At 42.0% G+C, this 251,978-nt stretch overlaps 1 protein-coding gene across 1 annotated transcript; it reads left to right on the top strand.

Moving 5' to 3' along the window:
• Positions 1–85,861: 85,861 nt before the first annotated feature.
• LYST (lysosomal trafficking regulator) lies at positions 85,862–241,666 on the top strand. Its single transcript, XM_060243203.1, has 53 exons — positions 85,862–85,916; positions 111,743–111,809; positions 112,471–112,669; positions 116,265–116,355; positions 118,769–120,854; positions 126,520–127,528; positions 128,971–129,132; positions 130,848–131,004; positions 132,895–133,115; positions 134,191–134,257; positions 137,609–137,718; positions 142,941–143,364; positions 146,241–146,382; positions 146,967–147,140; positions 148,686–148,846; positions 158,888–159,078; positions 170,951–171,196; positions 171,690–171,863; positions 173,226–173,375; positions 177,442–177,579; positions 178,191–178,389; positions 181,140–181,271; positions 184,891–185,521; positions 188,025–188,202; positions 188,922–189,091; positions 192,427–192,657; positions 194,043–194,209; positions 194,600–194,752; positions 197,868–198,056; positions 198,753–198,916; positions 199,463–199,669; positions 200,755–200,931; positions 201,718–201,794; positions 203,495–203,683; positions 205,226–205,371; positions 205,455–205,551; positions 206,590–206,651; positions 207,489–207,544; positions 208,861–209,013; positions 214,917–215,161; positions 215,291–215,357; positions 216,465–216,621; positions 217,180–217,320; positions 221,221–221,438; positions 222,234–222,464; positions 223,540–223,729; positions 224,419–224,555; positions 231,774–231,872; positions 235,573–235,712; positions 236,021–236,118; positions 238,148–238,304; positions 239,489–239,560; positions 241,113–241,666. Exons 3-53 carry the CDS (start codon positions 112,478–112,480, stop codon positions 241,249–241,251), a joined length of 11,364 nt encoding a protein of 3,787 aa, XP_060099186.1. The 5' UTR covers positions 85,862–85,916; positions 111,743–111,809; positions 112,471–112,477; the 3' UTR covers positions 241,252–241,666.
• Positions 241,667–251,978: the final 10,312 nt, after the last annotated feature.

The raw sequence follows: 251,978 nt of genomic DNA, 5'->3' as shown, positions 1-251,978 counted from the left end.
GAGGTGGGGGGGATGGCAGCTTTGGAGGGTGAAGTCTATGGAATTGTACCCCACTGAAGTTCCTTCCTTCCCTCCCCAAACCGTGTCTCTACTTGACAAATAACGTTTTTTGGAACAAACTAGAAACAATCCTCTCTGAGGAAATAATCTGCTTAATTTCACTGCTAGAGTTGGATGCAGTCAACACCAGTCTACAAAAAAAAAACTCAGCAGGAACTCATTTGCATATTAGACCGCATCCTCTGGTGTCACCATTGTTTCACACAGAGATTGTTGTAGAAAAGGCCCAGCAGGAACTCATTTGCATATTAGGCCACACCCCTTGACACCAAGCCAGTTGGAACTGTGTTCCTGTGCGTTCCTGCTTAAAAACAAAAAAACAAAAAAAAAACACCAAAACCCTGGTCAACACTATTATTACTTATTCAAGGACAATCAGTAAAAACAACACAATGAAGTATACTATCCCAATGTCTATTTTCAGTCCAGATTCTGCCCTGTGAGCTTGCACTCACTCCTTCCTTATATTGGCAATTTGGTTTCCTAAAAGTGAACAAAGAGAGCCACCATAAGGCTTGTTTGATTACTATCAATATGTCCCTATCCCCTGTTATAACAAACATTAAGCTAGATCCAGGTGGGTAGCTGTGTTGGTCTGAAACAACAGAATAAAGTTAGGATCCAGTAGTACCTTTAAGATCAACAAAGTTTTATTCGAGGTATCTTTGTATACCAACAGTCAACACGGGCTTTTTTTGTAGAAGAAGCCCAGCAGGAACTCATTTGCATATTAGGAACATATTCAGGAACATATCCTGTCAGACACATCAAAGGAACCTCGACGAGGTACTTTTTATCTTCTACCCAAAATACGCAAACCAAACAACCTAGGACGTCCCATTGTGTCGGGGATAGACACCATCACTGAGGGGGTATCTATGAGACCCTATGCCATCAGTGCTCCCAGTAATATCATCTCTGATAAAAACACAGCAGACTTTGCCACCAAACTGTGCCATTTTGCTCTCACCCATAGCTGCTTCAGATTCAGCAATGAACTTTTTATACAGATCAATGGTACAGCCATGAGTACCTGCATGGCCCCACAATATGTTAACATCTTTATGGTTGACTTGGAATGCTTCCTTGGAATGCTCCCACCCACCCACTCCTACCTACCTTATACCTGTGTTACATTGATTACATTGTTATGGTCTGGACACATGGTAAAGAAGCCCTGGATGCGTACCACTAAGCATTCAATGATGCTCACCCTTCCGTCAACCTGACAATGAACCAGTCTATGCAAGAAATATATTTTCTGGACCCCACTGTAAAAATACACAATGGACACATAGACACTACCTTATACCAGAAACCTACTGATCGACAAACATACCTGCATGCCTCCTGCAGCCATCCCATACATCCCAAACAATCCATTGTATACAGCCAGGCTCTATGCTACAGCGGCATTTGCTCCAATCCTGCTGACAGACATTCTCACCTGAGGGATCTACAACAAACCTTTTTGGAACTAAAATACCCACCTGATGAAGTCAGGAAACAGATTAACAAAGCCAGAATGATACCCAGAGAAAACCTGTTACAAGACAAACCCAAAAAAGACAATAAAAGAACACCACTAGTGGTCACACACAACTCTCAACTAAAACAGTTCAACGTATCATCAACAACTCACAACCTCTATTGGATAGTGACAGCTCTCTTTCAAAAGTACTGGGGGGTAAACCTTTTCTTGCACATAGACAGCCCCCTAATCTCAAACAACTCCTCACCCACAACAATACAACATCTCATCTGAGTATGGACACCAGTACCAGAGCTTGCAATAAACCCAAGTGCTAATTTTGCTGCCGCAGAGCTTTTTCATATGCTGCAGAGCTGATACCGAGTGGGAGACGAGTGCAGCATCATCAGCAAACAGTAGCTCTCGGATGAGTTTTTCCATTGTCTTGGAGTGAGCCTTTAGTCGCCTCAGGTTGAACAGGCTGCCATCAGTGCGATAGCGGATGTAGACACCATCGTCATCATCTAGATCTACTGCGGCTCTTTGAAGCATCATGCTAAAGAAGATCGTAAAGAGAGTTGGCGCGAGAACGCAGCCTTGCTTTACACCTGTGCCTATTGGGAAGGTCTCCGAGAGGTCATTGCAGTGTCTGACTTGGCCTCGCTGGTCTTCGTGTAGCTGGATGATCATGCTGAGGAACCTTGGGGGACATCCTAAACGTTCCAAGATTTGCCACAGGCCTTTCCTGCTAACGGTATCGAAAGCTTTGGTAAAGCTCACAGCTCTGCAGCATATGACGTCCTGCTTTGCAGAGGCTGCCAAGCTATTCGGCCTAGAAGTTAGTCTGAAGAAGACAGAAGTTCTCCACCAGCCTGCACCCCAGGAAGATTATCACCCTCCCTGCATCACTGTGGGTGAATCAGTTCTGAAGACAGTCCAGCAGTTCAGCTACCTGGGGTGCATCATCTCCTCAGATGCTAAGATCGACAAGGAGATCGACAACAGGCTGGCAAAGGCAAACCGTGCCTTTGGCCGACTGCACAAAAGAGTGTGGAGCAACAAGCATCTGAAAAAAGGCACAAAGATCAATGTTTACAAAGCGGTTGTGATGACAACCCTCATCTACGGCTCCGAATCGTGGGTTTTATACCGTCATCACCTGCGACTCCTTGAGTGCTTTCATCAGCGCTGCCTTCGCACCATCCTCAACATCCACTGGAGTGACTTTGTGACCAATACTGAAGTTCTCAAGTGGGTGGAGGTTACCAGCATCGAGGCACTGCTGTTGAAGACGCAGCTGCGCTGGGCAGGGCATATTTCTAGGATGGAAAACCACCGCCTTCCCAAGATTGCTCTGTATGGCGAACTCTCCACCGGCCATCGAAATAGAGGGGCACCAAAGAAGAGGTACAAGAACTCCTTGAAGAAATCCCTTGGCACCTGTCGCATCAACCATCACCAGTGGTCTGACCTAGCCTCAGATCGCAAAGCATGGAGGCACACCATCCACCAGGCTGTCTCTTCTTTTGAGAACGCACGCATAGCTGGTCTTGAGGACAAAAGGAGATTGAGGAAGAATTGCACTGCTACAGCACCAACCCTAAATCAGACTTTTCCCTGCAGCCACTGTGGCCGGACCTGCCTGTCCCGCATTGGTCTTGTCAGCCACCAGCGAGCCTGCAGCAGACGTGGACTATTGCACCCTTCTTAAATCTTCGTTCGCGAAGCCAAGCCGAGAGAGAGAATTTTGCTGCCACATACACCCAGACAACGCAATCACTGGACCTAACAGCATTAACTGCACCATCTCAGGCTCATTCACTTGTTCATCTTCCAACATTATATATGCAATTAAATGCCAACAATGCCCTTCAGTTCTCTACACAGGGCAAACAGGACAAACCCTTCGACAGAGGATAAATGGACACAAATCTGACATCGGAAATTACAGAACCGAGAAACCTGTGGAAGAACACTTTAACCTTTCAGAGTATTAAATGGGGGACCTCAAAGTAACTGTTTTACTGCAAAGGAACTTCAAGAACCGAATGCAGAGAGAAATTGCTGAATTACAAATTATTATGAAACTTGGAACAAAGACCTCCCCAGGACTGAACAGGGATATTGGTTTTTGTTTAACTCATTACAGATGCTAAACCCACTCTCACTGAGTATTTATTTATTTATTTATTTATTTTTCGTACTTATATCCCGCCCTCAGGTTCAGGGCAGTTATAATTATATATCCACGGTATTCCAATGTATTTCTCTTTTAGAATACTGTATCAGAATAATTTTTGGAATTGACATACTCAAAATAAGGATATTGGTTACATGTACGTAACCCATTTTCACTATATTTTACTGTATTCTTTTTTTCTAATGGCAAACTAGAATGATGTTTACATGTTAAATAGTAAATTAGGTGGACAAGAACATCACCATCCAATGCATTTCTCTTTTAGCTGTATTGACATACTCAAATAGGGATATTGGCTATTTATCTCATTATGTATACTAAACCCATCTTCCACTATATTTTAATGTATTTTTCTTCTAATGGCAAACTATATGTATGCTACATTTTAAAAGGTAAATTAGTTGGATGGGAAAAACTTCTGGGAAAGAAATGTCTTCTTTTTGGCCCAGGCTTATAACAATTAGAGTGATTAACAGACATTCTCACATTTTGACATATTACTGTTTTATTGCTTTCTCATGCTACCCAGATCAAAGGTTTGCTCAATTTGTTAATTATACTGTTTTGTCACTGGAACTTAAATTTGTACCATTTTGCATTCTAAACCACTGCCTACCAGCCATATGTAGCCCTGCTCACTGTACCTGATTCCTCATCTGATGAAGTGTGCTTGGAGCACACAAAAGCTTACGTTCTGAATAAAACTTTGTTGGTCTTAAAGATGCACTTGACTCCTACTTTGTTCAACATATTGGTATAGCATTTAGAACAACATATAGCAATTATTATCTTCACACTTGAGGGAAGGCAGGTGGGCATCATTTAAAGTTAACTTTCCCACAATTAGAAAATATTATCTTACACACTTATATCCTATTTTGACATATTTATTGCTTCATCTTTGTTTCTCTTTAATTGGATCCATACAGCTGTTGACCCTGTGCACTCTGCTTGGTGTCTCTGCTTTGTCTCAAAATGTCTACATTATGTTAGATGCTAATTTGTTTTTTTCTCAGCCCTATCTATAGGTTTGAATGCTTTTTCCTCATTTCATTGTATCTGAAGAAGTGTGTGTGTACACACAAAAGCTTATACCTTGAAAATAATTTTGTTGGTCTTAAAGGTACTACTGTACTCAAACCTTAAACTGAGAAGCTTTATAGACTATATACCTGATCTTCCAAAATCTAGATTTCAGCATACATCTCTTGCTGGGCACACACAAAGAATCCTTCACAAGTGAGTTTTAGCAAAGTTGGAGCAATTCTGTGCATAATTTGGATAGCATGCAAAGAGCTGTTGTCTCTCTTTACATAAACAAGGAAGCCCTGGAAGGTGGCCTGAATGGGAATCCATTGCCTTATAGTTCTTGATTTCCAGGGCTTGGGGGGGGGGAAGCCCAGCAGGAACTCATTTCAATATTAGGCCACACCCCCTGACATCACCATTGTTTCGTGTGGGCCCTTTTCTGGAATAAAAAGCCCAGCAGGAACTCATTTGCACATTAGGCCTCACCCCCAGATGCCAAGCCATCCGGAACTGCATTCCTGTGCATTCCTGCTCAAAAAAAGCCCTGTTGATTTCTACACAAACACAAGCATTACAAACAATTCAGTGAAATCCTTATCTTCAAACCCCTTCCAACCCTCCCAGCAATTAACACAGAACAATGGTCACATTCAACAGCCAGTTTCCTTATCACTATCCTTCCAGGAAGCCCCACCAAACAATGGGCACATCCACAAACCAATTGCCCTTTCATCACACCCCCTCCAGCCTAGAAATAGCAGCTCTCCAGCAGCCCTGGCCCCACTCAATGCACAGTAGCCAAGAAGGTCAGAGAGCCTGCTCCGGCTGCAACGCCACTGAGGATGTTCTCTGCAGCTGAGAACGAAACGTCTGGAAGGAAAACTTTTTCCAGTAAACACGGCACTTGATCCCAAAGATTCTACAAACCCTAATGATGCTACCAGCCATGGAAACCTGAAATCTTTGATAATCCAGTGAAAATTACAAACAACCTTGTCCAGCCAGTGAAGTCATCCTTTGACTCCCCAGTTACCTCACCAATCTCATTTTTTTTACATCCCACCCTTCTCCAAGGACTAGTCTAAAGGTGGCTTACCTACACTGCAGGCAGGAGAAGGAAGAGGGGACAATCTGTGTGTTCCTTCCCTATCTCAGCATTTCAAATGCTATTTTGGTGGTATCCAAGGGGCCAGGAATTCTGGGATTACAAATCTGAAAACAGTTATAGGATCAAAGAATAGTGGTGGTGGTTGTTTTAAATTGCAGCATGAAAAAGTGTTTCCTGTGAATGTCAACTTCCACCAAGCCACAGGGTAGCCATTTGGGGATTGAGGGGTAATAAATGAACTCCAGCTCTCTGTGCTGATGGCATTTGTGGCCATGAAATGGGAGTTGAGTTTGCAATATTTATGCCAAGAGATGTTTAGGTAGAGCTGTTATATATACATACACATAGGACTTTTTTTGAGCAAGAACACACAGGAATGCAGTTCTGGCTGGCTTGCTGTCAGGGGATGTGGCCTAATATGCAAATGAGTCTCTGCTGGACTTTTCCTACAAAAATTCCTTTATGAAACAATGGTGATATTAGGGGATGTGGTCTAATATGCAAATGAGTTCCTGCTAGGCTTTTTCTACCAAAAAAAGCCCTGAATCCATACATATCTTTAGCAGTTCCTTGGTACTAAGCACACCTTTTTTTCATAAGAACATAACAAAAGTCATTTTGGATCAGGCCAATGGCCCATCCAGTTCAACACTCTGTGTCACACAGTGGCCAATATATATATATACACACACACACACACACACACACACTGTGGCTAATAGCCACTGATGGACCTCTGCTCCATATTTTTATCTAAACCCCTCTTGAAGGTGGCTATGCTTGTGGCCGCCACCACCTCCTGTGGCAGTGAATTCCACATGTTAATCACCCTTTGGGTGAAGAAGTACCTCCTTTTATCCGTTCTAACCCGACTGCTCAGCAATTTCATCAAATGCCCACGAGTTCTTGTATTGTGAGAAAGGGAGAAAAGTACTTCTTTCTCTACTTTCTCCATCCCATGCATTATCTTGTAAACCTCTATCAAGTCACCCCGCAGTTGACGTTTCTCCAAGCTAAAGAGCCCCAAGCGTTTTAACCTTTCTTCATAGGGTAAGTGTTCCAAACCTTTAATCATTCTAGTTGTCCTTTTCTGGACTTTTTCCAATGCTATAATATCCTTTTTGAGGTGCGGTGACCGGAATTGCACACAGTATTTCAAATGAGATTACACCATCGATTTATTCAGGGGCATTATGATACTGGCTGATTTGTTTTCAATTCCCTTCCTAATAATTCCCAGCGTGGCGTTGGCCTTTTTTATTGCAATCGCACATTGTCTTGACATTTTCAGTGAGTTATCTACCACGACCCCAAGATCTCTCTCTTGGTCAGTCTCTGACAGTTCACACCCCATCAGTTTATATTTGTAGCTGGGATTCTTGGCCCCAATGTGCATTACTTTGTACTTGGCCACATTGAATCTCATCTGCCACATTGACACCCACTCACCCAGCCTCAACAGATCCCTTTGGAGTGCTTCACAATCCTCTCTGGTTCTCACCACCCTGAGCAATTTAGTGTCATCTGCAAACCTGACCACTTCACTGCTCACTCCCAACTCCAAATCATTTATGAACAAGTTAAAGAGCATGGGACCCAGTACTGAGCCCTGCGGCACCCCACTGCTTACCGTCCTCCACTGAGAAGACTGCCCATTTATACTCACTCTCTGCTTCCTATTAATTAGCCAGTTTTTGATCCACAAGAGGACCTGTCCTTTTACTCCATGACTCTCGAGCTTTCTAAGGAGCCTTTGATGAGGAACTTTATCAAAAACTTTCTGGAAGTCAAGGTAAACAACATCTATCGGGTCTCCTTTGTCCACATGTTTGTTCACCCCCTCAAAGAACTGTAACAGGTTAGAGAGGCAAGATCTTCCCTTACAGAACCCATGCTGAGTCTTCCTCAATAACCTGTGTTCATCAATGTGCCTACTCATTTTGTCCTTGATAATGGTTTCTACCAACTTTCCCGGTATTGAAGTCGGACTGACTGGCCTGTAATTTCCTGGATCTCCTCTGGAACCCTTTTTAAAGATGGGGGTGACATTTGCTACCTTCCAGTCCTCAGGAACGGAGGCAGATTTCAATGAAAGATTACATATTTTTGTCAGAAGATCCACAAGTTCAACTTTGAGTTCTTTCCGAACTCTTGGATGTATGCCATCCGGACCTGGTGACTTATTAGTTTTTAATTCATCTATCAGTTGTAGGACATCCTCTCTTGTCACCTCAATCTGACTCAGGTCTTTCAACACCCCTTCCAAAATTAGTGGTTCTGGAGTGGGCAAACACTTCTTGTCTTCCACAGTGAAGATGGAGGCAGAAAATGCATTCTCAGCCATTTCCCTATCCTCCTTCAGTAATCCTTTTATCCCTTGGTCATCCAAGGGCCCCACTGCCTCCCTGGTTGGTTTCCTGCTTCTAATATATTTGAAGAAATTTTAAACATCACAGCTTGTTTTAAACATCACAGCTGAAGCCAGGCACACAGGCAAGGAGGAAGCACCCGCCCCCTCTGCAAACCCAGCGCTTCGCAAGCGCTGTGGAGAGGGCAGCGTGCTTCCTCCTTGCCTGTGTGCCTGGCTTCAGCTGTGATGTTTAAAGCAAGCGCTGGGATCGGAGGGCGGAGGGAGCGATCCCAGCGCTTGCTTTAAACAATCACAGCTGAAGCTAGGCACACAGGCGAGGAGGAAGCACGCTGCCCCCTCCGCAGCCGGCGCTTGCGAAGCGCTGGGTTTGCGGTGGGGCCACGTGGAGCGATCCCAGCGCTTGCTGAAGAAGATGGAGCCAGGCAGGCAGGCGCAGGGGAAGCGCCGGATCGGAGGCAGAGGCAGCGGATCGCCCCCCAGGAGGAATGTGCGTCCTATCCTCCGGAGCCCCTTATGGTGCAAAATATACGGTACTTCTTTCTCTACCATCTCTGTCCCATGCATATTTTTGTGAACCTCTATCATGTCACCTATCAATCATTGTTTCTCCAAGTTAAAGAGCCCTAAGTATTTTAACCTTCTTTCCTAGGGAAGGTGTTCCATCCCTTTAATAATTAGTTGCCCTTTTTTGAAATATTTTCCAGTGCTAAAATGATCTTTTTTGAGGTGTGGTGACACAATGTTCTGTACACAATATTCCAAATGAGGCCACACCATCGTTTTATACGGGGTGGGGGGCATTATGATACTGCTGTTTGTTTTCAGTCCCCTTCCTAAGAATCCCCAGCATAGCATTTGCCTTTTTTATTGCAGTCACACACTGAGTCAGACATTTTCAGTGAGTTATCTACCACAACTCCAAGATCTCTCTTTTGGTCAGTGACGACTAATTTTGAACCCTTTAGCATATATTTATAGTTAGGATTTTTTGCTACAGTGTGCATTACTTTGCACTTGCCCATGTTGAGCCTTATTTGCCACATTGACACCCACTTGTGCAACCTTGACCAATCTCTCCGGCGTGCCTCACAGTCCTCCCTAGTTCTCATCACCCTGAACAATTTTGTATCATCCACAAACTTAGCCACTTCACTGCTTACTCCAACTCCAAATAATTAACAAGCAAGTAGCACTGACCTAGAGCCAAGCCCTGCAGTACCACACTACTTACCACTCTCCACTGTGAAAACTGTCAATTTATACTCATTCTCTGTTTCCTGTTAATTAACTAGTTTTTAATCCACAAGAGGACTTATCCCCTTATCCCATGACTGCTGAGTTTACTTAGGAGCCTTTGATAAAGAACTTTATCAAAAGCTTTCTGGAAGTCTAGGTAAACACCATCTATTGGGTCATCCTTGCCCACATGTTTGTTCACTCCCTCAAAGAACTCTAACAGGTGGTGAGAAAGATTTTTTTTTACACAATCCATGCTGGTCCTTCCTCAGTAGCTTTTGTTCATCAATGTGCCTTCTAATTCTATCTTAATAGCAGATTTCACCAATTTACCTGGTATCAATGCTAGACCGACCAGCCTGTAATTTCCCAGATCTCCTCTAGAACCTTCTAAAAAGAAGCGGGTTACATTAGCTACCTTCCAGTCCTTAGGAATAGAGGCAGATTTTAGTGATATTTGTGTCAGGAGATTCACAAGTTCACATTTGATGTATGGATGTATGCCATCTGCCCTCCAATTTGTCAGATATTTTAACAACTTTCACTCCTTCTACCATTAGAGGGCTCTGTGGTACTACACATTCTGTTTCATCCTACAATTCACACTAGCAAGAATAATATTTTCCACTTCTTGTCACCTCCTTCCTCCCTCTAGCCTCACAATAATCTCATAAGAGTCTTTCTTTCCACAGTCCTCCTTCAATGGCCCTTTCCCTTATTGTAGTTCAATGCTCTTTTTGGTTTTTAGTTAGAGATTTAGTCTGGAGGCTGTTCAATAAATGTGCATCAACTCATTGTGACTGGGCTCTAGTGACTGACACTTATTAAATGAGAGTCTCTAGATGTGGGACACCAATTCTTCTCCTAATAAAAGGTGTTGTTAATGTGCTATGTGCATATTTGACTCTATGAGGGGGCCACAAGATTTTAAATCTGCCTATCATATGGGTGGCTCGATCATGCAGAAAACTTCAACGTCAGTGGCAGTGTTTGCTAGGATTATAGTAGCAATTATATGTGGGAGAAAAATACAGAATCAGTTCCTCAGTACAAAATATATCTTATAGCCCATCATCTTGCAGGATGGTTTCACAGTTATGTCACTTGAAATGTTGCATGTGTATTTGTTCATCTTTAAAGCCTTCAGCCATTTATGAAAAAATGGTATCACCAATAAACGGTATCACCGATATCACCAACCCTTGATGGACACTTATTTCTATCATGACAACTGTTTGTTTTTACCTTTTTCTTTTTACCAGTTATAATTCTAAGTGGAAATGAATCTCTTGCATTCATTGTTTAGTTCCTAATGGCAGTCTTGGTATTTAGCAAAGCCCCCCTCCAACCAGTGATTGTGCTCATGGCCCACACATGAAAGGAAATTTGATATACTTTATTTGCGGGGGTGGGGGAGATCTAGGTGCAAGCAACCCCAGCCTGCAGACCCATCATGGGTCTGTTTATTTTATTTCTAGGGTTGTCAGTTCTGGGTTGGAAAGATCTAGAGATTTTGGGAGTGAGTCTGAGTACAGGGTATGGGAGGGGAGACACCTCAGTGGACCACCTTCCAAAGCAGCATTTCTTCTGATGAACTGATCTCTGTCACCTGAAGATCAGTTGTAATACCAGGAGATCTCCAGCCACCACCTATTCATTACGTTTTTCTTTTATGACTAGAGAGATTATTTATGCAATGGGATTTGGGGGGGGGGGGACAGCAGAAGACTCTTCTGCTTGCATAGGGGAGGGCTGTAATTTCCCCCACATAATACCTTTTTGGGGGGGGGCAAGGAAATGCAGCAAGAAGCGGAAGTCATGGAAGCTTGCAGTTCGTTGCACCCTGCTTAAATTGTCCTGCATGGCCAGCACATGGGAGTAGGCCAAAGAGGCAGCTGTCTTGGGTGCGACCTGCTTAAGGGGCACCATGAGTTTCTCAACACCCAGGAAGACTGAGCAGTATCAGGGCAGCAGCAACTGCGTTCAGAACCTGGCTCCAAATGTGCCTGTGCTGCCCTGACCCTGTGCAGGCTTCCTGGGTCTCAGGAAGCCTGGGCGGGGATGGGAGTGGCATTGGGCATGCTCAGAGCCAGACTCTGATCACATCTGCTGCAGCCATGACTGCACTCAGCCCTCCTGGAACCTAGGAAGACTGAGTGAGGTGGGGGGCAGCAGTAGCAATAAACCACTTGGAGCCAAGCTCCGAGCAGCCAGCTGCTGTGCCTCCCTCCCACTGGAAGTCGGGGGGGGGCAGGGCTCTGCCTGGGGCAGCAGAACCCTCAGGGCTGGCACTGATCTGTTTTATTTTAATTCTAAAATTAGTTGTACCTGTGAAAATATTTTGTAGAGTGGAGCAGGGCAGCTAGGAGGATTCCCCCTGCATATGCTCTTTCTCTCCACCATTACATCTAAGAACATAAGAGAAGCCATGTTAGATCAGGCCAATGGCCCATCCAGTCAACACTCTGTGTCACACAGTGGCAAAAATTTATATATATATATATATATATATATATATATATATATATATATATATATATATATATATATATATATATACACACACACACCACACACACACACACTGTGGCTATAGCCACTGATGGACCTCTGCTCCATATTTTTATCTAAACCCCTCTTGAAGGTGGCTATGCTTGTGGCCGCCACCACCTCCTGTGGCAGTGAATTCCACTGTTAATCACCCTTTGGTGAAGAAGTACTTCCTTTTATCCGTTTGAACCTGTCTGCTCAGCAATTTCATCGAATGCCCACGAGTTCTTGTATTGTGAGAAAGGGAGAAAAGTACTTCTTTCTCTACTTTCTCCATCCCATGCATTATCTTGTAAACCTCTACCATGTCACCCCTCAGTCGACGTTTCTACAAGCTAAAGAGCCCTAAGCGTTTCAGCCTTCTTCATAGGGAAGGTGTTCCAGCCCTTTAATCATTCTAGTGCCCTTTTCTGAACTTTCTCCAATGCTATAATATCCTTTTTGATGTGCGGCGACCAGAACTGCACACAGTACTCCAAATGAGACCGCACCATCGATTTATACAGGGGCATTATGATACTGGCTGGTTATATCATCTTACTGGTTATATCATCTTGTGGTTCTTTGGGCCTAGTAGATAAGCTCATAACTCTATGCTTATGATTTCAGTAGGCTTTGGCACCAGTTCTGAAATTAAAATACCTTTATTACCTGCACAATAAACATCACATCAACCCCTTTTTAAGACTGAGGGCCCCAAAAGCTGTTTGAGGTTTTCCTCTCTTCCTTCTCCCCTACACCCTGATCATTGTCAGGTTTCTCTTAGCTGGGGAAAGGCATATAGACTTTGATCCTATGAAGAAGTTTCATGTGCGCTGGATAATTGCTACTGTGTAGGGTTGCCAGTCCAATTCAAGAAATCTCTGGAACTTTGGGGGTGGAGCCAGGAGACTTTGGGGGTGGAGCAGGAGACACTGGGGTGGAGCTAGGAGCAAGGGTGTGACAAGCATCACTGAACCCCAACGAGAGTTTTGGCCATCGCATTTCAAGGGACGGCACACCTTTTTAAATGTCTTCCTTCCCTCCACCCTCCCCTTCTCTGATTTCACCTCAGAGGCGGAGCGGGCAACGCCACTGCGCTGCGCTGCCACCTCTTCTCCGCTTCACCGTAACTGAATAAGCAAGCTATGGGGCGACCCTCCTTATGGATTTTAGGGAGGGCGTAAAAAATGGCGATCCTCGGATAGGGGTTATCTAAAAATTCATACTCTTTCTGAGATATATAGGCCATTTCTCTTGCCTCCACCAGTACAATTTTCACCAACTTCCCTACATCTTCTGTGGGGTTTGAACCCAATGGTGTATAATATGCCGTATTAGCTAGCTGGGTTTCCACCATTTAATGATAATCTTGTATATTCAAAAGGACCAACTCTCCCCCTTTATCTACAGGTTTTATAACCAAATCCGGATTTTCTGACAAGTTTTTTAGTATTTTTCTATCCTGTTTACTCAAATTATTTCTATATGGTCTCTGGTGTCTTTCCATTTCAACCAAATCTTGCAGCACCAAACTCTCAAACACAGAAATTCGTGGGTCTTCCACAATAGGTATAAACATAGACTTCCCTCTAAACCCCACATGTTGGCCATCATCCCCTCCTTCACCAAATATACATCTTAATTTCAGCTGGCGAATCAGTTTATATATGTCAATCCTTGTAGACAACAAATCATAATAGGGGATGGGTACAAAACTAAGACCTAAATTTAGAACCCTACGTTCCCTGTGTGAAAGTACATAAGTGGATAGATTTACAACTAAGTCCGGAACCTCCCGCGTCTTCCTCGGGGTCCATGAAAAAAATTCTGTCTATCTCTAGACCTGCTTTTTGTGTTCCTATATGGTCTATATCTTTCTACATCCTCATCCTCCTCTTCTGAGGTGAATGTAGACTCTTCACCTTCAGATTCCAAATCAGAGAATCATCTCACCTGATCTGCCCACTTGACTCTTTTCTTAGATCCATTATTAGGCAACCACCAATTGTACACCTTTGATTCACTATAGTCTTTCTGATACCTCGCGAACTTTTCTACTTTTATTTCTCTCAGTTTTTTCTCAAAGGACTTAACCTTTCCTTCCAATTCCTTCATACAAAGCTCCCATGTATTATCCGACATTTTGCTCTTTAGTGTTTCTTTGAACACCCGTATATCATCTTTGACCTTTTTCCCTTCCTCTAATGATTTTTCTATAATTAAAACCATCAGGTCAAGGGAGCATTTGTTCAATATCGCTATCCAGCGTTTTTTGAAGGCTTCGTCCTCACTAAAATAATAGTGGAGAGCCCCTGTTTATCCACTCCTCAGTTCCAACCAAAACATATGCAGTCAAAAGCAATGAGATAAAGCAGTGTTGGCTATACATCTCCTGAGTACTGGAAGGATATGAGAGAGCACCTCTCTCCCAGTCCTGAATATATGACAGAACTTACCTTGAGCTCAGAGGACAACAGTGGCAAACAGGGCCAGTGCTGGGGCTTTTGCCGCCCCCAGCAAGGCTCTGCCCCTCCAGTGGAGGAGGGCCCCCAGTGCCTGTCTAAATGCAGGCCTGTGCAAACCCCCCTTTTGACCTTCCTGTGATGCGGGGAAGCCGAGCAGGTGAAGGGCTCCTCTTGAGGAGCCCGCCATGCAAACACCCCCCCCCCCCGCTCAACCTCCCCATGGTGCAGGGAAGTGGAGTGGGGCCTGAGGGCCCCATTTGCATGGAGGGCTGCTCTTGAGGACCCCGTCATGCAAATGCCCACACCCCGACTTGAGCTCCCCCTGGCGCAGGAAAGCCGAGAGGGGCCAGATGGCTTTATTTCCGCAGTGGGCTCCTCTTGAGGACCCCATCATGCAAATGCCCACACCTCGACTTGAGTTCCCCCTGGCGCAGGAAAGCCGAGAGGGGCCAGATGGCTTCATTTGTGCAGTGGGCTCCTCTCGAGGAGCCTGCCATGCAAAGCCCACCTTTGACTTTCCCGCAGCACAAGAAAGTCTCGGGGGGCGGGGGAATAGGTGGTGTGGGGCCTCTGCAAGGGAAGGCAGCCTGGAAGCAAGGCCAAGCTGCCTTTTTCCTCTGCTGGAGTCTTGAGCGGGGGAAAGAAAGCGTGTGGGGAGTGGGCGCCCTGTAGGCCATGTGGCACCTTAGCTGCCTACATGGCCTACTCTCATGCGCCAGCCTTGGTAGCAAAGTGAGTTCAAGGTGCTCAAATTTCCATGATGAAATCAAGGCCAAGAGAACTTGCTCCCTCTTCTTGTTAGCTCCTGAAGCTATTTCAGGGATGAGGGAGGAACTGAACTCAAAGATTACAAACAATGAATTCCACACCTTTGAGTTATTTAAACTCCAGAAGCAGAATTTCCTCACAGTTTAAACATCTTTTGTAGAGAGTTCAGTCTGAGGGGGAAGGCTTTATGTATTCTTTGTGCACACACCACCCAGTTGCCTTCCCAACCATACTACCCCACAGCTGTTTTTCATTTAAAAATTCTATTAGATGCATCTTCTGTGTAATCTAGTTTGGTCCTTACAATCCTGCCCCCCCCCAATAATTTTCTTCTAATAATTAACAACACATTTAATCATCTGTGCCAAAACCACAAAGTTGTAGTAATAAATACATAAATAAATCTAATAAATAAATAATAGATTAATTGTGCCTGGATAAAACAAAGGCCAGCTACACTGTTGTTCTGTTTCTCCCTTTTCTCTACTGTCAGTCATTCTGTTTATACTCCTGGAATAGTCTTAGTGTTCTTCTTGTGTTATTATTTTGTTTGCCATGTAAGAATCAATTAAGTATTTAAAAAGATAAAATTATCCAGATGATGAAACTCAGCTAAACAGAGCATCATTTTTTAAAAGGATATTGTGCCAGCCCATCTGTTATTCTGTCTCACTCTGCAGAGAGAACCAGGTTTCTGCGTGCGTCATTCAGAGGCTGTGTTGCCAGAGGAAAGCTAGGAAGATGGTTTGCAATGTACATTATCTTGTGCATTCTCTTTTACTGCCCCGGTACATTCACAAACATATTGATGTGATGTATGCGTACATGTTCCCATACATAATAGACAGTAAGTATATCTGGAGTTGGGTGGAAGATTACCAAGAAATACTTCCCTTTTAAATTGGTCAGCTATTGTCTATGATTATTCCATGCTTCATGTGTATATGACTGCAAGTAAATCTCTGACCATTCATCAAGATACAACCCATTCTGTTTGGATTAGTGCCACATCATAAGGACAGAATTTCAGGGCAAATAATTCTGTCTCATAGAATTCACCACAGGAAATGTGAGTCAATTAGGGCAATCCCTTTATTGTTAGCCACCTTGCCTGTACAGATTAAAGAGCTGGGCATTGATGGAAAGAGACTAATAAGTGTGATTCTACATACCACTCCTTTTATTCCTTTGTCTCATGTTTTCTTCAGTAATACAAGCCTTCCCTGTGATAAGGAAAGAAGTGCTGTCTTGAATTACATTAATTAGCCTCAGCAATGCTTCAAGTGTTAATTTTTAGAATATAAATGGTTAACCACAGGGGTAGAATTCTAGCAGGAACTCCTTTGCATATTAGACCATACTAGGGATCCCAAGTCCAATTTAAGAAATATCTGGGGACTTTGGGGGTGGAGTCAGGAGACTTTGGGGGTGGAGCCAGGAGACATTAGGGGTGGAACCAAGATCAAGGCTGTGACAAGCATAATTGAACTCCAAAGGGAGTTCTGGCCATTACATTTAAAGGGACCGCACACCTTTTCAATGTCTTCCTTCCATAGGAAATAATGAAGGATAGGGGCAGCTTCTTTTGGGGCTCATAGAATTGGACCCCCTGGTCCAATGCTTTTGAAACTTGGGGGATATTTTGGGGAGAGGCACTAGATGCTGCGCTGAAAATTTGGTGCCTCTACCTTAAAAAACAGCCCCCCCAGAGCCCCAGATACCAGCAGATCAATTCTCCATTATTTTCTATGGCAATAAGTCTCCATAGGGAATAATAGAGTTCCCAGCAGACATTTCCCTCCCCTCCCCCCGCTTTCTGATGACCCTGAAGCGGGGGGAGGGCCTCCAAACCAGGGGATCCCTTGCCCCCACCTGGGGATTGACAACCCTAGACCATACACACCTGATGTAGCCAATCCTCCAAGAGCTTACAAGGCTCTTTTTTGCAAGCTCTTGAAGGATTGGCTACATCAGGGGTGTCATGATGCTGGGCCTAGTGAGGCCTGCAGGCCCCAGAGATAGGGTTGCCAAGTCCAATTAAAGAAAAATCTGGGTACTTTGGGGGCGGAGCCAGGAGACTTTGGGGGTGGGGCCAGGAGACATTGGGGGTGGAGCCAGGAACAAGGATGTGACAAGCATAATTGAACTCCAAGGGAGTTCTGGCCATCACATTTAAAGGGACAGCTCACCTTTTTAAATGCCTTTCTTCCATAGGAAATAATTAAGGATAGGGGCACTGTCTTTTGGGGCTCATATAATTGGACCCTCTGGTCCAATCGTTTTGAAACTTGGGGGATATTTTGGGGAGAGGCACTAGATGCTATACTAAAAATCTGGTGCCTCTACCTCAAAAAATTGCCCCCCAGAGCCCCCAATACCCACGGATCAATTCCCTATTATTCCCTATGGGAATTGTTCTCCATAGGGAATAATAGAGTGCCTAGTAGACATTTCCCTCCCCCCCACGCTTTCTAAAGGGGGGGAAGGGCCTCCATACCAGGGAATCCCCCCTCCCTCTCTCACACACACAAATACTTACCGGGTCTTCTTCCCTCTGCCTGCTGTGAAAACTAAAGCAAAGAAAGGGAGGGGCCGTTCTCCGAAGCGAAGCCCTTCCTGTTTCCTCCTTCCTGCCCAGCGTTAAAGGAGCAGGCATTTTACAAACTGCTCAGGAGCTAACAGCATGAAGCCTACAGGTATGTTCTCCCCCCCTCCCCCCCCCACCCCCCGCTTCCCAATTTTTGGAGAGCGGAAGATGAAGCTGGGAACCCAGAGCGGGAGGTTTGGGAAGCCTATCCAGAGAAGACTGCTTAGGAGTTACTGTGAAGAGCCTACATTTCCTAGGATCCCTCCTGTCCCTCTGATTGGGTGGCCAGGTTTTGGAGGGAAACTGGCCCATTGAGGGGTGGGTCCTGGGAGGAGAAGATAAAAGGGCCAAGACTAGGAAGGGGGTGTTCTTTCCATGGAAGGCATAGCATGTAAACAAGAATGTCTGTCTTTCCCATTACCCAAGTCTTTTCACAGTGCTGTCAAAGCAAATTCTTCAATCATAAGGGTCGGGAGAAAACGTCCAGAGTAAGTGTTTTCATAAGAGTCCAGTGCTCCAATTTAAGAATTCCTTGGTCCAATGCAGCTTGGCAATGTTATCAAGCGACGAAGTCGTACTTATATTCTCGTTTCATGTAGGCTTCGACGAGCTGCATGTTAAAATACTTATAATAAAATCACATTTATCACAACAACAATAATTCTGATAGACATGTTTAAAACATACCTTCATACAATCATATTCCAAACAAATTCATATCAAGGCAGCATACACACCTGCTCTCTTTCATTTTCCTGTAACGTCTCCAATATCCTCAGATCACATATGTATATACCCCCAGGTGTAATACATTACAGAGTTCCTTAAAGTGAAATGCATCAGATCTACAGAGTTTCCAGAGTTTTTTGTAACCATATTAGGCAGTGTATAGTATTTAAAGGTTTGTACTCTGTGGTTTTTTGTATTGTATTTTGCTGGAAACTCTGTAATGTATTACACCTGGGGGTATATAGATATGTGATCTGAGGATATGGCAAACTCAAGCAACCAGATTGGTTGGGACTGGGTGGGACTGTGGTGAATCAACCTTTGGCCTGTCAAACTATCAGTCAAGAGTACTTGCATATCATTGGTTGAGTCTGCTCCTCTCTCCCACCTGAGTGGCTGTGGCTAGCTAGCAAAGCTGTTTCTGTCAGTAAAAAGCAACCAACCTTAGTTGTGGTAGTTACTGGTTCTCTCTACTCTCCCATTGCCTGAGCTGCCTGTTGCACTGATTCACAGAGAAGAGAAGGAAACCCTTCCCTCAATTGGATGAGGGAGGAGGAGGGAAACAGCCAGAGAAAGGCTTCCCTTGACTGGCTGAGGACTCCTTCCTATCCTGCTTTGGAAAGGGCAAAAAATGGCATCCTACGGCAACAGACCAGATACAGAGAGAGATATGCGGGGGAAAGCAAGACACAGGGAGAGATTCAAGTCCTGCACTTATGACCAAACACTATTAGAGACAGACTATTGGTCTGAAAGGTATCACTAAAGGCCTCTGAAGCAGAATGCACTGGGGTCAGTCCTGAGTATGGGTGCCAGTTCCAGGTTGGTAGGGAATTCCTGAAGATTCTGTGGTGGAATTTGAGGAGGGCATAGGAATTAGGGCTTCAAAGTGGGGTCTGCCAGACCCAGGTTCTTACTGTGGAAGCTGACTGGTGATTTCAGACCAATCACAGACTTTCAGTCTAACTTGCCTCACAGGGTTGTTGTTCAGACCAAAGGGGTGAGATGTAAGATGCTTTGGCCCCCCCACTGTGGTGAGAGACTGTCCTTTTCCTAGGTGGAGGCTGCAGGGAGGAACGTGATGAAAAGCTGGAGTCACAGGGTCAGATAAAGGGAAGGATATAGGATTGTCAACGTCAGGTTAGGAAATTCCTGAAGATTTAAAGGGTGGAGCGTAGAGACTGTGGGGTTTGAGGGGATGGGACCTCAGAGAAGACATAGAGGCCAAGGCCAGGGCTTTTTTTTTTAACAGGAACACACAGGAATGCAGTTCCAGTTGGCTTGACATCAGGGGTGTGGCCTAATATGCAAATGAGTTCCTGCTGGGCTTTTTCTACCAAAAAAAGCCCTAGCCAAGGCCTTCACCTCATGTTGCCTTCTGGCACCGGGATTCAGAGTTTGCTTTTAGTTACCAAACCTCTTCGACAACTTTTGCCTGAGCAGAGCTGTTGCACCCTGTTGACTATTGATGAAAGGAGAACTGGACCATTAGTTCATAGCTTGCTATAATCCACAATAAAATCATAGGCTTTATTATTCCCAGAAGTCTGATGCATTACATAGTTCATCCTGCTCAGTTTGACTCCACAAGTGAGTTCTTGGCAGCAATTGTTTCTGTGAATGCAAGCCTTTTAACTATTGATGAGCAATCCCTTGGAGAAGCTAATTGGGGTAGGTAATAGGAGCTCAGTAGATTTGTGGAAGAACTTTACATATGCTTGTATGTACAAGCACCATAAAGAATATGATAAAACCATGTCACAAAATTCTGCATTAATCCTGACAAGAATGTCAAGTTTTTGAGAAACAATCTAAAAATAAATTCTGTTAACACTGGGCATAAGGTTACTGAACTCTCTTGTTTTTATTACAGACAGTATTTGAAATGTCCATTTCCAATGTAGCAAATGAAGCTAGAGTAACTCTATTGACTTCAGTGGGCTTTGGATAAGGCCATTAGAGAATGTACCCTGGGAGTAAAACAGATGGTTGGCAAGCAAACAGATGGCATGACTAAGCTCCCTGTTACTGACTTAACTGCACTGAAGGTGATTCAAACTCTGCAAATGTGTGCATGCAAAACTGCAGGGATGTGTAGAGCAGAAGATTACTGGATTTCCCCAGAATTTGTCACTCCAGGCATTTTTTACCTTGGATGACCTCTGATACCAAGTGTACTCAGATTGGAGAAAAGGACTTAGAGGGAGGGTACAGGGAAGGCAGCACTTTGCTTCTTTCAGCTGTGCACCCACTTTTGGAGATAAAGACCACCAGGGCTTTTTTTCTGCTGGAGCCCACAGGAGCAGAGTTCTGCCTGGGTTGGCCAGGGCTTCAACTGGCCCAAGCCACCATGTGGCAGCCACACAATCCCAGGCCAGGTGGTGTAATCTAATATGCAAATGAGCTCCTGCTGGGCTTTTTATTTTTAAAAAAATCACCGAACGCCCTATTTTATGCATCTAGTTTAGTTTCTTTTGGTTCTTAGTTTTGTTAGAAGTTGCCTGGAGATCCACCTTTAAAGATAAAGAAACTCTAATGCAAAATCATGATGTTTCCAGACATTTCAGTGACTATACACAAAAACACATTCATGAGATGCAAAAGGATAAGGCAGTATGAGCTTCAGATGATCACCACAACATGTGATTCCCACGCACCCCCGTCCAGGTCATGGGAATCAGCTTGGATATCAATGGCCAGCTCAAAAGCGATATTATTATGATCTCCAACTTTTCTAAATGGTAAGACGTTCTGTCAGTGTTGAGTTCCTTTAAGAACTAAACTGCTGAGTCAAGGTTATGCAACTAAAACTATACAGCTGTGATAGAAGTCACGAGAAGCACAGGTGTAGCTCATGTTACCAATCAGGTTTAGGATTGGGTGGCTGCACTATATCTGTGGTAGCATTACCCACAGCACTTTGCCTTGGCTTACATGCCGTGCCTTGGCCTTGGGCGATGCTGGATGAATAACATATGTGAAGGAGAAACTCTGTTGAACTGTTACTTTGGAGGACTGACTGACTGACTACTTTGCTGATTCATGTAATGTATTGGACTGACCTTGACTTCTCTATTGGACTGTGATTTGGTGCTGCATATTGGAGGACTGCTATTCTGTGTATGACCATTTGCCTGCCTTGACTGCCTCTTACGTTTAACCCAAAATATATCTGTTAACTGGCTGTTGTGGAGTCTTTGTTTTACCACAGTGTTCTGGAGTGCACTCAACTATCTACTCACTCAGGGGACCACACCTTCCTACTACGCATTCAAACTCTGTCACGTTCCAACAGAAGCACTAGCAACTTAGAGCATCTTGAGAATATTTGCTTAATTTACAAATATAAAAACAAAGTATTATGAAGACTCAGAGGCAGCAGATTCTCTACTCCACCGCAGCTTCCCAGAAAAAAAAACACTGCCCTGAGGGTGTTTCACTTTCAGTCACACAGCCCAGTCTCTTTCTATCAGTGGCCATTCCAATGATAACTGTTGTTTCTCTCACACAGTCTACCAGTCGTAAAGATGCATCCATGTCAAACCCCTGACTCCTTTCCAGAGTCACTTTAGGCAAAACCATGTTGATGGACCCATTCACATTTATCACTGTGTAAACTCATAACATCAAACATCCCCACCTTTTGTAGAGAAGACATCAGAACACAGTATTCCAAATGCAGGCACAAACAACAATCCCCTCTCCCATATAAAAGAATTCCATGTTTGCAGCAATTCCTGCTGCTTGCCAAACAACCTCTATCCAGATTTCCAAGAAGATCAAAGAAAATTACCATGGGTGCAGTCACACGTACCATTAAAAGCGGGTGTGTAGCGCTCAAAACTGAACCGCTGAATATTGATTTGATGCAGGGCAGTTCAGACGAGCATCCAAGAATGCGATTCATTCTGTTGTTGCGCGATCAGACATCCAATACTATCACACTCTTTTCTTGGAGCATGCATAATCAGATGGTGATTTCTGGGAGGGGGGGGGGTCCATTGAACATGTGCCCAACTGTTTGGAGCTGGGAAATCAAACATTGCTTCAGAGGAAGGGGGAAAGTTTCTGGAATTAACGTTGCCGATCCAAACCAAGAAATTGTCAGGAATTACTTTCCTAGAAATTGGCAGTGACAATGATATCTTGAAAGCCTCCACATTGAAAAAAAAGATTTTTTTCTGTTCTGAATAGTGGGATAACGTTTCCCCCCTCTCCGATCCTATGTTGATTGGAGAAGCAGAAGTGTCACCTCAGATTCCTGGATGATCTGGCAATGCGCATGTCTGCTGGGGCTTTTTTTTTTTTTTAAAAAAGGTGGGAGGCAGTATTGCGCATGAGCTGTCCAAACAACAAAAAGCCGATCTTGTGCCACTGTTTTGAAAAAGGGCCGGACTTTCTGTGCTGTCAAATTAATGCGCCATTCAGGCATAGCAAGCCTGGATGACCCCGGATGACGCTCGATTGCCAGATGTGGATGTCTGAACGAACACATTTAATCCGTCAGCCAGACGGAGCTGTATCGTCACTAATGATACATGTGACCGCACCCCATCAAAGCCAAATTGTGGAAAGGCTCTTCCTTTTTTCTCCTTTTTGCTACTGCTGCACTGGTTTCTGGACCACCACACAGACTTCTGTCTGTGTCCAAACTGCTGATCAAACTCTTGTTCAACTTCTTGTTGTAGGAGATGTTCTGCAATGTCAGCAGAGCTGATCCATTCAGACTGACTGTCAGCAGGACCTCTTTCTGTACATCATTCTAATTGTTTAAACTAGACATGAAGCCAACGCTGGTAGACTCCCCTGTCTGATTTATCACCAAACTTTCAGACTTCTGGATTACTCCACTTGGGCCCTGCAATATGAAATGTTAAGTATGTGATAGGCAGGGCTTTTTTTGAGCAGGAACACACAGGAACACAGTTCTGGCTGGTTTGGTGTCAGGGGGTGGGGCCTAATATGCAAATGAATTCCTGCTGGTTTTTTCCTATAAAAAGCCCTATGTGGGACAATGTGGCATCAGGGGTGTGGCCTAATATACAAATGAGTTCCTGCTGGGCTTTTTCTACTAAAAAAAGCCCTGGTGACAGGGAAGGCCAGTTTCATTTGCATCTCACTTCCATTTTAAGTCAGCGACTCTATTTTACTTGCTGCTCTACTGTGGCCAATATGCTGATAGTCAGGGCCAGACCAACCATTAGGTGAATTAGGTGATTGCCTATAGTGCCAAGAGTTCAGGGGCACAGAATTGGATGGCTTTGAAAGATGCAGGCTGTGGGGCTTTCCTCCTGCTTTTGAACCCTAGTGCAAAAGCAGGAAAGAGATATCCTCCATGCCTCTCGGAATCTCCTAGAGGCATGGGCCAGTGGGGCTTTCTTCCTACTTTTGAGTTCTACTGTGTAAAAGCAGGAAAAGGATCTCCCCTCCCCCCATGTCTCTCAGAGTCTCCAAGAGGTGCTGACTGGTGAGGCAACCCCTTCCCTGGGGTTGGACCGCAGTGGCAACCCGGTCTCTCTGTTCTTTCCTATGAGCCTCTAGGATAGACTGCATTCCATTCTATCTTATGGGCCCATAGGATAGAATGGAGAGATTGGGCTGCTGCTGCAATGCAACCCCAGAGAAGGGGTTTAAAGTTTAAAACCTGTTCTCTAGCGTCACACCACAGCCACAGCCACCACACCACAGCCACCTGTTCTCTAGCGTCACACCACAGCCACAGCTCTCCTATTCTATCATTCTATCCTATAGAATGGAGAGATTGGGCTGCTGCTGTGGTGTGATGCTAGAGAAGGAGTTTTAAACTTTAAACCCCTTTGTGGTCATGTTGCAGCAGCAACCTGATCTCTCTGTTCTATCCTATGGACTCATAGGAAAGAATAGTGTCCATTTTATCTTGAGGGCCTCTGTGTGTGTGTGCTTGTGCACCTGAAAGTCATGTCAACCTCTGGTTACTGACCTCTACTGGGAGCCTGGAGTATATTCAGAGAGGTGGTATATTCAGAGAGGTGGCTGAATAGAGTTTGCCCTCCCAACTTTGTTATTTCAAGGAGGTTTCCCATCCAAATACTCTCCAGAGTTGGCCCTGCTCAGCTTCTGAGATCTGACAAGATCAGGCTTGCCTGGGCTGTCCAAGTCAGGAAGCAATTTCAAGTTTTGTGCTTTCATTTTCCCCACAGTTCATCCGTTTTTGTAAATTGGTTATCAGTGCACGGGCAGGGGGCACAAGCAGTTAGGCTTGCCTAGGGTGCCTAACAGTCTAAGTCCAGCCCTGCTGATAGCTGAGTTGTATTAATCTTCTTTCACCAGAAATAGTACTGTTTGTTCTTCCTTTGATTAAAGTACTATAACATATTTAGTGATTATTATTACTATTTCCTCTACATTTACACAGTTCTGAAATTCTTCAAAGAAAAGCACAGCATTTTCTCCTATGCATATGTATGTCAAAGTACTGTATAAAACAAACAGTACTTGAGATGAACTGCCCAGCTTAAACAAAGCTGACAGAATCTGGTTACATATTCCCCAACTGTACTGCTGGCTGAAGAGTCTCAGCATTACACATTTCTTCTCTGTGGCACATGTGAATTATTCAAGGCATAGGATGATGTGAAAATATCTTATGCAGTGCAAGTAATGTTACGCTGATGCATAACAAGCAGTCCTCTTTTACAAATGCCTTCTATTAAGGCACTCTCCTGCTGCTGGTGTACAGACAGAATCCAGTTTATAATGCATGCATCAGTTTTTAACTAGATTATTTTTGGCTTGCCAATCATATTTCAATCTTCCTGAGATTTTTATTCTTTGGGGAGCAGAACCATTGTACTTCAACCGCCTATTTTGTTCTCACCTCACCACTGTTTTCTGTACAAAGCTGATTGAGAAGGAAAAGTGCTTAATCGAGGTCAATCTACCACCCTAAAATGGAGTTACGTTTTCTATTGTAGATAAAGTCAAGAGCCTTGTCCTTGCATAAGTAGGACACTTATGATATTTAGGTCCTGCAGTTTTTGCTGTTTTGTTATCTGCCTTAAGTTTGTAGAAATACATGAAACATAAGCAGGGTGGATTTGATTTAAATCATAGTTTTCTACATAAAGACTCATTTTTGCTGGTATAACCTTAATATTCACAATTAGATGAAGATTTCAATTTTAGAATAACAACTGTTCATATTAGTTTTACAGTTATATAAAAATATTTATTCTTAATACTGTTAGAAACACATTATAAATAGGTAATTATGAAATTATTGTGTGGTGAATTATCTGCTGCCATTATAGGTTTTCTCCTCCAGGGAAAGAATGATGTGATAAACCTCAGGTTATACACACAAAAGATCCAAAGTCTTGTGGAGTATTCTGCTCAAAAAGTTTCACTTTCATTTTTACTGCTTGCCCGTCCCTCCTTACACTTAAGTTTCTTCTTGTGCAGATCTGTTCCACTCCGAGCAATCTTTTTCTATTCATTTAACTTTTTGAAACTTAGCACTTAAGGGGTTGATTCTGTGTACATAGGTTTGTAGAACAATGAGATTAAGGTCTTTTTCTCAGCTCTGTTCATTTCATAACATTTTTGCTGTGTAGAAAAGACATGTGATCTCTGCAGACACAAATTACGGTTTTGAGAACTGCAAAACCAAGCGTCTGTGTTCTGTGATAATATCTTGTAGACAGAAAAACTGCCCAGTAATCTTACAGAAACCTCTGGAAGAGAATGACATTGTGAATGGATTAATAGAATTTATTACCAAAAAATTTAAACATGAATATATAGCCTTATGCTTCAGAATTAAAAACTAATCCTTATTTCATGATGGAATAACCTTTGGATGATAATAGATTTTCCCTCCTTTTTTCTTTCCCTATCTGACTGATTGGCTATCTGTTTTCTTCTTCCCTGAAGAAATTGTGGCTTTCCCACCCTGTCACAGTCTGATATTTTGAAGAAGAAGAAGAAGAAGAAGAAGAAGAAGAAGAAGAAGAAGAAGAAGAAGAAGAAGAAGATGGTGATGATGATGATGATGATGATGATGATGATGATGATGATGATGATGATGATGATGATGATGATGATGATATTGGATTTATATCCCACCCTCCACTCCGAAGAGTCCCAGAGCGGCTCACAACCTCCTTTACCTTCCTCCCCCACAACAGACACCCTGTGAGGTGGGTGGGGCTGGAGAAGGCTCTCACAGCAGCTGCCCTTTCAAGGACAACTCCAGCCAGAGCTATGGCTGACCCAAGGCCATGCTAGCAGGTGCAAGTGGAGGAGTGGGGAATCAAACCTGGTTCTCCCAGATAAGAGTCCGCACACTTAACCACTACACCAAACTGGCTTTGCTGGTGGCTAAGCCCAGAAACCTGAGGGAAAGGTCAAGATCGCCCTTCAACTTAAACCACTGAAATGGCACTCAAGGCTTTTTGAAATTCAAAAATAGCAAATATTTTATTCAATATAGAGGAGGGGAAAGGGTAAAATTTCTGAGGTAACTCAATTAAGAACTCTGAGGTAAATTAGTACATGCACAGACTTCAGTTCATGTGTTTTAAGCAACTGAGAGTTTCTTAAGCTTTTCACAGTGACTTAGAGAATCTTTAAGATGAGAGGCTTTTATTTCAGAGTTTCCTCAACACACCAGTACACTTTTTTTCAGTATTCACTGATGCTTTTGGTTTGGAGAAGGCTGGGGTTTCTCTACTATGTACCCAAACTCCTTCACTAAGCACACCAGTACTCTTCATGAGCTTTACTAACCTTTCTGGTTTCAAAAGGCAATCTCTAACCACACCAGACCAGAGATCTCTTCATTCTTCAGAGCTATTTCTGTTTTAACTAAGTAGGGAAATTCTTCTCTCTCTAGAAGATCTATCCCTATCTTGGCCTGAATGGGAGTCCTCGCCTAACTACCCACTCTTCATTGCCAACCTCTCCAATATTCCGTGTTAAACTGTGTCCCAAATATCTGTTCCATCAGGCATACAAGTAATCAGGGCTTTTTTCTGGGGGAACACAGTGGAACGGAGTTTTGGAACCTCTTCATGGAAACCAAATTCTCAAAGAAATGTTTAAAAGTTCATGAGGTGCCAGAGCCGGATCTAGGGGGGTGGGGTGCAGAGGGGGTAAGTTGCCCCAGGCGCTGTGAGGGGGTGGCAGCGCCGCAGCAAGTCATGTGATGTATCCGGTGCCCCCCCACACTCTGCTGTGCTGCCCGTCTTCCAGCTAGCCTAGCCACCTGCCCCACCTGAACCCCGCCTTGCTGCCCAGGCAGCACCTATAGAGCTGTGGCCCAGCACAAAACCTCTTCGCCTGCCTGCTGCTGGCTGCTTCCTGAATGCCTCCAACTGCACTGCCAGGACAGGAGTGGGGCCTGCCTTGCTGCCCAGGCAGCAGTCACCCAGCCCACCTCACCCAAACCTCCTCTGCAAAGTGCCGCCCCCCCTCCCCACATTCACAGCTGCCCAGCCAACACAGAGCCCTTCGTCCTGCCTGCCGGCTGCTCCTGGTGCGCCTCCAAGTACTGACTGCACAGAGTAGGAAGAGTCATTACCCCCCCTCCTTTCATGGTGTTTGGTTCTTCTGACTTTTGCAATGGGTTAGCGACATACATGGCATCACATTGCCTTCCTCCCCACTTGCTAAGAGCAACACCTCAGGGGCAGGGGGCGTTTGCTGAAAGGGGGGGGGGGAGAGCTGAAGAACAAAACAAGCAAGTTAGCACAAATAGGAATGGTGCAGCTGGTGTCTTTCACTGTATTTCAGCAGTGAAAGTCTTGTGGTTCTATAAGGGCTGAATTATCTTTTAAACAAATCAGAAGGCTGCAGGGACAAGTAACATCAACTTTCATGTGAATTCTCATGTTTGCATGAGATCCTTTGGGGGATTATTTTAGAGGAAAGATTATCAGTCATGCCCTCCCCCCCACCTAACAGTTTTCCCTTTGAGAATTCTCCAAATAAACTGCAGAACTGCTGTTCATGTATTATATCTTTCTTTTTTCTTTGTTTCTTTTGGCAGCCCATAGGGATTTCAAGACAAGAGATGTGCAGAGGTGGTTTGCCATTGCCTGCCCCTGTGCAGTAACTTTGCTGCTCAGTGGTCCTCCTATCCAAACAGAGTAGGGCTGACCCCTCATAGCTTTCATGATTTGGCAATTCCCCCCCCCCCCCCGCATTTAAAAAGACTTCATAGCAAGGATCTGCCCTATTATGGAAGCTGGGAAAGAGCTTTCGTCGTCACAGCTTGATGTGCACGCAAGGAGAGGTGCTGGCCCCACCCCCTAAGGTCCTCGCATGCAGGGCACACAGCAGCAGTGAGAGAGCAGAGAAGCAGCTCAGCACATGCTGCTGGTGTACTGCCAACAACTCTGCCTGTCTGCGTCCCCATTCCTGAGGCTGGTTGCAGTGCAGATCGCTGAGACTCCATTCTGAGCTCCTCCAGAGACTGTCTCCAATGACACACCACTAGGGCACTCAGGCTGCCGCCCCTGGCCCTTATTTATAACACACCACCAGTAAGCAGCACAGCCATGCATGAATCCACACAAGCTGGCTGTGGTGGAGGGGGGGGGAGTGGCTGCTTGGCAGACTGGGCCTGTTACTCTGGAGTCGAAGGTGGGGCTCTTAGCCCTCTTGTGATGCTTTCCAGGTGTTCCATGGAGGGAGGTGGCAGATGGGGGCTGGGGCAAGGTGAGAGAGAGTGGGTCATAGAGGAGGCAAGGCAGTAGGCGCCGGGTGGGCTCGTCATGGCAAGAGCTCCTCCTAGGCACCTAAAATGGTGGGCAATGGCAAGAGGTCCTCCTACCTAAGGCACCTAAAGTGGTGGTGCTGCAAAACAGACCCTCTGGGGATGTGGAGAGATCCTCCTGGCACCAAGCTAGTTATTCTCTGTAAAACTGACCGTGAGGTATAAAAGCCAATATCAAAAGTGGCACAAAAGCTGAAAGAGGCAGACAAGCTGGTGATCTCCAGGCACCACCTGGAGACTGACAACCCATTCTCGCTGTGAGAATTGGGGGAGGGTTTCACATGCATGTCCCTGTTTTCATCTGTGAAAGTTTTGCTTTCAAGCTGACATTTCTATCAGTTAAATTAATTTGTGCTGGGATGCTCAAACTCCAACAACGGAAGCCATCCCAAGGTTTCCCATCCCCCAACTCAAAAGCAACCAAACACTTATTTAGCCTCTCTGACAATAATTAAGACAAAGCAAAACTGGTATCTTGGCTGGCAAAGTAATACTCAAACTTGTCCTAAAGGAAAGCAGAGTAGATGAAAATGAGGGTTTGTGCAATGCTTCGAGGCAGGGTAGTGGCTACATATATCTGTGTATAGGGCAGGAGTGGCCAAACTGTGGCTCAGGAGCCACATGTGGCTTTTTCACACCTATTGTGTGGCTCTTGAAGCCCCCACCACCCCATCTTGGAAAAGGCATTTCTCTCTTTAAATCACTTCACCAAGCCAGCTGGCAGCTTGGAGAATGCATTCAAAGTTGTTTTATTTCAACCTCTCCCTCCCCATCTATTTTCCTTCCTGCCTGCTGTCAAACATCTGATGTTCATGTTTTGCGGCTCTCAAATATCTGATGTCTATTCTGTGTGGCTCTTACATTAAGCAAGTTTGGCCACCCTTGGTATAGGGTATATTTGGTTTCTCTAGGGTTCCCAGCCACCAGCAGGGGATGGGGTAGGGTTGCCAGATCCAGGTTGGGACGCTCCAGGAGATCTGGGGATGGCGCTAGCCAGGTCAGGGACTTCAACAGGGTGCAATGCCACAGAGTCCACACTCCAAAGCATCCATTTTCTCCAGGGGAGCTGATCTCTGTAGTCTGGAGAGGAGCTGTAATTCTGGGGGATCCCCAGTTCCCACCTGGAGACTGGCATCCCTTTGTGCATTGAGTAATTCAGCACACACTACTGTAGAATATATGTTTTAAACCCCACATTTATCCAAGTACTGGTCCCTGGTTTCATTTGTAAAATGAATGCATGTTGACTGTTCCTTACAAACAGATATGCAGACGTACATGCACAACATACATGCATTCACTGTAATCTATGAATGTGGCCTCACAAATTACAACAAACCACCACCAGTTGTCATTCCGTCTTCTCCCTTGCCCTGCATCATACAAAGTATAGGCAGTAACTTGTGTCAGCTCTGGGAAACATTGATCATATATGTATATATAAAGGGAAAATATTAGGGGGCGCCATTTTTTACTTTTGCCCCCCCTCAAAAAATATGTAGATCCGGCCCTGTGAGGTGCATCCATGTGTTCCTCTTTTGTTTCCCTCTTGAGAGTGTTGGCACCTTTTTTCCAGGAAAAAAAAGCCTTGCATGCAATAACTCCTGGAAATTTTGTGAGTTTGTCAGCCTTCCTGAGCCTCATGTGAAATGAGGGAAGCAATACCTGGCCAACTGGTTAGACAGGTTGCAACTTTGATTTGTCCCCACTTTGGGAGGTGGGGTAGGGTCAGCCAGGCTGCCTCTTCTTCTCTCCCTCCCTCCTTTGGTAGAGCCAGGGCAGGTTGGGGGAGGGGCCCTTTCCCAAGGTTTTTCTGTCTTGGTTCACCCACATTCACAGGGCTGTTGTGAGGATAAAATTGAGGAGAGGAAAATTATGTAAGGTGCTTTGGGTTGCTATAAGGAGAAACATGTGGTATAAGGGAAGTCAATGAATGATAAATATATAGCTGAAGGTTGGAGCAGATAAAAGATAGGTTGGTGGGTGAGTGGGAAGGAGAGAAGGAATCAGGGAAGGGTAAGGATATGGGGGTTGCCAGGAGGTGAGAAAGAGGAAATAGTATAGGATAGGTGATACAAGAGAAAATTAGATTCCTCTCGCAAGTCCTTGCAAGTTCCCCACTGTGTAACTGGACCTGGTATGGTGATTGACACCATGCAACTGGACCATATTTTTCCTCAGCAGAGGCTGCTGGTGGGAGTAGGCTTCCCAAATCCCCCACCTGGGTGGGGGACCCCATATTTGGAGCCTCCTCCCCCCGCTCGCAAAAAATCTGGAAAGCGGGGAGGGAATGGCGGCCCTTCCCACCCAGCCCCGATCCCAGCAGCTTCTTCTCTCCCCTTCCTGTTTCTTCTTCTCGCCCTCCCCGCAGATGCCTCTTTTTAAAACCCCATGCCCCATCCCGGGTTGTGAGGAAAGTGGGGGGGGGCTGTGAAGAAGAAAGGAAGGGGGGAGCGAAAGAGGGAGGGCCGGTGATGTGGAGCGCATGAAGCGCCTGGTGCGGCCGGAGAACGTGATCGGCAGAGACACGGCCAGCAGGAAATCCAGCCCCCTCCATTTTGCCGCAGGTACGACCAGTCCTGGCCCTTCCCTTCTCCCTCTCCTCTGCCGCCTCCTCTCCGCGTCTCTTGTGGGGACTCTTCCCTTCCCTCCTCAAAGGTGCTGTTTGTTTATCTTAAGGCTGGAGTGGAAGGAAGGGATCATTTTCCCAGCAGCCTCTTCGGGCTCGTCCAGGCTTTGTGTGTGGAGACGAAAGGTGGAGACTGGCATCAGTACCAGTGTGCCCTCAAAGCTGCGGTAGTGTGAGCTAGCCCACAGACTTTTAGCCTCCAGCTTACACATTTTTTGTCTTAGCTCAGGAAGGATGACCCTAGAGCACAATAATGTATGCAGTAGCTCACAACTTTAATACCCGTAGCTCACAATTTTAATGCCAGTAGCTCACAAAGTAGTTTTTTTGCTCACAAGACTCTGCAGCTTAGAGGGAACATTGATCAGTACCCAAACTGGATGGAAATATGGGGCCAGGGTTATGGCTCAATAATTAGACCTCTCTTCCCCCCTCTCCCTGGGGCAGCTGTTTTTTGAGGTAGAGGCACCAAATTTTCAGTATAGTGTCTACTGCCTCTCCCCAAAGTACCCCCTAAGTTTCAAAACGATTAGACCAGAGGGTCCAATTCTATGAGCCCCAAAAGAAGGTACCCCTATCCTTCATTATTTCCTATGGAAGGAAGACATTTAAAAAGGTGTGCTGTTCCTTTAAATGTGATGGCCAGAACTCCCTTGGAGTTCAATTATGCTTGTCACACCGTTGTTCCTGGCTCCGCCCCCAATGTCTCCTGGCTCCTCCCCCAAAGTCCCCAGATATTTCTTGAATTGGACTTGGCAACCCTAGGTGGGAGAGAAGGAGGAAATGCTGAACACAGGGGGACAGGTAAAGGTAGGCTGGCTGGCTGGTGGGTGTAAAATAGAAGAGGAAGGAAAAGGTGAGAGGCTACACAGGCTTTTAACAAAGGAAAAGAGGAAATATTTGGAGGGGGGATAAGATGCCCCTGACAAGTTATTGAGGGTCCCCAATTATAAACTTCCAACATGCAGGGCTTTTTTTGTAGAAAAATCCCAGCTGGAGCTCATTTGCATATTAGGCCATACCCCCCTAACATCATCATTGTTTCTCACAGGGCTTTTCTGTAGAAAAAGCCCAGCAAGAACTCATCTACATATTGGGCCACACCCCCTGACACCAAGCCAGCCGGAACTATGTTCCTGTGCTTTCCTGCTCAAAAAAAGCCCTGCCAACATGTACCCTTTAAAACAAACTGAAAACCCCCAAATTCCTTTAAATGGAAAGTGCCCTAGTGTCTCGGTCATTCTGCCATCCTTTTCTGTACTTTTCCCCAACTCTGTGATAGCTACTAGAACTCTACACTGTAGTCCAAATATGGTAACACCATAGATATGCTGTTTTTATGTTGCAGGATTATTTTGCATGAGTATTTAATATCTAAAAGCATTTAGCAAGAAATGACAGCTTATCAATAAATAAAAAATAGTCTTATTATTAAAAAGGTAAAGGTAGTCCCCTGTGCAAGCACCAGTTGTTTTCAATTTTGGGGTGACATTGCTTTCACAATGTTTTCACGGCAGACTTTTTACGGGGTGGTTTGCCATTGCCTTCCCATGTCATCTACACTTCCCTCCCAGCAAGCTGGGTACTCATTTTACCGACCTCGGAAGGATGGAAGGCTCAGTCAACCTGGAGCTGGCTATCTGAACCAGCTTCCGAAGGATTGAACTCAGGTCGTGAACTGAGGGCTCCGACTGCAGTATTGCAGCTTTACCACTCTGCACCACAGGGCTCTTCTTGTTATTGTTACATGACTCTGAATATGATTTCTTTAAGAAAACTAGTGAATAACTATAGTACAAATTACAATTAAGGCTTTTTAAAAAACTGCTTTCTGAATCATTTAGTTATATAATGTGGAGGTCATAGGATATGTTTAACCCCCTCCCCTGCTGCCCAAATTACAGTGAAATTAATGTGGGTGACATTTTAGAAACGTTTTTGCTGTGAACCTGTGTCTGGATTGTGGAGAGACAGAAATGGTTGCTAGGAGGTAGACTGATAGTAGGCACAGAGCAGGAATTAGCAGTGAAGCTTGGAGGACTGGTAGAAAAAACTCATTTGTCTGTCTCCAATGCTTTAATCAAGCAATGATGAGACAGTGCAGTGCAGTAGTTGGATCAGGGTTGTGGGAGGCCCAGATCCAAATCCCTGCTCTGCAATGGAAGCTTGCTGGGTGACCTTGAGCAAATCACATATATTCACCATAACCTACCTCACAGAGTTGTTGTAAAGATAAAATGGATAGACAATGTATGCTGCTTTGGGTCCCAACTGGGGAGAAAAGTGGGATATAAATAATGTAAATAAATAAGTAATGAAAGTTGCCAGGACCTTCTCTTGAGGTTAGCTTTCTCCATAGGAGAAGCAGTAATTGTGTGCTGTTGAAGGCTTTCTATCCTTCAGCCATGCTGAATGTTCTACCAGATTTTCAATGTGGTCAAAGGACAGAAGTTCTAAACTACAATTTGCCTGTACTGAGATGACTGGGACTGGAAAGAGGGCCTGTAGAAAAAGATACCTCCGGAGAACTCACTCTGTCTTAAGCAATGCGCTCCCTATATTAAGTCTGGTGAGATGGGTGTGGAAAAATGGATGGATATGTTACAGTTAAAAACGAAACCCAAAAAGTCAAAACGGGGTTTTGCAGACTGGGTAGCACCCATTGGAGCAGGTATGGCAGTCCTAGATGCAGCCAATCTGAAAGTATTGTCTAATAAATTGTAATGATCTGCCACAGACACATCCAAGTTAGGAGGGTCTATCACACAATCCATGCGTTCTTTGGTTGGTGTACAACATGCTATCAGTTCAATGTTAATTACTTGGGAGCAAGTAATGGAAGGAGACTTTCACCTCTTAACAGACAGCCTTCTTTTCCTCCAGGAAAATGTCTCGTTAGCAATTGCTTGTACCCAAGCACAAGCCTTTGACTCAGCGACTACCATGGGTGTAATTAGGCAAACCATGGATGGTCATATCCCCCGAGAAATTCGGCACCTCCTCAAAGTGCACATGACCAAGAGAGAAATGCAATTAGAAAGCTAGTGGTCTTTAGAGAAAACTGTTTTTGACAGGACTTTGCAGCAGCTGACTCTTAATTACCACTGTGGATGCCAGCAACATTTTAATCACATATCCGTTCCTCTTGGTCTTCAGATGAACTCAGATACAGTACTCTATGCCCGGGATAGTAACAGATGGGCTAGAGATACCTCCTCTGGTTGGAAGACTGTTAATATCCAAGGTTGCAGACATAAGAAAAAGTTAGGATTTATATGTGAAGATGATGTATTCGAGGAGCACCACCCCTGCCTGAACCCAGGAATAAAAGTTTCAGGACAGTGCCAATATGACTCCATGAATGAGTCCCAGTCAGCTTTGGTATTTGTGTGATAAGCGTGCGTGTACCTCAGGACAAGTTACAATTACGCTATTATAAACTCTTTGCAACCCATGCTCCCCAAGATCAATCGATGTTTTTGCAATATTTCCACCATACATGGCTGCAACTTTAATTTTTCCACCCCAATATGGACGAAGCAGGAAATGTCTCTGTCCCCTGCATTGTATCAGTCTATTTCTCCTGTCTCCCTTGGTCTTGGTCTAGAACTCATTCACAGCCTGCTCACTCACCCCCTCTTGAGTCAAGCATTGCAAAAGGTAAAAGAAGTGGGGGAAGAGGCTGGCTCACTGTTTTGCATAATGGAGCCCGAATTGCGAAAATCTCCGCCAACATCATTTCTGATGCAAAACATTCTTGGTGGGAGGTATTTCTTGTATGAAGCCCTACGACTGGGGGCATTCTTAATGTTATGCTGCACCCCATTTTTGTAATCTTAATTTTTCAGATCGTGGTAGCATTCATAGCCGTAGTCTGCTGGGCTCGTAAGCAAATCAAACACATCGAAAGCTTCTCATACTCCCCTCCCCTGGAACTGCTGCAAACGAGGATATGATACTGTGGGGAAATATAACTTACCAGTTTCATCCCCCCCCCCCACTCCTTTTATGTTCATGTTCAAAATCTTTTCTTTACTATATTGGGTGGTTGGGATCCCAACCTGAAGACTGAGTCTTCGACAAAAATTAGGGTCATTGAGATCAATCCAGTGCAGTTTCCGTATTGTAGTGTCTCCACATTATAGAGACTGTAATCTTCAAGTGGTCTATGCGGAAAACTTAGACTGCTCGTATGCATGGCCACATACAGCAAAGGTCACTGGTTCGACAGGCACTCCCGCTTTCCTGTCGGGCAAGCCTGGATCAGGATAGACTCACTGGAGGCCATGGCCCCAGATACTGAAATATCGCTGACACTCAGAGCCTACCTAGCAGAGACTACTTTCATAATGACATGTTAATGTGAGTCTGCCTAATGCTGCCAATTAATAATGAAACAGCACACCTTCGTATATTCTATATATATGTATTTTAACAGTACTTGGTAATAAGGATCACAGCTAGACTAAGCCTGGAACGTATTCCCCATAATGCCTTTAGACAATTGTTTTATGCTGGTCGTTCGCGTTCCTCTCCGTGTATTTCCCTTTGAACGGACATCTCCTCTTCTGGATCAGATGAATATTACCTGCTTCAATGACCCTTGAACTCCTCTATTGATAAACTCTATTTTCTTAGGCTCTTGTTTGCTTATACAAAGATATGTGTGTGTATAAATCCTCTTACTATATATTCTAAGAAAACTCTATAAAAAATACAATTGCTTGGACTATTCTTGGCTGAAAACCCGAACTCCATATAATTGAAAGAAAAGATCTTCGCTCCTAATTCGCTCTACCAAGTCTCTTAGCTAATTTCCCCATTAAAATAAGAGACTTAAAAGGACTGCCTGTAACAATAATACCAAATGTTGGTTAACACATACAAACTAGTCACTTTTTTCTATAACGATCTTTTTGTACAGCACTCTGCCTATAAATCTCAATGTGAGTTTAGCTGCCCATGGAGACAGCCCATGACCATTTCCATAAATGAAGAAGATAAAGAAGAAGATATTGGATTTATATCCCACCCTCCACTCCAAAGAGTCTCATAGCGGCTCACAATCTCCTTTACCTTCCTCCCCCACAACAGACACCCTGTGAGGTGGGTGGGGCTGGAGAGGGCTCTCATAGCAGCTGCCCTTTCAAGGACAACCTCTGCCAGAGCTATGGTTGACCCAAGGCCATTCCAGCAGGTGCAAGAGGAGGAGTGGGGAATCAAACCCGGTTCTCCCAGATAAGAGTCCACACACTTAACCACTACACCAAACTGGCTCTCCATGAAACCTCCCCCTACATTGCCAGTGTGATGACATCACCCGGAAGCAATGTCATCACTCCAGCAACATCGTGCAGCAGCCACTCTAGGTGTTTCCAGGAAAACTCTATTGTACAAAAGGTACCACAGAGTTTTCCCTCCCAAATGGCTAGAGAATCTGGGAAAACATAGAGTTTACCCAGAAACGCCTAGAGTGGTCGCACAACATCGCCGGAGAGCAATGACATTGTTTCTGGGTGATGTCATCATGCCGGCGATTTAGGGGGAGGTTCCCCCTGCTGGCTCCAGAATGCAGGGGACTTGGCAACCCTGTTTCAAGGACAGCTTTGTGAGAACTATGGCTGCCCCAAAGGCCATTCCAGCAGCTGCAATTGGAGGAGTGGGGAATCAAACTTGGTTCTCCCAGATTAGAGTCCATGCTCTTAACCACTACGCCAAACTGGATTATGTCATGTTACTTATTATTTTTATCCCTATCAGTCTTAACTGGTTTTAGCACATAAAAAGCCTTGGTTATCTTGGTGGATAGCCTTCACTGGGAACTTATCACAGACAGTGCATGTCTCTTGGCTTGGACTTCTTAATCACTTTTCACCATACCTTCTGTATCACCAAACTAAGACAGGAGTGAGGGGTACTGTTCTGAAATGGTTCCTCTCAGCCCTTGTTGGAGGTCAGAGTCCAGAGGGAGGTCCAGGAGATTGACCCTACCCATATGGCTTTTAGCTTGCAGGTTTCTACAAGGGTCCATTTTGTCTCCTATGTTTTTAGACTTCTACATGAAACTGCTGGGCAATATCATCCAGAAGTTTGGGATGAGGTATCATCCATATGAAAGACACCTAGGGTGGGAACACACTGGGAATTGGGCACGGCAGTATTCCAGCTTTGAAAAAACTGGTGCTCCCTGATGTGTACCACTGCAATCACACAACCCCTGCCCTGCTGCTGGGAGAGGCATGGGCTGCACACGCACAAGATGAACTTTCAGACTGCTCCTGTGCCAGGTGCATCACTTGTCCCAGCTGTTCAGACAGCCAGAGAACACGGCCTGCATGCATTTTAGAGATTTAATCAAGGTAAGTTCAGGCGGGACTTGGGGGCAGATATGTGCATGTGAACAATCACATTAAATCCAGAGGGGAGGCATGGCTTAGTTAGATGAGATATGGTGTGATCTCCCCGCCCCCCCGCCCCCATAATCTCATTTCATCAGCAAATCAAAAGGAAGGTGTAGATTTGTTGAGACAGTGCCTGGATTCACTTTGAAAATCATAAATGTTATGTGAAAGAGATACTTGAACACTATTTTGGGGATTTTTCAATGTAAGCTCTTTCTATGCAAGAACACAAGTGTAGCCATGCTACATCTATCAAGATGGGCAGGTGCACTGAAGAAGTGAGCAGTGACTTATGAAAGTTCATACCCTGCCACAAATTTTGTTAGTCTTTAAAGTGCTACTGAACTCTTGCTCTTTTCTACATACTAGATCAAGTTCAGCATTGTGTTTCCAACAGTCGTTGATTAGATGCCACAAGGAAGCTCACATTAGAAAACAAAGGAATTAACTCCCCAACAGAAGTGTCCATGTACCAGTGTCCATGCTCAAATTAGAAGTTGCATTATTGTGGGTAAGGAGTTGTTTGAGATTGGGGGGGTGTCTATGCACAAGAAAAGATTTCCCCCCAGTACTCATGAAAGAGACTTGTCATTATCCAGTAGAGGTAATAAGTTGCTGATGATGCATTGAACTGTTTTGTATTGAGAGCCACTGGTGTTCTATGGTACCAGAGCTTGCAAAAAACCCAGAAGCCAACTTTGCTGTCACATACAGCCAGACAACACAATCACTGGACCTAACATCAACTACACCAGCTCAGGCTTTTTCACAAGCTCATCTTCTAACACTGTATATGCCATTAAATGTCAACAATGCCCTTTGGTTCTCTATATAGGGCAAACAAGTCAAACCCTATGCTAAAGGAGATATGGATGCAAATCCGACATCAAGAATCACAAGACTGAGAAACCTGTAGGAGAACACTTCAGCCTTCCAAGACATTCTATGGGTGACCTCAAAGTAGCTGCTTTATTGCAATGGAACTTCAGGAAGAGACTGCAAAGGGAAATGGCTGAATTACAAGTTGTTATGACACTCGGAAACACCCCCCCCCCCAACTTAAGAGGGATATTGGCTTCTTCTGTCACTATATATGCTAAACTAACTCATTCCTTACGTCTGTATTCTCTCCAAGAAGAACTATACATCCTTTTTATGTTACTGTATTTCTTATTTGAAATAGCATATTAGAATTCTGATTGTAATGTAACACAATTAATATTAGAATGTAATGTAATTTACACTGGTATATTGGAATGCATTTCTCTGGTTTGGTAACAGAGGCAGGGGAGACCCTAGGGTGTCTGGCGCCCCAGGTACCCCACCACCCATGCCAGCAAAGCTGGAGGACAGGAAGGACACTTGCGGCAAAGTGCAGAGAGGCTGCACACCCCCACTCACCGTCCCTCCACTTCTGGAAGTGGAAGCAAAGCAATGGCAGCCAGGTGGCATACAGCCTCCCTGTGCTTTGCCACGCCGGCACTCATGCACTCCCTGTCCCTTGGCTTTGCCCGTGGGAGTGGCAGCAGTGGCAGCAGTGTGGGGTGGGCACTGCAGAGAAGGCTAGGCAGTGTGCGGCCTCTTCCAGGCTCCCAGAGGCCTCTCCTCCCAGGCATTATCAATTGCCCTGGAGGCGGAGCAGATAGGATAGCAGATAGGAAAGCCCAGTCCAGTGCATTCCACCAGCCCATGCCCTAGACAGCCACCTAGGGCAGCCTAGTGGACAGGTCACCTCCAAACAGAGGAAACATAACACTGCACTACAAATCACTCTACCTCAAAGAAAAGGATGCTGTTAATTATCTCCATGTTTAACAGAAGACAGATGGAATGTAACAACAGAGTCTCAGTTAATTACTCTTAGCACTCCATAATTAAGAGGGAACATTTACATGTCTGTCTCAAATTTTGACATATTTATTTGTTTTACTGTCCCCCCCCCTCAGAATTAAATCTAAACAAATGGTGACCATATAAACTTAGCTTGTTTTTTCTGTTTGCATCTGTTAAGACATCTCCATTATGTTGCATGAAAGCTCATACCATGAATAAAAATTTGTTGGTCATAAAGGTGCCACTGGACTCAAACTGTTTATGTATAAAAGTAATGTCTTGGATCCAGCCAAACATTTCTGTAGGTGGAAAGATTTCCTCTCATGGAGCAGTTTTCTCATTCCACCCTTCCTGTTGCTGCCCAAAATGGTCCCTGAATCCTGGAGCTGGAGCAGCATTTGGGGGTGTAGTGGGAGATCAAAGGCAAGAGAGTCATGCTGCACAGACAGAAATCCTGCAGAAATTTTCAGCTGAATCCAAACCAGTATTTAGTAAACACAACTCTGTGTGTGTGTGAGTGAGAGAGTGAGAGAGAGAGAGAGAGAGAGAGAGAGAGAGAGAGAGAGAGAGAGAGAGAGAGAGGAGAAGAAGAAGAAGACTGCAGATTTATACCCTGCCCTTCTCTCTGAATCAGAGACTCAGGGCGGCTTACAATCTCCTGTATCTTCTCCCCCCACAACAGACACTCTGTCTGTGTGTGTGTGTGTGTGTGTGTGTGTGTGAGAGAGAGAGAGAGAGAGAGAGGAGAAGAAGACTGCAGATTTATACCCTGCCCTTCTCTCTGAATCAGAGACTCAGGGCGGCTTACAATCTCCTATATCTTCTCCCCCCACAACAGACACTGTGTGTGTGTGAGAGAGAGACAGACAGACAGACAGACAGAGAGAGACTAGGTTGTTATGAACTGGATCTTATACAGCACAAGGAAAGTTAAACTGCATAAATGGCAACTTTCCTGCTTCCCTCTGCAGTCTTCTGTGATCCCTGAAATTGTGCCCCCATGATTCAGTGTTCCCACAAGAACATTATGGAAGCTGAAGTGGAGTGAACGGAAGGAATGGGCAGAATTACACTCCCAATCTTCCATAAGAGGAAATGCTTAATGTGAATGGAAATGGAGGTTTGGATGCAAATCTCTATGTTTGCAAAATATGACTTTGCAGAACAGATGGTTTTAAAAAGTGAGCAATCAAATAGAATGCTTTAAAAGAATAGTTAACTGTTAAGCTTCTATTTGAAGCGAGATTTACACAATTCTTTTTCTCAAAAAGGGAAGGAAATCAAATTAATTACTCATGTGATCATCTATCAACAGTCAGCAACTGCTCCATACATGAGATCATCTGTTCAATGGAGCTGAGGGATTCAGATGATATATGAACTGTGTTATGAACAGTGCATTAGCACACAGTGCACTAAGTGGTTGGAGTCTACTGTTTGATCTATCCATCATTTGTTTGCCATTTTCTGATATGCATGAGCCTCTTAAAGCATTTTTCAGCCCTGCTTCCACTGGTGTTCACAAGTGAAAAACACAAAAACAGGTTTAAATGTTAGTGTTCTTGGCTTTTGACATGTGAAGAACAGAAAGGCAGTTTTATGAGCTTGTTCTGGTTTTCTGAATGAATGGGTAAATATTTCGGTCTTCTTGAGCTTGACAATGCATGTATGATTTTAAATCATGTGCAAAGTATGCAGACTATCATACCCACCACTGAATACAATACAGATACTACACATACTTTTATTGCGGACTGTAGCCACAGTGGGGCGTCTCAGGGCCACGTTCCTTAATTAACAGCCACACTCACAAGTTTTTATTCTAGAAAACTTTTAAAAATATTTACCCTGGTGCTTCCCCAGCAGCCCCACGGACTGACTTGCCTGGGCATCAATGCCCTCACTGAGCCTGTACCAGCCTAGACATGTAAGAACATAAGAAGATAAGAGAAGCCATGTTGGATCAGGCCAATGGCTCATCCAGTCCAACACTTTGTGTCACACAGTGGCCCCTCTTGAAGCTGGCTGTGCTTGTAGCCACCAGCACCTCCTGTGGCAGTGAATTCCACATGTTAATCACCCTTTGGGTGAAGAAGTGATCTGGCTGGCTGGCTGGGCTGGCACAGGAGCAGTGAGGCCATCATTGCCCATGCCCAGCCAAATCAGTCCACAGGGCACTGGGTGGCTGGACTAGCTGGGGCAGCGGCGGGGTAATTATTTTTAAAATATGCTTTCTAGGCCAGCCAAGTCATTCAACAGCCTGGGGGGCAACAGCAGGTGGGTCATTATTCAGGTGCAGTTGGCTCAGCCTGATATTGCTGTCCTGGTAGTAGTGAGTGAACCCCAAGGACTGCTTTGCACAAGATTTTCTCACAGAAGATTTTCCTACAGTCCAGCAGCAGCCATCCAACTACAGGCTACAGGTGAAGTGTATTTATTGTATTTTTTTAGTTTTAAAATTTTGTGTCTTCAGAATTGATTGATTGATTGATTCAATTGTAAGCTCCACAGGTTCCCCTGGTGCCCCCCCCCCCAGAAGATTTTCTGCCTATGGGCCTGCATGATGAGGTCAGTTTGCTCTTTCAACAGAACTTGATGTGCAGTAAATGTTCTTATTCCTCTATGGTATTATTTATTTATAATATCTATGGATGGTTTCTTTTTCCAAGGAACAAATAGGAAAACCTCTTCTCATAACAAGGATACAACTTTGTGAAACTCTTTGGATGGGGATTTTGTATTGTGTAGTAATAAAAAGGATATTAATGACCACTGGTCAAAAAGAGTAGAAAATTGGAAGAGGCAGATAAAACTGTCATTACTTCAGTCATTACTTCAAGGTCAGCAAGCCCTCTTGACATCTTGTCACTTGCCACAAGTGTGAACTTTATTTCAGAAGTGGATCAGGGCATATCCACTTCAAACAGATCACATATGCACTTGCATTTTTAGTTGCAAGAACACAGTGAACTCTGTTTAGATGCAACACTGCCTCTTTCATGCCTCATTTACATTTTAGCCTTGCAGTACAAAACTATTTCTCCACTGTATATAAATGTTTCTAGGCCAGTTTGTGCATCTGATAGTCCACAATTCATATTGTATTTTTGATTATTTTAAGACTGTATTAATTGTATAAAGTGTATGAAGACTTTGTCACTGTTTTGTTTCAAATTTAATAAATAATCACTATGGCCACAGGCCTGTAATAGTTAAAATGTAAGTAAGCCATTTTAGTTCAATGCAACTTACTTTATATATAAGATTTGTTTAAGAATTTTCACATGCTGCAATGGTCTCTGGGAACTGCTTTCATATTCTTTTTCTCTTGCTGCAGTAACATGAAATTGGAAGTAAGCAGGGCTTTTTTTGAGCAGGAACAGACAGGAACACAGTTCCAGCTGTCAGGGGGTATAGCCTAATATGCAGATGAGTTCCTGCTGGGCTTTTTCTACAAAAAATCACCCCTTGGAAGTAAGCTTTAACAGTCATGGGATAAGAGGACAAGTTCTCTTATGGATTAAAAATTGTTTAAAAGACAGGAATTAGGTCTGGTGCTATTTAATTTGTTCATATACAATACGGAACCGGGGTGAGCAGAGTAGTGGCCAAGTTTGCAGATGCCACAAAATTATTCAGGATGGTAAAAACTACGGTGGACTATGAAGAGCTTCAGTAGGATCACTACAAATTGGGTGAGTGAGCATCAGTGTGGCAAATTAAGTTTGAAGCCTCCATCACTGGTGTTATGCAATGTCCGGTCCATAAATAATAAGACCTCAATCCTTTGGGACTTCTTGTGTGAACAGGATATGGACCTGGCATGCGTGACTGAGACCTGGGTACGCAAAGGGGAGACGGTAGCCCTCTCCCAAGTTGCCCCCCCCCAGGATACTCAGTCTTTCACCAGTCACGGACCAGTGGGCGGGGGGGGGGGGGGAGGAATGGCACTATTCATACAGGAGGCTTACTCCTTCCAGGCTCTGCCGATGCCAGAGATCGACCGATTGAATGTGCGGGTCTGAAGTGAGATGTAGGAGAGGGTTTGGCGATCTGGCTGGTGTACCGATCGCCTAACGCACCAGCCAGCACCTTATCATCCCTGATGGAGGCCACAACAGGCTGGGAGTTGGAACACCCAAGGCTTTTAATCCTGGGTGATTTCAACGTCCATGCCGATGACGCGAACTCCAATCGGGCGACAGACCTAGTGTCATCCATGGCTACGCTAGGACTCTCTCAATTTGTAGCTACACCCACACATCAGGCCGGGCACATTCTGGATTTGATCTTTGCATCGGGGGTTACAGTGACCCGAATTACTGCTGATGCAGATCACTATGGTCAGACCACTATGTCCTGAAAGCCCGTTTGGATGTACTACCCCAAACCTGTTTAGGTGATGAGCGTATTTTAGCTCGCCCAAGGAACCTAATGGACCCAATACGGTTCCAGAGGGAACTGCGGGATCCCTGCCCCCCTGGCAATTCGCACAATGACATGGTTGAGCTATGGCAAAATCGGCTCACCATGGCCATTGATGAGATCGACCCCCCGCTCAAAGATGGCACCGTGGTACAACACGGATTTGCGATTGATGAAACAGAGGCTCAGACGACTGAAGAGGCAATGGCAGCGGACTCACGATGAAGCAACCAGAACAACTTATAGAAAGTACATGAGATCCTATGAGATGGCAGTCAAAGCCACAAAGAAAGTTTACTTTGTGGCCAAGATTGCATCTGCGAATTCACGCCCAGCACAATTATTTAGTATTATTCGGACTCTTACAACTCTGCCACAAAGCAGACCAAATCATAGGGAATTGGAGATAGGCTGTGAGGCCTTTGCAACATTTTTCGCAGATAAAGTCTCATTGCTCCGCCACGACCTCCCTGCCACAATTGAAACAGTAAGTGAACTCAAGGCTCCATGCCTGTCTTCGGGATCAGCTTGAAGGAAGTGGACAGAATCCTCGCAACTGTACGCCCAACAACATGTGATTTGGACCCTTACCCATCCTGGCTGGTTAAAGCATGCCGGATGGAGCTCCAATATCCTGTACGGGATATTGTAAATAGGTCCCTCTCGGATGGGCTTTTTCCAGAGCCTATCAAAGAGGCGATAGTCCATCCCCTCTTAAAAAAACCAACACTAGATCCAGCCGAATTGGCACACTATCAGCCGGTCTTGAATTTACCCTTTTTGGGTAAAATTATCGAGAGGGCAGTAGCATTACAGTTGCAGAGTTTTCTGGAGGACGCTTCCGTTCTAGACCCACACCAGTCCAGCTTTCACCCAGGCCATGGGACAGATACAGTGCTGGTTGCCTTAGTGGATGATCTCCAGCAACAACTAGATTGAGGCGGGTCAGCAGTACTGTTGTTGTTGGACCTGTTGGCAGCATTCGACATGGTCGACCACCGGTTGCTGGTTCACTGTCTCGCCGACACGGGGATTCAGGGGTTGGCCTTGCAATGGTTTTCTTCTTTTCTCTGTGGTCAGGGACAAAGGGTGGCAATCAGGGGACAATCGTCCCAGAGGCATCCGCTTAATTGTGGGGTGCCTCAGGGGGTGGTGCTCTCCCTGATGCTGTTTAATATCTATATGCGCCCCCTTGCCCAGATTGTCCAGAGATTTGGACTGGGTTGCCATCAGTATACTGATGACCCCCAGCTCTATCTGCTGATGGATGGCCGGCCTGCCTCCGCCCCAGAAAATCTGGCCCTGGAGCTACAAGCCATGTTGGGGTGGCTCAGGTTGAGTCATCTGAAGCTGAATCCAATGAAGACAGAAGTCCTTTGTCTGAGCCGCGGTGGCCTGGGAAGGGAAATCCCTCTACCAGCCTTTGATGGGGCGCCACTGATATCGGCACCCAAAGTCAAGAGCTTGGGGGTGCTACTGGAGCCTACATTGGCTATGGAGGCCCAGATAGCAGCCACTGCAAGATCCGCCTTTTCCCACCTTAGGCGGGCACGACAGTTGGCTCCCTTCCTAGAGCACAATGACTTAGCAGCAGTGATTCATGCAATGGTCACCTCGAGACTAGACTACTGTAATGCCCTCTACATGGGGCTGCCCATGTCCCGAATCCGGAAGCTGCAGCCGGTGCAGAATAAACTCTATCTATTAAAGAATCCTTCTCCAAAGATTAAATAGTAATACAGGGACATTTGTTAAGAGGGCAGGCACTGCTGGGGGTCACAAAAGGGGGGTGGTGGAGAAAATGTTATATATGTGTGTACCAACATTTAATGACAAATGATGAAACATTACAATATATTACATTACAATAAATTGTTTTAAACCCAGAATGCAGCAGCCAGACTGCTATTGGGTCTCCCTATTCGGGACCATATACAGCCGGGGCTGCAGAGACTGCACTGGCTGCCAATAGTATTCCGGATTCGCTACAAGATGCTGGTTATTACCTTTAAAGCCCTATATGGCCGAGGACCTGCCTACCTTAGGGACCATCTCTCCCCATATTTTCCCCAGAGGGTACTCAGATCTGGATCACAAAACCTATTAGTAATCCCCGGGCCAAGGGAGGCGAGATTGAAGGCTACTAGAGAAAGAGCCTTCTCTATTGTGGCCCCCCACTGGTGGAACCAACTCCCAGACGATGTTAGAACCTTGCGGGACCTTGCCCAGTTCTGCAAGGCCTGCAAAACAACATTATTTCGAATGGCCTTCAACCAAAGTACATAGATGCCCAACACCACCAAATGTATGGCATGGAATTTAGCACCAAAACTGTTGTTTTAAAATTGTATTAATAATTTTAAATTGTAAACTGTTTTAATTTTTAACTGATTATTATTGTGATTGTTCTTACTGTTTTGTTGTTGATATTACATGTTGTTAGCCGCCATGAGCCTGCTTTGGCGGGGAGGGTGGGCTATAACTACGAAAAATAAATACATAAATAAGGGTAAGGTGATGCAGACTGGAACAAAATCCCAACTTCAAGTATATGCTAAAGATGTCTGAGTATATGCTAAACTTTAGGTTGCTGAGACAGAAGGAAAGAGACCTTGGGGTCACACTACCAGTGTTCCCTCTAAGCTGAGTTAGCATGAGCTAGCTCACAGATTTTTAGCCTCCAGCTCACACCTTTTTGTCTCAGCTCAAGAAAAATGGCCCCAGAGCACAATAATTTATGCAGTAGTTCACAACTTTAATGCCAGTAGCTCACAAAGCAGAATTTTTGCTCACAAGACTCTGTAGCTTAGAGGGAACATTGCACAATACATAGCTCAATGTAATGGCATACCAAGGGCATGGGGGGTGCAGTCCTCCCCAGCCCAGGCACAGCTTAAGGAAGGCCTCTGAAGGGGGCCTTTGAAACCAATGTCCTCTGGTTGCTTCCAAATTGTCTTCCAATTTTTAATATGCAATTCTGGCTGCAGCCACTAGGGGCACAGGGCAGTCTGAGCATAACAAAAAGCTCTAGCAAGGATCAACTAAGCTTCTCTGGTTTTCTGCAAGCCTCAAGCAGGCTTCCTTATTAGATCACGCTGATAGTTGCTACAGTAATTGGCAGAGAGAGAACAAAGAACAAAGCACCTTTAAGACCAGCAAAGTTTTATTCAAGGCTGCATGCACACTACTTCAGAGAAACAGGAAAGGGAGGGGGGATTCTCCTGGCAAGCACAATTTACATAGAGGCCCACCTGCTCTGCTGTATAGTTTGAGACCTGATACACACAGGATAAAAGAAAGGAACAGGGTGCAGGAAAGAGATGCACTGGGATAAGGGGAAAGGAGAATTAAAATGGGATAATTTTATTTTATCTGAAAAGGGTTTTTTAGATTAGATTTCTCTGTGTCTAGCTGGGATTTTAGACCCTGAATAGAATGGCAACACTTGGACTGTATTCTATTGTTTAATGACTGGAAGTATATGGCTAGGTATTTTAAAATAAATTTAGGTTTCCATATGTTCCAGTTCAACACTTCTCCCTCTCTCCCATCTTAGCTCACTGGCTGCATTTCTTCACCTTAAACCCCAGCTCCTTTGCTTTTTAAACTGTTTTGTGATGATAATTAGCGGATTTTACCCAATCTGAAATCAACACATTATTTGACTTTGAGAGATCCTCCTCTCCATTACTAACAGATGAAAGGGGGGGGGGGACTTTTAACAATACAGCTTGCAATCTTTACTAGTGGAAAAGAACAAGAGTCCTACAGCACCATAACAACTAACAAAATTTGTGGCAGGGCATGAGCTTTTATGAGTCATTGCTCACTTTGAAAAAGGCAAATGTCCGGGATTATTAGAAAAGGGACTGAAAAATCAAACAGCCAATATTATAATACCCCTGTATAGATCTATGGTGTGACCTCATTTGGAATACTGTGTGCAGTTCTGGTCACCATATCTTAAAATGGACATCACTGAGCTGGAAACAGTACAGAGGGCAACCAAGATTATTAGGAATTAGAAACCTTCCCTATGAGGAAAGGCTGAAGAGTCTGGGACTTTTCAGTTTAGAAGAGATAACTAAGGGAGGACACAATAGTTTATAAAATTATGCATGGGATAGAGAGGCCCCTTTTACATTACTGCTTTAAACCAGATATTATCCATTGTTGACCTGATTCTGAGTAAAGTGATACAGGGATGGAGGTTTCATACTGCAAATTTCATTCCATTAATGACCCTTCTCTGAAGCGATCTGGCCATTTCAAACAGTACCATGATGCTCACCCCCTCCACATGATATTCCTCAAACTTCTTTTAAAATTAAATTTACTCAAAAATTAAAACAGTGGTATGACAACACCAATAAAGCAGAAAAGGAGCTTAAATTAAATATAACAAGTATTACAAAATTTAAAAAAAAATTAAGTTGAGCACTACAGTGCTAGATCAGTATAGCACCTCTCAAGAACGTTTAAGGAAGATCATGCAGCAAAAAAGGGTGGGGGAAAAGCATGGTGCTATTGGAAGCGCTGCAGAGATTTTAAATAGCACACTGTAGTGATTCAGAAGCACAAGGAAGTGGTGAAAACAGAAGAAAGGTGTCACTTGCTGTGCATGGTCAGGAAGCAAAGTCCAGGTCCAGTGTCAAGCCAGGAGAATCTGAACAACAGTTGAGTCAGGAAGTCAAGTCAAGGGTCTGAGAATGTGGTCGTCCAAAGCAGGGAGTCAGGAAACCAAGAAATCCAATCAGGAGTGAGAGCCAAGGTTCGAGGGTGTCACAGATGCAACTTGTTGCTTCCATGGAGAGCCCAGCCCCAAGAAGGGGGCTAAATAGGCAATGTTCCAATTAGCGAGCAGGGAAGGTCCTGTTAGAACACAGGGCTCAGCAACTGTCTTCCCCGCAGGTGTGAATTTCTTCAATGGGTTGCTAAGTCAGAGTCGCTCTCTTAGCTGAGCTACCCACAGAGGTAAGTCAGGTGGGCTTTCAGCATGCAGCTGCTGGCCAGGTGTGGGGGATGCTGACTCAGGCGGCAGCGGCAGCAAACTGTCCACTCCCAGAACATCAGAGAGGCCAGCTGCAGGCTCTGTTGGTGATGTCAGCTCCGACGAGGGCTCAGCACAATCATCGTTGTCACCCATGACAAAAGGAGTTTATCTCAAGAACAGCTCAAATGTACTTTGCAAACTGGATGTATGCAGCTTTGTATGAAAAGGTAGATAAAATCCATTATCAACCAGTTGCTAAAATGATTGTGTCTGAAATGACATTAAAAAATCCATTAGCATCTGGCTAACAAAATGGATTACAAAGGCTGTCTGAAAGAGGCCAGAGAGTTGACAAAGGTCTTTTATGTACTGGTGTTTTGCCTTGCTTTCACCGTGCATGTCAGTCAGGTTTTCATTGTTCTGCATTCCCATAACTTCCACTGTGCATCTCACTCAGGGCCGGCCCTAGGGTGCATGGCGCCCCAGGCAGACGCTGCCCACTATGTCCCCCGCTAATCAGCTGATTGGCGGTAAAACGCTCCTGCCACGGCCGCCACCCCTTTCCCTTCTGCGCAGTGCCACGCTTCTCCCCCCCATGCTGAGTGTAGTTAGAATTCGCCCTACCCTAATCAGCTGATTGGCGGTAAAACGCTGCTGCCACGACCGCCACCCCCTTCCATTTTGCGCCAGTGCCACGCTTCTCCTCCCAATGCTGAGTGTGGCTAGAATTGTCCCTACCCTCATGCTGTGAGGTGCAGGTTGATTCTAAGGGTAGGGCTAATTCTAGCTGCGCTCAGCGTGCGGGGGCAGTGGCAGAGCATGGCACCGCCACAGAAGGGAAGAGGGGGCAGACATGGCAACAGTGTTTACCGTCGATCAGCTGATGAGAGGGGCTTTAAAGAGGCTGGGAGGTGGCATTTCACTGCTCCTTCCCAGCGGCGCAGAAGGAAAGGGAGGGAGGAAGAGGCAGCAGCGTAGCGAGGCGATGGCAGGGGGTAAACTAGGCATTTGCCTTGGGTACAGGGAGGGGGGAGGGCCCAATTTGACACCTCATCCCTCCTGGTACCCTAGGCAATTGCCTAGTTTGCCTAGTGGGTGAACCGGCCCTGATCTCAGTTGGGGTTTCCCCCCATTCTGTGTTGTTTTTCCTCCCTTCAGTGCTCAGTTCATTTCCCATTCACTCTTGGCCTAGGGTTTCTGAGTGTGGTTTTGCTGCAGCTTTTCCCTTGCCTTGCTTCCAAGCCAAAAGCAATTAAAGAGTGGACATATTTCCTCAGATTTTTCTCCTCTGCCCATTTCTGGCCCCTTCGAGGCCACTTCTCCACCCACATTGAGGTTGTTCCTCCTACTTCTTTTTGGTCACTTTTGTGCTGGGTGTATTTTTTGAAATAAGAGTGTCTTCAAGCTGATTTACTCTCGGGTAGCCATCTCAGGAGAAGTTACTGATTCTCCCCCCTTCATGGGTGTACAAGCTCCTCTATTGCTAACCCATTTAAAGTTTTTTTTTTAATACAAGCAGGATGAGTCTAGTGAAATGAGAGGTTTTTTGTTAGTCTTGGATTGCTGGAGGGAATTACTGACAAGAACCATTTCACAAACTCTGAAAGTGGGGACGGAGGGATTAGGTCAAGACTGGCATCGTGACTTGAGAGCTGTTTCTCTTATTCTCCATGGATAGCCTGCCTTTTCCTTGGGGATTTGAGATGTATACATCCATTTTCTGTTAGCTCATTGCCAGAGGGTTGGACTGTCCTTTATCTGCAAGCAGAACCAGATGGCTCTGGAAGACAGGCACATGCAAGTGAGCACATTTGCCAGCAGTTCTATTCAAGCATCAGGCTGAGAGACCTATTTTGGAGAACAGCTGATTATCTCAGGTGGTTAGAGCACAGTGCTAATCATGCAGAGGTCATGGGTTTGATCGCTGTAAAAGCCAGCTGCTTTTTGCAAAAAGAAATCACTATTGAATGTTGATTTAGAACCCAGTGAGCCAGTTGCTTTTTGCAAAAAAGAGAAAAGAAAAGAAAAAAGAAGTCTTCAACTGGTCTTTTCACTTTCCCACTGACAAAATCTGATTTTGGGATTCAAGTTGGGTTCTAAAACAAAGTCCATGTATGCACAAAATCCCTGAACTTCCCGTAGTATTGAACCTCGAATGTACTAAATGTACATTCAATAGTAACCTTAGACTTTTTTTTTTTTTTTGCAAAAAGCAACTGGCTTGTACAGGGATCAAACCCATGACCTCTGCATGATTAGTACTGTGTTCTTACCACCTTAAGTGAGCAGCCATTCTCAGGAATAGGTCTCTTAGCCTGATGGCCAAATCAGTGCTAGCTTTATCTATGCCATTTACTTCACCCTTTTCTGATAATATTTTCTGGCAATTCCCTCAGTCTCCCATATCCATTCAGTATAAATATATGTCAATATACCAGCTTCACAAGACTATACTATAGTTTATTTAAACTGAACTGAACCTAATTTAGCTGCAGGTGTTCTTTACAAGCATAAAAGAAAAAGGTCTTTTTGTTTTAATTAATAGTAGTAACATTTCTCTGATGTAATCTCATTAAAATAAATGACATAATATCATGCAAAAATTGTACTACAGTGGATATCAGGTGAGGTTTCCCTCCTTTTATTAACCTTCCTAATGACAAGTAATACTACAAAAAAAGCTATGTTTGATCACTAACATGCTGTTGTTCACTTCTTTGTTGCCTACATTTTCCCCTTTCTCCATCTAAATTTTTTTGGGAAGTAGATTTAAGGCTGGTGACATCTGATGCCACCTCTGTACTGGAAAGTTCAGAAACTGAATCCAGATGAATACACAGAAGTCTGACTAATGAGTACCTGTGTTACTCCTTTACAGTTCGTATTACAACTGGAAGGTATCAGTGAACTGACAGCAACACAGCATAAAGGCTGGATGTCTATGTGTACACCAGGTACAAGGGTTAGAAATGCTTTTGCTGGTATTCATGTCTCCACTACTCAGGGGGTGACTCCATGTTATGTGTGAATGCATAGAACAGACTCACTATTTGAGAGAAAAATGGCTTTAGGAAGAGACAATGCTGAATGAGAGAACAAGCAAGGGGAAATGAGATATTCAACCCGTTTGTTGCTCATATGTTCTCTGCTTCAAATTCATCCTTCCAGTTGCTTTCCCCCCAAAATTCATGCTCTCTTGTGCTTTGAATTGTGTGTGTGTGTGTGTAGTCTAGAACAGAGAAACATCAAGAATGGAATGGGTTGGCCATCTTTTACTGCCCACCTCTGCTAATAATGTCCTCCCAAATATATGAAACAGTCCTGTGCTTTGTTACTAAAGCTGCTCATCGTGATATGTGCCCAAAGAAGTTCCACAACAGGCTTTAAAAGGGAAATGAAGACTGTAACTAGAATAATCAGAGATAATTTATTGATGAGAATAAGAATTACGGGCAGGGCTTTTTTTGAGCAAGAACACACAGGAACACAGTTCTGGCTGGATTTATATTAAGGGATGTGGCCTAATATGCAAATGAGTTCCTGCTGGGTTTTTTCTACAAAAAAGGCTGTGGTTATGGGCAAGCAATTTGAGCAATACTTCAGTACATTTCCACACAAAATACCTCATCACCTGTCAATACCAATATGCAAGCAAGTGATTTAGCAGCAAGCCCAGGCAATAGATGCAAAGAGTGAGGCTAAGTCTGATTAGCATGTCAGAACCCAGGCACACAGACGGGAGGCAGTCAAGAGTACAGGGACATGTGCATGTGCAGAGAGTCATGTGAGCTGGCAGCATGCAAGATGAAGTGCCCTTAGGAAGGGAGCTCAGTGACAGGGACTGAACACAACAGCAAAACAGAAGTGGAGTTGAGCAGGCTTGCTGAGAGCAGGAGGGAAATCCAGGAAAGTTAACATGCACACATTGGAATGGTGGTGTAGGGAAGGCAAGGCTTCTCAAATTACAGAAAAGGGAGAGGGACTGGAGACATGAAAGAGGCTTCATATTGGTCTGTTTGAACAAGAACTGACAGTGAAGGAATCATTCATTATGAAAAGAATGAAGGTGGGCTTTTCCTGGACTGTAGCTCCATTTACTTAATTGAGTGCAAATATTTCAGAATATGCAACATAATAACCATGGTGTCTTGGTCATGTTAAGTTGCATCTGCTTCCCAGAACCCTTTTAAAGGTCCTACACACTTCTGTGCCATCCTTGACAAAGCCAGTCATTGTCAAGGGACATGCAGGTTTGGGGTTACCCCAACCTCACATCCCTTTCACCAGCCCACTTCCATTCTTGCCTAACCATTTCTGAGACATCTGGCAGGCCATTGTGGATCTGGCAAAGGCAGTCAGACCAAATGCTAGCTAAATGATATAGAGCAATGCCAATAAAATGGCAACACTCTGGTCTTTGCAGCAACTTGGTCAGACTGTAGGCCCATATAGTCCAATTCTTGCTATTTGAGAGTAATATCTGGCATTTACAGCTGAAAAGATCTCACTGCCAGTACAAATGCTGGGCTACATAAATTGGTATGCTCAGTGGAAGACATCTTCATATGCTCTCCAAGGCTTTGGAATGTGGAGAAGAATAGGAACACAAGAAGGAGACACCTGGATTTATTATAAAACTGAGTTCTTTAGTGTTCTATTTATGCGTTATATGTACGGTATATACCACCCAGTTCTTGAAGCACAGGATGGTTCAAAACAGCAGTAATCTCCACATCAATAAAAATGATTTATAACAACGCACATTTATATAAAGCCAGGAAACTATTTGAAACCAATCACAGTTATTCAGACCAGTTCAGCTTAGTATGAAAACAGGCATTTCCTGACACTTTCTGATGGCCAGTGAGAGCCTGATGGTCTTTTCTTGATAAGAAGTTCTATAGCACTTGTTGCCTAGATACCTATTATCATATTTAGTTTTTTTACAAATTTAATTTTTAATATGGACACAATTCATATGTATTTCTAGATATCCCAAACTCCATTTGACATTGACTCTGACCTGGTTTTACTGGTAGTATAGCAAAAGTAATCCTGCTCATGACTGCCATCTGTCCATTCAGATTTCTCATGTACCAAATAATGTCTGGGAGGCAGGAGCTTAGAGCTTTAGCAGCCACATGATGCAGAGTCCCATGCCTCTTAATCAGAGCATCAAGTGAGTCATTCAATATGCTTATTTCCTGCCACAGCCCATGCCCGACAACTTGAGGAAAGGAGCCTGAGTTCCCTTTGCAACATGTTCAGCATTTTGAATTCTCCCCCCCCCCCCCTTTTACAAGACAAACCACAAACATTTCTAGTGAAGGGTTTCAAAGAATGCTGCATGCTTGCTGGAAAATATAATTAGACCTGGGGGGTGGCGGGGGGGGGGGGGAGAAGCCAGAGATGTTTCCCCCTGAAACAAGAATAGGCAGAAAAATGATGTTACAAGCTAAGAATGGCATAATCACAAGATTCTAATATCTGATGTTTGGGGAGTGCTTTAATGATTCTTGCTTGAACCCTTAAGTTACATTGCATCCACTTGAAAAGTTACTTTAATGCTTATGTGCAACTCTTCAAGTACAGTGAACTGCTTTGTTGCATGATTAGTAAAAATAAATCACAAGTTTTGAGAAGAAAACATGACAATTGGCAAACCCTGCTCTATCTTTTCAGCAGTGGATTTACTGTTGCTTGCTCTAAAACTGGAGGTTAGTTTGAAGCAGCCATGAGAGCTGGTGCAGTGTAGTGTAGTGGGTAGTGGTTATTGTGGGTATTGGACTGAGGAGACCCAGATTCAGGTGGGTAGCCATGTTGGTTTGAAGCAACAGAACAGAGTTTGAGTCCAGTGGAAACCTTTAAGACCAACAAAGTTGAATTCTGGATATAAGCTTTCATGTGCATGCACAATTAATCAGATACACCTATATATCTGAATGAACTGTGCATGAACACAAAAGCTTATACCCAGAATTCAACTTGGTCTTAAAGGTGCCACTAGACTCAAACTCTGTACTAGAGACACCCAGATTCAATTCACTGGGTAACCTTGGGACAGTCATTCTCAGCTGAATCTATACCACAGGATAAAATGGAGGAGATCTATGGACACTGACCTGAATCTATACCACAGGATAAAATGGAGGAGATCTATGGACACTGACCTGAGTTCTTTAGAGAAAGGGTAGGATAAAAATGGAAACAATAATATGCCAATAGGACCCCCTGTTTCTTCTCTAAAACCATTCTCCATCTGTTTCCTGTGCTACTGTTAGCCTTGCTTTCCATGAGCATCTTTTCAATTAACTTATTGCTCTGTACTATTCCTTGCCCTGTCTTCCCTTACTGAGTTGTGTTTAGATCAAGCTTCCCTTCTTACTTATTTGTTTATCTCATTCTTTACTGTCTTTTATTTTGTCATTGCATTCATGTCCTCTCGGTTTATTGGCCTCCAGAAGCTGCCCCCCTCCCTGCTGTTTGGTTACATAACAAGCCTTGTTTTCAGACAGCAAGTTTTTGCTTGATGGCTGTTGTCAGGGCTTTTTTTTGAGCAGGAACGCACAGGAACACAGTTCCGACTGGCTTGGCATCAGAGGGTGTGGCCTAGGCTTCCCAATCTCCAGGTCCCAGCAGGGGATTCCCCGGTTTTACAGGCTTTCCCCTGCCCCCAGCCAGCTGGCCGGCAGGGGAAGCTCCTCCCCCCACAGCTGCCATGTACCTTTAGATCTTGGGCAGGACCTGCAAATAGGTCCGGTTTTAAAATGTGTGTGTGCCTTTAAATTGAAGCAGGAAGTACTTCATGGGGAAGGGTTAGAAACAGCAGACCTCGTCAGAGTGCAGCTCCTGCATTTTGTTTTGCTTTCATTTCGGACAATGAGTGTGTGTGTAAAAGAGCAGCGTAGCCCCTGTACTTTCCAGACCTCGTTGTGGAGGCACCAGAGACTTCTGCTTTGTTCTGCTTCAGACCAACATGGCTGCCCACTTGCGCCAGAAACAGTTAAACGTGTGTGTGAGTGAGAAAGAGAAGGGGGAGGGGAGGGAACTCTATTATTCCCTATGGAGACTTAGTCTCATAGGAAATAATGGAGAATTGATCCACGGGTATCTGGGGCTCTGGGGGGGCTGTTATTTGAGGTAGCAGCATAGCATCCAGTACCTCTCCCCCAGAATACCCCCCCAAGTTTCAAAAAGATTGAACCAAGGGGTCCAATTCTATGAGCCCCAAAAGAAGGTGCCCCTGTCCATTATTTCCTATGGAGGGAAGGGATTTAAAAGATGTGTGGTTCCTTTAATTGTGATGGCCAGAACTCCCTTATGCTTGTTACACCCTTGCTCCTGGCTCCACCCCCAAAGTCCCCAGATATTTCTTGAATTGGACTTGGCACCCTAATGTGGCCTAATTTGCAAATGAGCTTCTGCTGGGCTTTTTCTACAAAAAACCCCCCTGTGCTAAACAATGGTGATGTCAGGGGAATGGACATATGGCCTTATACTGAATCAGACCCTTGGTCCATCAAAGTCAGTATTGTCTATTCAGACTGGCAGCGGCTCTCCAGGGTCTCAAGCTGAGGTTTTTCACACCTATTTGCCTGGACCCTTTTTTGGAGATGCCAGGGATTGAAGCTGGGACCTGCTTCCCAAGCAGATGCTCTACCACTGAGCCACCGTCCCTCCCCGATGTCTGTGGGGGTGTGACCTAATATGAAAATTTGTTCCTGCTGGGCTTTTTCTACAAAAAAGGCCCTGGCTATTGTATTTTGGATAACATTTAATGACTTTTCATTTATGCTGTTTGTGTTGTTTTTTTGGTACTTCTTGACTGTAGAAAGTTGATTGATCTGCAAATAATTAAACAAATGAATACGGCATTACATTGACTGCCACTGAGTAAAATAGTTTTGTCTTACACCTTTCAGCTCTGCCTCCTTTCCACATAACTTAGAATCTGGCAATATTTGTGTAAACTGCTGCCAAGACTTGTCTTGCAAACAACATCACATGAATAATATTTTCAGAGATTATGGATTCTTGAACATCAGGCTCTTGAATAAACAGACATCCTGGTAGTCTCTTTCCTTAGTGTGTGAGCATGCAGCACTCCTTTGTAGTTTGCCTTCTTGCACTGTGTGCTTAAATGGAAAGATTTAATTGTGAAATCCTTACTGAGAATCAAGAGCAGCTTTAGGATTTATGGGGCCCCATGCAAGTAAAAGAATAATTGCTTCTGCCCTCTTGTCAGCAGTCAAATTGCAGAACAGACAGAAACTTTTATGGAAAGCTGGTCAAAGGAAAGGGATATGGAAATTGCAGAGCTGAAGCTGCAGGGCAAAATGGGCAGGGTTCAGGCTTTTCCAGCTAGGTGGGATGCTTGCACAACATGGCCACAGAATGTGCAATCAACTGCCTAACATATAGAGGAGGAGCCTGATGTTGCTTTTTGCTGAGCTGCCTCTCAGGACTGCAATGGGAACTTTTGCAGGAATAGCCAAGGACAGGGATTGGGGTACAGTTACAGGGCTCTACAGGCATGCATCTTTTGTTTGTCTATTCTCTGGTTTTTCTTCAGATTGCATAAATCTTTCACCTTTTTTTGTTTGCTTGTCCCTATGACCATGTGTATTGAAAATTTAGGGAGTAGCAGCATGCCCAGTTTCAACTGGGCATTGTCATAAGGAAGAATTTAAGGAACATTAATGCATCGTATAGACAGAAAAAAGTGCTGTGGCATTTGAGGGACAAATTAACTTGGGAGCAGTGTTCCCTCTAAGCTCAGTTAGTGTGAGTTAGCTCACAGTTTTTAAGCCTCTGGCTCACACATTTTTGTCTTAGCTCAGGAAAAATGGCCCCAAGCAAAGTAATTTATGCAGTAGCTCACAATTTTATTATCAGTAGCTCACAAAGTAGAATTTTTGCTCACAAGTCTCCACAGCTTAGAGGGAACACTGTTTGGGAGGGGTATTTTTTTAGTGACTTGCTGCAATGTAGAGTGATTGATGTACTGCTGTTGCACTGATGCTGCAACTGGATTGTCTTGTCCATCCAGGAAAATTCTCAATTACTGTTGCACAGCAATAGTTTATTCTTTTTACAGATTTATATAAATATATAATAAATTGACAAATTATTGTAGCTGTTCCATTGAGGTTGCAGTTCTTTCATATTGTATTTATCCCAAGTGTGTCTTCAGTGTTGACAACTTTGTATGGGTAAAATGCCTTCTAGTCACAGTTGATTTATGGCAACGCCAGCAAGGCAAGTGAGAAGCAGAAGTAGTTCACCATTGTCTTCTCCTGCAGTCTTCCTTGGTGGTCTCCCTTACAAGTTATTGACTCCACTTAGCTTCCAAGATCTGGTGTGATCAGGCTATGCCAGGGGTCAAACATGCGGCCCAGAGGCTGAATCAGGCCCCTGGAGTGCTCCAATCAGGTCCCCAAGCAACTGGCTGTCATCTGCTTCCTTCTCCCTCTCTCTTGCTTCCTTCTGAATCACAGCTTGCTTTGCCAGGCTTGCTCAATCGCACAGGAACTACAGAGCAAAGCCTCTATTTTCTCCATTGGCTGAGGCTCCTCCCTTGGGGAGGAAGGGGGGAGGCAGAGCTTGCTTTGCCATGCTCTCTCAATCACACAGCAGAGCTACTGAATCAAGCCTCTCTTCTTTCTATTGGCTGAGGCGCTCCCCCTCCTGGCTCCCTGGGGAGGGAGGGAAAGAGCCAGGGCTTCCTTTGCCCAGTTCCCTGGATCCCACAGGAGAAATACAAAGAAAGCACCTTTAAGACCAACGAGTGCTAATGTTTTAAGCATTATTTATTTAAAGTTGTTTTTAAACCTCTTAATTGTGTTGTCTGTGTCCTTTATAAAGTTTATATATTTGCTACCTAATCTTAAATAGGTACACATATGGCCCAGCCCAACATAGCCCAGCCTGACAAGGTCTCATTTATGTCAGATCCAGACCACATAACAAATGAGTTTGACACCCCTGGTCTAAAGTGGACTATGTCCACATGTGATGGAGTTGCCCAGGGGCTCAAAGTTATTGGCAAGTGTCAGTAATCATGTCATCAGGGGGTCTTCTCAGGATCATGTCTTCTGAGGAACTTCTTATATTAAACTATGTTAAATCTTGACCTAAGAAATTTTGAAATCTGACACTTTATATTATGGCTGTGAGACTTGAGTTGGCTAGCATCTGGAAGAAAAAGAAGACTGCAACTCAAAAAACATTTGTAGATAAAGTTAAATCTTATTTGCATGCAAAGCTGACAATGAAGGGAAGGAAATATGGCATAGCCCAGGGGTGTCAAACTCATTTGTTATAACGGCTGGATCTTACATATATGAGACTTTGTGGGGCCAGGCCATGTTTGTCATAAAATGTAATGCCAGGTATCAAAGATAAAAGGACACAGGCAAACACAATTAAAGATGCAGTGCAGCACGAGGCTGATGCTCCACTACTATCTGAAGCAGTGTTCCCTCTAAGCTGAATTAGTGTGAGCTAGCTCAGTTTTTTAGCCTTTGGCTCACACATTTTAACTCAGGAAAAATGGCCCCAAAGCAAACTAATTTATGCAGTAGCTCACAACTTTAGTGACAGACAATGCTCCTTCTAAGTTGTGGAGTCTTGTGAGCAAAAATTTTACTTTGTGAGCTACTGGCATTAAAGTTGGGAGCAAGTGATTTGGCTACCGCATACATTAGCTTGCTCTGGGGCCATCTTTCTGAGCTAAGACAAAAATGTGTTAGATGGAGGTTAAAAAACTGTGAACTAGTTGACACTAACTCGGCTTAGAGGGAGCACTGGTGCCAGTAGCTCATTAAGTAGAATTTTTGCTCACAAGACTCCACAGCTTAGAGGGAACATTGGTCTGGAGTGGAAAGGAAACCCTTTCCCCAGCCTGCTGTCATGGTCAGTTCTCTGAGCTAGCCTAGGACCCAAAGGTAAACATGAAATGGCTTGGCATTGCAAACTCCCCCCCCTCCCACTCCCAAGGTCTACTCAGAGTGGTTGAGGCTCTCCAGGAACTCAAGTTGAAGTCAAGTTGGGACTCTCTGCATGCCAAGCAGAGGCTCTTCAACTGAGCCATGACCCTTGATATCCCAGGCAAAAAAATAATGCTAATTGGACAAACACTACCTCAAGAAGAATGGAGAAACAGGGATTATTGATAACTCAGAACTCCAGCACACCAACCTGGCTTCAGTTTAGCTCAATCAATGCAAGAAAAAAGCCTCCATGGAGAAGCACATTATTTGCAAGCAAGCCCCTTCCTCCTCAGTCAGCAAGCTTCAGCAAATAACTCTAGAAGACTCATGTGGGCACAGGAGAAGCCAGCGAAGACATGGGAAGTTTGGTAACCCTGCCCTCTGCTCTCTGCACTCCCAGGCAGCTTGGAAGAGTGAGGACAGGCAGAGGCAGAGGTGGGGATGGGGGAGAGAAGAGAGCCATGGGATGGATTAAAACCTTGGGTGGGCCATTTTTGTCTTGCAGGCTGTATGTTTGGCAGCCCTGTCCTAAGGCCTTCTACCATTTAAAAAAATATGTTTCACCTGAACCCCAGACAGTCTAACATAGCATTTTGTAAAAGTTAAAAAGTGAATATTTGTTCCCAGCAGTGCTTTTTTTGTAGAAAAAATTCAGCAGGAGCTCATTTGCATATTAGGCTACCCCCCCCCTTGATATTACCGAAAGTGTCATCATTGAACTGGATGGACCATCATTCAACTCTGGAGATTCTTATCCAATCACAGAGCAGTTTATCTGAGCCCAGGGACCATCATTCCACTGTGGGGGCTACCATTCCAGTCCCAGATACACTTAAACTATTGACAGGGACTGTAATTCCAGACCCAGGGCAGGTTTCTCCAAATGCATTCCACATTTTTGTTGTAACTTCTGTGTGCTGTGATATATCTCAAGGGAGCCCATGCAAGCCAATTGGTATGCCTGCCTCCCATTATATCCAATGGGCCTTCAAGCATCTCCCATTGTTCCCAATGGGCATTCTTTTATTATTATTATTATTATTATTATTATTATTATTATTATTATTATTATTATTATTATTATTAAACTCCTTTATTGCATAGACAACTAAATAAATTACAGTCTGTCATATCATTTTCATTTTCAAACCAACATACAAGATATATTATTATCATGGATTTTTATTACAACAATTACAACAAATTGCAGCAAGCTAACTAGTCATTTGATTGTGTGGTTCACAATAAATTGTGGCAAGTCCTTAAAGAGATGGGGGTACTAGACCACCTCACATGTCTCCTGAGAAACCTGTATAAGGGTCAAGAAGCAACTGTCAGAACTGGATATGGAAGAACTGATTGGTTTAGAATAGGAAAGGAGTTCAACAAGGATGCATATTGTCACACTACTTATTTAATTTATATGCAGAGTACATCATGCAGAATGCTGGCCTGGATGAAGCACAAACCGGAATTAAGATTGCAGGGAAAAACATCAACAGATATGCTGATGACACCGCTCTAATGGCAGAATGTGAAGAGAACCTAAAGAACCTCTTGTTGAGGGTGAAAGAGGAGAGAACAAAAGTAGGCTTGAAACTCAACATCAAAAAAACTAAGATCACAGCATCCAGCCCCATCACACCTTGGCAAATAGAAAGGGAAGACATGGAAGTCATTCCTGGGATTCAAGATCACAGCAGATGGTGACTGTAGCCATGAAATTAAAAGATGTTGGCTCCTTGGGAGGACACCTATGGTGAACCTAGGCAGTATAATAAAAAACAGAGACATCACCCTGCCAACAAAAGTCCATATAATCAAAGTGATGGTATTCCCAGTAGTAATGTATGACTGTGAGAGTTGGACCATAAGGAAGGCTGAGCGCAGAAGAATAGATGCTGTGGTGCTGGAGAAGAATCTTGAGAGTCCCTTGGACTGCAAGAAGATCAAATCAGTAAGTCCTAAGGGAAATCAACCCAGACTGTTCCCTGGAAGGTCAGATGCTGAAGCTCAAATACTTTGGCCACCAAATGAGAAGGGAGCACTCACTGGAGAAGATCCTGTTGCTGGGAAAGAGAGAAGGCAAAAGAAGAAGGGGACAGCAAAAGATGAGATGGCTGGACAGCGTTACTGATGTAACTAACAGGAATTTGAGCAGGCTTTGGAGGATGGTGGAAGACAGGAGGGCCTGGCGTGACTTGGTCCATGGGATCGCAAAGAGTCAATGAAACAAAACCAAATCTTCAGTCCTAGATGTTTGAGATGTTCATTTTAGTACATCATGCCAGTTATTCACTCATATTCTGGACCTGCACTTCTGAACAGCTTCCCTGAAATGAGCTTTCTGTTTTTGCTCCTGAGATGCACTGCAGACAGGCACTTGGCTAGTCCAGGTGGAGCTCCACTCCGGTGGACTCTGGCAGGGAAAAAAAACCCTGGTTCTCGGAATTAAAAAGAAGCTAAAAGGAGTTAATTCCTTTCCTAGCTCTCGTTTATGAAGCCTTGCAGTTATTAAGCTGTTTATCTGAAAATACTGACATATTGGAATGTCTTCATTACTACATTCAGATATGGCACTATATTGCAATATTTCTCTGTTTTTAACCAATTCAAAGTACCTATCAAGGCCGGCGCGTGGGAGTAGGCCAACTAGGTGGCTGCCTGGGACGCCAGAGGGTGCCCTCTCCCACCATGTTTGGCGCCGCTAAATTCCTGACTTTGCGGAGGCTTCAAAGCCTCCGCAAGGTCGGAAAGAAAGCAGGTGTGCTCAGAGCTGCCGGCTCTGAGTGCGCTCGCTCCTTGCCCCCCACCCTGCAGAAACTCCCTGCCCCCTGACCTCATCGCTGCCACGCACCCCCCCCCCCAGCATCAGTAAAGTCAGGGGAGGCGGCATGGCAGCGATTGCAAGGTCAGGGGGGCAGGGAGCTTGCCTGCTGTCTCCCTGCCCTTGCCGAGGCTTTGCAAGCCTTGTGAGGTGAGGGGGTTCCCAGCCCTCTCTCGCTTTAAAGTGGGAGAGAGCTGAGAATAGGGGGGGCATGTGCACTGCATGCACGAAAAAAGTAAAAAAGAAAAAAGGGGGGCAGAGGCCTGTTTTCAGCCTGGGGCGCTGGAAAGGCCAGCACTGGGCCTGTACCTATCTAGTCAGACCTTTTTTCCAAAGTTTGCAATCCAGTTCTCTTCACCCAGGCCTGGGAGCTAGTTCTCTTATTTCTTTAGCAAGAGGTAAAAATCTTGGAGACAGCTTATTACTGAACTTATTCAAGACATAATATTGTTATTCTGGTAACAGATTGCCCATTCTTCTTAACAAAAACCAGTCTCTGAGGGGACTTGTCACATAGGATTGCTCTAGCATTGTCACATCCAATTCCTTTTTTTTTTTTTGTAATTAACATTTTTATTAAATTTTGAAAAGAAGGAAAAAAGAATACAAAAAAACTATCTATATATGTATACAAAAATAGCAAATATATACACACAGTAAAATAAGACATATAATGCTATATAACTGGACAAGTATACACTATGAATAGATCTTAGCATTGTATGGGAAGCAGATTCAACAAACGTACTAACCAAGTGTACAAAGTAAATCTTTACATGAAGAAGGTAAGGTTTATATGGAAAATAGAGTTATCAACTTCAGACTCCAGCATTACACAGAATTTTGTCTCTTGCTAGGTTCAATGCCCTCCCTTCAGTGATTTTAACTGGGAGATTTAACAGTTCACCTTTTGCTAACAGACTATGCCCTTGTGCAAGTGGGTTTATTGAAACTGTGTCTCATGTATTATTAGAATGCTGTTATTATGTTAATCTTCAGTGCAGCATTTTATTGTTAATTCTTAATAGTATCTTAAAGCTTCCTAATTCATATAAACTGCTGTATCTACTAAACAACAAATATGGGAACACAACTGATGCTGTGGCAAAGTTTTTGTAGACTGCTCTTCTTATACGCAATAATGTATTGTAATTTAAATTTGTATTAGACAGATTGACTTTTGACTTCTTTTTGTATGAATTTTAGACCCTTTTAGAATGTTCTTTGTCTTGATTCATGCTGGCATGTGTTATCTATTTGTATGCATATGTATGTACATCTTTTTTTCCTCTTTTATCTCTCCTTTAATGCTAATAAAGGTAACTGAACTTGTAATTAGAAGGATTTCTGTATTGTAAAGGCAACTAGTCAAGGAAGGTAAGTTTGTACATTAATAAAACAGAAAAAATATAATATGACACAAAGATGAAATCACATTTGATTAAAAGGTATGAGTAGTAAATATCTCCATTTATCATCGAATCATGAGGTTAACTAATTCTCCCTTGTTGCTTTGCAATACAGTGCAATATTTGCAACTGCCGAAGCACCTTTGTTCCACTTCTTCAGGGCTTCTTTCTAAGCCAGTTTAAGTCTAAATTCTGGTTCATTTATTTTCTCACTGAAACTCAGACAGATTCATGGTGTAAAACAATGCAATCAAATAGCATATCAAATAAGCAGTGCAATAATGCAACACCCAATGTGTTGGAGCTGCCACCTCACCCTAAGCGGTTGTGTACTGCAATTAATATACAGGAAGATTCAACAGAAAAATCATTGAGGAGTGAAACATAACTACAAACTATCTCCACGTAGTAAAGTAGGCTTCCTTTCCTCAGGTTCCTCAGCAGCAAATTCCTGGACAAATCTATCAATGAGATGTAATTACTTCTAAACTCTCTCAAGCCTACAGTGCTACAGTAATATCCAAAGTACGGCAAATTAGAAGGGGGCGTAGGAATGGATGCACTGCTGACATTTATGTACTCAGTAACATCAAGGGTGCCATTCTACGCTTATCTCTTTGGGTGATTAAAATTGAAAAGGCTGAACAGAATTGCTGGGTGAGTAGTTTATTATTGTACCATATGATTAAGGTCCCGCACAGATCATCATGATGTATGGCTAAAAGACTGAAACCACTTTAAGACAAAGTACTTTGCTATATTGCTTGGGTAGTGTTTCAGAAAGCTGCCACATCCCTCTTTTGACATTAAAAAACACGTTTGTTCAGCTGAGCATATAAAGAACCAGCCAGAATCACCAGGAGAACTAAAGAGGCTGTGAAGCTGGCAGTTTTTATGACACCAGCCACTATCTGGGAGAATTGGTGCTGAAAGCAGTCAGCCAGTCTGAAGACAGCCGTTATTAGAAGTACTGCAAAACAAAGCTCTCCGCTGTAGACATTTCATAAAGATAAATAACTGGATTTAAAAAAAAAAAGATGGATTTTTTTTTTTGCCAGCCTTCCCATTGGCTGAGATGCTGGAGTGCCCCAAGTATGTTTATGAATAGGAAGAGGTTAGCCACTGAATTCTGGGAAGTTCTGCGGTGATTCTGAACATGCTGCAAAGTCAGTTTGACTGAGAAGGGGGGAAATTTCATACGGAGTCTAACGCTGCAGTCACACAAGCAGTTCACGCCATTAATTGTTGCAGTACTTTTGTGGATGTAAAGAGTATAGACAACAACATCTGCCTTCCATACCCCAGTCATTGGCACCTGGGTCTGGCTTGTCTTGGAAGTGGAGTTTGCCAAAACCAGGGAAAGCCTAGAATTAATGTATGCCAGTGCTTCCCTGCCATTTTTTCTGATGTCTGAACCCCCCTGTTGTGAACAGATGCTTGATGGGAAGTGTGAACTCTCACTTCTGTCTCTGTCATGAATGTTTTTTGCCCAATAAAGATGTGTACATGTGTGGCCATTTCCCCATCCCACCCCCAACTAGACACTGTATTATGTGGTTGAAGTGCTGGTAATGTGGATGCTTCAGTGCAGGACAGTGCAGAGGAGCTGCTTCAGGGTGTGCTGTCTGGACAACCCCTTCCCATGACTATTTAAACCGCTGCACAAAGAGATGCAGCTGGATTGCGCAAAGCCTCTAGTGTGGTCACAGCCTAGAGAAGAAAAGCCAGTAACAGAGAAGCCAAAGAAAATAGGGAGCCTGTGGAAGCTGAAATAGGATAGGAACAGAAAGGGTTTTATGCTGTAAGGGGGTTTGGCAGCTAAGGGATAGGAGGTCAAGGTAAAAGGCAATAGAAAAACCCTTAGGCTGGGTGTGTGCTGTTCATAATAAGTTTAGAGAGGGGGAGGCAAATAGGAAAATGGAATTCAACATATTAATTCAAGTAATGAAGCAATTATCTCTGGTCTCATATATAAACCTACTCTAACATTAATACCTCATTGTTAACAGACACACACTAAAAAGCTCTTTATTATTCCCAGGCACAAACTGCTTGCCAAGTTAAAAAAAATCACTTTTGGTGATTCCCAGACTTAAACCTTGCAAATATTCATGAGGAAAATGTTCCAAATGTTCCAAACATGAAAAGCAGCACTCAAAATGCTTATGTACTCTCATTATTATACTTAGTGTTGATAAGAGGGGTCACTCTTGGCTGACTATGGAGGTACCAGTGAAACCGTGTGTAAGGCTTTTTTTAAAAACTGAAAGGTCAGGTGCTTACCCATCAAACACCACACCAGGGCAGCTTCCTTTCATTTCTGCTGAACTGCTCACAGACTCTCAAAACCAGCAACATCTAATTTTAGGCACTGTATATTTATATCAAGGCAAGAGGATAATCATGGGGGTCAGTACTGGAATTTGTAGATTACTGGTTACTGTTGCACTAAAATTACACTGTGACCCACTCTTAGTTTCCACCTGCTGGTAATTCAATGGAAATGTTCTGTTTCTGGTTATCTGTTAGCCAGTGTTGCTTGGTTCACAAGCACTGTAGGAAAAAAATGGAAAGTTTAGTGCCTCCTATCTTTGTGTGCTAATTAATTATGCCTGTGGATAAACTGACATATTTTGCCTTTAGAACTAGGGTTGCCAAGTCCAATCCCAGAAATATCTGGGGACTCTGGGGGTGGAGCCAGGAGACACTGGGGTGGAGCTAGGGGGAGGGGGGAAACGGCGCCGGGGAGCGTGGCGAGTGGGCAACGCCGCTGCGCAGCTGCCACCTCTTCTCCGCTCGCCATGGCTGCTCCTCTGAGATGGACTCAGGCTGAGCCCATCTTGGAGGAGCAGCTGCGGTGGGGCGGGTGTCAAGTCGGCTGAATTCAATAACAAGTCTCTTGATGAAATAGAGTAACAAGTTTATTGTAAACAGAACTAGAGACCATGGCAGAGATTGAAGGACTGAAATACATAGGCACTAAACCAGCGTTTAAGGTATGGATTAAAGGAATTCCTACAGTGGGGGTAATCTATGCAACACATTTTCGCACTAGGATGCTACTCCCTTCATTCCCAGGCCGAAGCCTTGACGCCCCATCCTCCCCCGGAGAACAAAGCTGGGAAGGCGCCACTATCTTATTCACATGTTAGCATTTCAAAGCAGACTACACAACAAAGGCCTCTCTAGTGAGGGGGCAGGAAAGTGAGCTAGCAGCAATCGGTGTACACTGTAAAGTACCCAGACTCCTTCACTTCAGAACCAAACTTAATACAGGTATTGAGTAACTCATAGCAGACTTGACATACTGCCCCCCCTAGGCCCCCCCTCTGCCGGGCGGCCTTGCGAGGAGGGCGGTTCACATTTATGGCTCAGCAACTCGGGCCCCGAGAGGCTCCGGCACTCCCCCTTCGAGGGGAGGGTTGGTGAATCTTGTGAGTGCCACTTGGACGGCTCCGGAGATCGCCGCAGTAGGCTGCAATGAAAAACAGGGTGGACTTTACCAAGAGCAGGGGGGAGGTCTAGCTCTACTGTCACCGGGTTGATCACCCGCTTGATCTTAAATGGCCCTAGGAACTTAAAAGCCAACTTCCTAGACGGTTGTGCCAGAGGCAGGTTTTTTGTTGACAGAAATACAGAATCCCCCACCTTCAGGTCCCAGACTGGCACATGGCTTTTATCATACTGTCTTTTATACGCCTCTTTGGCCAGCTTCAGGTTTTCTTGTATGGCTGGCCAACATTGGCTGGGACCTTGCCACCATTGCTCGAAACTTGAGCCCGTCAATCCCTCCCCCCCTGGCAACATGGGGATCGGCTTCCCCTCATACCCAAACACTGTTGCAAAGGGAGATGCTTTGGTGGAACTGTGAGCGCTGTTGTTGTAAGCGTATTCTGCGAAGGGGAGGAGGTCTACCCAGTCTGACTGGCGTAGGCTTACAAAGCACCGTAGGTACTGCTCTAGCACCCCGTTCACTCTCTCAGTCTGTCCGTCCGTCTGGGGGTGATAGGCAGAGCTTAGCCCCTGTTCCATCCCTAATAATTTACAAAACTCCCGCCAGAATGTGGCAACGAACTGAGGTCCCCTGTCACTTATGATCTTGTCAGGGATGGAGTGATGTTTGGCCACGTGGTCGAAAAATAAAGCTGCTAGTTTCTTGGCTGTGGGTAACTGGCTGCAGGGGATGAAGTGGGCTTGTTTTGAAAACGTGTCCACTACCACCAGTATGACTGTTTTTCCCCGGGAGGATGGCAGCTCGACTATGAAGTCCATGGACACCACGGCCCATGGTCGTTTCGCTGTTTCTAACGGCTGTAGGAGCCCCGGGGGTTTCCCCCCCTCTTTTTTGCCATCACACACACCGGGCAACCAGCCACAAAGTCCGACACATCCTTCTTTAGAGACGGCCACCAGAACTGCCGGTGCACTAAGTGCAAGGTTTTGACATAGCCGAAGTGCCCAGCCAGCTTGGAGCAGTGACACAGTTGGAGAATTTCTTTCCTTAAGGTTTCCGGGATGTACAGTTTCTCTCCCTTGTACCAAAGACCGTCTTTTCTTTTCTGCAACCCCTCTGGCCGCCCACCTCCCTCCCGTTCGGCCTCTAGGGCGATTCGTTCTTTGCTTAGCCCACTCAATTCCTTTTTCCTCTGCGAGCGGGTAGTGACCATAGCCGCCACTTGCGTGGGGGGGATCAGGGAGTCTACCACCTCCTCCCTCTGGCTCTCATGTTGTGGGAGCCTGGACAGGGCGTCCGCTAGAAAATTGCGGGTCCCCGGGATGTGCTTCAGGGTGAAGTCGAATTTGGAGAAGAAGCCCGCCCACCTGATTTGTTTTTCACTCAATTTTCTTTTCCCTGTTAGGGCCTCTAAATTTTTGTGGTCCGTCCATATCTCAAAGGGCACCCTGGCTCCCTCCAACCAGGAACTCCAAGTTTTCAGTGCAAACATGACAGCGAAAGCCTCTTTGTCCCACACCGACCAGTTCCTCTGCTCCTCTGAGAACTTTCGCGAAATGTAAGCGCAGGGTCTCAGCTTCCCCTCCTCATCCCTCTGCATGAGAATGGCTCCTACGGCGACATCGGAGGCGTCGCATTGGACCACGAAGCCCTTCCGCTCATCTGGGTGGCTTAAGACCGGCTCGCTTGTGAACAGTTGTTTAAGCCGGTCGAAAGCCGCCTGACAAGTCGGTGTCCAATTCAGCCTGGCCCCTGGCCTCTTTGCCTCTTCCCCCCTCCCCTTCGTCTTCAGGAGGTCTGTTAGGGGCAGAGCGATTTGGGCGAAGCCCTCAATGAATCCCCTATAGAAATTGGAGAATCCGAGGAAACTTTGGAGCTGTCTATGTGTCCTCGGGGGGGCCCACTCTAAAACTGCCTGAACTTTGGCTGGATCCATGGCCAGCCCGTCCCCATACACCCGGAAGCCCAAATAGTCTAGTTCCGTGCGGTGGAACTCGCATTTGGACAACTTGGCGTAGAGCTGGTGCTTCAACAGGGTGGCCAACACTTCCCTCACTAGTTTCACATGGGACTGTTCATCTTGAGAATAAATAATGATGTCATCAAGGTACACCACCACCCCCTTGTACAGAAATTTCCGCAATACATCATTTATGAAATTCATGAACACCTCAGGTGCCCCTTGCAATCCAAACGGCATGACCAAGTATTCAAATTGTCCCATCGGTGTGTTGAACGCCGTCTTCCACTCATCCCCCTCTTTGATGCGCACTCGGAAGTACGCGTCCCGCAGGTCAAGCTTTGTGAAAATTCCCCCCCCCCCCCGCCACCGTGCTTAGCAAGTCTTTGATGAGGGGGATGGGGTAGGCGTTTGACATGGAAATCGCGTTAATCCCACGAAAGTCAGTGCAAAGCCTAAGACTGTTGTCCTTTTTCTTCCTAAACAACACGGGGGCCGCATGGGGGGCCGTCGCGGGTCTGATGAATCCCCTTTTCAAGTTCAAGTCTAGAAATTTACGCAACTCCTTCTTCTCAGCCCACCCCATTTGGTAGAGTTTGGCCCTGGGAAGGCTTTCCCCGGGGATCAGTTCTATCGCACAGTCTGTGCTCCTGTGGGGGGGTAGCTGGTTGGCCTCCCGCTCACTAAAAACTTCCATTAGGTCGCGGTAGGCGTCCGGGACATGGTGCACCTCTTCCACCAGGACGCACGCCCTCTCCCGAGCGGCTGGCGCTCGTGGCCCCCATGCCGCTTGCCAAAGGTGCTGGCTGCAACTTGGGTCGGGAAATCTGATGGTCTGGGCTCTCCAGCGGATGAGGGGCTCGTGCTTCTCCAACCACCCCACTCCCAGGACCACGGGGTAGCCGCAGGCGGGCGCGATCACAAACGTCTCTGAGTCCCAGTGGTCCTCAATCCCCAGGGGGCACGGCTCAGTCTCTTGCGTGCAGGGTTCCCCCCCATTACTGACTCATCCATCTGTTCAAAGTGCATGGGGTGGGGCAGTTGTAAGCGTTCCAACCCCAGAGCCTCCACCACCTTGGGGGAAATCAGCTCTCTATTACAGCCCGAATCTATGAGGGCCCGGATCTGTAGGAACCTTTTTAGCTTTGGGTTCAACAATTTGACCACTATGAAGTACAACCTTCCCGTGGGTCTCACCGTTAGCGGTGCCTCCTCCCGGTCGACCTGCTGGTTGGCACCGTTCAAAGCAGGTCGGCGTCGTTTCCCGCCGGCTCCTCTTCCCACGCCAGCTCGGCCAGCTCCTCGGACAGACGCACCTCCTCCTCTTGCAGGTCCTCTTGCACCAGGAGCGCGCTGCCCTTCGCCGCATCCTTAGGGCGGCCGGTGGTCTTCTTGGGGCCGGGGGTGCCCGGGCGGGTGGCTCCCTGCGGTGGGGCAGCCCCGGTGGCTGGTTGGGGGCAGCCGGAGGCCAGATGGTTGGGGTCCCCACACCGGAAACAACGTCGGGGCCCCCCCGGAGCAGCCGCCGCCGGCTTCTTGACTTTAGGTGGCTCAGCCTTCCCGGGGGCTGCTTTCGGCGTTCCCCTGCCGGCGGCTAGTGCTTGGCGCAGCATTGCCACTCGTTTCAGGTTGGTCTCCACCTCCCCCGCCAGCTGAATCCACCCCACCAGGGTATCGGGGCTGGCTTGCGTGAGCGCCCTATCCAGGATGCTCGGGTTCAGCCCATTGGTGAAGTGCTCGATCTTCATCACCTCGTTCCAATTCCGAGCCCGGGCGGCGTTGGCCTGGAAGTCGGCCGCGTACTCTCGGATGGATTGGGCCCCTTGCTTCATGTTCCGCAGCGCCGCCAGCGCTCGGGTTTCTTGCAGGGGGTCCTCGTACTGGGTCAGTAGAGCTTGCACGAAGGTGTTTACGAAGTGGAGGACCGGGCTGTTAGTTTCGCATAGGCTCACATACCACTTCTTTGCTGCGCCCCGCAGCTTCGACCCGAGGTAGTCCACGCGGCTCACCTCATCGGGGAATAGGTCCCCCCAGTAGTACATGTAGCTGTTCGCCTGGATCGCGAAGTAGTTCACTTCCTCCGGGTCTCCGTCAAACGTGGCGTCCAGCTCCCGGCCTCCCCCCAGGTCTCTTTGTCTGACCGGGGCAGGAGGGGGCGCCGCTGGGGCTTGCGGGGCCGCTCCGGGTGGAGGGGCGGCAGGGCCCGGGTGAGCCGGGGGTCCCCGCGGACCCGCCGGGGCTGGCTGCTGCTGGCGAGCCCCGGTCACCCCCAGCGCTCTGCCCAGCTGCGCGGTCAGGGTCTGCATCTGGTCCTTGAGGTCTCTCACCGCCCCGTCGATCTCCCGGCGGACCATCGCCCGAAACGTTTCGTAATCCTCATCGGCCTGGTCCTTGGGTCTCGCCCCTCCGTCATCCGCTCCGCACTCGGCCCCTTCGCCTCCACTCCCGGGGTCTTGAGTCCCCACAGCTCCAGCGCCTCCACCAGCGCCTTCGCTCGTCTCGCCCGGGTTGGCGGCGGCGGCCTCGGCCAGTTGGACCCGCTTGGTGTGGCGGGTCATGATCGCCTCCCGTCGGACCGGGGCTTGATCCATCAGCGTGGTGGAGGTCCTTGGCTGGTATTGCCGTGGGGTCACCACCAGCTGAAACTGGGGAGGGGAGGCCGCGGTCCTTCTGGCAGTATGGATGTGCCAGGGTGTCTCGGCCCCCTCCACTCTGGTTGGGAGTTCTCCGTTCTCCGGAGACTGTTCGGACATCGCCTTTTCAGTTGCCGGAAAGGTTGAACTCCAAGATAGGGGAGTCCTTCAAAATGTCAAGTCGGCTGAATTCAATAACGAGTCTCTTGATGAAATAGAGTAACAAGTTTATTGTAAACAGAACTAGAGACCATGGCAGAGATTGAAGGACTGAAATACATAGGCACTAAACCAGCATTTAAGGTATGGATTAAAGGAATTCCTACGGTGGGGGTAATCTATGCAACACATTTTCGCACTAGGATGCTACTCCCTTCATTCCCAGGCCGAAGCCTTGACGCCCCATCCTCCCCCGGAGAACAAAGCTGGGAAGGCGCCACTATTTTATTCACATGTTAGCATTTCAAAGCAGACTACACAACAAAGGCCTCTCTAGTGAGGGGGCAGGAAAGTGAGCTAGCAGCAATCGGTGTACACTGTAAAGTACCCAGACTCCTTCACTTCAGAACCAAACTTAATACAGGTATTGAGTAACTCATAGCAGACTTGACAGCGGGGGGGGGCGGCAGTGACGCGGCAGCCTTGCCGGCTCCGCTCTGCCTCTGGGGTGGAATCGGAGGGAGGATGGAGGCGGGCTGGGGGCATGGCGAGCCGCGAGTCTGGGTCCTAGAAGGGCCCGGATTCGACGCTCGCCATGCTCTTGGCCTGCTTCCGCCCTTCCCTCCTCTGGTTTTGCCTGCGCTGCTGCCGCCTCTTGGCTGCTCCTCCGAGATGGGCTCAGCCTGGGCCCATCTCGAAGGAGCAGCTGCGGTGGGCGGGGAGGGGGCGGGGAGGGGGCGGCAGCGGCGTGGCGCAGCGGCCTTGCCCGCTCCGGGATGGGGTGGCTCGCCATGCTCCCCGGCGCTGTTTCCCCCCTCCCCCCACTTCCATTTTTTTGGGAAACGGGGGAAGAGGGTGGAAATCCTGGGGTCTCCCGCCAGGGCGGGAGGGTTGGGAAGCCTACTTAGAACTTCCCTTGCAATATCACTCAAAGAAATGATAGATATATTTCAGTATTTTAAAAGTATATCAAAATGGCAAGTGGTATTTAAGGCAAAGCATGCTCTCTGCCCAAACCATTGGTCCAATATAATGTATAGTTTGGAATGTTTTGGAACTAAATTGTTTTTCTTTGGGCCCAAAACAGGAGCAGGAAGGGGAAGCAGGAAAGTTCTGTTGTGAGCAAAGTGCAATTCACAGTAGTTTGAATTCAGTCCCTTCCATTGCACAAGTCATAAAATAGATCCCTGTTGGAACAGCTTGCAAGACAAGGCCCTAGCTAGAACTAGAAAGGTATGTGTGCAATGTGGTGGACTTGTACTCAACCCCTCTCTGCTCTCTACAATGAGCAGTCAATTAACTGGTGAAAGGTGATGAAATACCAACTCAGATGAAGTCTTATCATGCATTTGTTTTATTAGCTGTTATCAGGGAGACAAGTATGAAATAAGGTTGCCAAACAGAGGCAGAAAGTGAGTTGGGGACAGGGACAGGGACGTGTGCACCAATGTGTGCACCAATGTGTAGTGTTGCATCTGGCTCAGCCAGTATCATAATGCCCCTGTATAAATCGATGGTGCGGTCTCATTTGGAGTACTGTGTGCAGTTCTGGTCGCCGCACCTCAAAAAGGATATTATAGCTTTAGAGAAGGTGCAGAGAAGGGCAACTAGAATGATTAAAGGGCTGGAGCACTTTCCCTATGAAGAAAGGTTGAAACGCTTGGGACTCTTTAGCTTGGAGAAACGTCGACTGCGGGGTGACATGATAGAGGTCGACTGCGGGGTGACATGATAGAGGTCGATAGAGGTCGATAGAGGTCGACTGCGGGGTGACATGATAGAGGTTTACAAGATAATGCATGGAATGGAGAAAGTAGAGAAAGAAGTACTTTTCTCCCTTTCTCACAATACAAGAACTCGTGGGCATTCGATGAAATTGCTGAGCAGACAGGTTAAGACGGATAAAAGGAAGTACTTCTTCACCCAAAGGGTGATTAACATGTGGAATTCACTGCCACAGGAGGTGGTGGCGGCCACAAGTATAGCCACCTTCAAGAGGGGTTTAGATAAAAATATGGAGCACAGGTCCATCAGTGGCTATTAGCCACAGTGTATGTGTGTATATAACATTTTTTGCCACTGTGTGACACAGAGTGTTGGACTTGATGGGCCATTGGCCTGATCCAACATGGCTTCTCTTATGTTCTTATGTTCTTACTTCTGGTTTTGCACTGGAAGTGATGTTGTATATTGGTGAGATGCTGGTGTGCTAGAGTTGCCAAGTCTTATCTTGGCTCCGGCAGGGGATCAATCTCATGAGCGCAGCATAATGACATCACCTGGAAGTGACGTCATTGCACTGGGCACATTGCACCGGGGATGCTCTAGCATTCAGGGCAAAAACCTGAATGCTTGAGCATCCCTGGCACAATATGTCCAGCATGAACACGTCACTTCCGGGTGATGTCATTGCGCTGGGCACGTCACGTGACAGTGGAGCTCTTTGGAGATGGGGATCCCCCTGGTGGCCCACTCAGTGCCAGCAGGTTTGGGACTTCCAAACCGAGGGAAACCTCACCCCAGCAGGAGCTTGGCAGCCTTATGGTGTGCCACCCATTCCCCATCACCAGTCTGCAAAGCAGTGGCAGAGAATGGGGGCAATTGCCAGGAGGCCCCCCTATTGTGGAAGCCATACCAATGGCAGTTCCATGTTCCCTGTAGTTTCATGGAAATACACAGACTTCAGGCACAGAAGGGAAACACAGTAAGCATTAAGAAAAACATATGCTTTTAAAACTGTTTTTGTCATCTGCAGCAATTTAAGAGGCTATTTAAGGGAACAGCCAATGCAGAGCTAATACTGACACTGTTCTGACTGAAGTAATTCTGAAAAGGTCAAAAAGTTAATTTTGTACAAGCCTGAACTTTTAATTGACTTTTCATCACTCAGCAGAATCAGAAATTGAAACACATGAAGCATGACTGCCTGCTCCTTCTTAAATTTTTCAACTGGCTGGCATCTCTGCAACAGCGATACTGAGCTCTCACTCAATTTTTGGCTGCCTGGAGTTGTTCAAGGCCCTTGTTTCCTTGAAAGGAAACAAAATATTTTTCAACCACCAAATTTAACCTGGGCCTTCACGCTCCTTTCTGCTACCCTCATTTTTCCAATAGACACACACACATGGGGGAGTACAGAGAAAAATTCAATTTGTAAGTCTGAAGGTCTTAGGCTTTGAAGATCTCTAAAGTTTATAACCAGGATTTTGCATTGAGCCTGGTAGTAAATAGGTAAATAGTGTAGTTGACGCAGCACAGGAGACATATGTTCTGAGTAGCTGACTTCAGACAAGGGTCTTACTGTCACATTTTACTATCACCAATAGAAAAAAAAGGTGCTCCTACCAACACCAGCAGCCTATTTACTAATTGACAAAACTGGTTAAATGGACAACCTATAAACTAAAGGCTTGGTTCAGGTAAAAACAAAAAAGATCATTTAAACTGTTTATACAACTGATTTCCAGCTGGCAGAGATCAGCTCCCCTGGAGAACCTCATAGTACCAGCACATTTGTACCTGCTTGTGTGAGAGGTTGAGAAGACTGTTGCACCTTAAGAGATTGTTGTATTTAGAAGGAATTAAATGTTCCAAGCATTGCATTTTAAAAGAAACTCTTTGTGAACTAAAATTATCCAAGCACTGTAATTTAAAAGAGACTGTTTGTGTAATTGTAGTACGAATACAATTGTAGTACGAATTGTAGTACGAATTTCTTGATATATTAATTTCTGTATATCTGTATTTTGAGTTGTTTAGCACATTATTCATAAACTGAGTTTGGAATTGTGTTTGTTACATATGTTCATGGTATTTTGTTCCTTTGGTTCTGACATAATTATTACCATGGATCTCTCTTGCTTGTAACCTCTGAAGAAAATGGCTGCTTTGAAGGGTGGACTCTATGCCATTGTGCCATGCTGAGGTCCCTCCCCTCCCCAAACTGCACCCTCTCCCAGCTCCACTCCAGTTCTATCAGGTGTTAGACAAAAAGTGTAATGTTCTGTTGGCTCAGAGAATGGAGCCAGGGGATGGGCTTTCCAGGATGAGATGAATAGATGCTCTGTTTGACACTACAGGTGGGAATGGGTTCCTGATGGTTGTCAGGAAGAACCACATAGTTTAATGTCTGAGATTAATTTTATTTTGGTACTATGGGGAAAGAGGCAGGAAGAGAAGAGGGGGTTGTGCAATAGGTTATGCACATTAACATAGGACAGGGATGGCCAATGGCAGCTCTCCAAATGTTTTTTGCTTACAACTCCCATCAGCCCCAGCCAGCATGTCAGGCCACCCCTGGCATAGGATAACACAAAAGGTGACAAGAAGGGGTATTGGAGACAAGAGAGGATTAGACAGATGTTGCCAGACACCTTTAGAAATGGAGATACTTACCTGGGAGAACCCATTGTTTCAGACATTCTATTGCTGGGTGGAGCGAGAGGGAGGCAGGAGACTGGAATGAACTTTGAGGATGCTGTTTTGCAACCTTATGCAGAGACCCTTTAGACAAGCCTGGGCAAGTTTCCAGGCCTAAGCAGTGTCCTCACTTGGCCTGTTTTGTAGGCTCTCTGGTTCAGGTACAAATATTGAAGTTGGGGTGCTTCCATAAGTTTGGCAGTGCCTCTTGGTTACACCACCCCCAAAGTCACCAGATATTTTCCAGTACTAATCTGGCAACCCTAATTGTAGCAGATTTGGGAAACATAAAATAATGTGTTTCATTATATAACACTAACCTGAGGAATTCACTGCCGCAGGATGTGAGTGTAGCTTCTATCTTAGATTGCTATTAAAAAGAATTAGACAGATTCATAGAGAATGATGGATCTATCACTGCCTATTAACTCCAATAACTAAATGGAATCTCAGTGTAAAAGTGGTACTAACCCCAAATAACAGGGAATGACCAGTGCTTCTTACCTTACTGAGCTTCCAGAAGCAGAAGATGGCAGGGGATCAACCATCTCCCATGCTGCAATAAATAAGATAATGTGGGTAAAATTGCTTGAGTGGTACGCAGTAAAGTTTAGGTGAGCACCATGAGGCATCAGCTGGGAGGGTTAAGGGACAATTCTCAGACTAGAAACCTGGGGTATTCTTAGTACCTTCACCAATGTGGGACAGGAACTCCTTGTGGGATTTATTTTATTTAAAACCTTTGCCACCTTTCTTCCTTGTGGAACTGAAGGAGACTTACAATATAATGATTAGAAAAACACATTAAAACAATATATACAAAACAACAATTAAAAAACATAAAATAACAATTTAGGTTTAAAAACTCCAGTTAGGACTGCCAATAAATAAAAACTAAATAAGTCAAATTAAGTTCTAAACAAAACTGTCTTCAATTGCCCCCGAAGATCAAGTTTCAAAGTTTTATTAAAATTATAATAAATGGAGGGAGGAGAAAATACGGAAGGAATAGAAATAAAAATGCAAATAAAGAAGTTACATTCTTCATATCATAATACCAAAAGGGGAATAATAGTACCTGAAGATCAACAGTGAGGGGCCAGATGCATCTCACTGGGGAGGTTGTTCCATAATTGTGGCACTACCACTGAAAAATCCCTCTCTCATGTGCCCGCAAGACAAGCTTCTTTGATTGGTGGGACAGCCAGGAGCACTTCTCCCTGCAACCTTAATTCTTGGGCAGGAATATATGAGAGAAGACAGTCTTTTGGATACCTCATTCTCAGACCATGTAGGGCTTTAAAAGACAAAACCTTTGAACTGGGCTCAGGAGTGGATCGGTAGCCAATGGAATTGTAGTATTGGGGTCATATGCTCCTGTTAGCTGTCTCTGTCTAGCAGTCTAGCCACAGGATTCTGCACTAACTGAAGTTTCTGAACATTCTTCAAGGTTAACCCTAAACAGAGCACATTGCAACAGTTCAGTCTAGCTGCAGCTAAGGTACTGATCACTGTGGCTAGATCTGATTGAACCAGGAATGGATGCAGCTGATTCAGCAGTTGAAACTGAGCAAAAGCACTCTGGGCCACCCTGCCACTAGGCAAACTAGGTGATTGCCTAGGGCACTGGCCTTCTGGGGACACCGAATTGAGTGCCCCTCCATGTGACTTGGCAACGTTATCAGTGTGGGAAGGGGTCAAGGGGATCAGAAGTTAGCCTTGCCTAAGGTGCCAAACAATCTAGGGCCAGCCCTGAAAGCACTTCAAGTCACCGCAGCCACCTGGTTTTCTAAGGGGACTACTGCATCAAGCAATATGCCCAAGCAGCAAACCTGGCTTTTCAAGTAGGGTATAACCCCATCCAAGACAGGAGAGATCTCGAGCCCCTGGTCTGCCTTTCTACTAACCCAGAGAACCTCTTTCTTGTCAGGATTGTTTCAGCTTGTTCACCCTTATCCAGCCTGGAGGCACTGCAGATCCTTTGATAGATGTAAAATTAAAGTTGGCCCTTTAATTATCCCACCAAATTTTATTAGCCCATCCAACCTCCAGGTGGGACCTGGAGATCTCCCAGAATTGCAACTGATCTCCTGACAACAGAGATCAGTTTCCCTGGAGTAAATAGCTGCTTTAAAAGATGTCTATGGCATTACACCCCTCGGAGGTCCCTCCCCTCCCCAAACTCCACCTTCCCAAAGCTCTACCCCCAAATCCCTAGGAATTTCCCAACCTGGAGTTTGTACCTCTACATCCAATGGAGTTGGCTCTCCTTATTCTGTGTCCACTATCAAACAACAAAGGATAACCAGTATTTCTTGGTCTACTTTTAAGTTTTCAGAAGCATCTGGCTGGCTTCTGTTGAAAACAGAATGCTGGACAGCATGGAATGTTAAAAAAAATGTTTTTTTTAAATTATAGTATGATTTAGCAAGACAGCACTTATGTTTTTATGCTGTCAGAAGAGCCTTTGGATTCAAAAACTTCCTTACCAGACAGTATGCAGTGAATAATTTAAACTGGACTCATATGTAATTCTGTTGCTACAGATTAAATTCTGGTAAATTAAATTATAGTAATCTATAATGACTGACAGCATGGTTTGAATGTGATTAAACAATTATAGATTATGCATGGCTTTCCAACTTTTAATCATGGTATACTAGGTACACATGTGATATTATACAGAAGTACTTTATTATACATTAGTAGAAAACTTGTTCCAAAATTGTGAACTCCTTGGCACTGAGGGAAAAAATGAACTGATATAATCAAATGCAGTCCTAACCTTTTGGGAGTTGAAATTGCTTAGTCATATATGCCTAAATTTCCAGAGGAGATATTTGTGTAAAAGTCAGGGGGCTAGTCCTCCAAAAAAAGCAAACAAGATTGCTTATCATGGCAATGATGCACAGTCACAGATTATTTAACGATTTAAGTAAACTTGCAGAGTCATATAAGATAGGCTAGGTAAATGGTCTGCTTTTGCAAAGGAGAAAAATGAATGTTCTTGGGGAAGCACACAAAATTAAACTAGAAATAACAATTGGATTGACTGAGATTATTCATTTTATGTAAAGAAAATGATATATAAAATTATATAAATTAAGCTTCTACACATTTAGCTAAAACGATTGTGGTTGATCTTGTTTTGTCTCCAGTTGTCTGTCTCTCATATAGTAATGATTAGAGTGTCAGCCTAGGATCTAGGAGCCCAGCTTCAGATCCCTACACTGCCATGGAAGCCTGTTGGGTGACCTTGGGCCAGTCACTCACTTTCAGACTAACCCTGTCTCTCACAGTTGTTATAGGGATGAAATATAGGATGTCCCCTCTGGGAACAAAGGCAGGGTATAAATGAAATAAAATAAAAAAAAATATTGCATTGATGCCGTTTTACTTCATTTGTACCCTCCCTTCCTCACTAAGACTCAAGGTGGATTACCAAACAGGGGGGAAAAAAAAATTAAAGAAGACAGAATAAAACATCCAATAAACAATGAGGTAGGATTACACAGTTGGGAACAAAAAAGCAAAATTAAAAAAAAAACCTGCCTAAGGCATGACACATGGTACTTGAATATTCTTGGCAATGCATAGCTGGAGATCCTGGTCTGACCCATAGTGGTACTTCTCATGTCACTATGTACAGTGAGATTTAATCTGATTTACAAACTGAGTAGTCATGACAAAAGGTTGTTGAAAACAATTTAATTTGTATGTTAATCTATACATGAATTACTTGCTATTCTGGCTTTACTACATTCTACTTAGCTTTTTGCATGGGAGCTAATATCTTTCTCTCTGCTTGAGAAAAATCATAGAAGTTTAAGGTAGAAATGAATTTTAACAAAAAAAATGTAAATCTGACAAATACATGGATTCAAATATACGTCTTGCTTAACCTCAATACAAGTCACAAACGTTTCTGACAATCTATGTGCATGCACATATTTGCATGTACAGATAGTTGTTTATTTGTGTGCATGATATATACTATTTTGTATTTGGCAATATTATATTAAAACACTTAAAATAGCAGTATTTTAAAGAATAAATATTATGAACTCAGCATATTTGCCAAATGACTTTGATAGATGAGTACAGAGATCCTGTGCATACTGATTCAAATAAGTCTCACTGCATTCAGATGTGCTTACACCGTAGTGTGTGTGTGTTTGCAGCCCTAGACTCCAAATAAAAAGTTCATGCTTATTACTCAACTATTTAGACAGGACTCCTTGTGGGTTATGTCAATTTAGGGCTATAAAGAAACTGACGTCCTGGTTTCTGAGTTTATCTGAACCAAACTTTAATCCAACTACACTAATTATAAGAACACAAAATGATGCTCATGTACTCTGTGATTTCTTAACTTATCTGTAGAGATTCTGTATGTAGCAATTTTGTTTACCATTCACTTCTGATGGAAGCAAAACTCTCATAGATGATCATGTGACTGGTTTGCTACATTTGTCCTTCATAACACCGTCTTTATCAGTTTAAAGAGCACTTTATCTAAATTCTATGAAGTAACCCACATAGTTCTGCACATGATGAAGGACAAATGAAGAAGTGTACAGCTGTTACCATTTAAAAGGCTTACATTGAATTTCAAGGCAGATAACCATTACTATCTGACTAACAGTAATATTATAGTTATTTTATAAACATTCTGTTTGTGATATATTTTGTGAGTTATACTTTATATAGTTGATATCATTTTCTCTCTTCTTGCTGGATACATTTCGTTAACAGGCAGACTATAAAAAGGCAAATGTTGAGATCGCTAAAATTTCTGGAAGGCAAAAGGCAGGATATACATGTAAAACAAGTGCAAGAAACAAACCAACAACTGATCTGGTTTGTTTATTATTGTTCCAAAGTTTAGCAGCGATTGCTAAATTCTCAGTCATTTTGCAATTTCGCAAATATGTACAAAGCACATCATTTTTTAACTCCCATTCCCTTATGATTATGAATTAGTGGTGGTGGTGAATTGGAATGATAGCTACTTTGAATTCCAGCGGGGTATAAAACCCAACTCTTTTTCTTTCATTGGGAGAAAGGCAAGTTGCTCATTCTAAAGAAACATCTTAAGTATATAGTAAGCATATGCTCCTATTCATGGACAATCAATTTAAGAGAAAAATCTTCTTTATCTATATTCTTATTTCCAAAGTATATACCATGTTCAAGCCTGTATTGAGTGGCTGCTGTATTGCACAAAGCATCCCACACATTTGGGAAAAGTTTTTTTTTGTTTAGGTTACAAGGATAAAACTTTTAAGAAATTAACAAGATTAAGTGGTTGGGGAAACAAAGTTTCAAATTTGTTTCTACCGCCAGAAATTCTGCTGCTAGAAAACCCCCCACAACCTTACATCAGAACATCCAGATGATGTGTTTCAGCTACCCAAAATGAGTTTAATGGCAACCATGCTGATTTAAGTGGACTGCATTGTACGTCTTTTTCTCACATTGTCACACCACTAAACATCTTCGTACATTTGCTTTTTTGACTCCTTTATCTCTTCAGGTCTTTAACTGATTCAGGGAGCAATTCTGAAGCCAGACTGTGAGCTGCTTGGGATGACAACTAAGCCCTACACTGGTTTAACATTGAATTAGCATTGTTTTGTTAGTGCTCTGGTGCTAAACTTCACTGCTGTACTGCTTACAGCAGGGGTGTCAAACATGTGGCCCAGGAGGCTCCTATCAGTTCCCCGAGCAACTGGCTGTCATCTGCTTCCTTCTCCCTCTTGCTTTCTTCTGCATCACAGCTTGCTTTGCCAGCTTGCTTTGCTCAATTAATACCATCTTTACCACCCCACCTAATTGTGAGTAGTGGCTTAATTGTTTTAATTTTAAACTGTTTTAACTGTTTTAATTGTTTAAATTGATATGATTGTTTAACATGTTGGAAGCCGCTCTGAGCCCACTGTGGGAAAGGGTGGCCTATAAATTTACGAAATAAATAAAATAAATAAATTGTATGGAAGCTACAGAGCAAAACCTCTATTTTCTCCATTGGCTGAGGCTCCTCCCTTGTGGAGGAAGGAGGGGAGGTAGAGCTTGCTTTGCCAGGCTCTCTCAATCACACTGCAGAGCTACTGAGCCAAACTTCTCTTCCTTCTATTGACTGAGGCTCCTGGTCCTCTGGGGAGGGAAAGAACCAGAGCCTCTTTTGTCTAGTTCCCTGGATCTCATGGGAGAAATACAAAGAAAGCACCTTTAAGACCAATGAGTGCTATTGTTTTAAGCATGTTTTAATTTTTTAAAAAATCTTTGTGTTTGTCTGTGTCCTTTATAAAGTTTGGATCTCTACTACCTAATCTCAAATAGGTACACAAATGGCCCGGCCTGACAAGGTCTCATTTGTGTCAGATCCAGCCCTCATAACAAATGAGTTCAATACCCCTGGTTCACACCATAGAGACATAAAGGCATTTTGACTGCTGGCATAATGATTAAAAACAAGTTCCTTTGAATGAAAAGGAAATTAGATTACTTTCAAGGAACTTATTTGCATATTAGACTACACTCCTGACATCACCATTGTTTGTAGAAAAAGCTCAGCAGGAACTCATTTGCATTTGATGCCAAGCCAGTGTGGACTGTGTTCCTGCTTAAAAAAAGCCACTTTCAAGTTTTGTGATTTTTACACAGTTCTCCAGAGTGTACAATTGGAAGACCAGGAAAAGCTGAATCTAGTGTTTGGATGATGAAATTATTCCATTCCGGTCACAACCTGCTTGCTGATATATTCAGTATCCCAATGGCATTTGGTAGCAGGGGTGGTAAAACTTAGTATACGATAGGCCCCAACTTTGGGGATAAGTTGTACTAAATTGATTCTGTCTTTAGTCTTTTCAGACCCAGTGCAAGCATGTGGCAGGAAGAACCAGAATTATGTCAAGGCCGTAGCCTACGAGCAGCAGATCAAGAGAGCCAGGCACAGGAAACATAAGGTAAGTAAGGAAATATAAGGGGATGTACCATAGTGAGGGGAGAAGCCAAGGGTCAAAGCTATGGAGAAAGCCAGGAGTCACTGTCCTGCTGTTTCTCTGAGCATGTGTAAAGAGTGGCAGAAGGGATGTGGCAGCCACAAACACTAGCAGCAGATCCTTCCAAAAGATGCTCAGAAAGATAGCCTGAGAGTTCCAACAGTAATGATAAGGTGGGAAACCACCCATGGGGATGCTTTTTTCCCAAATGTAACAGAAGTTCTTTGTTTGACCACTTACATGTACATCTTGGCTATCAAATCTCCCTGGTCCTGCGGGTGATAAATTACTACGTGCTATGACATGAATTCGTAACTAGATAGAGAGCACTGCTGATTTATGGCCAGGTCCAGCAGACAATTCATTATAGCAATGATCCCAATTCTTTTTGGCTGGCTTTCACATTTCACATGGGTGCAATTTACAGCTGGTTGCTGGAATACCCAAACACATTCTCCACATTAGGAAATGAGTCAGATGGAACATGAAAATGGGCAGAATATCTATAATATTAGTTTATTTGAAACTGCCTGCAATGGCAAAAAAAGGAACTGAGACTTCATAACAAAGCAGGAATCAAGGTGCACCCTTAAGACCAATCAAGTTTTATTCAGAACGTAAGCTTCCGTGTGCTAAGCACACTTTATCAGACTTTATAAGCAAGACAGGAAACGAAGAGTGGAAACGCAAATACGCTAAGACATAAAATGAAAGGCTCAGAAGCAGCAGAAGGAATGAATGCGTTGGATATACAGCTATTATCGTTTATTTATTTATAGCAGGCTGAATTGATTCTACCACTAATGACAGACATTTGCAAACTGCATATCCGCTACAACATACTCCATTAAGTACATCTTTTCCAAATCCATAAGCGGAGGGGGGGGGGGAGGCAAAAAAGCCTGCCTTGCTCAAGGAAATCCATTTACGACCACGAAAAACTATTTGCTCTGAAGGAAGAATAACGGACGAGAAAAAGGGGCAGTAAACAAGAAAGGTGTCACTATATAATAAAACACGGCACAACCCAGGGTGTGGCGGCTGGATGACAGGAGAAAAAGAAATTCGGAGCGCAAGACTAAACCGCGCGCAAAGAAAGGGGTAACGCCTAGCGCCGACGCCGCCGGAAAAAAAAAAAAACCAGCCCTACATCAGAAAAGGGTCAAGGTTCGAATCCGCCATTCCCATTGGTCCCCGAGGCCCACGTGGGCAAGAAGGGTGTGCGAGGAGGGAGCCCGCGCGGCCTAGTTGGTGGCTTGGCTCGGTGTTGCTAGTGCGGCAGCTGCTGGAGGGGGCGGGCTTCGGCGTTTCCTTGGCGACTGGAAGTGGAGAAGGGAGGGCTTGAGGCGGCAGGATTCCTCTCTGCCACGGACAGCATTTGGACGCCGCGGCCGCTGCTGTCAAAGAGAGAAGAGCGGCGCTGGTGGAAGGCCGGGCGGGGCGGCTTTGCGCGGGAGGCAGGAGCAGGTAAGGGACGGGAAGGAAGCAGAGGAATCGCAGCAGCTGTGGCTGTGCGCGGCCTAAGGAGAGGGAGAGGGAGGGGGTGGCTTCTCTGACATGCTTCACTCCTCCCCCCCCCCCATTTTGTTTGGTTTGTCTTTTGACAGGGCAGGCGCAGCCTTCAAACTCTTTCCTCCGGGTTCTGTCGAGTCTTGTAGGAGGAAGCGGATCCCTTGCCTTGGTTGCGGCGGTGGTGCCAGTCGCCTTTGCCCCTGCTCCCACTCCATTGTTGTACTGATGTGCCTGAGTAGTTTGCCCTATTTTGCTCAGTGTTGCCTTCTGCTGTGTGACTGTGCTGTAAGGGAGCAGCGGGTGCTTTTCTTAGCGAGGTCTTTACTCTTAAACAACTTGGGTCATAAATATTCTTATCCTCCCTTCTTTTTTAAAAAAAGCGGGAATTTTACACAACAGCTCTTACTGCTCTGCAGCGTTCACGTGAGGGGTATGCTCTGTCAGACAACCTTAGGAGGTGAGATGGTAACTTTTATTAGCTCAGTGGTAGAAGACGAAGAGCCAAATGGCTCGCGGGTGTCATAGATGGTAGTGGTGGTTCTCTTCTTCCCCCCCTGGTCTTGTGTTTGTTGGTGGTTCTGCATTACAGTCCTTGCTATATTACTCGCTCTGGTGAATACAGTATTTGCCAGGAGGCTGTGTCTGTCTCAGCCAGCATCAGACAGGCTGCAGGAGAGTGGAGGGAAAGGTAATGATAGTAGGCATAGCAGCACTCCAGTTGTATGCAGAGGAGAAACGATGCATTATAATAGTGGGCATGATTCTCATTAATACAGCAGTAGATTGCAGTTGCCAAGTGTAGGAGAGGACTTCTCTAAAAGCTTTACATCTGAAGCACATCTCTCCCCCTTTCTTTCCTGAGCCTTCTTGGACAACTTCCTCACACTGTTATTTGTGTCTGTTCTGTTATCCTGCACCTTGCATTGGCACTGTAGCAAGGCTTTTTAAAGCCCTTAATTGAAACTATGTATTTAAAGAAACACAAAGATAGTTTGAATGGGAAAGTGTAGCTCTGACAGTCAGGAGCCAGCAAGGCAACAATAATGGGATGGATGACCTTCCCAACACAGACATCAACTTGAGGTCTTGGAAGGAAGCACATAATCTGTGATAGTATAGGTATGGCCCATTGTGCATTAGCACTATTCGTTTAGCATGGTGGGTTGGTTGGTTTAGGGATGGTGGCTCAGTGGTAGAGCATCTGCTTGGGAAGCAGAAGGTCCCAGGTTCAATCCCCGGCATCTCCAAAAAAGGGTCCAGGCAAATAGGTGTGAAAAACCTCAGCTTGAGACCCTGGAGAGCCGCTGCCAGTCTGAGAAGACAATACTGACTTTGATGGACCAAGGGTCTGATTCAGTATAAGGCAGCTTCATATGTTCATGAAAGAATGCAGCTTCTTGCAATTAATATCGCTCATTTCTCAAGAATAATCAAGTTGGGTTAGGGCAAGGAGGAGCTATCAGCTTCATGTCTCTGGAGGAAGTCCTGCTGTTTACATGAGGAGCACTGCCTGAGTAATTAATGGTTATATTTTAGGCCTAATCCATTACACATGTTTCATTTATAATGCAGGTGGGTCTATGATATCTGTAACATTTTAGTCTTACAAAGGCTAAGCTGACAGTGATTTGTTCAGAGGTATCCAGCTGGGCTGAACCTGATCTTGTACTTTCAATCCCAAGCTTATAAACCCTGTTTAACACTGCCCCCCCCCCAAAAAACCCCCAAACAGATCTGAATGTGCGTTTAACAGGAGGAATATTGTTCCCTTCATATCCATAGCTATATGAAAAGTATATCTAGTAACTTGAGATCATTTTGAACTGAGAATGTGTCACTTAGCTCAACTCTAGTGTTAAATTTTTCTCCATGTAATACATTACTTGGACAACCATATTAAATTACTGTTTATTCTTTCCTACAAACATATTTTATAAGAAAAGTAAGGTGTGTGAAAATACCTTACTAGATGGTATATATAATATAAAAGTACACAGGTCCCTGCCTGTAGAGTCACAATCTAAATAGTGTTCATATTGCAGCAGCACTTGCACAGTGCATTTTTTCATTGATCCCTCTAAATTAATCATGTTATTTACTTTAAACTATAAGTCTTAAAAGCTGCTGACTTAGTTACGCTCGATTGTCCTGTATTCATCTTTACTTTTCTGAGTACTGATATGCACATGTAGTTTTCCATTTACCTTGGAATATGAAAGAGACAATTTTGCAGACTTCACTTTACACCACTAAAGCTGAAAAGGGAGACTAGCCGCCCTGAGCCTGCTTCGGCGAGGAGGGCGGGATACAAATAAAAGTTTATTATTATTATTATTATTATTATTATTATTTATCCTCTTTGTTATCAAAACTTAATTTTTCCCCTTCTACTATTATATATTTGTGCAGAATCTCATCACAACCAGCTCCAAAACTACTTTTTGTTAACTTCAGGTATTTCCATTACATCCTGATCTGTATAAATCTTTGAAAGAGAGTTGAATCTAGATTCTAATTCAGAGTCTGAATTAAGTTAATGTTTAGATTCTGCCTGACCACAGGTAAATGGTAAAGATCAATTAAAATCTGCTTTAAATAATAAAAAAGTTTGCTTTTTGTCTTTGCTCCAGAAGAATAGCCATTTTAGTCTATTATGGCAAAGATAAAAAGGAACCTTGTGGTAGTTCAAAAGCTGACAAAATTTTATTCTAGCAGTAGTCTTCTTTGTCACAAGACACCTGTTTGTTTTTATTATTTTGGGGTTTCCCATGACTAGTGGAAAGTATTAGAACAACTTTTGAGTCGAGTGGCGCCTTTAAGACCAGCAAAATTTTATTCGAGGTGTGAGCTTTCATTTACGCACAAAAAGGGAAAAAAAAATGCTGAAGTAGTGTCAACATTCAGCAAATGCTAGAAATCAGGTATTTTAAAAAGAACCAGCCTGGTATAGTAGTTACACAGTCAAACTAGGATCTAGAAACTCAGGTTAAAATCCCCACTCTGCCTTCTAAGATTGTTGGGTGACTTTAGGCCACTTACATGTTCTCAGCCTAACCTATCCCATAGCGTTGTTGTGAGGATTAAAAAGAGAAGAGAATGATGTAAGCTGTTTTAGTTCTCCATTGGACAGAAATGTGGAATACAAATAAAGTAAATAAAGAAAATAGAATTTTGTGGATGCTAGCATTTAAGTGAGTTGAATCCATTCTTATATTAGCAAATCAAGTTCAAGGAAGTAGTTATTTGCTTTTTCCCCCTCCAAATGCCATTGCTGAACTTTGGGATCAGGGAACACCTCTAGAATAGAATGCGATATAGCACTAAGAAGAACTTAGCTGGAATCTCCTTCAATGGAACAGGCTCCAGGTATGTTGGCATAAGGATGGATTCCTGCTGAGTCCTTGTTGCAGCCTCATCCCCATGTGTAAGTTGTATGGCATATGTTATGGAGAATTCCCAGGCCTCCAGTTGCAGCATTTTGGGAGGCACCATAAGCTGTTGGGAAGGGAAAGCTGATGAAAATTGCTTCCATGAATGTGTTCCGTTAGTGCAAGTGCAGGATCAAACCTTTTATTTCTAGCCTGAGCAACTTTCGTAACAATGTTTTTATTATTATTATATTGGTAATGGGATACCAGAAAAAGGGCAGTATTGAAATCAGAAAAATATAATCATCAGCAGTTACTGCATTTTGTCTTTTTTGAGGACACAATTCTGATATTTGATACAAATCACAAAAGTATCATATTTTTTCCACAATTTCTCAACAATGGTTTCTGAGTGTCAGTATTCTTTTTTAAAAAGAACAAAATAAGCATGACAAATTATAAACAGATTAAAATAAGAATTTCAAAGTAATATATATGATTCCTTTTTCTTAAAACGTACTCTGCACATTGCTTACTTGGTATTAGATTCAGGTGGGCAGTCGTGTTACTTGGTATTATTAGATAGATGTATAGATTATAACATATATACATAACTGTTAAAATTTTACATTAATGATTATAGTTTCTCCCTCTTTCTGTAATTATTCCAGGAGGTGCTTTTTTTTTGTATCAGATAATACAGGCTAGTAATCGCTTATTAACCTTGACCATAATAAGCTTTCCATTTCTGCTGAAATTCTTCAATTGGTCTTTTACTTACTAGGTTCGTTAACTTTGCCATTACAACATATTTGGCTAATTTATCACACCAGTCTCTTTCATTGGACAACCTTCTATTTTCCAAATAGATGCAAACTGTGTTCTTGCTGCTGTTAACATGTATCTAAATAATTCTTGTGACAACCTGAGTAAGTTTAAAATGTGCTCCCAATTTTTCTTTACTTCCCTATTCTCCTCTGTTTATTCTCTGATACTATTATAGCAATGCTGTCACAACATTCATACTAGTGAAGTATGTATGTAGATTCAGGTAAGTAGCTGTGTTGTTCTGAAGCAGCAGAACAACGTTTGAGCCCAGTGGCACCTTTAAGCCCAACAGTACTTTGGCTTTTTGTGTAATAATGTAAACTTTTTTTGAGTAATAATATAGGAAACTGCTTATGATGGTGACAGTTTGTTTCATTGGACTGTTCAGTAAATAATAGAATAACTTTAGTCCAGGGGTGTCAAATATGCAGCCTGGGGGCTGAATCAGGCTCCCGGAGGGCTAACAGACCCCCAGGCAACTGGCTGTCTTCTGCTTTCTTCTCTCTCTTGCTTCCTTCTGCATCACAGCTTGCTTTTCAAGGCTCGCTCAATCACACAGGAGCTACAGAGCAAAGCCTCTATTTTCTCCATTGGCTGAGGCTCCTCCCTTGGGGGGGGCAGAGCTTGCTTTGCCAGACTCTCAATTGCACAGCAGAGTTACTGAGCCAAGCCTCTCTTTCTTCTGTTGGTTGTGGTTCCTCCCCCTCCTGGTTCCCTGGGAAGGAAGGAAAGAGCCAGAGCTTCCCTTGCCCAGTTCTCTGGATCTCATGGGTGAAATACAGAGAAAGCACCTTTAAGACCAAGTGCTGTTTTAAGCATTTTTTTTTAAAAAAATCTTAAATTGTGTTTGTCTGTGTCCTTTATAAAGTTTATATCTCTACTACCTAATCTTAAATAGGTACACACATGGCCCAGCCCGAGATGCCTGACCCAACAGGGTCTCATTTATGTCAGATTTGGCCCTCATAACAAATGAGTTCGACACCCCTGCATTCAGCTTGGGCTAAAATGGTCAGACATCTAGATGCTTAAGAAGCTGGCTATCCATATGTGGCCTAATGCCACAAATTAGCTCAGTGGTTGGCTGAAAGGTAATTTAAGGAATGCTGCTGCCAGGATGTTCCATGCAAGCTTTATCATTCTCTTAGAGCCAAAATTCAATTTTTTGCCCTTTTTATCTTGAAGGACATCATAGCATTAATGGATTTCTTTTTAAAATATTTAAGGGGCTGTAGAAACATTATGGCTTTTTCACTGTTTAAATGATTGTGGAATGGCCAGAACTTGGGTGCTTTATTTCTGTGTAAATTAAAGTCAATGTTTTTCTTTCATTAACTTAACACATTGCATATCTAAGCTTTATAATGGCCATTGGAAATTCATATATCTGCATGCTGGGACACTCCAAATAGCTGTTCAGTTGTTTAACATAATTTCAATTTGATTTAGTGTTGAAGTAACACAGAACTCTTTAGAGTCTGCACGTAAATGCCTGTGTTAAATGCCTTCTGCTACCTGATCTTTTTAAATAATGGAGATGCTGGGGACTGAACCTGGGACCTTCAGCATGCAATGCGGGTACTCTATCCCAGGCCCATGATCCCACCTCTGCTAATGAGGGCTAATAAGCTGAAACTTAATTCTTCCAAAATGGAGGTGCTACTGGTGAATGGAAGGATTTACCCAGTAACTGATGGATCTCCTGTTCTGGATGGGTTTGTACTCCCCCTTAAAGGCACAAGCTTGTAGCATGGGTGTGCTGCAGCATCCAGGCTTCCTGTTGGGTAAGGAGGAAGCAGCAGTGGGCAGAAGTGTTTTGACTGGTGAGCCAGCTGTGGCCTTCACTGGATAGGAAAGAACTTTTCACTGTAATACCTTAGTAATATTTTGATTGCTTTTGTAATATCTGGATTTGACTACTACAGTGTGCTGTTTGTGGGGCTGCCCTTGAAGAATGTTTGGGAGAGTTTTTGATACAGAATGCTGCAGCGATGTTGACTAGAGTGAATCAAAAGGGCATATAATTCCAGTCTTGTTTTGCCTGCACTGGGTCCCAGCTAGCTTTTGGGCTCAAGGTGTTGGTGTTGACCTTAAAAGCTCTATATAGTTTGGGACCAACATACCCCCATCCGAATGTACCCAATCAGTGAAGTCATCTTCAGTGACCCTTCTTTGGGTGCCCCCACTGTCTAAGGCTACACATGTAGTAACCCCAAGAAAGGCTTTCTTGGTCATGGCACCAGGTGAATAATTATCTGGTTTTTTCTGTCATTCCCCCACAGACCCTCTTTCCTGTGTACAGGTTTTACTGTGCAGGTAGTTGTTTTAACAGTGTCTGTTTAACTATTGTTTTTAATTTTTTATTCTGTGTATTTTGACAGCTTGTTTTAATGTTTTTTTCATTTCTTGCTGGCTTGGAGACCCTGAGCTGGTTAAAAAGGGAGCATAACAATGTGCTCTCACCAGTAATATAAAAATTCTGACTGATGGAACAAAATACGTTAAGGCTGGTGAATAATGGCCCATAAAGATTTTGAAATGTTCTTTTTTTATGGAACCTACACATTGGCCATGAAATATCTTTAGATTGCACTCTGGGATATGACCTGTTCTTATTTCATATTGACTGATAGCCAGTTGTCACCGTTGCCTGTGTGAATAGAGTGTGTACTTTGAGATCTGTGTCCACACATTTATTTCATTTTGCTTACATCTCACCCTTCCTGCAAGCAGGCTCAGTTCCTCTGTAGCTATTTGTTACTGTAACAGTCGGCTAGTTTGCTGTTACTGATTCTGTCAGTAAGTTCAGTTCAAGGTGTTGCTTATCATCACCTAAAAACTCATTAATGGTGTTGGACACATGTCTGTAGGACTACCTTTTCCACTGTGTTCTGTCACAGCAGCTTCCCTCATTTGAACAAAGTCTTCTGTGGGTGCCATCTCATTTTGACAGATGAGCAGCGGCCCTGCCCCATTGTGTCAGTCACATTCCACCCCCCTCCCCATGCCTGTTTGGTGTATGTGCAGAGCAGGTAACAGCCAATCAGGGCTCACGGAAGGCAGAACAGGCCAAATGAGAGGGGGGCTGAGAGTAAAAGCCATTGCACTGAGATATCAGATTGAATAGGATTTGCATCTCCAGGTTGTTGGTTGACAGAAAACCTGTCTCAGGAGTCTACATAGGTCTCAGAGTCTGTTTTGAGTGTGAGTGGGCTGCATGAGTGAATGTTTGGGAGAATAGGGGTTGTGCTTACGGAGAATGGACAAATGATCCTTTTCTCAGGTGACTTTGGAAGTTTGAGCCTGTCTTTTAGGATAAAGCAGGCTGACAGAATGAATGTGTTAGGAAGAGAATGAAGTCATTTCAGGGCCCGAGGGAAACTGTCTAATTTATAGAGCTCATATTTACATTATGAGATTTGTAAGAAAGAGGGAAAGCCAATTTTCACCTCAGAAACAAAAGCTTGGCTGTACAACCAAGAGTTAACATCTGAAATGTTACATCCATCCTAATATACCCAGTAAAAAAAGCTATGTGTTACTTGTAAATAGTTTTAAGCCTCATTACTGAACCTACTTATTTAATGGATAAAAATTATTTTTTATCCTGTTTCTCTCATGTAATATATGTAAGAGCTGCATTTAGATAGGCATTTGGGTTCATCCTACCATTAGGAGGCTGGGGTAGAAATCACTTGGTAGAACTATGCAGCATGTTACCCCTTTTAAACAGCATTTAAAGCTCTGACCTTCACACCCATACACATGCATTTTCTGTTGTGGCTCCCACCTTGTGGAAAGGCCTGCCTGAGGTCAGGAAGGCTACCCACTTCTGTTATTCTGTAGACTGTGTCAAACAGAATTGTTTAGGATGGCATTTTTATTAAGAGAATAGGGTTACAGTGTAGTAGAATGGTTCTGAAAGGTGCTTTTATAAAAGGTACAGTCTGTGCCATCATTTGTTGTATGTATTATCTTGCTCCAGCTGCATTGTTTTCTACTTTTGTGATTCCTTTTTTGCTTTGTTTATGACATATGTCTGGTACTGTTTTTTTGTATTGTTTCTAATTTTTGTAATCCTAGTCTTCGTTTGTTTACTATTTGATTGCATTGTTTTACACTAACTTGTTGAATGGGTCATGCTATTTGATTGCATTGTTTTACACTAGTGATACTCAGTGGCTCAGGAGCCACAGGTGGCTCTTTGACATGCAAACTATAGCTCTTCTGAGTACTGTTCCCAAATGTAGCACTTGCCCATGTTTCAAGAAAGTAGGCAAGGCTCTTGCTTGGTGGGGTTTGTAGTTGGCAAATGATTCCCACCTTGAAACAGTTGCCACCAGAGGAACAAATAAAAAGCAAGCCTCCTTGTGGTGTGGTGTTCTTGCCAGAAGTGGAAGTGAATGTGGCTCTTTTGGTTGTTAATGTTGTTCTTTATGAGCCACAGACTGAGTACCAGTTTTACACTAATCTACCTTGAGTCTCAGCAGGAAAGGTGGGTTATAAATATAATTAATAAACTTTTGAGGTGCCTTGGGTCTCCTCAGAACACAAATTGAAAATGAGTTACTGTACAGCATTATCTGTTCCTCATCTTTTTGCTAGAGCACTGTTATGAATTTGAAGTCTGTCTTCTATGAGTGGATTTATATTCTGTGAATGTGGCCTATAGTCACATGCCCTGAGAAATGTGAAACCTATGATAGAAAGCATGGTGATATCTCCTAATGACTGTGATATTTCCTTAATGGATAGGTAATGGCTCTGTTCAAGCAGCCCTCAAGACATGGAGGAGGAGATGATTCCCCCTCACATGTAAAAGGAAGAAGAAGGCAAGTGTGCCTTTGTGTGTAAAGAAACAGAAGAGAAGTAGTGAAGTATGTGAAGTTTGCAGGTTCTCTTTCTTGCTCTCTTTCTCTGGATTTGATTTGGGTCAGCAGTTTTGTTGCCACATAGGGGTAGTTGTTTCTTTCCTCCTGTGCACTGCCTGTATGCTTGTGAACATAACAAATGCTACAAACTACCATAAATCCCCAGTGTGTTATTCTCTAAAGGGAACCAGCCTTGGTAAATGTTATCTCTGGAATGTCTCATGATTCAAAGGAGCATGTAACATACAGTATGCTAGTAGTCCACAATTAGAGAGCACAACCTTATAGACTTGCCACATCATAACTTATTTCACTGGAACTTTTTTGCCATGGTGTTGAACAGTGCTTGATCTCTTTTTAAGATGGGTAGAAGTCTATTGCCATGATATCTCAAAACAGAATGTCTTCACTCTGCTCTTTGGACTTAGGGGTCTTTTGTGAGAGAGATGTTTGACGAGATCATACCTGCCCTAGAGTGGTCATAGCTGTCCTGTATTGGTATCGACTGTTCCAGTTTAATTACTTTCTTCTTTGTGGACCTCATCCTATTTCCTTGATTCATACTTACCATTCTATGGCAAGAGTGCAGTGTGCTGAAGCATCCAGTCCTTCAGTTGAGCTATGTAGAATGATAGACTTGAGGTTGGAGATTTCATGGTGAATCTTGCATAAATCGATTGTGTGGTCATTGTTTACATCAAGCTGTGAGTTTGTGCAGATGAATGTTTCATATGTGGCATTTTCCTCCAAGCAGTGCTGAAATAAATGGTTCTTTGCATTGAAAGGCAGAAGTAAAAGAAACACCAAGGAATTGTCTATGTTGCACAGTGAGATGGATGTATAACCCCTCCCTTTCTTAAAGTTTCTGATTTGGCTTTGTTTGGGGAGTATCCAAGAGGTGAAGGAAGAGGTCACGTCAGAAATACTAGCACCATGTATTATTTATTTATTATTTATTATACTCAATTTGTAGCCTGCCCTTTGCCGAATGGGCTCTGAGTGGGTAACAACCATTGATGATACAAGGTTAAAATAAGATTTTATTTATCAATGAGAGGCAATGAAAGTCATTGAATAGCAGCCTAGTGGACCTGCCAGTGCTGATGGGCTATGGAACACTCTTCCCCTCTTCCTCAAACCCATCATACTGTAACAGGACAGTAAGGCAAGCAGAGCCGTGACTATCAAATTAGACTTTCAACTAACTTATGACTAACAAATTAGACTTTTCAGCTTGCTTTAAGAAAACATTTACAGTGTATAAGGCAGTAAAGTTGATGTTTCTTTGTCTCACGAATGGTCTTCTGTTTTAAAAAATCAGTATGAATGACATTTTACTAGGTAACAGGCTGGGGTTTTGCTGTGTCTCTGTCCCTTTATTTCTGTCTCTCAACCCTTGCATGTTAGTAATTATTTATTCATTTAGATTTTTCAATTTCCGTCCTTCAGCAAGCCAGGAGAGACATAAATAGGCATAAAATATCAATTCAAAAACGAATTAAAAGCCTGTAGCAAACAAGTATAGCAGAAGATGGTGCAAAAGCCAGTAGTCCTGCTCTGTTACAGGAGGTGGGGAGGGGCTGGGAGTGCCAGGATGGAGCCATCACTGTCCTCAACCAAACACCTGGTGGAACATCTCTGCCTTGCAAGCCCTGCAGAACTGTAACAAGTCCCACAGGTCATGGATGTTATATGACAGAGAGTTCCACTAGGTTTATTTGTTTATTTATTTCTATTTATATCCCGCCCTCCCCACCAAAAGCAGGCTCAGGGCTGCTTACATATTCATGTATAGCAAAGGTGGGGAATGTCCGGCCCCAGGGCCATTTATGGCCCTTGGAATCAGCTGGTCTGATCCTCGGGGATTGCTAGGCCGAGCCTAGCCATATGGTGGCCTCCCTGGGACCTGGCTGGCTGGCGAGGATTGTGGGGCTCAGCCATACTGTGCAGCAGTTTTCCCGGGACCCAACTGGCCAGCAGGGATCGCAGCAGCCTCCCTGGGGCCTGGCTGCCTGGCCAGGATCGCTGCAGGGCCTGGAAAAGTTACTGTTGCAGTTCAGGTAAGTTGCTCCCTCATTTCTTTTTCCTTTCTATTTCTTCCCCTCATTTTTTTGTTTCCCTTAATTGCCCTTTCTTCCCCCTTTATTTCCTTTTCTTCTCCCATTTCTTTATTTTCCTTTCTTTCCATTTCTTTCTCTTTCTTCTTCCCTTTATTTTCCTTTCTTCTCCCCATTTCTTTATTTCCCTTTCTTTCCATTTCTAATATTAGGGGATGTGGTCTAATATGCTAATGAGTTCCTGCTGGGCTTTTTCTACAAAAAACCCCTGGACCTAGCATTTGCCTAGGACGGTGGGTTGGGGTTTTTTGTGTGTTCCAAATTTGGCTCTCCCAACATGACTTCAATAGAAAAAAAATTATTTACATTAATTTTGCTGTCCTGAATCATTCTCCCTCGGCGGAGCACTTTTTTTTAAGTTGAAAATTTTGTATAGGCTGTGAATGATATTATAAATATCCAAATGGCCCTTGGCAGAAAAAAGGTTTATATTACATTTAACTATTCTGCTGTTCCAGCTGGATGTTCAATTAAAACGGATCTTAGGTTCATGCTAGAGGTGATCCAGATGTTTTGAAGTCTGCTGTAGCCTGTGATCTAATGAACAAATGCCTGGTAGAAGAGCACCATCTTGCAGGCCCTGAGAAACTGTGTGAGCTCTTGCAAGGGCCCTAACCTCAGGGAGCTCATTCCACCAGCTCGAAACTACAACAGAAACGGTCCTGGCTCTGGTTGTCATGAGCCTGGCCTCTTTCTCTTTGAGGCCGGGGATTGAGAGCAGGTTTTGTGACCCTGACCGAAGTGCTCTCTGGGGAACGTGGGGAAAGGCGGTCCTGAAGGTCCCTGGCCATATAGGGCTTTAAAGGTAAGAACCAGCACCTTGAAATGAACCCAGTATGCAATGGGCAACCAGTGCAGCGCTTTCAGCACAGGTTGAATGTGCTCCTGTAGGGGGAAGCCCTTTAACAGCCTGGCTGCAGCATTCTGCACTAGTTGAAGCTTCCGAGTTTGAGACAAGGGCAGCCCCATGTAGAGGGCATTACAGTAATTCAGTCTCAAGGTGACTGTGGCATGGATCACTGTAGCCAAGCCATTGTGTTGGAGGTAAGGCACCAACTGCCTTATCTGCCAAAGGTGGTAAAAGGCTGAGTTGGCAGTGGCTGTCACCTGGGCCACCATTGTTAAGGAGGAATCCAGGAATACCCCTAAGCTTTTAACCTTTGGCGCCAAAGTAAATGGTGCACCATCTAAGATCCGTAATGAGATCTCTGCTCCTAGACCACCACGACTTAGATACAGGACCTCTGTCTTCGTCAGATGCAATTTCAGTCGACTCAGCCTGAGCCACCCTGCTACAGCTTGTAATGCCATGGTCAGATCTTCCAGGTAGGAGTCGAACCAGCCACCCATCCAACAGATAGAGCTGAATGTCATATGCCTACTGATGGCATCCCAGCCCACACCTCTGGGCAAGGGGGCATATGAAGATGTTGAACAACGTTGGGGAGAGAACCGCCTGTTGTGGCATACCACATACAAGTGGGTGCCATTGAGATAGCTCCTCTCCTATCGCCACCCTTTGTCCCCGACCCTGTAGAAAGGAGGAGAGCCACTGTAAGGGCAACCCCTGTATCCCAGCGTCAGCAAGGTGGTGGGTTAGTAACTGATGATCAACCGTGTTGAACGCAGTTGACAGGTCTAAAAGCATCAGTACCGCCGAACCACCTCTATCCAGATGTCTCTGGAGGTCATCTGTGAGGGTGACCAGAACTGTCTCCGTCCTGTGACCTGGATGAAAACCGGATTGAAAAGGGTTGAGAATGGAATCGTCATCCAGAAAGCTCTGTTACTTCACTGCTACCGCCCTCTAAATAATCTTGCCAAAAAAAAGGCAAGTTTGACACTGGCCGATAGTTTGCCAATACGGCCAGGACCAATGATGGTTTCTTTAGAAGAGGGTGGACCACTGCCTCCTTAAGGGGCTGAGGGAAGGTCCCTTCAGATAGGGATCTGTTAACAATTTCCCTCAAGGGAACCTGTAATTCTCCCTGGCCTGCTTTTATTAGCCAGGATGGGCACGGGTCCAGACTACAAGTGGTTGAGCATACAGTGGAGAGTGTTCTGTCAACTTCCTCCAGGCTGAGTGGAGTGAAATAATCCAAAATCTGACTAGAAGACGTATATGGAGCCTCGAGTTTGCTTACTGTTTTAACTGTGGCAGGGAGGTCACAGCAGAGCGACAAGACCTTATCTGTGAAAAAACTCACAAAAGCCTTACAGCCTATATCCAGTTTCCTAGTGTTTGATTTACCCTGTGGTAGGGTAGTTAAAGACCAAATTGTTCTAAACAATTGTGCTGGGTGTGAGTTCGCAGATGCAATCGTGGCCGTAAGATAGACTTTCTTAGCCATCTTGACTGCCTTCTCATAAACGACCTATTAGATGTTCTTGTCACTTTGCCATGGGCACGCCGCCACTGCCTCTCTAGCCGTCTAGGCCTCCGTTTCATCAGCCATAGCTCCAGGGTATACCACGGCACCAGCTTTGAATGGAGGCGGAGAGGGCACCTGGGAGCGATCTTGTTGATGGCTGTGGAGAGCCTTGTGTGCCAGGTCTCCACCAGCTCATCTAGTGAGTCGCCAGGGGGCCAAGGGCCCTGAAGAGCCAGCTGAAGCCACATAGGGTTCATTTGGCTCTGCAGGTGAGCTAAGATGAGCTTGTTGTCCAAACAGGTCAGAGTGGAACATTCATGCGGGCCTTCAGGGCACAGTGGTCTGACCATGGCACTGCATTAGCAGTGATATGGTCCAGTGTCACTCGCGCTGCAAAGATCAAATTCAGCATGTGTCCAGCCTGATGAGTGGAAGTTGTTACACATTGAGAGAGTCGCAGTGCCCCCATGGATGATACCAGCTCCATCACCTGTGTGGAGCTTGCATCATCGGCATGGACGTTGAAATCACTCAAGACCAAAAGCCTTGGGTGTTCCAGCCTCTAGCTGAGGTCTCCACAAGGGATGGTAAGGCACTGACTGGTGTGTTGGGCGGCCAGTACACCAGCCAGATAGCCAAACTCTCCAACATCACACACCATACTGGCACATTCAATGCCAGTGATCTTTGGGGACAAAACCTCCTGAATGAATACAGCCACCCCTCCTCCCCCGCCCACAATTCTGTGATTGGTGAAGGACCAAGAACCCAGGTGGAGCTAACTGGGAGAGGGCAACCATCTCTCTGTCTCGCACCCAGGTCTTGGTCACGCAGGCCAGGTCTACATTCTGCTCTAACAGAAAGTCCCGAAGGATTGAGATCTTACTAATAGACCTGGCATTACTCAACACCAATGTTGGAGGCAGGTAGCTCAGCTTGGCCCTGCTGTCTGCCACCGCTGGGATGGGATGCAGGCTGGAAGGAGGCCGAGCATTCTGGCATCTCATTCTACTTCCCTTACATAAATGGCTGTTCCCACCGCTATACTTTCCTCTCCCCAGATTGCTGGGTTCAGTACAGTTGGAGTTTCCAGGTCAACTTCAAGGGTAGGCCCACATAGAGTGAGTTACAGTAATCCACACTAGAGGTGACTGTTGCATGGATTACAGGGGCTAGGGCAGGATGGGATAGGTATGGGGCTAGTAGCCCATCCTTGTGCAATTGAAAAAAATGACAGTTTGGCAACATTTGTGACCTGGGCCTCATCAAGAGTTGGGAGCTGGCACCCTCACCAGAGTCCCCCTGTCTCAGTCACAGAACCTCCACCTTGGAAGGATTCAGTCTCAGCCGCTCTGCTTTAATGCTAGGAATAGTTATAATCATCCCTTCATGTTTGTCAAGTCAAGTCAAATCAAGTCAAATTTATTTTTATATCCCGCCCTCCCCCGCCAAAGGCAGGCTCAGGGCGGCTCACAGACATGGAAACCATGATTTAAATAAAATACAATACAATGTAAACACGAATTTTAAAATACAGTTCAAATACACAAATTAGTTACAATAAATAAAAACAGATGTTATAAGGTGCTATAAAATTACAATCAAACATAAGATGGCTAGATGGTTACAGGTCAATTCTAATTTCGATTTAGCCAGGTTCTATCTCAAAAGCCAGCTGTCTGCCTTTAACCAGTAAGTGCTATCTACTTTGCCCACTGATCCAAGTGGGCAAAGAACTGCTGTATATGTGGGGTTCATTCCTGTCAATGGCAAGAACTGCTGTATATGTGGGGTTCATTCCTGTCAATGGCAAGAGCTTAAACATGTATATAAAAGGAAAACACATTGGGCTCCTGCTGCTGAAATGAACAGAGCCACTTGCAGGCAGGTGTGTGTGCATCCATCAAGGAGCTCAGACCAGAAATAAAGTATTGGGGGAAAGGAGCTCAGACCACATGCTGTCATGCAGCTCTGAAAACAGACTCCTCTGCAAAGCAGTGCTTTCTGTGGCAGTTTCCCTCCTTCCTCCCTCCTTCCCTCAGCCAATTGAGGGTAGGTTTCTTTCTCTTCTCTGTAAAGCAATGCCTAAGTCCTCAGCCAATGGAATGCAACTGACCTTGAGTGGTAGTTGACAGACCAATGGTTTATGGAGTGCACTCCACAGCCAATGGGAGAGCCAGATTTGGCCACTTCCACAGGGCTTTTATTATATAAAGTATTAGGAGCAAGCCATTCCTGAACCTGTTTTCTAACTAGATGCAAAAGCCTTCTGAATTTTGATTGCAAAATGCTTCCAGTGCCACTTAAATGTTTAATTTAGGAGCAAACCAGTCCTGCAGAAGCCTTCTGAATTGTGCTGGCAAAATGCTCCTAATATAAATATAAACACTTAAGTGGTATTGAGAGGATGAGAAATTTTGATGAAAATAAAGAGGTTGCAGAGAGCATTTTGCTGGCCAAATTCAGAAGGCTTTTCATGTTTAGAGGAGAGGTTAAGGCTTGGCTTGCTCCCAGTATCAACACTGAATTGTAACGCTGATCACTTTGAAGGAAATAGGAATACTCCTGAGGAAGACTTTTGTCAAAATGAGCCTATATCCATTGGATGGACCTTTCTTTGTAAGAGGCATTTTGGTGAAGTAGTTAAGTGCGCGGACTCTTTTCTGGGAGAACCAGGTTTGATTCCCCACTCCCCACATACACCTGCTGATGTGATCTTGGGTCAGCCACAAGTTTTCTCAAGGCTGTTGTGGGGCAGGGAAGGGAAAGGAGATTTGTAAGCCACTCTGAGACTCCTTTGGTTAGTGAAGGGTGAGGTACAAATCCAATCTCTTCTTCTTTTAATATTGTAAAGTTGGACTTCTTTATAATGTGTACAAATATTTATATGAATCTTTAAAAGTTTTACTGAATGCTGTTAGCTGGTATATCACAGTGGGGGTTTTTTGTATTTCCTGAGCAGTAGAGTCTGTATACAAGGGAAGCTGGAACAGAATGTGTGGAAACTGGGACTGAGAAAGAAGTTTATTGCATGTGGCCAAAGGCTGTCACAATCAAAAGAAAAAATATGCATCAGAGGAACATAACATACAGGAATTAACAAATTACAGTTAACTAGGACTCTAAGGCAGCATAGGGGATCAGCTGCAGGGCAGACCAGATACTCTTGCTGTCTTACAGCTGATCACTCCTTACAAACTGCCTGAATCTTAGAGGGGCCTCTGATCAGCTGGTCCCCTGTATTGCCTAAGATTGCAGCTCTTCATGCTGCTATAGGGTGATTGGAGTGATTCTCCCATTGCACCACTGAGTGATTCTGAGGTCCTATTGAGTTTTATCTAAGGTCCCAGAATTACTAAGATCACCCCTGAGCCTGACCTAGAAGAGACCGATGTAAGTTTCTTTGGGTCCACATTGGGGAAAAGTGGGTGTAAATATTTAAATAAAAAGAGAAAAAAGGGGTCTTGCAGGCCAGAATCAATCCCTCCCCCTTTGTTTAGTAGAAACTGGAAGAGAAAAGAAATCCAGTCACAGAGCTCCAGTCTCTGTTGGTACCTAAGAGCAAAGAACCTGTGAAAGAGATGTACCAACAGCAGATTGGCCTGATGCAGGGCTAATTGAGTAGGTTCCATGTGGTAAGGTGATTTTTGCTTTATCACAAGACCAGTTGTTTCCTCAATGTAACTTTACTATCAAAGCCAGGTTGGAATCTGTCTGAGTGATGGTGTAGGTGAAAGTTAGCTGAGTTGTGAGTCCGATGCATGGCTAAACTGTGGGACAAGTACTTTCCCAGAAGTTTTGGATGAGAGTACCCCTACTTTTTAGGAAAAAAAGATAAGGTAGGCTAGAATTAAATGTCTCTGAAATTTGCTTAAACTCTTATATGTATCTAGTTGGAAATCTCTTGATAAACAGCAATGTATCATTTGGGGCGTAGTCCCCTAACATCTACAGACATTCAAAATTTCCTTCCAGGTTCATAATTACTCAGAGTTGAAATCCCCACACAGGATATTTCATTAAAATCTGTTTAAGCTTAAAATCTATTAAAATTTCAGGTGGATAGCTATGTTAGTCTGCAATAGTGGAACAGATTTTGAGTCAATTGGCACTTTACAGGCTATAAACTTCCTTGAATCAAAACTTACTTCATCAGCTAAAGTAAGAATGCAGGTTCACCAGTTGTTATATCCAGGTCAGAAAGTGAGGGGGAGGGTCCAACATTGAATAAACAGTCCACTCCTGATGCAAAAGAATTAGTTGATCTAAATCTGACATTAAAAATCCAGTGTGAGAACATTTGAATATCCCAGGGCATTCTGTTGCTAATCAAAGGGTGGTGGTTCTCCTACAGAGAAGCTTCAGAGAGACATTTCAAAGTGAGATTGTAGGTAGGTAGGTAATTTTATTTATATCCCGCCCTCCCCGCCGAAGCAGGCTCAGGGCGGCTGACAACATCATTCAATTATACAAAAACAACAAAACAACAAAGTTACATTTAACGTTAAAATTCTAATAAGTTTAAAATTGATTAATTAATTAGTAATAAAAGTGCTAGTGCTGTTTGTTCTTTATATGATGGCGGTAATCCTTAGCAGTCACTTCCTTCATCAGCAATCACTTCCTTCATCAGCGAAAGCCAGTCGAAAGAGGAAAGTTTTGCAGGCCCTGCGGAATTGTTCAAGGTTCCGCAGGGCCCGCATTTCCTCTGGAAGTTGGTTCCATAGGTTCGGGGCTACAGAGGAGAAGGCCCGATTACGGGTGCATTGCAGCTTCACCTCTCTTGGTCCGGGGGTGGTCAGCAAGTTTTTTCCAGCTGACCTCAGTGCTCTCTGGGGTTCGTATGGGGAAAGACGGTCCCTAAGGTAGACAGGTCCTCGACCATATAGGGCTTTAAAGGTGATGACCAGCACTTTGTAACGAACCCGGTATGTAACTGGCAGCCAGTGCAGCTCGTGCAGCCCAGGCTGTATATGCTCCCATTTAGGGAGCCCCAGTAACAGTCTGGCCGCTGCGTTCTGCACCAGCTGCAGCTTCCGGGTTCGGTACAGAGGCAGCCCCATGTAGAGGGCATTACAGTAATCCAGTCTCGAGGTGACCGTTGCGTGAAGTACCGTTGCCAGATCTTGGCGCTCTAGGAAGGGAGCCAACTGCCTTGCCCGCCTCAAGTGGAAAAAGGCTGACTTGGCAGTGGCTACAATCTGGGCCTCCATTGATAATGAAGGCTCCAGTAAGACTCCCAGACTCCTAACCCGGTGCGCCGCTTTCAGCGGCGCCCCGTCGAAGACCGGAAGAGGTATTTCCCCTTCCCGGGCGCCCCGACCCAGACAAAGGACTTCTGTCTTCGCTGGATTCAGTTTCAGCCCACTCTCCCTCAACCATGTTGCCATATCCTGCAGGGCCCGGTCTGAATTCTCAGGGACGCAGTCAGGCCGTCCGTCCATCAGCAGATAGAGTTGGGTGTCATCTGCATATTGATGGCACCCAAGTCCATATCTCCTGGCAATCTGGGCAAGAGGGCGCATATAGATATTGAATAACATTGGTGAGAGAACTGCCCCCTGAGGCACTCCACAATCCAGTGTGCGCCTCCGGGACCGCTCACCACCAATTGCCACCCTTTGTCCCCGATCCTCGAGGAAGGAGGAGAGCCATTGTAAGGCAGACCCCCTCACCCCTATATCGGCGAGGCGGCGGGTCAGTAGCCGATGGTCGACCGTGTCGAACGCGGCCGACAGATCTAACAACATCAGCACCGCCACACCGCCCCGATCCAGATGCCGTTGGAGATCATCTACCAGGGCGACCAGTACTGTCTCCGTCCCATAACCCGGGCGAAAGCCGGACTGGCAAGGGTCTAGGATGGAAGCTTCATCCAGAAAGCTCTGCAACTGCGACGCCACTGCCCTCTCTATTATTTTACCTAAAAACGGTAAATTAGAGACCGGTCGGTAGTTTGCCAATTCGGCCGGGTCTGCTGTACTTTTTTTCAAGAGGGGTCGGACCAAAGCCTCTTTCAGGGATGATGGAAAGCGCCCCTCCGAGAGGGATCTATTTATGATGTCCCGTAAAGGACATTCAAGCTCCCTCTGGCAGGATTTAATTAGCCAGGAGGGGCATGGGTCCAGATCGCAAGTTGTAGGGCGCGCAGAGGAGAGAATTCCGTCGACTTCCTCCAGGTTGAGCGGGTCGAAATGATCCAGAGTTAAATCAGAAGACAGGCATGGGGCCTCGGGCTCATGTACTGTATCTAAGGTGATGGGCAGGTCCCGGCGGAGCGACGTGATTTTGTCTGCAAAAAATTTCGCAAAAGCCTCACAGCCTATTTCTAATTCTCTGACGTTTGGTCTGCCCTGGGGCAGTGTAGTTAAGTGTCCAATTATTTTAAACAATTGTGCCGGGCGCGAATTTGCAGACGCAATCTTGGCCGCGAAGTACTTCTTCTTCGCGGCCTTGACTGCCATCTCATACGACCTCATAAACGTTCTGTAGGATGTTCTCGCCGCTTCGCCACGAGTGCGCCGCCACTGCCTCTCTAGTCGTCGGAGTCCTTGTTTCAGCCGGCGTAGCTCCGGGGTATACCAGGGAGCCAGCCTTGAACGAGGGCACAGAGGACGTCGGGGTGCGATCTTGTTGATTGCCCCAGATAGCCGGTCTTGCCAGGTATCAACCAGGGCATCAAGGGAATCGCAAGGGGGCCAAGGATCCCGAAGAGCCGTTTGGAACCGTTCCGGGTCCATCAGGCTCCGCGGGCGAGCCAAAATAGGCTCTCCGCCCTTACAGGGTTGTGGTAGCGTCTCCATACGAGCCTTGAGGGCTAAGTGATCCAACCATGGTATCGCCTCCGTTGCGATTTCGTTCACTTTAATCCCGGCCGCAAAGATCAGATCTAATGTGTGCCCAGCCTGATGCGTGGGAGTCGTAACAAATTGGGAGAGTCCCAGTGTCGCCATGGAAGACACTAGGTCCATCGCCTGCATGGAAGCCGCGTCATCGGCATGGACATTGAAGTCACCCAGGACCAGAAGCCCTGGGTACTCCAACGCCCAGCCGGACACCGCCTCCATCAGGGATGGTAAGGCGCTGGCCGGTGCGTTAGGCGGATGGTACACCAGCCAGATCGCCAACCTCTCCCCGACATCCAACACAAGGCAGACACATTCAACACCGTCGATCTTTGGGGCCGGGAGGGCCCGGAAGGAGTAAGCCTCCCGTATGAATACCGCCACCCCGCCCCCCTCCGCCCGCTAATCCGCGACTGGTGGAAGACCGAGTAGCCTGGGGGAGTCATCTGGGAGAGTGCCGTTGTCTCTCCCTCTTGAACCCAGGTCTCGGTCACGCAAGCCAGGTCTGCATCCTGCCGAAGCAGGAAGTCCCTAATGGTCTCGATCTTATTATTTATAGACCTGGCGTTGCATAACACCAGTGTCGGACGCGGGCAATTTCTCTTGGTCCCCCTACTTGTCACCGTTGGGATGGGAAGTAGACTAGAAGGGGGCCGAGCACTGTTTTGTCTCTGTCTCCTTCTCTCATATCTCCGTCCATTCCCACCGTCATATCTTCCCCTCCCCAGGAGCACTGGAATCCCCTGACCAATCATCCCAAGCCTATTCCTTGATGGTTATATTAGTTCAACTGACTAGTTTACATGCACAGATTGTGGAACTAGACTTCAGCAACAAATTCAGGACAATGATCTCCTGCCCCAAGGGGTTGTTCAGTAACACAGAAATAAGTGGTAATTTAAGTACCTTTTCTGAAAAGTGCGCACAAAAGTTTTTCTGAAAAAGATATTCAGAGTAGCTTACAAGAAGTCAATAGATCCAAATACATTAAGCGAGTGATTTTTCTGTTGAAAGAGAAGAAAGTGGTGTGGTTTCTAGCTAAGGAGATCAGGTGTTCCACTTTAGTATTTCTGGGTTTCTCATTGCCCTCTGAGGGCAAGTGGAAGGAAAAAGTCTTTTAAAATGGTGCTGTGTCATCAGTGTGGCCTCACTCCTGCAGAATACCCAAAAGTGAAATCACATTGCCAGTGTGGTGACAAAGCAATACTGTCATATTACCATAGAGTTTTGCCCAAAACTTCCGAGTGCCACCAGAAGTGATGTTATGGTGCTGTTTTCTCCTGTCCCTCACCCCACTAGCTTCCGGTCTAACATGTACTTCCAACTAAAGATCAAGCACTTTTCTGCAAGTGGATTTGATTTAAATCAAATTGATTTAAGTCACTAGTCAGTAAGACATGATTTAAATCATAGTTTTCTACATAAAGACTCATTTTTGCTGGTAGAACGTTAATATTCACAATTCGATGAAGATTTCATTTTTAGAATAACAACTGTTCATATTAGTTTTACAGTTATATAAAAATATTGATTTTAACGCTATTAGAAACATTATAGATAGGTAATTATGAAATTATTGTGAGGTGGATTATCTCCAGTTTAATAGATTAATCATTCATATTTGGACAACTTTTCTGCTGTACCATATTGAAAGGAGAAAAATAATCATTACTTTAATAATAATTTAAATCATTTTATTTAACTAAAACAATAACATTATAGGATATGTTTGCTTAAACATCCATGTTTGTTAACTGATGTGGTTAAACAAAATATATATAATTTAAAAAACATAAACTGTTAGCCTAGCCTACACATGAAAAACTTAAATACTGTCCTCTTTAGCTCACTCTTCATCTTCTTCTTTGTTCATAATCTGGAATAGAAAAACAAGCTTTCCTGCTTTGTCGGGTCCCAAACGATTTCTCAATTTAGAATGAATGAGTCCAAAGGAAAAGAATATTCTTTCTATGTCTGCAGAAGAAGCTACTGCTGTTAAAAGTGAAATCATTATTTGAATAGTCTCTAAATTGAAGTGCTTAAGTGACTTCCACCAATTCACTGGTGTGACTTTCTTTAAAACATCTTCAGCAAACATATATTTCCTGAATGATTCCCCCTTAGCTCTGAAGTTTATTAAAGTTGGCATTACTGATGGATGATTGCTGGATACCCATGTCATAGCTAACTCCTCTTCCTCAGTTTTGACCCTGGCACCAGATATTGACAATATTTGCCAGAAAATGAGCTGGAGACAGTGCTTGTCCCATTTGGGTTTTTTTATGCTTGTAATTTAATTCTGTCAATGTGTTAAACTTAGGTTAACAATGTTACCCTCTAGAGCTGTTGCACATTGCTCCATTTCTCTATCATACACTTTATCCAGCAGTTTTCCTGCAGCATCTGCTCTGCTGGGTGGACTGTATCCTGGTCTCAGTGATTGAACCATATTAATGAAATGTGGGTTCTCAGATGGAAAGAAAAGTTTGTTGCATAAACAAACTGGGCATTTTTTTCATCAACTCTTTTTCTAATCTGCTGGTTTTTATCAAAAACGTATCTATGGTGGATCCAGGAGGGAAGGGTTTTTTCTTTCTTTTAGGTGATATACTGCGGGTGTCTGATGATGATGTATGTGGTGCAATTGAAACACTATCCTGGATAGATAACTCTGAAACTGTAGAACAGGAGGATGCTGATCTTGAAAGGTGGATAGTTTTCAGAATAATTAGTGTTGACGATGAATTCCCCTAAACAAAAAAAAAAAATCAATGCTGTTATGTTATTATTTATACAATTTCTGCTTATTGTATTCATTGCCATGCAGCACTGCCCCAAAAGGAATATTTGCTTTTCTTCATAACTGTATCAAAATGACAGTAACATGCAGTAATAATAAGAAATATAATTTTGCTCAAACATGACAATTCAAGGCACTCTTTAAGAAATATGATTAAATAAAAATGTTTACCAACCTGAAGATCCTGCCTGTTCAAACATGTTTCTGTTGTCACCATCATAGCACTTCTCATAATGTTGCCTCATTTGGGCCACCAGGCCTTGCATTTCTTTGTTGCAGTGTTTGCATTTTGCATGCATGCCTGCCTTACCAATAGGTAGAGGAACTTCATTTAAATATTCCCAAACTGGGTCTCTTTTATGGCCTGCTGCCATTATAGGTTTTCTCCTCCAGGGAAAGTAGGGTTGCCAAGTCCAATTAAAGAAAAATCTGGGGACTTTGGGGGCGGAGCCAGGAGACATTGGGGGTGGAGCCAAGAACAAGGATGTGACAAGCATAATTGAACTCCAAGGGAGTTCTGGCCATCACATTTAAAGGGACAGCACACCTTTTAAAATGCCTTTCTTCCATAGGAAATAATGAAGGATAGGGGCACCATCTTTTGGGGCTCATAGAATTGGACCCTCTGGTCCAATCGTTTTGAAACTTGGAGGATATTTTGGGGAGAGGCACTAGATGCTATACTAAAAATTTGGTGCCTCTACCTCAAAAAATAGACCCCCCAGAGCCCCCAATACCCATGGATGAATTCCCTATTATTCCCTATGGGAATCGTTCTCCATAGGGAATAATAGAGTGCCCAGTAGACATTTCCCTCCCCCCCACGCTTTCTAAAGGGGGGAGGGCCTCCAAACCAGGGAATCCCCTGCCCCCTCCCTCTCTCTCACACACAAATACTTACCAGATCTTCTTCTGGAGAACTCTTGCTGTGAAAACGAAAGCAAAAGAAAGGGAGGGGCCATTCTCCCAAGCCCTTCCTGCTTCCTGCCCAGCCTTAAAGGGGCATACATTTTACAAACAGCTCAGGAGCTCTATAATAACATGAAGCCTACAGGTATGTTCTCCCCCCTCACCCCCCGCTTCCCAATTTTTGAAGAGCGGGAGATGAGGCTGCGAACCCAGGGGTCTCCCGCCAGAGTGGGAGGTTTGGGAAGCCTAAGGGAAAGAATAATGTGATAATCCTCAGGTTATACACACAAAAGATCTGAAGTCTTGTGGAGTTTTCTGCTCAAAAAGTTTCACTTTCATTTTTACTGCTTGCCCCTCCCTCCTCACACTTAAGTTTCTTCTTGTGCAGATCTATTCCACCCCAAGCAATCTTTTTCTATTCATTTAACTTTTTGAAACTTAGCACTTAAGGGGTTGATTCTGTGTACATAGGTTTGTAGAACAATGAGATTAAGGTCTTTTTCTCAACTCTGTTCATTTTATAACACTTTTGCTGTGTAGAAGAGGCATGTGATCTCTGCAGACACAAATTACAGTTTTGAGAACTGCAAAACCAAGCGTCTGTGTTCTGTGATAATACCTTGTAGACAGAGAAACTGCCCAGTAATCTTACAGAAACCTCTGGAAGAGCATAACATGGATTAATAGAATTACCAAAAAATTTAAACATTGCATGAATATACAGCCTTATACTTCAGAATTAAAAACTAATCCTTATTTCATGATGGAATAACCTCTGGACGATAATATATTTTCCTCAAAAAGCATTTTATTTAAAAAATACGATTAAAATTTTTAAAAAATGTTTTTTTTGTTTTATTTTTTAAAAATCATTGACTTTTATCCACCCTGCTTTTCTGAATTATGTCTTCATGCAAACTAGGCAAAATACCTTCTAGTTCTAGCAAAGTACCTATCAAGTCCTGAGCCCTTTGGGGAATGGCAGTCTATAAATTTAATAAATAATAATAAAAATATTGACTGTCTGCAGCAGGGAAGAGTTAAACAAATGTTTAACTTTTTGATGTTCTCAGATTATTTTAGAAGTGCTACAAATTAACTGGATCATATTCTAATTTTAAAGCACAAGCTTGCGGGATAGGGCGGGATATAATAGAAAAATTAAATTTTAAATTAAATAGAAATTATCTAGGCTTTTGACACTTCGGGGTGTGGTGTACATTGTACCTTTCCATGCATTTCAGGTATGGTGTGCATTGTCTGCTCATTCTATAATCATAGTCCAATTGCTCTGTTTTCTCCTTACATTGCATAATTACATTTCTAAATTCTTTAGTCTCAGCAAGAAACGTGGGACATGAAGTAAACAAAGATAAACCATGAAGTTGCTGTTGCATAAACGGACTTGGGCAGTCCTTAAATTCATGTGTGCACTCCTCCTTGCATGTGGTAGGATTGTAGATTTGCTGTTAAACTGAATTGGCAAGTGGTGGTTTATGTATATCATACAAAATGCAATTTCAGAGTGGGACCAAACTGTTGGAAATCTTGCTTCATAGGACAAGCGTAAACCACAGGTCATCCTGAAAATAGATTTAATCACATACATTTATTAGGTATACTCATTTCATTTCATTTTTTATTTCTCAATTTCTTTATTTTGTTTTATAGGGCAGTCACTGGTGGGAAGGTCTAACACGCAATATAGTACTGTCAATGAAAGGAAGTGTAATTTCTGGTGAGTATTAAATGTTGTGTGTGTTGGAAATAAAGATATAAACCTGACACATGCAAGATTATATTGACTCCTCTGAAAAATTCAGTTTACAGCCTACTGTATTCATTAGTATATATCTGCAGTAAATTATTGAATGCAGTTTAAAAAAAATTGAATGTGGAACTGGAGGAATTAAGGGTCATAAAATGGCTGACAACTATTTTATAACTGAAAGAAGCATGGAGTTTATTTATTGTGTGTGTAAGTGCAGTTAAATTGCAGCTGAATGATTGCAACCCCATAGGTTTTTAAGGGAAGTAGCTAAGCAGAGGTATTTTAGCTGTTTTCTTCCTCTGCAAAGCCTTCCTGGGTGGTCTCCCACCACCCTGTTTAGCTTCCAAGATTTGATGAGATCAGGCTATCCTATCTCATTCCACGTGGGGCTTGTTACAGGTTAAAATTTATTAATGCTTCCTTTGTTGTTTATCACTGGTAAGTATATACTTCAGCTTTTGTTTCTTTGTAACTCTTCTGCTGTCTGAACACAGATCCAATGTTTCTTATTGGTAGCCTATAGAAACTTTTCATGTAGTTCTTATTTCTCCAGAACTTCATGAAAGTTGGTGCCTGGAAAACAGGTTAATTCTGAGATTAACTTTTTTATTTCTTAATTTCTTAGTAGCTCAGACATGAGCAGTGCTAGTAACTCACTGGCACGTGAATTTTTGTCAGATGTCAGCCACCTTTGCAATGCAGTGGACCAAAGGGCAGAGGCCAAGGAGGAGGAAGAGGAGAAAACACATATAGAAGCTCTTGGACAATACCTTGTCCAAGGTCGTGGATTTATTTTACTTACTAAACTCAATTCCATCATTGATCAGGTAATATAATGTGTTCTTTTGTAAATGTCAAAGTATAGGTCTTGTTTGAATTACAGTGTCTTTGGTAGATTAATAAGCTTGTGACAAAAGGACTTTCAGATACCAGCCCTGATCCAGAGAGCTATGAGTGCCTTCGAAGGCTCTATGCCTTAGAGTTTAAAGAATATGAGAGAACACAACACTCTTTGTCTACTTTGGTTCTGAAATGGGCCAAGAAGAGTACTTGATTACATGCTGGGTGCCCCTTTTCTCCTTCCTATTCTTTTATTGATCAGCTTTGTACTGGGAGGAGTTTTTGCTTATGCCAGTCAAGGGAGAAGGACCTGCCTACCAGCTAATCAGGTCTGCCTTTCTGTTTTATCCTGTCCTTGCTGTAAGCAGTGGAAGTGGTTCTCCCAGCCTTCTTCTTCACTACAACAGTGTGAAGTGTTTTCTCCTCAAGGAAACCCAAAGCCATATAAGCAGACAAAATAATATGTCTTAGGTCTACTGAGATTCAACAGATGGTTAATTGAAGGTACTGCTACAAGCCATAGGCTTTTGCCCTTTGACTGATGCCTGTGGACATGTCCAAGCTTTTATAGTTGCTTGCAGGTAAAATAAGACAAACTTAGCCCAGACGGAACTTAGCTGCTGCTAGCCTGCTGTCAGTGATGTCTTTCTGACTGCTCCCTACTCCCCAAGAGTAAGTTAGGTTAGATTGAAATGGAGTGCCTGGCCCAAGGTAACCCATAGCGTAATCCTAGACAGAGTTTCACCCTTCTAAATCAGTGGGTTTCAGATTGAATGGGAATTGATTTCCATGGCAGAGTGAACCAAGATCTTCCCATTCCTGATTTGATATTTTAACCTCTGCTACACTCCCTGGCTCTATGAGCCAGACTGCTCTCCCCATTGTCTGAAACCATAGCAGTTAGAGATTCATAAGCAGCTACAAAGTATACTTGCCATGGAAAATATTGCAGTAGCAACTTGAGGTGTGTTCAGCTAAATCCAAGCAAAAAAAAAATCTGAAAAATACCATATTGGGTATTTTCTCAATGCAGCTGGATTTTTGGAGGGCATTTTTTGACTGTCTGAAATGGCTGGGACTGATCAAGTTAAAGGGCATTTAAAAGGATTGCAGTCCCTTTAAACACCTTCTGGGTGTCTTGATCCAATGGAGAAGGTGTTTAAAGGGATTGCAGTCCCTTTAAATCCCTTCTGAGTGAACTCACCTGATGGAGAATGTGTTTAAAGGGATTGTGGTCCCTTTAAAGCTATAGGAGTTCACTTGTGTGGTGGAGTCACAGGTTGGAGAAGGCATTTAAAAGTACCGTGATCCCTTTAAACACTTTTTCCCCACTCCAGTGCTTTCAGTGGAAAATGGTGGCACGTACTTTGGGGACCCATAGAATTGGACCCCTGGTCTAATCTTTTTTAAACCAGTGGTCCCCTTAGGGTACAATGGAACCAACAAATTTCAGGATTTCTGAAAAATTCCCAAATCCAAACACCATATTGGGATTTGGGAATATGGTATTTTTTGGGTTCAATATACCCAAGCCCAAAAAATACTGGGTGGTTGTTTTTTTGTTTTTGTTTTTGCAGGCAACTAATAGCGACAGCTGGAAAGAATTCAAAAAGATTGTGGGTTGGCTTATGTCTGCCTGTTAAATGATCAAACTGCCTAAAATGCATCTGCCATTACTTTGGCTGTGGATACTGGATGAAATCTACTTTTCCAGTTCTGTGCCTCTAGAAACATATTATAGATTTCTTATAACTATAATAACTCCTTAATCATAGCAGAGCTTGTGGTGAGTGATTGATAGATCAGTGGCTCTTAATGTTTAATCCACTACTGCCCCCCTCAAGTACATAGTGTTTACATTGAATATCCCTTATTTATTTAAAAAAATATTTATCTGCCATGTTTCCCACTGACCAACAACACATACAAAACAAGGTGACCTACAGGTAACATAAGACAAATACAGCTGTAAAACTTTGCCTTAAAATAATACCCTCCTTATGAAATTAACTAGAACCCCGTGTCGCAGAGTGGTAAAGCTGCAGTACTGCAGTCCGAGCTCTCTGCTCATGACCTGAGTTCGATCTCGGCGGAAGCTGAGTTCAGGTAGCTGGCTCAAGGTTGACTCAGCCTTCCACTCTTCTGAGGTCGGTAAATTGAGTACCCAGTTTGCTGGGGCGGAAAGTGTAGATGACTGGGGAAGGCAATGGGAAGCCACCCCATAAAAAGTCTGCCGTGAAAACGTCGTGATGCACTTTTTAATGAAATTAACTGGAAAAACACCTAAAAAGAACGACTTTACATTTCTTATGAAAGACAAGTGGCATAGGGGCCCTCAGTACTTCCTTGGTGAGGGTAATGCTGCATAATTCAGGAGTTTCCCCTGAAGAAATGGTGTGCATGCTCTGGCCAAAAGTTTAGCTCAAAGATCTTTCTAGGGGGAAGCCCTGAGAATATCTGAGATGACAGGTAAGTTCATAACAAGTGAACAAAAACTTACGACAAAAAACCACTCTAGGCAAGGCAACTTTATATAGATCTATTTATTATACAGGCATACAGTGCACAGACCTCAGGCATATATTCACTGAGAACCTTGTCGTTAATGGCCCTTAATGTTAGGCTTGATTCCTATTTTTTGTATGCCACTCTTTAAAAGGCTTGGTGGAGAAATTTGGGATTTTATTGTTGATGCAGGATGAACAGTATAAAGTCACAGTGCTTTGCTTGCTGTCTGAAACTTGTGCAGTTATGAGAATGGGCTGCTTAAAATCCCAAATTGTCTCCAAAAACTGTGAATGCTCCCCAAGATTTGTTGATCAGCTCCTGAGCAGTGATCCCTCTAAGCTGAGTTTGGGTGAGCTAGCTCACAGGTTTTCAGCCTCCGACTCGCACATTTTTGTCTTAGCTCAGGAAAAATGGCCCCAGAGCAAACTAATTCATACAGTAGCTCACAGCTTTAATGCCAATAGCTCATGAAGTAGAATTTTTGCTCACAAGACTCCACAGCTTAGAGGGAGTATTGCTCCTGAGAGGGGCCACTCCGCCCCCATTAAGAATAGCTGTGGAAAACTGCTCTGTGTCCTGCACATATATATAGAATAACATCAGCCTAGTGTTTCAGAGCAGCAGCAGTACTCTTTAAAGTTGGTCTTCGCTTGTATGTGAAATATAGCTTAAGTTGTTTAAATGAATTTTTATAGAGGCAATATATACAGTAACTTAAACATTTAAATTACTTCTTGCTTCATCTCTGCCTCTTCAAGCTATCAGGGATGGTTTATTTATTCTTTGTGATAGTATACTCCTACAAGTGATAAATTCTTTCAGCATAAAAAAGCTTCATATCAGCAAGAATGTGTTAAATTGTTGCCTTTAAATTAGATTGGTTGATTGTCTGACAGTCATTGGGGAATGTGTTTAGCAGCTGAATTTAGTACTAGACTTGATCATTCTAGAGCAGTGGGTACAGGAAGAAAAGAAACTTTAACTTTTGCATCTGTAGTAGATGACAATATATTAACTATTTTTAAAGAAACCTATAAAAAGATGGAATATAAACAGCCTCTCTCACCTACATAGGAGCTGACTTGTCGAGAAGACCTTCTTACTCTCCTCCTCTCTCTTCTGCCGCTGGTGTGGAAAATACCTGTACAAGAAGAAAAGGCAATAGGTGAATTATTCTTTACTGGTGATATGCATATGCTCAGGAGTTCAAGTTCAAGTTTTATTTATTTGTGTTAAGCCATAGGCTATTACAAACAAAAATATCAGAGAGGTTCATAGGGATAAAATATACAGGTAAAATACAATATAAGTAAAATATCATATAACCGTAAAACAAATTATAAAATTTCATCAAAAATAAATAAACTAATACTAAAACCCAAAAACGAACAAACCAGGCAAAATACGCCACAAAGTCAGTAATTAATTGACACCTGTACTAACAGCTTTGGCCTGTAATTTCTTCGCTGCAAGGGCAAACAATGCCATTCTGTGAGATATATTAGCATCGACATCAGCTAACAGAAATACAATCTTCTCAGGATCTGAATAGGCGTGTAGATTAGTTAATATCCCGGAGGGAATTTTTACCCTGGGTTGAGCGTAAAATGGACAGGTAAGAATGTAATGAGGTAAATCCTTACGGGAATGCCACAGATACAAAGACGCTGTTCCTTAGGGATTTTACTATAACGGCCAGCGAGCACTGCCGTCAGCATTGTTTCAAAGCGCAAGGATGTGAAGGCAACTCTGAGGTTGTGGTTAGCTATACTAAGCAAGTAGGGAGACCTAAAATGATCATTCTTAAATAGTTTAAACCAAAGTGCTGACTGACATTTTAAAAGTGAATGTCTGTCTAACATGGCATCGCACTTAAATATCCAGTCTCTGAGATGTCGATTGTCTACTGAGATAGCAAGAAGGTCATCAGGAATGGAATATTTTACAAGTAAATTGTTAAAGAAGCTAAGGCGCTCTGGAACTTTTGATAACAATAAATTAAAAGCCAATTGACTGAATGAGTCAGATGTGGTCGATCTGTTATTTTTCCAGGCTTTTAAAACAGCAAGATGTACCCGTGCCCTTACGGAAGGAAGGCGATATGCATATGCAAAATTGAGACATTATTTTAAAATATAGTTTGGCTGCTAAGGGCTGTGAGTGGAGCTCTGTTCACAGAATGGGTTTTTGCCACTTCTGCTTTTCTGCTTCAATCTCCCCTCCCCCATTTGGTTTCTGGGGATTGGAGAAGTCCTGTGGATACAGTGGGATGTGGCATGTGAGGCTGTGGCCAAAAGGGGGAATCCACAGTTACTAGGTAGTTTGTGTCTCTTATGCCAGCACAGCTGTTTTCCACTACATTCTTATTTTATGAAATGCTCAAAGCAACACTAAGTTAGTTGCTACTGTTCCTAATTTTCAGATGGAGAAATGAGCAAGAGAGTTTATGGCTTGAATAAAAGAGCCAGTGTGGTGTAGGAATTAAGAGTTTTAGACTGGGATAGGAGACCCAGGTTTGAAACCGCATTCTGCTGTGAAAGTTTGCTGGGTGACCTCGGGCCATTCGCATGCCCTCAGCCTAACCCTGGGTTGTTGTAAGGAGAAAATGATGGCAAGGAGAACAATTTAAGCTGCTCTGGGTCCTTGTTGGGGAGAAAGGTTGTGTATACATGAAGTAAGTAAGTGAACTGAATAGAGCTGTTCACTAGGCCTCTGAATGAGCTAGGATTTTGCCCCAATCTTTCAGTGTTTATACATGCAGAGATTTGTTGTCCAATTCTGGTTTTCAGAAGTTTGTCTGATAGGTCAGTGGTGTACAGTGTTGCAACTAGTATTATCTGCCATTAATGGTCAGGGGTGTTGAACTCATTTGTTATGAGGGTTGGATCTAACATAAATGAAACTTTGTCAGGCCAGGCCAAGTGTATCATAAAACGAAATGCTAGGTAGCAGAGATATAAACTTTATAAAGGACACAAAGATTTTTTAAAAAAAAACTTAAAACATGCTTAAATCCTTAGCACTCATTGGTCTTAAAGGTGCTTTCTTTGTGTCTCTCCTGTACGATACAGGGAACTGGGCAAAGGAAGCTCTGGCTCTTTCCTTCCTTCCCCAGAGGGCCAGGAGGAACCTCAGCCAGTAGAAGGAAGAGAGGCTTGGCTCAGTAGTTCTGCTGTGTGATTGAGAGAGCCTGGCAAAGCAAGCTCTCCCTCTTCCTTCCTCCCCACGGGAGGAGCCTCAGCCAATGGAGAAAACAGAGACTTTGCTCTGTAGCTCCTGAATGATTGAGCAAGCCTGGCAAAGTAACCTGTGATGCAGAAGGAAGCAAGAGAGAGGGAGAAGGACGCAGACCACAGCCAGCTGCTTGGGGGCCTGATAGGAGCCCTCCGGGGCCTGTTTTGGCTCCCAGGCTGCATGTTTGACACTCCTGGTCTACATTATACACTCGTAAGCTAGGAAAGACGTTTTAACATTCAGAAATTTCAAAATGTTTGAATATGAATATGATATATAAACTGTTGTGTTACTCATGTTGATCTGATTGTGAAACACCTACAACTTCTTTCTTCTTCCAACAGATTTTGATCTTCCCTTTTCTGTTGATATATGCTTGACCAAAGAGGCAAATCCAAGTTCTCTGAAATCTGCTCAGGAAAAACAAAATGTAGAAGAAAGCTATCCTCTATCCACTCAGGCTTCTGTGAAATTAAATTCTTCCCGAAAATGGAGACGTCAGCGGAAAACCACCCACCGCTATTCTGTGAGGGATGCGAGGAAATCTCAGCTATCCACTTCCGATTCAGAGGGCAATTCAGATGAGAAGACTTCTATGATGGCGAAGCACAGACGTTCCCAGTACCTGCAGCCTTTTCTAACAAACCCACCTAAGGAACAATACATTTCAGGCAAGGGTAGCTTTCCAGAAGCTGAGGAGGTCCAGAATTCTAGTAGGAAGAATATAGAAGATTCCAAACAGATCATTCCAGTGCAAGAAACTAGTTCTGAAACTTTGAGTGTGCCAGTTGCATCATCTGCTTGCAGCTGTGAGAACTCTCCCTTTAACTTGTGTCACATTTTGTTGTCATTGCTGGAAAAAATATGTAAGTTTGATACTGCCTTGAACCACAAGCCTGTGCTTGCAGCAAATGTCATATCCACGTTAACGGAACTCTTGTCCAAACTTGCAGACTGTTACAATACAAGCTGTGCTTCAGAAAATGAAGTTGTTTCCTTGAGCTGGACTGAGGAACCAGTTGCTCTGGTTCAGAGGATGCTTTTTAGGACTGTATTGCATCTTATGACTGTAGATGTTAACAACACTGAGACTATGCCTGACAATTTGAGAAAAAATCTTATTGATTTACTTAAAGCAGCTTTAAAAACTAAATGTTTGCTGGAAAAACAGTGTGATTCTTTTGCTTCAAAACAAAGGAGACAGTCACAAAAGGTGGTTCAGGATGACTGTGTTTTTTCAAGATATTGTCACAGAGTGCTCCTTTTGCCAGAGTGTATAGAAGGAGTTCTGCAAATTTTGATCTGCTGCCTTCAGAGTGCAGCTTCCAATCCACTTTATTTTAGTCAAGCAATGGATCTGGTTCATGAGTTTATACAACACCAAGGGTTCAAACTATGTGAGAGTGCAGTGCTGCAGATGGAAAGTCTGGTTGCTGAGAATGCCGAAGTAAACACAGAGGTGTCTGAGTATCTCAGAGCCCTAATCAACAGCATCATGAAAATAATTAGCACTATCAAAAAGGTGAAGTCAGAACAACTTCATCAGTCATTGTGTACAAGAAAACGACACAGGCGATGTGAGTATTCTCACTTCATGCATCACCACAGAGACCTCTCGGGGCTGCCAGTTTCTGCTTTTAAAAACCAAATCTCTAAGAACCCATTTGAGGAAATGGCAGATGGGGAAGTTCATTACCCTGACAGGTGCTGCTGCATTGCTGTTTGTGCTCATCAGTGTCTGCGTTTGCTGCAACAAGCTTCTCTTGGCAGCACATGTTTTCAGCTCTTATCTGGTATCCATAATGTTGGGATATGTTGTTGCATGGACCCCAAGTCTGTAATTATCCCCTTGCTTCACTCTTTCAAGTTACAGGTCTTAAAAAACTTTCAGCCGCACATATTGAGCATCCTTAACAAGTTTATATTGGACCAACTGGGTGGAGTGGATGTTCCGCAGAAACTGATGCAGGCCTCCTGCAATATTTGTACCATTGACTGTGAACAGATTGCTGAACTAGATGATGTCCTGCAGGGGAATGCTACTGATGTTGTATCCTCATCAAGTTCTTCAGCTCCATATAGGTTTCAAGGAATTTTGCCTAGCAGGGGATCTGAGGACATGTTGCTGAAATGGGATGCCTTGGAGGCTTACCAAAGTCTTGTCTTTGAGGAAGAGGACAAACTGCGTTGCATGCAGATAGCTAGCCATGTTTGCAATTTGATTCAAAAAGGCAACCAAGTTGTTCAGTGGAAACTATACAATTATATATTCAACCCAGTGCTTCAGAGAGGTGTTGAATTAGCTCATTACTCCCAACAGCTAGGTGGTGCTGCAGCCCTCAGTCAGATAGGCAGCTGCCACAGAAGGTGTTTGCCACAGGAAGTGCTTCAGATCTATTTACAGACTCTACCTGCACTGTTTAAATCCAGGTTTGTTGATTTGCAACATTGTTGTGCCATAAAGAAATGTTTGTACATTTTCTACCTCTACCTCTCATGCAAGTTGGAAGGTTGGCCTGAAATTGATGGATGTAGTTAAAGAACAAATATCCATCTTTCGGTAATGGGCACTAATTAACAAGTGCTGCGATTGAATAGCTTCCTTTAAAAAAGGGTGTGTGTGTGTGTGGAACTGCTATATGAGCCCTGCTGAATTAAATGGAAATTGAGTGGAGGTGCCCTTGCAGGATTTTGACATTGATTTAAAGTATGCATCTTGACAAACATACACATTGGGCTGAAATCAGGCTCATGCTAAGCTGTTTCTGCTTGTGTAAGAACTTTTAAAATATCCTCTCTCTTTCTGGCTGTAGTCAAAAGCATCACACTGGAAGGTCTGAGAGCTTTCTGGAGGTGCTGAATGATTAAATAGCCTCTCCAGCACCAACCTGTGTGTAGGTGTTTTCTTTACCGAGTGATGAGGGAGGTGCTAGAGCCTGTCCCACAAAAGCAAAACAATAATTCTGTAGCATACTGATTAAAAACTGAACATATGTTACAGATTTTGCATCTCACATAAAATCTTAGCTCACAGTTCCATTTCCCCCCTGACTACTTTTAATCGAAAGATTTTGTCCCTTTTTTCCTTTGTTATACAGGAAAAAAACTCAAGACCATTAGATTCAACCCTGTGAACTGTTAGCAGCATACAAATATTTGCTAGTATGATTGTACAAGAGCTTATACAGTACTATAATAAACTGACCTGAGTTTGATCCCAGCAAAAGCTGGTTCAGGTAGCTGGCTCCAGGTTGACTCAGCCTTCCATCCTTCCGAGGTCGGTAAAATGAGTACCCAGCTTGCTGGGGGGAAAGAGTAGATGACTGGGGAAGGCAATGGCAAACCACCCCGTAAAAAGTCTGCCTTGAAAACGTGAAAGCGACATCACCCCAGAGTCAGAAATGACTGGTGCTTGCTCAGGGGACTACTTTTACCTTTTTATAGCAGATCTTATGTTTAAACTTTGTCAAGAGGTTGATCAAGCTCTTGTGCAAGTGGAAGAACATCTTTGAATTTGCCTTAACTTTCTGTGTCCTAGCGTGATATGTAAAGCAGCTTGTTTACATATCATGCTATGTAGTATGTAATGGAAGAGGCCTTCCACATGCGAACAGGCACCTTTGGATTTAACATATTAATAATTTGAAAAACACACCTTGTAATATTTATGATCAATACAAACATTTTGAAAATCAAGAATATTATGAACATTAGAAGATTCCAGCCAGAACAAACCAAAAATCCATCTACTCCAGCATCCTCTTTCATATAACAACTAGCAGGAGGCCTTAGGAAACCTCTAAGATGACAACTTTACTGCATTCCCCTACTGTTATGCCTTCCCCATCAACTGATAGTTTATAATGGAGGTTTTGTCTTCAAATACAAGAGAAATAAAAAAAAAATATTATCTTGGCTTCTTGCTGCTTTAGCATAGCAGGTTAGTTCTGCACACCACAATTAATCCATCCACAGTATTACAGAGTGTAGGGAGAGTGTATGACGTCTCTTTATTAGCTGGAGCAATTTTGGTCATTAGGTTCCCTTTATACCTATACGAAGGGCTGTCTGAAGCAACTAAGTTTAGGAGAACCAGTTTAGAGTCCTTTTTCACTGGGGAATGCATATTCAGCTATACAGTTATTTTCAGGACCTGATAACAGGTTTTTATTAATTTCAGGAAAATTATACCATGGGTGTTTGGATTAAGCCACCTTCCAACTGCATTCTTCCAACACTGGGCTATTTTATTTGTGAATTAAGACTGCAATCCTATGCACACTTAGTATGTTGTCGAAGGCTTTCATGGCCAGAGTTCATTAGTTGTAGATTTTCCGGGCTGTATAGCTGTGGTCTTGGCATAGTAGTACCTGATGTTTCACCAGCAGCTGTGACCGGCATCCTCAGAGATATAACACAGAAAGGTAGAATTCTCTCTGTGTCAAAGTGAGAGGAAAGAAAAAGAAATGATAGGAATTTCTATCTACTCAGAAAGGTCAAGTAGGGGTGAGTAGGAATTTCCCAGGCTGTGACATGTTAATAGAGGGGCTTGCCTGAGGAGGTTCTTTTGTATATGGAGCTTTCCTGAGGAGGTTCTTTGCATATGGAATGGCTGCTGGAATTCTAATCTTATCAGCAGTGTTGTAAGCTATAGAGCATTTTGTGTTTTTCAGAACTGGAAACCATGCCCTATTCATTTTTAAACTCTCTTCTTTCCTGTTGAAATTGTATTTCTGTTTGTGGATTTCAATGGCTTCCCTGGGTAATCTGACATGGTAATTGGATGTGTTGTCCAGTATTACAGTGTCTTGGAATAAGATACAGTGTCCTGTTTGAATTAGGCTGTGTTCAGCCACTGCTGATTTTTCAAGTTGGCCTAGTCTGTAGTGTCTTTCATGTTTGTTTATTCTTGTCTAGATGATACGTTGTGTGATCTCGATATAAACCTGTCCACAACTGCAGAGTATGTGGTATACTCCTGCAGTAGTGAGGGAGTCTCTTCTGTCTATTGTTTGTAGGTTGTATTTTTTCATAAGTTTTCCCATTTGATCATTGATTCCTTTGATATATGGCAAAAACACTTTTCCTGTGGGGGACTGTTTTTCCTGTTATTTGTTTTACCTCTAGTTTAATTGCTCTTCTGATTTCATTCTTGGAGTAGCCATTTGCTTGAAGTGTGTGGTTCAGATCACTTAGTTCATTGTTGAGAAAGTGCAGTTCACATATCCATCTTGCACGGTCTACTAATGTTTTGATTATACCTCTTTTTTGCTGAGAGTGGTGATTGGAGTTTTTGTATAAATAATGATCCATATGAGTTGGTTTTCTATAGACTCTGTGACCTAATTGGTTAGCTTTGTGGATGACCATGATATCTAAAAATGGGCATTTACCCTTGATTTCTTTTTCCATGGTGAATTGTATGTTCGGATGGATATTTTTGAGGTGGTCTTAAGACGCCATCAATTTGACTTCACCATGGCTTCAAATGATAAAGGTATCATGGGGAGGGACGGTGGCTCAGTGGTAGAGCATCTGCTTGGTAAGCAGAAGGTCCCAGGTTCAATCCCCAGCATCTCCTACTAAAAAGGGTCCAGGCAAGTAGGGGTGAAAAACCTCAGCTTGAGACCCTGGAGAGCCGCTGCCAGTCTGAGTAGACGAGACTGACTTTGATGGACCAGGGGTCTGATTCAGTAGAATGCAGCTTCATATGTTCATATATATGTTCATCTGCTTACCTGAACCTGACTGTAGGTTTGTGGGATGCAGATTCTAAAGCTGTGTTTTCAAAATGTTCCATGTAGACGTTTGTTATAACTGGGCTGAGAGGGCTTCCTATCATTTCTTTTTCTTTCCTCTCACTTGACACAGAGAGAACTCTATCTTTCTGTGTTATACCTCTGAGGATGCCAGTCACAGCTGCTGGTGAAACGTCAGGTACTACTATGCCAAGACCACAGCCATACAGCCCAGAAAATCTACAACAACTTATATACACTTACTTGGGAAAAGGCACTTCTGAGTAGACATGCAGATGATTATACTGCATGTATGCTCTGATGTTCTAGGCCTATGGCTAATCAAATTATACTTTGCTTCCTATACAGCCATATGTATGTATAAGCACCTCAGATGTAGTTTGTCAAATTGTTAACAAACTATCTTCCTCTGCTGGTTTGTACTTCCATTATAAGAACCTCTTCTGTTTCTTAATCCACCTTCTTTTCCTCTTGTATTTCCCTTTTTAGTTAAAAACAATAGTTATAAACCAGGTAAAGCTAATTATTTTTATTCATTTTAAGACTTATTCATTTAGAGGCGAGCTATGGCTCAGTGGCAGAGCATTTGTTTTGCATATAGATGGTCACTGATCAAACTCTAGCATTTCCAATTAAAACAATTTGGTATTAGGCTGTGTGGAATACCTCTATCAGATCTACTGCCAGACAAAGTATGCAATACTGACATGATAGACCAATGGCATATAAATGTGTTGAGAGTAGTTTTATAAAAATGTAAAAAGAATTGTTAGCAACTGGGTTGGATCCTGCCATCCAAGCTGATAGTTGTGGATCCCCCCTTCCCCTCTGCAGCAATTTTGTTCCTTTCCTACTTCTTCCTCCCAGTCTATGCAGCTGTTAGATACACTGGTTCTGAAATCTTTCCTAAGTAAACTTTCTTAGGAATGAAAAGGACTGCTTTGGAAAGGGGAACATAAGAAAATTAAATGGCCACAGACTGCAAATATCAGGTGAAACTAAAACTAATGCTCTACAAGACTGCAATTTATCCCAGTTAATGGTATTCTGATATCTCCTCAAATTAACAATAATTTTATTTATTTACATTATTTATAATCTGCCTTTCTCCCTGGGACTCAAGATGTATTATACAGAGTGAATAAATACAATCAACAAAATGGGACACTCATTAAACATTGAAATAGAATTTCGTTTGTAGATTCAACCAGAAGTAAAAAAAAAAAAAGAACTAAGCAAAACATAAGTGTTACCATGACATAAATAAACGGTGCAAAATTACACAATTGGAGCCAACCCACAGCAAACTACGCACAGTAGTACAGGCAATTGTCCCCAATAATTTATCCAAGTAACTTTGTGAAGCATTTTGTAACAGTGCTACCTGTTGCCTGTGTAGAAAAATCTTGAATAATTCAGTTTTTTGCATAGTTTGCAGAAAGCCAGGCAAGTGGAAACCTTCCTGACCTCCTCAGGCAAGCCATTCCACACAGTGCCATGGTGGAACATAGGGGGAGAGACAGTCTTGCAGATAGGAAGCTTCAGATGTGTTAGTCAATACTTTAGATTGAGCCTAGTAACTTAAGTGAAGCTATTGGAGTGACTGTAGAATGGTAGCACTATGCACGCTCCATCTAGCTCCTGATAACAGCTGAGACCAATGTACAGTGCATTACAGTAGTCTAGTTAAAGATGTCACTGTGGCATGGATCCAGGTGGTCAGATCAACCATATCAAAGTAAGGGGCCACTTTTTGCTTTAGCCTGAGTTGGAAGAAAGCCCTTTTTTGGCAACTATGTTAACTTGCCTCTCCAGCAATAATGCTTGGTCCAGTAAGTGTCAGTTTCCTGAAGTGACATGGAAAGGAAGGTTTATTTCAGTATGCCCATCCATTCTTAGCATTAGGAGTCAGTTGTGAATTCAGAATGGTGTGACATTATCTAGGGGCAAAAAAGTGCAAGCAAAAACTTCTGGTCACCAAAAACAAAAAGATCTTACATTGCTTCTGAATAATATTGAGCTTTGGTTTATTTCATTTTAAAAACACACAAGGACACATTGTTCAGTTAATAGCTAATTCCATAAATATCAGACCTAAACACGATTTGTCTATTGTGAAAAGCCAAGTTCATCCCAACTTTAGAAGTGCTTACTTTTTTTTAAATTCATTTAAAATATTAGTTTAATTGGTTTAAATCCCCTCTAACTCTGTTGAATTGTAGCTGGAACTTTGACTATTGAAGTGAAGGCACCAAAAGAGAATGGCAAATTGCATATTTTTCATTTTGCCTTGTTTTACCAATTGATAACTTATTGTCATTTTTTTTTCTGTGTAGAATTATACGAGAGTTGTTCTTAAACTGCAATGGAGTGAATCAAATGACTGAAATAAATTACTTGGACTGTTTACGAAGTTATTCCTTGAAAACGTTTGAAACGTTAATATTTTGTCTTGGAGACCAGCATACAGACCAATTGATACCTGACCTAGATGGCTTAGACAGCGAACAAAAAGCTGCATTAAATCTTGGTGTTTTGGTTCATAAGCAGCAAGCTATTTCAGATGTGCCTCAAAGCTTAAGCAAATTTTATTCTTGCCTCAAAGAAGATTATCCAAAGAAGAAGAAATCAGTCAGTCCTGATGTACACATCAACATAATTAACATATTTCTTTGTGTTGCTTTTTTGTCTGTTAGTAAGGAAGCAGATGCTGATCGAGATTCAGCTAATGACTCTGAAGATACTTCAGGTTATGATAGTAATGCTAGTGAACCTTTGAGCCACAGACTGCCATGCTTGTCTCCAGAGAGTCTTACTTTGCCTTCCTTGGAACATATCCACAGAGCAGCAGATATTTGGTCAATGTGTTGCTGGATATATTTGTGCAGCTCTGTTTTCCAAAGACAATTCCATAGACTTGGTGGCTTTGATGTATGTCATAGATTAATAGCCATGATTATTCAGAAACTTTCCAAAAAAGGAGCAAAGAAACAAAGTGAATGGGAGAAATCTTCTAGTGGAAATGGTTTAACTGAGGGTTCTAATGCTGAGCCTTCTGTCAGAAATGTCCCATCGCAAATGATTCCAAGCAGTGAGATGAACCAATTAGATCATGACAGTCTTGATGAGAATCCTGAGAATGGAAGACAGTCTCAGTGGGTTTCCTGTGACCAGTCAAGTGCTGAACAAATGTCAATTGATGACACTGCAGAATCAAAAAAGGCTTTAATGCAGGAAAGTGAATGGTCACTCCATGGTATAAGACTTTTGGAAGCTCTACTAACAATTTGCTTACACAGTGCAAATAATTTTCAGCAGAAGACAGAAATGGAGTTTCTTCTCCAGGTAACATACCATTGATACATAAAACTATTACATCAGAAGTGTCAGTTAAAAGATATTTTAAAAATTGGAACAAAGACAACTACTGTTGGGGATTTTAGAACTCTGTGTTCATTGCTATATGGAATTAGATAAACGGAACTTCAGAGAAAATTAATCTTAGAGAATAAAAGCAGAATATGAGCATTTAAAAGGATTTGTGGTAGACGCTTTCTCGGAATGAGAATGTTGCTGTTCCAGTACAGAAGAAAATCTTAGAAAGTTGTGTGAAATTCATCTCTGTAGGAGATTAAGAATGCGTCTACACATTGTTGCTTTACAGAATTATTTTTTTTTTTCCAAATGTAACTACTGGGCTGTTTTTCAAGGGCAAGAATGAAGTTGAGGGTGGGGAGGAGAAGGAGCTCTTTATCCCTCTTTTCCTTGAGCTGCTCTTATTCCTGCTGGGAGTAAAAACTACCTGTAAGTTTGATCACTAGAAATAAAAATGGCTTGGGGTGGTAGTTTTCCATGTGAAAAAGGCCAGAGAGAAAAGGATTTAAGAGCTGTTTCCTCCCCTCACTGTTCTGCCCCTTGGAAATGCAGTTCTTGGAAAAAGAAAAAACAACCTGGAGATAAATCTAATGTAGAGTTCTGGCTTGAGGCCCCAGCACCAAGGAGATGGGTGAAGAGGGTGTTGAAGATGAGGGGTTTCCTTATAATCTTACCTATAACCTCACTAACAACCCAGGTTTGAAATAACACACACAAACAGTTTTTTGTCTAAAATTGCAATAATATTGGCAAAAACATTATTGGTTACAGCTCTATTGAGCCCTGGCACAGCATGGGGTACTGGATCCTGTCCATCATCTGACCCGCCTATCAGTCAGTGATCCCCTGCCTGCCCCAGCCTTGGGATGACTGGTTGCTGGATCCCACCCTAGGGCGGTCTCCCTTGCCACCTAAGCATGAGGGTAGTCCCTGACAATGCCCTTGGGCTTGGGTGTTCCTGACTCTTATGCCAAGATCTCTTAAAGGGATCCCCAAACTCAGGAAAATGGGCACACAGGCTGGCTCCCTGAGAATGGATCTGGTCTCATGCTGATACTGCATAAGAGCCAGCTCCCACCAATGCTCCTACAGCTGTAGGCAAGCTCATTAGTCACCCCTGATGTCATGCAGCCAGATACCCATCCCCCAGTGAGACAAGGCTGGAACAGAATGTGTAGTCATAGCAATGTTCAGAAAGCTAATCCAGTCCCCTTCCCCAATGCCTCTATGGTCCTGCCCAGCCTCTTGGTTACCTTTCTCCTTGCCACTTTGATTTGCTCTGTCTTTGGTTTCACCAGCTGCAGAAAGAGCCAGGAATGCAAAAGGAGAGACAAGTGTAATTGATTTTTAGTACCAGTTTCATTAGCCCGAACAGACTTGTAAGCATAATTGTTTATATTTTCTTAACATAGAATGTTTGTGTGGAAGACATATTACTTGAAATGAGAGACCAGCTTGTAAAATCTAGAATAATGGATACTGAATTGGTGAAACCCTTGTTTGATTCATTACTTCGAGTTGCACTAGGAACTTGTTTTGCTGATCTGGATCATTCTGAAGAGAAAAAGGAAAAGGTAAAAATAGCAAGTCATTGCATGTTTATAGACTTTCTGTAGTTATGGAAGCAGGTGAAATTGTAAATGAGATGTCTGCAGATTATTTAGTTTTAGTTAGGACATTATGGGTGAAGCCAAGGCAGGACAGTGTGAAGAAGCTACTTTATGCTGAGTCAGGTTACTGGCCTCTCTAGTCCAGTGCAGTGACTAGCAATGATTTTGGTCAGAATCTTAGCCCTGTGGCATTTAATTGAAGTCTTTTTACTGAAGTGCCAAGGATGGAGCATTGTGCACACAGAAAAGATTCTCCTGTTGGTTAAATGTATGTGGTCTTGGGTTGGTATGGAAGCTTGAAGGCTGGCATGTGTAATAGGAATTCAGCAGAAGCTAGGATGGAAACAGAAAAGCAGTGGGTTAAAAAGCAAGTACTAGTAGGTTGCCAGTGACAGTGGCCCTTTTCACACTTACCAGTGGAAACCGGAAGGGAGTCGGTATTGTGCCGCTTGCAGTAATCCGAGACAGGGATGGGAGTTTTCAGACACATGGTTTTTTTCCCGGTAGGGTTCCGTGATTGAAGCGAGCCATTTCACACTGTTCCGCTCTTATCTCGCTTCCACCAGCGCCAGCCGTTTTTGCCTGCCGGCTCGCGATCTCCAGCTTTTTTTTTTTTTTTTGAACGTCGGGCTAAGATCGCTATAGCGCTATAGCGACATATCACAACAGCAACACCATAGAGATGGCTAGGCTCTATTGAGATAAGTTACCAGGTTTCAGTGGTGGCGATATCTGGCATCTTAATGGAGCCCAGGCATCCCTATGGTGATGCTGTTGTGATACGTCGCTATAGCAATCTTAGCCCGACGTTCCAAAAAAAAAAAGCCAGAGATCGCGCGTGCCGGCGGGCGAAAAAGGGCGCAAAAACTGCTCCCAGGTTAGATACTGGACATTTCACACAGCACCCCATAGCGATTTCAACCCGGAAGGAGGGGTTGAAAAGTGGAAGAAGCTGCTCTTTGTTTGTAACGACTCAGGCACGCCTCACTACTGGGACAGCCGCGGGAGTGTGTGAAAAGGTGAGAGTATTCCGGTAGCAGCCAGTTACTGAATCGGGTCTGTCTGAAATGCCAGCAGAAACCCGTTACTGTTCAGTAACTGACCAGCTTCCATATCGGAATACATAGACTGTGTGAAAAAGCCCAGTGTCAGTGACAGCACTTTCCATCACCACCAGCAGGTGCTTGCAGTGAGGAGGCAGACAGTAGAAGATATAGGGTCAACATAAACATAGAAGTTGCAGAATGTCTCATTGCTGCCCTTGCAGACTGGAGGGCCTATTGGGTGTTGAAAGAGTCATGCAAAAGAATTTTAGGGTTGGATGACTAAGCAACAGAAGTCAAAGAAACAACCATGAATAGATAGACAAACCAGGCATCTTTGGTGGCAGATATCTAATACATTAAATTTAGTTTTGTTAATTACTTGCAGCAGCATCATAAGTTTGAGAGTGTTATATCCATGTGCTTCCTGGTCTAATCAGCTTTTGTTTGTTACTTCTATGTACTGTTCACAATGAAATAGTATACACAGTTAGTAGTAACTGGAATTTGCAAAGATTAAAACTAACATGTCAGGAAGATATTGCCTATTAGCTCCATTTGACAATATTTTACTGCAACCAAAAATCCTGTGAAGACCAAAATAATATTCTGTGGAATGGGATGTGTGTACCACAGATTCATCAGTCTGAAAAGGAGCCTGTGCCTCAGCCAGGTGACTTATCTGAAGAAGCTGAAGAATCACAGTGCTGTAGTTTTAATGTTTTTGCTGAGGAGGAAGGTTATGATGCAGACAGTGAAAGCAATCCTGATGACAGTGAAAGTAAGGATGAAGGTAAGCCTGAATTTTGATTTTATAAAATGCACCATGTATTCTAGCAACATTCATGCCTACATAGTGCTTCCAAGGCAAAATAGTTTTCCCAGTTCTTTCTTACGAACAGAGCAACATTCCTCCTTCGCAGCATGGAGTGTAATCCCCAGACAACAGAAAGGTCATTTATCATAGGGCTTTAGATAACACTTTTTTTTGGTATGTGCAGCATCTGCTACTGGAATGTTAATGGAAAATGCATTGTAGAGTATGTCAGCAGGTCTGAATTTTTATGGTCTTTTAGTTAGGGCTTCAGAATCTTTATACTTAAGCACAATATACTGAACTGGTACTCTGATTTGTTTTGACAACTTGTAAAAATGAGCCTGTGTATTAATTTTTTTCCTCAGCTGTTGTCTTGAAATCCCAGTAAGTCAGGATTCTGCAGGTTTCCAAGTAATTATTTCCCCTCTAGAACCTGATGAATCTCCTGGTTACAAACACATTAAAATCTCCTGTTCAAATACTCTCTAATAAACTGTTTTTAATTGTTGATGCCCAAGTTAACCTTTTGTGGCTTATTTTTACCCTCTTTTGGTTAATAATGTGAGAGCCAGGAACTGAGGATATATGGTGGCAGGACCACCTACATTCTTGCAAACTCATTATTATTAGATTGCAGAAGCTTCTTGCTGCTGTATTCCCTCAGTTTGATTATCATGAAAAAGGGTGGATTGCAAAATACATCTCTGTTTGTTGTTATTATAATCAAATTATTTCTAGCATTAGCATTGTGTTGTTTGAATAATAAAAAGTACTACACAACTTTTTATAACAGGTACCTTATAGATCCAAGTGGATAGCTATGCTGGTCTGTAGCAATAGAACAAAGTTGAGGTCCAGTAGCACCTTTAAGACTAACAGAGTTTTATTGAGAATGCAAGCTTTCATGTGCTAAAAGCACGCTTCATCAGACAATAGTATGGGATGGAATTAGTATTCATATATAGAGAGAGAGTGGGCAATGAATTCGTATGCAAAGGCAATAAACGTCAGAATTGAAGTTCGATGTCATTGTCATTAGGTCCCTTAATTGTGAACAGTAATAAATTCTGTTGTAACATTTATTCTAAAGCATGAATACCAACATTTCCCTGTAGAATGAAGCTGAAGTCTACTCTGTTAAAATACTAATACAAAAATATGTTATAATTCAGTGGATGTATTCTTCTCAAGTATGGGTTAAACTAGCAACATCCTTTTCTAAGAGTAGTTTTGTCAGAGAGATTTCTACTCTATCACAGACATTATTCTGATACACTATTCTAAATGAGAAATATATTGGAATACGGTGGATGTATAGCTCTACATAGTGAGAATAGGTTTCCATGGTTTACAGCCACCTCAGTGATAGGCCTTTGTTTGAGGTTATGGACATGTAAAGATCTCAGCCTTCCCTGCTAAGAAACCAATATCCCTGTTCAGTCCCAGGGAGATGTTTGTTCCGTGTTTCATAATAATTTGTAATTCAGCAATTTCCCTTTCCTTTTGTTCTTGAAGTTCCTTTGCAGTAAAACAGCTACTTTAAGGTCACCCACTGAATGTCTTGGAAGATTGAAGTGTTCTTCTACAGGTTTCTCAATTTTGTAATTCTTGATATCAGATTTGTGCCCATTGTCCTGTTTGCCCTATGCAGAGAACTGAAGGGCATTGTTGGCATTTAATAGCATATATAATGTTGGAAGATGAACAAGTGAATCAGCCTGTGGGCTCTAGCAGAAAAAAAGCCCTGGGTTTATTTAGTTCTAGTATTAGCATTGCCCACTATTTTACTGTAGTTATAAATGAGATAGGAAGTAACTGAATAACTGGAAGTAACTGAATAACTGGTGTCTTTTCTTCCATGAACAGATATTAAAACAGAAAAAGGGTCCTTTGGTTATTCCAGTTTTCGCAGTGACATAGCTGAAAACCTCGCCCAAGAGGAACTAATATACCCTGAAATCTGCATGTTGGAATTACAGTTACTTACCATTGGCAGCCCAAGCTTAGACGTACTCACCCATGTTTTCCAGAGTTTCTTGAAAGTAATCAGGCTGAAGGAAAAGAATGCAACATTACTTATGCAGCAGGTGAATAAAATTAAGGTGATAGCCTTAATTACAGTTACCTTGATGTATGATATGAATAAGCATAAATTACAAGGAAATGATCATCAAGAGCTTTATAGAACACTGCTCTACACATCTACAGTATCTTTACCTGAGCCTTTTTGCCAATGTGGGTGAAAAAGGTAGTATTGGATAGCAGTGGGGATGGGCTAATGTGTAGTTTGGAACCCCTTTCAGTAAGGGAAAATCCACAGGAGGGCTTTCTTGATAGCCACCATTGCCTCAACCCCCTTCCTCATTCCAAACCTAAACATATATTTCTCAATCAACACTTTTCTCACTACAGAAAGACTGGTGTTCTTCTGGCCTTGAAACAAAACTTCTAGAACATAGTGTGCAGAGACTATCAATAAGCAGGATTGGATACATTTTCAGTAGTAGCTATATTGTAGAACTCAGAGAAGCTAAGACCTATTTTCCAAGGTCTGAAGAAAAAAAGGTGTGTTCATTGCACACTTTCTCCCTTTCCGCTAGGCCATTAGTCGATGTATTTTCTCATCAACTGGTGGACTTCACCTGAAAGGGAAGGCTGCTGGTAACTTCATTTGAGATGGCAGATGGAAGGCACAGCAGAAAGAAAAGCTGAGTAAAACCTGCTAGGAAAGGAAGGTGGAGCTGCTTACAGCTACCTCAGTGATAAGCCTTTGTTTGAGGTGGTGGACACCTGAAGATCTTGGCCTCCCCCACCTATAGCCCCCCGCCCCCTGGGTAAACTGCCCTCTTTAAAGTGATTGCTCTGGCATCCACTAAATGGGTCTTGTTCTAACCACCATATGCCCTTTTGTGAGAGGTGCCGAGGAGTTTTCTTTTTTTGATGTTCTGAAGCTGGTTTTAAGTTTATACATTTGTAACATATAAAAATATTTATGTTATATTCCAATTGTTACCTGCTATGAGCCCACTTGCAGGCAGGGAGGGAAATAATAATAATAATTCAAACCTAAACATATATATATAGTAGTAGTAGTCATACTTTACCACCACATGATAGAAATAATGGTTATGATTGACCAGTAAATAGTCTTTATATTTTTAGGGAACTGTGAAGAGTCTCTTGGGAGGATTTCACCACATTTTGACACAGATAGATTGCAGTTTTCATGGTGAGTTCTTATTAACAGTAATCTCTGCTTTTTTATACATTCCAGAATTTGGACAGTAATTGTAGTGCAGATCTGCAGATTGATAACTTTAAGATTATGTGCAAATATTGAGTTCTTTGGAAAATCTAAAAAATCTTGCTTAATCCTACATAGTCAAGCATTATCCACTGATTTTAGTGGAACTTAAATGTGCTTGACTTTACTGAGTTGTGCCTTCTGTTTGGCTACATTTAAGCTTTGCTGCCATTTCTCACAGTACACTCTAAGTATTAAGAAAAAAGTATATTTCTCCTTATGTTGAGCTGTCAGTTTACAAGTTAGTTCTTATGTTACTGAGAATGTAAAGCCGTGTATAGATCCACAGATCAATTGCTTTAAAAATTCTTTTTTAGCTCTCTTTTTTAAAGCTCTGTGATCATGGTAGGCAGTGTATTTGAGGTCCTACATCTACCCTTTGGTAGTTTGACAAGAAGAAACCTTAGGCTCTTTTTAGGAAAAATTGATTCTATGCATTCTTGTTTAGGTAACTCAAATGGAAATGATCAGCATTTCCAAGTAAATGGGTTTTCTTTATACTACATAACCCAAGTGAATGGTACAGTTTCTTTGGTCACCTCTTGAATCATGAAGTGCAAAGATATGAATCTCATTAGTATAAGTTTGAATTTTGGTAACTTTGTTTACACATAAAAGATCCTTCCTCCCTCCCTCCCCTCCCTCCCTCTTTTACTCTACTGTCATATATATATTTACTGTAGGATGGTGTGATGATAACAGGCCAAGGGGGAAAAAAGGGGGGGGTGTTTCTAGCAGCTGGTAGGCATGGCAGTGGATTAGATTTGCCAGGGTTTAGCTAGTAAACTCACTCCAATTTGTATAAAAACAAAAGTATAAAAAACAAAAAAAGTATAAAAACAAAACTGTATTTACAAAAGAGAAAAAGACAACACAAGCAGGGGGAAAAGGTGTACAATTCAGCAAGGAATGCAAACAAAACAAAAAACCTACCTGGCTTAACTACTCACTGTTGTTTCTGTCAGGCATATAGCTGTGACATGTCAGCAGCTGTTCCAGGAGAACAGTCTCCAGCAGCATAACAGCAAGGTGGAAGTTGAAAAGAGTAGCAGTCAGTGTCTCCGTGTGCTTCAAGTTATTCAACTTGCTAAGCATTTTACATAGACATTCTTTCGCTAGCTATGCTGTCAGCCTATTAACAATCTGACCAGTTAGGAAGCTGTTACTAGGTTGATCCCTAGATTGCCAGTTCTCAAACACTTTACAGTTCACAGCTGCTGCCAGTTACCGTATTTTTCGCTCCATAAGACGCACCTGACCATAAGACGCACCTAGTTTTTAGAGCCGTTTGTGTGAATTTAGAGGCATTTGTGTGAATTTTTTGCAGTATTCGCTCCTTAAGACGCACACACTTTTCTCTCCACTTTTTTGGGGGGAGAAAGTGAGTCTTATGGTGCAAAAAATACTGTAATTGATTTGACCAGCCTACGCAACAGTCCTGATAACATATTAGCATGGGGTTCAGGTAGCCGGCTCCAGGTTGACTCAGCCTTCCATCCTTCCGAGGTTGGTAAAATGAGTACCCAGTTTACTGGGGGGAAAGTGTAGGTGACTAAGGAAGGCAATCGCAAACCACCCCGTAAAAAGTCTGCCTTGAAAACATTGTGAAAGCAGCATCACCCCAGAGTTGGAAACGACTGGTGCTTGCGCAGGGGACTACCTTTACCTTTTTAATGACTTTTACAAACATGAAGTAATCACTTTTACAGACAATAACTTTCCTAAAAGAGAACAGTTTCTTGACAAGTGGCCAAAGCATGTAAACCTAAGCAAGTCTTGGCCTTGTCTGTGTCTACATTGGATCTTTGTTAGAATTCACTCTGGGTTTCCAAAAAGAGAAAGTGGGATATAAGTGAAAGAAGTTAGATAGTACTGAAAGTCTTTCAAAATTATGAGGTGAACATTTTTTTGACATCTGATGTCATTTTAAAATTATAATTATAAAATGGTTCTTACTAAAGCTGTAGTCCTATGTCAGGGCTGTACCCCTTCACTCTGCATGTGGCCAATCAAATAAAAAAATATTCTCCCATAACCAATGACATCAAAATACATTCTCTTTACACAGGGCTAAAAATCCTGGAATTTTGGAAGAGAGACTCTAGCCAACCATTTTGACATCTGATTTTTGTGTGTTTATTTTTTTAAATGTTTAGTTATTCAGGCCCCCACCTACAGACTGCAGTGGTGTAGAATGGACAATGAGGCCTATGTCTCAAGTATTATACTTATTCAATGTAGTGTATCTATTACTAAACATCACTATAGCATGTTACAGTCAAGTTCTCTTTAAAACTGATCCATAACAAAATGTGTGAACATGAAGTCTGTAGATATAAGTTTATCTTTATATTGCCAATATGCTTAGGCTTTGTGTTTGAGCAGATTTGTTCTTAATACTGGAAAGAGTACATGGCTATTAAGCTATACTGACATGTCTATAATGCCAAAAGGAAGCTGAGAGACAACTCATTCTGAAGCAGTTTCATTGAGTTCAGTAGAATTACTCTAGCTAAGTGAGTTCCTTCCTTCCTTCCTTCTTTCCTAAGTGAGTTGTGTATTGCCTTCTGGTTCTTTAAAGGATTAAATCTCAAGCTCCTTTCTTTTTGCTAATGCTCCAGTGATTCAGTACAAATATTCTGTACCTTATTTGGTCTGTGTGTTTGAGTGGGGAAACTTATATAGTAGTTATAATGGAACCTCCTGAACAAAAGATTGGTAAAATACCATTTATGTGTTGTTTCCAGTCAGTTAATCCACAGTGGTATTTTTTTTGCTAAGTGCTTCACTGCAGTAGGATAATATGGTTATTGACTGCAATTCAAAATGGGTATTTTCTGCAGGCAAATCAGAGTATTCTGCTTTTTTCTTTTCTTCAGCTCTTTTTGCTGCAGCAGAAGTTTCACTCAGTGGGTTGAATCTGGAACATATCTTTTTCAGCTGTTCTTTCTATTGCAGCCCACAGCACTCCCCTAAAATCTGCTCTGGAAGGCAGCACTAAGGAATAGTGTAGGATGGGGCAATAAGTGAAAAATCCCTCCCTTGTTTCTGTCTGCACAAAGGATAACAAGGGCTATAACAATGGACCCAATCAATTGTTTTCTGGGCTTTTGGAAGGAACTTAGCTAGAAATATAGGGCCGCTCAGTCTGTGAGAGCAGTTTAGAAGCTGTGCTGTGAGGCTGCAGATCAAGAGACCACTCAGTAGCTTTTGGGGGCCATTATTTGTATTTGGAATAATGCACATTAACTTACTGCAAATCATGTTTCTTCTCAGTGTGCCAGCAAGTATTGGTAGATCTGCTGGTATCTCTGATGAGCTCAAGAACGTGTTCAGAAGAGCTAACCCTTCTCTTAAGGATCTTTTTGGAAAAATCACCATCTACGGTAAGCATTCATAGAAGGAAAATACTAAATTACTGTTATGAATATGATAGCCATTGTACTATATGTATTTCAGAATGAAGTAGTCTGCTAATTTATATATTTATTTATTTGATGGGATTTCTATCCCGCCCATTACACCAGGAAAGGCTCAGGGCGGGTTACAGGCATAAGTATAGTGCAATATCACAATAAAAGCATAAAAATCACAATGTAGGCAATATACAAATACTAAACAATATCTCCCGAGTCTATGCAATAGTATTCAGATCAAAATTAATTCATAATAGTATAGCTCATATAGGGAGGTTTGGGCCAATGTACACAACTGTACAGCAGCTTACAACAATTTACAGCAACTTGACAGCAGGTTTGCAGCAGGAGGGGCCGATCATGTCCATGACCTCAGTTCAGAGTCTCAGTTAAAAGCCTGCTGGAAGTGCTCCATCTTACAGGCCCTGCAGAAACTGTACTAAGTCCCACAGGGCCTTGATCTCCATAGGGAACTTGTTCCATCGAGTTGGGGCCAGAGCCGAAAAGGCCCTGACCTTAGTTGAGACCAGATGGACCTTTTCTGGGCTGGGGACTGCCTATTGACATTGATCAGCTGATCTTAAAGCCCTTAGTGGAGCATATGGGGAGAGATGGTCCCACAGGTATGTTGGTCCCTGGCCATTTAGAGCCTTAAAGGTTAACACCAAAACCTTGAACCAGATTTGGAACTCTACTGGCAGCCAGTGCAGTCTGCAGATGGCTTGCTGAATGTACGCTTGTAAAGGTGTCATAGACAGCAGGCACACTGCTGCGTTCTGCACCACCTGTAACTTCCGAGTCATGCACAAGGGTAGAACCGCATAGAGTGAATTACAGTATTCTAGCCTGAAAGTGACCATTGCATGGATCACTGTAACCAAGTCGCAGGAAGAAAGATAGGGAGCTACCTGCGAACCTGCCAAAGATGAAAAAAGGTGAATCTGACAGCCATTGTGACCTGGGCTTCCATAGATAAAGAGGCATCCAGGACCACACCTAAACTCCAGACTCTGGACACAGACATTAATGATACCCCATCCAGAGTAGGAAGTTGGATTTTCTCACTCAAATCCCCACAGCTCAGGTACAGGGCCTCCATCTTTGATGGATTCAGCTTTAGCCTCAAATGACCAACTCTGCCTCAAATGACCAACCGCAGCCCCCGATGCCCAGTCCAGAGTATCTGGCACCGAGTCTGACCATCCGTCCATTAACTGATACAGTTGGGTGTCATCCGCATATTGATGGCACCCAAACTCCTGGATCAGCTTGGCAAGAGGGTGCACATTGATGTTAAATAACATTGGGGAGAGGATTGCTCTTTGAGGGATCCTGAAACTCAGTGAGAATCACAGGGAGGCCCTCTCCCCAAGGGCCACTCTCTGTCCCCAATGTTGGAGAAAGGAGGAAAACCACTTGGAGAAAGGAGGAAAACCACTCTGTCCAGTTATAATACTGTTGTTGTCAGTATTATAGTGAGGTGAGGCCTGGAGTTCTCCCAGAATTACAATTGATCTACATACTGCAGAGATCAATTCCCAATTTTGTCCATTTCCTCCAGGGGAAGGACATTTATATCCCCCAGAGAGCTTTATGCGCTATAGATCAACATTTGCTGGTGGTCCTCAGCCCAAAGGACACCTAGAATGAGAGCCTTTTTGGCTTTGGCTCTGGCCTGGTGGAATACTCTCCCAAGTGAGATCAGTGCCCTGTGGAACTTGTTGCAATTCCACAGAGTCTGTGAAATGGAGATGTTCTGACAGGCGTGTGGTGAGGTGGCAGAGGTCTAATTACACCAGCCTCCCTCTCCTATAGGGCTCAGGACAGGTTACAACAATAAATATATACAACACATTTAGAACAATTAAAGCATAATTTAAAATATTAAAACCTATACCATTTTTTGAGTTGTATAATCTGATGTTTTAATATTTTAAATTATGCTTTAATTGTTCTAAATGTGTTGTATATTTTTATTTATTTACGTTATATTTATATCCCGCCCATTCCACACAGACTCAAGGCGGCTAACAGCATAAAATAGACAGTCAACAAAACAATATTAAAATAATCAGATAAATAATGGTGCTACTTCAGGCAGATCATATAATATTTTCTTTCTCATGCGCACAGATCCTGGGCAGTTAGTAATAAAGCGCTATGGATCCAGATGTGGTGGCAGTCCTCTTTCATTGGATATTATATGCCTTCCGAAACAGTTCAGTCTTGCAGGCCCTGCAGAACTGCGATAAATCCCGCAGGGCCCTGATGGCTTCTGGAAGAGTATTCCAAAGTATTGGGGCCACAATCAAGAAGGCTCTTGCTCTGGTGGAGTTGAGCCTAGCCTCCTTTAGCTCAGTGACAGCCAAAAGGTTTTGAGAACTTGATCGCAGTGCTCTGTGGGGAACATGTGGGGCAAGGTGGTCCCAAAGATAAGTAGGTCCTAGGCCATATAGGGCTTTGAAGGTTAATACGAGGACCTTGAAACGTATTTGGTACACAACAGGCAGCCAGTGCAGCGCTCTCAGCACAGGCTGAATGTGCTTCTGACGAGGAAGCCCCATTAGTAGCCTGGCTGTAGCATTCTGCACCAGCTAGAGCTTCCAAATCTGAGTCAAGGGCAGCCCCATGTAGAGAGCATACAGTAATTGATTCTTGAGGCAACCAAGGCATGGATCACCATTACTAAGTCGCTGTGCTCAAGGTAGGGGACCAACTGCCATGTTTGCCGAAGGTGAAAAAAAGCAGCTCTGGAAGTGGCTGCTACTTGGGCCTCCACAGTTAAGGAGGACTCCAGGAGCACTCTCAAGCTCTTAACCCTCAATGCTGGCATCAGTGGCGCCCCATCGAAGGCTGGTAGAGGAATCACCCTTCTCGGGCCGCTGTGACTTTGATAGAGAACCTCTGTCTTTGTTGGATTCAGCTTTAGCCGACTCAGCCTGAGCCATGATACCACGGCATACAGCACCAGGTCCAAATTCTCTGGGACGCAGGTCAACTGGCCACCCATCAATAAATACAGCTGGGTGTCATCCGCATACTGATGGCAACCCAGTCCATACCTCCTGACCATCTGGGCAAGGGGGCGCATATAGATATTAAACAACATTGGGGAAAGAACTGTCCCCTGGGGCACCCCACAAATAAGTGGGTGTCTCTGGGACAGCATTTCCCCAATTGCCACCCTTTGTCCCCGACCTTGGAGGAAAGAGAAGAGCCACTGTAAGGCAGACCCCTGTATCCCCATGTCGGCAAGACAGCAGCTGGTGGTCGACTGTATTGAACGCAGCTGACAGGTCTAATAGGAGCAGTACTGTCAAGCAGCCCTGATCCAGATGTCTCAGGAGGTCATCCATGAGGGCAGCCAGCACCGTCTCCGTCCCGTGGCCTGGGCAGAAGCTGGACTGGAACGGGTCCAGTATATATGTATTGTTGTAACCTGCCCTGAGCCCTGCTGTACAGGGGAGGGGGGGCTAGAAATCTAAATAAATAAATATAAAGTTGCTTATTTATATTTATTATTGCATCACTGCATCCTCTGACAGCTGATTCTACATTTTAATCACTCTCTGTGTAAAGAAGTATTTCCTTTTGTCCATCCTGAATCTAATGCCCATCAGCTTCATTGGATGCTCTCTAGTTCTTGTATTTTAGGAGAGGGAGGGGGGAAATCTCTTTGTCAATTTTTAAAACCCTGTCATGTCTTCCATAATCCCAGACTCTTCAGCCTTCAAGGCTTTTGCATCTAACAATGAATACTGGATTTAGGGCAATACTTTGTAAATTTGTAGTTTCTGGTTGAATTTTTAGTCACACGGCACCCTGATGAAACCAAGTAAAACATAAAGCAGCAGCAAACACTGGAATGGTTCTGGGCTAAATCAGGGATCTAAAATAAAGTGAAATATTTCTCAGTTGTGTCTACTTTGGGATGTTACCAAAGATACAGCATCATCCCCAAAAGATTTCTATGTACTCATAGATCTCATTTCTGCCAGAAGTAGAATCTGGAAAAGAGCAATCTCCAGTTGAGTTATTGTGTAAAATAACATTATGCTGAAATGGTCTGTGAGTAATTTTGTGTTTTATTTTGTGCTGCATTGGGTGTTGTTTTCTTTGGGTGTTGTGTAGGACTCATAAGTTTTAAAAATAAATGGAGGCAATATGGTGACAGTGAACATACATCTTGTTCTGTTAAGAATGATCTATCATTGTTGATAAAACACTGAGTTGCTCCATCAAGAATGATGCTGACAAATTGAAAGTAACTCTGAGGAAAGCAGAATGATTAAAAGTTTTGAAGATAAAGGCTTAATCTGCACTAACCTTACTCTGTGCCAGGCTTCCGTTTCTTTCCGGAGTAAGCTAGCAATTTCGCACCAGCTGCTCCACACCGCCATTTTGCATGGGGAAAACCTGTGATTTGCCATGCTGCAGTGTAAACCTAAAGAAACAGGTTTACACTGTGGCATGGCAGATTGAGGATTTTTCCCACGCGAAATGGCGGCATGGAGCAGCTGGTGCGAAATCACTAGCTTGCTCTGGAGAGAAACAGAAGCCTGGCCCGGAGCAAGGTTAGTGCGGAATCAGCCAAAGTCTGTAAAGGAAGTCAAAAGGGACTTGAATATATGGAGAGAAGATTAATTGAGAGAAAAGATTAAAAATAGGAAATATATTGATGGTTTGCATTATGCTGGCAGAGTAATAAATGCTAAGGTTAAAGTAAAAGAAGGTAAAGTGATGCTTTAAAAACTGGCAACATCTTTGTAACTGTAAGAGCAGCTCAGCAATGCAATAAATCTCTGTACGGAAAGGGTTGAAGTCAGCTGCTTGATTATTTTCAGGTTACAATTATGTTCAGAATGCTTTTAATATGGGATAATCCTGTCTTTGAGGAGGGAGTGAAGCTAGATGATTCACTGAATCCTTTCTAGTGGAGAACTGTATTAAACAAAATCTTTTCCCACTCTGTTAAAATAAGACAGAGAAATAGTTCTATGACCTTTTATGTAAATATTAAGCAATTAACCTTTAACTAAAGACTACATGCAGTGTTTTAGTAGCAGCAGTTTATCTCCAGTACATCAGTTTTAACGGTGAAGAATTCTCAGAAGTGAGCACATGTCAAATTGGTTTTTAATTCTGTAAATGAGGTTGCTATAATGTCTTTTCCTTGGGTTCATTTTTCTTAGGCCACGCTACTTAAAGGAATCCTGAAGATTTTGGATGCAAATACTGAGATGAGACCTTTACAACACATTTCATTTCCTTTGCATCAGATCTCCAGTTTAGGTAGCAGCCCTTTGCAAAAGTCTGCCCTCACTCTCAACAACAAGATCACAAGTGTACCAAGAAGAGCAAAGTTTGCACAGACAAAAAAGGAACAGGATGGTGAGAGCTTACCTCACCATCTTCTTTCTTCCTGGCATATTGCTCCAATCCATTTGCCATTGGTTGGGCAAAACTGTTGGCCACATATGTCTGAAGGCTTTAGCATCTCATTATGGTTTTATGTGAAATGTGTTCAGGAAGCACACGGTTCCTCAGAGAAAGCAAAAAGGATAAAAAGGAGGAGCAGGTCACTAATTTCACATGATAGCAGTTTTGATGATACAGGTAAGTTTGGTGCTTTCTGTCTTGCAATTCAATTGACTTCAATCTGTAAGAGTTCTGATATGCCTAAAATGTGTATTTATTAATGTTTGTTCTAATCGCCCTTGCTGCATGCTCAGAGAAAGTAAAGTTGTTCCAAAGAAATCCTTAATGATTTTAGCGATGCATAACAAACACTTCAATAAAAGATGATATTTATTGGATTATGTGACAGGTTTGGAAACCAAATCTCTAAACTTCTTTGCCCCTTTACTTCAAATATCTTAATTTTTTAAAAGGTGATTAAAATTCAGTTGATTAAAATTTAATTAAAGAAAACTTTAAACCAGTGTTTTATACAAAATCTAATATATAAATGCAGCAGAAACCATCAAGAATTTACATGATTTTATTAGAAACCTCTAAGGAGATTTGAGGTTTTTTAAGATCACTTTACCATTTTTTAAAACAAACTAGGGCAGATATGGCATTTGCTGCATGGCAAAGAACAAGCAATGCTCCCCATGCCTCAGATGTATTTCAGGGTATTTAATGCTGTGGAAAGTTAAGATTATTCAAAGAAAAAATTGCAGTAAATGAGCCATGTTCATTCTTACTTGAGTTGATCCACTGTGTTCTGCCTCCTTAGTGAAAATAAGGAAATGATTTTGCCATTAGGTAACAAGTTGAGCACAACATGCTACAGTCCACAGACTTGCACAACTAGTTTCTTCTTCACAGTGGGGCTTTTAATTACTTCTGCTGCCTACTGTGGCTTGCAGAGCTGAGACTCATACTCCAGTGAGGATGAGACGTAGTTTACTGTATCATGTTAGTTCATGGTTCGTGGCTGAAGCACAAACCAAAATGAAGCAGGAGGTTGGTTTGCAAACTGACCTGATTTGTCAGTTCATGAGCCACTTAAAGTTTAAACCCCTGCTTTCTGCTCCCCACTGCTTTTTGACTCCCAGCCATTTCAAGCAAACAGCTGAGTTTAAACCCCTACTTTCTGCTCTTCACAAAAGCTGCATCAAAATTTGTGAAAGTTGGTAACAGTTCTTCAGTTCGCAAACCATGAGCCAGCCAAAATTTGTGATGAAAATTCATTAGCAGGTTCATGCATATCCCTAATTGTGATGGTAAAGTTTCCTCCTCTGTTTAAAGAGGAAAGAAATATTTCTGTTGGAATGCCGAATACTGTTTCATAACAAAATTTGTTTTGCTTAAGAACTAAAATTTGAAATGTTCTGATATCAGGAGACAAAGGGGTTCAAGAGAGTGAGCATAATGAGAGAGATAGTAAGCAAATGCAAGATGAGAGATTTTGGGGTTAGCATGTAAAGAGTGAGAGTGGAATGTAAGGAGACAAGCAAAAAGATAGCCCAGAAAAAGAGTTTGTTCATTAGCTGGCTCAGTCTCTGTCTACATTAAATCTTAAAACTGTCCTTTCTAAAAGGAGGCCATGCGGTATATCCTTCTGAGACAAAGTAAGCTAGGCTGAGTGACTAGCGTAAGGTCACCGAGTATATTTCATTGCAGAATGGATGACATTCTAACCACTACTGCTCATTAACAGAACAAATAAAAGAGGCTAAAGGAAGTGAGTAAATAGAAGACAAATGAACTTAGCAATAGAAAGAATTTTTTGAAATAAGTAATTAGCTAAACCAGGAAGATCAAAAGAGGTTTTTTGTAAGAGTGAATAGCAATAACCTATTAAAATAAGTGGAAAAATAATAGAAATAGATGGTAACTTGAAAATGTGATGGAATAAAGAGTAGAAGTACCTTGAGAAGAGACAGAGTTGAAACAACACAAAATACTCTGCAACATGTGTTCAAGAGTGAAGAGAAGAAATGAGTCAAAGTTTTCACTGAGGACAACCAATGGTGCAGTAGATAAAATGGCTAAGAAGATAATTTAATAGATGAAGAAGTTGCAGGGTCAGTCAAAGTAAACAAAGAAATTGGGAATAAGCATCTAAGAAGGAAGCTATGCAAATCACTGAACATAGGCATAACATCAGTCAGTTTGGTGTTGTGGTTAAGTGTGCGGACTCTTATCTGGAAGAACCGGGTTTGATTCCCCACTCTTCCACTTGCACCTGCTGGAATGGCCTTGGGTGAGCCATAGCTATCACAGAGTTGTCCTTGAAAGGGCAGCTGTTGAGAGCCCTTTCAGCCCCACCCACCTCACAGAGTGTCTGTTGTGGGGAGAGAAGATAAAGGAGATTGTAAGCCGCTCTGAGTCTCTGATTCAGAGAGAAGGGTGGGATATAAATCTGCAGTCTTCTTTAAGCATGGTGATGCAGAAGCACTGCCAGATTTATAGCATGCATCACCAGATACAGCTAGCTCCATCCCCTACCATGGTACTCTTTTTTTTTTTTTTTTTTGCTTTTTTGTATTGGAAATAGGTGGAGAGTGGTGAATTTCCTGTATAAAATCACAAACAAAGGAATGTATGTTACTCTAGTATTTCTCTCTATGTGCTGCTCCCATCATTTGTGTCTAATTGCTGTCCTGATCCTCAAGTTCATTTCTTATTAGTAGTAATCAGATATGTATCTGTGATCATTTAGCATCTCCACCTAAGAAACTACATGTCTCTTGCTGCTAGACCTGCAATTGCTTTGTTTCACTGATACCAGCAGTTTCTCTTTGTTTGTCTTTCTTTTGCTTGCTAAAGTTGACTTGTTAGAGACACATTTCCTTTCCTGAGAAATGTAAGATTGAATTTGAATGGGCATGTGTACAAACAGTGTACAAAGAATGTTTCAGACCTAATTAGGACTCTGGGTTTGTGTGTTTTTGGAAAATTTTTGGAATGTAAAACAAATAAACCTGCTGCTGTTCTATAACCATGCGCTTAGTCTAATAAACATTCTATCTGTGTTCTAGAAGAAAACAAATCTGGAGTCGACTACCTCAGTTTGGGAGATAAACTTCTTGAAGATGGCTGCCTTCACATATTTTCATTGGGTTCCAAAGCACTGATGATACAAGTGTGGGCTAATGTGAACACAGGAGCGTTCATATTTCGGTACTGTAATTCATTAGTTTTAAGGAAGAAGAATGCATGTGAACACAAGGAGAAGCAGGGGCTGAGTGATAAAACAGCTGCTTTGCAGGCACTAGGTATCTGTTAGTAGGTGACGTGAAAGATCTGTACCTCAGGGGTGGCCAACGGTAGTTCTCCAGATGTTTTTTCTACAGCTCCCATCAGCCCCAGCCAGCATGGCCAATGGCTGGGGCTGATGGAAGTTGTAGGCAAAAACATCTGGAGAGCTACCGTTGGCCACCCCTGCGTACCTGAAAGGTTGAAGAGCCACCACCAGTTAAGGACTGTAATAATGACCTTGAGAGTTCAATGGTCTGACTCGGTCTGTGGTCTGGCTCAGTAGAGCATCATGTGTTCATACCCCATATGCAGTTTTATAATGTGTGACTAGATTTAACCGGCAGCCATAAGGAATTTATAGCCCACACAGGAATCTTAACTTATGTACTAGGGTCTTCAGCTATTGGAGAAAAAACAGTTTCAGAGTAAGACCAATTTAAGTCCCCCTGCCTTTTAAGGGAAAAGATAACTCATTTAATTAGTTTTCTTCTCTTCTTTTTTCTTAGTATGTGTATGGATCCAAATGATGAAATGAAAGCAGGGCTGCTAGCACAAGATGAAACATCTGGGAACTCTTTTCTTCTAGGCAAGTGGCAACATTTGGCTTTGACCTACTTAGAACAACCAGAAAGCAAAAAGAATATCCATGGAACACTGTCTCTATGGATTTCTGGTCAGAGGTAATTTTTCTGAAGTAGTACATTTATTATTTCTTTAGAAAATATATGTGCAGTCTCTCTAGAGACCTGCTTGATGTGGCTTACAAAGTATACAATACAATAAAATCATAAAAATCAAATAAAAGAACCAGCCATGAAAAGTCAGGGATGTTGAACAACATTCAGTAGCTTGAAATTATATTCGAGAAAACAATCAGGCAAGAAGCAGACTACTAACCCCTTAATTAATAGCTAGAAATGTTATAGTTTGGTACCTAAAGAACAGTAAGATGGATGCCAGGCAAGTCTCGCTGGTGTGTGTGTGTGTGTGTGTGTGAGAAAGGATTACAAAGGTTAGATGCAACCAGGGATTTTTTTTAAGCAGGAATGCACAAGAACACAGTTCAGGCTGGGTTGGTATCAGTGGATGTGGCCTCTAATATGCAAATTAGTTCCTGCTGGTCCCCCCCCCCCCATGCAACCATTGAAAAGGGCAGTCTCTGGTCACCACCAGCCTCACCTTTGTACAGAGATTAGAGCTTTGTATGAAGATCTCAGCTGGTAGGCAGGACAGGTACAGGAGGAGGCAGTTGTTTGTGTACTCTGCCCCCAAGCAGTTTAGGGCCTGAAAGGTAAAAACCAGCTCTCTTAATTTTGCCTGGAAACAGATGGGCAATCAGTGCAGAGCTTTCAGAATATGGGTAATTGGATTCCTGTACTAACCTCTGACAATAACCACATTTTGGACCATTTGACATCTGTGGAATTTTCAAAGGTAGCTCCATGAGGAGCACATTACAGTAATCTAACCTGGGTGTAATCAGTGCATGGATCACAGTAGCCAGATCATGATTTTTAAGGAATGACAAATAATGTCATATCAATGAAAGCTAATAAATGTTACTGTCATTCAAGAGGCTTTTAGAGGAAATCATCTACTCTTTAAAACTTGTTTTAGTGAAATGGAGAGTTAAGAATTGAGAAGTATTTACAACAAGATACACAAAACACCTTTAATAAATTCTGCTTTTTAAAACCTCTCTGTTCCCTTTAATTTATGTTCTTTAAGTAACTTCAGATTAGTTATGAATGCCATGAATCCACATAAAATAGACAATGAACATGAGCAAATGATTTTGTTACCTTTGCTAGGAAACTATGTGGCTTGAATTCTAACATGTTGCAGATGGAGCTTCTCCAATGGAATGGCTTTTCTGTCTGTGGTCTAGAAGAGAGAGTTTTTGCCACTTAACTGCCTTGCATATTCCCAGTTTGCTCCTCATGTTGTGCCCTTGCATCCACTGACCTGCAAGAGCACAATTTCAGGAGGGGAGGCATAGAGGGCAGTGGGAGGGACCACTGAGGAATGGGGTATGTTGAAAAGTGCGACAAGAAAAGAAGGCAGTTTGATTTTTTTTGTTACTTAGGTGAGAGATAGTGGGCAGTTTAAGATTACAAATCCAGGTGAACATGGTTATTGATAAAATGTGGTTAATTGTGGGTGGGGATTATATATTACAACTGTGGCTTTGTTCATTCAGCATCTTAACCTTTATCTTTGTGTAGAAAACCTGACATTAGTTTAGACTATACACTCCCAAGGAAAACAAGTCTATCATCTGACAGTAATAAGACCTTCTGTATGACGGGCCATTATGCATCATCCCAAAATGAATTATTGCGATTGCCTGGGAGATGGGACCTGGGAAATCTTCTTCTCTTTAATGGTATGTATTTGAAGGAATTACCTTAATACATATTTGTCTTGAATTTGACCATGTAGACAGGAAGTTACTAAAATCAGGATAGATACATGATTATTAAGATGATACTAATGATGTCATTTCATTAAATAAAACTACAGAAGAGGGGCATTTAATTACAACAGAGAAATTAAGATTAAACACATAAAATGAGTCCTAGTAAAACTGTTTGATTAAAGAAATTTATAAGGGAGGGATGAAGGGTCTTTCAAAAAGTTTTGAGTTAATTACCAGTAGCTTTGTGATCTGTGGGTATCAGTGTGCATAAATTTGTAAATGATAAAGAATGTAGGAGCATGTGTACGTGAGTGTATAATTCCTGAGCTTTGTTGAAGGAAAATTCAGACTAGTAAATCATTCATAATCAGTTATTCTGCAACTGTGTTGCAAAATTTTAGTATATATGTAGAAGATCTGAGCAAAAACTCTGGGAGATGATCTTCAGCTCAGCTGTATTTGGGACATTTCTTCAGCTTTGTTCTTTGAAGCAGTTTGGACCATTTACTTCTATTGAGGAAGGCTTCATTTGTATTACTTTGGGTCTTGAATGGTACCATTATCTTCATATGTATATCTTTCAAGGAGCTATGTAAGATTAGCCAGAGGATTCTGGCCCTCAGCCATTATGAACCTTTAACTTTTAAGGCATTTTTTGAGCCTTACAGGCTTATGTGTTAGTGACTTGTGCATTACATATACAAGCGGGCCTGTGAAACTCATGGGGGGGGGAAATCTCCTCTCTCCCCCACTTACTCACTAAGCCCATGTGGCTCCATATAACTGCTGCCTCTGGGCCTGGCACACCTTCTGGAGTCCCTTGTTGGCATGGTGGTCTGCTGGCACAGCTGGGATCCGCACTGCTCCTGGTGCAGTTCCCCGAGTCTCCAACTTCTGTGCCGAGGCTGCTGTGGCTGTTGGGGTCAAGATAGAAAGCTAGCAGTGGAGCAGGAGCTATCCAGTGTTTTGCAGAGACTGCCACATGGATGATTACCTATTAACTGGGTGGAAATCATGGGTGTGTGCTCACTGCATGGTGCTCATGGCTCTCAGGGAACAGGATTATTCCCTTGAGGTTGGGGTTGTTGACCTGGAGAAGCTGAGGCAGAGAGACAGGTTTGGAGACGGGATCCTCAGAGACTTAGCAGAACAGTTCCACTGCTGTGCTGGCAGTTTTTTTGCTATTGTGAAGAGTGGGAGTCTTGAGGTTGGAGGCCATTAGTCTGAGGAATAGGGATGTGATTTGGTAGAAGAGACCCCTTCCTTGGTCGATGGACTGATATCATCTTATGCCAAGGCTATCCCTGAGGGATGAGAGGAGGTGGCCTTCTGGTAGTGAATGATTTGATCATTAGAAATATAGAGAGTGGGGTCTATGACAGGCATTTTGATCTCATGGTGACTTGCCAGCCTGGTGTGAAGGCTGTGAACATCATGTGCTATCTAAATAGTTGATAGATAGTGCTGAGGAGTCAGTGGTAGAAATGGGAACACACTGGCTTACAAGCTAAGTTTGGCATGAACTTGGGCCAATTCAGACTACCAAAAGATTGTTTTGGGAAGGCACCTTCGTCGAACATCTACTGGACTTTTGTCTGATTTGGGCCATTTAAACCTTAAATCTAAGCAGCATGGTCCATAGCTGACCTGTTAGGTTTAAATGGCTATGAGCTATTTCACTGGTCAGTTTTGCTTCCCCTCCAAGTGGGAGGGAGTAAAATAGACTGGTAAAATGGCTTCCAGCCATTTCAGTTTAATAGCTTATTTATTTATTATTATTTATTACTTTAAATTTGTATCCCACCCTCTCAGCAAGCTTACTCAGGGCGGCTAACAATTAATTATATAAAACAATTTAAAACCAATAAAATACATTCAAAACATTTTGCGGTGCTATACACTTTGATATGGCGGGATCTCTTTTTCTGTTAATGATCTCATGATATTTGTAGCTCCTCAATGGTGAGAGGTGGTGGTTCTCTCCCGGATTCAGGTGTTGAAGGCCTGTCAAAACAGTTCAGTCTTACAGGCCCTGCGGAATTGTGAAAAATCCCGCAGGGCCCTTATGGCCTCTGGGAAAGCATTCTACATTTCTGGTGCTGCCACCGAAAAAGCTGTAGCCTGTGTGGAGCATAGCCTGGCTTCCTTTGATCCGGGGATGAACAGTAGATTTTGTGTCCCTGAATGCAGTGCTCTCTGGGGAACATGCGGAGAAAGGTGGTCCTGTAGATAGGCAGGCCTCCAACCATAAAGGGCTTTAAAGGTCATAACCAACACCTTGAAACAGACTCAGAACACAATAGGCAGCTAGTGCAGCTCTTTTAGCACTGGCCAAATGTGCTCCCATCTAGGGAGCCCCATCAGCAGCCATGCTGCAGTGTTCTGCACTAGCTGTAGTCTCCAGGTTAGGGTCAAGGGTAGCCCCATGTAGAGAGCATTACAGTGATCTATTCTCGAAGTGACTGTAGCATGGATCACCATAGCTAAGTTGTCATGCTCCAGAAAAGGGGCTAGCTACCATACTCACCAAAGGTGAAAAAAGGCAGATTTGGTAGTAGCTGCTACCTGGGCCTCCATTGTTAGAGAGGACTCCAGGAGCACTCCCAGGCTCTTGACCTTAGGGGCTGGCATTAGTGGTTGAAATGGCTGCAAGCCAACCAGTGAAGTGGCTGTCAGCCATTTGAACCTAACAAAGAGGCGGGTCCACCCATCAGCTGTTAAGTTTAGCCTTCCCGGGCATTCCCGCTTTGTCTTGACCACAGCTTCCTGTGACCAAGAAAACGGAGGAACCAAATTCACTGGTTCAGTTTGGGGCCTCTTGGTTTGGTTTGGGGTCCAGTTTGAGAACTGCCCTGAACTGAATTGGATTTTTTTGGTTCATGCCCACCCCTACTCAGCAGTCATGGTGCATATTGGGACTGGTGACACTGAGAAATGTAGTTGTGTGATCTTGGTGGGAAAATGTAGGTTACTAGGCAGAAAGATAAAGGCCAGGACCTCAAAGGTAGCATTCTCAGAAGTGGTGCTAGTTCCATTAAAGTATCAACCCACTGTACTGCAGTGATGAAAATGGCAAACTCTATGTTGGGGATTAGGAAAGGGATTGAGAATAAAACGGCTGATGACTGGGTTGGGAAAATGGAGAGTTGACCTGCTTCTTGCAAGAGGAGTGGATAGGAGCCTTTGTTTTGGACATAAAAGGCGATTTCAACGCCTGCTGTCTACTTTTTCCAGTGAGGAAACTGTTTATGACATGCTTGGAGAATTTTGAGGGGGTTTACTTTGGCTGGTGAGGAGTCCCAGAGGGATTCCTTTCCGGCTTTGAAGAGCCCCCGGTGAAGAATTGCATTCCATCATCTACAAAGGGTCTCCTGGGTCATTAAATTGACTTAAGCTCATCAAGATTCCAATTTTCTATGGATTACAATAACAGCTGAAGGAAGAAAGATCGGTGTGAGAAGACAGAGACTTTTTGTTAAGGTAAAGATTGTTATCTACCACTCTGGGACTAAAATAAGGTTTTTAAAGTTAAATATTTAAGATCTGGAAGGAACTATAAGAGCTTAAAGCTAAGAAGAAGTAAAAGGGGGTAAATTTGGACTTTTTGGAACTTAAAATAAGCAGGAAAATATAGGAAAATAACTGATGTTTGACATACCTGCGGCTTTGAAAAAAAATACCCCAACATAACAGAGTGCTGAGCTTCAAGACAAAACAGGAAGTGACGTGTTACAACTATCAAGAGACTTTGAATCATAGAGAATGAGACTTCATGGCTAGAAAGTCAGGAAGTGAACACTGAAGAAGAGATCTGTTTAAAACCTCCGGGGACATCTCTAGAGCCAGAAATCATAGAGAAACATCGGCTGCCGTTAAAGAATGGTCAAAGGTTTTATATTTTTAAAACAGAACGGGACTTTAAAAGTTTATAAAACCAACAGCAATCATCTTAAAAAGAAGAAACTTTTTGGACTATATGTTTAAAAATAAATTTTAAGGCTTATTGGGAAAAGGAAAAGTTTTTGAAAAAAGGGGCTTGGAAAAATCGTAGCCGCCATTTTGGATTTTTTAAAAAAATTAAAAATTAATATCTTGAGTTAGGAAGCTCAGAGGACGGCGATTTTGGGCTTGTTGGAAAGGGCATGCCCTAATCTATTGGAATATATCATTGGTTTGCTGATTGGTGAGGTCAACCTACAAGCCCATTCTGTGCAATGGGAGGACAGTGATGTCTGATCAAAAGTTGGAACCAAGGCTTACAAGATTAAGATCAGGTTCACTGGGAGGAGGAAAAATGGCTAAAGTTCAAGAGCAATTGGATGCGATGGAGACAAGGCTGTTGACGGAGATGAAAGACTTAGCAATTGGAACTGAGAAGAAACTAACAAAGGAAATAATTCCAGTGCTGAAGAAGTCAAGAAAGAAATTAAAAAAGAGATTGAAGAGCTCAGGAAAGAGTCACAAGCTACAGCTCAAAAGACTCAGGAAATAGAAATTAAAGTTAAAGATCAAGATGCTACCATTAAGAAAATGCAGGAGAAAGCAAACTACAAGATTGTAAGTTAATGGAAAACATGATCCGTCTAAGAGGTGTGCCTGAAAATGACCAGGAGGACTTAAAGAAGTATATTTCAACAATCATTGCTGAGTATATGGGAGAGGACCCTGAGGTGACGGGACACTTATATGACTATGTTTACAGGGTTAACTCTGAATTTGCTAGAAAGAACAAGCTACCAAGGGATGTGGTAGTAAAATTTACTACAAGAGACATGGTGGGAAGGATTTTAAGTCAACAATTTGAAAAAGCAATGGTGGTGGAAGAAAGCAGAATAAGAATAATGAAGGAGCTGCCAAGGAAAGTTATAAGTGACAGAAGACATTTCAAAAAATTGACAGAAAAGCTAGGGGCGAAGGGAATAAGATATAGATGAATTTTACCAGAAGGTCTTAGCTTTGTCTACAAGAAGTACATGTCAAACAAATGGATTATAAATTTTTATGGAATAAATTTTTAGGTGAAGAATTTTTTTCATTGGCCAAGGAAAAAAAAGGGGGTGGTTTTTTACATTAAAAAAGAATTGGAGCCAAAGTTGATTTTTAAAGACAGTGACGGTAGATATGTTGCAGTGGAGGTGGTGTTAAATGGGAAAAAAAAAAACGTTATTGGGACTATATGCCCCAAATGGGGCAAAGAATGATTTTTTCAAAGGTATTATGCAACAGTTAGACCAAGTGACATATGATCAGATAATGTTAATGGGAGACTTTAATGGAACCATTAAAAATTCTTTGGACATATTCAGGAAAAAAAATACAGACGGCAAATTACCAAAGTCATTTTTTGAACTAACAAAACAAGGTTTGGAGGATGTATGGAGAAAGTTCAATCCTAATGTGCGTGACTACACCTTTTCAGAAAGGCAAAACTCCTCCTCAAGAATTGACATGTTATGGACCACCAAAGACCTGAGATTTATTACTAATAAAATAGAGATTCTTCCGAAAATTGGTGCAGACCATAATCCATTATTGTGGTTGGTGAAAGTCAGGAAAAAGGTGAGGAGATGATTAAATGAGGATTTATTGCAAAATGTAGAAACAGTGGCATCGCTTGAAAAAGAAACTAAAGCTTTCTTCCAAATAAATGAAAATCAGGACGTTCAGTTTCCGACTGTGTGGGACGCGTATAAAGCTGTAATGAGAGGAATCTTAATTACATTGAACAATAAAGACACAAGAGACAAGGAAAAACAAATGGTGGATTTACAAAAGGAAATAGGCAAAAAAGAAAGAGAATTAAGAAAGAGACTGGGGGAAAAGAAAATTTTGCGGGAAATTATGATTTTACAGAGCCAATTGAAGCATCTATTGAATAAGGAGATGGAATGGAACCTAAAAAGACTGCAGCAGAAATCTTTTGAAGGAGCCAACAAACCCAAGAAATACTGACGTGGCAAATGAGGGGAAAAAAAGGAGAACAAGTTTATAAACAAAATTATAGTTGAAGGTAAAGAGATTGTGGATCAAGCAGGAATTAAGAGGGAATTTTATAAATACTATGCCAAACTATTTAAAGGCCAACATGTAGATAAAGAGAAAATTGAAATGTACTTGCAGAAAATAAAAGTAAAGCCTTTAACAGAAACCATGGAAACAGCCTTAAATGAACCAATTGAAAAAGCTGAAATAGAAGCAGCAATTAGTTCAATGAAATTAGGTAAAGCACCGGGTCCTGATGGCTTCTCAGCAAAATTTTATAAAGACGCATTAGTACCGAAGCTCCAAAAGTTGATGAATATTATTAGACAAGAAGGGAAAGTGCCAAATACATGGAAGGAAGCAGTCGTTTCATTGATACCAAAGGAAGACAGAGATGCCACGTGTGTTAAAAATTATAGACCGATTTCATTACTCAATAATGATTATAAAATATTTGCTAGGATACTAGCAGAACGACTCAAACAGCATCTAAACACTTTCATTCAGGAAGAGCAAGCATGTTTTCTCCCCAGAAGGCAAATAAGAGACAATATCAGAATAGTAATAGACATTGTAGAATATTATGAAAAGTATCCAGAAAAAGAGGTGGCATTATTTTTTGCTGATGCAGAGAACGCTTTTGACAATCTTAATTGGGACTATGTTTGCGGTGATGGAGAAATTGAAATTGGGAAATGATTTTATAAGAATAGTTATGGCAACTTATACAGAACAAAAAGCTAAACTTTGTGTGAATGCAGATTTGACAGAACAAATGGCAATAAGTAAAGGTACAAGGCAAGGTTGCCCTCTATCTCTGTTGCTATTTATAATGACTTTGGAAATTTTGCTGATGCAAATCAAAGAAGATAAAGAAATAGAGGGGCTGAAATTGAAAGGTTTTTCTTACAAATATAGGGCCTTTGCAGATGATGTGATGTTTATTAATGAAAATCTGTTACAGGTTATGCCATTGTTGTTAAATAAGATTAAAGAGTATGGAGAGTTGGCGGTTTTATATAAATAAAGAAAAATCAAAAATTTTAAGTAAGAATCTGTCATTAAGCAAACAAAGAATTACAAAGCGTAACTGGATGTGAAGTTACCTCGAAAGTAAAATATCTAGGTGTTGAGATTACGATGAAAAACATTGATCTGTATAAAAACAATTATGAAAAGCTTTGGCGTAAAATTGGAGATTTATTAAAGTGGAATAAACTGAATTTGTCTATGCTGGGTAGGATCTCTGCAATCAAAATGAATGTTCTACCAAGAATGTTTTTCTTCCAAACAATTCCAATAGTGAAAGACATCAAACAATTTAATCATTGGCAAAAAAAGGTTTCAGAATTTGTGTGGGTGGGGGAAAAAGCAAGAATCAAAATGTAAATCTTGATGGATGCAAAAGAGAGGGGTGGCTTCTATTTGCCCGATTTTAAGTTATACCATGATGCTGTTTGTTTGGTATGGATTAAGGACTGGATAACTTTACTTAACAGGAAATTATTGGCATTAGAAGGCCATGGGAACGTTTTTGGTTGGCATGCTTATATGAGAAGGAGAAGATGGATGGTTTGTTTTCACATCGTTATATAAGAAGAAACTTGTTGAATACTTGGAAAAAATATAATAAATATGGTGATGAGAGAAAACCACTATGGATCGTGCCAACAGAAGTTATAAAGTTATCGTCAGATCCACAGGAAGATAAATGGTTATCATATAAACAACTGCTAAAGATGCAGGGAGGCAAGGTAGAATTAAAACCGGTGGAAGAATTGCAGGAAAAATTTAATTGGTACCAATTGCAACAAATCAAAAGCATGGTGGAGTAGGATATTAGGAACGCAGGAATAAGACAAGACCAAACAGAATTGAAAAAAATGCTGTTGGGTGAGAATGAAAAATTGATTTCAAGGACTTATAAGCTACTACTGAAATGGTCTGCAGAAGAGGAAGTAGTAAAACCTCAAATGATAAAATGGGCAATAAATGTGAACAAAGAAATACAAATGGAGACATGGGAACACCTATGGAAGAACTCTATGAAACTATCAACGTGTTACAATATTAAAGAGAACTGTTTCAAAATGTTGTATAGATGGTACATAACACCTAAGAAACTAGCAAAAATGAATAATCAAATATCAGGTAGGTGTTGTAAATGTAAAAAACATGAAGGTTCTTTCTACCATATGTGGTGGACTTGTGAAAAAGCAAAACAGTTTTGGCAAATGATCCAACAAGAGGCCTTGAAAATTTTGGGTTATGACATTAAGAAAGCACCAGATATCTTTCTGATGGGTTTACAAATGGAAAGTTTTCTGAAACAAGATAGGACATTGTTGTGGTACTTGCTTTCAGCTGCAAGAACATTATATGAGCAAATGTGGAAGCAAGATAAAATACCAGAGAAATGGGACTGGATCTTAAAAGTGCTACACTGGAGTGAAGTGGACAAACTTACTAGAATCTTAAAAGACTGTAATTCAGAAAAATTTAAGGATGATTGGAAGAAGTTTCAAGAATATGTTGAAAGACAATGGAAAGTCAAGAGACATATAGTGGTCTTTGATAATATTACATGAACTTTTAATGGAAGATAAAGTTGTTAATATGGCTTTCTGATTTGATATACAATTTTATAGGTGGTTAGATGATGAAAAAATAGAAAGCTAATTTTAATAATTACTAACACATAGTCTTGGTTTATTTGATTTTAAGATAACTGGAAATGTAAGTGAAGATTCTATAATTGTGAATTTTACCTTTTTTTCTTAATTATTTTAAGCACCGGTGGAGGTCAAGAAACTGAGGGTTGGGGGGAGGAGGAAATTTGTAATGTATTGGTTAAAATCTTAAAGTATGTGTTTAAAAATATTTCAATATGTTGCAAAAATAAAAACTTGTTTTATATATATATAAAATGGCTGCTATAGTAATGCCCCTATACAGATCTCTTGTGTGGCCTCATTTGGACTGCTGTGTACAGTTCTGGTCTCTGTATCATAAAAAGGACATTGCAGAGCTGGAAAAGGTATAGAGAAGGGCAAGCAAGTTGATTAGTGGAGTACCTTCCATATGAGGAAAGACTGAAGAATCTGGGACTTTTCAGTTTAGAAAAGAATTTACTAAGGGGGAACATGATAGAGATTTATAAAATTATGGAGCGAGAGAATTGACAGAGACATTTCTGTTTCTCTCCCAAAATACTAAAATTCAAGGGCATCTAGTGAAGCTGATGGGCAGTAGGTTCAGGACAGATAAAAGAAAATGCTACTTTATGCAGAAAGGGATTTAAATATGGAATTCACTGTGAGAAGTCAGCAGCCAAGGCTTGTGTAGTTCCTGAGGTCCACAGCTACCACTACCCTGGGCCCCACACAACTGCCGGAGTCCCCTGCCAGTGCAGCCAAACCTTGTGTAACTTCTTGAGTCTGCCAGCACCGCCTGGACTCATGAAGTTTCCAGGGTCCTCCACTGGCAAAGCCAGGCCAGACTCTGCAGTAGCATTGAATCTAGCAGAGCTCCTTGTCTTGACTACCACCTGGCCAGGACTGGTTCCCTGGACTCTGCTGCAGAATAGATGGTAGGGCGTTATCATTTTTGGGGAGATTTAAACCTCTGCAGTGTAATTTTTAAAGTTTTTCAGATTTTTTTGCAAACCTAGGGAAAACCCAAAATTTGTAGAAATTTCTGTTTTTAGTCAGTGTGGGCCTGAGCCACAGATTTAGTTTTTCACGGATGAGCCCACATATGATTTATAGATTACGTGAGTGTAGATATAGGTGCTACACCAACATCTATAAGGTTTCATTCATATATTCATAACTTTCTTTTGAAAAAGCCAGGGCAACCAAGTGTGAAAATCAGCCTTATGGTGATCTGTCCTAGATGTTCTGTCGAATCACTAATTGCCTGTTAATCTTCTAACTCAAGAGTTGGGGCAGTTGTGGTATATGGATTGTTTATTACATAAGAAGCAGCACATATCAAAAGAGTCAAAGTATGCTTCTATTTTTATAGGTGCAAAAATTGGTCCAGAAGAAGCTTTTTATCTCTGTGCTTGTGGGCCAGATTTCACATCTGTAATGCCTTGTAAATATGGCAAAATAATCATGGATTATTCCAAATACATAGATAAAGAGATTCTGCAATGTGAACAAATTAAAGAATTTTTAATGACAAAGAGAGAGGTGGACACAGGACCATTAATTGTAAGTATGTAACTTAGTGTGTTGTAGTTATTTTTAAGTGTATGTTTTACTCTATAGCTGCTTAGAGTTCAGCTCTTCTTGAGCAAGAAAGGGTGAGGGCTAATCAAATGTGGCATATATAGTAAACATATTTTTGTCTGGCACTCTGGGATATTTTTTTTTCTAGCTGTGTCTGCTTCATTGCAACAATGTAGCATAAAAGAAAGGGGGTGAGAGCAATGTTCCCTCTAAGCTGCAGAGTCCTGTGGGCAAAAATTCTACTTTATGAGCTACTGGTATTAAAGTTGTGAGCTACTGCATAAATTATTGTGCTCTGGGGTCATCCTTCCTGAACTAAGACAAAAATGTGTGAGCTGGAGGTTAAAAATCTGTGAGCTAGCACAAGCTAACTCAGTTTAGAGGGAACACTAGGTGAAAGACCACTTCAGAAAATGTGTTGGAGTGAAGTTGTGAACAGATTGGCAGGAGGGGAAAATAAAATGTTTGATGGGATGGAGAGGGCTTAAGGGAGCACAGTGATTTTAGGCAAAAAATAACTTTTGAAAGATATTGCTTTAATTCTATTTTCTTTTCAAGACTTAAATATTTACAACCAATATATTTATACTATGGTGTAATATAGTACAATATATTTGTACTGTAATGTAAAGTACAGGAGAGTGAATTATTTTCCTTCCCTCTCCCCACACATACATGTCTCAGTTCTTGGTTTTATATAAAGAGTGCTGGTATTTGCTGCTTTATGAACTAATAAACCTATTACTGTGTTAGTTATTAAGATTTTTTATTATGTTACTGTTTGTCTGGACAACTATATGAGACTAAAGAGGGGTCAGGTAACCAGAAAATTGCATATGTCACTCTTTGTACAGTTGAAATACTGGAACATTACATTCTGATAGCTATTTTCATGTTTTGAATGAAAACAAAATTAAATTCCTCCTGATAGTTCTGTATTGTCATAGTGGTGAGATGACTCTTGTCCAGAGACCATTTTCGAACATGTTAGATCTTTAGCCTGGAAACTAACAGGTAGCTTCTCATGTGTGCATGCCAAGTGAGAAGGTATTTTTCCCAACTTCCTCTTCTAAATACCAACCAGCAGTAGTGTGTTCACTTTTCTCTGCAGCAGGACACTTTGGGAGCAATCCTAAACGCAGGTGTAATCCTATATTATTCTGTGGAATAACCCCAAAATGGAATAACCCAGGAAAGTGCCTTCAGGATTTCAGCCTTTCTTCTCTCCCATCCCCCTTAGCTTCTAAAAAGACATTATGTTTTCCTCAGGGACATGCTCAGGTTTGGTGGAAAAGTGTGTTCTGCAGTTTTGTACTTCCCAGGTGAGTGTGGGTCCAATTCAGGTAAGGACATAGCACAAAGAGAATTGGGGCTTACACTTCCAGCTCTACAGATTTTTTTTCCTGACCTGAAATGGACAGAAAGCAGTAATCCATGCCACTTTATTTCAGTCACTCCCAGGATTGCAGTGTTTAAACATTCCAAGCAGTATTTGCCCCACTGTGGAAATGTAAAGTGTTGCGCTCTTGGGTGAGGGAGTTTGTGTCTGTCCACAAAGCTGAGAACAATGCTTTAAGGACTTTAGACTCTGTCAAGAAGCTGAACTCTTAGCAGAGTCACTCAAAGTGGAATGGTCACAGCTGAGACCCTAGACTGAGATGCATCCACCCCCTTCAGGATTCAGCACTCACATCAGTAGAAGAGAACAGACTGTTCCAGTGGTGATAGAGGCAGAAAAATCTTTGGAGGACAATGGCAGTGACCAGTTATTCATCTAACTCTGGTTTGTCCTGTGCAGCAGAAGGCAATAGCAAACCACTTCTGATCATTTCATACCTTGAAAACCCTATGATAAGACAGTCCCAAATGAGAAAAGTTGTAGTGCTAACAGACAGGCCCCCAGGTTGGAGGCACTCAGCTACTGGGGAAGAGCAGAGGATAAGTATGAAAAGCACTATTCTTAATGATGCAACTGGACTAAAGCCAAAAGGATGTTCATTAGTTAATGTGAATGGATGCAAAAGGAAAGCATCCAAAGCTTTTGATGCATATAATAGGAATGTGGAATGTGAGCAGTATAAATTAATGTAACCTCAAAATATTAAAATGAGAAATTGAATGTTTAAACATTGCAATCCTGGGAGTGAGTGAAATAAAGTGGCCTGGATTAGGACATTTTCAGTAAGAAAATTATGAAGTGTTTTACTCAGGAAATAACAAAAAAACCCAGAGTTGCTGTGATAATAAGGTGAGATGTAGTGCAAATAATCAAGGACTATAATACTGTACAGGAGAGCAACTCATAGAATTCTGTGAATACAACAATTTCTTCATTGCGAACCCATTTCAGGGACAATCATATATGTGGATGTCACCAAATGGCCAATGCAGAAGTCAAACAGATTACATAAATCAGAAGATGGAGAAGCTCTATTCTGTCTAAACAGTATCAGAAGCTGTAGTGATACAGAGGCCGTGAATTGTTAATATTGAAAATTAGATCATACTGCACATTTATGTTGGTTACTAGAGTATACAAAAGAATTTTAGAAGAAAACCGGGGGGGGGGGGGCATGGCGACTGAGCTTCGGGCCAGTTGCATCCCTCTTACACTCCTGCTATTCCTGCAGAAGGTTAATGACTACTCCCAGAAAACATAGTCAATTTTGGAAAGAACATCAAAGTCAAGTATGGGAAGGACCAGAGCAAAGAAAGGTACTAAAAACCCTCCCTATAGACCTCCTAGAAAGGGTAATATTGACTTAGAAGAATATGGAGATTCTGACGTGGAGACTTCTCTGTTAGAGGAAATGGCAGTGAACAGACTGAGATACTGCATGCCCTAACAGAGATAAAGAATGAAATTAAGAATAATATAAGATCTCTTAGTGGAGAGGTTAGACAATTAAAAAGGGAACTTGGACTTCTTAAAGAGTCAGTCGAACCAATTAACAAGAAATTGGATAAACTCACTGCAGCGTTGAAAACAATTGATGAGAAAGCTGAAGCTGCATATCAGACGGCAAAAAAGACAAGGATTTGAAAGACTTTTAAGGATTTTGAGTGTTGGGCCAAAAATAAGATCATACTTCAAGAGTTATAATTGAGAGAAAGAAAGGCCAAGCTTCATGGAATATCTGTAAATTTTTGAGAGATGGAAAACCTTACTACAGCTTTAAAGAGATGGTTGAGTCAGATTCTTCTCACAGAAGGAGAAGCAGAGCCTTCCCAAGAGATTGTCACCTCTGCTTTCCAATTAAACATTACCAAAAAGGCTCCTAATAATGTTTCCCCAGACATTGTTGTTGAATTTAAACAACTACAGATGAAGAACGAACTTTTTTAAATCGCCAGGGAAAAACAGGGACTGTGACTTGAAGTCATGATAGTTTTTTTTTTTAATTTCCTGATATTCCAGCTGAAGTAATTAATATAAGGAGGAGACTGAGAGAAACAATGAAGATTTTACGTGATAAAGGAATTCAGTATAGATGGTTACCGCTAGGCCATCTAGTGGTCAATATGGAAAATCAAACATTTACTGCATATAATGAGGCATCAGGCCAGGAACTAATAGACGGTGTAATTACACAAAAGACTGGAAGTGTTTGAATTGGGAAATTATGTTTTTTTGAAGATTAGTTGAGAGTAATTAATAGGAGAATATGTATATAGTTAGAAGATAGAACAAAGTTATGATAAATGGGAATGGAAACTGGAAAATGAACTGTTAAAGCCAATGGATTAGCAAGGAAGAAGAAGAAGAAGAAGAAGAAGAAGAAGAAGAAGAAGAAGAAGAAGAAGAAGAAGAAGAAGAAGAAGAAGAAGAAGAAGAAGAAGAAGAAGAAGAAGAAGAAGAAGAAGAAGAAGAAGAAGAAGAAGAAGAAGAAGAAGAAGACTGCAGATTTATACCCTGCCCTTCTCTCTGAATCAGAGACTCAGAGCGGCTTACAATCTCCTATATCTTCTCCCCCCACAACAGACACCCTGTGAGGTGGGTGGAGCTAAGAGGGCTCTCACAGCAGTTGCCCTTTCAAGGACAACCTCTGCCAGAGCTATGGCTAACTCAAGGCCATTCCAGCAGGTGCAGGTGGAGGAGTGGGGAATCAAACCCGGTTCTCCCAGATAAGAGTACAGGTACTTAACCACTACACCAAACTGGAAGTGGTGGGTGTGCCCCCCCCAAGAACTCCAAATGTAGAGATTTCTCTGCAGTACCCAGTTCTGGAGGTAACCCTGTCCAGCTTTCTTTTGCAGTCACAAGAGAAGATAGTTAAAGTTTCAAAAAATTAAGTGTGTAAAGATGGTAGTCTGTGAAAGAAGTAAAGAAGTTTTGGAAACAAAAAGAAAGAATATAATTATGATTAGAAAAAGTGGTACAGGGATCGGGTGAAATCGGGTAAAGAAAGGAAATAAGATAAAGAGGAAGGACTTGTTTATTTATTTGTTGTTAGTATTCAGTTTGATTTCTAGAAGACAACAAGCAAAAAACGAAGTGTATTTATATGAGATGTATAAATATGTGATATATGCACATAATAGATATTAATTCCAAATGAATTAAAAAAAAAAGAACATCAGCTTTTTTTGCAGATTACAGCAAAACTTTTGACTGTGTGGGTCATGAAAAGTTTGTTTTTTTAAAAAAAGAAGTGGGTCTGCTACAACATCTGGTTATTTTGATGTGCAACCTATATTCTGGACAAGAGGCTACTGTTAGGGACAGAATATGGAGAAACAGAAACAGAATGGTTTCAAACTGGCAAAGGTGTCAGACAAGGAACTATCTGTTCAAACTGTCTGCAGAATATATAAAGAAGCTGGATGAGGGTGAAGTGAATATTGGAGGAAGGAACATTAATGTCAAGCAAGCGGATTTCAAAGTAACTAGTCCTTGATTTGAAACAAAGTGTAGGTTTATTGATAATCCATGTGCTTCTATTGAGCCAAGAATTGGAACTGATACAGAGTAATGGCAGAGTGTATACTTAAAGATGACACATCAAAGGTTCTATCAACAAAGCTACAATTACTAAACAGTCCTGTATTCACATGTGAAACTTCACACAGTACTTTATCTCCCTGCGGTTATACTTCCTGGGTCCAAGCTTGGCCTGGGAAAATGTCCCTGGAGGCTTTATCTTCAAAGAGCGAATTCCTGCATTTATTAGTAAAAGCAAAAGAGGCGCAGGGGGGAGGCGCCGACTAACTTTCTACTTTGATGTGTCTCAGCTTTATTTCAGGGTTAGTAACAGGTACAGCATGGCAGTCATATTCTGATAAACATAGACAATTATGGAATAATAAAACTGCTTGACAATTAACAATTTGAGATATGCTGATGACATGAGATTACTGGCAGAAGATAGTGAAGACCGACTGCTGGTGAAGGTTAAAGCACAAAGTGCCAAAGCAGGATTACAGCTGAACATCACAAAGACAAAAGTAATGACTGCTGAGGAATTATACAACTTTAAGATTGAGGGTAATGAAATGGAGATGGTTCAAGATTTTCTATTCCTTGGCTCTTTCAGCAACCAAAAACCAAAGAAATCAGAAGTGATTGAGGCTGGGAAGGTCGGCCATGAAGCAGCTAGAAAAGATTCTTAGGTGCAAGGATGTGTCATTGCTAACCAAGATGAAGACTGCTCATACTATATTGTTCCCAGTTACTAGGGATGGACATGAACTGGGTTAGACTTGGAAGTCTGAGCTGAACTTTGTCTGGTTTGAAGTTCGCAAGCTGCAGCTCGGGAATCATGTGCTAAGCGCAGATCTATCCTGAGTTTTTCGCCATGGCTCAGAAGCACTCAGAGTCAAAATCCCACCCAGAAACTTTCACATAAAAAAGCTGACGGCAATGGTCTTGTGCAGCCCTGGAAACACCAAAAGAGACCTTCTCAAGCTTGACAGGCAATACTGCTTGCCAATCAGATGCCCATCTCTACTCTTTGTGTTGGGAGAGGGGTGTATATAAGCAATGGAGCTGCGCACATCTTTGTTCGCATTGGGTCTTTGGGAGTGCTGGGTGTCCTTGTGTTTGCAAAATAGCATTGCTGGTGGGCCTGGGGAAGATTGCTGGATCTCCTGGCTTGATACACACTGCCACCCAAGATTTTTGATCAACAGTCTGACAGGGGCCTGGGGGAATTGCCTTTCCCAGATTTCTGTGCTGCAATTCCTTTCTTTTCCTGCTTGTTTCTCTGCTACGAAGGGTGTTACTGCTTTTCATCCTCCCTCCCGCCGCTTCTCCTTGGGTTGTCCATGCCTAGATCACTTTAGAATGGCCACTTTGTGTTCTCTCACTCTTTTCTATCTCAAATCCCCCCCTTTCTCCTGGGTTTTCTGCCAGAATCATCCCACAGTAATTGCCTTGGCTTTAAGAACATAAGAGAATTCATGTTGGATCAAGCCAGGGGCCCATCCAGTCCAACACTGTGTTACACTGTGGCCAAAAAAATTATATATACACACGCACACACACATATATATATACACACACACTGTGGCTAATAGCCACTGATGGACCTCTGCTCCATATTTTTATCTAACCCCCTCTTGAAGGTGGCTATACTTGTGGCTGCCACCACCTCCTGTGGCAGTGAATTCCACATGTTAATCACCCTTTGGGTGAAGAAGTACTTCCTTTTATCCATTTTAACCTGACTGCTCAGCAATTTCATCAAATGCCCACGAGTTCTTGTATTGTGAGAAAGGGAAAAAAGTATTTTTCTCTACTTTCTCCATCCCATGCATAATCTTGTAAACCTCTATCATGTCACCCCACAGTCGACGTTTCTCCAAGCTAAAGAACCCCAAGCGTTTTAACTTTTCTTCATTGGGAAAGTGTTCCAACCCTTTAGTCATTCTAGTTGCCCTTTTCTGGACTTTTTCCAATGCTATAATATCCTTTTTGAGGTGCAGTGACCAGAATTGCACACAGTATTCCAAATGAGACCACACCATTGATTTATACAGGGGCATTATGATACTGGCTGATTTGTTTTCAGTTCCCTTCCTAATAATTCCCAGCATGGCGTTGGCCTTTTTTTTGCTATCGCACACTGTCTTGACATTTTCAGTGAGTTATCTACCACGACCCCAAGATCTCTCTCTTGGTCAGTCTCTGCCAGTTCACACCCCATCAACTTGTATTTGTAGCTGGGATTCTTGGCCCCAATGTGCATTACTTTGCACTTGGCCACACTGAACCTCATCTGCTACGTTGACGCCCACTCACCCAGCCTCAACAGATCCCTTTGGAGTTCCTCACAATCCTCTCTGGTTCTCACCACCCTGAACAATTTAGTGTCATCTGCAAACTTGGCCATTTCACTGCTCACTCCCAACTCCAAATCATTTATGAACAAGTTAAAGAGCATGGGACCCAGTACTGAGCCCTGCGGCACCCCAGTGCTTATCGTCCTCCACTGCGAAGACTGCCCATTTATACTCACTCTCTGCTTCCTATTAATTAGCCAGTTTTTGATCCACAAGAGGACCTGTCCTTTTACTCCATGACTCTCGAGCTTTCTAAGAAGCCTTTGATGAGGATCTTTATCAAAAGCTTTCTGGAAGTCAAGGTAAACAACATCTATCGGGTCTCCTTTGTCCACATGTTTGTTCACCCCCTCAAAGAACTGTAACAGGTTAGTGAGGAAAGATCTTCCCTTACAGAACCCATGCAGAGTCTTCCTCAATAACCCGTGTTCATCAATGTGCCTACTCATTCTGTCCTTGATAATGGTTTCTACCAACTTTCCCGGTATTGAAGTCAGACTGACTGGCCTGTAATTTCCCGGATCTCCTCTGGAACCCTTTTTAAAGATGGAGGAACCCTTTTTAAAGATGGAACCCTTTTTAAAGATGCTACCTTCCAGTCCTCAGGAACGGAGGCAGATTTCAATGAAAGATTACATATTTTTGTCAGAAGATCCACAAGTTCAACTTTGAGTTCTTTCAGAACTCTTGGATGTATGCCATCCGGACCTGGTGACTTATTAGTTTTTAATTTGTCTATTAGTTGTAGGACCTCCTATCTTCTCACCTCAATCTGACTCAGGTCTTTCAACACCCCTTTCAAAATTAGTGGTTCTGGAGCAGGCAAACACTTCTCATCTTCCACAGTGAAGACGGAGGCAAAAAATGCATTCAGCTTCTCAGCCATTTCCCTATCATCCTTCAGTAATCCTTTTATCCCTTGGTCATCCAAGGGCCCCACTGCCTCCCTGGCTGGTTTCCTGCTTCTGATATATTTGAAGAAATTTTTATTGTTGATCTTTATGTTTTTTGCAATACGCTCCTCATAGTCCCTTTTTGCCTGCCTGATCACAGTCTTGCATTTGATTTGGCACAGCCTGTGTTCCCTTTTATTAATCTCACTTGGACTAGCTTTCCACCGCTTAAAGGAGTTCTTATTTTTTACAGCTTTCATTACTTTGTTTGTTAACTGTGCAGGCCTTCTCTTATATCTGTTTGTGCCTTTTCTAACTTGTGGTATATATTTTATCTGAGCTTCTAGGATAGTAGTTTTAAATAGCCTCCAAGCTTCCCCATGGGTTTTGACTGTATTTACCTTTCCTTTCAGTTTCCTCTTCACATGCCTCCTCATCTCAGAGAATTTATCCCTTTTAAAGTTAAACGTGGTTGTGCTGGTCTTTTGGGGCAACTCCCTATTTATACAAATGGTGAAATCAATAAAGTTATGGTCACTGCTCCCAAGCGTTGCGATCACTTTTACCTCTCTCTCCAAGTCTTGGGCATTACTTAGGACCAAATCCAGGATCGCCCCACCCGTGGTAGGTTCTGAGACCATCTGCTCCATAGCACAGTCCTTGAGAGCATCAAGAAACTCCATCTCTTTCTCTCGAGCAGAACACATATTGACCCAATCAATCTGCGGGTAGTTAAAATCACCTATTATGACACAGTTTTTATGTTTAGCCACTTTCTTTAATCCTTCCATCATATTATAATCGTCCTCTATCTTTTGATTTGGTGGGCGATAACAAACTCCCATAGTTAAATTTCCTTTTGGGCCCTCTATTTCAACCCAAAGCATTTCTAGAAGGGAATCTCATTCTCTGACCCCAGTCTTACTGGACTGTATATCCTCTCTGACATACAGAGCCACCCCACCTCCAACCCTTCCCTCCCTATCCTTCTGATATAACATATCCAGGAATCACCTTGTCCCACTGATTCTCCTCATTCCACCAAGTTTCTGAAATTCCCACAATGTCTTATGTTTTCTCCCAACACTAAACATTCCAACTCACCAATTTTACTTTGAACACTTCTAGCATTTGCATACAAACATCTATAATTTCCCAGGCAAGCTAGGCCTGCAACCTTCCTCCTGCCGCCTCGAGACTTTGGCAGACAGTCCATACTGTTTGTCACCATTTCAGTGGACAACTCTGATCTATTACCCACTTTGCCACCTTCCTCTGCACCTCTAGCACCCACCCCACCCATTTCTGGGGTTTTGCTGCCTGGGGTGCCCTTTTCACTATTCTCCAATACACCCCACTTTTTTCCTGGACTCCTCCCTCAGTTGTTACACAGTCGTTGCATTGGGGTTGCCTTCTTCCTCTGCATCTCTACCCTACCACTTTCTGGGATTTTGCTGCCTGCACTGTTCCATAGCCACTGCCTGGGGCTTTCTTTCTTTCTCTCCTCCAACACCTCCCCTCTCTCCTGGGGTTCCTGCCTGAATTGTTCCATAGATTGCCTTGGGGTCTCCCCTTTCTTGTGCATCTATAACGCCCACCCCACCCCTCTGCTTTCTGGGGTTCTGTTGCCTGGGGTTTCCTTTATGCTCTGCCCCCATATTACCTCCATTTTCTCCATACTCAACATCTCTCCACAAATTACCTTCCTGGAGCCCCTTGCTTGGGGGTCCATAATTCGGATCCTCCAAATCCAACCCACACATAACTTGTTGGGCATACGGAGGGGTATCCCCAGGAGGCACTCTGCAAGGTGGATGTCTCTAGCTCATCCAGGGTCCGTTTAATATACTCTTGAACTGGTGCATGACCTCTCATTGAAAAGCACTTTCAGGGCACTTTGTTTGTGGGCCTGTAACTCAGAACCCTGGAAGTACAGTGTTCACCAAACTTGGTGGGCATGTAAAGGAGAGTCAGCTGGAGATCCCCTGTGATTTTGGAGCCTCTAGTCCCTTGGGGACATTTTTCATTTGAAGCAGTTCACAAACTAATTTGGTTCATGAACTGAACCGATTTCCTAGTCTGTGCCCATCCCTAACTATTACTATATATTGGTGTAAGTGGGCAGCTGTGTTGGTCTGAAGCAGTTGAACAAAGCAGGAGTCAAGTGCATATTTAAAACCAACTAAGTTTTATTCAGAATGTAAGGTTTCATGTGCTAAAAACACACTTCTTCAGATGAGGGGATCAGGTATAGTGGGCTGAAATACATGCAGTTTGTTGATTAAGAGGGTAAACTGGCTGGGATCACACTGTTCCACCATGTGATCCCAGCCAGTTTGCCCTTTTAATCAACAAACTGTATGTATTTCAGCCCACTATACCTGATCCCTTCGTCTGATGAAGTGTGTTTTTAGCACACGAAAGCTTACGTTCTTCATAAAACTTAGTTGGTCTTAAAGGTGCAACTTGACTGCTGCTTTATATATTGGTGTGACAGCAGAACAATGAAGAAAACTGACAGGAAGAAAACTGATTCATTTGAAATTTGGTATTGGAGGAGAGTTTTATTTATTTATTACTTTCCATTTTACGGACTGCTAAAGAGGCAAATAAGTGGATTCTCGATCAAATCAGGCTTGAACTATGCATAGAAGCTAAAATGACCAAACTGAGGCTATTTTGGTCACATTATGAGAAGACCTGGCAAAGACAGTAATGCTGAGACAAATCAAAGGCAGGAAAAGAGGATAACCCAACATGAGATGTATTGACTCTATCAAGGAAGCCACGACCCTCAGTTTGCAAGATCTGAGCAAGGCTGTTAATGATAAGATGTTTAGGAGGTCATTAATTCATAGGGTTGCCCTACGTCAGAAACTACTTGATGGCACTTAACTAAACAACTGGAAGAGCTCGGCATATAAACGTGTGGCCCAAAATATATTAAACAGCACCCCCAATTCTGTGTCAGGTCAGGAAAAAAGCAAGGGGGGGGGGCTGAGCCCCATCTCTTCATGTGCTGCAGTGTTAGCCCAAATAGGCCATGCTCATTCCTGGAAAGTGCCCGGCTTCGATGTTCCTCTCCACCAAACCAGGTGATGACCCTGGGGAAAAATGTTATATGTAGTTAGACCTGTAGTTTTCCTTTTGAATACTTCATTCATTGGATAACTTTAAGATAGTTCTGGTTCAGGAACTGAACTTTTACTGGCTTGCCTAGTGGAAGAAAGAAGTGGAGATGATTGTTGCCTGATTCTCCCCCCCCCCCTTGCCGAAACTGGAGGGAAAAGAAAGTTGGGAAAATCCATGATCCTTGCATGAGCATATCACTGAATCCAGCACTTCAGATCTAAAAAGGGCTGGGTTTTGTAGCTATAATATATTGGGGGGGGAAATCCCATTTATCCCAGTTCATTATATCTCCCAATCTTAAGAATTTGTTTCTTACCCATCCACCTCATCTTCTGTAGGTTGTCTCTTCCTGCCCTATAATGATGTTTTGCAGTTATTCCCATTGCTGCTTATAAAAGTTTCAAAAATAGCTATCATTTTATTGAATAACCTTGTAGAGGTGAAATGGTGGCATCTGTTGCATGTTATTGTACTGTAATAGGATCTTAATGCAAAAATTAGGATTAAGTCTAAATGTAAATGCCTTAAACTATTGTCTTGTCTTTTAGGAGAGCCTTGCTGCTGTTTATACCCCATGCTGCCCTGGCTATTACACAATCTATGAGCCAGTAATCAGGCTTAAAGGTCAAGCAAAAACTATATCTTCCCAACGACCTTTCAGTTCAAAGGAAGTACACAGCAATTTGCCAGATCCTCTTTATCTGAAAATGCTACAGCCGGCTGAATATAAAGGTCTTCAGGGTATATTGCATGAGATTGGTGGAACTGGGGCATTTGTCTTCCTTTTTGCCAGGGTAAGGTTTTGAGAAAATTACTTCGCTTATTAGTAATTATTTTATTAATACAATCTTAATACATGTGTCTTACTCTTTGGAATATTGAGAGCCTATAATATAAAAGAAATATATAATAAACATAACCACTGGAGTAGATAGAGACCCAAAGGAGATTTGCTATAATGTAGTCACTTAGAGACTGAGATATAAAGCAGGAATCTTTTTAAAACTGTTAATTATGAATGAAATTGTTAGAACAATCTAAAGAGCTTTAGAAATGCTAATTATTGTGTTCATTGCCCTGTCTCAAGAAAGACATACACCATCCTTCCCTTACTGATTTATCTTGTACTGTCCAGGCCAGAAGCATGCTACTGACAGAGAACAGATATAGCACTTTCAGAGGAAATGGCTTTCGATATTATGGTCAGCTGTGTACTAAACTGAAGCAATGTTACAATTAACTCTTAGCATGCTTTAATACTTAACTAATGGATTGTCCTATATTTAGGTTGTAGAGATCAGCAACTGTGAAGAGACACAAGCTTTGGCTCTAAAAGTAATACTTGCCTTAACAAAACACAATCAGCAGAGAATACATGAGTTAGAAAACTGCAACGGTTACTCAATGATCCATCAGGTGTTGATAAAACCCAAGTGTATTGTTGGATTTCACATGTTGCAGGTAAGGGGCCACATTGAAACTCCTATCTGTTGGCTAATCTTGGTAAAATGTTTAATCCACTTGACTTCTTGGAGTTATATGTTTCATTCTAAGGACCTGAGCAAGTAACAGTAATTTTTAAAACAAATAAACATAACCAATTAAAACCAGCATGGATCTTAGAGAGTATAGGAGTTTTCAAATTCTTTGCCACATTATTAATTAAGTTCTAAAGGTAAGCTTAAATTTAATTGTATCCTGCCTTCTCTCTCTCATTACTAGATTTTGGATGTTGTCCTTGTAGATATAGATATAGCCTGAAACTGTCACCTGTTATCCAAAATCATTTTTATTCTTTTGATGTTAAAGGTGTTTCTCTTTTCCATGGATTTTGTTTTCTAATATTATTTATCCTGTGCAATTTTAGCCAAAGCACTTTTATGACTTTGAAGTAGTATATTTGAAGGTATAGATTATTTAGCATTGTCAAGCGGATTCACTATAACTTTTTCTTTATTATGTGACATCTACACAGAAATGATAGAATTGGGATAGTGATGCTCTATATTTTTGGTGCTTGGGGGACAACAGTGGGAGGGCTTCTGGAGTTCTGGCCCCATTGGTGGACCTCATGATGGCACCTGAGTTTTGGCCACTGTGTGACACAGAGTGTTGGAGTGGATGGGCCATTGGCCTGATCCAACATGAGTTCTGTTATGTTCTTATGAAACTGGGAAGGGGGAATTCGTTTGGAAGAGTATAAGTCTGTGAATCCTGTTTTTCTTCACAGCAAAGAAGTAACCCTCTTGGAAAAGTTATGTTTAATTTATAATAACATCACGATCCTTTGAAATGTTAAAATGGAAACCTTAGCTGTGATGTTCTCAATATTTTAGCAGTACAATGAATTTACCACTGGTATGTGTGCTGTTAAACAAGAAGGTCAAATCACCACAGCCGAGTGTTGCCATGAGGCTTTATCATCCACTAAATGTTTAGATTTGAGTGCAGTAGCACCTTAGAGACCAACAATAGTTTCAGGGTTTAAACCCCCGAAGGCTGAATAGGGACATAATAGCCTCATCTCATTACAGTTGTTAATTTTCTGACCCCAAGCATTTCTCCTCTGCTCTAATCAAGCTAATTACAAGTGCATGGTACCTTTGCATCCTTACAAACATTTTTAAAAAATATCCTGCCCACCTTGTGATTAGAATAAAGGGACACAAAAGATTCATTCTACTCATGTCTGACAAAGGGAGATTATACCCTGAAACTATTGTTAGTCTCTAAGGTGCTACTGGACTTCAGTCTGTTTTACTGCAGATCAACATGGCTGTCATCTGAAACTATCCACTAAATGTGTTTGCTGTCTTTTGAAAGACTCTCCTTGCAGGATGCTGTAGTGAGAAAATAATTTATCTTAGTGACAATGGGGAATTTACACTTGATGTAGAGACTACAGCTATAATCCAAGATGTTAAATTGTTGGAAGAGCTGTTACTTGATTGGAAGATATGGTCGAAAGCCCAGGTAATTGTTTATATACAGAAGTGTGTTGCACCTCTTCAGAGACCAGCAGATAGTAACCATTCATTTTTAGTTAAATAAGAATTGAAATATTTTTGTTCATGGCCATTAAGTATGTGTCTGTTCTGTCTGAAATACCTGAACTGGTTTCTAAGTTTAAGTAGCTGTTAGAGCAAAGAATAAATAAACCAAAATTTGCACTGGTCATCCTCTTAGGTTTGTGAAGTTTTCCACAATTCCTAAAACAATAATTTATGTTAAATTGGAGGGATCCATGTGGATGTTGTACATACTGGAATATATTTAAGACTTTGGGAAATAGAATGAAATGGAAGATATAGTCTTATAGACATTCATTGTGTATTTTACTTGTTACTTCCATGCTATTTTTTTAACCATTTTAGTGAGGACATTTTAACCATTTATCTTTATCTCTGCAAATATAGGGAGTGAACTTAATTTATTTGTCCTGCATGGCTCATATGGAGCTAAATAACATAATTGTCTGTAAACTCTTTCATTGCTACACCAGTAACAGTAATTCGTACCAAGCTGAATAAAACAAAAATGAATATACAGCATAAAACAGAAGTCTTAAAGATTAATTAAATATATCCTAGCATGAGGTTTCATGCATCAGATCTCATTTCTTCAGATGCCTATTAAACTGGTTTGTTAGTACGCCTCAGAGGCCATCTATCCGTCAGAAAGGGTGTTCATTCAAAGTCTTATTCCGCTTTGTGAATGGGGCTAGAGACAGTGAAGCTGGAGAATAATATCCACCAGTCTGTCTTAAATTGCTAAACAAAATCTTCTTGACATTTATATGTGGAATTACTATAAGCGATTTAGAAAGTGTCTCCAGTGCATTGTAGGCTATATATGCAAAAATCTGTTACTTTTAACGTTTTCAAATTTTAGTTTAGCTTCAAATGTCATAATTGTAATAAAACTCTGAATTATCATATTTTGTTGCTGTTTAGATATGCAGCCTTGTTCTGTGTGCTCATGTGGCCAAGTGTACAAAATGTTTCTCCTGCCATGACTAATAGGAGAGAATGTAGTTTCTAAGTGTTATGTTTTACTGTATTCAGGTTACCCAAAAAGTCATGGTTGGTTTGGTATGCGAATAAGTCTCAGAGGTTCACTAATTTGTTTGCTGTCTCCCCTAGTGCATGGATGGTAGAATGAAGGCATCCCAGTGTGTACCAAACTGCAAGTTGTTGTGATATCCCAATTGGGCCTTTTAAAAAGATTGCATTTAGAAATGTACATATATACAAAATACTCTTTGAGTAATATATAACATTGATTCAGCAAGACATGAACTATAAAGAATATTCTGATTCATAATTCAGTGAGACAAATAATATATAATGAAATTTACCAGTTCACTCAATTGTTATAATATAAACAAAACATTTTAATTAATTTGTCCATATATATATATATACACACACACTCTCTTTAGGATGATAGGAGATATATATACACCGTATTTTTCGCACCATAAGACGCACTTCCCCCCCCCCCAAAAAAAAAGTGGGGGGAAAAGTGTATGCGTCTTATGGAGCGAAGGTACCGTATGTACCTTCCTCTGGGGGCGGGGCAATCCGCTGCCTCCGTCCCGGCGCTTCCCCGCGCCTGCCTGCCTGGCTCCAGCTCTGACACTTACAGCAAGCGCCAGGATCGCTCCCTCTGCCCTCCGATCCCGGCGCTTGCTTTAAGCATCAGCGCTGAAGCCATGCAAATAGGCAGGGAGAAAGCACGCCGCCCCCTCCACAGCCGGCACTCGTGAAGCGCTGGGTTTGTGGAGGGGGTGGGTGCTTCCTCCATGCCTGGCTGCCTGGCTTCAGCTGCTGCTTATAGCAAGCGCTGGGATCGGAGGGCGGAGGGAGCGATCCTGGCGCTTGCTGTAAGCAGCAGCTGAAGCCATGCAGGCAGCCAAGCCTCCGATCCCAGTGCTTGCTATAAGCAGCAGCTGAAGCCAGGCACAGAGGAAGCACCCACCCCCTTCGCAAACCCAGCGCTTCGCGAGCGCCGGCTGTGGAGGGGGCGGCGTGCTTTTTCCGTGCCTGCGTGCCTGGCTGGGAGACAAGCAGCGAGATCGCTCTCTCCGCCCCCATCGCAAACCCAGCACTTTGCAGGGAGCGATCTCGCTGCTTGTCTCCCTGCCAGGCACGCAGGCGCGGGGGAAGCACGCCGGCGCCTGCGTGCCTGGCTGAGAGACAAGTGGCGAGATCGCTCCCTGCGAAGTGCTGGGTTTGCGGTGGGGGCGGAGGGAGCGATCTCGCCCTCGTCTCCCAGCCAGGCACCTGCATCTAATGGTCCGGAGCATCCAATGGACTGAAAAATACGGTATATCTATCTCCTATCATCCTAAAGTGTATCAGGTAACTATACCTGCTATTTAATAAGTAAATAATGATTTATAATGACAATGATTCTGTAATTTCTTAAAATATAAATACCAGTATAACACAGAGATTGCTTAAAGTAGCTCATTAAAAAACATAAGAGAAATGTCCTTTATAGTATTACCATTCCAGAACATTATGAGCATAGCCCAATCTTCCATAAATTTAACTGAAATATTGGAAGAGTTTCTTAATGTTCTTTGGTGATAAATTAATTTAATAAGCAATACATTATTCCAAACAGAATTTAACCAATTTCTTGGAGGTGGGGTGCCTCCCACCCATCAAGCACTAAGTATTATTTTAGCAACCCTAGGTAGGGTTAAGAGAGATTCTAAATCTGGCACAATGACATAATCTTTAATATATCCTTTGGATCATGAGAGAAACTAATCATTTATCAAGCAGATTATAAAACGTTAATCAAGTAGATTATAAAATCCCCCAAATTCTGTACTTTTTGTGTAGCTTCAAAAGATGTAATCAGGGGTGTCGGTTGAGCTGATTTGTTACAAGTGCTGAATCTGACATAAATGAGACTTTGTCAGGCAGAGCCATGTTGAGTTGGGCCAGGTCATGTGTGTACCTGTTTATGATTAGGTAGCAGAGATATAAACTTTATAAAGGACACAGACAAACACAGATTTTTTAAAAACCCTTAAAACATCCTTAAACCATTAGCACTCCTTGGTCTTAAAGGTGCTTTCATTGTATTTCTCCCATGGGATCCAGGGAACTGGGCAAAGGAAGCTCTGGCTATTTCCTTCCTTCCCCAGGGGACCAGGAGGGGCAGAAGCCTCAGCCAATAGAAGGAAGAGAGGCTTGGTTCAGTAGCTCTACTGTGTGATTGAGAGAGTCCAGAAAAGCAAGATATCCCTTTCCCCCTTCCTCTCCAAGGGAGGAGCCTCAGCCAATGGAGAAAATAGATGTTTTGCTTTGTTGATCCTGTGCAGTTGAGCAAGCCTGGCAAAGCAAACTGTAATGCAGAAGGAAGCAAGAGAGAGGGAGAAGGAAGCAGTTGCTTGGGGGCCTGATAGGAGCCCTCTGGGGGCCTGATTCAGCCCCTGGGCTACATGTTTGACACCACTGTTATTTGGTGCCAATGTTGTTCATATATTTTGGAATTGTACAAAAAATACAGAATTTCCTTGCCGGCTTTCCCAGTACTCCATCTGTGTTCTTAGTCAGGGCTGAATTCAGACTCTTTTTAGTACTTGACTCTGAAGTAAGGCTGAAATCAGACTGAATCTCCTTGGCATTCAGCTATCTTTCTTTGCTGTGCTGATGCTAACCAATCAGATTCCTTGGGGCATTCAAGGCTCCTTGGTTTTGTGCAAAATTAACCCTTTGTGGTTTTTTTCCCGTTTGTACAGCCCTTCTAAACTTTTAAAAACGCAGTCTGTCACAGTGACTTATTCAGACATAACAGCAAATTGTAGTTAGTTCAAAACTGGGAAGTGTTTGCTTCTATGAGGAGCAAGGAGGCACCACATGAAGACTTTGTAGCTTATTCTCATCATGAACAAACTGGTTTGCTCCTGAGTTCTGAGTTTCCATAATTTTATTTCCAACACAATTTAATGTAAGTCTATAACTTTGCTTTTGTTGTAATTTTGTATGTGCTAAGCTTTGTAGTGTTTTTTGTTTTTCAGCAAGGTGTTTGGAAAACACTCTTATCAGCTCTAGAAATACTTATCCAAGATAATCACTGGCAACAGATGTTTAACACTAAACAACTTCTAAAAGCTCAAGTAGTGCATCACTTCTTGTTGACATGTCAGGTGTTGCAGGTATTTCTGTGTAGCCTTTGTTTTGAAGATACAAGGTATTTGGGGAACAGCTCATTGTTGCAAATTATTCTGCCATTGTTATAGGACTATTGTTGCAGCATTCCACACCTTAATTCATTGACGGGATACAAAGACAATTTCCTTCCCTGATAATTTTGAAAACATTATCTTTAAAACTACAGACTAAGATGTCTTAGTGACTTAGAAAACATCTTATCCAATTTCCTGTCTTGAAAGAGAACCATAAAATCATTCATTCCCACTAGCATTTTCTAAGCTTTTTCTTTAAAACAGTTGTAAAAAGTAATATGTTGGACCCACTGTGAAATACTTCTCCTGTGGGATGTGGGATCATGAGGAGGATTTGCAACAGAAAGGGGGAATTGGTGGAAATTTGCTAGATCCAACCTATAGTAATTTTGCTTGTCACTATTGAACATTTCCTTTACTTATTTCTGGGATCTGGAGCAGGTAAAGCTGAAGAATAGTTTCTTCTAATATAAAGCTGTGTTCTTCCCCTTGTCTCTATTCTTGTGTAGAACATAGAATAAAGCATTGATTTTGTATGTATCTCTCTTTTCAGCTATTTGTCTCTTCATTCCCCCCCACAGGAGCACAAAGAGGAAAACTTTACATCTATACCTACTGAGATTTGTACATCATTTGTAAAAATAATTGAAGAAGTCCTTGGCTCTCCTCCAGATCTGGAATTGCTGACATTGATCTTCAACTTCCTCTTAGCAGTTCACCCTCCTACTAATACATATGTTTGTCACAATCCTACAAACTTCTACTTTTCCCTGCACATAGGTAGATAAAATATTTTGCTCAGTTTAAATGTGTAAGAAAGAAACTTATGTGAAACCTACTAACAATGCTATCTTGAACAGTTATACCTAAGTCAACTGAAATCATACCTCTACTTAGGGTGGCATTTCAAGTCATCTCCTTTAAAATGTAACTGAAATAAGAGTGGGGCGAAGCATTATTCCCTCCACATGTATGAGCTGCTGGGACCATGTAGCTTCCTGGTAGTGATTGCACAGATTCAGGTGTTTTTTACTTCTCATAGTTTTGTGAATTGTCACCCGGAAGCATCATGTTCCCCGTTGGCTCATGTGTTACTTTTATGTGTCCCATGTAGCTGAAATACTCCTCTCTTATCTAAAATCCATCCATATGTGGAATTTCTAGAGCTTCCTGAGATGGCAGAGAACTATTGCCAGTCTGACTAGACAGTAAGAACATAGGAACATAAGAGAAGCCATGTTGGATCAGGCCAGTGGTCCATTCAGTCCAACACTCTGTGTCAGTGGTCAAAACCCAAGTACTGACCTTGATAGACCAGAGATCTGATTCAGTATCAGGCAGCTTCATGTAAGTTTTAAAATAGGGCAGCATCATTTTTACTATTGAAATGAAAAGATAATTCTCTTTTGGTGATCAAAGTCAGTCTCCATGAATGGTGCTTGCAAGAGTGGTCAATTGAATGGTGATGCGTGTGAGATGCCTCTTTGATAAAGAACTTGTAAGAAACGGTATCACAGGCTGGCATTTCTGTCAGAGGCAGCTTTGTGATCCACACTCTATTGTAAAAGTTCTGTACCTTGGAGATTTAGAAAGTTGGAAGCAACATCTGAAAATTGCATGAAAAGTCTCATAATTTCATTTGAATCTTCTGGAAGTCTTTTATGGAGATGAAGTATGAACTGTGATAAGACTTTTTGAAATTTTCTGAGCTTGCACCTTAATATTGAAAAGAATTTTTGTTAATTTGCACCTTAATATTGAATAGATTGTACATTTGTGAATGAAACTGAACTAATGATATATCTTGATGCTAATTTAATATAGGTAGTAATGGTTAGTAATTATTTGGATTGTCAATATGTTGTTAATTTTTCACAGTTGTATTGTCATTGTGCACCTGAGAGAGACTCAGCTGCATGGGAGAGATACAAAGAAAGCACCTTTAAGACCAACAAGTGCTAATGTTTTAAGCATGTTTTATTTTAAGTTTTTAAAAAATCATTGTGTTTGTCTGTGTCCTTTATCTCTCTGCTGCCTAGCATTACATTTTATGACACACATGGCCTGGCCTGGCAAGGTCTCATTTATGTCAATCCGGCCCTCATAACAAATGAGTTCGATGCTCCTGGTTTACATTCCACTGCCAAATGGTTTAAACAGTTTCATTTCTGAAATTCATCATAGTGTTATAATTTCCAGAGATGGGGTTGGTATTATAAAAAGTAGTGGCATCTTTTAATTTATTTTCTAATATATTTAGTATTTCATTACATTGCAGTTTTTTTCTCCAGGATATATAAGCAATAATGAAACTTCTCAGGTATGTGTTGAGAGTATCCTGTAAGACAGATCGAGTAATTTTCTGTGTGATACTAGTAAAGAGGAAATCCTTGATGTAAATCTCCGTTTTCTTTTGAAAGGTTTCCTTACGGAGCAGAGATGTGTTTAGCCTCCAGAAAGGAGATTTTAGATCAACTTCTCTCATACTGATTATCAAACAGGGGAATGATCAGAAATAACACATACCCCAATAGAACAGTCACCCACTTCAGAAATTAGGGAGCTACTGAGAAGAAAATCTAATTATGAGGTAATTTATAAAGAGTGGAGTGGACACCATACATCATGTAGACTGTTATCATACATATGGCCTTGCAGAGCAGATCTGGATCAGCTTGTAGCACAAAAAAGTCTGTTACATTCTTTTAAGAGAAGGTCTATTATTATATTGTAGTCCCTCCAGGATTACATGATAATCTCCAGTTTTTCTGAATGTTGCTATGAACGTGAAAGGAGAGAGAGTCTACATTTGGCCCATAAAATATTGCCTGGCTAATATGAATATAGATCGATCACATTTAGCCAAAATAAAGATGTATCTCCCTTTGGTGTCTGATTTAGAGTCAAGAACTTCCATGTGAAGATTTTGATGCAGTTAAATTGCAACTCCTCTAGCCTTAACAGAATTTCCAGACAGTAAGCTTCTCTCACACATTCTTTAGAAGAGGGGTGCCAAACTCATTTGTTACAAGGGCCAGATCTGACATAAATGTCATTTTGTTGACTGGGCCACGTGTGCCATAAAATGTAACATGAGGTTCCAGAGATACCAACTTTATATTTAGTCTTTGGTGTTCTTGAAGATTTTTCTTAAAAGGGCCACAGTCAGTGGATCATCTGTGGCCACAGTAGGGAGGTCATCCTCTTTGTTAAGTCCAGCTGTAGCGGTTATTTTGGATTTAGCCTGCATAGCCTTCTTGCTCTGATTTCTTTCTCCTGCCAGCTTGAAACAGTTTAAGCACTACAAGGGCTGTCTCCAAATGTGTACAAGAGCAAAATATACACAGTGATGCTGTGTTGAACCAAACCCAGTACAGATGAAGGCTGGATGTCATTGGGTTGGGCCTGTAGAGGTCTAGATCTCACTCAGACATGCTGTATACAGCTTGGAGGCTCCACCCCACTCCTATTTCAGTTACATTCTTAATTATGTTTCTTCTAACAGCAGTATTTTGTCCATTTTTTTTAAGATGGGAAAATTTTCCAAGAGAAAGTTCAATCAATCATGTATTTGAGAAATTCTAGCAGTGGTGGAAAATCTGTTGACAGTCCAACACTGGCCATTACAAGTCCAACAGGATTTTCTGCTGCACCTCAGGAAGGTAAACGGTTGTATACATTTCTTTGAAAAGGTCTTACATAACCCATGCCATAACTTTTGAGCCCCAGTGTATGATTCTGTAGTAGAGTGGGACTTTGCCAAATAGATCAGTTGCTACTCAGCTGCTTTTGGTTGGTTCAGAATCGCAGTTGTTGTGATGAAGTCTCTATAACTCCTTCCTTGGACTAGAAATCTTAAATGTCCTAGAGTTAAGAATAGAGGAGACAGATGATATTCTTTAACCAGGGTAATTCCACTGATAGGTTTGGGGCTCCAGTCCACTCATGAAGCTACCTCACTAAGTTAATTGGGTCATATTTACATAGGTCAGGCTGCTAGGACTGGTGGAGACAGTGTTTATTATTTGTTGCCTTTAGAAGCAAGTGATTTTTGCATGTATTGATGAGACTTTTGCAACTGTATAATTGTTTGTTTGTTCCTCTCAGTTGTACTAGAGGGTTTTTAGATCACCTTGTCACATTTGGATGTAAATAACAGTAAAGCACAATGCTCTGTTTTCAGTAGGGAAAAGGAAAAACTGCATTTGAAACAGAATTTTTTACAGCTGTCATAAGCCCCAATCCCTTTTGTAGTTCCCCATACAGCATTATAAAATTTGACTTTCTTCATGTATTAATATTTCAAAAAGTTCAGACATGTGTTTCCCAAAGTATACCCATTTAGATCAGGAGTTAATTCTTGATTTAGTCATCCCATTGTAAACCATGTAACTGCTCATTGACTGTGGAGTCGTCCATAGGCATTGTTACAAGTCAGAGGGGTTAATTGTTGTCCACAAGATCCAAGTTTCCATAACTGGAGAACTGATAATAGAACTAAATAGGAGATGTGCAAATTTTTAGATTGTTTCTACCTGCCTTCGGGAAAGATGGTTGAGAAGGGGCGTATAGCATGCGGGCTTTTGTCCCTTAATAGCATGAGGATCCATGTATTGCTGAAGTCATTAGACCTCCACTCATGGGCATCAAGTGTAGCTGGAAGCAACCAAGAGGAGATGGTGTCATCTAGTACCCATTACTCAATAGTAGATGTCACAAGCAGGGGACCAGGGAGGACCTTCTACTGGCTGCCAGCACTCTGGTAAGGGTCTGTCTGGGAGGGCCTGCACCTTCCCAACCCCATGTCTTCCTTCTCAGTAGGCTTCCCAAACCTGCCTCCCTGGCGGGGGACCCCAGGATTTCCAGCCTCTTCCCCCACTCCCCAAAAAAACGGAAGCGGGGGGAGGGGGGAAACGGCGCCAAGGAGCGTGGCGAGCCGCCCCATCTCGGAGCGGGCGACGCCACTGTGCGGCTGCTGCCTCTTCTCCGCTTCACCGTAGCTGCTCCTCCAAGATGGGCTCAGGCTGAGCCCATCTCGGAGGAGCAGCTACGGTGAAGCGGAGAAGAGGCGGCAGCCGCGCAGCGGCGTCGCCCGCTCCGAGATGGGGCAGCTCGCCACGCTCCTTGGCGCCGTTTCCCCCCTCCCCCCGCTCCTAGCTCCACCCCAGTGTTTCCTGGCTCCACCCCCAAAGTCCCCAGATATTTCTGGAATTGGACTTGGCAACCCTACTTCTCAACAAGTACCTCAGTACATGAGCAAAGAGATGTGAGGACCTAGGCAGTATAACAACAATAATTTTATTGTAAATGTTGAAGAATAAATGAGTAGATTTTAATTATTAGTGCAAAAGTGAAAGATAGAAACAGTAAAGGTGATGTAAAGAAAATAAGAGCCCTGACGCAACTAACTAAACGTTCCCTTCCTCTAATGCCAACAGACTTACCATCCCTTGGGTGAGGGAACCCTCCTGCTGCAGCCTTTTCAGAGAGGACTCTCCTGACTGCAGCATTCCTCCAGAGAGAACACTTCCCTGCCTCTAGGTTGGCCTTTTATTTCCTTCCTTCCAGGTCCCATCCCTCTGGTCTCCACTGGGCAAGTGTTCCCTTCAAAACTGCTGCCCACCATATCAGAGGAACAGAAGGGATCCTGGGAAATGTAGGCCCTGTAGCTACTCTAATACAGGTTTCCCAGGGGCCTGTAGGCCTCGCAGTAGGTGTGGCCAAACTGTGGCTTGGGAGCCACATGCAGTTCTTTAACACATATTGTCTGGCTCCTGGAGGTTGAGGAGGAGGTCAATGCAGTCTTACAAGTAAGCATGCTTAGCATTGGGACCTCAGTCAGCCTCTGAGCACTGACCCATAGGTAGGCGACTGTTTCCACTGTGTGTGAAGCCAGGAAGTAGGGGGAAATAGGCAGGCTTCTAAGCTTTTCTCCACCACTACAGAAGTTGCCCAGAGACCTAGAGTGAAGAAATGAGCACAAGAGCCACTGGGGCCACTGGAAGGAGGGACAGAATTAAAGAGGGCAGTGCACGGTTACCCTTTAGTTTCATAGCTCTTGTAAGAACTGTATTTACTAACCTTGGTGTCAGGGCAAGGAGAGATGCATAATGATGCAAACAGTAGTCAGTGATTTATATGGTACTTGTGTGTTTCCTTCTCCACTGGTGCAAAAAAATAATTCCCTGACCTTTCCGTATGCTGGTCTTATATGGACTGTTTTTCCCAGCTTTTGTTTTTTTTGTTTTTTTAAATCTCCTTCTAGCATGGTCATGTTGTAAAGTGCATACATATGTATTTTATCTTTCTGTGCAAAGAAAGTATTAGAAGTTTTAATTGATGTGTGTAATATGTGTCCATGTCTTGTGGCTCTCAAACATCTGACGTTTATTCTATGTGACTCTTATGTTAAGCAAGTTTGCCCACCCCTGCACAGGTATTTTTGTGCCTGTGAAGAGTGAATGAAAAAGAGGCTGCCATTGAGGCATGCATGTGTGCCTGAAAGACTGTGGCAAGTAAATGTGCTCTCCAGCATCCTGTCATAGTCCTTCCTAAATTTTTGAAGCCTATGTAAAAGCCATGATCAACGTATAAATATATATATATATATATGTGTGTGAGTGTGAGTGTGTAAATATTTGTAGTGATCTTCATAGTGAAGCAAAATTATTACAGCTGGAAAAAGCAGTTAGTACAGGGTAGATGGGAGAAGAGCCAATGCATGAAGGAAAAGTAAACTCCCCATTTCCTGTCCTAGAAAGTCCTCAGTTTGCATATGGGAAAGCCCAGCTGACTTAAAGAAAATAGACATTTATGGTAGAAAACATAGTTGTTCATAATCTCTGTGTTGTCTCACCAGGAATTTGGGAGGGACGGTGGCTCAGTGGTAGAGCATCTGCTTGGGAAGCAGAAGGTCCCAGGTTCAATCCCTGGCATCTCCAAAAAAGGGTCCAGGCAAATAGGTGTGAAAAAGCCTCAGCTTGAGACCTTGGAGAGCCGCTGCCAGTCTGAGAAGACAATACTGACTTTGATGGACCAAAGGTCTGATTCAGTATAAGGCAGCTTCATGTGTTCATATGTTCATTATACTCGGGGGGGGGGGGTTCCTAGAGTGGGAGCTCTTTTGCTCTCTAGAAGATGAGGAAGAAAACAAAGCTTAAAAGTGAATTTACTGGGCAAAGACACTTACTAAATCCTGGGCAAGAAGTGTTAAAGTAGATGTTGATGTTTTGTTACAATCATTATTATTTGATTATGAATTTGCTGTGTTTATTTCCTTAGGAAATGATTCTTCTGAAGTAAGTGAATCTCAGAGGACAGTTGCTCAGACACCTGAACGGCACTGTAAAAGCCTGCCAGCATCTCCTACTTCCTCTCCACAAGTGCATCAAAAAGTATTTGGTGGAAATTTGGGAAGGAGTGTGGAGAACTTGCAAGTAGTTAGAAAGACTGATACACTTGAACCTTTAGAACAAAGTAATATTGGGAGAAACTCTGAGGTCTTTAGAAGAATACAGGAGGAGTATTTAATCAGCAGCTGTGAGTCAGCAAAAACAGTAGTTGATTTGGAAGAGAGAACTTCTGCAGAGACATATGATATTCCAAAGGAAGAGGAAGAAATGCTAGATAAAACCTCTGAAATCCAAGAAGGAAAACCAGAAATGAAACAAAAGGAAGACAATTCCAGTCTTGAGAAATCGCTGAGGCGTCCTAACAATCTAAAGGGATTGTATCCCTTTCAGAAAAACAGCAATTTGGCGGGTTTAGAATTAGCCTTTTCTTTTCAGGGTGGATCCAGTATTGCTCGCTGGCCAAGTCTTGCTGATAAGAGCTTACCTACTGAAGAGTGGGAACAGTTTACCTTTCCTTCAGCTGATAGGGCACCTCAAAAATCTGTGAACAGTTCTGACAGGTACGTGAGCTGGGGGATTGACTGCGTTTAAAACATTTAAGTAGATGTTCTCACAGTGTAAGTTGGTAGTCTTTGAATTATCATTTCTGTGTATTCATGTAGGATTAATCTTGCAAGAACTAATTTTCCTCTTGTTTTGCACTTGAACATAGCTTGGTGGATTTGAATCTGAGCAGCAATTCATACAATCATGTTTAGGCTATTTTGTCCATACTAGGGTTCTAAAAGAGCTTGCGGATATAATTTCTGAGCTTCTGGCTGTTATTTTTGAGAATTCTTGGAGAACAGAAGAGGTGCCGGAAGATTGGAGGTGGGCAAATGTTGTCCCCATCTTCAAGAAGGGGAAAAAGGAGGATCCAGATAACTACCGACCCGTCAGGTTGACGTCTATACCTGGAAAAATTTTAGAACAAATCATCAAACAGTCGGTCCTGGAACATTTAGAGAGGATGGCTGTGATTACTAAGAGCCAGCATGGGTTTCTCAAGAACAAGTCATGTCAGACTAACCTGATCTCTTTTTTTGAGAAAGTTACTACCTTGCTGGATCAGGGGAATGCTGTAGACATTGTTTATCTTGATTTCAGTAAGGCTTTTGATAAGGTTCCACATGCTAACTTTGTTGACAAGTTGGTAAAATGTGGTTTGGATCCTGTTACCATTAGGTGGATCTGTAACTGGTTGACAGATACACCCGAAGATTGCTTGTGAATGGTTCCTCATCCTCTTGTAGAGGAGTGACAAGTGGAGTGCCTCAAGGATCTGTCCTGGGACCTGTTTTGTTCAACATCTTTATAAATGATTTTGGCTGAAGGAATAGAGGGAATGCTTATTAAATTTACAGATTATACTAAATTGGGAGGGGTTGCAAATACAGTAGAAGACAGAAACAAGATACAGGATGATTTTGACAGGCTGGAAAACTGGGATAAAACCAATAAAATGAATTTTAACAGGAATAAAGGTGAAGTTCTGCATTTAGGTAGGAAAAATCCAATGCATGTCTATAGGATGGGGGAGACTTGTCTTAGCAGTAGTATGTGCGAAAAGGATCTCAGGGTCTTAGTGGATCATACCAGACCGGCACATTCAATGCCATTGATCTCTGGGGCCGGAGTAAGCCTCTCGTATGAATAGAGCCACCCCTCCCCCTGCCTGCTAGTCCGCAATTGATGAAAGACTGAGTAGCCTAGGGGAGCCGTTTGGGAGAGAGCTACAATCTCCCCATCTTGCACTCAGGTCTCCAAAGCCCAGCTTGTTACGGTCTTCATCAGGGACAGTAAGGTGCCAGCTGGTGTGTTAGGTGGACGGTACACCAGCCATATCATCAACCCCTTCCCAACGTCCCACACCAGACTGGCACATTCAATGCCATTGATCTCTGGGGCCGGAGTAAGGAGTAAGCCTCTAGTATGAATAGAGCCACCCCTCCCCCCACCGCCTGCTAGTCCGCAATTGATGAAAGACTGAGTATCCTGGGGGAGCCATTTGGGAGAGAGCTAGTTTCCCCATCTTGCACCCAGGTCTCAGTCATGCAAGCCAGGTCCATGTCCTGCTCAAGCAAGAAATCCCGAAGGACTGAGGTCTTGTTATTTATGGACCTGGCATTGCATAACACCAATGACGGAGGTGAGTAATTCCACCTGACCCCTCTACCTGCCACCGTCAGGATGGGACACAGACTGGAAGGGGGCCGAGCACTATCATGCATTGTGCAGGGGTTGGACTAGATAACCCTGGAGGTCCCTTCCAACTCTATGATTCTATTATTGTTTATTCCCATATATACAATGATACAGAGTAAAATTATGGCATGGTTAATGCATAATACCAAACTATGTGAGCACAGGGATTTACATAGCACCAAGCTGTTTTGATATTGGAAAGATGTCATCAACATGCAGATATACTTGGCACTGGTGTTTTCTGAAGTGCTGTGATTGAATAAATTGTCGCAGTATGTATCTGTATACAATATCGGCTTTTCCATGCGATCATGTACCAAAGCTGACCATGCAACCTTTGCAAAAATGTTTTTGGAGGGAAATTACTCTACAGCTGTGGGGGAAAGCTTTTTGGCAGGCAGTAATCAGACTATGACTGATTCCCAACTAGTCTTGTTCTGTCATTGGAGCTCTTTCCCCCCTGATGCTTCCATCCAATTTTGCACAAGCTGCCCAGGGACTGCAACTTGCCTTGTCTCTTTTCCATGGCAAGCAAGATCCTCTGAAAACTGGTGGGAAAGAGGCGGGGCGAGTCGCAGCCTTGCGGCAGCTTGTACAAAATCAGACAGAAGCATCAGGGGGGAAAGAGCTCTGACGGTGGAACAAGCCTAGTGGGGAATTGGCCTATATGTTTTATTTTGTGTGTGTGTGTTTAATTTTTTTTAACTGAGGTGGTTTTTATTTTCCATCACCAGCCAGGATTTTTTTAGATTCACTCTCTTCCTTTTGTGTATTGATACTAATACAGGGTATCCTAATAATAAATCTTCTCTCCATCAGATCAACAGAAGATTGTCTTGTACTCATATGTTGTGGCCTGTATCACCTCTTACGTGGAGTTCTCTTAATTCTGCCAGATGTCATGCTTCAAGATGTTATGGACAAGCTTATTCAGCCAGATGTTCTTATCGTTCTCATAAACCACCCATCTACTCTTATACAACAAGGAGTCATTAAAGTAAGAAAAACTATAAATATACATCTGTGGCATACATTTTTTCTCAGCTATAGATTTGTATGAACTATCTTCTTTTTGTTTTCCTACCCATTTTGGAACTCAGGGTAGTTTGCAAAAACCATCAGTATTATTTAAAATTAAAGAATTCCAATTTTCTAAAACACAAAAAAACCCTGTATTCTTTGCTGTAAGCTGCTTTGGGTCCTTCTGGAGAGAAAGTGGCCTAAAAATGCTTTATTAAATAAGATACTATTTTGTAAGTCCATGGTGCAGAGTGTTAAAGCTGCAGTACTGCAGTCCTAAGCTCTGCTCACGACCTGAGTTTGATCCCCAGTAGAAGCTGGGTTTTCAGGTAGAAGGTTCAAGGTTGACTCAGCCTTCCATTCTTCCGAGGTTGGTAAAATGAGTACCCAGTTTGCTGGGGGGAAAGCGTAGGTGACTGGGGAAGGCAATGGCAAACCACTTCGTAAAAAGTCTGCTGTGAAAATGTTGTGAAAGCCAACTCTCTCGTGCAACCAGAATTGGAAACGACTGGTGGTTGGAAACGACCTTTCCTTTTTTACTGAAATCTCTTTTAAAATTCAGTTCATTTTGTTGTGTCAGTTCATTTTGTTATGTCACTTAAAAGAAGTGTTACCACAGAAATTATACATAAAGTATATTTTAAAATACCAAAGTACATTGAAAAACGTAGAATCTTTTAATTCTTCTTCCCTTAGCTTTTGGATGCATATTTCCGTAGAGCAACTAGAGAACAAAAGGAGAAATTTCTGAAGAATCGAGGTTTCTCGTTGTTAGCTAACCAGCTGTATCTTCACCAAGGCACTCTGGAACTAATGGAATGCTTTATGGAAATGCTGTTTGGTCGACCAGTTGGCCTGGATGAAGAGTAATTATAATTTCTGGGGGGTTTCCGCTCCCTCTGTAGATCAGTTTATTTTTAGGTGAAATATAGATTGAGCAGTCTTCAGTTGGCAAACAATTTATTTGTCAGCAACTTTTACAATATGCCTGCAATGGCATTCTAAACTAGATCAATATTATGCTGTAAACTGTGGAGCACACTCTGGAGAAAATTATTTCATTGAATTTAGCTTGGGGGGGAGAGGGCAGAGTGCATAAGATATCTTCAGTCTTAGCAGTGATATATTTGTTCTGCTTAAAGAACTCAAACAGTGTATAACATCAGAGACTTGGCATTGAATACCAAGTTCTTCCTCCACCTCATGGCCTCTTAGACATAATGCTGCATGGAAATAAATGGTTGAAAGTGGTGCAGAATCTTGGACTCTCTCGTGCAACCACTTTCCTTCCTTGAGATTTTTCCCAACCTCTATTTATTTTGGTTAACTTGAAGTTGGGAATGCTCTTAAAATCCACTGCAAAATCCTTATTCTGTTGGTTAATTTTAAACAGGACTGACAACAGTCAGATGTAATGAAGAATCTGTGTACAGAGCAAGTTCATTCCCTTGAAGCCAAGGTAGTTCACCTAAAGAAGCTGAGAGAGGCAGAGAGGGTGGTTAATAAGGCTCTCAGGAATGTGATAGCGGCATCATCCCAATCCTAGAGTGATGGCTCCTCATCATTCACAAATAATGGAGGGATTTGGGGGAAGGAGAACATCACTCTGAGAAAAGGGGACAAGATTCTTTATCAAGGAATCCTACCTTGGTGGATGAACAGATATCCTATATCACACCAAGGATATATCTCCCAGGGGAGGGGGAGGCTTGTCATAGTGGAAGATTCAATTAATACACATGTAGATAACTGGGTTTGCAATGGGCATGTAGACTACATGAATTACCTGCCTCATGCAAAGGTTGCAGACATCACCCATTGTCTAGATAGTTAGGTAGATAGTGCTGGGGAGGAGTCAGTGGTTGTGGTGCATGTGGGCACCAATTATGTGGGGAAGTGTAATTGTGAGATCCTGGAGGCCAACTTTAGGCTGCTGGGGAGGAGACTAAAAGTCAAGACTTCCAAGGGAGCTTTCTCCAGAATGCTACCTGTTCCATGCACGAAACCTGCTAGACAGACACAGTTAGGGAATCTCAGTGTGTTGAAACGATAATAGCATAGAGAGTAGGTCTTTAGATTTATTAGGCACCTATGGATATTTTGGGAGAAGCCAGGATTGTATAAAAGTAATGGACTCCAGTTGAACCTGAGTGAAATGGGACTGCTGTGTGTAACATAAAAAAGGAGCCAGAGCAGCTTGTAAACTGAATTGTCAGTTTACACAATGGAGGGATATGAGCAGCAGGATCCTTCAGAGATCTGCATTGAGGCTGGTTCTTTTCAACTTGTTTATTAATGATCTGGAGTTAGAGGTGAGTAGTGAGGTGGCCGGGTTATTTAGGATGGTTAAGATAAAAAGGTATTGTGAGGAGCTCCAGAAAGATCTTTTCAGACTGGGGGAATGGGAGACATTATAGAGGGTTTATAAATTATGCATGACATGGAGGGAGTGGACAGGGAGAAACTCTCCTCCCTCTCCCATAGCACTGGAATGAATGATGGAAGATTCAGGATAGACAAAAGGAAGTGTTTCTTTACACAGTGTATAGTTAATTTTTGGAACTTGCTGCCAGGGGATAGAGTGATGGCCACTAACTTGGAAGTCTTTAAAAGGGGAGTGGACAAATTCATGGAGGACTGGGCTGTCAGTGACTACTAATTATGATGGATATTGACTCCTTCTAGTACCAGAGGCAGCCTCTTTAAATCAGTTGTTGGGGAGCACAGGCAGGGTGATGCTGTGTTAGTCTTGCTGTTTGTGGGTTTCCTGGAGGTAGCTGGTTGGCCACTGTGTGAACAGAGTGTTGGATTAGATGGGCCTTTTGTTCTTATCTAGCATTACTCTTCCTAAATTGGGAACAAATGGAAGGAAATATATTCTCCTTTGGCTGATTCCTGTGCCCATAATCTTGCATTGTGCACTTCTGTACCAGCCCTTAGAAGTCAAGAGCTAGCAGTAATGCAGCAAACAAACATGCCAAATTGGAAATTCATTGGTTGTTTCCTGATTATGGTTATTGATTAAGTTTCCTAATTATGATGGTGCAAAAATTATAGGCTAGTCTTATCTCATCACATCTCAGAAGCTAAGCAGAGTATGTATGTATTTGGATGAGAGACCATGAAAGAAATTCAAATTGTTAGGCAGCGGCAGGTGAAGGCAAACTACTTCTGAATGTCCCTTGCCGTGAAAACCTCACAGATCCACCTTAAGTCATCTGTGACTTGATGGCAGACCCCCTGCCCCAAACCTCCAAGAATTATAGAAATATACTGGTGCTTTGTTTGTGTGACCTCAGGTTTGAATCTGATATTGAATTACTCCCCTGGGAGTATTCACATCTACTAGGAAAGGATGAATGGCAGAAAGCAGAAGCTGAAGTAGTCCTCTTGGGTATGAATTATACTCAGGGCTGAATTTGCTGAGGAAGCAGCGCTGTTTATCTTTCTGACATCACTTGCCCCCTCTCCTGACTGGGAAAAGAGAATTTGCCCCAGTGACTCAGTGGAATTATGAACTAGAGAATTCCCTGTAAGAATCCTGCTACATAATTTCTTCAACTTTAGGTCTGATGCAGAGAAGCAGAGGGGTCAAAAATGTTATGGATAGAAGCTAGATACAGCCTAGGGAGTGTCAATTGGTCATTGGATTTAGGTGTTGAAAGAAAACAGCAACGGTGTTTTTCATCTCTAGTTTAATTGCGGTAGTTATAGTAGTAATTGGTGCCATATAACAAAATCCTATTTTTATGGCCAGTATATTTTATTTGTAGTAGAATTTTATCAGCTTTCATGTTCATGAGGTACCAGCTGCATATGGTCTTATCACAGCTAATAGGAACAGGATTTCTACTCAGTGGGATATAAGCATTTCTCTTGCTTATATTACAAGTGCTGAACTGTATTTACTGCCACTTATGACTAAATTGTAAGACTTGCTGAGATAGGAAATTAGTTACTTAATCTAGCACAATGTCTGAAATTAAGATGCTACAGTGTACCAGAGGTTTGATTTATCTGTATGAATTGTACAATTTAATCAGCATTACTACAGAGGCGCTTGTAAATCTAAATTCCATCTTGCTGACAATAGTGCTTCCACTAATATTGAAATGTCAGTAAGGCAAGCGGTAATTTTTTATAATGGGATGTATTTAAAAATCCATTGCAGATTCCTGTTTTTATTTTTATTTATTTTCAGCTTTGATCCAGAAGATGTGAAAAATGCTGGACTCTTTCAAAAGTGGTGTGTGATTCCTGTCCTGGGGCTTCTAGAGAATTCCCTCTATGACAGCATCCTGCTACATAATTCTTTCTGTTTTGTGCTGCAAATCATAAATTCCTGTTCTAAAGTGGCAGATATGCTGCTAGATAATGGCCTTCTGTATGCCCTGTGTAATACTTTAGCAGCCCTTAATGGATTAGAGACCAGGTGAGTTTGTACCATTTTAGAATTACAACAGAATGAAATTCTAGATTAATATTATTCTGGGATGTGGACATAGAGTTGGGGCTCAGTGGTAGAACACTTCCTCTGCATAAAGAAAGTCTCAGATTCAGTTCCCAGCATTTCCTGTTAAAAATGATTAGGTAGTAGTAAGGACACTGGAGTGCTGCTGCCTGTCAGAGCAGACTACACTGAACATGATAGACCAGCGGTCCGGCTTGGTATAAGGCAGCTTTGTATGTTCCAGGTAGGCTTCCTGAGGAAGGAATGACTACCTGACAGGAATATATTATGTGAAGTCTTGTTGCTCAAGCTGCTTGTGTGTGAATATATTACGTGAAGTCTTGAAGTGCAGTCTTGTTGGAAGGTATCTTGTTTCCAAGTCTTTGAATCAGTTGGATTAATTCAAAGTGGGAGAACAGCCCTTTCATTTTAAAATTTCTCAGCAATTTTAACCCTTCGTGTGGATATAATATACAAAATGTTTCAGTTCCTCGATTATGGATTTAAATACCCATTTCCAAGTTGCATTGGTTACTTGACAGGCCTTTCTGATATGGGGGTGGTAGTTATTTTGTGAGAAAGAGCATGCTGTCCATTCCATTTTTATAATTGTGAATATTAGCATAAGATTTTGTTTAGTAGCTATGGTATGCTAGGCACTGCATAAGACATAGCCTTTTTCTGTAGACTGTTTCCAGAAAGGCTAAATCAATAATAGACATCTAAGATGAAGGACAGAAGGGAAAGGACAGGAAATATAAATTAGTAGTATCACAAAAAAAAATCACAAAATCTGTTATTGATCCCTAGGCCGAGGGAGGCAAGACTAAAATCTACTAGGGAGAGAGCCTTCTTGATTGTGGCCCCCTACTGGTGGAACCAACTGTCAGAAGAGATTAGAGCCTTGTGAGACCTCTCCCAGTTCCACAAGGCACGTAAGATAGCTCTGTTCCGGATAGCTTTTGACTAAAGGATACCTAGAGCACTGAACACCATCAGACATTAATGACATTAGCACCAAACTGTTTTAATTGTTATTTATTGAATGTTGTATATTTTAATTGTATTATGATTGTTTTATTGCGATTTTATTCCTTGTGAGCCGCCCTGAGCCTGCTTCGGCGGGGAGGGTGGGATATCAATCTAATTAATAATAATAATAATCTTGTTGTCAGTCTAGTGATAGTAGATTCTCTTTCTTTTTTGTATTTTAGCTGTTTTATATTGTAATTTTAATCCTGTTTTAATTGTTTAATCTTTTGATGGGACCTGAGCTTGCTTTGCAAGAAGGGCGGGATATAAATTGAACAAAATAAATATTTTATCAATGGTATCTGATTAACAGAGTTAAATAACTTTCTGTGCAGCATCCTCTCAAGTGACTACAGGCTACTTGTGTGTGATATACAGCAACTGTTTGTAACTGTGACAATCCATGCCTGCAGTTCTTCCGGTTCCCAATATTTTCGAATTATTGAAGATCTCATGGTCTTACTCGGATATCTTCAGAACAGCAAAAATGAACAAACCCAGAGTAAGCCCCTACTTGCCACTTGTGTAACACGTATCTGGAATTATTTTTTACTATATTGCTTATGTTATATGCACTAATTAGTTGCCCAGTGTATATAGAAACTATTTAATTTTCTGTTGGTGCCTGTTTGATGAGAAGATTTGTCCATTAATGTGGACAATGGCAATGCTTAGGGGCATGAACTGTAGCTTTTCAGCTGTCTTTAATCCAGAGAATGTGGAAGGGCAGTGCTTCCTCAAAGGCCATGAAGTCTGCCCAGACATGCCTTCTGATTCTCATTGGCGTAGTTGTACCAAAAAGCAACCTCAGTTTTATTTTGAATTTCTACATCTATGAGATACTCTGAAAAAAACCCCATTAATTTGCTTATTTGACTGCTGTTGTTTTCAGATATGGCAGTTGCTTTGCAGTTCAGAGTTCTTCAATCTGCTGTCGAGTTCATAAAAACAACAGCAAATCAAGACACAGAGGATCTGAGCAGTTCATTCCATTCATCTATTTCACATCACCAGGCTATATTTCAAAAACGTAAAAGCATTGCAGGTGAGAAATGTAGATTTGAATCCTGTGTGTGAAGTAAATGAAAGCTGTGATATTAATAAAAATAGAAGTAATCATGTAAGAAGAGGTCAAGTTCTATCAATATATTTGTTTCATAATTTCTAATTCCACTGAAACAAACTTCTTAGCTTGATCACAACAGCATATTTTTCTCTCTCCCTTTTAAGCAATGCTCCAACTCATATTCTTCCAATTTTGTTTGGATTACTGTGAGTTTAAGAACATTAGAAGAGCCTGCTGGATCAGACCAGTGGCCCATCTATTATGGAGTCCTTTTTCACACAATGGTCAGTCAATTACCTTGGAGGGCAAACAGGACATAGAGGCCAAGGCTCTCTCCTGCTACTCACTCCAAGCACTGGCATTCAGAGGTTTGGTGCTTTTGGATATAAAAGCCTCCTTCAGTCACCATGGCTAGTAGCCATTGGTGGACTTCTTCTTCATGAATGTATCTAAACCCTTTTTAAATCTAGCTATGCTTGTGGTCAACCCCACCTCCCTTGGCAGTGAAGTCCATAGTTTAATTATTAATTGAGTAAAATATTTCTTTTTGTTTGTTCTGAACCTATTTTCCAGCAAATTTCATTATGTTATCCCAAGTTCTGGTATTATGTCCACTTTCTCCACCATATGCATGATTTTATAAACCTCTATCATACTCTTAGCTGTCTTTTCTCTCAAGCGTTTCCTCATAAGAAAGCTGCCCCAGGCCCTTAATCATCTTGCAATTTTGTAGTTTTGTACTTTCTCCATTCCATTATACTTTTCCCACTTATATAGTGTCCTTTTTAAAATATGGTGATTGAAACCACGCAGTATTCCAAATGTAGCTTTATACAGATTATAATATTGGATGTTTTATTTTTAATCAGTTTCCTAATAATTCCGAGCATGGAGTTTGCCCTTTTCGCCATTGCTGCATGCTGGGCTGACATTTTAATTGAAATTTCCACAACAACCCTAACATCTCTTTCAGTCTGAGCCAGTTCAGACCCCATCAACATCTGAAAATTAGGGCTGTTCCAGTATGCATTGCCTTCTCACCAGCAGTGAATTTCATTTGTCATGTGGTTGCACACTTACCCAATTTAGAGATATGCTCCATGTAGCTTGTCATAATCCACTTTGTTTTTCATCATCCTGAATAATTTGGTATTATCTGCAAATGTAGCTACTACCCTGCTCAACTCCAATTTCAAATCATTTGTGAACAAACTAAGTAGCACTGGTCCTCTTGTTTATTTATTTTATTATATTTCTGTATCCTGCAAGTGGGCTCATAACATGTTGAAGTCCATAGCTTACTAAAGAGTCTTTGGTGAGTTGCTTGTCAAAAGCCTTTTGGAAGTTCAGGCATGTGATCCAGTAGATGACTGTGGCTCAGTGGTAGAGCATCTGTTTGACATGCAGAAGATCACAGGTTCAATCTTCAGTATCTCCCATTAAAAGATCTGGCAGTAGGTAATGTGAAAAACCTCTGCCTGAGACCTTGGAGAGCCACTGCCAGTCTGAGTAGACAATACTGACTTTGAAGGACCAAGGGTCTGGTTCAGTATAAGGTAGTTTTATGTGTTCATGTGTGTTCACATAATCATTAATCTGCTCAAAGAACTCCAGAGGCTCTCCAGCTCCTTTCTGTTAGCATATTAGCTTGTTCTAATTATTTACATTAGCTGTCAATTAGACTTTCTGATGGACTGTGTTGAGAAGGTGACGCTAAATCCTCACTGAACTCTTATTTCAACATAGCCCCTTGGAACTCTCCCATCTGTTTTGCTTCCTTTTTGAATGCCTTAAATTGTTGACCGACCAGTTTTGCAGGGAAGACTTAATACAAGCTTTTTGGTAATGCGAGAAAGGGTGGCATGGTATGGAGAAAGAGATGTGCTTGACAAACTAATTGGCAGTCTGTAGGGCAACTATATTCATGTATATTACAAATGTTTAGATTTTTAACTATAAATTATGAAATGTCAATTTTAATGTTTAATTTTATATTTTATGTTAGTTTTATATGTTGTAAGCCGCCCTGAGCCACCTAGTGGGAAGGGCGGGATATAAATCTTAAAATAAATAAATATTTGCTTCTAGGGATGCCAGTTGTCAGTCTCTACTTTATTGATGAATAAGGAGGTAAAGAGGGGTGGTTAAGTTTCCCGTGTGTCATATTCCTGATAGATATTACCATGGATCTTGCAGTTTTATTTCCCTTGTCCCTAACAGAGTGCTGAATACACGCAAAGAGGATTGTGTACCCTCTCATGTAGAAGAAGACTAGCAGGATAGCACCTAGAATGAGGGATTTTTGACTGGACTTCATGAGGGTTGTTGCATTATTATTAGTAATTTTTACTGAGGTACTGTCACACAAAGAAATTTGGGAGGGAAGCATTAAGCAAGAACTGGAATTATGTACAGAATGTCCCCGCTTACCATGGTTTAATTTGCATTTGCAAAAAAAACCCCACAACCCTGAAACAGCCATTAATTGTAGGATCTGAAGAAAGAAATGCTGAGAGATGCTATGCGAATATTTAGATTAGTTATGACCTACAACTGATGTTTTCTGTTAATTGTCTAAAATAAAGGTTCACTTGCAATGAAAGACTCCATTATTCCTCATCTGCCAAGAGAACATTTCCATTCCTATGGTCATCTTCAGATGCTTCCTTCCTTCAGTCTGTCGCCCCTCCAGTCCCCTCTTGGATCTACTTTCTGTTCATTCCCTACAGAAACAGGTGCAGTAATGGTAGCTGTGCCTACCAGTTCATTCTGAGAAAACATTTCACATGTAATGTTTTTGCAGAATTAGTTTTGGAATAGTGTGTCATCAAATTTGTTTTGATGAAATGTCAACAATGAGTTTAATTGTATGTCTTTTGTCAGCTAACTTGACTGACTTTAACTATAGTTCCTATTAACAGATCTAATATTTTACGTTCTGTTTCCTTCAATAGAAAATAAATCCAAAGTTCTGCCCTTCATCATCACCAATAGTGTAGTGACTATGAGAAAATTATTGCTGAAATTTAAACCGAAAACACAAACACAATACTTTTATCCTTTATTATTTATTTTAATTTTGTTTTTGACATAGGCAGAAAATTTTCTCTTGCACGGTCAGACTCACTGCTAATGAGGATGCGTGTGCTTGCAAGTGATGAACTCAGTTTAATGATGCAAAGGAGAATGAGTCAAGAGAACCCTATTCGTGCCACTGAAGCAGAGCTTATGCAGAGATTACAGAGACTTACAGTTCTGGCAGCCAACAGGTTCATGTATCAAGGTAGTCATTTTCCTTCATACATTTTCTTAAAACCCATCCTGTTTGGCAACAAGTGTTAACTGACTTTCTTAAACATTTCAGAGTCCTGATGGCCTAACTTGATTCCATGAATCTGAGAAACAATTTTCATGATTGGCTTTTATGGTTCATATGAGGATCATTAATGTTCATTTTTAGATTGTGGGAGGACCTGAATAATTCTGTGATCTTGTAAAGGTGATGGAAAGTTGATCACAACTTCAGTAGATAATGTTAAAGAATTCCTCTGAGTGCTGTTCATTTAACAGACATACTAATTACCCACTTACGTATAGTTACTACAGTACTGTTTTAAGTCTTTCTTTAGAATAAATTGCAGTATTGACAGCTGTTCACTCACAGAGGAATTCTTTAACACATAGTGTTGTAATGAATTTGCTTAACAATATATTCAGAGTCATCCTATGTGTTACTCGTTAGCTCTCATAGATACGTGGCTGCAGTTTTCAGCTGCAGCTCTGAGCTTAATATAGCATCTACTTTGGCTTCAAGATCTTCACTGTGTTTTCCTGGAATAGATTTCAAAAATTTCCAAACTTCTACTGTGGCATTCTGTATAGGCTTCAGAATTTTAACTGTTTGTCTCTTATCCTAGAAATTTATGAGAGCTTTGGATGTCAGAATGCTAACCTATTAATGTTTTACAAAAAATTACAGAGTTTCCTGAAGATTGCTTTGATATGCTGGATATGTCAGAGGCTCCTGTCCAGGATAGAATCCCAGAACAGACAGAAGTATACCAACAGGAGCTATCAAAAATTAAAAATCCTTTCCTGCAAGAAATGTTTAAAATAATGATTGAAGGAATTGGATTATCTGTTGTAAGTAACCGTACTTTGTATCTTTTAACCTTCAGTAATTTTTTTTTTAAAGTACCCATGAAGACTTCTGAGTCAAGTCTTTCCTTTGCTTATTTTCTTGGTTTTTTAATTCTCCATTCATGTTTGACATACGAAACAAAATGAGCTTTTTAAAAATCATCTGTTTTATGAAAAAAGATGTACAAGAATTTCCAAAGGGGAGGGGGGTTTCCATAAGTACATCGTAACTGTAGTAGGATAGTAACTTAACAGGTCATCTTGTACAATATTAGAAAATACTATTATTTTAAAAATGTTATTACTTCATTATAATTTACTTTGCTTAAAGCCCTTTAAATATTTTAGTGACGCTAACTGTGGCCTCTTTCTCCATCAGTTTTTTTTTCTTCTTTCCCTTAAAATATTCATAAAAGGAAACTTAGAGAAATCAGTTTTTAATTAAGGGGTAGTGTTACAGCAGTATTCCACATGTCAGAGTATAATGAGAAATTAAACTATTAAGAAAAAGGTAACTTAAGGTAACTTAAGTTTTTCCTTGGTTTTTAGGGTACAGACAGACCAAGCCCCCCAACCCCACAATGGAAAAGGATTCTTCTTTTCTGCAAGGATACATTTCGAGTACAGCTTGGAAGACTGCTGGTGCATGCTTTATCTCCAGCACACTCTTTCCAAGAAAGGAAACAAACTTTGGAAATATTACCTGCAATAAATCACCAGGAAATACTGCGAGACTGTCTGAGTCCAGCTTCACAAGTAAACATTATAGCATGGTTAAATACTAAATCATTATTATACTCCTAAAACTTCTTTTGGAAAAACATTAAGGAAAACTGTTATTTAGTTCTCCTCATATGTGCCCCATATACTGCCTGAATTGGAGTAATTGTAATTGTTTAATTGTAATTGTTTAATTTTTATTATTTTAGCTGTTTATATTTGTTGTTAATTGCCTATTGTTTTATTTTTACTTGGTCAAATTTGTTGTAATCCACCCTATGCTCAGCCGTGGGATAGGGCAGAATAGAAATGAGCTAAATAAATAAAAAAAATTGCCCTGGCCCATCCTGGTGGAACACACTCCCATTTGAGATTAATTACAGTTCTACAGGGCCTGTAAAATGGAGCTGTTCCACCAGGCCTTTTTTTGAGGTGGCAGACATTCAGCCATTCCAGTCTCCCCTGCTCTTACTGCCTTACTCAGTAGCCCCTCAGTTCTATAAAGATCTGCATGGCACTCTCCCGCAAATTGAATGCCTGTTGATCACCTAGTTGCACCTATATAGTAGGCACTCTAGACAACACAAATTGGTCTGCCCACTTGCAGGGGAGGGTGGGATATAAAATAAATATAGAGAGATTACTGGATACTCTTCCGTTCTTCTTGGCCAGTTTACTAGAGATGTCTAAGAGTTTGTAAGATTTTTGAAATTGCCATGCCATTATCACAAATGGCTATTCAATTCCTCTCAGCTTCCAGACTGATTTGCCACTTGTTACCTGTGGGAACCATTTGGAGAAAGGCTCCTTAGGTGTGTTAAACTAGCTTTTGAAAGTAACTGTCATAAATTAAATTCTGTAAACTTTATAGAGTGTCTTTTGTTTGAAATAAAGTAATAATTGGAGCAAGGAGATCCTGCTTTCTGTGAAACTTACTGGGTGACTCTGGATCAGTCACACTCTCTCAGTCTAATCTACTTTACAGGGTTGTGAGGATAAACTGAAGGAGAAAAAAAGCATGTTGCACTCAGGTTCTTGGAGGAAATGCAGGATAAAAATATACCAAACATGTGTGAGTTATATTCCTAATATAGTAACTTTCCATTTGTTTTTTTTTTCAGCATGGGTCAAAGTTGTCAGTCTATTTATTTGAATTAATATATAATCACAAGAATGAATTAACTGAAGAAGATCAATTATCAGTGGGATTATTTATGAATACATTAAAACTTTGTGGTCACAAATGTGTTCCCCTCAATGTACCGCCAAAGCCAGACATCATAAAAACTATGAAAGAGGTTTGTGAATTCACACAATTACTTTCTTTTCTGATCCTTTGTGGATATTACTGAAGTATTACTGTTGTGCAGTTGATGGACCACAATTATGCATCATATATTTGCTTTATTTAGGGTGAAACTGAAAGACCATCCATTTGAACATGTTATTCTCATTGTAACTGCTGTTCTTTGCCATGCATGTTTTGGGAGATGTTTGTGGTGGGCTAGATCTTACCCTGTCCTACCGCTCTATAGAGTGGAGGTGGCCAAACTGTGGTTCGGGAGCTGCATGTGGCTCTAACATATATTGTGTGGCTCTCGAAGCCCCCATTGGCTAGATTGGAGAAGGCATGTCTCTTTAAATTCCTTCTCCAAGCCAACCAACCAACATGGGGGACCTGGAGAATACATTTAAAGCTAAAGTTGCTTTCTTTTCACTTCTCTTTCCTTCATCTATTTACTTTCTTGCTTTCTTTCCGCCTTTCTTTCTCTTTCTCTGTTGCTTTCTCCCCCTTGTGTTCATGTTTTGTGGCTCTCAAACATCTGACATTTATTCAATGCGGCTCTTATGTTAAGCAAGTTTGGCTACCCCTACTATACAGCAAAGTTTTGAAGGCTTCTTCTCATTGGCTTTTCGTCCAATGGAGGAAGGGTCCTTGGAGGACAGGTGGTTGCTTAGAATGTCAATCAAAATGGGGACAGTTATAACATACTTTAATCTTGCAAGCAATGTATAAGTTATAAAGATGTAGAAGGAAATGTGAAAAATATTTCTGAATCTGTTTAAAAACTGTCTTTTGCCAGGACCAAAAAAAACATGAGGCAGAAGAAGAGGTGAACAAAGCTGCTTGGGAGAAGACCATGGCAAATAACCGACAAACGTAAGTTCTTAACTATTTTAAACTAGACGTTTCCAAAAAAGTGGGTCTGAAGAGAAGCAGCAGTCCTGAATCTGCTTTCCATTCTACTCCTCCAAGATGTGTAGTAATGAAACTCATATGTGAAAGCTCTTTTTTAAATACTTCCACCTCCCACTTCCTTCCACTAACCAGAAATAGGGGGAAATGCCTGGTAAGATAAATCATACATTTAATTATTTCACATATTGGAGGAGAGATGGGGAGGAGATGCCATTTTAGTGATATTAGCATATTTTTGGAAAGGTCAAGTCCTGCTCATTGTTTTTCTAGAACTGAACTGCCATGCATGTACACATAAAGTGCACATGAAGCTGCCTTATACTCAGTCAGACCACTGGTCCATCAAGGTAAGTGTTGTCTAGTGAGGCTAGCAGTGGCTCTCCAAGATCTCAAGCTGAGGTTTTTTCATATAACCTACTATTGATCTTTTAACTGAAAATGCTGGGGATTGGAACATGGGATCTTTTGTGTGTCAATCAGATGCTGTACCACTGGGTCACAGCCGCCACCACATGGAACTCAATGGTCTGAATTACCAAGCAGCAGAACTTCCTATGGACCAGAGGAGACTATCTACAAATGGGGGTGGACCAAGATGCCCATTGCACCATCAGCATATTTGAAAATCATCAGAACAGCCCTCCTGGACCAGACCAATGGGCCATCTGGTTTACTATCCTCATTTTCCACAGTAGCTAACCAGATGCCCCAAGAAGACCTACAAGCAGGGCATGGCATTTCCGCAGTCCACCAATGGCCACCCCTAAGCATGGAGGTTCCATTTAACCATAGCCATGGATGAACCTGTCCTCCATGAGTATATCTAATCTCCTTTTAAAACCACTGATGCCAGATCCTGCAGTAGTGAGTTACATAAGTTAATTGCATAAAGGCATGCTTTGTTGTCAGTCTTCTATAAGAACATCAGAAGAGCTTGCTGGATCTGAACAGTGGTGCATCTAGTCCATTAGTGTTTGCAAGGATCACAGAAGACAACAAAAACTGCTTTCGGTATTCTTTATCTTACATTCAAAGATATGAAAGAGATAGTTTAAATGCTGATTTGTCAAAAGTGTCCATTTTAATTTTTTCAAAGCTCTAATTAATATTATAAAAGTGGATAATAGCTGAACTTAAAAGACCAAATCCACACACATACACCCCTGCATAAGTACAAAGCATTTCAATGCGATCATGTGTATAATAGGTTTTTATACACTGCTTTTCTCTACCTTAAGTAGTCTCAAAGCGGCTTGCAATCACCTCCCCTTTCTCTCCCCAGAACAGGCACCTTGTGAGTTAGATGGGGCTGAGAGAGTTCTGTGAGAACTGTGTTTAGCCCAAGGTCACCCAGCAGGCTTCATGTGGAGCAGTGGATATCAAACTTGGTTCTCTAGATTACAGTCCACTGCTCTTAACCAATACACCACACTGGTTCTCTAAAATTCATTGGCATGTTCACCTGTGTTCTGTGTTGTGTTGAACTGAAAAGATTTTTTCACCTTCAGAAACAACTTTTTTGACTGGCATAAAGGGCCTGTGGGGAAGAAGGAAGAGTTTGTTGAGTGCATGCAGCCATTCATAACAGTCTAGAGCTTTATTACAAACATTATTTTATGTAGACTGATGACATTCTTTTCTAAATTGATTTCCTCATTCAGTCTTTTTCAGCGCCTAGATACAAAGTCAAAGGACATTTCTAAAATAGCTGGAGATATCACCCAGGCTGTGTGTCTGTCACAAGGAATAGAAAGAAAGAAGGTGATTCAGCACATCCGAGGAATGTATAAAGCAGACCTGAGTGCTAGCAGACATTGGCAAGAGCTTATTCAGCAGCTTACACATGACAGGTAGGCAGTTTCACCGTGATGATCTGCTATTTCAGTCATGAGTTGCTGTGTCTATTCTTGTCTCTTAAAGTTTCAAAATAAAAAAAGATTGTTCACATTTGCTCATTGGTGATGGTCTTAAAAAAGTATACTGAACATCCAGAGAGGATGGCTTGGACTTTTTTTCTGGACTTCTTCACTGTGTATCTGTAGATTTATTTATTAAATTTATAGGATGCCCTACCCTGCAAGCAGGGCTCAGAGTTACTAACATATCAAAACTGCCAACACTGAAAGTCAGAAGGCAAGTAAAATGTGGTATACTTGCAAAGGCTTCAGGAATGTTACCTCTCTCCCACCCTATTCTCTTAAAACAACAACAACAAAATGCTACAAATTTACTACATTTGTATATTTAATGTAGTTGCTAAAATTCTTCTAGAACGTGAGGGAGATATGTAAATACTGATTGAACCAAACATTGCCTGCTTCAGCAGTCAGGATGAATAAAAGTGTCTGAAATTAAAAATAAAAAAGAGTATAAAATGTGGAATAAAAGCCCACATAGGTTTCTGGCTCTGGTTTGGGTTCCCCCCTGTAGGGGATTATTCCTGAGCTTCCACACAATATTGTTGCTCATCCACTGTTTTTCTGTGGTTTCCCCGTGCTTTCTCAATCCACCTTTGATCCAGTATTTCCTGCCAGTACACAGCAGAAGTGTGTTGGCCTTCTTTGTGGAAGTTGTGCTGACTTCAAAAGGTGCCACTTACTTCAGCATCAATTTTCCTGCCACATTCCACCACAGCTGCCAAGCTTCCCTGAGTTACTGGGGAGCTTTTAAAAAATCAGCAATAGGTAGATTGCTATGGTGTAATAATGTTCTATCTATCTATTTGTTAGGTTAGGTCCTCAGAATTGTTAAGATATCGCTAAAAATAGAGTAAGCTTTTTGTGTGTATGTGCGGCCGATACAACTTTTCCCATCTACCTTTGCAACCAATGACAACTCTTTCCATTTACCTTTGCAACATATGGGGCTAGAAGCTTACTTTTTGAAAAATAAAAACTTGGAATAAAGAGAACCCAGCAGGCAGACTGAAACAGGCTATAGTGATCTAGCTATTGGTGACTTCTTAAACTAAAAACAAACAAACCCTGAGGCACTGGGAGAGATGATCGTGATGGCTGTGGAGGAACGGGCCAGGGAAAGTGCAGGGAAACGTTCCTTCTGGAAGCACCATTGCCACTGTACTGAATCATTAGCAGCAGCAGCAATAGGAAAACTACAGGAATCATTGCTGTGTGGAAGACCCTTGCGTGAAGACCCCTTCTAGGTTAAGGCAGACCACTGAAAGCAAGACAAGATCCAAAATTATCACTGTTAACTTCTAATTAGAATTCGTATATTTAAATTTGTGTAGAATAACACTCAATTTTATGCCTTTGAGACTCTTTGGAACTTGTTGGCCCCAGAGACATTTTGCATGTTGTAGTAGTCTCTTAACCAGAAAGAAAATGATTTTAGAAGGTGTTCAAACTTCAGTAAAATTCTTTTGATTTTAGAGCGCTCTGGTATGAACCTGCCTCCTACCCAACGTCTTGGCAACTGGATCCAACAGAAGGTCCTAACAGAGAGAGGCGCCGTTTGCAGAGGTGCTACTTAACAATTCCTAATAAGTACCTTCTCAAAGACAGGCAAAAACCAGAAGGTAACTTTTAACATCCCCTAGGATGCTAGTTACTGTCTTCCAAGAAGCTATACAAATTAATTATGTTTTCTTTTTCTATATAGAGGTTATTAGGCCCCCCCTGGCATATTTATTTGAAGACAAAACACATTCATCTCATTCTTCCACTGTAAAAGATAAAGCAGCCAGTGAGCATATAAGGTTAGTTAAAATAAGAATTTATGAAAAGCTTAAATATAATTTCTGATATATGAAAAACAACTAAAAGACAAAGAAATTAAACTCAAAGGAAGAATTAACATAATACAGGCTTGTAAATAATCACTTGTTCAGTTGCCTATGGCAAGTAAGAATCCTCTCTGGGGTTGCATCCAGATGTTGCATAAACTTGGATCTATATGAAGAAAGGTGGGATATAAATTATTAAAAAAAATGAGTAAACTGGTCACAAGTAACAGGTTCTAGTTTCTGCATAAGCACTTTCTCTGCTACTTGTCTCCCTTCTCCTAGCAGGGACGGCATCTTCTCTGTACCAAGGCTGCTGTGAGTGTACCTGTACTCAGCAAACTGGTGTGAACTCAGTTGTCACAATATACCACAATTAGAACAACCTCTGATTAGCAAACCTGCTCTAAACTCCAGTATCAAATCTATAGTGCCAAACAATGAGCTCCAGTTTGGCAACTGAGACATCTCAACAGACTAGGATTCATTGGTTTATCATGATGGTTTAATACAGCTCAAGTGATGAAAAGGTTGTGGTCAAAGATGGAGGTTTCCCATTTTTGCCCTTTGTGCTTTTTTGCCAAACCAACTGCTTGGGGTTCAGGACCCTCTTATTGGCATTTGATGCAGCATGTAGGACTGCAGGTGAGAGGGGAAGCAACTGTCATGTAAAAACTTCCCTCTTCTGTGAGGTTTACCTGTATTGTCCAACTTAACAGTTGGACCTTCTGAGGGTGATAAAAGATGGTGCTTTTTCAGTGGTGGCCCCTCACTTTTGGAATGCCCCTTACCATAAGATTAACCTGTCCACCTACCTTACTTTCTTTTAGGTGCCATTTCTATCATTCTAGGTTACTCAGTGTCTATTGTATGCTACTGTTAGATCCTAGCTTGGTTAATAGCATTGGCTTTTTTTTTTAATTACCATTGATGTTTGAAATGATTGCATTTGAGAATGATCTTTTTAAAGTCAATCCACAAAATCCAACATATGGCATTATTATATGTCTTCAGAGTTAATCGAAGATGCATCAGTGTGGCACCATCTAGAGAGACACCTGGTGAATTGCTACTTGGTAAGAAAAATTAATGTCCATAATCAGTGTATCTAATTCACAGCATGACCCCATCCGTGGATCAGTGCTGTGTCAAACCAAGAGACATTTTTCTGCAAATTAGGGGTCCACCCCACTGTGTAGAAAAATTTGAAAACCAGGAAAAAAATTAGGGAGATAAATCCCTCAACACAGAAGAACTAGATCTGTTGCCTAAAGACAACAGAACTGTAGGTGGGTAGGGGAAGGAGAGTGGGGAACAGAGTTTTGGGGCAGGCTGAAGGGAAAGTAGAGTGGCAAGGAGGGAAGGGGGAGGAGCCCCAGGAGCTGAGAGGTGGCATTGCTTCAGCAGGGTGGGCTGGCTGACATGGGGTCCTGCTAAGCAAGGAGGCAGAGAGGAGGAGGACAAATTGGATTTATGCCCCACCCTTCACTCAGAGCAGCTTACAATCTCCTTTCTCTTCCCTCTCCACAACACACACCCTGTGAGGTAGGTGGGGCTGAGAGAGCTCTGAGAGAGTTATGGGTTTCCTCTGTGTGGTTGACTCTACCACTCACCACCCTGTACCAGAGTTTCAAAGCTGTCTACAGGTTTGAAACGGTTGGGGACTCCTTCCTAAGAGACTAATGCATTTTTTTGTGCGGGGGGGGACTCTGTTGGCTATGACAAGCTAACACAGCTACATTTGTGAAACAGGTATGTTGTGATTACTTTTTGGAAGCATTCAGTTACTGAAAATGTACTGTCAATTTATCTTCATTTGTTTGCTAATGGTGGTAACATACTTCCCTTGTGGACATTCACTACAATAAATTTGTAAAACACAAAGTATGTATCATTTATTTATCCTTGGGCAGGTAAATGTGGAATGTATTTTGTGGAAGACAATGCTTCTGATGCAGCAGAAAACTCAGTAAGTAAAAAACTGCGATGTTACTTTTTTCCAAAGTCACTTTCTAAATATTTCAAAAGCAGCCATCCATAGGACTGAAGCAGGAAAATGTATAGATATAACATGGAAGAAGTGTGCATGCACATGAAAATTTGTACCTTGATTAAACTTTTGTTGGTCTTAAAAGTGCTACTGGACTCGAAATCTTTTCTATCACTTCATTCTGATTAGGTCAATGGCATTGGCTTCTCTTCTCCTTTTAGGGCTGTAGTCTCAAGACTCTGTATTTTTAGTTGCAATAAATGGAATTAGAACTGACTGAAGAATAGGATATTTATTAGGCAGAGTGTAGGAAAGGTTTTGGATGCTTACTGACTGTAAGCTCAAAGATTACATAACATCTAGGGATGTGCATTCAGATCTACCCTATCTGAAAATATTCCAAAAGATACCTTATTAAAAAATACCTTATTAGTATTTCAAAGAAGTTCAGAAGCATTGGAGGCAGTTAAGAGACAATGGTGTAAAAGTATTTTGACCAACAGCAGGACTTTACTGTTAGCTTTTGTCAACTCAAACATAAAAAAGTTTTGCGAACACATAATTTTAATTTATTTTATTGGTGTTTTTCAGATAGATTTTGACTTCACAAGTGAATCTGGGTTTTCTCAGGAAAAAAAATTCCAAGGAAATCTTGGATATATTCAGAAATAACAAGTAGATCTGAAAACAATGGAGAGGCAGGACCAAATTGCTCCCAGCTGTTTGTCAGGTGGGCTTATGCAGTTTTTGTAAATGGACTGCAGAAGTCAGCCTGAAGATCAGCCAGGGTGGTGGGAGGAGCCCCAGGAGCTGAGAGGTACCCCAGCTGCAGCTGCCTCAGCTGTGACTGGCTTTCCCTTGCAACCTGGTTTAAACTGGGCTGAGAGCTCCCCATTGGCGCAGCTCTGCGCTGCCTTCTCCTGCTGGCCAGTTCAAATTGGGTGTCAGGAAAAGGGCAACCCAGCCAAGATTGGTGTACCAGTGAAGGGAGGCATGACTCCCTGCAGGCACAGCTCTATGCTGCCTTCTCCATCTCGATATTTGGATCTGGGTTTTTTGGGGAATCCTGAGATTTTTTTTTAATCTGATAGACCCAGACCAAAGAATACTGGTTAAAAATAATTGTCCGCTCCTAATATCTAGAACTAAAATAGCCTTAAAATTTAATCAATTATTTACTTAATTAAAATGCCTTGCAATCTGAGATTTAAGAAATATTGGCAATCCTAATAATGCATTTTACATAATTTCATTTTTAGAAGCCTGATAACTATAATATGCTGTATTTTCTTCAGTGTTTTCATGGAGAAACAGAACCAGCATCATTTTCTTGGACATATGAAGAAATCAAAGAAGTTCACAAGCGTTGGTGGCAGTTAAGAGACAATGCTCTAGAAATATTTTTGACCAATGGCAGGACTTTACTGTTAGCTTTTGACAACTCAAAGGTAAAAAAAGTTTTGTGAATACATAGTTTAATTTATTTTACTTTTACTTTATTTATGGTCCACTGTTCTATACAATGTGGACTCAAAAGGGCTTACAACATTATCCCCCACTCCTCTATTTTATCCTTACAGCAACCATATGAGTTCTGTTAAGCTGAGAGTGTGGTACTGTCCCAAGGGCACCCAGCCAGCTGCCATGGCAGAGGGGAGATTTGAACCTGAGTTTCCCAGAGCCGAGTCTGGCACTCTGACCACCACACCATGTTGACTGTTGACAGATTTCATCAGTTAATGGGCTGCCTAAAATTTCCCCAAGCAGCACTCTAGCTCTCCCACCCGCAGCTTTTCCTGGGGATTGCTGAGTAGCAGCATTTCAGGTGGGTGGGAGATACAGCTGGAGGGTGAAACAGGGGAGTTGTGCTTTCTTCTTCCTTCTGTTAGCAGAAGTTTAGTGGGATCCAAGCCCTCATCTACTGTGAAGTCAAATTGCTGCCTAGTGTTGTTGTAGAGAATTTTTATTCTTGGTGAGAGGATAAGCAGTTTTGTAATGAGGCCTCTGAAGCAGTTTATTTTTTATTTTATTCATTTTTATGCTACCCAGACCAAATGCTCTTTCAGTTTGTTAATTTCACTATTTTGCCTTTGGATTCTAATTTTGTACTATTTTGCACTCTTAACCATTGCCCACCAGCTGTATGTAGCTCTGTTCACTGTAGTCCATTCCATTGTCTGATGAAGTATGCATGCATATAAAAGCTTACGCTCTGAATAAAACTTTAGCTACTTAAAGGTGCTACTGGACTCCTGCTTTGTTATATTGCTTCAGACCAACACGACTGCCCACCTGGATCTATGTAAAATATTGTGATAGGTTGGGATCAGAGAAGTTTGAGAGTGGAGAACAGCTGATTAAGTCTGTATGATTGCCTGAATATTGATACATGTGTGATCTTCTTCGTGGTCTCTGTGCTTCACACTGTTGGGACTACGGCCTGCACCGACTCTGACAGTGTTTCTCCAAAAGTTCAGAAGGCAAACGCGGAAGAATCGAGCGACAAGACTCCGAACAGCCCTCATTGAATCTGCTCTCACCCCTCAACCAATGGATGAAACATCCGCTCCGGAGGGCTCCCTGGCATCGGTGGTAGCTACTTACCACCTAAACATGCCAGCTAAGTCGTCCACCTCGTCCAAGATGGCAAACCCAGCCTCATCGATTAAGTCGACATCAAACCGACGGTTGTGTGCCTCGCAGTCCTCTGCTTGAAATCGACAAAGAAGCGGAAGAAGGACAAACACCCCCACAAAGAACACTCCAAGAAGCGTTGGACCTCCTCCATGCCGGAGGACTCTGCATTGCTCCAGCTCACTCCGCGTCAACTGGACTCTTTGGTTTCGGCATTCGTACCCCTAAAAATCTTACAGACGCCGACCCCTCGGGTGAACTCCCCAGTCTATAGACTGGCTGCAACCCTGGACTCCACTGAGGACGACCTCACCAAGCAAAGTGCAGCCTCGTCCGATTTGGCTCCGACCACACCCGCCCGATCTCCTATCAGAGACCCGCGGAGCAGGAACCTATCGACCATCCAATAGAGCCAAGGATACCTACCAACGATCGAGACTGGACTTTGATCAGAGGCCTCCACAGCGATGGCCGCGGCACTGAACTTCCACCCATGGAATCAGAGGCAACTGCAGTACCTCTATGGACCACCCCTACCCTGGCCTCTGCTCCGATGCTACCCGGAATGGAACCAATACTCCACACACTCCACCAGGTTGATTCCGAGGGAACTGAAGCAGCCCCCAAAGAAACGTAAGGATAGAAAAAGCGCCCCGTCGACTTCGACCAAGCCAACCAGACAAGTGCCATCCAATTCAGGCTGATCCAATCCGAGAGCATCTGACGTCTCATCAGCGACCGACTCCAATGAGTCCGATTTGGGCAATCTGGCTGGCCCTTCCACCCCGGTAGGAGAAGACCTTCTGGTCTTGCCCTCTGAGGACTTAAGATCCTACAGTGACCTAATCAAAAGGATGGCCTCTACACTGGGTTTCTCATGCAACCGCAGCCAAAAATCACCGACCCAGTGTATGACATAGTCCAAAAGAACACTTTGGCAGCCATCGCTCTACCGACATACAGCGAGAAATCGAAGTACCAGTTCACGCCTCAACAATAGCACTCCAAAGTTCCCAAGGGCCCCAAACAAGAGGTTTGACTCACCTCGAGTTGGCTTCCTTACAGCCAATCGTCTTCTATGTACCACTCGCTTATACCCCCACCTTCCATCATGGCTAAAGATTACATCGGACAAGTGGGTGCTATCAATAATTGAGTTCCACACCCTACCTCTACCATCCGGGGTTGTCGTGACATGCCCATCCCCAGTCCTTCTGGACAAGGTCTCGAATCTGCTGGCCAAGGGAGCCATAGAACCTGTCCGCCTGGAGGACTTTGGACAGGGTTTCTACTCCTGGTATTTTACCGTGGCCGAGAGGGACGGCAGCCTTCGGCCCATCATCAAAGTGCCTACTCATTCTGTCCTTGATAATGGTTTCTACCAACTTTCCCGGTATTGTAGTCAGACTGACTGGCCTGTAATTTCCCAGATCTCCTCTGGAACCCTTTTTAAAGATGGGGGTGACATTTGCTACCTTCCAATCCTCAGGAACAGAGGCAGATATCAATGAAAGATTACATATTTTTGTCAGAAGATCCACAAGTTCAACTTTGAGTTCTTTCAGAACTCTTGGATGTATGCCATTCAGACCTGGTGATTTATTAGTTTTTAATTCGTCTATCAGTTATAGGACCTCCTCTCTTGTCACCTCAATCTGACTCAGGTCTTTCAACACCCCTTCCAAAATTAGTTGTTCTGGAGCGGGCAAACACTTCTCGTCTTCCACAGTGAAGACAGAGGCAAAAAATGCATTCCGTTTCTCAGTCAATTCCCTATCCTCCTTCAGTAATCCTTTGACCCCTTGGTCATCCAAGGGCCCCACTGCCTCCCTGGCTGGTTTCCTGCTTCTAATATATTTGAAGAAATTTTTATTGTTGGTCTTTATGTTTTTTGCAATGTGCTCCTCATAGCCTCTTTTTGCCTGCCTGATCACCGTCTTGCGTTTGATTTGCCACTGTCTGTGTTCTTTTTTATTAATCCCTTTTATTAATCTCACTTGGACTAGATGGCAGAGTCATAGTCATGGTAGGTTGTAGAGCAACATCTTCTGGAGGGCGCTCCATTCCACAGTCGACCCCCATCAGAGACTCTCACCACGGACGCCTCCCTGTGGGGATGGGGAGCACACCTTCGAAACCTATCTGTAGGACCGATGTGGGACCACTCACACAGACAGTGTCACATCAGTCTGCTGGAGTTGCAAGCAATCTTCTTCATCCTGCAGTCATTCTGCCCACTTCTCCAGAACAAGGTGGTCACCATAATGACAGATAACACCACGGCCCTGGCATACATCAATAAACAGGGTGGCACCACATCCCACAAACTGTGTAATCTAGCTATCACACTTTGGGACTCGTACTTAGAGAAGGTTATTACGCCGGTAGCGGTGCATCTCCTGGGTACTCTAAATGTCCGGGGGGGGGGGTGCACTGCTCCATGAGTGGGAGCTCAACAATGTTTTTCTATCCCACTCTTCCACTGTTGGGGACAACCGCAGATAGATTTCTTTGCGATGCGCCTTAACAGGAAGTGTCCACTGTTCTGCTGTCGGGGGGAGTGGACAGGCCTCCTATTTGACTGGGAGAATGAATTCATCTTCACTTTTCCTCCGATACCCCTAATGCCCAGAGTTCTCACCAAACTGCAGAGGGAGAAGCCTACCTGTATACTGGTGACGCCTTGGTGGCCCCATCAGCCTGGTTTTCGGTGCTCCTGCTTCTCAGCCAGCATGTCTTCCTCTAATTTCCAGCGACCTCAGACCTCCTCAATGGCCAAGGAGGGGCGGTCCTGCACTGCGACATCCCTCACCTAAAATTAACTGCATGGCTAATCAAACCGGACCATTCTCCCTGAGAGTCCAGGAACTCATGGACAGTAGTAGGAAACCGTCCACTAGGCAGTCTTATGCCACTAAATGGCGAAAATTCTGCTCCTTTCTGACAGACTCATGTGCACCAGAATCTGCTTCCCTGGAATCTATCTTCTTCCTCATTGCACTCCAAGACAAGGGACTGAGCTACTCGTCCCTGAAGGTGTACTTGGCGGCCATATCAGCCATGCATGAGGACATACAGGGGACATAGGTCTTCTCAGATAGGGACACTAAACGATTTCTTCGGGGCCTCCGTAGGACATGCCCTCCGGTTAGGGACCTGACCCCATCCTGGGACTTGCCCTGGTTCTTCAGACACTGACAAGGAAGCCGTTTGAACCAATGGTGAGGTGTGACCTCCAGTTGTTATCATGGAAAACTGTTTTCTTGGTAGCCATTACCTCTGCTAGTAGGGTGGGCAAATTACGAGCTCTCAGAGTGGACCCTCCATATACCACGTTTTCGGATGATGGTGTTCGAATGATCCCAGACAACACCTTCCTGCCTAAGGTGATATCGGACTTCCACGATCTGAGGTATTCCTACCCACTTTTCTCCCTAACCCCAGTTCACAGGAGGAACGTCGGTTGCATTCCTTGGATGTGCGGCGGGCGCTCTCCTTGCACCGCACACGTCCATTCTGGAAGTCTCCACACCTCTTTGTGACTTATGCAGAGCGCAATAGCGGAAATAGATTCTCTTCGCAGAGACTCGCGAAATGGATAATAGAGACTATCAAACTATGGTACTTGCTAGCCAAAAGACCCCTTCGTGGACCAATTAGAGCCCACTCAACGCAGGCCATGGTCACATCTACTGCTTTTCTCAAAGGGGTGCCGCTATCGGACGTTTCCAGAGCCGCAACTTGGGCATCTCCACAAACCTTCGTGAGACATTACGCCCTTGATCTCCAACTCCACCCTCGGCTGGCGTTGGGCATGCGGTTTTGCGATCCAGTCAAGCGTGAGGTCTCTTCAGTACCCAGCTTCCAGGTAAGACCGAGCTTGCTAATCTCCCAACAGTGTGAAGCACAGAGACCACAAAGAAGATAAACAGGTTGCTTACCTGTAACTGATGATCTTCGAGTGGTCAACTGTGCATTCACATTACCCGCCCTCCTTCCCCACTGCTGAGGACCTACGCCTTTAGCGGTTCTTCAGCAGTTAGAAGGAACTGGAGGGATCTGGGCACCCCCTCTGGACATTCGCAGTGGAGTTCCTGGGCATGCTTAGTGGGAGGGCACCAAGACCCTCACAGAAGCTTAGAGAAACACCGCCTGAGTTGGCGCAGGCGAGTCCCGACAGTGTGAATGCACAGATGACCACTCGAAGATCATCAGTTACATGTAAGTAACCTGTTTTTATGTACTGTCAACTTGCTTCTGACTTTTGGCGACCCTATGAATTCATGACTTCCAAATGTCCTATCATGGACATCCTTGCTCAGATCTTGCAAACTGAAGACCTTGTCTTCCTTTTTTGAGCCAATCCATCTCATGTTGGGTATTCCTCTTTTCTTACTGGTCTCACCTTTTCCTAGCATTGTTGTCTTTTTCAGTGAGTCATGTCTTCTGCTAATGTGACCAAAGTACCATAGTCTCAGTTTAGTCATTTTAGCTTCTAGGCACAGATCAGACTTTTGATTTGATCTAAAAACCGCTTATTTATCTTTTTGGTGGTCCATAGTATATGTAAAACTCTCTTCCAAGATTTAAATAATGCATGTAGGTTTCTGACTAAAGTATTGAAATAAACAAAGGGCTATCTTAGAACTTATGTTTGGTACAAGAAACTAAATTATTTGTGTTTTAGTGGAAGCTTGATGTTTTGGTTCTTTTTTAGGTGCGTGATGATGTGTACCACAACATCCTAACAAACAATCTTCCTAATCTTTTGGAGTATGGCAACATTACTGCATTAACTCACCTGTGGTACACAGGACAGATCACTAACTTTGAATACCTCACTCATTTAAACAAACATGCTGGACGTTCCTTTAATGATCTCATGCAGTATCCAGTATTTCCCTTTATACTTTCCGACTACACTAGTGAAACACTGGACCTACACGATCCAACTGTTTATAGGTAAAACAAAGTGTCAAAGTAATAAATATATTAAATTTACCTATTGCTAAGAACTTCATTGCATTTCTTAAATTAAACCAAGTGTTGTATTTTATGATTATGACTAATGGCTTATGTTTGTAATTTCAGAAATTTAGTCAAACCAATAGCTGTGCAATCAAAAGAAAAAGAAGATCGTTATGTTGACACTTACAAGGTACTTAATCCTTCTTTTGTGCTAAGTTAGTATGGAAAGAAAACTTGAGTTAGTATGGAACAAAAACTTGATGTGTTGCTAACAAAATTGGCTTCTTTCTGCACTTTTATACACTTGCTGAGTGAAAGAGACATGACATCTACAACTCAACTTCCCCTCGTCACTAGCTTCTGTTTGTTGCATGTATCCTTCCTGTCTGGTGTTGATGGGTGCCTTTCTTGGCTGCCATTGCTTATTTCCCTGGCTAAAAGGTAAAGGTAGTCCCCTGTGCAAGCACCAAGTCGTTTACTAACCCAGTGGATGACGGGCATCACAACGTTTTCTTGGCAGACTTTTACGGGTGGTTTGCCATTGCCTTCCCAAATCATCTACACTTTCCCCCCAGCAAGCTGGGTACTCATTTTACCGACCTCGGAAGGATGGAAGGCTGAGTCAACTTTGAGCCAGCTACCTGAACCCAGCTTCACTGAGATTGAGCTCAGTTTGTGAGCAGAGCTTGGACTGCAGTACTGCAGTTTACCACTTTGTGCCATAGGGCTAGTCCTGTATTTGAGCCAATCCCAAGTACTCACTGCTTGGACTAAAAACTATGCATTAAACCTGTGAATGAGTATTTCTTGTTTAACTATTGTAAAATTGTCTTGATGATGCTGGGATATGCTTTCTAATGGCTTTCTTTTCATTCTTGTTTTCTCTACGTACTCTCCTCTGCAGTAGATGATGATGTATCTAGAGACTTTAATTGTTGATTAGATCACTGTGAGATTACTAAAATGTTTAATTTGAATAAATGGGAAAGTATATTAACAGAAAAACTAATTATGTTTTTAGCCAGTTGTATTGTGTAGAATCATGGAAATCCCATGTTTAAATTAATACAGGATTGAGTGGATAGGGGACACCCTTTTTTGCAGGCGTGAGGAAGACAAGGAAGCAAACCTGCTCTCAGTCTCATCCCAATACAAGTTAGAATGAAATATAAGCTGAATATGCACTGCAGTTACTAGTGGAATTGTACTTCCCTCATCAGCTCACCCAGTTACAAATAAATTGCAATATCAATGTTGTACTGGTTACTTGAACAGCAGTTAACTTCTATTGTTGTAGTATTTGGAGGAGGAGTACCGTAAGGGAGCAAGAGAAGATGACCCCATGCCACCTGTGCAGCCTTATCATTATGGATCTCATTATTCCAATAGTGGAACTGTACTTCACTTCCTAGTCAGAATGCCTCCTTTCACGAAGATGTTTTTAGCTTATCAAGGTATGATTAGTCTGACTTTTAAATCACCAAAATAACATTTGTTTATTGTGTTTATATCGAGTTATAAAACACAGCTTAGCAGCTGATGTTCTTCAGTACTCCTTAGATGAACATATAACAGTCAATAGAAATTCAGCACATTAAAGTCGTGACCTCCTGAATTGTGTCTCCACTAGTAAATATATATAATAATTATTCATACTTGTGTTATTTTCTCCTATTGCAGTTTTATTTATTGATCTGTCCAGAATACTTGCCAAGGTGATTTTAGGTCATGATTTAAAATAACATCAGAAGTATGATTTCAGAAGCTGAACAGTACAAATGTCATTTTACTCTGGCGTAGAGAACACAGGTGTATAATACAATGTTGGTTTGTGGGTTTTCCCCATACTTAATGTTGTTTGATTAGTTCCTGAATTAAGTGAATAAAATGTACCATAAGCACTGTATTAGAACTGAACTGTGTGATGCTGTTACTTTATACAGTGATGAGTCTAGCTGTGTAACCAGTGTGATATATCCTTGCAAGTATTTAAATATGGCTTCATCTTACAGATCAGAGTTTTGACATTCCAGACAGAACCTTTCACTCGACCAACACAACGTGGCGTCTGTCATCATATGAATCTATGACTGATGTAAAAGAGCTCATCCCGGAGTTTTTCTATCTTCCTGAATTTTTGGTTAACAGAGAAGGTATGTTTAAAAAATAGCAAACTTGTATCCGTCCTAAAATACTTCAACTAATTTGCCATCAGCTGCCGTCAGTGCTCAGTCTGTGTTTGAATGAAGTAGTCAAGTGGCTGAGAGGGAATAAATTGAAAATGAATCCAGATAAGACAAAAGTTGGAAAGATATTCACACTGAATATGGTGGCTTTCTTTGCTGCTGATGGGGTGTGACTTTCATTGAAGGGCAGTTGAATGCTAGAGAGTCCTATTGGATCTTGGTGTCCTGTTAGAAAAACAAGTAAATGTGGTGCCAAGAGATGCTTTCCCCGTGGCTGCATTTAGTTTGGAAGTTAATCCCTTCCTGCAGAGTCAAATCAGGCCACACTGATCAATGCTATGATAATCTCATAGTTAGATTACTTTAACATGCTCTTGCTGGAGTTGCCCTACTTGATTATTCAGAAACTGTAGTTGGTGCAAAATGCAGGAGCTATCCATTAGAACAAAGATTGCCAAGAGGCACGATGGGCATCTAGACAAAGATTCAGCATGAGCCTCCATATGATTGCGGTCCAAACCAAATGTCACAAAACAAAGCACTTGGCTGGCTGTTACCATTCACCTATAATAAAAGAATCCACATGTCTAAAATCTAAAGATTACATGATTGTGAGAGTTCAAGGGCCAAAAGAAACTGGAATATCCTGGTCCAGGTTATCTGCTGCTGTGCCCTATGCTACTTGCAATGGAAGCTAAACTAAGGTTGGTCCCTGTTCTTCATTTATTGCCACTAAAGAAGATTATCATTCTGTTAGAATGCATGTAAAGTGTGGGTGGGAGGAGAGTACTTTTATTATTTTAATGGATTATGGGGAAATAGTAACTCTCCCCCCCTCGTCTGCACACTTAAACACTTTACCAAACTGGCTCCTCAAGAAGGCCCCCTCCTGGGTTGCCACCCCCCTAATCTCAGAAGGTGGAGTACCTTCCAGTAAAGGTGGTACAAAGCAAATTAAAAGCTGTGACACAACTATATGTTCTCTTCCTCTAATTCCAACTGACTCACTACCCTTTGGATGAGGGAACCTTCCTAACTGCAGCCTCTCCACAGCTTAGCCTTTTCTAGAGAGAACTCGCCTGACTGAAGCCTCACCAGAGAGAACAACCCTCCCTCTCTAGCTTCTTTTATTTTTCTTCCTTCCAGGTTCCACCCCTCTGGTCTCCACTGGGCAAGTTTTTCCCTCTAAAACTGCTGCCCATCCAATCAGACAGAAGGGATCATAGGAAATGTAGGCCCTTTAGCTACTTTAATACAGGCTTCCCTGGAGCCTGTAGGCCTCACTAGGCCTAGGATCATAATATAAGTTCATTAGGTAGTTTCATGCTACATAAGATACATGGTTGGTCCCAAACCATATAGGGCTTAAAAAGTCAGCGCCAGCACCATGAATTGTGCCTAGAAATAGATTGGAAGCCAGTATAGCTGGGGCATAACTGGAGTGATATGTTCCCTATGACCTACTCTAGTCAGTATCTTGGCAGCAGCATTCTGCACCAACTAAAGTTTACAAAAACATCTCAAGGGTAGCCCCGTATAGAGTGCACTGTAGTACTCTAGTCTAGATATTACCAGGGCAATGAGGGCATGCACCATAGTGGCCAGATCTTTTCTCCCCAGAAAAGGCCACAGCTGGCTAGCCAGTCAAAGCAGGTAAGAGGCACTACTGGCACCAACTGCCACTTGCTTATCTAGCAGTAGGACTCAGTCCAAGAGCACCCCAAACTACAGACTAATTTCTTCAGTGAGAATTCAGCCTCATCCAGAGTGGATAACACCTTAAATCTCAGGTCAGCACTTCTGTCTTGTTGGGATTAAACTTCAATTTTAGCTGTGTCTACTCCAGACTTCTTACAGGCTTCTGTTTATGGTTTCTACAGCCTCCCTGGGATCAGCCAGAAGAACAAGGTGGAACTGAATGTTATCCACGTTTTGGTGACAATCCAGCCCAAATCTCTGGATGACCTCACCTAGTGGTTCCATCTAGATCAGGGGTAGGGAATGTTGGCTCTCCAGATGTTTTTTTTGCCTACAACTCCCATCAGCCCCAGCCATTGGCCATGCTGGCTGGGGCTGATGGGAGTTGTAGGCAAAAAAACATCTGGAGAGCCAACGTTCCCTACCCCTGATCTAGATGATAAAGAGCATAGGGACAAGATAGAAGTTTGCCAGATCCCACAAACCAAAGACCAAAAGTCTGAGCAACAGTCCCCCAGCACCACCTTCTGCCCTCCAGATAGGACTAGAATCACTGTAAAACAATGCCTTCCAGTTCCAGCCTTCCAGGTCCAGAAGGATATCATGATAGATGGTACCAAAAACTGTTGGGAAGCCCAGTAGAATCGAGTCATGCTCCCCCTGTACATCTCCTGCCATGTGTCATCCTCCAGGGTGACCAAGGCTCTTTCAATCCCATAATAATTGTTATTGTTTGCTGTCAAATTGGTATGGACTCATGGTGACCCCAGGGCCATGGGGTTTTCAAGGTGAGAAATAAGCAGAAGTGGCTTGCCATTGCCTTCCTCTGCACAGCAACCCCAGTCTTCCTTAGTGATCTCCCATCCAAGTACTAACTTGGCTGACCCTGCTTAGCTTTTAAGCTCTTATGAGCTCAAGCTAGTGAGGGTTATTCAGGCTGCTGGTAGTAGCTGAGCAACTTCAAGGTTTCCAGGATGAGGCAAATTGTTTCCTTTTCAATATGGTTTAGAAGAAGAAGACTACAGATTTATACCCCGCCCTTCTCTCTGAATCAGAGAGTCAGAGCGGCTTACAATCTCCTATATCTTCTCCCCCCACAACAGACATCCTATGAGGTGAGTGGGGCTGAGAGGGCTCTCACAGCAGCTGCCCTTTCAAGGACAACTCTTGCGATAGCTATGGCTAACTCAAGGCCATTCAATGCAGCTGCAAGTGGAGGAGTGGGGAATCAAACCCAGTTTTATGCCTGGTTCAATCCCATAACCAGGCATAAAACTAGATTGGAAAGGATCTGAAAAATTTGACTCATTCATGAAAACTTGAAATTGTCCAGCTGCCATTTGTTGTATTTGTATTTATTATTTCAGGCATGTTCTTTGTTGTTGACGATTAGATTTATTGTTAATTGTACAATATTGTTTTTCATGTCAGATCTTATTCATCCCTTGTTTATATGGTTACATTTTGCTATTTTCATATAAATAGTTATGTGTTGGTAGATGAGTGTATAAGTACAATAATATTATTAAGGGTAAATACATTTAACATTCAAGCTTCAGACTTAATAGCACAGCATATTCTGTATCATGGCAACATCTAGGGGTTGTTTTTGGACCTACTAAAACTTATTTCCATCTGTTAAGCTTCAGAAGACTTGGTAGGTGATTGATGAATGCAAAGGATATCATAATAGATACACACACCAATTATATTCATTCCAAAGGGAGTCTCTTCTGATATTTAAACTACAGTGATTAGTGGCATAATGGTGTATCTGTTGAGTATAACATAATATTACTGTATTGTAGTTAACTGCTTGGGAGAAAATCAAAGGGTGAAAAAAGAAATTTTGTGGCTTAGCCATAACTAACTACATAAAGCATGCATTTATTCAATGTTATTATTTTGAGAGTAGAAAAATTCTAGATTTAATGACTGGACTTGGATCAGAAGACAACAGTTCATATCCCTGCTCAGCGACTGAAGTTCATTGGGTGACTGACAGCATGACCTTGTGCCAGTTATACACTCTCATTCTAGCTGCTTTATAGGATTCTTATTATGGTAAAATGAGTGGGGAAATGTACTACTATGGGTTGCTTGATGGAAAGGTGGGAAGTATTGGCTATTCAAGCTGAAGCCAAGTGTAATAACTGTTTATATTTATAGGATTTGATTTTGGAGTGCGTCAGAATGGGGAACGTGTAAATCATGTCAATCTTCCACCGTGGGCTCGAAATGATCCTCGGTTGTTTATCGTGATCCACCGTCAAGCTTTAGAATCTGATCATGTTTCCCAGACAATTTGCCACTGGATTGACTTAGTGTTTGGGTATAAGCAAAAGGGCAAGGCTTCAGTTCAAGCTATCAATGTCTTTCATCCTGCCGTGAGTACTTTTCATAAATTATTCTACGTTAATCCATGGTACAGAATCATGGGAAAATGTGAAGAATTAGGCTGAATACTTGGAACTGACCTCACTTAGAGTTTTTCATTAATGTCATTGCCATCCCATGAGCATATATACAAAGAACAGTCCAGCTAAGCTGAATGAAACCAGCTCGTATGAAACTTTTACAAAACTTATTCATTTATTAAATTTACTTACCACATGCAGTACAGATTGAACTACTATACCACTTCAGTAAAACAGTGGCATAAAACAAGAACTAAAAAAGGGCAATGATATTAATAAAGCACCCCATCAGAACAATAATTAGCAATGTAAAGGACTGATAGTAGCACAGAGAGAATACTGTCTGACTAAGAACTTCAACAAAAACCTGGGTTGGTGAAACAGTTTTAACCCGTTGTCAAAAGGTAGATGGTTACAAGTATTTTTCTGAATGGAAGTTTGACAACAGCAGTCTAATTTTGATAGATTCATTTGACCTCTTCCTCAAAGGCTTTCATTTACATAATGAACTAAATGTGTCTTTAAAACAAAATGTAGTTCCATAGCTTCATCTGAACTTCCTAAGTTCAAGATGCATTTTAGACAGATGTGTCTTTTACATATGTAGCTAGCTTCTGTGTAGTGCCTTCCCGGTATCATGGTGGGTTGGGCATCCTTTCAGTTTGTGGGTGTAAGGACTTTTTTTGCGTACGTAGATGTTTATGCTCATTAGAACACTTTGGAAAACAAAGAGCTTTACATTGCTGTATTTGGCTCACATTTTAGACATATTTTGGAATGGATGTGTCTGCTGTTGAAGATCCAGTGCAAAGAAGAGCATTGGAAACTATGATAAAAACATATGGACAAACGCCTCGCCAGCTGTTCCACACTGCACATGTCAGTAGGCCTGGGTCCAGGCTTATTATGGAAGGGGAGCTTCCTGCTGCCATGGGACTATTAGTGCAGTTTGCTTTCAGAGAAACAAGGGAACATACTAAAGAAGTCATATATCCGGTATGTTAATGAAATTCAAAGACCATGCAGATCAATTTGTATCAGTTTTAATGACCACTGCAATGTGATGTCTATTTTAAAAGAGGGAAAGGTACTCTATATATTTTTTCAGCATTTATTTAATGCAAATAAGGGTATTCTTTGCTTACTTCAAGAAATCTGACCTTAGTTGTTCCTCTTGGGGAAATGGAAAGTTGTATTTGGCCAGGAATTTCTCTTCTTACTAAAGCTTCTGCCAAAGTATGTGTAAGAGGCTGGGATTTAATTGCCATTTGCTATTTCCCACTACACTGTTTCCTCTTCAAAGGAGACCCTTTTGTGTTGTGTATGTGGACAAATGTATATTATTACTTGTGTTCCTGCCTGGCTCATTGGAGCCTGTAGGACTGAGCTTGGGGGCTCAGGAACAAAGTAGAATCCAAATCCCTGCTTCCCTGATCCAATCATGAGCCCCCTGCTGGTTTGAATGATCCAATGGCATTCTAGCGCGAGAACTTTGAAGTGTATATAGTTGGCCCCATTGGCCCAGTTCAGCAGCCTACTTAGTTCAGCCATTGCCATGCTGTAACTCAATAAAGAGCTATGATCACTGCTACCGCGTCTCCTTCTTGCATTGAACCCACTATATTATAGACTGGATGGCCACAAATAAATCTTTTGTGCTTCAGAGTGCTTATTTAGTTTAATGTTCATATGTTTTTCTATATGGAGGTCTATCAGTGACCTGTTAGCAGAATGTGAAGATATTTCCCTTTTTAAAAAGAAAGATCTCCACTAATAAGTGACTCCTAGTCCTGTGAACTACAGTTCAGGAAATACTGCTGTAAGCACTTTATCAGTTGAATATGAGAACTGAGTTGCCTTTCAGTATAAACAAAGTTCTACACTGAGTCAAACTGAACAGAAGTGTGTTGAAGGCAGGAGATCATTTTCTGGTCTTTTAGTCACTGGAGTTAACTCTCTGTAAAGCTTGTATAGGAAATAAAATTTCTTTCAGCTTTGCATTTTAAGAACCTTTATAAACTTGACTTTTAAAAAGTGCATTCCTAATATCTGTTTTATGTCTTTGTTATAGAGCCCTTTGCCTTGGATCAAAGGCTTAAAATGGGGGGAATATGTAGGCTCTCCCAGTGCCCCAGATCCTGTTGTCTGTTTCAGCCAGCCACATGGTGAGAGGTTTGGTTCTCTGCAGGCTCTGCCAACTAGAGCTATTTGCGGTTTGTCCAGAAAATTCTGCCTTCTTATGATCTATAGCAAAGAACAAGGTAAGGATGCACAGTCCCTGCAGCAGCACTAGAAAACAATCACGAAGCCAGCTTGACAAGCTATTAAACAGCTTAACTTGCCCAGTCTCTCACTTAGTCAAAGTATATAGGTAATGTAATGTTGAGGCTGGACTGTTTCATTACTTAGGTGGGTTGGTTGTTGTAATGATTCTTCAATTGGGTGGAAACAGTTGATATTAAGTGGCTTCTATATGAATTACAGCTATATTAATCATCCATAGAACTATCCAGAACTAAGTTATCAGGTTGCATGGTGAGGATCTCTGTATAACTGGTTGCTTCCTTCGGTTGGTTTCCCACATCCTCTGGAATCTCGGCAGTAGCCACATGGTTCTGAACATGTTTGAACTGGTCCATGTAATCTGGTTTACCAAGCATTTATGACTGGGTGTCTATGAATGTGCAAGTGCAGACACATGCGCAGTTAGTATAACAGAGTATTTTACTACTTATTTTAAAAATCTAGGAATTTCTGTCCTATGACAGCCTCACATACGTGAATACCATCTATATCACAAAATGATTTAAATGGAGTTGTAAAAGATTTAACTGCCATCATCCATTGTTTAGGCATTTTAGCAGTTGTTTTAAAAGCTCCTCCTTTTTATTTTTGTGGACCAGTATGGGATGTATTCAGTAAGATCTAAATACCATCACTGTCGTTTCAGGTGTTAGAAGCATGCACAGCACAGATATACAGTGGTCAGCCATTCTGAGCTGGGGTTATGCTGACAATATTTTAAGACTAAAAAGTAAGCAGAGTGAACCACCAGTAAATTTTATACAAAGCTCACACTTTCATCAGGTAAAATTATTTAACTCTCCTCACTCAATTTTTCATCTATAGAATGTAGTGTTAGAAAGAAAAAAAAGTCATTGTGTTCTTTGAAGCAGAGTCTCATGACACCAAAAATCGACAGTTTTATTGTGACATAAATGTTCATGAACTAGAAGTCACCATTAGACATTTGAAGTGTTATCCTAAGGTAGACCATAAGAGAAACCATGTTGGCTCAGGCTAGTGGCCAATCTGGTCCAACTGTGTCACACAGTGGCCAAAACCCCAAGTACCATCAGGAGGTCCACCAGCAAGGCCAGAATTCTGGATGCCCTCCCACTGATGCCCTCCAAGCACCAAGAAGACAGAGCATTACTACTCCAGACAGAGCATTACTACTCCAGACATGAGTGGCTAATAGCCACTCATGTTTATCCAATCCCCTCTTAAAGCTGTCTTTGTGGGAAGCTGCAGCCATTTGCTATGGCATTGAATTCCACGTGTTAATTACTCTTTCGGTGAAGAAGTACTTCCTTTCATCTGTTCTAAGACTGCAGTTCATTCATTTCAATGAGTGCCCACAAGTTCTTGTATTGTGAGAAAGAGTGAAAAGTACTTATTTTTCTGCCTTCTTTATCCCATGCATAACTTTGTAAACCTCTATCATGTTACCCCTCAATCATCCTTTCTTCAAGCTAAAAAGCCCTAACCTTTAATTTTTCTTCATAGGGAAGGTGTTCCATCCTCTTAATCATTTTAGTTGCCCTTTTACACCCTTTTTCCAATGCTATGAGATCATTTTTCAGGTATGGTGACCAGAACTGTACACAGTACACACTGCAACATAGATTTATTCAGGGACATTATGATACTGGCTAATTTGTTTTCAACCCCCCCCCCTTCCTAATAATCCCCAGCACAGCATTTGCCTTTTTGATTGCAGTTGTGCACTGAGTTGACATCTTCAGTAAGTTATCTACCATGATTCCAAGATCTCTCTCCTGGTTACTTACTGCCAGTTCGGACCATGTCAACATTTATAGTTAGGATTTTTGCTCCAGTGTATAGTACTTTACACTTGCCCACATTGAACCTTGCCACATTGATGCCCGCTTACCCAGCATCAATATATCTCTGGAGCACCTCACAGTCCTCCCTGGTTCTCACTTCCCTGAACAACTTACTGTCATCCACAAATTTAGCCACTTCACTGCTTAATCCTAGCTCCAAATCATTAATGAGCAAATTAAAAAGCACCAGACCTAGTACTGAGCCTTGTGGTTCTCCACTACTTATCACCTCCCACTGTGAAAATTGCATTCATACTCACTCTCTGTTCAATTTTTAATCCACAAGAGGATTTGTTCCCTCATCCCATTACTGCTGACTTTACTTAGGAGTCTTTGATGAGGAATTTATCAAAGGTTTTCTTGAAGCCTAGGTAAACTACATCTACTGGTTCACCCTTGTTCACATGTTTGTTCACCCCCTCAAAGAACTCTAAAAGGTTAGTGAGACAAGATCTTCCCTTACGGAATCCATGGTGATTCCTCCTCAGTAGCTTTTGTTCAACAGTGGGCCTACTACTAATTTTTTAATTCCACCAATTTATCCAATAATTTCTCAGATCTCCACTGGAACCTTTTTAAAAGATGGGGATTACATTAGCTACCTTTCAGTCCTCAGGAACAGAGGCAGATTTTAATGATAGATTGCATATTATCAAGAGATCCACAAGTTCATATATAAGTTCTTTCAGAACTTAGATGTATGACATCTGGGCTTGGTGATTCCTCAGTTTTTAATTTCTCCATCAGTTGTAGGACCTCCTCTCTCATCACCTCAATCCAACACAGGTCTTTCAACATCCCTCCTGAAATCAACAATTCTGGAGTGGACAAGCAGATCCCATCTTCCACAGCGAATACAGAGGCAAAAAAAAATGTATTCAGCTTCTTTGCCATTTCCCTATCATCCTTTCGTAATACTTTTGCCCCTTGTTCATCCAAGGGCCCCACTATGTCCCTGGCTAGTTTTCTGCTACCAATGTAGTTGAAGAAATGTTTATTCTTGGTCTTTGTGTTTTTTGCAATATGTTCCTCATTGTCCTTTTTTGCCTGTCTGATCACCAGCATGCATTTTATTTGCCAAAATCTGTGCTGTCTTTTATTTACCTCACTTGGACTAGCCTTTCACCACTTAAAAGAATTCTTCTTACCTTTTATTGTTTCTATTACTTTGTTAACCACTCAGGCCTTTTAAAATACCTATTCATACCTTTCCTAACCTGTGATATACATTTATCTGAGCTCACATTATTGTAGTTTTGAATAGTTTCCAAGCTTACCAAAGGGATTTGACTCTCCTTACCTTTCCTTTCTGTATCTTCTTCACAACCCCCCTTATTTGAGAAAAGTTACCCCTTCTAGAGTTAAACATGGTTGTGTTGGTCTTTTGGGGCAACTATTTACATAAATACTAAACTTAATAGTTTATGGTAACTGTTCCCAACTGGTGCTAGCACCTTTACATCTCACACTGGGTCTTGTGTCCAGGATTGGCTCCCCGCCAGTAGGTTCTGTGACCTTCTGCTCCATGGCACAGTCACTGAGAGTATCTAGAAACCCAGTCTCTTTATTGAACATATATTGACCCAATCAGTGTGTTGGTAGTTAAAAGAACCTATTACGACACATTTCACTAGCTGCTTTCCTTAATTATTTTGCTGTTTTTAAATCACCATCTAACATTTGATCTGGTGGATGATAACAAACTCCCAGAGTTAAGCTTTTGTGGGGACTCACTATCTTGACTATTTTGGTGTGGTGGATAAGAGTGTGGCCTTTAATCTGGGATAACCGGGTTTGATTCCCCACTCCTCTACATGCAGCTGCTGGGTGACCTTGAGTCAACCACAATTCTCATAGAGCTGTTCTCTCAAGAGCAGCTCTCTTGAGAGCTCTCTCAGTCCAACCTACTTCACAAGGTGTCTGTTGTGGGGAGAGGAAAGGAAGGAGATTGTAAGCTTCTCTGAGACTCGGAGTGAAGGGCAGGGTATAAATCCAGTCTCTTCCTCTTTTGTTTCCACCCATAGCATTTCTGTAAGCAAATCTATTTCTCTTTGATTCCCAACTTTACTGGACTATATATGGTCTTTGGCATGCAAAGCCGCTCCACCTTTGACCCTTCCTTGCCTATCCTTCCAATATAATTTATATTCAGGAATCACTGTATCCCACTGATTATCAGTTTTACTGGACTGTATATCACCTCTCTGATATACAGAGCCACCCCACCTCCGACCTTTCCCTCCTTATCCTTCTGATGTAATTTATGCTCAGGAATCACTGTATCCCAGTTATTTTCCTCATCCCACCAAGTTTCTGAAATGCCCACAATGTCTGTATTCTTTTCTAAGCATTTTAACCCTCCCCCATTTTCTTCTCTAACACAAAGCATCTTAAACCCCCTCCCCAGTTTATCTCAGACACTTCTAGTATTTGCATATAAACATTTGTGATTCTCCAGACATGTTAGGCCTGCAACCTTCTTGTGGCTTCTAGACCTTGTTAGGCAGTAAGAAGAAGAAGATATTGGATTTATATCCCGCCCTCCACTCTGAAGAGTCTCAGAGCGGCTCACAATCTCCTTTACCTTCCTCCCCCACAACAGACACCCTGTGAGGTGGGTGGGGCTGGAGAGGGCTCTCACAGCAGCTGCCCTTTCAAGGACAACCTCTGCCAGAGCTATGGCTGACCCAAGGCCATGCTAGCAAGTGCAAGTGGAGGAGTGGGGAATCAAACCCGGTTCTCCCAGATAAGAGTCCGCACACTTAACCACTACACCAAATTGTTTGTCACCCTCACAGTGGCTGGTCCTAAGCCATTTCCCTCTACAACACAGTAACATCTACCCCTTGTTCTCTTAGAGATGAGCCATCCCAAACCAGAGACATTTCATCTCCTGTGGGCTTTCCCCAGGATTTAGTTTAAAAACTGTTCTTCCACCTTTTTTGATTTTAAGCACCAGTAGCCTGGTTTCTTCTGGGGATAAGAGGAGGTCTTCTCTTTTGTACAGGTCCCACTTGTTCCAAAAATCATGCCAGCACCTAACAAACTTAAACCCTTCTTCCCTACACCACTGTCTCATCTACTCACTGAGACTCCTAATTTGTGCCTGTCTAGCTGGCCCTATGTGTGGAACAAGCAGCACTTCTGAGAAGGCTACCATGGAGGTCCTGACCATGAGTCTCCTGCCTAGCAGCCTAGATTTTTCCTCCAGGACCATACATTTCCCTTCATCACTGGTGCCACGGTCTACCAGCCTATCTAGACCATGTGTAATGTCCACTAGCATTGCACCAGGCAGGCAAGTCACCATGCAGTGAGTACGTAGTATTCTCACAACCCATCTATGCCTAAAGATCAAATTACCAACTACCAAGAGCCCACTCCCTTCCTGCCCAGGGATGGTGCCTTGTGCAAAAGGATACCTGTTCACCAACTGTAGAAGAGGTCTGTTCTGAGGCAACATTGCCCTTTTCTTCAGTACAGTGTCCTGTTTCCCCTTGACATGCTCCCTGACAGCAGCAGGTCTGCCATTCTTGGAGTGGGACACATTTAACAAGTCCTCAAGAGTCTTATCTTTGTGCCTAACTAAGTGTTTCTGCTTCTCCAGGTCAGCCACCTTGGCCTCGAGGGTGTGAGCTCATTCCCTGAGAACTAGGAGCTCCTTTCACCGAGCACACACCTATGACTTCTGTCCAGCTAGCAGATAGTCATCCATGTTGCACTCAGAGCAATACATTGGATAGCCCCCAACCCCCTGCTGACATTCCACCTTCATAATTGCCCCCCCTAATATATTTCCTATTTATGTAGATTTATTTGTGGGAAGTGTGTTTACCTTTTGTTGTCCTCCTTCATTACTTTTTTAGGGATGTAGAGAGACTAGTGCCCTGACTTCCTCACCCTGCTGCTGAACTCACACATCCCCTAACCTTCCCTGTTTATTCTTTTGTTCCAGACACTTTGTAACTGGAGCTGATGCTTTGGCACTTGAACTGGGGTTACTATCTTGCAGAGCTGGGGCCTGCTCATAGGAGTCCTAATAAATAGCTTAGGCTAAACCTCAACACCCCACTGAAACCAATCACACTGATTGGGAGCTAACCAATAAAGGAGGATGAGTGAGCCAGCCACTGGTTGATTAACAATAGGTATTACTGAAAGAGAGCTGCTCTCCTTCCTAGGCTGCCTTTTACTTCCAATTCTAATTTAGTTTCAAATGTTAATTTTACCCTTCTAGGCTTAGAATCATAGAGTTGGAATGAACCTCCAGGATCATCTAGTCCAACCTCCTGCATAATGCAGGAAATTCTCCCCGCACACACACTCAGTGACCACAGCTCTGTGCCCAGAAGATGACAAAAACCCTCCAGGATCTCTGAGCAACCTGGCATGAAGAAAAATTGCTGCCTGACCCCAGGTGGTGATCACTATTTCCTTGGACAGAAAAGGGCCATGGGAACTAAGCACTGATGCAACTCTTCCTGCCCTCCTTCTCATAATCTGCCTAAGGTCACAGAATCAGCATTCCTGTCAGATGTCCATCTAACCTCTGTTTAAAAACCTCGAAAGAAGGAGAACCCACCACCTCCTGAGGAAGCCTGTTCCACTGTGGAACCACTAACTGCCAGGAAGCTTTTCCTAATGTTTAGCCAAAAACTCTTCTGATTTAATTTCAACCCATTGGTTCTAGTCTGAACCACACCATCCTCTATATGACAGCCCTTCATGTACTTGTGGTGCCCAAAACTGAAGACAATACTCTAGGTGAGTTCTAACCAGAGCAGAGTAAAACAATAGCATCACTTTGTGTGATCTGGATAGTGCCTTTTGATACAGCACAAAATCGCATTTGCCTTTTTAGCTTCCGCATTACAGTGGCGACTCATGTTCAGTGTGTGGTCCCCTACATCCCCTAGATCCTTTTCACACATACTACTGCCAGGGAAAGTCTCCCCCATCCTATTATACATTCAGTTTGTCCTACCTAAATGCAGAACTTTTCATTGAAGTTCTTCACATTAAAATTCATTTTATTTGCTTTAGCCCAGTTTTCCAGCCTGTCAAGATCATCCTGTATCCTGACTCTGTCTTCTACCATATTTGCTACCCCTCCCAATTTAGTATAATTTACAAAATTAATAAGCATTCCCTCTATTCCTTAATCCATATCATTTATAAAGATGTTGAGTAACATCTTGGATTAAAAGAGATTCTAGCTGAGTAGATGTCTATCTTAGCCATACTGGACCTCTTGAGGTGTTTTGGCCTCACTGTTTTTTTCCCCTCCTGTGTGCTTCCTTTATAGTCTTCCTCAGGGGTTGTTTTGTGGAAAAATAGGTGGTGGAGCTCATCCAGGGATTGTTATGCAGCTGCACCTACTATTCAGTGGACAAGATAGATAGGTGGGGAGAAGGAAGGGGGAACAGTCAGAAACGTTCAGGAGCTGTGCTCCTGTAAGCTCCTGCTGAATTCAAGGCCTGGTCTTCCTTTCTCGAATTGTGTATGTTCCACCTGAGGATAACACCATGCTTATGATTAAGTCGTTAGTTGTTGAAAGCTTATGCCATCATAGAATTTTTATCCTGTTAGATGCCCAGACTGTAATGTGTGAAAAGAGAAATGTCAGAGCTCTCATTCCCTCCTCCCCAACCTATGAAGCTGTCTTGTATCAAATCAAGCCATTGGTCCCACACCTGTTGAACTTCTAAAAACTGACATACACCTAAAGAACTACTAGTACAATTGTGTGCAGAAGTATCCCATGCACATTTAGTATAGTTTAATCCTATGGAAATCAGTGGGTTTGTTACTGCAGTAGTTCTGCATAAGATTGTGGAGTGGAGTGGAGTGGTTAGAGTCGAATCCCTGCTCCACCATGGAAGTTTGCTGGGCAACCTTGGAGCACTCACTCTTTCTCAGCCTAGCCTACTTTATAGGTTTATTGTGAGGATAAAACAATATAAGGTGCTTTGGGGCTCCACTAGGGAAAGAGGCAGGGTATAAATGAAAGAAATATTTTGTATTTTTAAAATGCAATATGTGCAGGAAGGTTGATGCTGAAACTGTTGCGTTAATCCATATAAATTGCCTTGAGAGCTCTTTGTGTCAATCAGTGGATTATAAAAGTAATATTATATATTCTGTTTCAAATATTGTAACTTTCTTTTTTTCCAAGGTAACAAGTTGTGCTTGGGTCCCAGACAGCTGTCAGCTTTTTACTGGTAGCAAATGTGGTGTCATCACAGCTTATATGAACAGATTCACTAGTAGTACAGTAAGTAAATAGGAGTGAAACATGAGTGTATAATGACTGAAGTAGGCTGTATTTGGGGATTTTTCTTCTGTGCTGAATTTTTTACAGACCTGAATGGGAGAAATCTCTGCCCAGATTTGTCTGTTCCATATTGCATAACCATTGGTTGCTTATTTGTTTCTGGGTTCAATTCGAGATGCCTCTTGCTTCCTGTAAAAGCCTCCATAGTCTAGAACTCATGAATCTTCAGGACTACCTTTTCCAATATATTCATGAGTGGCTCCTTTGTTGATCATACCATGACTTACTTGCGGTTCCATCATGCAGGCAAAATAGATCAACACCTGTCTACTCCAGAATGTCCTCAGCTCTTGTGTAATAGTGGAATAGCTTTCCTTGAAGGCCAGGAAGGCTGTCTTCCACATAATCTTCAGCTCAAAACTCATTTAGATGGTTCTTCTGGTAGACAATGGTTTCCTAGCTGTTTTGAAATTGTTTTAATATCTGTTATACATAGATCTTAATAGTTTACTGTATTCTGGTGTATTTAAAAAATCGTTGTCACTTGCCATGATCCTATTTTATGGGAAGGATGTACTAAACATTACCATGTATTATTTCATGCTTTGCATATGAACATTACATTCTCACAAAGGTACACTGTGAATGCAGGAGGCCAATCGTGAGAGGGAGGGGTGAAAGGAATGAGCCAGTTCTTGGCTCTGTGGCCCTTTTTTAATTTGCCAGGGTAATTCTGAGCTCCACTTTGGGGTTAGGAAGAAATTTTCCTCCAAGCCAGATTGGTCCAGGGATCCTGGAGAGTTTGCTGTTGTTGTTTTTGGTGCCTTCTTCTGGGCATACAATAGGGGTCAATGAGGGAATGGGTGGAGGTAACTGTGAATTTCCTGCGCTGTGCAAGGGTTTGAACTAGATGACTCTTGGAATCCCTTCCAAATCTATGTTTCTAAGTGGTATGTGGAGTTTTTTGACAATAATAATTAGCCCATACATTCATCACCATAGTTTCTTGTATAGTCTGGGCTGTTAAAATTTGAAAATAGAATATTTGGTGTATATAGTTTGGCTGCTGTAACACATTCTATTTGGGGCAGCCCTTTTAAAAACAACTCTGAGACTTCAGTTAATACAAAGAGTAACGGCTCTTCTGTTAGCTGGAGAATACCCATTTTGAAACATATCTATTGATTACCTGTTTGTTTCAACTGAAGGTGCTGGTTATTATCCTTAATGCCTTTTCAAAGCCTGGGATACATGTACCTTATACATTACACACACACATGTATATTTGTGTGTGTGTGATGTGTATTTCTTACATACGCATGTCTATAAGACAGCTTCATTCCTTAGATCAGCATCTTGTTCCACCTGCCTCAAGAAAGCCCATCTATGGGCTTTTCCAGCTGTACCTCCTGTGTCATGGAATGGTTTTGCATTAGAAGACATGAGTCTTTCTGTTCTTCTAACTGTTCTGTTCTGTTCCGCTAACTGTTTTAGTTCATTGGATGTACTTTGATTTCTGTATGTTGTTGTCACTTATTTCTTAACAGTTTTATTGATCTACAATTATTAATTTAGTTTGGGCCCTCTTAGGGACAAAGGCAGGGTATAAATCCTTCAATAAGTAAATTTAATAAACATAAAAATAGTAATGCTTAAAGTGCTCAGAATACATGATTGCAACATGGGACTTACATTCCGCCTATAAATACATTTGCCATAAATATAAGCATTCTTTTCATTGTTGCTTATGTGTCCCTCCATGGAACTAAACAATCTCTTATGGGAGCCCCCGAGCTCTTTCATTTCTACACAGCTTCTGTATGCAGTCAGCTGCTTGAGTTGAGGCCATATGGTGTGACAGCTCATATGCTCACTAGCATCTGTTCTGCTTTCTATTCCTAGCTAAGTAAAGGTGTAGGGGAGCAATTTGATTCGGTTCAGTGCAAGAAATATCCAATACTACAACCTCATGCGAGAGTTGCTAAAGTACTTGTAGTGCAGGTATAAGCATTTTTTGATATGTGGTCTTAACAAACTGTTCACATACACATAAGAACTTATTTGCAGGAACAGAAAATCTTAGAACTTGTAAATTAGGGAGACAGGTCTATTAATGAGCAGCTTGGTAGTCTAGCAAACAGCACTGCTAGAGCTCTAATGTATCTAGCAGAACTGTTGGCTTTTTGTCTGTCACCTCTGCCTTATGTCCCTGTCAACTTCTTTTACAGTGAAAATTCTGTATCTTAATTAGTTCTGTGGCTGACACTTTTGAGAAGAAAAGGTGAAGTGAAACAATATTATGTAGTTCCTGAATTTCAGTTTGAGTCATTCGGCTTTAACATCTTGAGTTTGATCTCATAGAGCACGGGTGGCCAAACTTGCTTAACATAAGAGTCACATAAAATTAACACCAGATGTCTGAGAGCTGCAAGACATGAATATCAGATGTTTGAGAGCTGCAAGACAGGAAGGAAGAGAGGGAGGGAAGGAGGAAAGCAAATAGATGGGGAGAGAAAGGTAGAAAGAAGACAACTTTAACTTTAAATACATTCTCCAAGCTGCCACCTGACTTGGCTTGGACAAGTGATTTAAAGAGACAGACGCCTTCTCCAAGCTGGCCAATGGGACAATAGGGGCTTCAAGAGCCACACAATATGTGTGAAAGAGCCAAATGTGGCTCCCGAGCCACAGTTTTGCCACCCCTGCCATAGAGGATTTCTGCTGATGGAAACAGGCTGATTTTCACCAGTTTCTTCTTCCTGGTTCAAACCTACAACTCCCCCACTCCTGCTGTTCCTTTGGGTCACCAATCCCCATCGGCCAGGAGAAGCATTTTGGGGGGATCATTGTGGGCTGCAACAGGATGAGGTAGGCAATGAAGTTGCACTCTGCTAATAAAAATCCTTCCATCAACAGAAATTTTTAACCAGATCCAAACTATTTAATGTCTGCTTAATTTAATGTCTTGGCTGTCACTCAACATATTCCCAATATTATGAACTCAGTGGCAGATACCGAAATACTGATTTTGTAAAGTTTTTCCTAAAGCCAAGGCAGTTTACTTCCTGTTACAGTTTTCTTCCAGCTATAACGTTATTTTTGTGTGATGCACCTGTGATGTATTTAGGAAGTGATGTGTGTTGCACAGCAAGCTACCCGTATAGTTTTCCCAGTGTTGCCAACCTCTAGGTGGTGGCTGGAGATTTCTCACTGTTATAACTGATTTCCAGTGAACAGAGATCCATTCATCTGGAGAAAAATGCCACTTTGAAAGGTGGACTCTCTAGCATCAAACCCCACTGAAGTCCCCTTTCCAAATGTTGAGGTGCCACCACACACATACCCCGATCTCCAGGTGTTTCCCAAGCTGGAGCTGGCAACCCTAAGTCTTCCTCTGTGTTAGTACTTGTGTAGGAGATCTGAAGAAGCCACCTTTCACAGCTAGCACCATACTTTTGATTTTTGTTCCATGAGAATTCTTTCTAAATGTTACCAATTATTGAGCAGCCCTGATTTGCACTTTTGTAGTCAGTTGAAGATAGACTGCAAACAATAGAGTCCAATAGAGTGATTAAAATAAAAATAATTGGTAAAATATGCACATTCCAGAATTAGCCTTACACTTTATTTGAAATATTGTGTCCCCCATCCCTAGCTCTGTTCTTGAGTAAGTCATAATTGTGATCTTGTTGCATTTCAGCCTTCTGAAATAGAAATGGAGTCTCAGGTGCATCTGTATGGCCACACTGCAGAGATCACCACTTTGTTTGTCTGCAAGCCCTACAGTATAATGATAAGTGTAAGCAAAGATGGGACCTGCATTATATGGGATTTGAACAGGTACAGACACTTCTAGATATTTCCTTCTGCCATCTCAACAGTACCTATCTGCTACATTATAAAGCTTGAAATATAATTTAGGATTGTTTTATGAGTTTCACTAACTGTACAAGTATGGTGGAAAGCTATAAACTGTGTGTATGTGTCCCACCCATACAGCCCCTAGTACATTGGCACTGCATAAAAATATAGCAGTAATAATATTAAAATCAATTAATAATATTGATTTAAATAAAAGGTTGCCTTAAAAAACCAATTCTGATGAATATTGAAAACTCATATTAAGATTGCTAAACTGATTCTTACAGGCTCTGCTATGTGCAAAGTCTCACTGGACACAAGAGTCCTGTGACCGCCGTGTCTGCTAGTGAAACAACAGGTGACATTGCAACAGTTTGTGATTCAGGTGGGTACCTTATCAAAAACCAACTTGGTCTTGTAGCCATCATAATTGAATGGAGGGGCTCATTCACACTTTAACCATGTTTCTAGCATGCTGTGATGTTTATCACGGACTGTCCTGGAAATAAGTCTGGTGAAAGTGGTTGTCACATGACGAGAGTATCTGTCTGCTTAGGTGAATTGTTTGTCATAGTTTCTTCCAATATGTGCAGCTGAAAACAGTTCTCATTGATACAGAGCATTATGTGCTGTGTTGGTTCCACCATATATAGGAGCTACAAAATATGGCAAGATTAGACTTCTGTATCGATGCAACTTCTGATGGTTTAGGCATGTATGCTGCACGGAAATCTCCTCTGGACTAAGAGGAAAGGAAGTCAGTACTCACCTCTGTTGAAAACAAGTTGTCTTACTAATGCAAATAAATTAAATAATGTGAAAGATAAAATGGCAAAATCAGAAAGTATTTTTAAACTGTTGACTAGCAGACTGTCAAACTGATGTGATGAGACAAATCTCTATCCAGTTCATTAGACAGTCTGGTTCTTATTTTCAGTCCCTAGGTATAAGCTTCCGTTTTTGTCAAAGACTAAGAAGTTAGAGGCTGAGACATTTCAGACTGGCCCAGTAAAAGGGGACAGGATCCAAGACTACACAAACTGGGGAGTTGCCATTTTTCCAGCTGCAAGCCATCAGTGCAGTGAATTTCACCCTGGAGGAATGCCTGATATGTGCAGAGTGGGAAGAGAGAATGGAGTGGGATGGAGTATCTGAAGAGTTCAGTGTGTACATTTAGAACACAATGAGGGCCTTGGAATTCTTGCCATTAAGTTTATACAAGCTCTTGGGTGAAACATGAGAGCATACTGTAGAGGCTGTGGAGAACAAGGGGGAAGGAGGGAGAAATTGATCTTGCGGCCTCTTAAAGATTTAGCACTTTAATGAGCTCTTAAGGGATTTGAATTCTCTGATGTTAGCTATGATCAGCTCTCTTATCCAAGAGATCAGAGTATCTTGCTATTCTCTTACCCAGCATATTGTATCATAAAATCTCTTGAGGGGGGAGGGGGTGCAAGCCAAAATTGCTTCTGTTAAAATTATATGCTTCTTCCCTCGTGGTATTAAATAAGTGGCTATATGGAGATTATATTAAAGTATTCATTAACTACAGTTGGAAAATAACATTGATGTTCCCACTATGGAATTATCTGAAGTGGAATTATTACATACACAATGTAGGTGTTTCTAAAGAAGGATACAGCAGAATGTGTGTGGATTATTTGCACCTATTTGTAGGTTACAGCAAGTTTCCAGAGGCTGACATGATTTCTCAGCAAGTCTCTAATACCCTAGAGAGACATATTCTAGAGAACATAATGCTGTCATTCATTTAAGTTCTTTATCATCTGTTCTTTCCTTGTTCATTGGAAAGGTTATGCATTTGTGTCACACACGGAACTCCTTTTGACTTGTCAATGGAAGTGGTTCCTCCTCTTCCAGCTTGTCAGGAATTTCAGCATTCATTTTCATGTCTGTCTGAATTGAGTTTCTTTTGAATCCTGTAAATTTCATTCCTCTTCTCAGCAAGGCTTCCTTCCAATTTCACACTATCTGCCCTGGGGCTGCAGCTAGCATTGGCCTTTTCCCGCCGCAAACAGAATCTGGTTTTTAGAGGCGTGAAAAAGCCAACGCTAGCTGCAGCCCCGGGGCAGATAGTGTGAAATCGGAAGGAAGCCCTGCTGAGAAGAGGAACGTGAGAGCTGCATAAGGTGAATGGGAAATCGGTCCTAGACTTTTCAGTTTAGAAGAGAGATGATTGGGGGGGCATGATACAGTTTATAAATTATGCCAAGAGTAGAAGATGTGGAGAGAACATTTTATCTCAAAATGCTAGAACTCGAGGGCATCCATGATCTTGATGGGGAGGTAGATTCAGGATAGGCAAAAGAAAATTCCCCTTTACACAATGAGTGATTAAAATGTAGAATTCACTGCCAGAGATTTGGTTGATGCAGTGATCTTTTGTATTTCAGTTGGAGGTGGCAGTGATCTCAGGCTTTGGACAGTGAATGGTGATCTTGTGGGACATGTGCACTGCAGAGAGATTATATGCTCTGTTGCTTTCTCAAATCAGTCTGAAGGAGTCTCCATCAATGTGATTGCTGGAGGACTTGAAAATGGTGTTGTAAGGTGAGTGGATATACCACACAATCTTCATCTTTGATATGTCCCTTGTAAAAGTTAAAGTCCACATTTTCTGAAAATACAAACTGTACTTTCATTTTCTGTTCTTGAGTTGAACAAAGCAGGAGTCAAGTTGCACCTTTAAGACCAACCAAGTTCTATTCAGAATGTAAGTTTTCGTGAGCTCTCTAAGCACACTTCATCAGATGAGGGGATCAGGTATAGTGGGCTAAATACATGCAGTTTGTTGATTAAGAGGGCAAACTGACTGTGATCACAAGGTAAAACAGTGTGGCTTGGCCATTTGGTCTAGATAGCCATAAAAGGTAATAAAGTTTCCTGCCAGTTGGTGTTTCTGCAAATCTAGGTAAATCACAAAAGGGCATGTATTTCCTAGTTGTAGTCCACCTAATTTACATATCCTTTTGTGATTTACCTAGATTTGCAGAAACACCAACTGGCAGGAAACTTTATTACCTTTTATGGCTACCCAGACCAAATGGCCAAGCCACACTGTTTTACCTTGTGATCACAGTCAGTTTGCCCTCTTAATCAACGAACTGCATGTATTTCAGCCCACTATACCTGATCCCCTCATCTGATGAAGTGTGCTTAGAGAGCACACAAAAGCTTACGTTCTGAATAAAACTTGGTTGTTCTTAAAGGTACAACTTGATTCCTGCTTTGTTCAACTGCTTCAGACCAACACAGCTGCCCACTTGGATCTAAGATTTATTTCTGTGAAAGGTTTATTTCTGTGAAGTAGTGGGAATTACTTTCCTCATTGCTGTGATTTGCTTTTATAGGGTACAAGCTCTTGTTTCAGATGGGGTACTGGTATAGATGAAAGGCCTGTTTTGTGTAAGTGCATGCAAAATAGAGAGCAAGAGAAAATGGGGTGGCCTGTTACCTTAATGCTTGTTTGTTGCCTTCTTAGAAGCATCCAACTGCCAGTGTTGAAACTGACCCCTGGATTATATGCCCTTTGGTCTGATCCTGTAGGGCTGTTCTTATGTACATGACAGTTGCACAAAAAAATATACATCTGCTAAACCAATGCTAGAGTAGGATTTAAAAGTCAAATAAACGTGTGTTTAGGTGGTCAAGGTCTACAATACCACTTCCAAATCTATTTTAAAAACTGTTATCTCTTAGTAGGTTATATATAATTTTTTCTTCTTCTTTTTTAGGCTGTGGAGCACGTGGGATTTGAAACCTGTGCGGGAAATTACATTTCCTAAATCAAATAAACCTATTGTGAGGTAAAAAACAAAAATCTACACATCATTATATAGTCCATGAAACTAACAATTTACACACACACACCCTTTTTCAACATTCTTTAGTGTTAGAATTAATTTTACAGATAGTTTTGGTGTGAATTGAATGAGGGGCCAGAAGAGCTATGGATGACTCTCCCAAGCAGTTTTTATTGATAGCCGCAGGGACAACGCCACTGGGCCACTGCATTGCATGAGGAAAGGAGCTGCATCTGGCCCCCTTTGGAGGGGAAATATTCAGGCAACCCTCAGCAGGTTAAACTGCAAATCCAGGTGGCTATTTCAGGTCAAGAAAACATTGTAACAGTTAACTCTCTTCTGTATGTCACATCCTTAATCTGAACTAAGAGGCTAGTGGAGGGGTAGTAACTGTTATTTACCAGTAGAAATATGTTTGGAAAATCCATTCATGGATATCCCTGTGTCTCAGCTAGAATGACTCTTGGTGGTTTGTGCTTTATATTTCAAAACCCAGCAATGGCATCTAAAATGTCTTCAATATTGTTGCCCACTGCCAAAGATTTCACTATCCCTGCAATGTCTTATGTGCAGTCCAGTAACTTCAGGAATATGGGACTGCCTTCCCTGGTATGTCCCCCAGAGAGCAAAACTTACTGGTCATCCCTGGCCCAAAAGATTTCTGGCTGTCCTCAACCAGAGCCAGGGCTTTTTTGGCCCTGGTTCCTGCCTGGTGGAATTCTTTACCTAGTGACATCTGTGCCCTATGGGACCTAACTCAGTTCCACAGGGTATGTAAGGCAGAGATGTTCCACCAGGCCTACAGCTTAGGACAGTGATGGCCTTTTGCTATATCCAGCCTTTGACTTGCCCTACTGAGGGAGAGGAAGAACAGAAAGCCATGGATAATCTGGTATACTGATTTTATTGTAATTGTTGTCTTTTAACTCTTGTATGTTTACTTAATATTGTACACTGTCTTGAGCCCTCTGGGGGAGGGCAGTTTATAAACTGAATTAATAACAACAGCAACAGGTTCCCTTTTAGCTAGGGAAATGTTCTGGTGTATCTTTTTGTAAAGCAATTCCTAAAGAGCTGATTCTTGTATTTTCCTTTGTAATGTAATTGCTACTTTCATTTAGTCAGGTACTGTGCCGCATTGGTAATGTTTGAAGCAGGAAGACCATGTAGGATGAGCAGATAGCATGGTTGGTTCCATGTTTGTGTGTTGGAGGAATAAACAGCTTGATTTTGTTGACATTTAATGGGGAGAAATCTGGCTAAATGTATATTCTTTCAACATGAGGACAGCAAGAAGATGAAAGTACATAGATGCCATAGAATTAAAGCAAAAAAAGCATGGTTTGGCCGTGATGCATGCCAGTTTTACTTGGGACATATTCTGGAGGATCAGCTAACATTATGCATTCTGTGTAAAATGAAAGCTAAACTAATTTCTGTAGCACAGGTTACTGTATCATGCCCTTTCCCCCTTCTAATATGCATCTGTAAACTTGTTAATGTATAGTGTATCTGGAGACAGGACAGATTTTGTTTCCTTTTTTATTCTTTACAGCCTTACATTTTCCTGTGATGGTCATCACTTGTACACAGCCAATAACGAAGGAACTGTTATAGCTTGGTGTCGCAAAGACCAACAGCGCTTGAAGCTCCCTATGTTCTACTCCTTCCTTAGCAGCTATGCAGCAGGCTGATAGCTCTTCATGTTACTTAACCTTGATTACTTTTGAAGCACTTTAAATCCAGAGTAGATTATAGACCACTCTGGTTTAACTGGATTGTGAAATGCATTGAGCATCTTTCTGACATGTGAGTAGATCAGAGATACATCAGTGAAATGCTGCTGTGTAGGCTCATACACTAAATTTTTCAGCCATATCATGGTTATAGGGAAGTTCTGGTCCCTGTGTCTTTTGGTACCAGCAGAGTGGTAGATTTACTCATTAAGAAATCTAAATGCTGCAACACATAATGTAAAAATATTTTTATGGATCTTTTCATGGACTCCCATATTCCAAATCTTGAGGCACTAGTGGTGAATTTTGCTCCTTTGTGTTGTTCAAATAAAATAGCATTAAAACTCATCAAAGGTTTATAAAAAAAAAGAAATTAATCAGTGTTTGTGTGTAATTTATTGGTAGATTATAGTATATCTTAATTCTAAGAAAAAATGCAACTCCCATCACTGTTTTAAAAAATCACGTACTCAAAAATGCTTTTTGGATGAAGCACATTAACTCAGTAGGTGCTTTTGCACCAACAGTGTCCAAATACTAGAAATATAATCCTGTGAAATGTGATATTTCATACACATTGCCTTGCTAATTTATAACAGACCATTAGTCCGTAATGAGTTATAGTAAGACGTGTGACAAAATGAAACAATAGTCAAACAAGGTTTTCAGAATAATTTATCTTAAGGGATATATGACACAAAGTATTCTGAAGGTGGAGGAATGAAAATATTGCAGTTTACATATGAGAGGTCAAGAAACAATGTGCTTCCATTTGACATACAGGAATTATGAAGGAAAAATACTGAGCTAAGGCAGTTTGACTGTTTTGTGCAAGTCAGTTTAAGAGCATTATACGGCTATGGAGTCCAGTTAAACCAGTGAAGAAACCAGCTACTTCTGAACACACCTCGCCATTTTGCTAAGATTATTGTATTAGCAAGTAGTTAAATATTTACAGCTCATTTTAGAATAACTTCATGGCTGTCTTCAGTGAGAAATATTACATCACCCCAAAATTTCAGAGAAATATATTTATACAGAAGCTATAGAAAAAACATTTCATATTCTATTTTTACATTTGGATCTCACTTTTGATATTATGTATGTCTTGGGGAAACCTTTCCATGAAAACTGTAACTCATCAACTTATATGCAGTCTGGACCCTTCGCATGTCCATTTTAGTTCAAATGTTCAAAATCACATTTTGTTTAAAAATCACATTTTGTTTAAAAAAACCCCCATCAAACATGAACTCTTGGGTGAATGTATGCACTTTGTTCTCCGTCAATCCTCCAGGATCTTGCATGTAGTTTCATTACCGCCAGCAGCTCTTTGCATATGAAACTTCAAAGGAAGAAGGTGTTCCGGAGCATTTTTTAATCACAGTTATGATGGCGGGGGGGCGGGTGGAGAATAGTAAATGGGTATGTATTCTGTTTCATACACTTTTACTTTTCTGTTGTTCTGGGAACATTTCATTTGGTCCTGCGCTGGGATACGGAATGTTGCTTATAGTCTTATTTTTAAGGGTAGACATTGTTAAGAATTTTCAATACGCAGTATAGCTGGCCTTGTAATTTACAATGCAGTATTTTTATGCAGATATGTAAAAGTTTTGGACAGATTATTTATTCAGCATGATAACCTTGTTCTGGAACCTTTAAGAACACCTCATGAAAATTATGCATATCATACTGAATATTCCTGTAAATCATCTCTTTATATGCACTGCACCTATGTTGTTGGGCAATAAAGCATTTATTTCATACAAATATAGATCAGACATTAATTTTATGCAGATAAAAATTTGTATATAAACAGCTTACAATTTATAGACATGTTTTCATTTTCAGGACTTCCATTGCTTATTTGAGTTATTTTTGCTTACATTTGCTCTAGTTAGATGCATAAAAGAAATTTTCAGGGATGAATGACTAGAAAATTTTGGATCCCATCAGAACCACAGGACAAACTTCTTCAGTTCACTGTGCAGTTCCTGCCATTAATTATTGCCGGTTCTTTCATTCACCGCCCCTTGAAACTTGGAGCTGCTTCAAGTTGTAGTATTGGTTGACTGTGCCTCTACCTTTCACAACTGCAGGGAAAAGCAACTTGGGGTTATAAGTGGTTTGGAGTGGAGGAGTGGTTTGCAGGGATAAAGCTGAACATGCCTTGCTGCTGATGTTTTGTTCCCCCCACCCCGGAGATGCTTTATTATCTTAAAAGGCATTAGGGTGCTGTTGCACATGTGTAACAGGTAGGAAAGGCCCTTAAACTTGCCTCAATGTGGCTTATATTTGCAGTGCTTGTGATCTAGAGAGGCAATGTACTGCTGTGCCAGATTTGGACAAGACCCTGACTCTGAGGGCTTACCAGTTAAATTTTTGTGGCAAAATTGGCTCCTGTGTTTCCTGTCCATGGAATCTCCTAGCACTGGACCATTACCTTGCTTTGATTTAAGAAAAAAGATTTTAAATGCCTGGAAAACTTGGCACAGCCGATTGCTTACATGGGTTTTGAATAACGCCAGTTAAAAATAAAAATGCTTTTAGACTGACACTATTTAAATGTTTTGCCTTTTATAGCAATGGCGCCTTCAAGCAGAGAGGTTTGCAGACAGTTGCTAATGAGAATGTGAGGATGCTGGCAATTTTAAAAATGATTTGCACTTCCAAATATGCACAGTAAAATAGAAAAATTACCACATTGCTTTCTTTATAGTAACATAGTGACGCATAGACATATGCATGCCTTGTGTGATGCTTAGAAACTGCTGCCTGAATTCTATTTCACCACAGAATATGAAGAAGATTTTGGATTTATATCCTGCCCTCCACTCCGAAGAGTCTTAGATCGGCTCACAATCTCTTTTACCTTCCTCCCCCACAACAGACACCCTGTGAGGTTGGTGGGGCTGAGAGGGCTCTCACAGCAGCTGCCCTTTCAAGGACAACCTCTGCCAGAGCTATGGCTGACCCAAGGCCATGCCAGCAGGTGCAAGTGGAAGAGTGGGGAATCAAACCCGGTTCTCCCAGATAAGAGTCAGCACACTTAACCACTACACCAAACATAGCTATTGCTTGAGTAAAAAAAAAAGGTAAAGGTAGTCCCCTGTGCAAGCACCAGTCATTTTTTCGACTCTGGGGTGATGTTGCTTTCACAGTGTTTTCACGGCAGACTTTTTACGGGGTGGTTTGCCATTGCCTTCCCCAGTCATCTACGCTTTCCCCCCAGCAAGCTGGGTACTCATTTTACTGACCTCGGAAGGATGGAAGGCTGAGTCGACCTGGAGCTGGCTACCTGAACCAGCTTCTGCTGGGATTGAACTCAGGTCGTGAGCAGAGGGCTCCAACTGCAGTACTGCAGCTTTACCACTCTGCACCATGGGCAGAGTGGAATCCAAATTGCTTGAGATTGCTTGAGAGGAATCCAAAATAGGTAACCAATTTTGTTTTTAACAGTATGTAAACATTAAGGTCCATATAACATGTAGGAAAAGTGTGGTTGGGAGACTTATGGTTTTGGCGATGCACAACTGGAAGCGGCTCGGACCGACATGTCCAGAGCCACTTTCAAATTGGTCTGTAGAGGGTTCGCCCCCGAAGGATGACTCGACTCTGGGGCCCAGGAAGGGTCCCAGAAGGCAGGAGGCTTGAGCAGTAGAACGGGGGTGTCAGTGGAGGCGGCTGCTCCCCAATCTCGCTTGCCTCTAGCCTCATTGTTCTGATTTCCATTTTTAAATGGCAAGAGGGTCAGCTACTGGCTTCTTTTTCTTTTCCTCAGCACTCTACATTTTGGACCTTAAAATCTTCTCATATCAAGATAAGTGACATCAATCTTCCTACTATTGTAAGGGTTCTTCTGTACTATTTTTTTGAATGGTAACATCTCTGACAAGCAGGAAAAAGGAGAATCAGGACTGAAGCAGATTTTAAGTGGGGCAAAAGACTGAGAAGGGGAGGGGGGGTAACTCTCCATTCTTTTTCAAGGCATGCAAAAGTTTCTGCCTAACCTGATAACATTGAAAATACCTGCATGAGGAGACCACACCAACTTTTAGTTTTATAAGAGACTTGATGGCTGAATTTAACTGATCTGCTCTAAACCCTCTTTGAGGGAGAAAAATGTTTTGGATTTTGGGGGAAAAGATGCTTGCTTGAAAGTGTATAAGGATGTGAAAGACAGCTGTTTAAACATACTTTGAAGCTTAAAGTGAAGTGCTCTGAATGAATTTATAAGTTTTAATTAACTTCTAAAGGCTGGTGGGTACTTGATATTGACTTATAAGACATAGCAGGATCTCTGGCTGAAAGAAGAATACTTCTACAAATTTCCAAAGTGGATTTTTATCTATTCTTGTTGGATGATATGGATATAACCTTTTAAACTTGTTTTTATTTTTTCTTTGCCTTTTTATCTGTGGCTGGAATATTTTTTGACATGGTTTAAATATTTTTTAGTTTGGGATTCCTTTTTTATGCACCTTTCATTTTTCATTCCTTTTTGTATCACCAAGTAGGGGAACTTTTTCCTATTTTCTATTATTTATTGTCTTTATTTTTAGGAGTGCCTGATTTCCTTTTCTTTTGTTTGGATTATTTTTTAATTTTGGATCTCACTCTTGGATTACAAATAGGGCATTCAGCCCTGGATTACAAATTTACACCTTGAAGTTTCTGAAATCTGAAGTTATTTGAAAGACATTGTGGTGATTTGGATTTCAACTGAATTAGCATTGCTAGAGGACTTGTATTAGTGAATTGTTGTTGTTGTTGTGAACTGAATTGTTTTGCCTATTGACTATTTAGTGCGGTTGGCTAAAAAGTTCTGTTTATTATTATTCTTAGCATTGTTTTGGCTACCACAAATTGTTGATACAAGCTAGAAGGTTGTTTTCTTTTTAAAACTACTTCATAATAAGAGCATCGCTTGGTGGAGATTAGCTTATCTGTTATAAACAGGAACATAGAGTTTCAAAACAAATATTGAAGAGGCATTATTGAACTTGTGGCTGTGAGTGTCCTTACTCTAATAAGAATGGAAAATAAAGCTGGGATTGGTTTCAAAGAAACAGTAAAAAAAAAAAAGATAACAGAAGGAAAGCCACCATTTCCTTCACTCAGTGTTCTACCTGGGCCAGGGAAATTTATGACCATTCAGGGAGATATGAAAGAAATGCAAAACACCTTAATGACGGCTATAACACAGCTGACTAGTAAAGTAGACAATATTGGCAAACAGATGGCAGAGATTAAACAAGAGCTTTTGGAGAATAGAAGACAGACAGCTGAGACCAACAAAGCCTTACAAGTACTAGATGGTCAGGTGACAGAGAACATCCAAAAGGTGGAACATCTGGAAAAAGAACAGCATATACACTATTCTAGACTCTTGCAGCTGGAAGTAGACAGAGCTGCATATATGTTGAGGTTTCAAAATATACCAGAAGAGAAAAATGAAGATTTACAGAAAATTTTAAGTGAAACCTTGGCTGAAATTTTACAGGTGACTCCTCAGAGGATGGAAGAAGAGTTTGATCAAGTTAGACGGGTCCCATCGAGTTATGCAAGACTAAACAAATTACCTAGTGAAGTTCATTTGAGACTCACAAGAAAGAGGACTAAAGATGACATTTTGAAGCAAGTAAGAGACAGACCTATGAAGATAACTGGAAATATGGTGAAAATTCTAAGAGCGGTACCTTGGCCAGTGAGACAAAAGAGGAGAATATCAAGCATTAACAGACTTTTTGAGAGGAAGAGAAATATCCTACATGCGGCTAATGCCAGAAGGCCTTCTTTTTACCTACCAGGAGAACAGACACAGAATAACTCCATTTTTAAAGCTCAGAATTTTCTGGATAGAGTGAAGGAAAGAGAAGGCAAGGAAAAGAAGGAGGAGGAGGAAGAAGAAAGTTCTGGTGAAGAAAATCCAAATGAACTACAGAGATATCATACAAGACAGCGTTCCAAAAAAGATAAAGATAATGATAAGGAAAACCCATAATGGCTTCAGTAGTTTCAATTAATGTGAATGGACTCAACTCTCCTGCCAAAAGGAAGAAGACTTTTAGATATTTGACAAAAATGGAAATGGACATAATTTGCTTACAAGAAACTCATATTTTAACTAAAGATCAACATTTTTTGAAAAATAAAAAACGTGGTAATATATTTACAGCAACAGACATGAAGAAGAAGAAAAGGGGAGTGGCAATATATATTAAGGATAAATTTAACCCACAATTGCAGTATGCTTCTGAAGATGGAAGAATTCTATTAGTGGAAATTACAGTGGATAATAAAAAAAAAATTACTTTCAAATAACTATGCCCCAAATGATTGCAAGATTTGCGTCTTAAATTATTAAATTTGAAATATGTAGAATATTGTCTAATAGGAGATTTCAATGCAATTTCTGGCAGACAACTGGACAAAAAAATGCACAGATGAAAAGTAAAGGTCTTCAGTTGCCAACAAGTTTTTGGAAATTAGCAGAAGAAATGGATTTGGTTGATGTATGGAGAACAAGATATCCCAGCTCTAAAGATTTTACTTACTATTCCTCTAGCCACCAAATCTGGTCAAGAATCGATATGTGATGGCTCTCTGCAAGTATGATTAAAGACTTAGTTGACACAGAAATTCAAACAAGAGTTATTTTAGACTATAGCCCTGTAATGATAAAGCTCAAAGGTTGATGGATGAGAAGATCGTGGAGTCTAAATATTTCAGTTTTGAAAGATAAAGACTTTCTCAAGGAATCTAAAGTGGAAATGGAATCTTTTTTTAAACAGAACATAACACAAGATGTAAAGATGCAAGTAGTTTGGGACACTGCTAAAGCTTATTATAGGGGCCTTGTAATTAGATATAGTATCAAGAAAAAGAAAGAAATAAAAATTTTCAAAACTTAATGTCGCATGCTGGAAAAGCTGAAAAGAATCTTTAAAAACAGCCAACAAAACATGAATTTCAAAAAAAGGTGAAAGAAATGCAGCATGAATTGAATTTAATTCTTATGGAGGAGATGAAGATTAAATTGAGGTATGCTAGACAAAAAAATTTTGAACATGCCAATAAGCCTGGAAAGTAGTTGGCTTATAGGATGAGAAAAGAAAAGGCCAAAAGAATAATTACAACACTGAAAGATGAGAACAATAAAGAGAAAACTCAAAAGCAAGAAATATGACAAATTGTGGAACAGTTCTATAAAAAATTATATGAAGATAAGCAAGTTCATAAAATAGATTTAGAAGAATATATCAACCAAAATAATCTCAATAAATTTACTGAAGAACAACAAAAAACTTTAAATGAGCCAATAACAATAAGGGAACTTGGAAATGCAATGACATCTCAAAAGAATGGCAAAACTCTGGGTCCAGATGGATTACCTGCAGAATTCTACAAAGCTTATGAGGAGTCTTTACTCTTGAGTTTTCAAAAGTTTTTATTATTTTCAAGAAAGTCTGAGAAGTAGAAAACAGAAAAGGGAAGGGTAAAGACACCGTACATTCAGGTATTATTTTGTAAATACTTTCCAGAGTACAAAAGATATTTCTACCATATTTTCTTAAAAGTAATCTCTCTTGTTATTATTTTAATCTAGAAAAAAAAATATATTCCATTTTAAAGTTGTATAATATAGATCCTTAGTTAAATTTGATAATTTACCAATTTTTCTCAGATTGAATTTAAAAGTTCACTTATAAATACATATTATGTTATAAGCACAGGAAAAAAAGAAAGAGAAATCAGATCACACAAGAGAATCTTAAGAGTCTTGAGTGTCCAACCAAACATAAAATTTCATCCAATTTTTTCTCGCATCTTCTTTAGATTTCCCAGCTATCAGTTGGGATAGAAAATCAAGTTCTGTGGTCTCCAAAACTTTCCCCACCAAGTCCATTTTCAAAGGGATTTCCTGACATTTTCATCTGTGTGTCAAAAGGATTCTAGCTGCAGTGATGAAGTGTGCCAGCATATGTCTCATTTCTTTAGAATAATCCTCTGGAGATATATTTAATAAAAAAGTTCTGGTTTAAAATGTGTCTGGGTTTTCATGATCTTCTGTAACATTTCGTGTACCATTTTCTAATAGCCTTTCACCATTTCACACGTCCACCACATATGGTAAAAAGTACAAATTTGTTTGGTGCACTTTCAACATTTATTGGACATGTTAGAATAAATCTTGCACAATTTCTGTGGAGTCAGGTACCATCTGTAAAACATTTTATAGAGGTTTTCTTTAAAAGTCACTGACCTAGTAAGTTTAACATTAAGTTTCCACAGTCTTTCCCACTGTTCTAATATAATGTTATAACCAAAGTTTTTCGCCCGTTGGACCATACAATCCTTTACAACTTCATCTTGTGTCTTCATTTGGAGTAGATATGCATACAGTTTAGAAATTAACTTTTTTTGTGGTCCCAAAAGGATTTTATCAAAGTATTGTTCACTAGTGAAGCCTATCGCCTTGTCTTTGACATATCTAGATTCAACTTGCATTCTCATCCACCAGTTCATTTTAATATCCATACTTTCTAGTTCTTCTATAGTTTTCAGTTGATTTTCTTTTCCCAACAAATCCTCATACCTATAATTCTGGTTTGCTTTTAAAAGATTTGGGTGAGTAAATGCTTCTACTGGCGTGACCCATCTTGGAACTTTTGAGTAAATTTTAGGCATAAACCATCCCCAGGTATGGTATAGAGATTTCCTAAACCAATGATCCTTGAAATAAGAGTGGCCTTCAAGTCTTTGATACAGCAAATAAGCACGCCAACCCATAGTCAAATCATGTCCTTCTAATAACAATTGTCTCTTATCTTTCAACAGTATCCAATCTCCTATCCACACCAATACGGATGCTTTGTAGTACAATTGCCAGTCTGGGAGACCTATACCTGCTCTTAATTTGGAATCCTGTAAAGTCTTTAATTTAATTCTGGATTTTTTGCCTTGCCACATATATTTAACGACCATCTTATTTAACTCTTGAAAAAATCCACTGTTTAGAAATATTGGAATAGTTTGAAAGAGAAATAATAGTCTTGGTAAGACATTCATTTTTATCAGGGCAATTCTTCCCATTAAGGATAAGTTCAGAGCATGCCATTTTTCCAGGTCTTTTTGAATTTCTTTGAGAAGTTTATCATAATTGTCTGCTTTTAAATTGCTGCATCTATTTGAGATCACCACACCTAAATATTTAATTCTTTTTTCGTAAAGAAATCCTGATTTTTGCTGGAAAGCCTGAATTTGTTCTGTTATGTTTTTGGTCAGAAATTTTGTTTTATAATAGTTAATCTTTAGTCCTGCCCAGCAACCAAATTGTTTAATCTTGTTTATAAGTCTATAGAGTCCATCGGTTGTTCTAATATAAAAACTAAGTCGTCAGCAAGTTTGTATTGTTCATTTTTTATCACAGCTCCCTTTATGCTTGTATCTTCTCTTATTTGATTGTTCGATATCTCTAATGATAAAATGAAATGTAACAGTGGGCAACCTTGTCTTGTACCTTTTTGTATGTTGTTTCTGTTAATTCGCCATTCACTGTCACCCTAGCCTTTTGTAGGGAGTATATTGCTTCTACTGTTCTCAAAAAATTTTCCCCATATTCCATACTTTTCAATTGCTGTAACATGAACTGCCAGAGAAGATTGTCGAATGCCTTCTCAGCATCTAGGCAAATTAAAGCCAGTTGTTTCTCTGGATGGGCTTCATAATATTCTAAAATGTCACAGACTGTTCTGACATTGTCTTTCAGGTATCTTTTAGGCAAAAATCCTGCTTGGTCATAGTGTATTGTAGATTGCAAAACTTTCTTCAGATGTTGTGCCAGTATTGCAGCAAAAATTTTATAATCCACATTTAAAAGGGAAATTGGGCGATAATTTTTAATATCATTCAAATCATTATTTTCTTTTGGAATCAAAGATATTGTAACATCTTGCCATGAGTTGACCTTCCTGTATCTTTTCAATGAGATGTTTAAATGGTAAAAGTAAGGATTCTTCATAGGCTTTATAAAACTCAGCTGGTAAACCATCTGGTCCTGGTGACTTGCCGTTCTTTTGGGCAGTTAATGCCTCTCCAAGCTCCCTTATTGTTATAGGTTCATTCAGAATTTTTTGTTGTTCTTCTGTAAACTTGTTAAGGTTATTTTGTTTAAGGTATTCTTCTAGGTTTATTTTATCAACTTGCTTGTCTTCGTATAATTTTTTGTAAAATTGTTCTACAATTTGTTGTATTTCTTGTTTTTGGGATTTCTCTGTTATTCTCATCTCTCAGTGTTGTAATTATTCTTTTAGCCTTCTCTTTTCTCATCCGATAGGCCAACCATCTTTCAGGTTTATTAGCATGCTCAAAAAAGTTTTGTTTAGCATATTTTAATTTAATCTCCACCTCTTCCATAAGAATTAAATTCTTTTTGTGCTGCATTTCTCTCACCTTTTTTTGAAATTCATACTTTGTTGGGTGCTTTTTAAGATTCTTCTCAACTTCTCCCATTTGTGACATTAAATTTTGATGACTTTCAGCTCTCTTTCTTCTTTTTAAAGCAGTATCTAATTGCAAGACCCCTGTAGAAAGCTTTTGCAGTGTCCCACACTATTTGCATCTTTACATCTTGTGTTGTATTTTGTTTAAAGAAAGATTGCATTTCTAGTTTAGTTTCT

Source organism: Heteronotia binoei, chromosome 1, assembly GCF_032191835.1.
Source record: "Heteronotia binoei isolate CCM8104 ecotype False Entrance Well chromosome 1, APGP_CSIRO_Hbin_v1, whole genome shotgun sequence".
In the NCBI taxonomy this organism is placed as follows: Eukaryota; Metazoa; Chordata; class Lepidosauria; order Squamata; family Gekkonidae; genus Heteronotia; species Heteronotia binoei.
Note: the sequence above shows the minus strand (reverse complement) of the source record. Positions and strands in the feature narration are given on the sequence as shown.

What these genes read in the sequence shown, in the direction of transcription:
- LYST (XM_060243203.1), top strand. Translation starts at nt 112,478, where the DNA reads ATGAGCAGTGCTAGTAACTCACTGGCACGTGAATTTTTGTCAGATGTC. An exon ending in TGGAAAAATCACCATCTACG is followed by an intron (nt 137,719 to 142,940) that starts GTAAGCATTCAT and finishes CATTTTTCTTAG; the next exon opens with GCCACGCTACTTAAAGGAAT. An exon ending in CTTGAAAATGGTGTTGTAAG is followed by an intron (nt 238,305 to 239,488) that starts GTGAGTGGATAT and finishes CTTCTTTTTTAG; the next exon opens with GCTGTGGAGCACGTGGGATT.